This window comes from Carex rostrata, chromosome 18 (assembly GCF_964058835.1).
Source record: "Carex rostrata chromosome 18, lpCarRost1.2, whole genome shotgun sequence".
NCBI classification, from domain to species: domain Eukaryota; kingdom Viridiplantae; phylum Streptophyta; class Magnoliopsida; order Poales; family Cyperaceae; genus Carex; species Carex rostrata.
The window spans coordinates 2,661,561-2,944,862 of record NC_135935.1 but is presented as its reverse complement, the minus strand read 5'-3'; the positions used below and the strand labels follow the sequence as shown (position 1 = coordinate 2,944,862).

Here is a 283,302-nt window from a genome sequence, read left to right as displayed (position 1 = left end):
TTACAAATTAAATTTTGTATATATTTTAAAAAAAATTACTTTTTTTTAGATTGGTGAAAAATCACTGTTTTTTTATGGTTCATAATTTCCAGATCAAGTGATTTTTTATCTGTCTACAAAATAGTAAAAAAATCCTACAATATGTAAAATTTAGTTTACAAGTATATAATCAGATGAAAACTAAGTTGAACGGTCCAATCCATCATTTTAAAACCTTCAAATAAAAAGTTTGTAACCAATATACACTGTGCCTACTATATATAGCCTCACTCATGAGTTATGACAATTTATTATTTTCCACTTATGTGATCCACAATTTGGATCGAATCGTTATTGATGCTATTGATGTGACTCTCTATAAGCTGATTGCTTCTTAATTTTTATTAGTCGATTATTTCAAAATTTATTTAATCAACCGGATATTAATTAATATATAATTAATCTTAATTAGTGTGCAATACATTTTAAATAGTATGAAATTTCAAAGAATTTCAATGCCTTCTGTCTTTCATACCCCATCATACTTCATATTTTATATTTTTGTTTTTAAAGTGTAAATTGTCGATCTAAACAGTTCAACATGAAATCCATACTAAAATATGGTTGGAATGACATTTTATAATTTTTGAAATTTGTTTAATATTTTTTAAGATTGGTAGAAAATCACTGTTTTTTGAATGGTTCAAAAACAGTGATTTTTTATCTATCTCAAAAAATAGAAAAAAATATTCAAAAAATTATAAAATTTCATCCTCGGTAGTGTATTAATAATACCCTTAACGGGTTACCCGTGCCCTGCCCGCCCGTACCTGATGCCCGGGGTACCCATGCCCGAGCCCGGGTATAGGTCGGGTACGCGGGTACGGGCAAAAAACGGACCGGACCGGTTTTTTTTGACAAATACCCGACCATACCCTACCCGACCATACCCGTACCCGACCATACCCGTACCCGACTTTACCCTACCCGAATACCCGCCTACCCTTACCCGTACCCTTATACCCGACCCACTTTAATTCAAATTCAAACCCAAAATTTGATTTCCCCCCCACCCGATTCAAAAAAAAAGAAAAAAAAAGAAAAAAATAGAAAAAGGAAAAAAGAAAAAATAGAAAAAAAAACTGGACGGGACCGGACCCCCCGTACCCGGACCGCCCTGCCCGTCAAGGGTACAACGGGCACGGGTATAGGACGGGCAGGGTACGGTTTTTGAAAAATATACCCGAGATACCCGTGCCCGTATACCCCAGTACCCGTCATACCCGTACCCGAGGTGTACCCGTACCCGTGCCCGCCCGACCGTTAATACACTAATCCTCGGACATATTATAGTATAAATATCACGTTGAGCAGTTCGGATTAACAGTTTAAACTTTAAAAACGAAGATATAAAATATGAGTTATAATGGGATATAAAAAGTATGAAGTATTCAACCCTCCACAAATTAATCTACCTAAATACAATTAACTGGATTGAATCGGATCTCATGCGATTCTGATCATATTGAATTAATTTGTTTAACCATTAATACGTTTGAATGTGTTTGAGTTATACTAAATACTCGCATAGCTCCAACTGTGACGAAATTACATGTAATAAATAGAGTCAATTCATCTTTATTTATTTTATAATTTTATAATTTGATCTACTTAAAAAAATATATAATTTGGTTAATTTTTTAGAGCAAAAATAGAAAATAGTAAATCTCATATTTTTTTATGAAAATAACTCCTTAATTCCAATAGCTCGAAAGTTTGCTCTGATCTCTAAGCTTCAAAATTTAACCATCCAACTAAGACTTCAAATTCTCTGCCCTCTTGAGTGTTGGAATTTTCTGCCCCTCAGTCACTGCGTGTATGGCCAGTCACTGTTAAAGATGGTGGTCACTTTTAATTTTTAAACTAGAGATCCACTTCGGATTCACAAGCAGTGACTCTGGGAGCAGAGGATTCAGTTCCTCCAACTCAACCTCCTGCCTCATTTTCTAATTATTTTATTTATATTGTATTATAATATCGATCTAGAAACAGGGAATTGAAATAAGGTAAAATTTCCTTTCGACGTCAACAGTTTGTCCTTGATAACAGATTGATCGTTTAATTAATTTATTTTTCATAAGCCAATGAACTTGTAATTATTCTCAACTTAGTCAGTCAATAAAACTATCTGATGATATATATTGCTTGTGTTTTGCATAACTTTTCTGTCGTTGACGTAGTACATAATTTTTTTTGAAGAATGACATTAACACTTCGTTATTTTTCAGAATGAGAACATAATAAACTAACGTGACTGTAACAAATTTGAAATCAAGTGACCTGTGAGGCCAAATTAAAGTTGCCTGATTGACTTGTTACAAACAACCTTCTTCTTTAAATTTGTAGCGGGATCTTTAAGTCTCATGGGAATTTCATGTATACCCCTCAAATCCTTCAAAATTACGTATTTTGCCCTCTAAAATTTGTAATATCATATTTACCCTTCCAAACTTCATAAACTCACAAGAGATGGGCGACGGTGAGTTGCGAAGTAAAGTAATTATTTTACTTCACAGTCATATTTTGCGATTTGAAAATCCAAACCACCGAGCGATCCGAACCGCTCAACATAATCTCCATATTGAAATGTTGTTGGAGACCAAATTTTACATTTTTTTGAATTTTTTTACTATTTATTAAGTAATTTTGAAGATCACTGATCCGATGGTCCATAAATTTTTACTGTTTTTACTGTTCATAGCAAAACAGCAGTTTTCAAAATTGCTTAATAAATAGTAAAAAAATTCCAAAAAATTTAAAATTTGGTCTCCAAGCACATTTCAATATGAAGATCACATCTAACGGTTCGGATCGGTCATTTGAACTTTCAAAATGAAAATACGGCGTGAAGTAGAAACGCGTTTTACTTCGCAACTCACCGTAACTCATCTCAACTCACAATTTTAACCATATTATTGTTTTTTTACAAAAAATACTTTAAATTTGTAAAATATCTGTTTTACTTTTCATTAAAAAAAAACTAATAATATGTTTCAAATAAATGTTAGTTTTTTATTGATTTGTTTCCATTGACAAATGGGTTATTGCTCTACCTGTGATGCTTACATAAGCAAACATCCGAATGTTACTGTGTAGACTTAAGAAGTGAAAAAATGACTCATTTTCTCTAGAAAACAATCCAATTAGGGAACTAGCATTTTTTCCCAAAACATGCTACTTTTTTTTTTGTTACAAAGGATAAAATGGGTATCTCATAAATTTAAAATTAGTTATAACTGAAAAGACATTAAAATGAGTAAATTTATTTAATTTTGTGAAACTTTTTTTTAAAAGAAAATATGGATCAAGTCCGTATTTGATTGATTTTTTTTTTGTGAAGTCTCAAAGGGTAGATATGATATTGTGAATTTTTGTGGGAGAAATACATTATTTTCAAGTTCTCGAGGCGTATTACATGAAATTCCACCTTACTTCTTTTGTTCTTGTTCTTTGTTCGTTGATAATTTTTCCAAGTTTTAATGGACCTTTTTTTTTTTGTTCGGTGAATTCTATTTTTTCCTTTTTTTTGATTTTGGGCGAATTCTAATCTTGCTTGGACTTGGAAGTATTTTAGAAGTACAAAAGTAAAGGGCACTTCGGTAAATTGATATTATCCACGTGGGCGACAACTGCCTCGGGAGCAGGCCACGTAATATACGGTGATTGGGCCCCGCTGATCACGTTTCCCGGAACATGACTTTTTTTTTTTTTTTATTGGAAACCCGTAGGTATGGAACATGACTGCGATTGGACCCTACCATCCTGGAATGCGTATCCTCTGCGTTAACTCAAAAAGGAATCTTTTGAGTTAATAAATCTGAACCGTCAGATTTTAAACGGAGCCAATCCAGCTCCCGCTTATGATATAAGGGGCTCTTTAATATTAGTGCGGATCTAGTTTACGTGAATCTTAAAACAGATCTTATGATTAGGATTCATTTTAACTTAAAAGATTCCCTTCCGAGTTAATGCAGAGGATACGAATTCACCATTCTGCCCAATGCTTATATTCAATTTTGAATTTCATATAAAAAAAAAAAATCAATCTTGAATAAATTTCAGTGTTTTTTTTTTATTTCAGAATAAATTTTCGTTGCTTGTCTACTTTTATAAGAAATCACAGAACTATATCTCCCGTTTTTTTTCCTACCGCCCTCAAAAATCAGAATTAAATGAATACCACCCGAATAATCAGATTTCAGATTTCGCACGTTCGCACCGTGGATCGCTAACCCGTTCGCGGAATGGATCTGCGGACTGACCCGCTCGCGTGACCCGTTCGCACCGACTCGTTCGGCGATCCGTTCGCAGATCCACGGTGCGAACGTGGCGGAATCTGAATTTCGATTTTCCAGGTAATATTCATTTAATTCTGATTTTTGAGGATGGTAGAAAAAAAAAACGGCTATATCTCGAGTCCGTTCTGAACTTCTCATAACCCTTGTGTACCAATGATACTTTAGTGACGTGTACAAAATTTCAAGCAGGAATTATGTTAGGAATTTGTCAAGAGGAACCATAATGAAAACAGATCTCTTTATTAATGGCCACGGAGAGTTGACCTTAACAACTTGATCGTTTAGTGATATTATTTTTCTAAATTTTAAATAAATATTAGAGGAAGTCAAACAGTCAGTCAATGAAGGGATTGACCACGAATAAGCTCTAAAAATTTGCATTGTAATATGACGCTGTCAAAAGTTCAATTATTAGCAGGTTCTAAATAGCGTGTTATAGCGACACTTTAGTATTTTTTGATATTGAACATTAAGTTATAGGATAAAAATGCGTTATTTCAGCTACGATCGCTATAGCGGTTACACGTTATGCGCTATAGCGTACGCTATGGTATCTAGATTTTTATATAATGGCCCAACCGAAAATTAATTTTAAAGATCATTTTTTTAAAGATTTTGATTGATTTTGATTTTAAATAGAAAAAAGATATATAGTTTATTCCATGATGTTTAGGCTTTTTTTAATAGAAAAATATATAGTTTATATCATGAAGCTTTGGTTATTTTGAATGAAAAAAGATAGATAGTTTATGTTACTATTAGAGATATTTTGAATAGTAATTTAGACTTTGTGCTGGTTCATTATGACTAATATAATTTCTTAATTAATTTTGTGTTACTTATTGCTATATGAGACTTTAGATAATGTTGATAATTAATATAAATATATAATATATTTTTTAAATAAAACACGCTATGTATGATAACTTTTGCTGTAACTATGCTATTCGTGATAGTTTTTTTTAGCCTTTCCGCTTTGATGCAAGAATCTTGATTATTGGTATACAAATGAGCTCTAAAAATTGGCATCCTCACATGCGACGAGTAAAAGATTGAATCGATCCATAGTTATGCGAATAAAAAGAAGTTAAGACCCGTTCTATTATTAGTGTTTTTTTTGGAAAAAGTTTGTGTTTCTTTTGTGTTAGAATTTTTTTTGTACCAAATTAGTGGGGTTATTCTTTAATTTTATTTAAATAGTAAAGTTGTATTAAGTTTTAAGGTGCAATGCAAAATAAAGATTTTGGGGTAAGTAAAATTCATATTTCCATATATGAATGTTAATTTGTCAACATGAGCTGCTTAATCTGGCACAGATTACAAAACAGACTTCCAATATTATAAATGAGAAGGGTTCAAATGCACCCAAATTATTGTGCACCCAAATACATTCTATCTTTCAAATTATTTTTCTTCGTTTTCAAAGTCCAAATAGTCAATCTGAACCGTTAGATGCGATCTATGTATTAAGATGTGCTTGGAGACCAAATTTTACATTTGTTGGAATTTTTTTACTATTTATTAAGCTACTTTGAAAATCGCTGATTTTACATTTTCTGGACCATTGGATCAGCGATTTTCAAAGTGGTTTAATAAATAGTAAAAAAATTCCAAAAAATGTAAAATTTGGTCTCCAAGCACATCTTAATATATAGATCGCATCTAACGGTTCGGATTGACTATTTGGACTTTGAAAATGGAGAAAAAAGATTTGAAAGATAGAGTGCATTTGAACCCTCCTCTATTATAAATAGCCAAAAAATTAATTTTGAACCGGCTGTAAATATTCTATACAGTCAAAGTACTTCTTAGGGTGCAAACGGGTCGGATATTATTCACCCATATACAAATTTGTACATAAAAAATTAGATATAGATATTCAATATTCAAATATCCGTGTGTATATGGATACAAATATGATTTTAAATTTTAATTATTCATATCCGAATTTTTGATAACTAAATGTATACCACATAGTTTAATATATAGGAGTCGGATAATTGGCTTCAAACAAATCTCCGAGCGCGCTCCTGAGTATTTAATATCTAACTTTCATTTTCAGTACTCAGATCCAAATATTTAAAGTTCATCTTATAATATTTTACAATACTACTCAAGCATTTAAACCTCTTTCTGCAAGTATTTAAATCCCAAATATGAATAGTTTAACTACTAACTACTTTTGTCCTCAATTTTGTCCTCTAATCATTCTCGTCAATTTTTCTGACAATCCGTGATGAATTTTGCGAATCTAATAATACGAACATTTCCTGCTCGATTTTCTATTTCAAACGAGATCTATGAAGAAATACTTTTGAGTTATTTTCAAGTCATTTTTTTTAAGTAAAATTCATGAGCACTTTAAGTTCTTAAGGTTTTAAACCTCAGTCTATGACCATTTAAATTGATAAGAAAACTATTTTAAATGCTTGACACAACTACTCTAAATGCTCGACACAACTACTTTAAATGGTTAGAGATTTTAACGCGTCATAATATATGATTGATATCAAAGTTTAAAACGCTTGAGCGTAGTAGTTCAAATGGTAGACATCAGAGGTTTAAATAGTTGTAGACTGAGGTTTAAAAGTTTAAAAATTTAAAATGTTAATGAGTTTTGCTTTAAAAATAACAAACAACTTTAAAAAATAACTCAAAAAATATTTTCTTTATGGATCTCATTTAAAGGAGAAATATTTCTTTATAGATCTCATTTAAAGGAGAAAATTGAGTAGAAAACGTTCGTATTTCTAGATTCACAAAATTTATCATGCGTCATCAGAAAAATGGACAAGAATTATCAGATAAAAAATAAAATAAGAATGGATGAAATGAATATTTTTTTTTTGTCTTGAAAATAAAAGTTGTTAGGAGTTAAAATTACGCAGATTTATGATTTAAATGTTTGCAGACATAGGTTTAAATGTTTGCAAGTAGCATTATAAAATGTTATAAACAAATTTTTAAAAGTTTTAATATGCGTGTTAGAAATGAAAGTTATACAAAATTAGATGAGTTTTTTAGTTAAACTAATTGAGGAGCCTGCTCGTATATGATAGGTCGGAGAATCAAAATATTTCTCTAATATATGTTAAAAAAATTATATTATTCACCGTTATAAAAAAACATATATCTATATCCGAAAAATAAAAAACAGATACGAGTATTATTTTACTGCTATCCGATCCGTTTGCACCCCTGTAGTACGAAGTAAATACGTTTGCTTCGATTGCAATTTGCCAATAGGGAGACTTTTTACCTTATCACCTGTTAACCCTGCTACCGAACATTGATGATGTCGATATAAAGGATTAGAATTGAAAGTTACTTGACATCGCAATAGTCAAAATCATAATTTTAGGAAAATCGATTCTTGGTAGTTGGCGAAATTAGAAGTCTCGCACCTCTAACAAAATGAATTTAACCTTAAACGTTCTCGGATGGCCAGGTCTTGCGAGGTAAAGGTAAATGATTGGTATGGATTTTTTATTATTTTATTTTTCCTTTCTATTATTCTTTTGCACTTTACAAGGCTCCACATGAACCGCTTCTACTTGGTTGCATGGTCCGGATATGGAATAAAATCTGCTCCTTTTTTTCGTTCGCATCGTTCAAAATCAATTATACGGCTTCAATTATTTTTTTCTTTTATATTAATATAATATATTAAAAGAAATCATTTGCAATTGAATGTGTGTTATCAATTTTGAACGATCCGGATAGAAAAATAGAATGGTGATTATTTTCTTAAAAAAAGAGCAGATTTGAATCCACAGGATCAGAAAAAATGAAAGAGTAGTAGTTGACAAATCTTTAATCTTCAGTCCACATTTGCCAATCCTCTTAATTAATTTCTTGATGTAATTATTTGTAACAAATCCGAACTTGTTTAGTTGTTTAGCAATTCATTTTTGAAATATATCAGTTCCTGGGAATCACATGTTTACGGAGCTGCTGTTCTTTTGTTTTACATCCAAAGAAGAAAAAGAAAAAGAAATAAGAAGCAGATTTTTTTTCAAAGTGAAATAACAGGAACATTTTAGCTCTTCGAAATTCAGTTGGAAATTTTTTTCATAAATATAATTAAAATTGACCCGTTAAATCCCATTCTATTTCGGAAAATAAAAGCAACAGCATGGATTCCGTCAATAACGGGAGAGAGAGCTACGTGGGCCCCTCTATCTTCTCACACTCTCTCGCCCCCGCCAAACCCTCTATCAATCAGTAATCATCATCTTTTCTAGTTTCATTACCATATTTAAAGCCACGAAAGCTACATCAATAGAGCCAAGAGAACAAAGAAAACAAGTAAACAAATCTGTCGTTAAACCACTATCACATGGAATGTGGACCCACCCGCCGACAAGGGTTCCATGTCAGCAGTTTATATAATATTTGTTTTGATTAGCCTCTCCTTGCTCTTTAATTTGAGTGATGTTGGATGGGAATGAGTCTTTTACAAGTTTATCTTATATAGTTATATGTATTATATTTAGAGTATTAATAATACCCGGGTCGGGTATACCCGACCATACCCGCTCGTGTCCGAGCCCGGGTATGGGTCGGGTACTCGGGTACGCGAGTACGGGCAAAAACCGGACCGGACCCGTTTTTTTGGACCAATACCCGACCATACCCGTACCCGACTATACCCGTACCCTAGTACCCGAGTACCCGTATCCGATACCCGACCACTGTTCATTGGAATTCAAAATTCAAAAATTCGGTTTTTCCCTCCCACAAAAAAACCAGAAAAAAACCAGCAAAAAAAAAAAAAACCCCGTACCCGCCCTACCCGTCAAGGGTACACGGGTACGGGTATAGGACGGGTAGGGTATGGTTTTTGAAAAATATACCCGACCATACCCGTACCCGTCCTACCCGTACCCGAGACGTACCCGTACCCGTCCCGGGTATACCCGGGGTACCCGTACCCGCCCGCCCATTAAACCCCTAATTATATTTGATAAGATATGTATAGATGATTTTTTTTTTCATTAGCATATTAAGTATCGGTAATAGTAAGTTTTTGTCCTTAAATTTAACGAGTAAAAACTATTTCATACTCTTTATTTTATAGAATAATTATAAAAAAATAAAATTGTAGATATAAATGTATATTCATATGGAGAGTCACGATATGATATAGTTTTATTGATAGCTCAAATGTATACAATATAAGTCTAAATTTATTTTATTTTTATCAATTTTTCAATCGCGAATCCAAATTTCTATGAAGCGGTTTAAAGGTTATTATGATTTTGTACATTACTGATTTTTCATAAGAGAAATTAATTGTATTCATTTTTTATTTACTTCCAAATTTTATTTATTAGAAACATAAATCGGTCAATGACACCTTTTTATTTGTTAACCCCACTCGTATCGTACTTGATAAGATGAGTATAGGTAAGAATGTTTTTTCGTTATATTATCGGGTATGAGTAAGGATAAAGTTATTTTTTTTCCTTAGTATAATAGGTTTGGGTATGAAAATACTTATATCTGACGTGCATCGTGCCTGTTATCCGTTGACCAAGGGTTAAAATGCCTTCATTTTTTTGTGGTTCCATTACGTCTCCATTTTTATTACCCAATAACGAAAACTCTAAACTTTACGTGCTAAAAGAAAACAATTAGATGTGATCTATATTATTTTCTCTATACGGATATAGAAAATTACCACCTTTTGATTTTCTTTTATGTGAATTCGATGATTTTCAATATAAGTATATTTTTGCAAGTTATTGATAACGATTAAAACAAAATTGAAATACCGTAATATTTCGCATGTACATAAAAATAATAATGTAGGTCATATCTAACAACATTATTTTGACAATTAAGTTGCAAATTGCGACTTATTAAAGTTTTAAAAATAAAAACACAACAAAGACACAAAATTAGAAACATTTAAATTCTCTAAAATTTTAAATGGCTGATGATAATTTGATGAGCCTGCAAATGAGATTTCTAGGAGCTGCGAATCAATTCTACGAAGATACCGAATATGAATGTTTTGTAATAAGCTGAGTCATATAAATAATATAGTATGGCGTAGAGCTAATCATACAGGGCTAGTTATGTAGCTAATCATACAGCACTATTGCTCTCCACATGGCTCTTAATTATTGAGAGTATTAAATGTAGCATGGCTGAATTATTTCTGAAGTACGGTCTCAGAACTTTTAGTTATTTTCTTTAACAGGTACGGACCTTTCCCATAAAAAGCATAAAAAAGCTTAAAATTGAACTTTTCTATCTCTTGCCTCGAATTAAATTTAATAAAACTGAAACCAATTTATTACCACCAGTTATTTATTTACCTCTGGTACCGAACCCCTTTTAGCTAATTTATTAATTAACTTCTCCTTGCCATAGCTTTCTATGTATATTCAATATATAAAAAGAAATTCTCTTTATTCTGGAAAAATAAAGAAGAATAAAGAAAGAAAGAAAGAACAAATAATACTTCTTGATGGAAGACAGACAAGCCCAAGATATACGTTCCAAATCATGTTACTTGTCTAGCTTGTTCTCCTGAAAGTTACTGCTAGCAAGTATGATAATCATATAATTTGTGGAAAAAAAATTAGTACAATCGGTGAGACTTCATTGGTTCTTAGACGGTGAAATGCTCGTTGCCGTGTTCAATTAATCCGTTTATACTATAACTAAGACTGTTTTCTAGATTTGATTCCAAAAACCAAAATATATACTTAGAAATTTTGACTTTTTAAACTAAGATATAAACTATAAGATTGAACATAACACTAAAATTTGGATTAAATTCGGTAATTAATCATACTAGTATATGTTTTCAAAGTTCAAATAATTGATCCTTACTGTTCAACATGATCGTCATATTAAAATATAACTGGAGACCAAGTTTTACATTTTCTTAAATTTTTTAGTTACTTTTGTTTTAAATAGATAGAAAATATGAACCATTAAAAAACCGAGATTTTGTATCTATAAGATAATAATAAAAAAAATTTCAAAAAAATATAAACTTTGATTAATTTGACTTTTGTACTACGGACTCCTGATTTTTCTTCTCTGTGGCATTAAAAATCGAAAATTTAAATTTATAACATTGTTTTTGACAAATTTTACTTCATACCGATTTGACCCTTCCTGCCCGTCAGAAGAAGACAAATGCCAGTATTCATCTCCATCCATCTCCATCCAATTACAATTTTCACATGGCCCCAAGACGGTTCCTCCCAACAATAACCCATCCCCGTCGGGTGAACCACGTGGCACATTATAACCCGTCGATATAATATTTAGCGGCGCATAGAAACAGAATGGCAGGATCATCGACACTGATAGACAGGTTCATTGACCTGCTATACTGATTTCTTGTGAAAACATATGTGAACATGTACAGGTTGTGGCCGAAGTTTTTTTTCACAACGGTGGTGCTTGGTTTTATTCTCTCGTTAATATTCTATTAGTCTTTTGTTAATTTGGGTGCTTTTGACAGCCCACGTTATTATTAAGCAATCAATTCGAATTTCATAATGACATAAATTTATTTGTACCTACTTAATAATGTCTAATAATTCAAACAAGTACATGCAACAACCTTCTAGATTACAAGCCAACAGCATTGAAGCACCAGCCTTTTTGTTAAAGAAAATATTCTTATTGAATTTCACATTATTGAATCTCGGGGGCATTGTCATCACTGATATCTGCATACATGAATCTAAATTAAATATGATGACTGCAGATAAGATTACAGGAAGGAAGTCACACAAGATCGAAATTGGTTATAATATTGGGCAGTTCCCTTCGGTATTTGGAGCAGCCGAACTTCCCAATCCGCCCTGTCTCCTTTTGGGTCCCGCCCACCATCCTTTCTGTACCTGTGCCTGAGTTTCTATATTCATTTGTGTGGCGGGTCCCGGTCTCAGATCCCGGTTCACGATCTTTATTTGCTCTACGAAGCGTGTTGGATTCTTTATATCCTCTGGGTTGGTTTTAACTCTAATAACAAATTGCCACTTGGAAGGCACCGTTGAAGAATAATAACAAATCACAAGGGGCATCTATGAAAAAGGTGCAATGAAGAAATAATATTTTAATCTTCACAGTAATGAATTTGTAGAAAGCGAAGAAATATGCAACAGAGCTATCGAGCTGTCCGATTGAATTTATAACACTCGAAGGTTATTTTAATCTGGACTATTTTTAAAAGCATCGGTTCCCGTCAAATCAAATCAAACAGTGCGTGGCTTCTTACTTCAGCACCTCGCAGGCTTCATCTGCAAAAACAGAAACATGATTTGTCCAATTGTCCGTCCTTTTTCGTTCAAACTGTTATTTTTTTCTGAGAAGGCTGTCAAGCATTTTTCGTTCGAACTGTTCACCTTTTAATTTTGATTTAATAATTTATTTATTAAGTCAAGCTTATATATTAATTTAACTATGTTATATGAGATCTCTGCCGAAAATCAGTCACATAGGGGATATGAGTACCTCTTATTCTCCGGGTATACAAACACAAGTCAAATTTTAGTTAGTCCAGTGGTACCAAAATTGTTCTTTAGGCATCAAATATTATTCCTTGTTCAATAAATGCATTAATAAATCAGTTTTATTAGCTGATGTCATTCATTCTCAAGGGCAGGTGCTAAAATTTAGGATAGATCTAGTAGGAATAGATCGTAAAGAATGGTTAGAATTGCTTAATATTATTAGTTCAATATCCTTCACCTTGCCTCATGATAAACTTGCTTGGAGATGGGAGCACTCAGGAGAGTTTTCCACTCATTCTATTTACAATATTTTGAATTTTGGAGGGTCAAGACCACATAATGTAATGCTATGGTGGCATTTACGTGTACCCCCTAAAATAAGGATCTTTATGTGGTTAGTTGCACATAATTTCATCTTGACCAAGGATAACTTGATTAGGAAGGGTTGGATAGGTAATACACAGTGTCAATTTTGTCATCACCAAGAAACGGTAGACCATCTATTCCTGACATGTAGGCTAGCTCAACAGGTATGGTTCTGGTTAGGAAAAAACCAAGATGTAATGCAACAATGGAATACCTGGAATGATTTAATACAGTATGCTTCCCTACTTGAAACTTCTGCTAGAGTTGGTTTTTTAATTGTACTCTGTTCTGTTACATGGACGATATGGAAACATAGGAATGACTTGTGCTTTAATCATGTTCAACAAAATTCTGCTCGAACTTTGATTATGATGATTAAATCTACTTGCTTGTATTGGACAGGTAGAATGAAGAAACCCATTCAAGAGGCTGTGATGGACTGGCTTCCTGTGATAGAAGATGCTATACCTCTCAACCAGTTCATGCCATTGTCGCTGGTGGTGTATGCTGACCCAGCTGTAGATGCACACTCAGCGTCTCTTTGAAGCTCTATGAAGGAAGCTAACAGTTTTTGTTATATACCTCCCTTTAGCCCCATTCAGAGTGGCTCAGTATTAGATATTATGTCTTACTTTTTGTGTTTAGCAATGGTACTTATATGGATGGTGTACTAACTCTTTTTGTTTTTGTGGCTCAAGACCTAAGATACTTAGTCGATGTAATTTCTTTGTTGGACTTCACAAAAATCAACACTTTTGTATTTAACCAATTTCAATCTAATGAAATGGGCTTCTGCCTTTTTAAAAAAAAAAAAAAAAAACTATGTTATATGAGTTTCTACGTAGAACCAAAGACTCAATACAGTGATACGACCTTTTTTTCTTTTTAATTTTCAAAAATAATATTTAAAAGATGCTAAAATATATCAAACCCTTATAATAAAAAAAATATGTTTCTACATCATTAACAATTGTATTTTTAGTTTCACCAAAATTGTTGTCGACAAACATGTTGATTGATAGTAAAAATGTCGATTTTTATACTCTCTTTTGCAAAAGTATGAATAGTCCAACAAAAACATTTAAAAGGTTCTAAAAATATTATAATTTGAAATATTTTGATTTGCTACTTTTAAAAAAAAAAGACAGAGATCTAATCTTTTACATTCTAATGTATATAAGATAGTTTTATTCGGATTTTAAACTATAACGTTGACTTTTGTTACTAGATTTAAGATTAACTCTTATATTGGCATGCTCTTATTTTTTAATTAAAAGGCCAGAGCCCATTTCATTGAAATAACAACATAATTTACATACTCTTATTTTTTAATTAAAAAAGCCAGATCCCATTTCATTGAAATAACAGCATAATTTACATGCTCTTATTTGACTAAAGTTTATTATATAATCCAAACGAAGGCTTGCAAGATTTGAGACATACTAGTGAAATAAATTTTCATTATTGAAAATTGGATAACTGAGACCATACTAATAAAATAAAGTTATTATTAAAAATTAAAAATTAAAAATCGGAATGAGATATTCTAGGAAATTTCATAATTAAAACGATCAAGAAGGTAACTTTAGTATCTCAGGATCAGAATTGAAAGTAATCAAAACTTCGCAGACTAATTTATAAAGCACTGACCAACGTAAGCTCTCCGTCAAAAAAAATATCCAATCCAAATAGAAAAAAGGAAAACCACCACCTCTAGACTTCCCCTCCTACGAAAAGAAAAAGAAAACAAATACAAGGGATCTTTCAAATAATAATAAACACAAATAAAGAAAGAATTAAATGAAGCAAGCAACAGAGCTTAGAGAGGATAGCTGAACTCAAGATCTCCAGCTTCTACCTCTACATAATTCCATGTAGCTATCTATCACTCATTAAGTTATTATATGTATATATTAAACTGCTACACAATGTGATGTTTGGAATCAATCACAGAGAATCTACTATCTGTTGGGGCCTCGAGCTGACCTTAGACCATCTCACCATCCTCTGCTTTCCCTCGTAAGCAGTAAAAGTTGCAATGAGAAGAAGCAAAAGATTAAAAAAAGAGCCACCTCTTTCCCAGAGACACGCACGCCTCTCTCTCTCTAGGTCTCCTCCTTTTGGCGTCTCTCTCTCTCTCTCCCCCTCTCCCTTTTGAGTTCTGTGAGTTTGGTCGCTTAAGGCTTGCTCCCTTGTCTCTCTCCTGTCGGGAAGACAAGTCCCCTTCTTTCTCGCTATCCCCAGTACATCTACCTTACACTGCTCCTCCAGCGCCGGTTTCCGGCGAGTTCGCCGGAGCCCATGCTGTGGCACTCCTCAGCTCCATTCAGCGTAATATCTGTCTAGCTTAACTGAGGCTGATTGCTCTTTGCCGACCACTTATACAGTATGAAAGCTCCGACGAGCTGTGGCCCGCCGGCCTCTGCTGCAACTCATGGCTGCGAAGGTGTATTCTTCTTCTTCTTCTTTTTGGATAAAAATACATGACCTTGCAAAATCATCAATTCCTTCTGTTGGTTCGCAGTGGATAATTTTATATGAAATGGATTCTGCATTGGATTGATATAGTCTCTGCCCTGCTATTTGATTTGATTTGGCTGACCAAGTCGTTAAATTCAGGATGCATCGTAACTATATTAAAAAATTTCAAGGGCCTTTAGAATAAAGAGCTATCACATCCAGTTCAATCTAATGCATCCTTTTATTGCTTTCAAGTCGATTCTTCAATGTAAACACTATAACATTCTTCTAGTCTCTATTGGTATGGAATGCACATATGATTTTTTTTTCCATAGATTACGGGTTTTCAAGGACAGTTATATGATAAGAAGGGGATATTACAGAAATAAAACTAATTTCTGCTTGCTCCCATTTTGTTTTCTTTCTTGGAGTCTAACGAGGGGTTGACATGTGCAGCGGAGAAAAAGACAATAAATTCTGAGCTGTGGCATGCATGTGCGGGCCCGCTCGTCAGTTTACCACCTGTTGGTAGCCTTGTTGTTTATTTCCCTCAGGGTCATAGTGAGCAGGTAGATTTTTTCATTTAACCAGCACATTTCAATTCTTTAATACTTTGTGTTATATTTTCAGTTTACTAGATAGCCGAACAATTAATGCATTTATGAGCAACTTAATTCAGTCATATTGTTAATTAAGTTATTTCCTTTTTATTTATGATGCCAGTTCCCTTAGAAGGAAATTGCCTTGAACTAACTATAAATCAATTGACAGGTCGCTGCTTCTATGCAAAAGGATATAGATTCGCATGTACCAAGCTATCCGAATCTTCCTTCGAAATTAATATGTTTGCTTCACAATGTCACTCTACATGTATGCTTTCCATCTCCTTATGTGCCCTTTCCCTTTTTGCCTTCTCTGCCATTTTTATGTTAGCTCGAAAGACTAATACTGTTTCTTGTTGATTCTTAGGCGGATCCAGAGACAGATGAAGTGTATGCACAAATGACTCTTCAACCTGTTAACTCAGTAAGCAACTCTCCCTTCCATTTATTTATTAGTTCCTTTGATTTATTTTATTCTATGAACAGACAACTAATCAGTTTATCTTTTCTGTTTCTAGTATGAAAAGGAGGCATTGCAACTATCAGAGCTAGCTCTAAAGCAAGCAAGGCCGCAAACTGAATTCTTCTGTAAAACCCTAACAGCAAGTGATACCAGCACACATGGAGGTTTCTCCGTTCCTCGTCGTGCTGCCGAGAAAATATTTCCTCCTCTGGTAGGTCTTTTCGCAGCAAGTACTTCCTCCAATCTTCATACTGTTTAGTTTCTTAAGAATATGTTGTTCGCGGTATTGTAGGATTTTTCAATGCAGCCACCAGCTCAAGAACTACAGGCTAAAGATTTGCATGACAATGTGTGGACCTTCCGTCACATATATCGAGGTGAGCATATTAGCCATTTTATTTGAAAGAATATACTGCCTCATATCATTATTAGCAAGTGTAGTTTTGGTATGTTGTTTGAGATATGTTTGTCAATGTTCTTTTTCGGGATTTTCCAGGTCAGCCGAAACGCCATTTACTAACAACAGGTTGGAGTCTCTTTGTGAGTGGGAAGAGGCTCTTCGCTGGCGACTCTGTTATATTTGTCAGGTACCAGTTGAAAACTTATACATATCTCTGTAAACTTAGCTGGTCACTACACACTTCAGGACATAATCATTTGCTTGGTTTTTTTTTTTTTTTTTTTTTTTTGAGAAAACATTTGCTTGGTTCTTTTTGATTAGTATATTTACTACATATTTGTTTTATAAAAAGGGATGAGAAACAGCAGCTGCTACTGGGAATAAGGCGGGCAAATCGACAGCCGATAAACATATCTTCGTCAGTTCTCTCGAGCGATAGCATGCATATTGGCATTCTCGCTGCAGCTGCCCATGCTGCTGCCAATCATAGCCCTTTTACAATCTTTTATAACCCCAGGTTTAATGTTGATTATTTATTCAGTTATGTTTTTTATGTGTATGTCCATGCAAAAACTTGTCTCCATGAAGTGTATTTTAATCTCATTTTCATCATCAGATCTTAGTAAATTTTGTTTCTGTTTTTCAGGGCTAGCCCGTCTGAGTTTGTAATTCCATTTGCAAAGTACCAGAAGGCAGTTTATGGCAACCAAATATCTCTAGGCATGCGCTTTCGGATGATGTTTGAAACAGAAGAATTAGGAACGAGAAGGTATGTATAAATTATTGAGCCACTATTTTTAAAATCAAGTCTACTGGTTTTCTTTTGTCTATTTTTCTCACATTTTTTTTTTCTGTGCAACTCAGGTACATGGGGACTATAACTGGTATTAGTGACTTGGACCCTGTTAGGTGGAAGAGCTCCCAGTGGCGCAATTTGCAGGTTAAATTTATTCCACACGAAGAAGATTTTATGTCCGACTTCGTCATGTGAACTTTTTTTAAGCGACTTGATTTGATTATATTGATAGGTTGGCTGGGATGAGTCAGCAGCTGGTGAGCGACGAAATAGAGTTTCTATATGGGAGATTGAGCCTGTGGCTGCTCCATTTTTCATATGCCCCCCTCCTTTCTTTGGCAGTAAGCGTTCCCGACCAGGTAACATGTTTGAAAAATGAAATACCTCTTATTTTCTTTTTCTTAGTAGTTAATCTTTATGATGTGAGCTCTAGTTATGATGAACTGATTTGGAATAAAAAACTGTTATACAGATGAAGAGTTGGAGATGGAAAATCTGTTGAAAAGAGCTATGCCTTGGCTAGGTGAGGAAATTTGCATTAAGGACCCACAAAGCCAGAGCACAATCATGCCAGGTTTAAGCCTTGTCCAATGGATGAATATGCAACAAAACTCCTCTTTCGCCAACCAAGCCACAATGCAACCTGACTATATGCGATCCCTAGCTGGATCTGCCATGGTAAACAATCTTGGAGTGACAGACATATCTAGGCAGCTCGCGTTGCAAAACCAGCTCATACAACAGAACGGGGGCAATACTGGTATGACCAACATACAGTTTGGTGCTGCTGCCTCGAGGTTACCACAACACACTCAACCTGTTGTTGATGATCCCACCAAGGTGTCTAGTTCACTAAACCAATTTGGGGCTCTTTCTAGACCACAAATGCAACAACAGATGGCCCAGCCACAGATGAACTCGACACTGCTACCATTGAACCAAACTCAAGCAAACCCGGTACAAGCACAAGTTCTTCTTCAGAGTCAGCTGCAGCAACCTCAGCTGCCGCAACAACAATTACAACAACCTCTAATTCACAACCAGCAAGGTTTGTCTCAGCAGAAGCTTCAGGGAGCCACAACACAGCAAGTTCCACAACTGCAAGCACAACAGATCATGCCTGGCCAATCAAATCAGTCGATGCGACTCTCTGACAATCAACTCAAGTTGGAACTGTTGCAAAGGCTACAGCAGCAGCAGCATCAACACCAACAGCAACAACAGCAGCAGCAACAACAACACAACCAGCAAACCTTGTTGCAACAACAACAAAATCAGCAAACTTTGTTGCAACAACAACAAAACCAGCAAACTTTGTTACAACAGTCTATGTTGCCTGGTTCACAATTGCCCATGAATCTCCAGGATCAGCAAAAGGTGCTTATGGAAATGCAACAGCTTCTCCAACCTCAGATGATGATGCCGTCGCAACAGCCACATAAGAATGGCATGACAACAGCTGCGCTCCCCTCTGCCTCGCAGTCTAATGTTATCACAACAAGTGTCACTCCGGCTCGGGCTCCACAGTCAGTTGTTACTGATGACATCCCTTCTAACTCAAATTCTCCAAATTCCACTCATAACAGCAATATTTTACCCCAATCCGGATTTACCAGGGCCCAACACGCCACTAATACAAACCCAGAAAAACCACCTCAGCTGGCTGGACTCACAAATTTGTGTCCCAACCCCATTGAAATAGCCGAACAAAAGCCAAACCATAATATTAAACAATGTATGCCAATTTCAAAGTTGCAAAATCAGGGATCAGTTGGTGGTGGACAAAATTTCATGAATAACAATGTGGGGCAGTTGGATTGTCTGGATACAACTTCTTCAGCTACATCAGTATCTCTCTCCCCGGCTGATGGGCTGCTGGGTAACACCTTTCAACCTGTTTCTCCTTTGAATGTGTTCAAAGATTTGACCCCTCTCAGCAATTCTATGTTTGGATTAAACGGTGAGAATGGGACATTGGGAAGCTTGCCTATTGGCACAACTGATGCATTGTTGGTGAATAATACTAGCCTCGATGGTGGGCATAATCGTAATTTGTCGGGAAATGTTGTGAATGAGTACAGGGGATCGAAAGAAGCGCAACAAGAGATATCTTCTTCGATGGTTTCTCAGTCATTTGGTGTATCTGACATGGGGTTCAACTCCATTGATTCTACAATCAATGAAAACACTTTCTTGAATAGGAACTCGTGGCCGCCCCAGGCAGCTCCCCTACAGCGCATGCGGACTTACACCAAGGTTTGTACTTCACATAACTTACTACTATACATTTTAAATATCAAAAGAAAAATTAAGGAAAATGCCATTGATTGGACTTCCAATGTTATTTTCATGACACATACAATAGGTGTACAAAAGAGGTGCTGTTGGGAGGTCGATAGACATGGCCCGCTACTCAGGATATGAAGATTTAAAGCATGATCTAGCGCGAATGTTTAGCATAGAAGGGCAGTTGGAAGACCGTGGTAGAATCGGTTGGAAGCTTGTTTACAAGGATCATGAAGATGACATCCTTCTTGTTGGTGATGACCCTTGGGAGTATGTTTCCTTTTCTTTTCTTCGACCATTTCTTTGCCCGATGCCCATCTTTCCTTCTTTCTTGTTTGTTTCTTATATAACAATGGTTGTTTAAAAATGATAAACAGGGAGTTTGTGAACTGTGTGAGGTGCATAAGGATACTCTCCCCACAAGAGGTACAGCAAATGAGCCTTGATGGGGATCTTGTTGGCAGTGGCAATAACAATAACAATAACAATAACAACAGCAATGCCGTTGCCAATAATCAAGCTTGCAGTAGCTCCGATGGTGGCAATATGTGGCGCACCGGTCGGTGTGATCAGAACTCTGGCAATCCTTCTCCTATTTCCTATGACCATTTCGATTGACCTTCACATGAGATCTATAGAAAGGATCCTTTGCTACTGATTTTGCCTTGCCAAATTAGGTAGTAAGAATGGATAACTTGTGAATTCTGTTTGAGGTCTTATAGAAAGAATGACAATGACACAATGACATGATTCATAGTGAATTAGGTAGTTGGGTAAAAAGTGATGCTGATAGATTGAGTTGTGTTTATATTGGTAGTTTGCTAGCTTATTTCTAGGGAAACTTTGTCATTGATGGCAGAGGTTAGATGAAGCACGAATGTAGTCCCGTATTAATTCATGTTGCTTTAAACCTACGGTGATGATTCAAAAGTAAGAATCGGCAAGTTTTTATATAAATCCACGCTTGCTTCTTCAGTTTGAATGATCGGAATGTAGTGTACAGATTTATATGTTTCCACGAAGAAGAATGTGCCTCCAGAACCAAAGATTGACCACGCATAGGGTTATGCTTTTGCATGGATTTGTTATTGCCTTGTATTCTCTGATTATTGTTCTTGATGAGGCCGAGATGACTTCTGAAATTATCATGATTGTATTTTTGCTTTGTGCAGTCTCGGATTAGAGTTCTTGTAAAATTTGCACCAGTTACTAAAATGATAAATAATAAGCGCAAGTAGGACATGGTTTGCGCTTTAAGGGCCTGTTCGGCCGGACACAGGAATTTAACTTTGTGGAAAACAAAATTCAGTAATGTGACCGAACAGGTCCTAAAGGTGTCACGGGATTGTAATTTTTAAGGTTTGGAAATTCGCCTTTTATTTTGGAGGAATCCAGACTATGAGAATGATTATAAAAATTGTTCAATGGATGTTTGGTTATACCGTAAAATTAGTTGTAGAATATATCAATTTTTTTCTAACAATATTTGATATTATACAATTATTTTTATTAATAAAATGATCAATAATGCAACTAAATACAAAAATTATATAATAGCACAACATAACATTCCTTTTTTTTGATAATAGTGGAGTAGTCAGTTTCATTGAAACCAATTGTTCTTACAAAATAAGAGGTACATGAGCCTCTCATACAAACAACTAAACAAAAACTAGATATGCAGAGGAAGTAGCAACAATATGATAGGAAACTACAAAAGAGTTTTAGCAGGAATTATACAAAAACATAACAATCTAAGTAGAGGTACTAGTGACAACTACACTAGCACTAGCAGCAGAATCCATCAGAAGGGCATCAATGGCATCGTAATCAGCACGGTCACGTGAGTATTCGGAAAGGTCTGGCTCTTCTAAACCAAGTCCAGGTTCCTTGTCAGAACTCAGCTAGCTGTCCCTGTCCTGAGTGTCCGTATCCGACATAATCATCAAAGGACCCGTCTGATTCAAATAAGTAAGATCCATAGGTAATATTAAAGTTAATTTAGATAATAATTATCTAATTTAGACTAACACCAATAAGAAGTTAAAGTTATAATAACTGAATCAACATAATTAATGGGTGGAATAGGTGTATTTTGAAAACATATTTTATTTCTAGTAAGTCATACTAACCATAAAATAGGAGTCCTAACTAATTCAATAAGTAAAGAATCTTTTAAGGGAATTCACTACTCAAAAAGTCATTTTTAACTTACACCAAGTAGATGTTCAAACCTAGTACCAGCCACAAAATAGAGGCCTAAGCCCTTTCCATTGCAGAAATTTTAACTTACACCAAGTAGATGTTCAAACCTAGTACCAGCCACAAAATAGAGGCCTAAGCCCTTTCCATTGCAGAAATTTTAACTTACACCAAGTAGATGTTCAAACCTAGTACCAGCCACAAAATAGAGGCCTAAGCCCTTTCCATTGCAGAAATTTTAACTTACACCAAGTAGATGTTCAAACCTAGTACCAGCCACAAAATAGGACCCAATGATTAGCAGACAACATAATCTGCCTTGCTACCCCATATTCAGCAACAACAAAAAAGGATTCAATCTTTATTCTAAGCCACCACATGGGGCTGAAACTAAACCGCAACAAAATTCTAAGTATACTAGGAGCAATAACTTTTGCCCGAGCACTCCATCTAGTGTTGTTCTTCTACATAGAGGACCATCTGGTACCCGAACTCAGCAGAAGAAGTCCCTTCATTCTGGTCCACTACGCCATCGTCTGGGTGCCAACTGGCAAGGGGGATAGCATCGATGTCCACTGGCATCCAAAAAGACATGTATTCCTGTACCTGCGGCTTGACTTGACTTGTCCAATAATGAACCAAAGATATAATTAGTAGAATAATTTGCCGTATTGTTTTTTGCTTACCTGATTCAAAACAAAGCTCGTTGCAATGTTTCCAAATCGTCCAGCAAACTGCACTAAACACGAGTAGCATAGCAGCTTTTTGATGGGGAGGCAATTGGTTAGCAAAATGAACAATATCTGAAAATTTAGTCCAGTGTATACTAGCCTGCTGACACGACCCCATGAAGAACCAAATTTGTTTAGTGAATGAGCATGTTACAAACAGATGGTCTTTGGTTTCGGGTTGATGACAGAAATGACATTTAGTATCACCTTGCCAACCTTTTTTCAACAAGTTATCAAGAGTAAGGATTCTATTTTTGTTGATCAACCACATAAAGACTCTAATTTTTATAGGAATTGGGACTGTCCACCACAACATAGCATGGCGCGGTTTGATCCCTCGGAAATTCAAGAATTTATACAAGGACTTTACAGTAAATTTCCCTTGTGCATCCCATCGCCAACTTAGTTTATCCTCTAAATGAGTAAATGATAAATGATTAATAATCGTGAGCAATTCAAGCCATTCAGAATATAGAACGCCATATAACGAGCTCCTAAACCGAAGGGTAATGTCAGCATTAAGGCAAAGTTCAAACAAATATGGGAATTTTGTTGCCATGGAGCAATTGTGGTACCATATATCTGACCAAAAGAGAACAGAACTTTGGATGCCAGGTGTATATTGTACACTAATAGAGCCCAAATAATCTAAAGAAGAAATTATTGACCAAAATTCAGACTTGGTAGAGGAAGAAGAAAAAATATATTTAGTCAAAATCATGTGTTTCCATGCACTAGTATATGAGGGGTCTTTGAGTTTCCACCACCATTTCATTAGTAGTGAAATATTCATTTGTTTTAGATCAATTATCCCTAAGCCTCCAAATTCTTTAGCTAAACAAGCCGTGTGCCAATTCAATAATGAATACTTCTTCCTAACCGTCGTACCTTGCCAAAGAAACCTGCATCTAATTTGATCAATTCGTTTTAGCACAAACATTGGTATCTTATATATCGATAGGCAGTATAGCGGTACAGCTGATAATACGGAGTTAAGCAAAGTGAGTCTCCCCCCTATAGATAAGAGACTACCCTTCCAATTTTGAAGCTTTTTCTCTATTTTATCAATGAGAAAAAACCAATCAGCTTTTTTAAGTTTGTGAGTATGCAACGGAAGCCCTAAATATAAGAAGGGAAAAGAGGCAGGTTTACATCTGAAAATTTGAGCAAAGTCATTGATATGATGTGTATTTATGGGATATATGGATGTTTTATCATAGTTCACTTTAATGCCCGACAATGCCTCAAAAGCATATAATGTCCACCAAGCTTTCTCTATGTTACTTGCCTTAGCTTTTAGAAACAAAATGGTGTCATCCGCATAATGACAATTGGTATGAGGCAAGTGGTCAATGGCTGGTGGACCTATCCCTATCAATGTATTGGAACGTCTACCCCTATGAAAAAGTTTACTAAGCGTATCAGCTGCCAGAATATACAGATAGGAAGACAAGGGATCACCTTGTCGGACCCCTCGTTTACAAAAGAAATAATCAGTAAGTTCACCATTTATATTGATGCAGGATTGAGAGCTAAAAAGCCACTCTTGGATCCAAAGTATCCAATTTTGTTCAAAACCCCTTGATTTTAAAATGTCTAAAAGATATGACCAATTTATCTTGTCATATGCCTTCTCAAAGTCCACTTTGACAACAACCCCTTGTTCCTTATTGTGGTGACAATGTTGGATTATCTCTTGACTAAGTATGACATTGTCTAAGATAAATCTATTTTTAATGAAAGCGGCTTGGCTGGTGTCAATAATTCTATTCATAACAGATTCCAATCGAGAAGTCAGAACCTTAGAGATAATTTTCAGACTGCAATTAACTAAACTAATGGGTCGGAATTTAGTGATGAGTTTGGCGTCTTTCTCTTTTGGGATGAGACAAATAATGGATTTATTCAAGCTGTTTAGGTTGGTGTGATGGTGAAAAAATTGAAGACAAACTTGATATAAATCCAATTTGACTAGCTCCCAAAATGCTTGATAGAATTTGAATGTAAAACCATCTGGGCCAGGTGACCCATGTGGTTCACACGCAAAGACAGCCTGTTTTATTTCTTCTAAACTGAATGGTACTTCTAAGCTAAGTTGTTCGCTATCTGTAAGTTTATCACAATTATCCCAAAAATCCGGTTATAAAACAGCAGAGGTATCACCAGGAACTCCTAAAAGATTTTTATAGAACAAAAATATATGTGTTGTGATATCAGATTTGGTGGTATTCTGCTGCCCATTAATATCTAAAGAGAGGATTTTATTCTTTTTAGATCTATGGGTAGCCACAGTATGAAAATATTTGGTGTTTTGTTAAGCCACCGTTGGATCAGTGATTTTCAAAGTGGCTTAATAAATAGTAAAGAAATTCAGAAAAATATAAAATTTGGTCTCCAAGCACAATTTAATATGGAGAACAACTTGAACGGTTCAGATCGACGTTTTGAACTTTGAAAATTGAAAAACTAATTGGTAGCACCAAAGCTCAGGAACTACCACTTTGATCTTAGCCAACCTCTATATATATGTATATATGCCTCCATTTTTTGTGCCTCCACCATGCCTCCATTTTTTAAAATTTTAATAACTCAAAATTTAAAACTTAAAAGTCAAAATAAAACCGTTGGATATGATCTACGTTATTTTATTTATGCACGTGTAAAAAATTATGACATTTCAATTTTATTTTGATTGCCATCAAGAGCTTGTAAAAAATACATTAATATGGATGATTTCTAGATGTTGATTTTTGAACTTATTGATTCACATAAAAACAAAATTAAAATGTGATAATTTTTTATGAGCACATAGAGAAAATAACATAGATCACATCTAACGGTTTTATTTTGACTTTTAAGTTTTAAATTTTGAATTATTAAAGTTTTAAAAAATGGAGGCATAGTGGAGGCACAAAAAATGGAGGCATTTGAACCCTCCTCATATATATATATATATAGGCTGTGGCTAATTTGCTGCCGGCAGCATTTCTGCCGGTGGTGCTGCCGGGTTTTATTTATTTTGTGATGTCCAAACAACAAATCCAAACCGTTAGATGTTTAATCTATACTATAATCTACTTGGAGACCAAATTTTACATTTTTTGAAATTTTTTTACTATTTATTAAGCTGGTTTGAAAACCGCTGATTTCTATGCTGCAGAAATTTACTGAAAACAACAGTTTTCAAACTATCTTAATAAATAGTAAAAAATTCCAAAAAAATGTAAAATTTGATCTCCAAGTAGATTATAGTATAGATTAAACATCTAACGGTTTGGATTTGTTGTTTGGACATTACAAAATAAAAAAATAAAACGCGGCAACACCTCCGACTAAAATGCTGCCGGCAGCAAATTAGCCGGACCCTATATATATATATTTTGCAACATTTCTCTTTCCCGACTTATTGTGCCTGTTCTCTTAAAATCAAGTTATATTTTAAAAAAGAAAAATTTGCCCAAAGACCCTTCCGAGAGAGCCCTGGCAACCGGCAGGATCGCAGGCGGCATCAATGAAAGAAATTTTTATTCATCATCTAAAAAAAGTTTATGGGTATCTGGTTAATATTTTACAAACTATTATCTTAATGTATCTATATTTTTTCAATAAATGATATATCGAATTGGAACCGGTCTAAAATTCATTAGCATTTAATAATAATTTAAAAAAATAAATTATAATTTTAATAGTTTTGTGGTGGTTGATCAATGAAATTCTAAGTGGAATTAATATGATACAAGCTCTATCCAAAGTCCAAGCAATCAAAATAACACACACACACACACAGATAGATTTATTTTTCTAATTTAACATTATTTTTTAATATATCAAATAAATGTATCATAAAAATTCAATTATGTTTTAATTATCATTTTTCTATAAGATCTGTTAAAATTAATGGAGTATTGGTCATAAACTCATATAATTATTGATTATTCAAGCAATTATATAAATTAGATATATCAAAAATATATGAAGTAAAATTAACGATGTATATTTAAAAAAAAAATGGTGAGTCATCTATCAAATAATTGGAACAATTTAATTTCATCTGTTCTTGATAGATATGCTCAAATAATATCTGCAAAACTGTTCCTAAGAGAAGAGAGAGAAAGAGAGAGAGGTTGGAAATGGCGGTGGCATCGGCGCTCGGGTCGCACAACGTGTTTGTGTACGGAAGCCTGTTGGCAGACGAGGTGGTGCACGTGCTTCTCACACGTGCCCCCTCTTCCTCACCCGCTCTCCTTCCCAACTTGTACTGCTATTTCCGTTAATTTCTTAATAGTCTGCTCTTTCATGCAATTGGTAAATTAAGATTTTGATGTAAGCTTTATGCCATTTGATCAAGTTCTTTTTAGGTAATTCAATCCATTCTTCCATTTGTTCTTTATACTCTAGAGTTTGTAAAATTTGATTATCTATAAGAATTGAATCCCTGATTACATTGAGAAGTTTTAATTGGCCGTTCAAATTATCAAAAGTGGACTTTGGAGCGGAAGCACATGACAACCATTGTTTTGCCAAGCACCTTAGTGAACTAATGCATGGAATTGCTGTCTGATATTGGTGAACTAATGCATGTTAAATGGTCTCCAGCCAGAGAGTTAGCATCAGAGGCCGTGTTTACCCTGCCATTTTATCTGCACAAAATAACACCGTCACAGGAAAGGTTTATTTTTCTTCTTACATGCTTGGTACTGGATTGTGAGTCGAGGCTAGACTGTTTTGTGGAGGCTTTATTTAGAGTTCTAACTGTTAATTTAGCAGAAAACCAGAAACTGAATATTTTCTTGTTCATAAACTATACGCAAATTGGAACACAAAGTCGGGTTCTGGTATCAATTGAAACGGCTACAGCACCAAACCAGTACACCTCAGTTATGTTAGGACTAATTTGATAGTGAGATCCAACAATGATATTATAGAGCAAAGCTATACTCCAGAGATAATCCACCTTCATTTATGTACTAGCATTGTTAACCGGGCCTAAAGTTCTTACAAGATATAGGCTAATACACATGCTATCCTTTGTATTGATAACTATTGGTCTTTACTGATGCATTTAGGTACTTAAGGGATTAACTGATGCTGAGTTAGAAATGCTAGATAAATTTGAAGATAAGAAGTATATCAGGAAATCGGTTGAGATATCTTTGCTTGTGAGTCTTATTTCCAATATAATTACAACTTTGTTGTGACAGTGACTTGATTTAAAGCACCCTTTGAAGAATCAGTTTCAACATTTGGTACTTGTAAATTTGAAGTGCGATAAAATATTAAAGGAATCTGAATAAGTACAGAAATGGTGGTGCAGGACGGATCAGAAAAGTTGCTTGCTGAGGCATATGTATGGAGTACCGAAGACGACCCTGACTTACATGGCGATTGGGATTTTGAGGTAAGAGTATTAGTTCCATACAAGTTATACAATATCATTTTGTTTTCAATTCTATTTTAGGAACATTGTTTTAGAAAACCGAGTTTCATAAGTTTGATAATGTCACTGAACTCAGTATAAGCCTTTTTTATTCTTAGTTGGATCATTATTTGATTTCGTAGCAACTGTAGAACTACTGATATGCATCAGGACGGAAACTACTCTTGTTTGGTCACCCTTAAACTATTAATTTAGGCAAGTTTTGTAGGAATGGAAGAGGTTGCACATAGATAATTATTTAGCAAGGACAAAGGCTTTCATGGAACGCATTGGAGGAGCAGGAGCATGACTCAGACGAAGATTGGAGCAGCAACCATGATATTGAATCATTTTAAAATTTTGCAAATACCAACCAAATTGATCTTGTAAAAAAGTCAGAACCATCAAGTATCTTTTTTTTTTTTGGTGCAAATGATTGAACAGGAAAATTACCTTGGTTGGATTAATTCCAATTAAGTGGCATAGATAATGGATGTAAATATTTTGAGAGGTTTTAGTCTGTTAAGGTCATCAAATAAATATTTGTAATTCTTAGTGTTATTAATTGAGAGTTTCAATTCTTTTGGTTTTTCACTATTAATAGCACACTAAATCTAATATGTTCATTTGGTATTTGATGGACGTATCAGATTAAAGTTAAACAAGTATAAATAGATCCCTACCCATTAGAGGTTACATATAAATACTTCCATTTAAAGTTTTGTACCATAAAGAAAAACCGTTTGTACATCAAATTGAAGTATTTATGGTTGCATCTTCCGCATCAGGTAATTTTATGTTGTGAGAATTATATTATTCAAAATCTTAAAAAATATATTCATTCTATGGTAATGCATGGAAACTTTACATGTGGTAATCTTAAACTTCAGCAATCAATAACCACGAACTTTGTCATATCAGTAATGGTATGGCTCGTAATGTGTAATTCTTTCTTATTATTGTTACAAGATAATTTGACTTTCCTACCTCATTTTGCCGATTCATGCACTTGACGGATCCTTGATGAACCAAAGATGAGGGTTCCTCATGAACCGGAGTTCAGAATTTAGAAGCAAGAGAGAAGAATGTGTACGGGTATTATCTTCCTGTGAAATTAACACGAGGTAGTAGGTCAGACTGGTACAAAAAGCCTTTTATTTTAGCGCTAGTAGGATGTCTACAGCAGCCAATGTTTTAAAATGCAGTTTTGTTCGTATATACGTTATATGTCTGCATATGTGAATTTTAATGTTGATTTATGTATACAGATTTTAAATGAGAATTCATGTATATACATATTCATATGTGTTCAAAACTGTCTGAGAAGGACTGCATGATGTTCTGAGCACGATTGTCGACTGCATAGGTATATGCAATTCATGCAGCTGCATTTTAAAACACTGTTAACATTCTGTTCATAACTACCTCAAATGAATACTGAGAATTACAAACAGAGGTGCCAATGGATCAGATATAGTTTTAAATTTTAATTATCCGTATTCAACTAGTAATATATACCATATAGTTTAATATATATTATAAAAATACTATATTATTTATCATTAAGAAAAGCAGATATTCATATTCGTATCTTTTTAATATCTGATTAATATTTGTATCCGTCTAATATTCGATCCATATCCAATCCGTTTGCACCCATAACAAGGCATTTCGGGTTCAACTAAAAAAAACATCCAAAATGCCCATTTACACCTGAAATCTCAGGTTCTACTTCACTGGAATAGTTTCTTACTGGGTTAAATATTAAATTGGAAGGCTCATTCCCACTAAACAGTGTCAGAACCGCAATTGGGTAAGGCTGTGCTTCAGAAATAATGCGCGGAGAGGAAGGAACAGAAACGGAGAGGAAGGTGATCAGCGCGTTGCTCACCTCCGAACAGTGTTTCGTACACTTCGATTTGAGAGTAGCAAATCTCAGCGAAATACACAACGTCGTCACCTCCGAACAGTGATAGAGTCCGAATTAGTTACGGTCTGGTCGCTCTTTCCCTCCATTCCCTTTCATTTCCTTTAATAAAAAACCTCTTTCCCTCTTCTGAAGCACAACCTAAAGGCATCAAATAAAATTCACCGCACGATGTAATAGAGGAACCAAATCACTCCCCTTTGCGAGATAAATGTACATGGAATGTAACTAGAGTGCTTTTTCAATTTTTGGTGAACTTAACTTCAAAATATATCAAGTAGACTTTAAATCACAAATTTAAACAGCTGAAATCAATCCATTTCAGAAATATTGTGTTTACATATCGAATTAATTTAGTTAAAATTAAGAGATAAAATATAATAAAAAAAGAACCCGTTAAAATTAACTTTCAATTTTTTTACAGCTCGACTTAAATAATATATTAAATCAAAAATTTGTAAATTTAATATGTAAACACGTGAAGTAGATTAATTTTCAACAATTTAAATTGATTGGCTGAAATCATTATGATATCTTTTTTGATAATATGATTATTTTATTTTGTAAGGACATCTTAATTCTACTCTATTGGGTTGAGTAACGCATATTTTTGGACAGAACATGTTGAGATATATTTTAAAAAATCATGGATACAGAGGTTGAAAATTATATATAAAAAAAAAGTGGGCACAAAAGAGAGAGAGAGTCTTCGTTTGTTCCGAAAAAGCTCGTCTGGGGAGGCAGAGAGAGGAAGTCAAGGGTTCAAGAAAGAGATCCTCGGCAACCGCTGGCAGATTTTCGGAGAGGGAAAGAGAGGTCAGGCATGGCGGGATCGATTTCGTTGGCGATCGGCCCGCACAGCGTGTTTGTGTACGGAAGCCTGATGGCGGACGAGGTGGTGCAGGTGCTTCTCACGCGCGTCCCCTCTTCCTCACCCGCTCTCCTTTCCAACTTGTGCGCTGCCTCTATTCAGCTCTTTATGTAATCGTGCATGTATCTTGTTAATCCACATACAACTCAATTGACACATGTTTTAATGGCGTGCAGCCACAGATTTAGCGTAAAGGGCCGTGTTTACCCGGCAATTTTACCTGTAGAAAATAAGTCTGTTTCTGGAAAGGTTTGTTTCCTTCCTATACAAGTCGAGAATAGTTTTCTAATTGCTATGATTCCTGTATGAACAAATGAAGTTCAAATTAGCTGGACTGGAGGCTCTATGGAAGTTTTTTTTACTGACAATTAAGCTGAGACATTTTTTTCTAAGCGCAAGATGAAGAACAAAGCCCATCTCCTACGGTTACTCAATTTGGAACCAACCTCAAAACTATATATTCACTGAACTAATCAATAAGTGGGCAAACAATTAGGCTGGTTTTAGTATCGACCAGTATGCCTGTGTGAAACCAAACTGCTACAACTTTGTAATGATTTAACCAATTGCAAGCTCCGAAACTAAAGAGATAACTCACCTTCATTTATGTAATCATACCATTATTTAGGACTCTTTTATCTGAGAAGGTATTGGCCTAGTAAATCTATCCTTGGTAATCTATAATATGACCATTCTTACATTGTTGTATTCAGGTAATTACGGGGATAACTGACGAGGAATTAGTTATACTAGATAATTTTGAAGATGTGGAGTATGTCAGGAGATCAGTTGAGATAACTTTGCTTGTAAGTCTGATTTCATCACAGGAACAACTTTTGTGAAATCTATTAATTCTTAAGCACAATTTAAGAAACTAAATTATCCCCTAAATATGAAGCACAAAAAGTATAATATTAACTATAAGGACGATGCAGGACACGTCTGAAAAAATGCTCGCCGAGACATATGTATGGAGTGACAAAGATGACCCTGACTTATATGGCGAGTGGGATTTTGAGGTAAAAATATTACTTCCATGCAAATGCATTTCACAAACAAAATACAATCCTATTTGTGAATTTTGCTTCTGGGGACTTTTGAGTTTGTCAATCCAGTCGAACTGCACACAAGCTATCATTGCCTTTTGATTGCATCAATTCCCTCATTATCTTTTTATTGGACGGGAAAGTGATCATATATCACAGTATTTTGTCAGGGCATGAACAGAAAAATGCTTTGCCCATTTAATCCTCGTTGTAATAAATTAACTTTGGTGAAATTTGTAGGAATGGAAGAAATTGCACATGACAGGCTTTTTGGAGATGACAAAGGATTTCAAGGAGATACTGGGGGAATCTGATTCCACAAAGACCCGAGTGGAAACATATGAATCTTTCTACAAAGAAGATTCCTCGTCAGATATGTGATCTGCTTGCCTAAATTTGTTGTAATTACATAATGACAATTACAATTCATGTTTCCCAAATTTGTAAATACAAAATGACAATTATAATTCATGTTGTGAAAAGTCAAAACCACCATGCTTTGGAAAAAATTCAAACATGAATATGGCCTCGGATAAATGAGAGGGATGACTCTCTACTTGTTATATTTCTGCAATTCAGTACCCATGCTGCTCATTAAAGTTCGTATCAATGAGAGGGGTGACTCTCTACTTGTTATATTTCTGCAATTCAGTACCCATGCTGCTCTTTAAAGTTCGTATCAATAACCATATCGATCATGGCATGCAAATCTTATTTCTCTCTCTCTTATGAAGTTCAAATTTGGTTATGGTTTCAACCTCAGTTATCCTAGAAAGGGTTGGCAGTGAACATAGGATATACCAGACATTCTACACCCAGTTTTGACAAATCTTATTTCTTTGTTTCTCTTATGAAGTTCAAATTTGGTTATGGTTTCAACCTCGGTTATCCTAGAAAGGATTGGCTGTGAACCTAGGATATACCAGATATTCTACCCCCAGTTTTGACAAAGGATTGGCAGTGAACCTAGGATATACCAGATATTCTACCCCCAGTTTTGACAAACCGCACAACAGCAACAGTATTTGACAATTTACATTGCCAGTTAGGCCAGTCCTATTACTTGCGAGTATTCCACAAAATCAGGACCCACTCCAGGCAGTTAGAACCAAGGATGACATCAAGATATAAGTTTTTACAGGCAATCAGAACCAAGGATAACATCAAGATAATAGTCTTTACATGAGCACAGCTAGGCTAGGCACGGCTTGCATACACATACATGGTTCAGAAGTTTTTACATGAGCACAGCTAGGCTAGGCACGGCTTGCGTACACATACATGGTTCCAAAATTGGCCCTAATAGCCCCCAAAATGTTGCACTTGACCATTAGAACCCTATAACTACACTAACCTAACTGGTATATGATAGCGTCTATTCCCAAGTGCCACTGAGCAGTGGCTTAGTAGAGACAGCATCACCAAACATCTTAAGTAAATCTGATTCACACTCAGTTTTTAACTCCAACCCTAGTTCCTCCTCTATGTCGTCAGAAGCTGAGATCAGTAAGAACTCGCAACCCTCATAATTCAAAAAGTCTGGTGGATCGGCTGGGGAGTACCTCTTCTGACCAAACTGACCTTGCAGGCTTGCCGGAAAAGCTGCCTTGCGCTTCTCTGGTAGGCCTCTGAACTGGGACCCACCAGGCTGCTCAGGGTTTTTTATTTGGATAACGAAGGAGGCCTCACATTCTATGTTTAGTGCTTCAAGGGGCGACTCCTGGGGTCCACTGACGCCAGCTGCATCTAGCACTGGGAACTCCAGCTTGTAGATGAGGTATGTGTGGTTCTGTTTGCCAGACTGGTGGTGTAGGATCCTGTAGACACCTTCTGCTAGTGCTCTTGCCTCTTGAGTACGGCGGTGGCCACGTGTTGCAGTGTCATACTCCTCTGTCAAAAGGAAATGCATATAATTTTAAATCTTTGGCCTAGAATTTTAAGAAAGGAGGAAGCAAAATAAGAACCATTCTGCATTTTTTTGTGGTTCAATTAATTTTGACATAACTTGATAATTAATACAATATTGTACCTCCTTTCAAAGCAGCTTTGATGTCGTCAAGTTTGGTAGTGACAAGGTCGATATGACCCCAGGAGGGTCGACCTCTCTTGCTTGGATCAGGCAGGCTCTTCTTACCCATTATTGCCAGACGAAGTAATGGTTGCTCTCTAATGTTCACTTCCTTCAATCATTTAAATATAACAAAGAAAATTACAGTACATCTACAGATGTGTATTGACATAGTATGAACAGCTGAAACCTATCCAAATGGGATCTCACAGGGCAGAACCAAAAACAAAAAAAATCAGTGTTATCTGCAAATAAGGTTCTCCTTTAAATTTTCTCTATGCATGATCGTCTCAATGTATAAACTTCCCTATTAAAGAGAGTAATATTGCACTGAATTCATTTTTAGATTTTGAATTAGGGAACGTGAAGATCAGTATGTCCTGAAATGAGAGATTCGTTGCCTACATAACCACTCAAACCCTCCAAATTTCTCTTAAATTTAACCGAAATAACAATGGATTCCTGAATCTATATAGTAATACAAATGTTACCTCCTCCCCGTGACCGCCTTCGAGAGGGCCGCTTTTCGTATCATTTTTCTCGTCTCCGTCCTCCTGAGAAGCCTTTTCCCCTTCCTTTCCAGAATCAGACAATTGTTTTTCTTCCACGGACCGTTGATTCAGGGCGCATGACTATGTACATGCGTTGCACATCATCTGCGCTGTGAGCTTCTTCCTTGTTTACCTTCGGCCTATAGAAGAAAAATATTTCTCCCTTCTCCTATGAATTAAAAATTACAACGTTTAACAAATTTTATTTGCACTAATTAAATACAAATGTGCAACAAGCATAAATCGGTGATTCAACGTAACGTTACCTGGATTTCGACCTTAGGTTCGGGTCTGGTCTTTACCTCCTCACCTTCTCCCATTTGGATTCGCTGTTTCCAATATCCTTTATTCCTTTATTCTCGTTTCCTTTCTTTTGAGCGTGGAGGAAGGGATGCGGTGGATATATATTTTATACACCTTAATTTTTGTAACTAGGTCTTGACGTGGCACTGTGCATGATATCTGTCGGTGCATACATGTCCTAAGCTCTGACTCCAGACCACCAGAATCTAGAAGCAACAATTAATTCATCACCTTCAATGAAGAATATCTCATAAAAAACGTTCTTCTGTGTTACTAGCTATCTTCAATGAATCAATGCAATACAGAAGGATTTGGTGAGGTGAACGCTGCTGTCATGAATATAGGCCTTATAGAGGAAAACACACCTGTTTTACATTAAAATCAAATTTGCTTTTTGTATTTTTAAATAACTTAAAATTAACTATAGTATTTCATTATTTTACGGAGAAACTCTAAAATATTTGATGGACAAGTATATTTTTTTTTTCCGTAAAATGCCCCTTGCCATCTTAAAAAAAACAAACAAAGAAAGAGTATAGCGGGTTTTTTTTTGAAACCCAGCTGTATAATTTTCATTAAATAAAAATAAAATTACATTCATTTTATAACATTTACTTCAACATTATCACATTCCAATCTAAACAACATATCAACATCTAACAACATATCGTCTAATTATTTAACAACACAACACACCATCTACCTTGCAGCGTCTGATATTACATCTCATTGAACAAGGGAAAAGTGAAACCAATGTAACTGCGTTGCAGAATCCTACCCAAATTAGCTACTTTGCGGGCAAATTAGTTATCTTCCCTGCTTACATGAAACATCTGAAATCAGGATTACGATTCATCACCAGCCACGCTTCCATGACCTCCTTGTGTGCTTGCCACTCCACACTCGTTGGCAGGTTTTTCTCATTGATCAAGTTAACTAGTTCTTTAGAGTCTTTCACTGTGGCCAAATTCATACCTGATAAGCTCGCTTCCGCAAAAAATAGAAACCCCACACGCCCCAGGTTCGGATCCTTGAAGGAACCATCCACCCAACCACATAATTCCCCCTCATCCCTATTAACACCCATCCGCAGCAGCCCAAATTTCTAATAAGTGTTTACCTGAGCCATAGCTGTAGATAGAATGCACTTGGGAGTTTGCATCTTACCAGAAAACATGTATGTGCACCTTGCCTTCCATACCAACCACATGATGGTGACCATCATGGCCAGGTTTTGTTGATCCAGATGCTCTCAGAAGGATTGAAGAATGTTGTGAAGATTCCCATGCAACAAGACAAGCCCAGTTCTGATACCCAGGGGAGGAGGCAAACCATACCCCTCTTGGTTGTTCACACATGAACAACATATGCATTAAATATCTAATTTATAGTTTAGACGAGAATACCAAATTTACCTATTTTATTTTTCCTCGGTTCCTTTCCAAACTTGGTCTGGGCTAGTAGGATGCTGATCTGAGATTAGATACCCTTTCCCCCAATGTTTCGACTTCAACATTTAAAGATAAGTGTAATTTACGAAGTAATCTTTTCTTAGTCAACCCCGTTTCCACAGGAAAAAAACAGAAAACAGAAAAAAGCAACTAATAAACTTCCAAACTGAAAAAAAAAAGAGTCATCTGCACAGCAAAACTTCAATCATTACACTTATGATATTTCACCCGTCTAAAGTACACTGTATTCACAAATGAAGCAAGTAAATTAGCACCTTACTGTTGTCAAGCCCAGACTAGAATACATTATTTCCAACCCAAAAATTTTAACTATCAGAAATGTCAGTAAGCTTTATTGATGACAAAAGATAAAAAACCCAATCATCAAGCTCTGGGAAGTTGTACAGCAGCTAACGGATTCATTTGCACAGAGAAGGCCAGCTTCAGTGCGTCAAATGCTGCTTGCTTTAGAGAGTTCATCTGCTTTGTTGCTAGACTGAAAATATGTATTTGATTATATTAGTAATTTCTAATTCTTCAAAATACGCTCTCATAGACAACCCGACCACCAGAACCATGTACCAGTAGCAAAGAGTAAGAAATTAAAAATAAAAAGGTACGGACCTCTTGAAAACACCACCTCTCTTACGAAGAAGGAAGGACATCCAAAAGAACAAGGAGAAGAAGAGCATCAGCTTTCCACTAGGGATGACGAATTGTAGTCTTCCGATCTTTATTTTCATTGACCGAAACCACCAAAAGAAGGGGTTGAGACGGTCACTGCCACGTTGCATTGATTGTTGGATGAGCTTCCGGGAGAAGTCTTGCCTTTCTTTGTCCCCTTTTGGTGCCGCAGACTGCTCATTCCCTGTTTCGTGTGAATCATCATTTGATGATGGCAAGGTGAGCCCTGGTGCTGCTCTCTGTGTCGCTTGCTGCTTTTGCATAGCTTGTAAAGAGTGTAGTCTTCTCAACAATGCCTTATTAAAGAACAACAGTTCAGTCAAATTGGATAAGAAGCTTATCAGTCAGATTGGATCTGTTACCCAATGTGGTATAAAGCATACTGAATTAGTTTGTTTCAAGCTTTCCAGGGCTCTCTTGTTTTTCAGTTTTCTACTTTTTGTGTTTCGAATATGCATACACCCAAAACATCATTCAAACCCAGATTGAGGATATTCAATGCAGCGCATTTTTAATATGGTAATGTGGTTCATTGACAATGTACAGATTGATACATCATAAACAATATTTGAAATCCAATATTGTGGAATTATCTGATAGTTAAATTGTGCATATAAGAAATGATAAGATTTGGGGTATGCCAGTCATCAAACTATCTCAGATTTTCATCGATTTTAATTAAAGGACATTTGGTTCATCATGAAATAATAGATTGCCTAAATTTCCTAGATAGGCTATCTACATCTCTACAAATAAGCCTATAACTTAATTTGATTTATGAACTTGATATATTAATTAGAAAAAAATATTGTCAAGATTTGTCAAGTTATTTGGTTGTTAAAGGATCCTGACTCTTTAAAATGCATAGGAAATTACACCTAATTCTGGAATATATATGCATACAATATGAAAATATCCTTAAATAAGTTTCTACTTGAGAAAGAACCTGCAATCAAGCACCAAAGCGAATTCAATTAGATGCACACCATGTAAAAAGTATAATAATTATTCCAAAACGAGAAAATTACAAGGATAGGTAAAAACCTGACGGCCGTCTTGAGGCAAGTTGGCAGCTTCAACCCAAGATATGGCAAGGTCAGTTCTGTGCAAGAACATGCCGAGCAGCTTAACTGTATAAAGCTCTGCCACCTCCAAGTAAAATGTACATGCTAGAAAGTACCGTCTTATGTGGTCATTTTCCAACAGGTTGCTTGACAATTTCTCAGTTTCGTCTTCTCGTAAAACATAAACCCCTGCATCAATCATATATTCCCACTTTGATAGGTACTCCTCCATTTTTTCTTTCAGCTCGAATCCAAACCCTTCTGCCACTTGTAAGCTAGCCCTGTAAGGTAAAAAAAAAATCATGTAAATTAGGGAAGTGCTTCCAAAGGGGCCAGTTTCCTTATGCACCTGCAAAAAACCTCAAGTACTCTCACATACCCTTCAAAAGTAGTGAATAATTCCCAGGGTCCTTTGCCTGGGAATTTCTCATTTGACATGATAATTATGCATAGAGATTATACAAATACACACTAAATTGCTCCAATTGAAGATTAATGACTCAGCCGAGAAAAGAAAAGTTGTCTTGCAGTACCCAGTTAGGAAAACTTGAACTGGGATAGCCCAGATTGAGCCATATATCTCGTTCAGCTTGACAAATACTTGCTTTGTCCTGTGATAAATTCAAGAAAAAAAAATCCAACTGAATTCGAGATTTGACATAGTAAAACATGATTGAAGAAAACATAAAAATTAATACAAAACAAGTTATCAACTTACCTCCCAAGTTCTTTGTAAGACTGAACAATGACCATACCAGCTGAATTCATCATATCAGCAAGCTCAGTATCACCTATGGGCCTTTCAAATTTGGAATTTCTTATCGTCTGAATGGTAGATGATGCCAAGGATTCAGCCTCATCAAACACACCACGCACCAAATACCTACACAATAAATTATTTGGCATAAGATTTCTATCAATTTAATAAATTAAAAAGTTTGCAACCAAGAATTCAATTAATTTTCTACCTTTCTAAAAGCTTATTACTCAGTTCGGTGTCCATACAACAAATAAAATAATTTAAGCAACAATTTCGGAAAAACAATATTGAGAAACTCGTAGAAACATCATATTTAGTAGCAATAGAAAGAATTGCTCACATAAAACCTACAAACATAAGAAAAGGGGCAGCAGAAAAAAGGAAGTACCGTTCTGCCTCGTCAATTTGATTCCATATTTGGGATTCCGAGACGATAGTCATCGCTCCCTCTTCCTCTTTCTACTGTTCTTCGCGCTTCCAAGGGAGAAAATAATAAAAAGTAGATGTACAACTCACGAGAAGTAAAGACCGGAGACGAACCGAGTCAAAACCGCGAGCGGTGAGGCATTCCGGAAGCCGTACTGACCATTTCACCAAACGATTGCAAACCTTTTTTTTTTTTTTAGCCTAATAGCTCTGGCATGCATTTTGGCAAAGATGAGGGTTTTGGGCCAACGGCCCAATTATTAGAAGCATTAACCGTAGAATGGAAAATAGGCTTATTTTGTTACCAAAGCATGGGCTTTCTTCTACGCCTTGCAAAATTAAGGTTAGATTTGGGCTTGTTCGGAACCTTTCTTTACGGGATGCAGGTTTAAAATTTCAACTTTTTCCAAGACATATTCGGTGAGTAAGTGAGATTGAAAATGAAAACTCAGTATGAATAAAATATATGTTATAGTGTGTAAATGTCAAATTACTTGTCACACATCTGCTTAGCTGATACAAGTATCAACCGAGAACAAGCTCAGATCAGGTGCAAATATCAATTGAACTTGGCTACCATATAGGGGTGAAAATAAGTCCGATATTATCCGAGTGGATTCCGTATTGGAAAATTAAATACGGATCATATCCTGAGAGTAGTGGTACAGATATAGTTTTGAATTTTAATCATTCATATCTAAATAGTAGATATATACTATATAGTTTGATATATATATTATAAAATATTTATGTATATATTTACGGATATTCGATCTGTATCTGTATGTATTCGTAGAGGCGAATCTAGGATTTTCGTCAGGGATGGACAAAAAAAAATATCAAATCGGATTTAAACCCATTAAATAATTGGGTACTCGATAAAAAAAATGCTTTGACTTATAATTTTCAATGTTTTAACTTGTAATTTATAATGCTCTAACTTATAATTCTAATTACCAATCATAATTCAAAAAAATATTTTAATTTTAACTTGAATTACAAATCAAACATTCAGAGAGGAGCAAAGTCGATCGAGACCGATAGATCTCCACTAAAACTCAAAATCCATATTATCCCTATATATTTGTCTAATATTCAATCCAGTTTAGTACTCAAAAGCCCCTTTATTTCACTATTAATTCTATTTGAGCTGATTTAAATAATACTTGTGAAATAATGAGTTTAGTATTCGCAGTTTGTTAGTAATATTAAGAAGAGTAGATTAAAACAATATCATGATAGTTTCACTTGTAAAATAGAATAAGATATATATTTACCTTTTCTCTGTATGGGCTTTTCTCTAGGTATGTGAGAATTTCATCATGTATAGCTGAAAATTAATTCTTTTAACTTGGATTATACTTTGCTTTAATAGGTTCATGGAACAATTGCTGAGAATTAGAAAAATCATGAGCCCCAACTTCTAGAGAACATTGCAAGTAATTCAACTAAAAGACAGTGCAAAACTTCAAAGACAGACTCTGACATTTGGAACTATTTCAAGCACAATGAAGACAAGATGAAACCCAGGGCTTCTTGCGTCTATTGTGAGAAGTCTTATGCCGCTGTTAGGAGTCGTCATGGCACAAAATCCTTGTGGAACCATCTGATGTATCTTTGTCCCAACTCACCTTGTAGAGAGGAAGATCCAAAACAAAAGAAGCTTTTATTGGAACCTCAAGATGGCCAAGTGCAAAGCTCAAAGCTGTAACTTTTAGTATAGATGATTGTAGAAAGGCTCTTGCAAAAATGGTTATGGTGGATGAGATGGCCTTTAGGGTGGTAGAAGGAGAGGGTTTTAAAAATTTAGTAAAAACTGTCCAACCAATGCTCAACATACCTTCTCGAGTTACTGTCAGTAGGGACTGTTTGAAGCTTTTTGAGGAAGAAAAAGTAAAACTGAAGAAATGCCTAAAGAACCAGCGTGTGTGCTTAACAACAGATACTTGGACTTCCATTCAGAACATGAATTATATGTGTCTAACAGCACATTGGATTGATCATGATTGGAAATTGTACCAAAGAATACTCAACTTTTGTGTAGTTCCAGATCATAAAGGGGATACAATTGGGCAAACCATTGAGGATTGTTTGATTGAATTGGGCATTGGTGGTGTATTTACTTTGACAGTAGACAATGCAACCTCTAACAATGGTGCAATTAATTATCTGAAACGAAAAACTAAAGATTGGAAAGGTATTATTCTGGATCACAAGTACCTACACTTGCACTGTTGTGCTCATATTGTTAATCTCATTGTGAGGGAGAGTCTGGATGAGCATTTGAATCAGTCCAAAGTATTAGAAAGGCAGTTAAGTATGTTAAGTCATCTCCTAAAAGATTAGCCTATTTAGGGATTGTGTTGAAAAGGAGAAGATAAAGAGTAAAGGTTTGTTGTGTCTTGATGTGGAAACTAGGTGGAATTCAACTTACTTGATGTTAGAGTGTGTAGAGAAATTTGAGAAGGCATTTGGGAGGCTTGGTGATATAGATAGGGACTATCGATCATACTTTGGTGCAGATGAAGAGATTGAGAATAAAGATGATAGAAACAACAACAAGGGCAAAGGAAAAGGTAAAATTGTTTCAACACCAGTAGAAGAAGATTGGGTCAAAGCTAGATGCTTTGTCAAGTTTTTGAAATTATTCAATATATAGAGTTACAATTCGTGTACATCATATAAATCTTTTTCAAGAAGATTTTTCTTTTAAATCTTCTTCGGGAAGATTAAATTAAAAAATGCACTTCATGTAAAATTCTATGAATCATACTAAACATCTCAAAATAAATATAAATAAATTGATAACTTATTTCATTTAGCAATTAATATGAAGTATTATTTATATAAATGAAATTGAAATAAAAGTTATTAAAATTACCTCGAATCTTCAACTAGTAGAGCTCTCGTGCTGATAACGTGTTATAAAATAAATATGAACAAGCATAAAGAAGAATAAGCAAAATAGAGATGAAAAAGATGGCAATCTCTTTATTCATACATTTCTCATATGTGTACAATACAAGATTACAAATACTCTATTTATAGGCCACAAATTGTGAACGAAAAACCATCTAAATTAATTACAATAATAAATGGGAAAATTAATTCCAATAGTAGTGGGATATGAATTCCAATAGTAGTGGGGATAGTGGAGAATTAATGTTGGGAGTTATGAACATCCACATTAATATTTTATTTATAACAGTAAGTACATTTTCAGTCCACATATATATATATATAAAAACATAAATAATATATAATTGGTACTCAATTGGTACCAATAACGAATGCCAAAGCCCTTTTTAATCAATAAACCCATCAAAAATCCAATTCAATCAAAAGAACAATTTATACACACTCAACAATATTTTATAGATGACTTACTACTATTTTTTTTTTCAATTAGAAACTAACTATTTCATAATACTAAAATCTTCTCATTAAAAATGAAACAAAATAAAATGAGTAAATTTTACCATTGTCACGTTATGTATTATTTAGACATTACATTAATCAAATTCAAGACAAGTTGGCTCTTCAGTAACTATTTTATAATTAAACTGTTCAGAATTCACCTTGCTTAATGAAGGACTAATTAACAAATTCCTAGTGCAGTATAATTTAAATTACTCATTACCTATTTTGTTGTCAACTAAAAACCATGTGCTATGTAGCATAAAAAAAAAATTCAAATTTTCAATGTTTATCTTCCATCAAACCGTTGATCTTATTTATTTTTATAACTAATGCATTTCAAGTATTTAAACAAACAAATCTAGTTAATTACAATTAATTAAGTTAAAATGTTAATTTTTTTAATATCTTGATTTTGTATAAAATGAATTTATAGAACTAAAAGCTTACATAGATGCATTCCTTGTGAAACATAAATGAAAAGCCAAAGGTCAGGTATAGAACACTTGTGGTATTTGGAACCTTCGTATATATTTTCATATGTTCGTTAAAATTATTATAACATTTCCCGCGTTCAATTTGATAGAGAGATTAAAAACACCAAAACATAACATTCATAAATGGTTCAAATTAGTGACTTTTGTAATTAGACTCATGTCCTTTACAACTAAATTTTTTGTTTTTGTTTTAAGGGAAAATTTCTGCTGTACCCATACAAATTTTTGAAATAGCCAATATCTCCATAAATACACAATAATAGCTAATATCCCCATCAAAACTTAACAATCTTTCTTTTATCCCCATCTAATTATTTAACTTTTTATTTAATTATATTAAAATTTGATTTGACAAAAATACCCTTTTAATTTTAAGGTGATTTTTGTTTCTAATCATCTTCTTCATCCCTTTCCTGTGCTTCATGCTTAATTGTAATAAAAGAACGAGATGCATTTTAGTTTCATTTTCCTTCCCTAATTACCATATGTCTGTATTCTCTATTATCTTTTCTCTTCCTCTCTCCAGGATTAAATGGCAGAGGCCAAAACAAAATGCATTTTTCTCCTAACCACGAACTCTCTCCTCTGCCTCCAGCTCACTCGACAATGACCTCACCGCTTTGCTCAACTTCTACACCGTCTCCGATCAGTTATTAGGTGCGCTCTGAACCTGGAACCGCTCCGACCCCCTTCTCCACATGCCATGTGGCTCGGGGTCACATGCGACGGCGGCCGGGTCATGCGCTTGGTACTTGAAGACTTGAACCTGACCGGTACAGTTGGCTCTGTCCCAGCTTGACGGTCTCAAGGTAATTAGCCTCAAATCAAACCTGTTATTGGGTACCATACCCGATTTATCCTCTCTCTGGGCTCAAGGTTTTCTTTCTCGCTTACAACAATCTTCTAATTCTACACCCGCTGTTGTAAGAGATAATGTCTTAAGAATTAGATGGTATATCATCTCATTCGCACTTTAACGTCAAGTTGGGACAATTAGCTGTTATTAGTATTGTCTCTCTATGGAGAAATATATTGTCTTAACGGAGAAATATACTATCTTAAGTAAAATCTTTGTAAAAATCCTGAGATCCTGAGTAAACAAGTAAACCTTCGGCTATCATCCCTGATTCCAATTCATTAGCAGCACAGCACCTCAATTGTTGTACAGAACACCTCTATTTGATATTAGAAGGGTATATTGGTCAAATAATATTTAATATATAATTAAATAAAAGTTAAATGCTTAAATGGGATAGAAGAAATTTTGTTAAGTTTTTATGGGGATATTGGATATTATTGTGTTTTTATGGGGATATTGGCTATTTCAAAAATTTGTATGGGTACATCAGAAATTTTCCCTTGTTTTAATGAGTCAATTCTTTAATTTATGAAAATAGTAAAATAGAGAAATTAATATTTTCTAATAGATAAAATTAACTCATTTATCAATAGTCTTTCATATTCAACAATACAACCAGAATAATAAAGAATTGAAATATATTCTAAAAACTATTTATTGTCACTTTTTTGTCTATTCGAGTGATTTGTCGGGCCCTTTGTTAAACAAACTTCACTTGTCTTGCTCTGTGACATTAATCCAATTCATTACAACTTTCCAGCTCAGTTAGGTCAGTTCTGCGAAAAGCCGCTGATCTTTTGTGGGTTTTCCTAAAAAAAAAAAAGATCTTATGTGGGCTCCATCAATAGTTAAACTAAGCTGTCAGCCATTGTATTGTCCGATTTTTTTTTTTTATTAATAGAGAATACTATATATTAATAATTAGATACGATTTCGTAAAATTTTAAATATAAGAAAAACGTCATCATTTATAATATGCATAGTAATGTAACTCAACGTTATAAATCACAATGTTCAGTTAATTTAATTGTTAACAGTTGTTAAAAAGAAGAAAAAATGATAGCTGGACGTATGATTATGGTTTATAGCGACCAACTACAATATTTAAAGATCATTAGTAATCGAATTAACTTGACATTATGAATTATAACGTCCAGCTACAGTGTTCCGAACGTTCTTCTTGTTTTCGAAATTTCACGAAAATGCACCCATTGTCCATGATTTTATTTTATTTTTCCTATTAACAAAAAAAAAATCGGTTCTCCTGCTACTGGTAGTGTCTCGCAGACTTCAATGTTCTATCGTTTTCAATAGAAGCTGTTCGACGTGTTGGTAAATGACCAGTAACAGTAATTGTGCCCGAATATTTGTAAGAAGTTCCAATGTTCCATAATACAAAGGGTTGGGACCCTGCCGATACACAGATGGTACTCTATCAACCGATTGAGGATAGGGCCGGTGCAGCAAGTAGCTCCAGTTCCGCTACTTAACAAGATCTATCTTATTTAGCTTGCATTTAATTAAACTCCAAAAAAAATATTAGTTTGCTGTTTTGCTTTTCCTTCTGTTTACGTCTCACCATTCGGGTGTGGAACAGTTTCTATGTTTTGTATGTTTTAGTTTTGCTTTTTAGATTTTTGTGATTGGACACGACCTACTTTTGTTGTTACAAACTGAGTTTCTGGAATGAAACAGTCTATAAGCCTTTTATCAAAAAAATAATAATAATACAAAGGGTTAATTTTTAATGTGCCCGAAAATATGTTTATTATTCTTAAGCATATCTGTAAAACCAGTATAATTTGGCAACAAATAAATAAACACTTTTAACACAGACTAATAATGAAACAAGAATAGCGGATGTTAATTTTCAACCGAAAATTGGAATCATCCCTCAAGCTCCATTGATATGATGCGCATGCGGTGCCTTCTCTTCCTCAGCCACCACCCGTACCTTGCTGCTGCAACAACAACGATTCTTTCTATTACTGTCATTTGCTGCTCCTACTGTGTCAAAGAACTCTTTGTTCTCCTTCCAAACCTCCCCATCTTCATACACCTCCTTCTTCCATATCGGCACCCCTGCCTTTATCTCATCAATCACAAACCTGTAAAATTGATTCAGGTGATAAAGTGGGTAAATGAATTCCAGGCATGATACGATGAGTATCAATTACAAAACATTTTCAATTAAGTAATAAAGGCCTCTTTGAATTACTGAAATTAAGAAGTTATGCTTTGTAATTTGTACTCACATACCTACATGCCTCCATGGCATCGGCTCGATGCACAGCCGATGCTGCCACAAAAACACTGGCCTCGCCGACCGGCACGACTCCCAGTCGGTGTGATACAGCTAACCGGATCAGTTGCCACTTCTCCCGTGCAGCAGCACATGTGGTGGCCAGCCGCTTGATTGCCATAGGTTCGTATGCCTCGTAGCGCAGTTCCACGACTCGGCGGCCATCGAAGGTGTCCCGAGTGGTCCCCTCAAAGGTAGCGATGGCGCCTGCGGCTGGGTCTCGCACGTGGTTCACTAGTCGAGCTATGTCGATTGGAGCGGCCGATGTGGGGTCCAGGAGCTCTATCAGGTCACTCGAGGAGGGGTTCTTGTCTGACTCTGACGCTGCCATTGGAATTGGGTGGTTGAGTGTTGCGAAGAAAGAGGGGAGGGAGGAGGTTGGGTCGGATTTGGATTTTGGTTTGCTTTTGACTTCTTGGGTGTCGACTGTCGAGTATCGACAGGTTTTTTTTTTTTTTTTTTTTTTTTATGGATAGGCGAAACTTTTTTTACAAACGGACCTTGGTCTAGACGTTTGCTAAAACCCTAACGGGTTCAGCCCGTTTTGCCCGGTCCGTACCCGTTACCCGAGCTACCCGTACCCGTTGCCTGGGTACAAACGGGTAGACGGGTACGGGTAATAAACGGACTGGACAATCTAATTTGAAAAAAAACCCGTTATACCCGTACCCGTCTACCCGCCTACCCGTACCCATCTACCCGCATACCCGTACCCGCCTACCCGTACCCATCTACCTGCATACCCGTACCCGTTACCCGTACCCGACCCGTTTCACTTCAAAAAAATTTGAATTTTTTGAAAAAAACAGAAAAAAAAGGGAAAAAACAGAAAAAAAAAAAAAACCGGGCGGACCGGACCCGTACCCGGATACCCGGATCCGTACCCGCGGTACCCGTACCCGTCAACCCGCAACGAGTACGGGTAATAAACGGACCGGATAGAGGTTTTGGAAAAATTACCCGTCTACCCGTTACGGGTTTTACCCATACCCGACCTACCCCTTTACCCGTCCTACCCGTTACCCCTAACGGGTAACCCGGAACGGGTCACGGGTAACCCGTTAGCAAATGTCTACCTTGGTCTGGTCAGGTAGTATACGGATTGGAGGGAGATATTTTTATATTATGAAAATAAATTTTTATTTTTATGTTATTTTAAATATGGTATAAATTAGATAAATGAATAAAAAAATATTATTAATATTTTGATTTGTATTTTTGATAAAATTGTTTTTAAAATAAAAAATAACGGTGAATACAACTAATTTGTATTATAAAAATTTAATAAAATACAAAATTTTATTATATGAGTATCATGTATCATCTTCATACAAATATATATTAATATATATAATTTTATTTTTAATTATCTTATATAAAAGAGTAAAATAACAGAAAAATATTGTTATTCTAACCCGTACTTGATAAGTTAATAAAAAAAAAAAAATTATTCTAATCCGTGTTTTCACACACAATACGGATCGAATAAACGGACAAAAGGATGTCATTCACACCCCTATCTACCTATCGAAAATATCAAACAAAATACCCTTGTCAATAAATTATTGACAAAATGTCTGGGGCCCGTTTTCTGAGCTGTCAAGTAAAAAATTTTCCTCCCTCTAATTTACTTTCCAGTTCTCTTCATCGAGTCGTCTCCCTCCAAAATTTTCTTCTCTTGATATTCTTTGCACTGAATTGAAGCGCAACTTGTTCTTTACCCCTCTAGTAGTTCGCTCTTCAATTTTAGCTGTTTTTCAATCACAATAACACCAAAAAACTTAGACACGTGTTCAAATACAAAAAACCAGGTTGATATGTCTGACACGAAATCAAAGTTGTCCTATAAAATTTTATTTTTGTTATTGTTTAATTGACTATGAGCTCAAAGCCATTAATTTCCAACTGGGTTGATTGCTCGTCCTACTTCCAAAAGTAGCATTACTTTAACATTATACAGTCCTCCATATCAAGGCTTTCTAACGAGATCTGAACCCCTCAATATCCAAACACATTGATGTTATTTCAACAGGAACTAATACAAGCTTAATAATAGTAAATACCAAAGACAAAGCCATCTCAGAAATGAAGTTCACGTCTTATATGTGCAGCAAAAGAAAACAACAAAATTAGAGTAGTCTGGTTAAAGCTTATTGTAATTTTTAGGTCAATTTCGATTATCTGGGGTGAATTATTTTTTTCTTTATTTCAAGGGTAAATTAGTTGCTTGGCAGAGCATGTACTAATCTATAAATACTAATAATTACTCGTCTACATTCTGGACATCATACAACTATTTTGTTTCATTTGAAATTCAACACTGTACCATTCAAGTATATACCAGTACATTAGAAGACGTCCAACGAGATCTAACTTCCTTCTACATAATTTTATAGTTTATTCTTTGGTTGAAAAATGGTGCAAATTAATGATATAGTATTGAATCCATTAATTCATACTTGCTTACCTGGTTGTATGATACTCCTTGATTACTTCATCTTGAGTTTTGATGGCATATAAACAATAAATTAATCATAATCCTTCGTGCGCTCCAATAAGCTATACGTAAAATGTAACGATGCTCTTCTGGAAAAGACAAGGGACGGAAAGCTAATCCAAAACACAAATATGAAAGAGAGATGGACCAATAGAAAGCAAGATAGCATAGGCTGTCTCAACTCAGTGCCACTCCAGCGGATAAAAACAATTAAAAATAATTAAATAAGTGTGTAGTGTTGAAAGATAAGGAAAGGGAGGGGGAATTTGGACTCCACAGGGGTATTTAATTTTTTAGATAGGTATAAAATCACTATTTTCAAATAGTTTATACTTTTTAGATCAAATGATCATTTTCTAGCTATCTAAATTGATAATTATTGAAAAGAAAAAAATATATAAAATCAGATCTCCAAGTACATTTTCATATAGAGATTATGATTAACGATTCAAATTGGATATTGAATTATGAAAATAGAGATATCGATTGATAGCATGAGTCGATTTGTTATATGCAAAATACAATATTCTCACTCAATTATTTTTCAATGGTAATGACAAATAGAGTATTATTTGGAATATGCTTTTGAATTTGATAAAGAAGGTAAAATCAGGACAATGTGAAAGAAGAGAGAAAAAGAGGTACGTTAATCTCATTTCTAAATTCTAATTTTAGAAGAGTATGCAACTACCCAGATGCTGGAGGCTCATGATTTCATAAAAAACACTCAGGTACCCATGATTTAGGCAATAATTTGATATGACATCTCTGATCATCTATATGTGATAACAAATTTTATTTTTCAGAAGGTACTTGAGGATTGTTCAGGAGATCTAAGTTACTGGTACTGTCACATATCAAAAGACGTCTGGCCCTTTTATACAGCAGACCACGGCTGAGACAGTGAAGGAAATTGGTCACAATGTTACCAGTTTTGTTACGGCACGTTGTGGGTACTTCACGGCATGTGCGTGGGGCACGTGATGTAATTTGTGCATCGTGTGACGTGTCCATTAATGTGATGTATCTTCTTTTGATCTAAAATCACATGTCCCATAATGTCAAGCAAACACCTTGTCACATCACGTTACGTCATGCAATCAATTTCTCCAACATTAATTGATGCCATTTTGATATTTCATTGTCAACATGCCAAGGTTCCAGAGCACCCAGTTTATGGCAGAATCTGACAAAATTCTCTTATAAGCACACCACAATTATCCTTTATTAACAACACTAAGAGTTTGTGGTAAGCCCACAATATATGCTAATTTTTAACCTTCAAGTATTACTTGATAAACCAGTACTGCTGGTCTTTTAACCCATCGTTTGTCTGTCTCAGCTAGGCAGATAGAAATCCAAGAACATTAGACTAGAGAGTTTCCTCAGGTAATACGCGAGCACATGTTTAATTTACTCTCGATTTAAGAATTTTTTATTTTAGCTTTCTTACAAAATTGTTACATCATGCTGCTGATATGATCTGTTTATGTGGTTTCTAATATGATCTTTTTGGTTGATAGGAGATAATCGAGGTGTTTAGCCGGAACGGCATGATATGCTATCCGCAGTACCAAAACATATTTCCTTTATGGGCCCTAGCCCCTCGGTGCTAACCATTACTGGGTATTACTTGCCGGATAAGAAAAATTGATAGTTTGGTATCTCTGATCTCATTTGGTCATAGATTCTATTTTGAAAGTCTTGGCAGTGGGTGGCTGCCAAAGCAATTTGGTCATCGTTTCTACAATGCTTATTTCGTCAGACACTCCATATGGGATTCAGTAGATCATTTCTACAATGTTTGGTATATCTGATCTCATTTTGTGCATGTGATGTTTTTTTTTCCTCATTTTTTTTTTTTTTTTTTTTTCCTCAGCTGCTACCAATTTTTCAAAAAAAAAAAAAAAAAGATGTTTTTTTTTCCTCAGGAGTAGTGAAGTCTGTCATTATAGCTCTTGTTCTTGATTGAATTGCTGCGATTAACATAATAAAAATAAATTTGAAATTATAGAAAATATTTCATCAATTGTCTTATTTTGTTGTGCTATATTTCCTTTTCTGGTTCAATTTATATGCATGGACTGGACATTAGAGAGTTTTCATTAAGGAAAGGAAAATCTTCTCTCGAAGTAAAAAAAGATTTTGCTTCTAAACCCAATCAAAACCTAAGACAACTATTTAGAAATATGTCCCCCTTAAATCTGGATAAGGATATTAACAACGTTGGTTTTACTTGATGCAGTGTACATATATGTCAAATGTCTTCTCATTTTAACTCTTTTATGTGTGCACTGCATGAAGCCAAACCAGCACAGTTAATATCCTTGTCCGTTAAATCTATATAAAAATAAAACCTTAAGGTTTAAAGTATGTCCCTGCAAAATAAAGGAAACTTTATGTATTCCTACCCCATCTTCAACAAATTTCCTAAAGCCCCACCTTCCTTTTTTTTTTCTAGAGAGAAAGGACGGTCAATGTTGGGGATATTTCTTTTAAAACGTGGGGAGGGATGATTTCGCATGTATTAAGTGAGCATACATTCTATAATATTTGGCACTTGCTAGAAGTATATCAGTATATGGGTTGACTCGAGCTTTTGTATGGGCACACATTAAAAATTTATCTTTGTTCTATTTATAGCAATTAGCATATGGTATCTTTGAGGAGCATATTTGTAAAACCATCCCCTCCTATTGTGTTAAAACTACCAAGTTTACATTACAAAACCCTAGTGCTCTTGTTCACCTCTTGCTTGAGACATCACCATTCTCATCTTTAAGTTCGTACTTCGTATACTGTCACGGGATGATTATAGGCCTCCATTCGTACCTCATCTTTGCAAGAGTTGACAATGCTCTCTAGAATTTGAACCACTTGGTCCATGGTGGGCCGTGCTTTTGGATTCTGATTGAGACAATCATACGTCAATTTACCAACCATTTCTACACAGCTGCTCGAGAATTGCCCCTCCAGTCTTGGGTCAATTACTTTCACAAGCCTGGAGGGACGGATAAGGAGGGGGCGGCCCCAATCAACCAGGTGTTGTTCCCTTTCTGGACGTCCCTTGTCCAATGCTCTTCTTCCAATTAAAATCTCAATTAGTAATACACCGAAACCATAAACATCACTCCTTGTAGATAAATGCCCTGAAAAGAAAAGTTATGAAAAAGATTTGGGTATTATTGTATTAAACATTTGTTATCTCCAATATTATTTCTAGCTGAACCAGGATACAAGTCATCAAGCCTACCAGATTGTCCCAATTCATGATAACTTTTTACTGTGACTAAAAATTACCTTAAAATATTGGAATTCAAATAGAGATCGCTAAACTAAAAGCGTGATTTCTAGCTAAGTATGTATCTGATGGATAAAATTTAAATTTGAGATATATAATAATATTATCCAGGAAAGAGATATTTTCGACAGATTATTGATCAGGAGATGAAAATAATTTTTTTTACATCAACCAGATCCTGAGATGAGATTTTGTTGACATTAATTTTTTTGGAGATCAAAATTTATAGACTAATTAATGTGATTGAGATACAACTTTTCTCTATAAAAAAAGGATACTCAATTTGATACTATTATTTAAAATGACTTCTTAATCTCTAACAATCAACCATTATTCAGGATATACGATAAGGTCGGATGAACCCTGAAATCTGGATTTATGCTAGAGTTATCTTGATTAAAAATATTAGTACCAGCATTGAGATATTCAGGGGCAGCATATCCATATGTTCCCATGACTCTTGTTGAAACATGTGATTTTTCTCCAGTGGGTCCTTCCTTTGCTAGCCCGAAGTCTGATATCTTTGCATTGAACTCCTACATTAATATAAATATGAGTACTTAATAGCTAGATGCTTCAGAAGGAAACACAAATAGAACGATTTGAAAACGGTGGTTGTGAGTTTTATTTTTCTATTTTTTTTTTATTTTGGAAGGGGATATACCTCATCGAGCAAAATATTAGAGGTTTTAAGATCACGATAGATGAGGGGTCTTTCTGCCGCATGGAGAAATGCAATTCCTCTTGCTGCATCTAAAGCTATTTTCATCCGAGTTGACCATTGTGGAGCAGGATACATTCCTATCCAAACATTAAAAATGTTGCTTTAACAATAACTTTGAAACCAAAGAAGGTAATATGACTAACACCCATTTATTGTTTCTTATTTCCTCAGTTTAAACTGGTGCTTCCGATTCAATTTGAAAGGCATATAAACAAAAGGATTGTATTTTTATATGCTTGATGCTGCACCAATCAGATTAGCTCTGGTTAGATTCTTACTTGCATGGTTAAAAGAGCAGAGCACAGTTTCAGTATATACAATAATTGATTGGCTTAATTCAATTCATACTAAAGAGCTCACATACTTATATCTGATCTAGAATGACCAATTCACACATTCTTGAGCTATACTACTGTTTTGTAGGAAACTTTACACCTGACTTAACAATAATAATTAACATAAGTAAAGAACTAAATGTGTCAGGCATACTTGAAAAAAGGTGCTTATCAAGGCTTCCAGAGGCCATGTACTCATAGACTAGAAGGCGGTGTTCATTCTCACAGCAATATCCCACCAGTTTTACCAAATTTTTATGCTTAAATTGCCCCAGAAAATTCACCTCTGTCTGAAAATTAGTGAAAAAATATAAAACAAAAGATAGGTATGAGGATCTGACTCTATCTATATAAAAAAAATCACACAGCCAGTAGTAAAGGAATAGGGGGGGAAGGAGGGGGGGGGGGGGACAAAATACTTACCAACCATTCTTTGTCGCCTTGCAAACTGTCACAATTCAATTCCTTTACTGCGACATGGGTTTCGGGGAAACCCGGCCGCACCAACTCATCGATAACTCCTTTATACACAAACCCGAATCCGCCTTCTCCAATGACCAAATCCGGCCTAAATCCTTTAGTGGCTGTGCTAAGTTCGTTGTATGTGAATATTTGTATGTGCCCATAACCCGACATTAATCGGAAATCTTCTATATCTTTTGGCATAATAGGTATAGCGCTCGCCTGGCTGCTGATCTCTGATTCCACCTTGCTCATCCTTTTTGATGATGATGTGGATTTCCGGCTCTTATTTGCTGGAATGTATGAAGAGAAGATAAGAACCATTTAAATTAAAGGGAGTGCATATGTTAACTACAATAGGTACATATATGAGTATAGCAAATGATATTTCTTTGTTCATATGAATGTGCATACAAGGCGCCTCAGATTTTGGAAATTGAGATTTGGAGCTGAACCACAGGCCAGCGGTGCTTCGGAGAGAACTATTGGTAGGCTAAGGTGCTGCTTGGCAAAGCACCGTTAGGCCAGTGCTTTGGCTTCAAATTTCTCTTTCTGAAATTCAATTCGAACGGCCGATCCGAGCTAGAAATAGCAGTAATTTTGGCAACTCCCGATTATCCTAATGTTCTCTTTGCAAGGTACTAATTGGAAACTGAAAAACAAAACAACGTGAGAAGCTCCAGTCTAGGAACCGGGTCCTCTATGAAATTCCTTCGGAAAATCCTAAACAAAATGAAAAATTCAAACAAGATAGAAATTACTCACGTAGTGCGGTGCTTTGGGAATTTCCAGGTCGCATTTTGGAGGAACGAGCAGCACAGCAGTTCCCCATCTTGATAAAGAACGCCAGTTTTGCCGCGTCTCTGGTCGGGGCTGCGGCCAGAGATGAGAGGCAAAAAAAAAAAGAGCAAAGGAAAAGCGGTTGACTCAATGCGGCAACGAAGAGAGTGGGGAGCGCCGAATGTTTTGTGCAATTTTGTTGTTCTGTTGACAGTTGGTGATGAATGGTATTAGTTGCGCGGGTAGAGAGATGGGGCCGACGTGTAAATTTATTTAAGCGCTCTTTTTCTATTTTTGCAGATTTTGCATATAATAGATTAATAGATGTATACGTCTCTAATTATGATATGTTATTCCGACTACCCAAGCTGCAACAAGCCAACAATCGAATACGGATCAGATTTTATCCACACAGTTTTCACCCGTAGGAGTCTTGGTTTGATTTATGAGCATTAAATACATCACGCTAAAATGCATTCGAAATTTTGAATGTATCATATGTCGGTTCATATTCTTAAATCTTAATCAATTCGTATTAATGATCTTTGATCTTAATCATTTACGTAAGCATAAATTTATTTGCACTAAACAAAAAAGATACATCAATTACTATGCACATTGTTGTAAATACGTTTTATATCAATGAAATTATTAATTGACATTTAAATCCATTAACTTTCAAAAAAAAATTACTGTACACAAAATATTTTAAAATGCAAGTACGGTATTTGTGTCGGTTCATACTTCTAATTATTTTGGCCGAGATTTGAGATCCTAAAATAACAAGATGAAATATAATATCTACTTTGATGTTAACATGTGCATAAATTATTTTTTACTAAATTAAATAGATAGATCAAATATTAATATTACGCATAAAATTTCTCAAGAATACATTTACGACTGATACCTTCTTTTCTTTTCTTTTTTTTTTGAGGAAAACAATTGATACTTTTAGTCAATTCGGACAAAATTTAAGATCCTATAATCATCAAACTTACAAATAATCTCTACTGTTTGTCATTTAAGTTTTCATAAATTTATCTAGATTAACCCAAACATATATATCAAATACTATGCATAATCTTCTGTTAGAATGCGTATCAGCTCATAACTTTAATCCATTTGGACACATTTATATTCTAAAATCTCAAAAATTGACATATAATCTCAACCATTTGTCCTTTACACATGCGTTAATTTTTTATATACATTGAATCAAACATATACATCATATATTAATCATATAATTTTGATGGACTCATTTCAATGTGAGCTTGCGGGTGTCAGTTCACACTTCAGCTAATTAGGGCCACTAACATTCAATAACATATAACTTCGGTCATTTCTGTGCGCATAATTTTATTTGTACTTAAATTTAAAAGAACCACAACATTGTAATTATGAAAAAAAAAAAAAAAAACAAGTTGCAATCTCCTTTAGAGATTTTCTATGATTCTATCAGAAAATAAAATAAAATGTGGCACTATATACGTATGTCGTGCAGAAATGCATGCACAAGCTGCATGTACAGCATATTCAATAAAATGACTCTATCATATAAAATCAATAACACTTCTCTATCATTTAATAAATCTAATATGATAGTATCATTATTTATTTTTTAATTATAATTTTCTAAAAAAATATATTTGGTTCGCATGTGAAAAAAGAAAGTGTCAGAATATCACATCGCATTCACATGTGTGCAGGCAAGGATAATTCAGATTTGAGCACTGTACAAATCAATCAACGAATAAAACGTTAATTTGCAAATTTTACAAATTTTACATTTTATTCACGTTAAATTCACAAAAATTCGTCACGCCTTGATATTGAAATCTAGAGAATTTTTGAAACCGTGAGGTATTCAGTTGGATGGTTCAAATTTATGGTTAAAAAAAAAATATACCTATTAATGGTTTAGATCTTTTTAGAACCATCCAACTAAATCTGAAAAATAGAAGAGAAATTATGGATACAAATTTTTACGTACAGAAAGGAAACACAGAAGATCAAAAACACATTAACAGTCAAGGTCTTGAACAATTGACAACACGTGCCCAACATAGAGACAGAAAACTAAAGAAACATAATCTAGATCTTATCACTGCCAAAAATTTGAGCATCAACTGACTAGCCTTTTACATGATTAAAAGCTACAAAACAATTACTCTAACCCATCTAAAGTGAATGTAGAATAGGCAAAAAAAAAAAAATGGTGCTGGATAAATGCCACTAAGATCACAAGTACAATGAATTGGCAAACATGATGCCTCTGCGTAAACTGTCACTTGCAGATCCAAACTTTTTCTCCAACTCCAATTCTCCTACTGCATGCGCAGCTGCACGCAACTGACACAACAGAAAAAAAAATGGGTTACTTCCATAGTAAAGCAGAAATCCCTCTAACAAACGAAATCTTGATCTTAGCATGAGCTATTGAAAACTGTCACCTAACCTATCAAAAATACTGGTACCATTTCAAGAACAAGGAACCATAAAAGTCATCATCTTATCTCAAGCAATGCACCAGGATGAACAAGTTTAGATAATAGTATCACACTTGATAGTAAAGCATATACAACATAGAAAATACCAAGGTAAACTACTTTTAAAGAGTACCTGATTCAAGAACTCATCCAACCTTCTGGCAAGCCTGATAACACTCCCCTCAAAAATATCAGTCATATCTATTACCTCGGCAAAAGAGGCCCCCTACATAGAACAAAATGACACTCCATTTCTGTCAGATTTTATGTAAAGCGGCAACAAAAAATGAGCAGAAAGTCAACAACTTCTTACTGACTTGGTTGCTATCTATAATCCGAAAATACACAGATTACTAAATGGTATATGCTATATAATGAAACTCAGTTCTTTTTCTGTTCTTAGAAACCAACTAAATGAATGCTGGAATGGTCAAAGATGCATGTGAAAATGTCCAGACTGTCATCAGTAAATAGCACAAGATTGTAAACACAGAAAGACAAACCTTTGACCAGCAGTAAATAACATCCATCATGTATGGCTTGCATGTAGACTCGACATACTCCTCCACATTCACATCAAGCTTGCATTCCCGTTGTATCTGGACAAAACAAAACAAGATCACAAATTGGAAACTTCATTTCTCACATTGCAAAACGTGCTATACTGTACAATAAATGTTACATTCCTAGAAGCAACAAAGGGAACAGCTACCAAGTACCTCAGCAATTCTTCTAGCAGCATCCTGGAGTTGCTGTAAAGGCTTGCTGAGCTCACCTCTCAGGCGGATTTGCTCATTTGACTTGTCACATGGGATAAAACAGCTGACAAGCGCCGCCACTTGGTGATGATCCAGGTCATTAAATGTGCCATTAAACATGAGCTCTGTCACAAGCAACTCATCACCTGTATCGATCAAGCAGGCAGCACGTCCCTTCAACTGGAGAACTCCATCAGCGTCTATGTGCCCCAGCATCTTCAGCACTCGAGACCGGTTCTTCAGCTCATCTCGGAATTTTTGCAACTGATCACAATAACAGCATAAGAAGAAAATGCACAGCCATAATATTATTTGTAATTTAGTCAAGAAAACTGATCAGTTATGACCAGTGGGGAAACACTCCCGGAAAAAATGGCACTCTTTCCTGTAGGACCAGGAGATTTAGAGTCTAGAAGAAAAGGTGAAATTTCATCAATGTGTACAAATAATGTAACCAACCTGAGAATCTCGCATCCTAGATTTAACCTGCTGGATCTCATGATTCAGCTCCGCTTTTCTTTTGTATGATGATAACTGCTGCTCACTTTGTCCAACCTGGATAGTTAAAAGATGAACGGTAAATAAAAAAATAAAAAAAGGCTTCTATATTATCAATTCACAAAATATTATTTAAGTGCAAACAAAAGTGAAAATACTGAAAAAAATATAAATGACCTTATGGAAAGGATGGCTACATAATTTCTTGTCAAGATCTTCAAGTTGATGAACCAAATCAATTACTTCCTCGTCCTTAATGCCCATATCCTGCAAAACCACCACCACATTTACAAGAGTACCAAAAACAATCAAAGCAGCTAGTTGGTTCTACAATCAAACTACTAAGACTGCAATTTCCCAGCAAAAAGAAACCAGTAATTCCAATCTGAAGAAGGGGTCGACAAAAGATAACAGAAAAGAAATTAACATAATGCAATAAAAGTAAGTACCTTTAATGGATGCAGCTTAGGAAGGCCTTGCGGATACCTTTTGGTGAGCTCTTGCACAGCAAACAAGACATTCTGTCTTGCTTCTGGAGGGCGCAAGTCAGAAGGAATTGCTATCCTGACACTGCTCAGACCACACAGAAGAGGCATTGGCACTGGCACCTGCCCAGTATTTTTGTTAAATGTAGTCAGTCCATTTTTATTATGTCATATTTGCACTCATGGTCTCATACACAAGCTCATAAATAGCTGTTACACAAAAATGAAGCATATATCAAATGAAATCAAACCAACCACATGCATTTCACCCTTCTCATCAGCACAGGGTGGACATGGCTTAGTATGGGAACCATTCTCTCCTGATGAACTGGCAGAACAGTGAAGCAAGGTATCTACAACGTAATTGCTGGCAACCCCTCCAGCTCCAACAGTCGTCGACTGCAATTTCTTCACCACATTCACCACTACCCCCCAGCCCCATTCAGTTGCCCCGTCTCGCACTTTTACCTGTTATCATTATCATCATCATCAGTGTTGTTGTTGTTGTTATTGTAGTTGTTGTTGTTGTTGTTGTCGTCGTCGTTGTTGTTATTATTATCAGTATTATTATTTCCACACAAAACAGGTTCACAGTGCAATTAGCTAAGTATTGAGAAGAAAACATATAAAAGAACAAACCAGCCTTCCAGGAACCAAATATAAAAGAACTCTTTCAGGCCGAATGATCTCAAGAATTATCTTCTTTTCTAGTTCAGCAACATCTAGCTGCAGCTTGTGATACTCCATAAGCCCTGTCTGTACATGTTAACAAAATCAAAACAAAAGGTTACTACTGAATAAGTTGATTTGGAGAACCGCCAAAACCAGGCCTTCTACCTAAAAATGCTGTCTATATGAACCTATCATCCTTATTTAGTGAAAGGTTCTAGCCCAGAGATGTAAATGTCTTTAAAACAGAAATGAAGTCCTAACACATGAACAAGCTGACAGGCTAAAAATTAGTAGTACCGATATATATTTCAGATTTGTAAATCAGGAGTTAAATATAAGGACATCAGTATGTACCTCAGCATAGGAATCATCAAGCAAGACAGCTTCCTTTTCCAACCTAGTAATCTTCTCCACCATCTCTGGCAGAGCCTAGATCAGAGGTATAAACAATTGATCACCCCCTTCATATTTCCGGTTCAAAGAAAACAAGAAAGGAAGAAAAAACAGAGTAAAATAAAATTTGTAAAAGGAACCTTTTCATACTGAAACTGGTGGAAGGAATTGCGGATGACATGTTCAGCAGTAAACTGACCCTCAGCATGGCTCATCAGGTTCAGAATGGTGTAATAACTTAATCTAAACGTACTAACTAGTGGTGCTGGTCTACCCAATACCATCTCCTTCAATACATTCATTTCCATCTGCAAACAATTCACATTTACCAGAAAACAACATCTCAGACTAGTTATATTATGAAAGAGTAGTGGCATCACATTCCCTAAACTTTCCACTTGTGGTACCCCCCCCCCCAACCGAGTCTGTCTCCCTATATGTTTTTTGTTGGACTGTCCCGGGCAAATCTGGGCAGTCCATTTCAAATCAGATGTCAAATCAACCCAGACCGTACACCTGCCTGGTCTGCCCATGACACATTAATTACGTTAATATCTTGATCATTCAAACTGAGATGGACGGCCTAAATCTGCCTTGGATGGTCTAATGAGTTCCATACAATTGGAGAAGAGCCAAGTTTCTCCCATCCTGCCCCAACCAACCACCCCCCATTCTTAATATTCTTTATTTGGGGTCTTAAATAAAGATAATAAATATATTTTTTTTTAATTATTGATTAAAAAAAATCACTTTTGCTGAGTTCAGAAGTTTTTAAGAAAATATATGTTGCAAACATTTGGGGGAGGATATAAAATTGAGATTGTTCATCAAATAGTTAATGATATTAATCCAAAGTAACAGCAAACTTGGATATCCGGGAGGGGGGGGGGCCTAATTGTAACAGTATGAAAGTTTGATGGAGATGTTTGTTGAAATGGAAAGTTCAGGGGGCATGAGGCGAATACCCCTATTATGAATGCAAAAGAAATAAAAGAATTAATTTACCCCCTCATCAATCATAATAACGCATATTCCACGCTCGTCCTTGCCACGCCGGCCAGCTCTCCCGCTCATCTATACTTGTTGTTGGTTATTTTCATTAGGATTGAGAAAATCATAATACAATTCCAAATTAGAAAGTAAGAAACCAAGATGTAATAAATGCCAGCATTGATCTAAATATACATTATAACTCCTTAACAAAAAGTTGAATTGGTGATTTAATTCAGACCTACCTGGATATACTCCCCAGATCCAATGTATCGATTGGTATCACCATCCCATTTCTTTACAGACGTGAATACTACAGTCTTTGCTGGCATGTTCAGCCCCATTGCGAACTGCACCAACAAAATTACTTATCATTCTTTGAATAACAGACTACCTATTTAGTAAATATGGAAAGAGCAATCAGTGCTTACAGTTTCAGTGGCAAAAAGGGCTTTGACAAGTCCTTCCTGAAAGAGAAGCTCCACCAGTTCCTTGATTATGGGTAATAGTCCAGAGTGGTGCACAGCAATGCCTCTCTGGAGAATAGGCAGCATCTGATCTATAGCTGGCAAGGTCCTGTCTTCTTCACTAAGGCACAGGATAGCGCTATGAAAGACCTGGTCTATGGCATCTTTCTCCTCTTGGGTATTAAAATCAAGCTTGGCCATGGACATGGCATGGTGTTCACACTCTCTCCTGCTGAAGCTGAATATTATCACCGGTTGGAATTGCCTCTCCATTATCATCTATTGTTTTGTTCATTTGTTCCATAAACAGCATTGGTGTTAATTATGGGCACTGGAAGCTGAACCATAAAGCAAATATAGAAAGACAGTCATAATAAAACAAACAAAATGTACCTTGACAATTCGATATATGTCAGAATCACTGGAAGCTGAACCACCTTTTGAAATTCGGGCATTAGGCTTATGCCCACCACCCTTCTTCCCACTTGATAGCATCTTCTGCTTGTTAAACGTCTCTTGCAATTTTAGAAAATTCTCCTCTTTAAATTGCTCATTCTCATCCACTACCAAATACAATCCTGATCCCCCCATTGGAAAAACATAGTGTTGCAGAGGTGTCGGTCTGAAATCTGTATACACAACATGGCAGGGTTGTTTGTGCAAAGTACAAATCCACTCAGCAAATTCAGTTGCATTTGACATGGTCGCAGATAAAAAAACCATCTTTATAGCGGGTGGTAAGAAAACAATACTCTCTTCCCAAACTACCCCTCTTTCTCTATCCTTCATGTAGTGTATTTCATCAAAAATAACCCAAGCAACCTCCTTTATCACCTCAGATCCTCTGTACAGCATCCCACGGAGAATTTCTGTGGTCATGACGAGACAACTAGCATTTGGATGAAGTGTCACATCTCCAGTCATCAGACCCACGTCAGTGAACTCCTGGCTTAGCTCACGATACTTCTGATTACTTAGAGCCTTTAGAGGTGATGTATACACAACCCGTTGTTTATCTCTGAACGACATGGCGATGGCGTACTCTGCCACAGCAGTTTTACCGGCGGAGGTGTGTGCTGACACCAGTACTGACTCTTGTCGTTCGAGGCAAGCCACTGATACCCTTTGAAATGGATCAAGTTCAAATTGGTAATCCTTGGCCATCGTACCAGTGTATACTGGGTTAGAGAGAGTACCATGGATGGATTCATCCTTTGTTGAGGTATACCCATTTGGTACAGCAACTTCGTGGATGCAAGTTCGAGCAAGGGTTCTTCTTTTAGGAGGTGCAATTTCAGAGTTTTGAAGCTTATTAGATTTGCCAGAATCCAGTTCTTCCAGCTTGCGCTTGGCTGCAACTTCAGGTTCTTCCATTTCTGAAGTAATATTATTGGCTGTTAAAATTAATAAATGAAAGGGAATTTACAAACAAAACATAAGCCTTCAAAATTATGCAAAATAAGAAAATAGAGGAAAAAAATTGCCCAACTATTCAAACTCAGTTACGGTTGGTTGGATTCGGTGGATAAGCAGTAAAAGATCCTGGTTCGCTGGCAGGGGCGGACCCAGGATTTCCGACAGGGTAGGGCACGAATAATCGGGTTAAAACCCATTAGCTAATCGGGTACTTGATAAAAAACAATCAATATCATAAAAAAACAGCAAACATAGTATTCTCTTACATAATAATAAAAATAAAAAAAAATACTAGAAATGATTTTACATACTGAAAAACAACAAAAATAGTATTCTTTTACATTTAAAAAGCAACAAAACAACAATTAATTTATTGTATTGTACTCTTTTTATGCATTGACCCGGTAAATCTTCCTACAAAATATGCTTTTAACACATTGCTATTGATGAACTAAACTCAACAATTTCCTAATACACTTAATTAACTGCTGACAGATCAGTGAGTGATGAATAATCTTTATTTAAATTTCTATGAAGAGGAAAGCCTGGTGTGAAGGTCTGACAAGAGAGATGATATATAACCATAAAAGTGCAGTTAAGTCCCTATGAGTATTTATTTTCACGAATTAAAGGAAAGAAAGAAATACTGCAATCAACGAACTTGGCGAAGAGATGGAGATAGAGATAGAGATAGAGGTACTGAATAGGGACAGAGAGAGCGACGGAGAGAAGTGGCGAGCAGCGGAGAGCTTGGCGGAGGAGTCGGAGTCCGGAGTCCCGTCTGGGGTTTGGGGAGAGTCGTGTCTGGGGTTTGGGGAGGTGGGTGGGGTTCAAGGTTTTTAAAACAATCAAGGGTCCGGCGGGCTATCCCCGCTTCTTTGCACTCTAAAAACCCTAACTTAAGCTTAACGGTGCTGTTCGGCTGGACAGGATTAATCTTCATTTACATTTCTTAAGCCTTTAATCTCCGTTAATCTAACTCTTTTAGCAGGATTAAGAGTTAAGACACCCTTCTTACCACATAATTTTAATCCAAGGTGTTCCTTCCTTAGGTCATGTTTGGTTGTGGAGCAAAGTTAATCCGAATTAAATTTCTTACTCCAAACTAAGGTAAATTAAAATAATTATGTTTGGTTGGAGGTTGATTGGAGTTTGGTGAAGTAAGCTCATAAAGAGAGAGAAAATTATAACATTGTATTACTCTAATTGCAGGATCCAGAGATGGAGTGACTTAATCCGGATTAATTCAAATGTTACTTCATTTTACTTCTTTAAATTTACTCCTCGTTTGACTCCTTAAAAATAAAGTAGAGAGTTTACTCCACCACTTATTCCACAATCAAACATGACCTAAGATATACCCAAAAAAAGCTCTGACCTCTTTAAACCCTTTATATTACTTTTTAATATATTATTGACTTCCTTAAGCTCTTTTACATTATTTTTCAATTTTTAATTCTCTCCTTCTCTAAGAGATGGAACGCTTCCCAAGATGCAAGAAAGAAAGAAGATAGCTCTGCGACTAATAACTTCTGATTCTGAGTCCATGTCAACATTCTCATCAGTGTGCTCTCTCCGTTGACACCCATCTTGATAAGTATCACTTTCTTTTGTTAGCATCTCTTGATCGACAGTGACGTTGTTATTACTATTAACGAATTTGTGTTATTGCTCATGTTATTTTTCACTTACATTGTTTATATTTTCCTTTTGATTTGCCACAGATAGAGTGACCACAATTCATTAGCTTTTGAGAGAGCGATATGGGTGGTTTTAGCAAGTTTGATTAGAAAAATTGTGCTTTATGGTGGTGCTTCTTTCATTGATTATATAGTTCATTCTCGCTACAATTTTTATTTTTCAATTTTAGTTATCTGAAATTGTTTTGAATCATTTTTGTCTCCTACCATTTTCGCACCATTGCCAAAATCAGAGCCAGGGCCACTACTGGCTGTGCAATGGTGTCAAAGATATACCCAATTCAACCATCTTTAGTTACATTTTTAAAATACTGAATTGATTGACGATGGTACATGAATAATTAATTAAATTCAAGAAATAGAGCACATACATATAAATAGTATTGTTGCTAACTTGTTATTGTTACAATATTTGCTTCTTCTTTTTTATAATGAGTTAATTACGATCGACTTGTTAATTGTTTAAAATAAAGCTTTGTTAACTAAATGCTCGGTGTCTTATTCAAACTTTATTAACACAAATTTACTTTAATGAAATATACAACAACAATTAAGTCTTTAGTCCCAAACAAGTTGGGACAGGTTAGAAATGAAACCCAATCACAATCATAAAATCAAGATAAGTAGTAATAAAGTACTAGTAGAATAGAAATAAAAATAATAAAATAAAAGCGAAAGTGAAAGTAATAGTGATAATAATAATACTAATATTAATACTAACTATATTCTACCTAAACCATCAATCGTAGGGGTCAAAGTCTTAAGCTTACATCCTCGACTCCAAATTCCTAATCCTATGACCCAAGACCTGTAATATTATCCCTAAATAATCCCTAACTACTACTAGGTCATGGTTCTGGTACATGAATCGCTAGTTTCCACGCGCTCCTGTCCGAAGCCCACTCGTTAGATACATTACACTCCTTCAAGTCCATTTTTACTGCTTCGTCCCATGTCAATCGTGACCAACCTCTGCCTCTCCTTATGTTTTCGATACGCCTTATAATTCCAGTACGCACCGGTGCTTCAGGAGGCCTCTGTTGGAGATGTCCAAATCATCTCAAACGGTGTTAGGTGATCTTCTCTTCAATTGGTGCTACTCCAAGTCAGTCACGTATATCATCATTTCTAATGCGGTCCCGTCTTGTATGGCCACAACTCCACCGTAACATACGCATCTCTGCTACACTTATCTTCTGAACGTGTTGTCTTTTAGTAGCCCAACATTCTGCACCATATCACATCGCCGATCTGATAGCCGTCCTGTAGAACTTGCCTTTGAGCTTGTGTGAGACTTTTTCTGAAAATTGATTTTGCGAAGGCATTCGACTCGATTAATTGGGAGTTTCTGTTTCGGGTCATGCATGCCAGGGGTTTCCCAGACAAATGGATGGGATGGATTCGAGTTTTATTAACAACATCTTCATCAAGGATTGTGTTAAATGGTTTTGTGTCAGAATATTTTGTTCATAAACAGGGGTTGCGTCAAGGAGACCCATTGTCGCCCATGTTGTTCATCATTGCTGTTGATGTTTTGCAGAGAATGATTGTGCAGACCAATGAAATTTTGACAACTCAGCTTTCTAATAAACTCAAGGAACCGATACTTGCCCTTCAGTATGCTGATGATACTGCTTCATTTATTTACGAATGTTTCTGGTTTGCACATCAATTATGACAAAAGTAAATTTATTCCACTAAATCTGTCCATAAGGGGGATCCGAAGGGTGTCATTGGTTTTTGGATGCTCTCAAACATCACTGCCAGTTTCGTATTTGGGGATGCCTCTCTCTATCTCCAAACCGAGTTGTCGTGACTTCATTCCACTTATAGATTGAATTAGAAAGAGAATTGATGGATGGCAAGGAAAAATCCTATCCAAGGGTAGGCGGTTACAGCTCATTAAATCAGTCCTAGCTAGTGTTCCTATTTATAATATGACCTGCTTTGCCTTTCCCAAGTGGGTATTGAATAGTATTGAACAGTTGTACCGAAACTTCTTTTGGAGTAAATCTCAAGGGCAGGGGAGGGGAGTTCACTTGCTTAATTGGGATGCTTTATGTTTGTCGATCCAGTTTGGTGGTTTGGGGATCCCCAATTTGGGTCTGAGAAATGTTTTATTGCTGTCGCGATGGTGGTGGAAGGGCTACACTGAGCAAAACAATTTGTGGTCAGCTGTAGTTATTAAATTGAGGTGTTTGAATACACGATAAATAACCCCAAGGTCTTGGATGACAAATGGGTTTTTCTTTTGGAACCAATTGATTAAAATTAAGCCTCTCTTTCGTTGGTGTGCGGTGTGGACTACTAGCAATGGTAATTCAATTTCGTATTGGTAAGATACATGGGATATGACACCAATCAGATCACTTAAAGATGGTTTGATGCGACCCCGTTTGCAAGGGATATCCCTAAGGGGACGTTTGGTTCACGCTATAAATCATTCCAGGGAATAGAAGGATTTCAGGGAATGTGTCATTATCATGTTTGGTTCGCACATGGCTATCGTTTCAGCATTCCAGAAAATATGTCATTACTGTGTTTGGTTGTAATGGCTATCAAGACATGTCTTCATTGCTTTTAAATTATTGAATTTAACTAAATTTTGTTCAAGAAAAATACTTATTTAATTCGTATAAATATAAGTCCAACCAATAAAATCATTCAAAGTTGTACTTGAACAGTCGAATTAAAATATGCAAAGATAAATATCAGTCAATTAATGTGCTAAATTATATACAGTATTAATGTATTAAATATGAACAGACTAACATAATCTTACAATCAACACACTGACACTAACAAGTGAAGGATAAACAAAAAAAATGTGTCTTGTTTGTTTAACTGTATGAAAATACTGTAAATAACAAAGAACTATAACATCATTAAAAGCTCAAATTCTCACTCAAAGCATACCAGAAAAATTCTCTTTAGATCTGAACTGGTACAAACCATCAATACTAGAAAATCAGCACCCAAATCAACACCAAAAAAACCAGAAAAAATATAATCAGCACTCATACCAATAGCAAAAAACCAGAAATTATTTACCAAAATTCTCACCAAACTGTCATCAATTCCCATCAAATTGCTCAAATTCCATTAAATGTGTTGTTTCTAAGATATTAGTTGTTCCATTAAATGTACACGGCCGAGATCGTTGCCAGGAAGCTGAACCCAGCATACGTCTGTAGCCTCCTCATTTGTCTGGAAAATAAGTGGGACCACTTGTCAGATACAATGCTTTTCCCTTTGGTATCTCTATTCTATTATTAAGCACGTTGAGCGTCCGATCCGCCAATGGCTACGATTGAGAGATGAAACTTCGGATTTAATCTCAGCTCTCTAATTACATATTTTGTCTTCTTTTGATTAAATGCATATGTTTTATGTATAGAAGTCTAAATTTAGTTAAAAATATACCCACCACATATGCTGCCACACGATATGTTATAATTAAAATTGAATAAATTCTGAAATTTAGCGATATATTTATCTGTTTCCTTTTTTTTGTTTTCATATTTCTCCTCTTTTGATTAAATGCATATGTTTTATGTATAGAAGTCTAAATTTAGTTAAAAACATACCCACCACATATGCTGCCACACGATATGTTACAATTAAAATTGAATAAATTCTGAAATTTAGCGATATATTTATCTGTTTCCTTTTTTTTGTTTCCATATTTCTCCTCTTCAATTGAGAAGACTCCATTTTTCATTTTCTTATTTATTGTTTCCTTACTTCTTCATTTTTATACGGATCACAATGGAAATCATTTTTTTTTATTTCCTTATTTCTCTTTCTTTATTTCTATACATATTGGTGTGGGCAATTTAGAATATATTTCCGATATAGAATATATCAATGTGTGTGTGTGTATCCTATACATACACACGATAACACTTTTTATTTATGTTTTTTGATATCATATTATATGTTGATATTGAATTGTTGTATGATATTTGATATTAGATTCGAATCGAGCTATTATTTGATATCATTGGTACTTAAAATAAAAAATAATCAAATTGTTATTAGAGATAACGATTAAAGTTAATTAAAAATACAGAATCATATAAATTTTCTATTAACATGTGTTTTAATTTTTAGATAATTATTATTTTCATTCATATATTTGTTTCTTATAATATGTCCCCGTTGCAACACACGAGTATGATACTGGTATATATCCTATAGATACACACGATAACACTTTTTATTTATATTTTTTGATATCATATTATATGTCGATATTGAATTGTTGTACGATATTTGATTTTAGATTTGAATCGAGCTATTATTTGATATCATTGGAACTTAAAAATAAAGAATCATCACATCATCAAATTGTTATTAGAGATCATGATTAAAGTTAATTAAAAATACATAATCATATAAATTTTCTATTAACATGTGTCTTAATTTTTGGATAATTATTATTTTCATTGATATATTTATTTTCTTATAATATGTCTCCGTTGCAACGCATGGGTATGATACTAGTGTACATATTTTACACCTAACATAAGAGAAGAATTGTTCTAGTAGTCTTATTTGTAAGAAAAATAAGGTTCAGATTATTTATTATACCAACTGGATTGGTACCAGTACAGGCTTGACCTTTAGTTTGATACTGTTTCTCAAGTTTTTCTAGTATGAGGTCGCAGAAGTGCGACAATATAGGATTAGGGGAGGGACATTGGGGCTTAATTAGAGAGCACTGTACCAATTCCATCAAGCACAGCATATACTGCCTAAAATTCAATTTTAGGCAAAGCATCTTATACATCGATACAAATTACTGAAAAACCTATGATTGAGACTAGCAAAGAAACTAACTTTAGAGTTTACCAATTACAAGAAAAAATCGAGCGGCGACCAAAAGCAAGATTTATGATTCTCAATCGCGAACGAATCCGGTGTCGCGGAATCTCCAAACCTAGGATTTAATCGAAGACGATAGCGAGCAAAGCTCAATTCAGAAACATTGAGATCAGGAATGGTGTGAGAGGAAATGAAAAGATAAAAACAAAAATAGAGAGAGGTACAGGACCGAACCAATTTGGAGGAGAGAAGTTGGACACGGAGCGGAGGTCGACTAGACGATTTCCTTCTCATGCGTTGGATATCGGAGAAGAAGAGAGGAGTTCCAGTGAAAAAAAAAAAGAAATCGCGCGCTAGATGGGATTTCCATTGAGCAGGAATGAAGAAAATCTGCCTTTTTTTTGCTATCAGAATAGCCATAAACTATGGCATTCCGATGACAAGGGAATCGGGGATTCCCGTGTTTATTCCATTTCTTCTTTAACCAAACGCGGTAATCACATAAATGGCATTCAGATGCCAGGGAATTACCATCTAATAGAACAAACCAAACGCCCCCTAAAGGAAATGTTAACGAGATGGCCCATTATTCTGCCTATTCCAATGGACTCGGTTCCAGAGTTTATAGATGAGGAAGATAGTCTTGTATGGAGATGGTCAAATGATGGTAAATACTCCTCTGCATCCATTTACAAGACCATGGTGTCAGGTGGTAAGTTAAGATGGAATTATATGGTTCTGTGGCGTTGTTATGCACCTAGCAAGGTTAAGATTTTTACTTTTCTATGGTTGAACAACAAGATATTAACACGAGAGATGATGCTACAAAGAAATATGCAATGTGATGCAAGATGTCCTATGTGTTCGGTTTGCACATTAGAAACTATATATCTTCCATCTGTTCTTTGAATGTTCATATGCGAGACAGGTATGGGAATGTATGGGTGGTTTGGTTCATATCTCTGATTCGATCCATAGCACATGGGATGCTTCTAGGAGACATTACAATTCTTCCGTGCATGATAAGAAGAGGAGATGGGTGACTTCTTTTATGGGAGTGCTGTGGGGAATTTGAAAACAACGAAACGAGTTTGTTTTCCATAATAGAAGACTACCTCCAAGACAGCTGGCATTGTTGATTTATGAGGAGAATGATTTATGGATGAAATGTTGTGAGAGGGGCAACAGAGTAGAAGTGGTGCATTAGCACATGATGTATTTTACTTTTTATTTTTTTCATGCTTAGAGTTGTGTAGTTCTCTTATGAACTCGTTGTAATAATCACATCTATATTAATGCAATTTGGTAGTCACTGCCAAGGATTTCAAAAAAAAAAAAAAATTATCATTTCAAATCCTTATTTGATTTTGACGTTTCTTTGTATACTTTGTAGCAATTTACGCATCAACTTAGTACAAAACATTGTTCAGATTGTCCGTATAATTTGTTGTAGTAACTTTTAATTCAAATTTAGTTCAAAATTTTATTTGTTAAATAAGTACGTTTTATTTTCTACAATTTCACCATCAAATTTTATGTGTACATATAATTGTAAATATCACAGAACGAAATAGAACATAACCAAAAAAAAATTTAGGTCAAAAATTTCAAACAATTTAGAACAAAACTAAAAAAATAAAAAATCGATGCGCAGAGAGTGCGCGCCAAAAAATAATAAAAAAATTGATTTAGTGCACATACTCAGTCCGCGCATCAAAAAATTAGTGTGCAGGCTGGGTATGTGTGAGTTGTAAAAACTCAAATTTGGAGTTTTGGGTGGTAGTCGTTTAATTTCAAATTTTTGAAGTGTTAACTACAAAAATTTTGGTTCTTGAGCCATATTAGGCTATTACAATTGATGAGCTGATAGCCGAAAAATGTCATCAAACATCGATATAAGTGGATCGTGATACTTACGAATTCGAATATTTTCAGGTACCTGACTCAAACATTGAAACGGACGGTTCAGGTTAACTCTGAAACGATGATAACGTTCGGCTAAAGTCAGTAATATTTGTACTTTGATATTGGTGCCAAGTTAAAAGAACGATCTCTGGTGATCCGAATTTTGACAGTAAATGACACCTGGGGTGATCCGAATTCTGATATTTAATGTATCACATTATTTATATTGAAAAATGTGGGTACATGACAATCTTCCGAAATTTTTATTAATAGGAAAAATAATAATTAAATATCGAGATTGAACAAAGCTTTTGAATTTTTTTCAGAAATAAGGAAAACGGGATGGCGCATCACGGGCATTGGCCGTTCTGGGGCATCACGGGCATAGTTAGTGCCTAATTAACCTCCCCTAAACTCAATAACTGATATAACTGATGAACCGGGAAAAAACAAAAAAAAAACCAGTCCGTTATGGCTTAAAACGGACATTGTCCGTGATGGGGCAATATGGCCATGGGATAAATCAGCGAAAAAATAAAAAAAAACAAAACCTGTGTACGTGATGCGCAGTAACGAGCGGAGAAAAAAAAAGAAGAAGAAGCCCGTGATGGGCCATTACGGACAAGGAAAAAATTAGTGCTTTGTTTTTTTATCTTTGCCATTATAAATAATGATCATATGATGAGCCGTGTGCGTCACAATTACTTATTTTCATCATCATCATTGACCTTCATATATATTTTTTTTGGTTGTGCTTTGTTCTTTGCAAATTATTCTACCTAGTGCAATACTTGACAATAATAACAAATTAGTGCTTAAGTGTAACATAACATTTATTTTCCTATATCACAAGGAGATCAATATTGAACTCATTTTAGTAACACGGGCTCTTAAATTTGGCAGGGCAACATATTCCAAAATGGCTCTTTGAAAATGAACTTTTTTTTTTCCTTGTCCGTAATGGCCCATCACGGGCTTCTTTTTTTTTTTTTTTCTCCGCCCGTTACTGCGCATCACGTACACAGGTTTTGTTTTTTATTTTTTCGCTGATTTATCCCATGGCCGTATTGCCCCATCATGGACAATGTCCGTTTTAAGCCATAACGGACTGGTTTTTTTTTTTGTTTTTTCCCGGTTCATCGGTTATATCAGTTATTGAGTTTAGGGGAGGTTAATTAGGCACTAACTATGCCCGTGATGCCCCAAAACGGCCAATGCCCGTGATGCACCATCCCGTTTTTCCTATTTCTGAAAAAAATTCAAAAGCTTTGTTCAATCTCGATATTTAATTAATATTTTTCCTATTAATAAAAATTTCAGTGACAATCTTTCACTGCATCTTGTCTTTCTTTTTCATTTACGTTAATTGAATTTTCCGCCATATAGGATTTTGTCCTCTCAAGTTATCAAATCAAACGTTTCTGATGTTTGTAACATTTTCCTCTACTTTTGGAGGAAATAATGTTTGCGTATATTTGTGGCTTTTGATACCATTAAATTCAAGTTTAAATTCTATATGGCCAATAGTAAAATAATGTTTTGTTAAGCCACCGTTGGATTAACAATTTTGTAAAATACTTAATAAATAGTAAAAAAATTCAGAAAAATGTAAAATTTGGTCTTCAAGCACATATTAATATGGAGAACAAGATGAACGGTTTAGATTAGTCATTTGGATTTTGAATTTTAGATTTATGATCCAATGCACAAACTCCTCCATGCATTGCAATGCACCATAGCCCATCTCTCTCTCTCTATATATATATATTTTACGTGCTGACGATAATACATCCGATATGTTGTAAGTTTCAAGTGGTCCAATAGTTCATCTTAGATCGATAATCGTTCAGTATATACAAGATATTCAATTTTCATGTTATTGTACATGTATCTAGCTTAAGTTATATATGAATTCTTAGTTATATAAATATTTAGGATAAATTTTGTGGAAGTCACCAAATTTTGTCTTTTGCCATAAATTGATTACTCAAATTTAATTTGCTTCTTTGTAATCATTAGACTTTTTATTTATTATGATCAAGCCACTTTATCACCATTTTTGTCTAAAATACTAATGGAATATAAAGTAATATGGATAATAGATAATCATATTCGTTAGTATTTTAGATGAAAGTAGTTACAAAGTAATTTAATTTAGAACAAATAAAAAATTCAAAGACTATAAATAAATCAAACTCGTCTGACCAATTCGAAACAAGCGACGAACTCTTGAGACCTTCGTTTCACTTTCCATATACTTCCTCTCAACCATGGATAGGAACCATTCCGGATACCGCCCTCCTTTTCTTTCTTTTTTTTTCTTTTTTTTCGGCCCTTGGTCCTATGTTGTGGAGACTTAAATTTTTTTGACGTCTTCAATGATTCAAGACAAATTTTTTTTTTTTTTTTTTTCATGAAGCAACCGTTGCTCTATCACCTCATCGACCATGACCTAGTAGGTTCAAAGTTGAACGCAATCAACTTATTTTGTTGCTCTCTCGGAGAAGTCCTTTGTAATTTGTCTTAGATAATTACTGTTTAAATTGATAATAGACCTTTTGCAAACTTTTTCAAAGATCTTTGGTAATTTTTTTCAAGTACTCTAATAAAGAAAAGTAGTATTTATTTTAAATAATTTCAACAAATACCAATAAGAAATTTGATATTAATATCAAAGTTTTGAAAAGATTGCATGATAATTTTTAGGATACGTACTGAACATTTACCTGTACACATTTTTATAACTGCTCCCGTGTAGTTTTGTGACTATAAATTTGTAAATTAATTTGCAGATTTTCATGCTCACAGGAACCAATTCCATATAATTTGTTGACAACTAAAGCATGTTCTAAGATAACACTTTTTTCTATATGCAGTAGTGACCTCTTCCTATACGGCTATATGGCTGGCCCAAACACTTTTAGCTCCTGTTCGATTGCCAGGCAGGAACGGGTCCAATTTGAATGGCCGAAACACTGTGCGCATGGGAAAAAAAATTCACTCTAAGTTGGTTTGGTTGGATTGAGAATATGTTATTTCTAAGGTTAGATTATTTAGAATAGTTTATTGTGCGTTTGGATGAAACAAATAATAGCTCGGAATAGCTCGCTAACTCCAAATTCGGAATAGCCGCTAACCCAACATTTCATAGGAATAGCAGAATAGCAGCTAACCCGAGCTATTCCTTGTGTTAAAAATAGCGTTTTTTTTCACCCAAACGTTAAATAGTGAGAATAGCTTGCTAGGAATAGCAGTTATTCATGAGTTAGAGTTATTCCTGTGTCATCCAAACGTACGTGTTTGGTTAGTTTTGCATAACTATAATAGAAAATTTAACTTATTTATCTTATTAAGATAATTTGTTTTTACATGAAGTTGAATCTGACAATTTTAATGAGACAAATAATAAAAAAAATATTATAACTATTTTTATTTTGTAATTAAACATACCTCTAGAGTAGTGAAAAAGGGCAAGTTGTCTACTAAAACAAAAAATCACGAACATAATACAAACATTGTCATTATTAGCATTTTGAAAAGAGTGAAACGCAAGCAATAACAATGTTTTGTGAGTGAGTCTATGGTACTATGCATATTACGATTTTGCACTGTGCTACGGCTCTATATTCGAGTTTTCAAATCTTAACGGTCGATCCGAACCGTTCATCTTGTTCTCCATATTAATATGTGTTTGGAAACCAAATTTTACATTTTTTGAAAATTTTTTACTATTTTTTTAGATTTATTGAAAATCACTGTTTTTGGATGGTCCAGAATTTTCAGATCAAGTGATTTTCTAAATATCTAAAAAAATAGTAAAAAAATTTCAAAAAATGTTAAATTTGGTCTCCAAAAACATATTAATATGGAGAAGAAGATGAACGGTTCGAATCGACCGTTAGGATTTGAAAACTCAAATATAGAGCCGTAACACGGTAACAATCCGTGATATGCATAGTACCATAGACTCACTCATGTTTTGTACCCTATCTCATGAAAAGCTTACCATGTCCGAAACACTATCACGGTTAGTGTTAGTGTTTCCCTCAACTCCAATACGCTTACAATAACAATATTTGTGTTATGTTTCAAAATTTTCCGAATTTAATTTTATAAGTTAAATTAACTTTTTAGTAAATGCTACAAATAAAAAAAAAAATCGGGTTTTTCAGTAATAACGCAAGCAATGATGAAAGTGTTTCGCATCCCTCGAACATATTTTAATGAGTCCGGCTAGTATAACATCGGTGTCATATGACACTAACTTCAAAATCAATTGAATAAACTTCAAACGACTAATTCAAACCGTTCAAACCGATTTACTTTATGAGTAATGCGTTTAGATACATATTTTTTATATTTTCGAGTTATTTTAGTATCAAATCAAGTGGTAAAAATGTTAAAAAATGAATGTATTAAAATTAACTTAAAAACTCACACATTTGACTGCTTGACTTGATACTAAATAAATTCGAAAAATTATATATTTTGATATAAACACACAACTAATGAAGTAGATCGGTTTGAATGGTTTGAATTCACCGTTTGAACTCGATTCTATAAATTTTAAAATTGGTGTTATATAGGTTGAAATAACACTGATGTTATACTAGCCACATTCTATTTTAATTTTAATTTAGCTTAAACCGAATCGAGGTCAGGCATCAGGATATTTCTCTTGAGCGGGTAATCGGTTGATCGGCTGTGATTAGGTCGGGCCTTAACTTTCGTATGAGTCCAGAAATAGCTAGTTTAACCAAAAGAGCCAGGATCTGCAACCGTCCGAAAAGTGAATCCGGACTCCGGAGCCCAGTTTAAAACTAGGCCCATTGCAATTAAGGGAGCAAATAAGAACCGATTTGAACTCTACCAGAACCCGAACAGAAGCAAAAACCCTAAACCCAAGTCCCAAGATCGCGGGAAATTTGTCGCTCGGCCCTGTTCTCCACTCTCCAGTAGCCGTCTCTCCCACTCGCCTTTCTCCGTCGTCTACAGCAGCCCCCCCTCAAGGAGCTTGAGAGAGAAGAGGGAGATACAGGAAGGGAAGCGAAAATGCCGCTTGGGCAAAGAACAGGAGACAAAAGCGAGTCGCGGTACTGCGGCGTGGAGTCGGGCTTTGAACCCGACATGCCTCGCCTCCTAACCCGTTCCCTTTCCTCCGGCTTCGACTTCCTTCTCGCTCCTCTCGTTGACCCAAGCTATAGACCCAGCTCTGCTGGGACAGGTGGGAGTGAAAATTTCGCGCTTCCAGTAGCCGCTTCGGATTTAATTCTGAGCCCTTCTCAGTGGAGCAGCCACGTCGTCGGAAAGGTGAGCTCGTGGATTGACTTGGACTCAGATGAGGAGCAACTTCGCATCGATTCTGAGATTACTCTCAAGCAAGAGATTGCTTGGGCTTCACATCTTTCTCTCCAGGTTTCCCTTTCATTCTTTCAGTTTAATTCTTCACCCTTCCTTGCTTTTATTTTGATTACGTTTCTCTAATTGATGTCCAGAACATTCTTTTGGTTCTGAATTTCTATAGATAATTTTAACTGTAGGCTTGTGTTCTCCCCCCACCAAAAAGAGCCTCGTGTGGCAATTATGCACGGTGCGTCAATCAAATCTTACAAGGAGTAACCAACATGCAGGTGCATTTTTTTTTAGACATTGTCTGCTGATTTTTTATTTTTTTTATTTCTCCACCTGTTGTCTTTTCTCATAAGCTTCTTCTCTTTGTTTGGTAAAAGTTGTGGCTGAGGATTCCATTAGAGAAAGCTGAGCCTATGGAGGATGAGTCCAATATAGCAGATCATGTAAGCACATAGCTTGGGATTGATTATCACTTGTCTTAGAAATTACATTTTCACAATGGATATTCTTATTTTTTTTTCACTTGATTGTCATGTATAGGAAGGAAGAACAATAGACACATGGGAATGGTGGAATTCCTTTAGGCTACTTTGTGAGCATCACACCCAACTTTGCGTAGCTCTTGATATTTTGTATGTCTGTGTGTGAACTCTTTGTTCTTATTTCTTGAAATTTGTTCTTTATTCTTCTAGAAAAACCAAGGGGCTTGTTATCTTTCTTTCAGGAGTTCACTGCCCTCTCTAAACTCATTGAGTCGTTGGTTCGGCGAACCTGTCAGAGCTGCCATCTTACTCACAGATGTAATTGTTATCTCATTTCATTTTTTTTGGGAGGGGGAACTGTTCAGTCCCAGGTCAGTTCAATAAATTTCTGCTAGTACCATCAGGACTTTGTTTCCTACTTTCTCTAAACCATGGCTATTTTTTTAACAAATGCTTACTCCCAGACTTCAAATACCCATGGTATATGGTGAAGGCAAATACATGCTGTTGTTTCTTTGGTTTTGCTAAAATGTAAGTTTATATTAAATGATGCAGTCATTTATGACTAATGCAAGAGGGTACCCATGCTTATCCAAGCGTCATCAGAGACTGGTTTCGGATTTTTTTGACCATTCTGTCCAGGTACTCTTTCCCTCCCTCTCTCACCAAATTAGTACATATTAAGACCTATTTGTAATTTTAAGTTCATCATATTTTTATTTTAATTCAAGTTAAACATTTTGTTTTTTAGATGGTTATATCTGGGGAGTGTCGTCATGATGTTTCTCAACAAGTATCTAATGATAACATGCATGACAGCGACAATGAGAACTATTCTGAAGGTTTCTCTCTTTCTCCCCCTGCCTCTCACCCACTCACCCTTTTTCTCTCTTTCTATCTACATAAACTTTTTCCAAACAAATATAAACTAAAGATTGAAAAAAAAAACTTCTTATGCTGCTAGGGGCTGTTAATAAACATTCGTTGAGGCCCTATCTAGACTATGTTGCATTCCTTTATCAGAAATTGGATCCAATTCCTGAGCAGGAGCGTTTTGAGGTGCCACTTTTTTTTTCTTTATGTAATATTCATCTTTTGTTGAAATTCTGTTATTGTTGCTTACTTGTTCCTTCCTTTTTTTTACTTGTGCTGGTTGCAGCTTGGTTATAGAGACTACCTGCAATCTCCATTGCAGGCAAGCTTGGATAGTTTGTTTGAAGTTATTTTCTGGCTAGTCCATTTTTATTTCTCTTGCTAATATATAGCAAAATTATAATTGTGTATATGTGCAGCCTTTGATGGATAATCTTGAGGCTCAGACTTATGAAACATTTGAGAAAGATACTGTTAAGTATAGCCAGGTCTGTGTGTTGTTTGTTTTATCCTCCATTCATTAAAATATTCATTTAGTTGACTTGTATGGTATTTTTATTGTGTTGACTGTACAGTATCAAAGAGCAGTATCAAAAGCTTTGCTTGATCGAGTGCCCGATGAAAATGCCTCTACTACCACAACAGTATGCTTTTCATTTATCTTGCAACAGTTGTCATGATCCCGAAAGTTTTCTGTTTCAATTTGAATGTTGGTGTCTTCTGACTGTATGGTTCCTAACTTTATGAAAGGTGCTAATGGTTGTTGGTGCGGGAAGAGGACCTTTAGTAAGAGCATCACTTCAGGTGCTAATGGTTCTTTTTTTTTAATGTTCTACGTTCTGTGTTAAATTTCTTTTTATGTTTACCAACTATTTTCTCCCATTCAGGCAGCTGAAGAAACAGGGCGAAAATTGAAAGTGTATGCTGTTGAAAAAAATCCAAATGCAGTCATAACTCTCCATGTGAGTCCTTGCTAGTTACATATTTCGGTTTCATTTCTCAGGAAAAGTGTTATGTTGGTCTGCTCTAGACAACAGGGATTGGTCTGTCTTTAGGGGGTTTTGTGGCCGTTTTTGTGCAAACTTGGGCTTGATGGAAAGGGGAAAACGTGAGGAATTGAAATATGGGATCTGTTTGAGGTTTGAAGTGGTTTTCGCTGGAAAGGGGGCTGTAGGTGGCTGGACAGGCGGTGGATTTTTTTGGTACTAGTTGGTATAAAAGAAAGTAAAGTATAATTAATAAAGATGAAGGAAATAACTATAGAGAAGTATTGATTTGTTTTGCATTTCTTGCATAATAAGTCCATAGATTATCTAGTGCATAAATAGCAAAAGAATAAAGAAAATTAATAAAGAAATAACAATAGAATTTAACGGTAAGCATGGATGTTGAGCAAATCTGGGGCAGCAAGAGGAGCATTAGGGCAGCAAAAAGGTGCCCTTCTATTGCAACCCGCTTATTTCAAACAGGTGAAGTAGACAATGCAAGGAATAAGTCTAGTTTGGATTTGTGATGATGTGTGGAGTTTAGTGGGTGATTTGGCTGTGGAAGGTGGCTAGGGTATCCGAATGGTTCTGTTTGTTTGGTGATAACTGAAATCAGATCTATTTTGGATAGAACAGTTCGGACTGATTTCAAAATTACGGGAGATAGGTATTTGATTTATGGTTTGGTTTCGAAAATTGAAAACCAAGTAAAACCTATCCAACCAGCTGAACCAAAATATTAGTAAATATTATGTTTGTGTTGTAATATTATACACATTAGTGCATAAATTAAAATATATACTTAAGTCTTGTATAATTAGTTATAAATTAACATATTCATACAATTCATTTTAACCAAGTTCAGCAAATCAAAGATTGGTTTATTTAGTTTGGCCATTGTTCTGGTTGATCAGATTATTCGGTTGATTTAGTTTATGTTTGCTCAAATTGAATAAGAGTTTGGTTGAATATATTTTAATCTGATTGAAAAAAAAAACGACTAATGAACATTCTAGCGTGCAATACCTGTGCTTTGCTGTGTCTGCATGTGCCGGGCACACAAGAGTCTATCAGACGTGTCGTGCCATGCAGACACATGTTGCCGCCTATATGTGCTGTGCCATGCTGAAAAGTGCATAATTCAGGCATAAACTTTTAACAACACAACACATGCCTGAATGTGCTTACAAGTGTTTGTATCGATTTTAATTTGAGCCGTCAGATTATCATTGATGGTCAGATTGGGGAGAAAAGGAGGATTCGTGGGCTTGATCCCTTAACCAAATTGGCTTCTGCCATGTTTCCTCCCCCATTTCATGCCGAAATTAAAAAAAAAAACTAGAATTTAAATAAAAAAAAAAACCAAGTGTTAGCTGTGCGTGTGTCGTGTTTACATTTGTTTCGATGTGTCATGTGCCATGCCTCACAATGCTGGTTTCTGGACACGCACTTCTAACGGCATGGCAAGTGACACATACATGTACAAGGGACACGTGCTGTACCCGTGCCATGCCTCACCGTATGCTATGTGTGCCGTGTTCGGATTCCTATTGTTTGGGTAAATTCACTAAACACCCTTGAGGTATTTTAAGTATCTACAACCCAATTCAGATTGTCAATTTTCAGCCCAAGGAGAAATGAACAACACTAATCATGTCTGACCAGATTCATAGCCCCTGAAACTACAATGCACACTAGTGCCTAAGCTACTCTCTCCCTCTCATGATCTACTCTTTACCTCTCATGCCTTAGTGCCCAAACTAGCACGAAACACATTATCTGGTTTATTTTGGCACCTCCCTGCCTATTGGCCTTCAATCGGCCTTGGATTTTCTCTCGTGTCGGGCTTAGCTTGGCCGGTTGTTGCACACCTTCTGGATCCAAAGAGTTGTAACATTTTTGTTGTAATTCTTACACAATAATTAAATGAAAACAATATTTAAAAAAAAATTATTTATTTGACTTGTCATACTGGTCATGACAAAAATTAATAAAATCTCATTTTATTATGTGTGAAACTTGTGTGATGGCAGAGCTTGATTAAGTTGGAAGGGTGGGAGAGCTTTGTGACCATTGTCTCCAGTGACATGCGTTGCTGGAATGCTCCTGAAAAAGCTGATATCCTGGTACGTTCAAAGTTTCTCATACTTGTTGATTTCTTCATATTACCAATGCCAACAAGTTGTACTCTATTTGCAAAACATGATTAAGGTAAGTGAGCTGCTTGGGTCTTTTGGCGACAATGAATTATCTCCGGAGTGCCTTGACGGAGCTCAAAGATTTTTGAAATCAGATGGGATTTCTATTCCATCCTGGTATGTATATGGTCAAAGAAAGCAGATTAGCCAGCATTTATTTTGTATTTGGTCTTTGTTAATTATGTTTATTTGCAGTTATACCAGCTTCATTCAACCAATAACAGCATCGAAGTTGTACAATGATGTAAGCATTAGGAAATCTACTCTTCTACATTTAAGTTGTCACGGATGAGTTCCCAACAAAAAATAAAATGCTGTGCAGGTTAAGACGTACAAAGACATAGCACATTTTGAGACAGCATATGTTGTCAAGTTACACCGGGTTGCAAGACTTGCTCCTCCTCAACCTGTTAGTTTTTTATATTATTCTTTTGAAAATTGGTATAGTTTAAATCTACTCTGATGCAGGGGGTTAAAAGTTTTCATTTTTCTATTAAGCTTTGCTAGTGTTAGTTCCTGCTAAGTTTGGCTGATCAGCTGGAGAAAAGTAAACTTTGGTTAATTGGCGTTATCATAATAATGAATATTTATCTTGCTTTTCAGGTATTTACTTTTACTCATCCAAATTTCTTGCCAAAAATTGACAACCAAAGGTACAAGAAATTGCAGTTTCAGCTGCCTTCAGATACAGGATCTGCACTAGTGCATGGTAGGCAATTGATTGCTCCCATTAATTTAATTTTATTAAATTCTGTATATCTGCTCTTTTTTAAATGCCATTTTCATATTAAAATGCATTTAGTGGTGAATTGACACTATAATTCAAACATTCTGAATTTTTTATAGGCTTTGCTGGATACTTCAATGCAGTATTATATAAAGACGTGCATCTAGGTATAGAACCATCAACTGCGACCCCAAACATGTTTAGCTGGTACTGTTTCACACTCTTTTTTCTAACTTATTGTTTTGCTATTATGCATCTCTTTATTGTTTGAAGACAAGAAGTGTTGACCAAACAGCTTTATTAAAAGTTTAAGCTGAAAAGTAAGCCATTATATTTTGGATGAGCAGGGTTTCCGGTGCCACAACTAACCCAAGTCGGCACAACCTCTTTTTTGCAAAATCCAAACAAATAATCTGAACAATTTTTCTTTTCATGAGCAATGCATTCACATGAAATTTTATAATCTGTTTTGTTTTGCACAAGATAACCAAGTCAATGGATTGGAAAGATCTAGTTATCTGTACTACACAAGTTTTAGTGTGTTTGTCTTTTGACGTCTTTATATTTCACAAAATAAACTATAGTGTACTTGGATTTTTTCATGCTTCCCTGGATGAAGAACAAATATAATGATTTGGATTTTTAAAAATATTAATGCAAACGCGAGATTGTGGCAACTTGTGGCAGTGGGAACCATCTCATCATGTTTGGAATTGGGTTCAGAAACCCATCACATGCAAGAATATTGATGGATAGACTATTTTCTAATTGAAGCTTGGTGGAATTCGACCTCTAGTCTGATAACAAAATTACCATTTGATAGGTTTCCGGTATATTTCCCACTGAGGAAGCCTATTCACGTGCCGGTACAATGTCCTCTAGAAGTCCACTTCTGGCGGTGCTGTAGTCCCACAAAGGTTCTCCTGTTTATGTTCTTTCTCGTTTTACGTTAAATTTTGGGGTGGTTTTATAAATTAACACTTGGAGATGAATATTTTCTGTGCACCTGCACAAGACATAACATGAATACCTTACAGAACAGAATCCTTGAATCAAATTTATATGCTTGGAAATATGCTCTAAGTACTGCTGGCTTATTTTCTTTACATAATGAGGAAAGAGCTGGTGGCTATACTTTTTAACTTTTGATATTGTCCATCCTTCAGAGCTTTGTGAGGCATTTACCATTTTGCAGGGGTGTAGGGGACAGTTTAATGCATCCTGCAAGCATGCATGAGTTTTGATGTTTTTGTTTTTCTAAATTTATTTAATGCTAAACAGAACTTTTCTCTGGTATTGTACCTAGGTGTGGTATGAGTGGTGCGTAACATCTCCTTCACCATCTCCCATTCATAATAGCAATGGCCGATCTTACTGGGTTGGCCTCTAAGTTCCCTTTTTTTTATTTTTTTATTGATAGTTGTTGCCTCTTCCATGTCACAAGAGAAATTCTTTGAGTTGGAATCTGGTGGCAATGTTAGAGATTTGTAAGGTCTCTGACTGTTTTGTTGTATTTGAAAGTAAACAATTTTGAGTTTTGTGGTGTATTAGTGCTCATGCAATCAGTGTATTGAGATTTGATTTTGGGGAAAACCATTGTTTGTTTTTTAACTTGTATTTTTAAGTTTGCAATTTATCCGATAGAAAAGTTGTGCCCATTTTTTCGATGTGACAATTTAAAACCTGACCTATCTTTACACTTTATGCTATTCTTTGGCATCTGAGAAGCTGGAAAAAGGTGTCCAAACAATATAATTTGCTTCCTGGTGGTGGTTATTATGAATTGAGACTAGGGCAAATATCTCTCTCGATCTTCATCCTGAGTTGGTCAAACCGGGGCCGTCCTTGGGTTGATATCATGAGACAAAAGTTGTAACCGCATCAACCGAACTCCATACGAGGGATTTAAATATAAAACGACGGTGAAATTCATCTCAAATTGACAGTTCAAATTAATCAGTATATATATCAGATAACTAGTTCGAATGTAGTTGCAGAATTCCCATATACAACTCGGATGCATACGGTTTACATTGAAGCATCTTTTTTTTTTTTTTTCTTTCTGCTTGTATTAGAAATTATTTTTAACGATTAAGGATTTTTATAATCGAATTATCTCATATCCCCTTTCCAAATAAAAAAATGTGAGGTTTTGAGATCTGAAGCATCTATCTGTGAAGAATCCGGACACCAATCGCCTCGTGATGCCTCCCGTCTATTTTCTGCTTTGTCAACATCGCACGGAATTTTCAGCCTTTTCTTTCTCCAGTTTACGTTGAGCAGAGAGGTCCCGAATGCATGGCATTCTCTCTTCCCAGTTCCCACAAATTGAGGCTGGCAGCGATTTGCCAATACCCCTTTGCTTCCTCGATAGTTTTACACTAAAACTTCATACCATATTTTTCTTGTTTCAATTTTTTGGAACATTTGTAGATGAGTGCAGCTGAAAAAAATCATCAAATGTAATTGAACTATTGAAGAGATAGATGGGATCATACAGGGCGTGGGCTCAAGTAGCAGAGAATAGATTGAAGTTCTCCTTTCATATTTTTGTATGCTAATTTTGCATCTATTTGGTTATTGCAGGCTATGAAAACTTGGCGAACTTGTACACAAGATGGGCAAGACATACACACGGTTACAGAAATGCAAAATTTCCAATAATATGTAAAAGAGATTACTTACGATAAAGACTAGAACTAACTAAGTTTTATCTATTTTAGGATGTTATACATTCTACTGTTGGAGCAAAGTCTTCTGGGCTTAGAGCACCATAAATAAAGTTGCTATAAGGCTTAATTTATCAACAATATCATTTCTTTACTATATATTAATCTGATTCACTTTACATATATTTAGGTTCCTAAATGTGAATAACAATTCACATCTTCAGTTCGTTGTGTTGATTACAGATAATCAGTGGATTGTGTGGACGAATTGGGAAGAAAAAATAAATGGAAATGAAAACGCGGTGCAATTGATTTAGAGATGAAATTTTCATGTTTGAATTCATTGCAATTGCTAGGCAAGAAGAATATTTATTTCCTTGTCAGCTCTTCGCGAAATCCCAAGAACAAAAAAAAGAGACTATGATCATACCAATATTGTTGCAGGTTATTTCTTTTCGTTTTCCCCAAACGTTATCACCATTCTTTTTAAAAAAGTTTTGGTAAGTCTTAGGCTAATATAGAACAGGTAGAAAATTTAGCTCAATGTCTGATACAGTGAATTTCTATAAATCTCTTGTTTTATTTTTAGAATAATTATTTAAGTACCTTTATTCTAGTACTTTCAAAATCGCCGCATCTCATTTAGAGAAATTATATACTATGATCTCCACTAATTATTATTCTAAAATGATATTATATAGTCCCACTAATTATTATTCTAATCTCTACAACACTCTTCTTCTATGATCCCCACTAATTATTATGGATCGTATAATTTGTGTGGACCATATCAAGGTATTTAAACTATGGTCCCCAACCTGTTCTATATTAGCCACTAAGTTTTCCCCGCTATCAAAATAATTAATGTGGATCACTATCAAAGTATTTAAACTATGGTCCCAACACTCTTCTTCGTCGATCGGTGGCGCATGTTGTCGACCTCGAGACTGTTTTATCAAATGCTATTATAAATAAATAAAGAGAAAGCATTCTAAGTGTTGCTATGTAACAAGTGGCTCATGTTGCTTTGAAATAAAATGAATTATTTATTTATTTATTGTCTTTAACTTTCAAAGAATGAAAGAAATGAATTGGCCCAAGGCAAAGTCATGGACATGTTCCTCAAAAGAAAAAAAGAAAGAAAAAAAAGACATGTATAGTTAATGTGGTCTTTTAGGCAACACTTCCTCCCTTGTGAAGCAATATTTCTTTATACATGCTACATCTTAATTATTTTTTCTCTTCTTTATTTATATTGATTGAACGGTTTTATTATTTTCATACTTAATTTTCTCACCATTCAATATAAGATGTAATGTCTAAGATATAAAAACGTTGCAAGATATATGATTATTTTTATTGCACAGGTATTTGGAGTTTCTTATTTGCTAAATTTGTCAAATATAAGATTTTCTTTATAAATTAAATCCTTTTTATCTCAAAAAGAAAATAAAATTACATGTAAATTTTGTATGTTCGTAAAAAAATTAATTGTATTATCAAACAGAAATCACGACTGCGTCACTGATGATTCCCATCATATTACTGAGCACAAAATGGAATTATTTTAAAGTGTTGAACTAAAAGAATTGAAAAATGACTTAACTATCATGCCTGATGGAAAAGTGAATCAAACTGGTATAGAAGTTTTTTCATCAGCTTTTCCCTTATTTTATTTTTTTGCAAAGACAACTATTAGGTCTTGAAACTTTTGAATTCTGGTAGTAGAAAGTAGAAACCAACATCTTCATTTATCATGCATCCGGATATGGTAAATCATGTTTTGAAGATTTATATTTTTTCATTAAGTACGTTTTCTGATTTTTTTTTTTTTTTTAAACTGATGGCATCTCAATATTAAAGTACATATAAATGTTGAAAACATAAAATCTAGAATCTAAACAAATTATCAGAACCATACTGGCCAATTGTGATTCCAACCTTCAAAAACTCTTGATTAAAAATCTCGAAATGCAATAAAACAATTTGAAGAAAATGGTAGAATTTATTATAGTTTCACTTATCTTATTTCAACAACAATTTGTATTTTTCTATATTAAGTTAGTGTTTTGGTGATAACCAGTCTAAAAAACACACATTAATGCTACTTGTTTGGAATAAATAAATAAGAATATTTTTTTCACCGAAGAAATAAAACAATTATTTATTCCTTCTTTGAATTTATTATACATTTTTTATTTGTGTTGTAAATAATTAAAAAAAGAAGTTGAGTATGCATTCTTTTATTGCTATTTATTATTTATCTATTTGTTCAATTTTAAAGTTTAATTTTATAATATACTTATGTTACAATGTACGGATACAATACTGTATTCTAATTTAATTCAAATTACAAATTACAAATTATAAAGGGCAAATAAAATTTAGTACGAGAAAAAAAGAGGAGATAAAGTTGATCTAAATTTTTATAGAAGTTCAACAAGACTCACATAGTTGATCTAAATTTATAAACTATAAAAGTTCGAAATGTAGGACAGTTGCGCCGTGACTCTATGCGAGTCTCTCTGTACGACTATAGGTCAACTTTCAACACGATACGGATCGATACGGGACCATAACGAAGTATGGAGATAATATAAGTTTGAAGTTTGTTTTAGGCTCGGCAATGGAAGCCTAAAAGCGAGAGACTCGAGAAACTATTAGAACTTTGGAAGCATCCGGAAGTCTCCCGAATTGGCCTACCACAAAAGGCCCAAATACATGGGAGGGCAATCGGTCAACAAAATAAAGCTTAAAAGCGTCCGTGTCTGCTAAGGAAGGTAGGCGCATTTCCCAATTCGGTTTTTAGTCTCGTTTGCGCTTGCGCTGGATCTAATCTGGTCATTGGCGATTATCTGTTTAATCGCCGTGCTCTCTCTTGTGTTCCTTTCCCGATCGAACAGGAGAAATCCGAAGAGGATTGAAATGGAGGAGGTGACAACAGCTGCGACGGCGGCGGTGGCGGAGGAAACTAAGAAGGCGTCGTATAGGTATTGGGTTCGTGATGCCAAAGATGGCGCAGCGCCACCTCCAGTTCCGCGTAAGCTCTCTGCCGGAGACGTTCCCAAGTTGCAATCCAATTCCTCTTCCCTTGGATCCGTCTGGAATCAGGTCCTTCTTCCTCATCTTTTTCTCTAATATCTGATTAATCCACTACCTATGCACGCTATTGACTAACATAGTGTGGGAGGTAAATATAAAATGCATAATGTGTGGGCGTGAGATTTGAACTCAAGACTTTTACAACCACAAAGGGGTACACTAACCACTAGACTACAAAATATTTAAAGTTTTATGAGGGGGTGAACTATATAGATTATTTAAAAATTAAATTTAATATACATGATTAAAAAACTTTAATCCTTTGTAAATAAATTTTTTATCCATGAAAATGTGAGATGGCAACTTACCACCTCACCCTAAAAAAAGTTTAAAATCATAGGAGTGGCTAAGCACCCCTTTCCAATACAGTACATCCGCCCATGATCTAGTTGTTGCTGCTCCAATTTACGGTGCTAATTGCTCAATGACTGATTTAATGTTAGCAATTTGTTATTGACATTTATGGTAAGCTTGCTGATTTAACTTCTGCTTATATGAAATTGTTTTTTGGGCAGGCTGGAACGTGGGAGGAGAAGAACCTGAATTCATGGGCAAGTAATAGGTTAAAGGTATAACACTTTCTTATTGATAGTGATGCTTTGTCAAATAGCTAATTCGTTTTTCCTTAGTTTAATTTAGTTGAATAAATAAGATATCTATTCAGGAGCAACAAAGTCAGAATGCTACAATTCCTGGTTTAAATCTCACAATTCAATTTACTTCACTTGGTTGAGTGATTCAATTTATGGTCCATGATTCATGGGTTGGGTTGGCGGTCACAGATCCGCTAAAATCTGTTAATGCCGATGTCATGGAGCTTATTTAGATTTTCTGCCTCCCATCTCATTTGGTTGTTTGTGCCAGAAAAAGATACAGTAGACGAAGCATGAAGCATGAGATAGAAAAAAAACATATGAGATGGTGAACTGTGAACAACTATTGCAACTAACTAATGTTTATGATGTAAATTGTTAATTAAGTAAATTAAAGTAGCTTGCATCTTTATGTTAGATATTATATAGCGTATTGTGATGATTTTGTAATAAATTCATCTGCTTTATGTAGTAATTAGTTGTTTAGTTCATTTCAGAAAGTTTAGTGAATCTTAAAAATTATATTCAATTGACGATTCACGAGTTGATTACATTGTTTAGGATTTATTGGGATCGTTGGGAACACTGGAGTTCTCAAGTGGGAATGCAAGTATTGATGGAGTCTCCAAATGTTCTGGTGATGTGAGTATGCAATTGTTTGTTCTGTATTAATTGTTGTTGTTGTTATTATGTGTTCATTGTTTAGTCTACAAAGACTCTCTGCAGTGACTGCAATGTTGCTTTTGCCTTTTTCTGTCAGGCATTCCTGGTTACTGTACGAAACAAGAAAAAGGTGAATTATTCTTATGAATTGAGTTTGAAATTCAAAGGTCCGTTCTTTTCTCTCTTCTGTCCCATCCTTCCTAATGTCTGTCTGCTGTCTTTGCTATTTGCTTTATCTTAGTGAACATTTGGTGATCTTACATGTTTATTCTCCTGCCACTGGAGTTGCAGGGGAATGGAAAATTAAGGATGAGGATACGAAGGTCAAGGGCCATTTGGATATACCTGAATTTTCTTTTGGAGAAATTGATGATTTGCAGGTATGAAAAATTTATCCATCTTCTCTTTTTCCCCTGTCTAGACAAAAGTATTATCTGTGATTCAATGATTGATTGGTTGCTCTTAATTATTGCAGATTGAAATAAGGTTTAGTGATGAGAAGAGTCTTGAAACAGATGACAAAATGAGGATCTGTAAGGATTTAAAAAGCTTCCTCACTCCTATTCGTCAGAAGTTGAATATCTTTGAAGATGAGCTCAAGGATAGGTAGGGTCAGTCACCAATTAATAGTCTGACCTCCCCAATATTTGTATTGCTTAGACCACAGTAGTTGCAAATTCTAGTTTCATCTGTGCCACATGAAGGTGCAATGTCTTTATTTTAAATAGAGGAGACATTTGAGGTGTAAGACTCATTTCAGCAATATTTAAGTTCCAATATTTCAGTATTTGTACACTTTATACGTTCGGTCTTAAAAATTGTCCCTGGGTTTTGTCCGTGCCATCAAAAGAGGCAAAAATAATTTAAGATCTAAAATGATTAGCCCATCTGCAATTTGGATGCATGATGATTAATTGAGACATTCAGGGTAAGATTTCGACTGACAGCCTGTTTGGTGTGGCTTCATTTTGGGCCCATTTTTGGGCAAAAGTTGCTGCAGTTTTTTTTTATTGGAAAGCTCTACGTGGTCAAGCTGCGCACATCTCATCCTGTGTTGGATTATACCCAATTACCCCCCCTGTGCTTTACAATTTTTACTGCCCCCTTGCGGCCTTGTGAGATAGCATGAGCCTCAACATGGTCTGCAGGCTGCAGCCCTCTCTGCAAATTTTTTGAATAAGAGACAAAGCTACCCATTTAATTTTTTTATCATCATTAAATTTTATTTTTAATCGATTATATTAGGAAAAGGAGTATCAATAAAAATAAATTAAGAGGAGAAGTAATTTTTAATTTTGAATGGAGAAATATTTAAATCACGTTTTTAACGCAGGATATATATCTAAATTTCTCCCGCTACTTTTAAAACATGGAGTCTTTTTTCCTAGATAGTTTTTGTTAGGTTAAATTTAATTCAGCAAGCAAAGCCTATTAGCGTAAAAGAAGGAAGCTAAATTAAGTCCCTTCGGATTTTTTCATCAAAATCATGCGTTGCCGTGTGCTGACCTCTCAAGTTCCAGTTGGCCGACTGAGACGCGGCGCTCTGTTTTTGTTTTCCTATTTGTTCCAAATTTGGGATATAATGATTAAATTTGTATTTCGTCTCTTCGGGGTGACCTAGGGCTTACCCCATCTTTCGAAGACTTTTGTGTACATCATTGCCTATAAGATGCCGTAAATGACAATTAGCATATTGAATAGCTGTGATACGCAATTACGTATGCATTCTGCTTTCTGCACACCAGTTGCTTTCTTTGTTACTACTAACCACATTTTTAATATATTCATACTAAAATAAGTTACATGCCATCTTTCCTTTCTTTGAAGAGGAGGGTTGAGATGCCTTCATTTTTTGTGCATCTATCATGTCTTTATTTTTTTAAACTTTAATAATTCAAAATTTAAAACTTAAAATTAAAAAAAAAACCGTTGGGTGTGATCTATATTATTTTCTCTATGTGCTCATAAAAAATCATTGCATTTCAATTTTGTTTTTATGTGAATTAATAAGTTCAAAAATCAACGTCTAGAAATCATTCACATTAGTGCGTTTTTTACAAGATCTTATTGACAATCAAAATAAAATTGACATGCTATAATTTTTTGCACGTGCATAAATAAAATGATGTAGATCATATCCAACAGTTTTATTTTGACTTTTAAATTTTAAATTTGGAATTATTAAAAATTTTAAAAATAAAGACATAATAGAGACACCAAAAATGAAGACATTTGAACCGTCTCTTCTTTGAAGAGTAGAACTAGGGTGCTCTTAAGCTCACCAAAGTGTTTGGTGAGCTTGACTCTAAAACCCATCAAATCAATTTCTAATGACGAATCCGAACCGTTGAAACCCGCCTACCTTACGTGTGATGTGTCTACATGTGAAATTTTTAAACATTCGAATTAATTTAGTATAAAGTCAAGCGGTTAAAAAATGTTCAAAAAATGAATGCACTAAAATTAATTTATTAACCTTCTAATTTTGACCAATTGACTTTATACTAAACTAATTTGAATGTTTAAAAATTTCACATGTAGATGCATCACACGTAAAGTAGGCGGGTTCTAACGGTTCGGATTCGTCATTTGAAATTGATTTGATGGGTTTTAGAGTCAAGTTCACCAAATACTTTGGTGAGCTTAAGAGGACCCTAGTTCTACTCTTCTTTGAATGCTATTTCTACTCAATACTTGGATGCTGATTTGACAGCTGCGTTTCCTCTACGAACACCCTTTTTAAGCTCACCAAGGATCTCCTCAAAAAAAAAGTTCTCCAAGGATTGAATTGTCCCTGACTAATGTAACCTTTGTTGTTGAATTTATATTTTTAGGGTTTGTTCTAATTAAACTTTCATTAATTAACATGGGTCAAACAAATTTACATTATCTGCGGAAAGGTTAAGATAAATAAAATTTGAAGATTATATAATGCGATTATTTTCCGAGAAGGTGCATGGTGATATAATTTATACATAATCAATGTGTACAGAAAATATATTTAGATAATAAATTAATACAAGGTTTATAAACATGATCAATTTGCATAAAGACTAACATAAATGCACTACCACCCAATACTTGGTATCTGTATTATTGATATAGGACCGGTGACGTAGCCAGGATTTTTATCAGGGATAGGCAAAAAAAAAAAAAAAAAATATATATATATATATATATATATATAGAGTTAGGCTGGGTGCTATGGATAGCATAGTGGCCTCTATGCTACGGCTCAATATTCGAGTTTTCAAAATCCAAACGGTCGATCCGAACCGTTCATCTTATTCTTCATATTAATATCTGCTTGGAGACCAAATTTTACATTTTTCTGAATTTTTTTACTATTTATTAAGTATTTTACAAAATTGTTGATCCAACGGTGGCTGCACAAAACAGTAAAACCGTTGGATTAGCGATTTTCAAAGTGGCTTAATAAATAGTAAAAAAATTCAGAAAATTATAAAATTTGGTCTCCAAGCAGATATTAATATGGAGAATAAGATGAACGGTTCGGATCGACCGTTTGGATTTTGAAAACTCAAATATTGAGCCGTAGCATAGAGGCCACTATGCTATCCATAGCACCCCAGCCTAACTCTATATATATATATATATTTATTGATATATTGTTATTATTATTATTTTTTATTTTTATTTATTTATTTATTATTATTATTATTATTAAATTTATAATTAGTATTTTTTGTTAAAAATTAAAATTGGTAAAAGGCTTCCTTTAACACAAAAAATCTCAGACACTTATTAAATAATTTGATAGTACTCATGGATTATTTGTATTAAATTTCTACAAAACTATTCAGGTTATTAATTCACCCCTTTAATGTTCTGATGCATGTATTACAAAAAGATTAAGAAAAAATAAAATAGAAAATGATTAAAAAGATAAGAGAAATAAAAAAAAACATGAAATATGATTGAAATGGAGATGTCTAGGTATGTAGAATTAGAGAAAAAGAACAAATTATGGAAGATTTAGATGTGTCCAGCCTTGAAATTATATTCCAAGAGCAGAGCAGAAAAGGGCACTCTATGTTTTTCTCTCATTAAATATTACAAGTGGCCCCCACTTCTTTCTATGTGTTTTTGTGTAAGCATGGTTCACAAAGACTTTTTAACAACTTTTATGGTTCATGTAAACCATTCTTATATACATTTAAGGGAATCATCTTCCTCATTCAATCCTGAAAAACAACGGGAAGAGAAAGAACAAAAAAGCTAAAATTTTCCGGCGAAGGAAAAAGAGATAGAAATGAGATCCTTTAAATGTAATCCCTTGCAACAATTAGGTTGATTTTACCGAGAGATGAGACCAAATCAGGGGTAGGCAAATTGTATTTCAGGGGTAGGCAGAAGCCCATATTTACATGGGGATATGAATTAAATTTTCAAATTCAGGGGTAGGCAACTGTAACAACATAGCTCCACCTCTGTATAGGACCAATAAATAAAGAAACTAATTTTCTTCTTTTCTAACGGGAGATGAGGCCTTTTGCTCCCTGTTCCAATACACCACCTTTTATAGAAGACAATTATGAATGTACTTTTTTTAACCATTAAATAAATTTAAGGACAATAGAAAAGCTAAATATAATCAGTTATACGCTTTTATATAAGAAATCTTATAATTTGAATTGTGATAGAATGAAACAAGATAATGTTTTCCATTTAGAAATTCTTGATGCTCGTGAGATATTGTTGTAGATTTATAATTACAGTAGAAATCTTATAATTTGAATTGTGATAGAATGAAACAAGATAATGTTTTCCGTTTAGAAATTCTTGATGCTCGTGAGATATTGTTGTAGATTTATAATTACAGTAATATTATCGTTACAATAACTTCATTTAAGAAAATAACAACAATCTAATTAGCTTAACAGTAATTATTTATATTCTTTTTTGGTGTAGTAGAGATTTGCTCTCAATTTAAAATTTTGAATCAGTAATAAAGTGGGCACAAGAAAGGGATGAAAAGGAAAGTTTTCATAAGCTGTGGCTAATACATTATTTTCATATCATAAATTAAAACTCAGTGCACGACAAACGATATATTTTTGGAGTTGTGCTCACCAAACTTTTTTGGTGAGCATATCACACCCTAGCTTTGCTCATATAATAATTTTAACTGCCATATTATTAAAAAGAATCTCATACGTACAAAAGAATTTAAACACTTCACAGGTTGAGCTTTCTTCAAAATCCCCAAGACATCTCTTGTACATCTCCCCGTTATTTGAGAAATGTTAATGTTCCTTCAAATTTACTGTACACATTTCTTACTATGAGAAAAATGTAGGTCTCATGGTCTTTGGACCTACTTTTGGGTTGGTTGGACACGGGAATCGTTCGATGCACTTTAAGATGCGTGTGATCCCGATCTGAGATTGGTGCGCACGAATTTTGAAGCGTATTGAACAGCAAATCGGATCCAAAAGTGGGAAACCCATTTTTACGGAGTAATTTTTGATGCGTACAGCGTTCAAATTTTTGATGGACCAAAAGGCTCCTGTCCAGCTCATCCCCTGCCATGTTTCTCTTTTTTCTATTACTTCGCTGTAGGGACATTTTGGTCCGCGAAAAATTCAAACGCTGTACGCACTAAAAATCACGCTGTAAAAACGGGTTCCCCAAAAGTGGGTCCCAACTCCCAAGACCATCGGACCTACTCCGCTGCCTCTTGCTCCACTGGATTCAACAGAGTTGTTGTCATCAATAATTCAAAAGGACATTGGTAACCCTATGATGGACGGACCACTACCACTGGGCCCTATCTCGGGTTACCATAAATCCACACAAAACAAACATCATTGCATCACTCTCCCAAAATGGCCGATTGCGCACCATTACATTCTTTTATAAGGTATCTGCGGATCTTCTATTGTCATTGCTTTCTAGGAAGTAGGAACGATATCATATATCCTTTCTTTGTAAGAGGTTTCCTGCAAGTAGTCCCAATACAAATCTATTAAAATTGAAAAGTAGGATTGAGTGAGTCTATGGTACTATCATATTACGATTTGGTACTGTGCTACGGCTCTATATTCGAGTTTTCAAATCCTAACGGTCGATCCGAACCGTTCATCTTGTTCTCCATATTAATATGTGTTTGGAGACCAAATTTTATATTTTTTGAAATTTTTTTACTATTTTTTAGATTTATTGAAAATCACTGTTTTTGGATGGTCCAGAATTTTCAGATCAAGTGATTTTCTAAATATCTAAAAAAATAGTAAACAAATTTCAAAAAATATAAAATTTGGTCTCCAAAAACATATTAATATGGAGAACAAGGTGAACGGTTCGGATCGACCGTTAGGATTTGAAAACTCAAATATAGAGCCGTAACACGGTAACAACCCGTGATATGCTTAGTACCATAGACTCACTCAAGTAGGATTTCATTTTTCTTTTAAAGTACGAGTTTTGCTTATCATAAAAAAGCTTGCTGTAGAAATTATGGATGTAGAAGATCAATCTTAGGGTGAATATCATTGTCAATTTTCTGTGTCAAGCTTTTTGAAGACAACGACCGCAAGGGAATTAATTTTAGGGAAAAATAATACAGGAGAACCTTTCTTGTTTAATAGGTCACGGGGAAAACCTTAAGAAACCAAAACGGGGTAAAAAAGAGAGAGGAGTCCTTTAATATTAGTGCGGATGTAGTCTGCACGAATCTTAAAACAGATCAGATGGTCGAGATTCATTACCTCAAAAGATTTTCTTTTGAGTTAATGCGGAGGATACGAATTCAGTCAAATTAGAGATGGTTGTGCCCTTAAAATTATCAACAAAAGACAGGGAACATTCGGTCTGCATATTTTGTTTGGCTTTTATAAATTAACCAACTTATCAGTTGTCAACTTAATATAAAAACCGGGACTTATTTATGAAGATCGAGAAATACTTGAAAGCCTTTCATCACATAACCTAATAAATTCCTTCTTTGTGGAATTCATATCATACGCAGTAACGCAAATTTTGAGTTTATGTAGAACGAATCCGAACTGTTCGATCCGTACTGACACAAATATTAAAGAGGCCCCATACATTGCATACGTAAATCGAATTAGCCTAAATCTAATTGGGCGGTCGAGATTTCAAACCCAAAATGAGATACTGGCAGGCCAAAATTTATTGTAATATGAGAATACCTTTTCTAGTATAGACATGGGATTAAGAACTAGTCTTTATTCTAGCAACAAAGATATATGATCTATATATGAGAGGTCATGAGTTTGAAATTAATCCGGATAAAAGAAATTATTTATTGTAATATCAAGGGTATTAAATATTTGAGTGGCGTATCCTCCAACATTTACTTGAAAAATAGTATAGACATGGAATTGACAATCTCTCTTAAACAGTGAGAGGATGATTTTATCATATATTATTCTCGAAGTGAAATTCAGTGTTGTAATTAAGCTGATGATTTTTTATGTGCCTGACCTGAAGGAATGTTGGGGGGGCAGCACAGTGAACGAGTGAGACAGGGACCGCAACAACTCAATGCGAAAAGACCAAAATCAAGAGGCTGACCTCCGTTTGTGCAATTTGTGCTAGTGGCAAACTGGCAATGCTATATTATATGAGACTATGAGAGTCGAGACAAAGCTATCACTTTCTCTCTTATTTGTTTTAATAATGCAACAATATTCCACCCGGACTAATCAGTGCACAGTGCGAGCACCGAGAATATTCCGAATCTTGTTCGCAAGATACTCTCGAATGAATCGCACACAATATTTTTAAGAATTAATATTGTCATGGGTCATGGCTTACACTTTGGTCTTAAAAATGTCAGATATTTCATATGTTCTCAAACAATTTCTACCGGGCTTCTAAATTTTTTAATAGTTTTTAAATGCGAGAATGTCATTTTATGTTTAATCAGTTTAATCGTTATCTAACTGTTAATTAATTTTTAGGTGTTTCTACTTTCTAGAGAATTTTCAGGATCCAAAAACTATTTAATTAGTTTAATAAGTTTAATAAGTTTAATCACTCATTTTTTTTCATTAAAGGGTCTCAATATATCCCAGCATCCTTTAAATATTTTTCGCGAGAAATAAATATGCGTCTTTTTATAGGGAAACAGATCTAGCTCGTGCCATTGTGTTAAGTCTGGAGTTCTTTTAATGATACTTTTTAAAAGCTTGATTTCTACCATGTTACTAGTTATGGTCATGTTCTGTGCAAGAGAATAAAAATAAACCTTTTCTTTTGGGCAACAATTAGGAATTCAAATATGATCTATCAAACTTTACAGACAAAATGGGAAAAAGAATGAGCCAGTCATGTAATATACGGATGATATTTTGAGATGCAGTTTTCAACCATAGCTTTCCTTTTAGAGGCAGGTGGAAAAAACAAAGGAAAAAAGTGTGACTTTATTGTCTAAATAGGCAATTGCCTTAGAGGTGATAGGTACGTACTTGTAAAGATACGAGTACTACTGTGCTAGTAAGAGAGTAGAATTAAATTAAGACATGACATTGATATTTTACAAGGATATAAATTGTGGCGTTTCGATCCTTATTTCGACTTACTCGCACAGCGTCATGTTCCATTTTGGTGGTCCGGGGTGACCTGGCCCATGATAGCGACACTCAAAAGTTAGGAGGGGAAAAGGTTCGATGCATTTTTCAACAATACGAAAGGCAACAACTGAGATAGACGTTTGTGCATTGGATCTTGTTCTCTGTTTTTTTTTTCTTTTTCTTTTTTTTCCTTCTCATCTCCTATCTGGTATGAGAATGGAGTAGGTTTGATTGTCATCGAATCTTTATTTAATTACGATGGATTTCAAGATCGTTCGATCTTCTTTAAGATATGTGCACACAAAATTGACACAAATAGGTACAAATATTAAAGTGGAGCGCACAGATTTTAAAACGGAGTGAACGGTTCTAAAATCCATCGAACTTAAAACAAGTTCGATAGACATCTGATCTGCTTCTCGATCCACGGTCGTCTAGTCTAGGTATGGTATTACTTCTTTTCTTTTCTTTTTTTTGGAAATCATGGCATGTGCTATTAATTTTTTTTTCTTTACTTTGTATTTCTCAACATAATTAAAGTATATTATTTGTATATCCTGCAGCGGGGTCATTGAGTCGGCTCATGTTAGTATTGGTTTATTGTTTTCTATAAACGGCTTTGATCAAACTTGATTGAAGTATGGTTCGAAATTCTTTGACCCATATCTAGGAATCTCAATCAATGTTCGATAATCCGATTCAAATTTACAAGAATAAATTTCCTATATGATAGCTTATTGATCTGCATATAAATATTTAAAAAGAATCCATATGTTTATTGGATTTACGTTTGAAGTTTTATACGATTCCAATTTGAAATCCATTGAGAATTCGACAACTAATGTTCTTCTGGTATATTAAATACGATCTCAATTATATCAAAGCTATATGGATACATAAATTAAAAAAATTAAACTTTAATTAGTAGTATAACTTAGTTTAATAAAAATTAGGCTCGTTATATATTTTAGATACTTGTAAATAAAACATCTAATATGATCTGACAATACATATGAATTCACTTTTGGATCCTAAAACACTTATTAGGTATAGATATAGATCTTATAAAATTTGAATGAATTCGCATTTGGATATACTAGAATCTGATCCAAATCTGAATCCATTAACAAAAATATCCGTACTGTTCACGGATCACTCCGAGTCTCCGACTCTACCAATATAGCTTGATTATTTATTTATACAAATTAATTGCAACTAAACTGTAATTAATCGTCAATTAGTATGCAATAGACCTCAAATAATATTAAATTTGAAACTAAATTCAACGAATCGTAATTGAATGAGCCGGATCAAAAATCTAGATACATACTGGAACCATTAAGTCATTGTTTTGGTTCTTGTCGGATTATGTTACGTACATTTACAAGTGAACATATATCTTTTTTTTTATTTTTCCGGAATTAATTGGCAAGCTGTCTTCTGAAGTGGCATATTCTGAGAGCACTCATTGTAAAAAAAACGCATGATTTTTTTTTTAAGTAAAAGTTAGTAGACTCAAATATTAAATATTCATAAAAAAAATTATTTATCTGATTTTCAAATCTGTAATTTTTAACACATAAAATATTATCTTTATCACTAAATAAAAACCTGACACACTATTTGCTCTTGATCAACGTTGGCATGCTATATGCCTAACACAAGCAGCTACGAAAAGAACTCAACATGCGATCTCGACCTATTGATTCATATTACCATCGGGCAGGAGTGCGTATCCTCTAAGATATCTCAACTTTTGCGTGACCGACGTGTCCAGTACCTATTCGGTGATAGATCGAGCAGGGGCCTGTATTATTTGTGCTTTGAGATTCGCGCAGAACGTATTTAAACGGTTGGAATTTTTCATAAAGTCATGCAAAGTTTGAGATAACTCCGAGGATACGAATTCATCGGGCAGTGGGTACATGCGAAAATAAACTAAATCATTGACGGTCCGTTATTTTTGGCACATATCGGAGATTCATCAGTAAACTCAGATATGCATGTTCGATTGATGCATGTTTTATGGCACTGCCTCACTGGTTAGCGGTGAAACTAGAAAAACCAGCGTTATCATCAACAGTTATTCTGATCACTGTCCCTTGCTTTTGAATACTAAACATAAACCATCTACTCCTAAAGCTCCCTTTCGTTTTGACATTCTTTGGTTGGAAGATCCTGAATTCTGCCGTCTTATGATTAAATGGTGGAATGAATTTCCTCTCTATGGTGAGATTGAGTTGAGTTGGCATAGGAAAATTAAATTCATAACTCAAAAAATGGAAGGCTGGTACAAAAATAATGAAGGTCAAAAAAAGAAAATTAAAAGAAATAACCTTGAAAAGCTGAAACAGCTAGAACTTTTCAAAGAGGAACGAGACCTCACAGATGAAGAATGCCTTCAGTGGCAATAGTGCCAACTCACCCTTAATCAAATCTATGATGAGGAAGAACGATATTGGAAACATAGATCCAAACAAAGATGGTTGGAAGAAGGGGACTTAAATACTAGATATTTTCATAAGTGTTCAACTCATAGATTCAAAAAACAATCCATTGTACATATGGAAATTCAAGGGCAATTGACTGATCAGATCGCCACTATTAAACAACACATTATTGAGTATTATCAAAGTATTTTAGGCTCTCCTGGCATCCAAGGAGCCCACTTACAATCTGATTTTTGGGAGGAGGATGAAAAACTCACCTCACTTGAAAACAAAGTGTTAGTTTCCTCCTTCACTGAAGAGGAGATTAAACATGTTGTTTTCTCCTCTGACAAAACGGGAGCCCCTGGCCCTGATGGACTACCATTTGGTTTTTACCAACACTTTTGGGACCTTGTTAAAACAGATTTACATTCTTTAGTGTTAGCTTTTGCTGCTAATCAGCTCTCTTTAGAACATCTTAATAAGGTTGTTGTGTGTCTAATTCCAAAGGAAAAGGAAGTCACTTCTATCAAACAATATTGGCCGATTAGTTTAGTTAATTGTAGTATGAAAATCATCTCTAAAGTGCTCACTGTTAGGTTAGATTCTGTTATGCATAGACTTGTAGATCAAACCCAAGCTGCCTTTATTCGGGACAGTTATATCTTAGATAATGTAGTGTTAAGTCATGAAATTCTGCATTCTTGTAAGCAAACTAAAGAGGAATGTGTAGTGATAAAAATTGATCTAGAAAAGGCTTATGATAAGGTGAATTGGCAATTTATGAAAGACGTCTTACTTACGAGAGGATTTGATCCTCAATGGATCTCTTGGATTATTAGATTACTACATAGTAGCTCTACTTGCATAATATTAATGGGGAATTATCTCACTACTTCTCGTGTCATCGAGGGGTCCGTCAAGGGGACCCCTTGTCACCCTTTTTGTTCTTGTTAGTTGGAGATGTTTTGTGTAGAATGTTTAATAAAGGCAGATCAGCTAACCTTCTTCAAGGTCTTGGCCCTAGTTTGAATAATGGTCAACGTATCACTAATTGCCACTACGCGGATGATACCATCTTATTTCTGAAGGCATTCCCTCGTAATTTAAAATATGCCCGTTGGACCATGCTTGGTTTTGAAGCTTTATCAGGTATCAAGCTTAATTTTTCCAAAACTGAACTCATTCCTTTTAATATTTCTCCTACTGACGGGCTTGTCCTTGCGGATATTTTTGGGTGTAAACTTTCCAAGTTACCTTTGAAATATTTAGGAGTTCCTTTAAGTGATAAGAAACTGACCACTGCTGAGTGGAGTTGCATTGTTGATAAAGTCACTAAAAAGTTGCAGGGATGGGTTGGTAATCTACTTTCTATCGGGGGTCACCTCACATTGGTAAATTCTGTCTTGACTGCAGTTCCTTTATACATGTTATCTCTTTATAAAATGCCTGTTAAAATTCGAAAACAGATTGATCGAGTTCGGCAATGATTTCTGTGGCAAGGTAATACGGGTCCACGTCTTTAATAAATTGGGACCTAGTTTGCTATCCCAAGGAATACGGAGGATTAGGGGTTAAAGATTTAAACCTCATGAATGTCTCTTTGTTAATTAAGTGGTGGTGGAAGTGGTCCAACCCTCACTACTCAGGTCTCTGGAAACAAATCTTGCTTGTAAAATACAATTAAAAAACACCCCTTTCTGCTATGTCTCATTTCTGGAGAGAAGTGACTAAGTTGCAATATATATGACAATTGAGTTGTACATTTCAGATTGGTTCTGGTCACACTGTTCAATTCTGGACAGATTCTTGGCACTTAGATTGCCCACTGTCAATTACATACCCTCATCTCTATGATTTATGTTCTAATCCTTTAGTTTGTGTAAAAGAGGTTATAGATTCTCGAGGGTCCATCCTTCAATTTCAACGGAACCTCCATGGTATCCTTCTCTCTGAATGGCAAGAGGTTGTTAGCATTATTCTTTCATGTTCTCTCTCTACAGCTGCTGATTTCCTTCAATAGAGATGGGACCCCCACTTGCAATTTACTACTTCCTCCTTATATAATTTTCTCTCTTTTAGAGGTATTCATGTTCAATTTGCTGATTTGTGGTGGCAAGTACCGCTGCCCTTGAAAATCAAAATTTATATGTGGTTATTATTTCAAAATAAAATACTTACCAAAGATGTGTTAACCAAAAAACGATGGCAAGGAGACTCACACTGTCATTTTTGCAACTGTGACATGGAAACATCCTTACATCTTTTTCTTAAATGTCCTTATATAGCTCAGATTTGGTTCTGGATGGGAAAATTCAAAAATTTTTATGGCGATTGGACTTCTTTAGACAATATACAGCAATTGGCTCAATCTATGTCTCTCAAAAAAAGGGAGGCCATGTTAATGGTTGTAGGTGTTATTTGCTGGTGCATATGGAAAACAAGAAACTCTATTTGTTTTGAAAATGCCTCTATTCCTATAATACGCAATATGATTTTACTAATTTGCTCCTTGTTGGATTATTGGACAGGTACAGAAAAGAGGATGACCATGCAGTTTACTCAGTACTGGACCCCCGAGAACTTGGACATGATCCCCATTCAATCTCTCTCCCCTTTGCCTGCTCTTGAGATGCCCCTTGGTACCACTTCCCAAATGTTGATACCACCACTCATGATCACCTGATAAGTTCACATTTCATTTTCCTTGTTGGCTGTTATGTTTTAAAGGGCTGTTTCCCTAATCCCTTAACTAGCACACTATGTTAGTGCTTTATTTTATTTCTGTTTGATACAATGGATCAGCTTCTATCATGCCTTCTCTAGTGCTTGGTATGTTTTTCGTTGTTGATGTGGGTTTTAGGATGGGTGTACTTAATTTCGCCTAGGGTCAGTGAGGTTCACCTTACAGGGCTGAACACCTTCACACTGCTAGTTTTCTTTTCTGTCTTCTTTTCTTAGAACTTTTGTATTCTGCATTTTATTCTCAATGGAAGGGCTTCTGCCTATTTTTTCTAAAAAAAAATCATCAACAGTTATCAAAACTTTCCTTTTTTTTCTCCAACAAAAAAACAAACAGTCAACATAGTAAAAACCTGAAAAGAGACAACTTGGCTTTGCACCGGACACTTGTATTTTGTCTGGTATCGCTCATATATGGACTGATTTGTCGAACTTGTACTTGTGAATAGCAGAGATCGGAAAAGACAATATATTTTTCTTTTACAAAATAATTGGAAAATAAGACTGTGGACATCATTTCACTTAAATGGAATTTAGACATCACAATTTCTACTCCATATTGGACAGACCAAAATTAAATTTGGAATACCTGGAATCTACGGTAAACCCAAAAAAAAAGAAAAATACTTACATCTTGGGTGAAGAGTAGAGGAAGGACAGAATGGAAAGATTTTCTTTTTTTTTCTTGAATCGTCTTTGATTGATAAAATTATATCGGAGGTGAAGTGTACATGGAGGAGAAAAGTTTAATAAAAATCGATTATAATTAATAAAATCGATTTTTCTCTCTATTTTTCTTTTTTAAAAAAAATAAAAATTGATTTCTCTCTCGATTTGAGGTGTAACGGATGAAAATTTTTTTATTGTAAATATTTTCGAAAAAAATGACACAAATTCTCAACTTTATATCTTATATATATAATTTTCATCCAAGTTACTTTATCACAAAGATACATAAACTACTGAATTTTTCATTAACCTTATAAATTTTAATTAACCAAACAAAAAATAAGACACAACGAAAATTAAATTTATTTTTTCTCACTAATTATTCAAACATGAAAAGATTATATAAGTTAATCTTCATTTTTATTCAATTCTATTCCCTTCTATTCTTCACCTCCCCTGTCTTCCCTGCTCTCCATCCTAACAAGGTGTGTTAATTTAGTTAGATTGTAACCAAACCGATTATAACGTAAAATACATGACCTGATTCAATTTACAGCTCAAGTTGCTTCAATTATACTGTATGAGAATGATATGGTATTTATCATTTAATAAATTAAAATTATTTTAGTATATTATTGTATTTTATTATTTTTTTACTAACTTTTAGTTAGTGAACCTTTTTTTTTTTAAGACTACACATCCACACACTATCCGCATTTCTATCATATATGCAACTCCACACCTTTGTAGTGACGAGTTGCACGTATATTGAAAATCATATTTTAAAATATTGACTTTCGCTAATTGCTAGCATCCGCTTAACTAACTACCGTGATATCAATATTAGAAAAAAAAAAAAAAAAAAACCCCCTCTAAAACTAAGCCTCGGAGCTTTTGTTAATTTGTGCATTATTTTATCAAATATCGTACACGAAGAAGTGCCGTGGAACGATGTGGAATGATTTTTTTTTTTTTTTTTATCTGTCAACAGCCTTAGAGATGGTAACGGTTTGGCCAAGTTTTTTTTTTTTTAATTCTTATTGCAGCCACACTATAAGTCTCCGGTGTTACGGTCACCTGATTAAATCTGGTGACTTAAATTATGAAGATATGATAACCAAACTTGCAGTGAATTGAGGTAGTTCATTATAATTTTTTGTGTAATATAATCCACGGATTATTGTAACTATTATAATTCTTAAATCTACGAAATTTGATAATTTAAGTCACTCGGCCTTTATTTTAATCTAAGAATGGATTTCAAACACTGCTAATTGATTTTTGCCTTTTTATGTATTTCAGGAAGCATAAAAACAGATTTATTTTTTCTCAAAAAAATTTGGTTAATTTAGACCCAAAAAGGTCAGATTATAGTCGGAACTTGCATTCTTTGTGGAACTTTCTGGGAAGAGTTGTCCACCCTTTCGTTTGTTTAACACGAAATATAAATTAAAATTAAAGATTTGATAAACATTTATTATTATCGAAGCAAAACTAGCATCAATAATTTATGAATTCGCTGGTGAGTAAAATATGAACAAGTGGCTCTTAAAAAATATTTTATTTAATTAAGCCTATAAATCAGTAAAGAAAGAAACGTTGAATTTGATGGACAATCTATGGATGCTAAAGAGTTCAGTAAATTTTGTACAAGGCAAAAATCTGCTAAAATATCTAAAATCAGTTTGAACATTTTACGTCTTTATCTTTTAATATTTTTTCGTGCTTGAAGTAAGATAAAGAAGAAATCATGAGAGAGAAAGATCAAAAGAAAAAGGCAGAGAACCAGATGTCTGGATACAGCTGCTCTAAACCCAAAGACAGATCAATACAGGACGCTTAACTCACAATCATAGGTTGAAATTATGATTTACTAAGACTATGAGTCGCATTATATGTGAAACGGGTCACTGTTCTTAGTCAGGTACTTTGTCTTAATTAATGAAGCCGTTCGGCAACACAAGCAGAATTAAATCTTAATCTATACTAAGAAGCTCATGTATGTTGTTTTAATTAATGGATTTCGAAAGAATTAAGCGGCTAAAGAAACTAAATGAGTTAAAAAGAAGCTTAAGGAGGTTTGATGTCCCTTTGCTGAACAGCCCTAGTGTTTGTATCTGTTGCTTTTCTGAGAAAAAGAAGGTTGGATTCACATGAGATTAAAAAAAAAAAAACAGAACTAATGCTGAAAACTAGCTCTTTATTTCTCAACTATTTTAGAATATTGGAGTCCAAAGAAAAGAAATAATTAACTTAGTAATTGCATACAAAAAAAAATATATAATCTTTATTACTATTACGCGTGAATTTGTATTTTTAAATAACATACAATGAAATTAAAAATTGTAGTGATTATTGTGAATATGTATCTTTAAATGACATTTAACTAAGGAGGTTTAAGAAAGTTTTCAAAAAATATGAGAAAATCTTAACATCTGCATGTGGCAAATACGTATCTAATATAATAAGGCATAGAGTAATAAACATAAAAAGACGTAGAGCAACATCAAAAGATGCATAGAATAAAGAAAAAGATAAACTATTTAATTGAAAGGTTGATATTCAAATTCAAAATTTTATCTTAATTCATAATTATAGACAAATCAGATAATTTACTTGCTTAATATAAGAATGAAGAAATGAAAATATTTATTTATATTATTATTATTATTATTATCTTGATAGTAGTTGATACTATTGATATATTCTAATTAATGTCATTGTCATTATTATTACTACTATTATACAATATTACAATTATGCATTTTCGACTACAAATTTTATAAAATAATACATTCGCTCTGCAATCTAATTGTAACTTTCATATACTATTCTACTTTTAATATTAAAATAACAACATTGTAACGTCATTTCATTATTGGGCAAACTTTTGAGATTCGCGCAGAACGTATTTGAACGGTTGAGATTTTTGCAAAAAACACTTAAAGTTTGAGATATCATACGAATTCGCAAAATTACGGGTTTGGTAATATATGCCGAGCCAAAGCTGTTTTCCTCTTTTTCTTGAGTTAGATCCAAGTGCGGTAAAAGAGTAAAAGATAAATTGCGTGAAGAGATCTAAGCGACTCGTAATTGATCGATTAGCGCGAAATAGGGCTGGGCAAAAAAGCTCGAACTCGTAACTCGCTCGTAACTCGCTCATTTACAGCTCGTTTAACTCGGCTCATTTACAACTCAGCTCATTTACAACTCGAGTTGGCCAACTCGTTTAATAAATGAGCTGAGTTCGAGTTGGCCCCAACTCGCTCATTTATAACTCGAGTTACATAGTATTGGTCACAATAAATCTCAAAATAATCAAATCCGAATCTCTAGACTGTTATTTGTGCTTTGAGATTCGTGCAAAATATGTTTGAACTTGTGTTGTAATACTATCACTGGTTAAACGAGTTATAAACGAGTTGTGAGCCAATTCGAGTTGATAATGAGCTGAATTTGAACTTGTGTTGTAATACTATCACTGGTTAAACGAGTTGTGAGCCAACTCGAGTTGATAACGAGCCGAGTCCGAGTTGGCTCTATAACTCGTTATTACCATCTCAACTCGAGTTGGCTCGCTCGTTTATTAAACGAGCCGAGTTCGAGTTGGAGGTAACTCGCTCAAACTCGGCTCATTTACAGCACTAGCGCGAAAGCGGGGAACACGTGCCCAGTATTTAAATCAGAGAGACCCAACTTATAAGATTCCTTGGCAAGAGTTCGTTCCTTATTAAATTTTTCCTCCTATCTTATTGGGCAAAAACTTTTCTTCAGCCTTATCCAATTGTTATCCGTACGTGGTATTCTACGCATAGTCTAAACTTCGCGAATGCTACTTCCACACCATATTCGACGCACGTCTTTTAATATTTTCATATTGGCAGAAAAAGATACCTTGGGTTTTTTATTTATTTAGAAAATTAAATTCACCTGCTATAGTGTACTACTATATACTAAAGCTGTGTTGGGTGAAAAATTAAAAAGTGAAGATAACCAAGGATTATCTTTGTCAGAATGAAATATAAGTTATTTTTACTGTCTCGTCGAACATGACGTAAATATTTCTTTGAATGGACGTTTTTTTTTTTTTTTTTTGAGATATGCCCGTAGGCCCCACACACTCACACATCTTTCAGCCTTTGGCTGGGATCGAACCCACATCTCTCAAAGGAGAGTGGGGTGTCTTTACCATCTGCGCTACCCAGTGGTGACAATGGACGTAGTCAAGTAGGTGCCGTTGCACATCAAATTTCACAAGACCCCAACGTTTCGCTTGCTTCGTTATGTATCTAGAGAAAAATTCTATAATTTTCTAACTATAAATGCATAAATTTAGTGTGATATGTAAATGTATATATTTAGAAAATAATTACTGAGTAATTAAATTTAAAAAAATATTGTGGAAAACAGAGAAAGAATTCATATGACAAAGGCACTTGCATCTTCCAATATGCTAACGGAATGCATCCAATTTTCCGAGAAAATGAGGAAAGCAACAATTGAGAAATTGAGGAAAAGTTGCAATGGGGGGGGGGGGTGGTGAACATTTATGGCGGGAAGTGGGAGCCTCAGGGTCACGTGACGTATTAGCTTTTAGCTGAATGCAAGAGAAACAACTTGTTTTTGACGTATTAACTTTTAACTAGATGCAAAACAAAACTTGTTTGTTGTTGTCGCGAAGTAAAATTTATCTTCTCTTTTATTTTTTCCCTAATCGTATAATTTGAGGAAGAAAACAATTAACTACTGACCAGTAATACTCTGCATCTAACATCAATCATTTATTTATTTAATTTAGAATAAGTTTTCTTAGTCTCTAACTTTAAATCAGATACTTTTTAGTTACTGAATTTTAATATGTTCTAGTTTAGTTATTAAACTTCAATCTTTGTTCAAACTTAATCATCCCACTATTAATTTAATAATTTGGGACAATAGTTTACGCCTTCCTTAGTTCATCCGAAATTTGTATTTATACCATAATAAAAATTAAATAAACCAAAACACCCCCATTTAATAAGAATTTTAATTTTACTCAAGCCGTCAAACTATTAGCGGCCTCAAAGACTGGGAGCCACCAATTGACAACCTAGAGGCCTCCAAATGAAATAGCGGCCCCAATTTTTTTTTAATATTTTTTAGCACATAGCACAAGAGTAGTTTAGATTGAAATTAGCGACCCTATTCGTTTTTGTTTTTTAGCGGCGCAGAGAACAAAAATTCAAAAATAATATAATGAGTCAAAGGACTTCATATCTTCAAAACTCAGGTTCCAATATATGTTGGCAAACGTTTTGACCGTAGGTTCATCATGGGTCCCATCATTTTTTTCTCATATGTAAAAAAAAAAAAAAATTGGGGCCGCTAATTCATTGAGAGGCACCTAAACTGGAGCCGCAAGGTCAATTAGTGGCCCCCAGTCTTTGCGGTTGCTAAATGGTTTGGTGGCCTGGGTAAATTTTGAATTCTGATTAAACTAGAGTGTTTTTTTTTTCTTTTTTGTGTATATGGTAGAAATAAAAATTTCAGTTAGTTCATTCTCTTGTTTTTTTTCTTACTTGGCGATTTTTTTCTCCTTTTATTTTCTGATGATAAAATCATGGCTGCCACATATTAGTAGCAAGAAAATCAAAGATAAACTCCTTGTTTTGATCTTCATCATTTCCTTTACTTTCCTCCGATTTGAGATATACATGGCTTTTTCTCAACAGGAAACAAGAAAGAGAGAACAATATCGCTAATACGGATTGACTAAATTTAAATAAAGATTATAGTTAAATGACTAAATTGGTTAAATTATAGTTCAGTGACTAAAAGTAGTTTTATAGTAAATTTTAATGATTTATTGAGAAATTTTATCAAAAAATTAATGTGCATTTATCACTGCTAGTAGGGGTGCAAATGGGTCGGATATTATCTAACCGTATCCGTATCCATATTCGAAAATTAAATACGGATATCTGATATCTGAATATCCGTGCGGATACGGTTACGGATATGGTTTTGAATTTTAATTATTTGTATTCAAATAATAGATATATATCATATAGTTTATTATAAATTATGAAAATATTTATGTATATATATACGGATATCTGTATCTGTATCTAAAAATGATTTTACCACTATTCGATCCGTTTGCACCCCTAACTGCTAGTGCATATGTACTGTGCATCTCACTAAATTCATCATATTTAAAAATTGAACAAAGTATATTCATCGCTACAACTGGTTCATGCACCTAATCTTATTAATAAAATATAATTTTCACTAGTTCATGCACCTAATCATTAATTAAATATAAGTTTCAAGCCATGCATCGATCTTATCAATATTCAAGATTTCAAAGGGAAAAATTTAGAACGAACATATAACAATTTATCTCAGATAGTTATAATATAGAGCGAGTCTATGGTACTATGCATATTACGGGTTGTTACTGTGCTACGGCTCTATATTCGAGTTTTCAAATCCTAACGGTCGACCCGAACCTTTCATTTTGTTCTCCATATTAATATGTGTTTAGAGACCAATTTTTACATTTTTTGAAAATTTTTTACTATTTTTTTTAGATATTTAGAAAATCACTTGATCTGAAAATTCTGGACTATCCAAAAACAGTGATTTTCAATAAATCTAAAAAAATAGTAAAAAAATTTCAAAAAATGTAAAATTTGGTCTCCAAACACATATTAATATGAAGAACAAGATGAACGGTTCGGATCGACCGTTAGGATTTGAAAACTCGAATATAGAGCCGTAACACGGTAACAAATCGTAATATGCATAGTACCATAAACTCACTCTATAATATATTTATTTGAGTGAGTCTATGGTACTATCCATATTACGATTTGTTACCGTGCTACGGCTCTATATTCGAGTTTTCAAATCCTAACGGTCGATCCGAACCGTTCATCTTGTTCTCCATATTAATATGTGTTTGGAGACCAAATTTTACATTTTTTGAAATTTTTTTACTATTTTTTTAGATATTTAGAAAATCACTTGATCTGAAAATTCTGGACCATCCAAAAACAGTGATTTTCAATAAATCTAAAAAAATAGTAAAAAAATTTCAAAAAATGTAAAATTTGGTCTCCAAACACATATTAATATGGAGAACAAGATGAACGGTTTGGATCGACCGTTAGGATTTGAAAACTCGAATATAGAGCCGTAGCACGGTGCCAAATCGTAATATGCATAGTACCATAGTTATCTTATATAACTTGAGAGTAGGTCTGATGTCTATCGAATTTACTCTGATTCAATAAACTCAATTACCGTTTGATTCGAACAGTTTTGGAGCTCATTATATTCAACAGTATATTCGATGGGCATTAGATGTACTCCGTTTCTCATCTTATATCTCAACACATAAGATAAGAAGTCATTTTTCTAAGCTAAGAATTCTGATAACCCTCACTAGTTCAGGTATCTTGTTATTAACTTAAATGATAAATCACTAATATGTTTTTAGCTACTGAGATATTTACAAAAAAAAAAAACATAAATATAAATGGACAACATAATGTTATCGAAGTTCATATAGCTTTTACATTAATTGATTGATATTGCTCAAACTTAACTTACGATTTTTTAGTTACCAAGAAAGGATTTAAATATATAGTTTACATGCTATATCATATGAAAATTAAGTAGAATATTTTCTTCTCAACAAATAAAACGAAGATTTGGTAGAATATTTCTCAAGAAGTATTGCAAAAATAATATATTAAAAAATGGAAAGGGATTTATGGTGTTTGTCTTCTTCTGCAAGACTGCAACAGCGCTTCGAGCCTTCAACTAAAGAATTCTCATCCTCTGAGATATCTCATATTTTGCGTGACTTTTTGGAAAATCCCAACCGTTTCAATACGTTATGCGCGAATCTCAAAGCTCAAATAATAGTGGCCCCCACGTCACCCACGAATATTTACCGGACACGTCGGTCACGCACAAAATGAGATATCTCAGAGGAAACGCACTCTCAACTGAACTCTTTTAGTGGAGAAGATGCCGATTTTCTGTGGCATTATTTGTGACGTCCTTCGTATGGCCAAGTGATTGCCTCAGAAAACATTTCACAAAGTCATCTTCTCACGTGAGTTCATTGAGAAAGCATGTTCATAGTCTGAGAACCAATCTGCTAATTATATTTGACACGATATAAATATTTGTCACCTATAAGGTGTTTCAATATTTAGATTTTAGGCTGTCATATTTTACTTTGCTTTTACTGATAAAATTTACTTATTATTTTTCCCACATCATAGAATGGTTGTGTCACCGTGTCTGCTGCCTACTGCGTAGTGCCTATTTGTAAGTAACACGTAACAGCACGATTATCCCAGAAAATAGCGTTAGTGTTAATTGTTAAAACTTAAAACAAGTGGGGCCAGCATCAGATCAAGAAACAAGTGGGGTCTGTGCTGAGCTCAGCTTCCTCGGCAGTCCCTGATTTATATGGTCGTCTTCTGTTATTGGTCGAATTTTCATTTATTTTGCGCCTACTCGGTTCATCATGGATGCCATGTATGTTTACCAAATTTCTCTCTCCACTTGTAATTGATGGCTTTGCTTTAAAATAATTGTGTTATATTATTCCTTCACATCGGACATGCACACTCTCTGAATCTCAGCATCTTATTTTTATGGTTGCTTATATATTGTTAGTATATTTTGTTTTTGCTGAAGTCATTGATACCCCTATGTTTAATCAATATATATATGCCTAGCACAAATAATTTAAACACACATATAAAAAATATCACCATATATTATCGCATTGAATTTGTTTGGAAAAAAAAACTTTAAAAGTCTTTACATGATTATATTTTTTTTGTTAATAAAATATATTGTCATTAATTTGAAAACAAGATGCAAGAAAATTTTCTGAAATTCGAAAAAAAAATTAGAGTGGAGTTCAACCATTAAAACTTTTTTCGGTCGGAGATTTTACGATCTTATATCATTGTATTCTAGAGGTCCAAAGATGAAACAAATAATTAGGTCAGATTATTAGAATATTTTCGGTCTAAACTAATATACCTATCTTGTAAATAATAGTTTTTTTTTTTTTGACGGAGAACCAATCTTTGGTCTAGTGACAAATCCAATGTTTTCCGTGTTGGAGGTCGCATGTTCAAAATTCGGATGAGAAAATTTCTTAAAAATATTAAATAGTTATGTAACTTGACCTCCGACCTTTACTAAAAAAATATATATATACAAACAATAATGATTCTTGCAGAAGCAAAAACTTAAAATATATGTATATTAAATAGGATAGGCAGTACGAGCTCATTTCTCTTGTAATGTTTTCAATTTGGTTCATTTCAAAACTAAAATGAGGCACTAAAGACACTCATGCTCAATATTTCTTTCTTAAGAAAGCAAACAAATTTAAGTTATCTAATGTTTAAAATTCTCTTTGCATAAAGTAATAGTGTTTTGGGTACAATTCCGGGTATTCAGATCAAATTTTTAGATAAAACAGGGTATTTACAAGAAGATTGAGCGTTACGTCAGCTAATCGGCTGCCGGGCACGCCTGCTTCGATCTATTTCAATTATTATACCCTTTATGGTGTAGGCCTGTAGGGGCATTTTCTGTCGAAGGTTAAATAAAATAAAAGAATTTTTTTTTTCTTTCGTTCCCCGGTCTCCGGGTTTGTTCCACGCAATCCCTTCTTCTTCTTTTTTTTTTTTTTTTTTTTTTCTCTTGAGACAAAATATGAGAAAAAACTTTTTAACTTTTAACTTTTATGAAAAATCTTTGATAAAATTTATTACTTGCGATCTTCGATAAAACTTTTTGAATAAAAGATATCCTATGATTGTATGAAAGTAAAATGAGAAATATTTTTTATTTACAGAAACACACACGAAGCTACATTTGCATATAACAATAACGTGCTGAATTATTTTATTCAAAACATTAATTAATATTAAGTTCTAGAACTTCGACTCGAGTCCGATGCAATTGTTTGTTGCGTTACATTTTACCATTGCTTTGATGGTCTTTGGCCAAGTCTATGATATTTTTTTAAGGGTATTGCAGTTATAATCAAATTTAATGTAATATGTTTCCGCTAAAAACTGCCTTAGTACGTAGTAGTTATGCTTTTGTAGTCAGTGTCAATGAGATCATAGCTCATTGCAATTTTGTAACAAACATTTTGGTTTCTATATGAAACAGGTGGGGGATACCCACTTTTATCAAAAAAAAAAAAAGTTATAATCAAATTTAATGTAACCTAGCAAACCTGGTAGGACTTATATCGCATTCAGGCAGTAATATAAACGGATCAAATACTAACAAATAATAGTAAAATTGTATTTGTATCCGGTTTTATTGAACGGATTTGGATACATATACAAATCATATATCAAACTAATACGTATACAAATTGAATATTAAACGAATACGGATGCAAGGATCAAGGGCGGATGCAAGGATCAAGGGCGGATGCAAGATTTCTGTCAGAGAGGGGCAGAAATTGGGTTAAAATAATTTACCGGGTTCAAACCCATTAACTAATCAGATATCAGAGAAAAAAAAGAAAAATCAACATAGTAAGAGACAATAAAAATAATATACTCTTACAATAAAAAACAACAAAATAATATCATTTTACATATTAAAAAACAACAAAGTTGGTCCGGACTCGTAAATTTCTATAATTTTTTTTATAAAAACAACAAAATTTCTCATTAATAGTACTTTTGGACAGGCCTGACATGCTTTTCAGTTCTAAGAAGAGGCAAAACAAATTCCAGAGAGGAACAAAGTGATATCGGACCTAGCTATATTTTTTCCACTAAATTTTAAAATCCAGAGGGGTAGCTGCCCCCCTCTGGCTGTGTGTGGGCCCGCCCCTGACAAGGATACAAGTACAAAATAATTCAGTTATTAAGAAAATCATTATATATTACACAAAATATATAAAATGTGCCATGAAAATATAAATCTTAATACGAGATGTAATACGAGTAGGTGTAATTATACCTAAAAATAATACGAAATGAAGACGTGTTTTTTTTAGACCAAATATTAGAAATGAATAAGCAATTAACTCTCCATATGAGGATGTCACACACGAGTTGATTGTTCAACGTACCAACGTTAATATAAACTTGTCTTGAAAATTTAATATTATTTTAAAAATTCAGAGTTTTATTTGACAAAGCTTTTATCAATTTAACAAGAAATGTTCCAACAAAATGCACATAGTAGCGAGATTAGTTATTACACAGTTAATGTGTTGTCTTATTTCCTCCAAAATAAAAAATAAATAAACTCTATGTAAAGTGATCGATCGGGGAAAAAAAAAGCTCCGATGCATAAAACACGGCCATTTTTATTAATACTCAAAAAAGAAAACTTAATTTTAAAAATAACCATCAGTTATGTTTTTTTTTCAAAAATAACTCAACCGCCAGGCCCACGAGCGGCCCAGAATATCAGCAAACCGCCAGAACTACGGGCGGTCTCCCTGGGGACCAAACTGCCCCCCCACGGGCGGTCTCCTTTTTGTTTTTTGTTTTAGAGATCTTAGTATTTTGATTTAAATAATTTTGTGAAGAAAAAGTTTTCTTGTTTAGAGTGTATGCTAAAAAAATAAGACATTTGATAAATTTATGAAGTGATGTCGTAACTCTTTATAACTTTAATTTTATTTGTCAGTTAGATATCACAAGTCTAAATATAACACTAATGAAAGACTTGGCCTTTATTCAAAAAATTTCAAACTCTGACAGCTTGTTGATCTTTTTCTCTTTTTCCGGTTTTTATAATATATGTATAATATATACATATATACATATACATATATACATATATACATATATACATATACAGAGTGTGGCTAATTTGCTACCGGAAGCAGTTCGACCGAGGTGCTTCCGGGGTTATATTTTAGTGTGTGATGATCAAACAACAAATCTAAACCATTAGATGTTCAATCTATTATAAAATCTGCTTGGAGACCAAATTTTATATTTTTTGGAATTTTTTTACTATTTATTAAGATGGTTTGAAATTGCTGTTTTTTAATGGTGCAAAATTTTAATAAAAACAGCGATTTTCAAACCATCTTAATAAATAGTAAAAAAATTCCAAAAAATGTCAAATTTGGTCTCCAAGCATATTTTATAATAGATTGAACATCTAACGGTTTAGATTTGTTGTTTGATCATCACACACTAAAATATAACCTCGGAAGCACCTCGGCCGAAGTGCTTCCGGTAGCAAATTAGCCACACTCTACATATACATATATACATATATACATATATACATATATACATATATACATATACATATACACATACACACATACACATATACACATATACATACATACATACATACATACATACATACATACATACATACATACATACATACATACATACATACATACATACATACATACATACATACATACATACATACATACATACATATACATATACATATACATATACATATACACATATACATATACACATATACATATATATACATATATACAATTTTTTTTTATAATATATGTATATATAAATATATATATATATACACATATATGAGTAAAGCTAGCGTGTGACATGCTCACCAAGAAAGTTTGGTGAGCATAACTCCAAAAGTATATCGGATCGACGTCAAATGCCAAATCCAAACCGTTGAAATCCATGTACTTCATGAGTGATGCATATACATGCAAAATTTTGAAAGTTTCGAGTTTATTTGCTACACGGTCAAGTGGTCAAAGAAATAATAAAAATTGAATATATAAAATAACTTATAATAAAATGTTCATTTCTTTGACCACTTGACCGTGTAGCAAATAAACTCGAAACTTTCAAAATTTTGCATATATATGCATCACTCATGAAGTACATGGATTTCAACGGTTTGGATTTGACATTTGATGTCGATCCGATATATTTTTGGAGTTATGCTCACCAAACTTTCTTGGTGAGCATGTCACACGCTAGCTTTACTCCACATATATTATATAGAGACAGGCTAATGTGCTTTCGGTAGCATATGGGCCGAAATACACACGGTCCAAATTTGAAATTTCAAAATTCAAAAAGTCGATCTGAGCCGTTCATCTTGTTCTCCATATTAATAAAGAGTTGTGAATAAAGGTCAAGTCCTTCATTAGTGTTATATTTAGACTTGTGATATCTAACTGACAAATAAAATCAAAGTTATAAAGAGTTACGACATCACTTCATAAATTTATCAAATGTCTTATTTTTTTGGCATACACTTTAAACAATAAAACTTTTTCTTCACAAAATTATTTAAATCAAAATACTCAGATCTCTAAAAAAAAAAAGAAAAAAGAGGAGACCGCCCGTGGGGGGGCCGGTTTGGTCCCCAGGGAGACCGCCCGTAGTTCTGGCGGTTTGCTAATATTCTGGGCCGCCCGTGGGCCTGGCGGTTGGGTTATTTTTGAAAAAAAACAGAACTGATGGTTATTTTTAAAATTAAGTTTTATTTTTTGGGTATTAATAAAAATGGCCGCACAAAATAAGATTTGATTGAATAAGTATTGTAAAAATTAAATACGACAAGGTATTGATCATAAAAAGCCATAGTATTAAAAACAAATTCTCAACAGTACATTATTATATCAAAACGAAGTGATTTCATTTCAATAATACCATGCTTATTCATTAACAAAAATGATCAAATTATAATGATAGTGTAAAAAAAAAGAAGCATAATAAAAGTTCTTTATAGAGACTAAAAAGGAAACTTTCTGATCAAATTCATTGGACAAAGTCAGAAAGTCAGACAGCACAAATAAAAATTAAATCAGACATCAGCAGTGTTATTCCACATCATGACAAATTTAAGTCTCTTTTTCTACTTTCTTTCACCTTCTCAACTGCACCGTCGGATCAAAACTTAACCATATGTCAAAATCAGACGGGGACAGGCCTCTCCAATCAATCAGTACTATTGGAGAGGAGAGCCAACTAGCAACTGAGCTGAGGCAAGCCAATTCGTGGCGAAAGAGAGAGACAGGAACAAGGAAGGAACAGAGAGAAATCAGAAAAGAAAAATAACAAGGGAAGAAAATAAAACAGAGTACGGAACTCCTCAGTCCACAGGGTAAAACGGAAAGCGGACCAATGATTTGCATTTGGTTATTAGGGGGAGAGAGATAGTGGGAGAGAGAAAGGAGATAGAGCGAGAGAGAAAGAGAGCGAGCAGAGGGTTGGTAATTGGTTGCTTGCTTCTTCTTGGATCTGCGCGATTCAGGTTAGAGCGAGTCAGCAAGAGAGGGAGTTTATATTGGGAGCTCCCATCAGCAAAGGTGAGATTTTTTGAATAACTGTCAAAACGACGTTGTGCTTCCATTTTTTTTTATTCGGCTCTTGTAATTTTGGATATTCTCTGATTGCGCTGTTCCACGCTCTCCCATTTGAGACGTAAATGTTTAGATATAAATAAGATATGATGATTCATCCTATCCATCTCTTTTTCCGAGAACTTTGCACTGTTTTTCTCTCTCGTTCTGAATTTGGATAATGCGTTTTAAATTATTGATTTAACTCTTTGCTTTTGTAACAAAAAAAGAAAAATTATCAACTTTAGCAGTCTAAATTTATGAGCTGGGATCTCATTGTATTTGTTTTTTATGCTTTGACCTTCTTGCTCTTGCTACTAGTCTCACTTTTTTTTTTTTTTTTTGTGTTGTAGCTTCATAAATTTATCTTAACTTTTATATTTTGAATCTGCAAAAGAAAGGAGTGGACACATTTTGTAGTTTGATAGCTTTCGTGAACGACTGAATTTTGATTGAAGGGTAATTTTATTGTTAAAATTTTAATACTGATCGGATTAAATTACCCTGTAGGTATTTATGGATCCAGGAAAACAACCTGCTTTTGTGTTATATTGAACATTTTTTTTTTCTGTGAATACTAGAGTCTAGATAGACTGAATACGGCAACAACATTCCCTAATTTTTAATTTCTGTAACAGACTTCAATTCTTTTACATATGAGGCTTGATCTTCAACTTCTTCCAGTTATCCTTTTTTATTATGATAATAGAAGATAAGGACTAGTTATCTGACTTCAATTTGAAAATCTGCAGTATCGAGAAATTAAAGAGAAAATTAGTAAACATGGGCAGCCAAAGGATTCTGACAGTAAAGGATATCAGCTCTCCAGAAAGAAGAAGCCACTCATGCCAAACCTCGGCACCACCTTCCTTTCACAACCTATTCAAATCACAGCACAAGACCAGCTTGTCTGACAACAAGAGTCTATCTTCGACCAGTGAATCTTCTTCCGATAAAACCAAACTCTTCAGCTTCAAAACTCTCCCAAAACCCATCATGTTGACTGATACAGAAAGCTCGATTTCTCTCGTGTCTCATCCCAATTTCTCTGACCCAATATTCTCTCGCTCTTCCACTTTCTGTACCAGTCTGTATTCTTCTTCTTCCACAAGCCCAGAACCATGCAAACATATGAGCAGTTTGCCGTTTTTACCCTATCCATCTCCATCGCCTAAACCTGAGCAGCGGCAGCAACAATCTTCAATCTTCAATGGAGATGGTACAAGTAGTGAAATGGTGTCTGGGATTGGTGAAGATGAGCAATCTGATGACGAGGTGAAAGATTTTCTGAATTTAAGTGGAGGCGATGTCTCAGATGCCAGTTTCCATGGTGGTACTTGTGCCAAGAATAGCTTGGGGCTGAGAGAACAAATGGAGTTTCAGATCTTGTCCGAGCAACTTGGAGTTGCTATTACTGACAATGAGGAGAGCCCTCGCTTGGATGTAAGTTTCTGCATCTTAGTATTAGTTTCTTCCTTTTTGCTGATTAGATTTGTCTTCATTGATAATATTCACATTGTAATACATAGGATATTTATGAGGTGCCACAACAAGCAGCCTCTCTAGAAGTCTCACCAGGTTGCCACCAGCCAGAATCAGGAGCGGTTGAGGAGCCAAAAGAGTCAGCTGTGAAAGTCCAATTAAGCACAGCCCGATCTGCTTCGTCATCATCTGGGTCTGCAAATTGTGCTAATAATAAAACTAGGCTGAGGTGGACTCTTGAACTCCACGAGCGTTTTGTTGAGGCTGTTACCAAGCTCGATGGGCCTGAGAGTACGAATTCTCGTGTTTCATCTTTTTGGTATTTGTGAGTGCTTGGAAGGTTAAAACTAAATATTTTGTATTTGACATATTGTTGGTATAAAATGGAAAATGCAGAGGCAACACCAAAGGGAGTGCTGAAGCTCATGAATGTGGAGGGTTTAACAATCTATCATGTCAAGAGTCATTTGCAGGTTATAATCGTCATTTTTTTTTTCCAGATTTCATGGAAGAAGGAAAAATTATTTTGTGCGGGTTCACTAATACTATGTAAAATCACTTGCAGAAGTATCGGCTGGCAAAGCACTTTCCTGAGACAAAAGAAGGTATGTATTGTGCTCGATTCTGGTATTACAGATCTAAACCTGGTATAAACTGTGAGTAGGCTCTACATCACTGACCTTATGTCAAATTAGTCGAACCTAGAATAAAAACGTTTCATGGATTTCATACTTTTTGTGCTTCTATCTAAATATCTAATACAATGCAATTCTTATTTATAAAGACAAAAAGGCATCCTCTTCTTCGTCCACTTCAGAAGATAAGAAGCCTCTGCCAGTAACTGATGCAAATGATACCGGCAAGAAAAGGTATTCCTCTCCATCTTATTTTGCATCAAACTTACTAAACAATTTTGCATTTGAGTTAAGTACTAATTTCTGTATCTCTTTATATTTTTAGGAACCTGCAAGTGACCGAGGCTCTTCGCATGCAAATTGAGGTTCAAAAACAGTTGCATGAACAACTCGAGGTCTGTTAAAAAATTTTCATTAATTTTTACATTCTGATTTAAATATACATGACCTCTCTAAGTTGACTGCTAACAGAGCTAACATGGTTTACTAATCACAAAACAGATACAGAGGCAGCTGCAGCTGCGCATAGAGGAGCATGCAAGATACTTGCAGAAAATTCTAGAAGAGCAGCAAAAGACGAGCAATTCCTTAGCCTCCTCCATCAAAATTCCCTCTGCTACTAAAGAGCTCCAATCCCAATCCCCCTCTCAATCTCAATCCCCATTGCCTGACAACAATGAAGCCACTCAGGGAACCAAAAAGCATAACATTGCTGACTCTGGCGATGATTGCGAGCGGCCAAAGGAAGATAACAAAAGGCCTAGGCTTGAAGCTGATGAGCCAAACCAGCAGGAAAAGAACTCGTAATTTCTTCAAGCTTTATGCATTTGTGCCGCATGAGGATAATGCTTCTACGTCAGTGTACTGTTGAAATTTGAAATTTTCTGTTTATTTACTCATGTCATCATGAAACTGTTTTGCATTTTTCGCTAGGGTAGGTGATAATATTAGCCTGCTGTATATATTAGTTAATCAGTCGGTCGTGATAAGGGAACAACTACAAGCCAATTACGGGTTGCCTTGGATTTATTTGCTAGCCTAATCAATTTGCCTGAGTTCAAGTCTCTCCTTTCTACCATATATGTGTGACATCCGACTCAAATGATAATTTCTTTAATGTATCTATGGGTAATATACTGGCAATGGAAGGTTAACTGAAGCATAAAGACAGAGAGAATGACAGTGCAAAAGAAAGTAGCAGTCTCAAATATTTTAAAATTGAGGTCCATTGCCATCTCAATATTTTTCTAATTTAGCACATTAAAATAGAAGCGGTTCTGTCTGAAATGACTAATCAGCTCCTTCGTTTCAGTATCCATAAAAAAAACAGAGCCATTATTGAGAAGCCAGTAATGCATGATCATTGTTACTTTTCCAATCATTGGTTATCATTGTATTTGTTTTCTTTATATACACATGTGGAAGAATCGCACCGATTTCATTGAAATCTAGTGTTAAATGAGATAGTAGCAAGTCTGAAACCTACTCATGTTACAAAAGGTTCCTACAAATTACTTGTCCAATGATTACAGCAATAGAAGCATTAACTAACTGACTGACTAACATAAAGCAGCCGAAAGCCCGAAACTAAATGAAAATATCAGATGGAACTAGAGAGTCTGAATAACCTAGAAACATTATACTAGAAATGAGAAACACTTGAGTGAGAGAATTTGACCCGAGTATGTGATGAAATTTTCTCTGTTTTTAGGCTGGAGAAGGCCCATGGGCCTTTTTTCTTGTATGGAGCATGGGCCTTCTTTTCTAGATGAATGTGTATGTTCATGTATTATAAAGTAATTGATAGCTGAATGAAAATAATTAAATAAATTAAAAGTAACTTAGTTGTATTAACGGATCGAGTCATCTAATAAATTTCTTCATCAGAATATAATAACGTGTACAACCAAAAACGAAAGAACCAGAAGAATAAAGCGATACAAGGAATGTAGCATTAGAAACATCCATGAATAATTAACAGGGGATAATTCATTCATTATGGACTGCAGCCTGACTGCTGCTTGATGCAAAAATTTTGCACGTGAAATATATGCCCTATTTGGTCCTTAGATGACTATATGGACCAATAAAAAGAGGCCGTCAAGGCTAAACTAACCCAAATAGGTTGAAAGCCCGTGATTGTAAAAAAAAGTGGGGATAGAATTGATTTATAATGGACAACATTGAAACTGAATCTGTTTTATTAATCAATTTTGAAAATCGTTGATCCAACGATGACTTTTTTACTGTTTGGTTAAGTCACTGTTAGATTAATAATTTTTAAAGTGACTTAATAAATAGTAAAAAAAATTTCAAAAAATGTAAAATTTGGTCTCCTAGCACATTTTAATATGGAGATCACATCTAACGGTTTGGATTGATCATTTGAACTTTAAAAATCGGAAAACGACTTGGTTGTATGGGAAGCTAGGAACAATCGATTGTATATTAGTTTATCTCTCTCTCTATGTGTGTGTATATATATATTGCAACAACAATCCAATGCACGAGCCTTAATCCAAAATTCCAACACTGCTGACATGTAAATAGCAAAAAAAGATTGATAATTTGGTTCCTAATTCTTATAAGAAACTTGATTCTTTCATATCATATGTATGAATATACGAGCAGTAGAATTGTGAAAGTATCCTCTGTTTTGTGTTACATATGGAATATGATTGTCATTGTCATGCAACAATATATTACACTGTATATTCATCAGAATTGCCATTCTCCGTTCCTGTGTTGCACATATCATAAACCTGTTCATTGTTTCTCTATTTGTGCTAATTATCATCAAAATCTTTTCGACGATGAACAGCATTGTACACCACACATAATGATGTACATGATAAGCACTATGATTTATCCTTTTGAAACCTTCCGTTACTATAATGCTTGACCACCGTCCACCAGTCCACCAAGCGTAGCGCCGCGTGTCCGTATTAAATAATGATTGTTGCTGTACACGCAATAAACAGCTGTCCGTCATGCGCAAGCCAATATGCACTTAGGTCTTAATTAGGACATGGGAAATTAATGAGATTTACATTGAATTTTATACTATATTAATCTTGCTCATCTGCTACTTCGAATGATAAATTTCTTTTGGTTTGGAACCAACAACTTTTCAAAAATAAAATTTATGAAATAAATGAATATAAATGCTGCGTGAAGAAATATTGAGAAAGTGATCAAAGATGTTATTTGTAGAAAGAACAGTTTGTGATAACCGGTTAGAGCATTATTCTTGATCACCTATATATTTTAATGTAGGTTTACACAATACATCTCTTTTAAAATATCTTCTTCCTGAAATGAAAATAGAGAAAATTTCCCTTTTGTTTGTATTTCTGATGCTGTGTTGAAGTGCTATTCTTTCGTAGCGGTACGAAAGCAACGTCATTTGACTTTAACAAAAAAAAAAAAAAAAAGGAATAAAAGTTCCAAACTTTAAACATAAACGTGCATGGGCATGCACGTGAGGCAGATCCCATAAATACATATGTATTTTTTTTAATTAAACGTACTCGCGGTTTATATTTATTTATGATTGAATTTAGCTTCGATGGGAATCGAGCGGACTGGGAGACAATATGCTTATTTATTTTAAAAACAGTAAAATTTGGGGTGTGATTTAAAAAATTACCCTGTGTTGTCGTTTTGTAACCCGATGAACCTCACTCCGTTTAAACTTCCCAACTCTTTTTGCTAACCACTACAGAGTACAGACAGACCCCCTCGTTCTCTCCCTCTCTCTCCCCTACCCTTCTTCTCCGGTTTCCTTGGCAATCAAAAGAGCCCCAAAGTAAATCAAGATCTCGTGCTGTATTTGCGCTACTCGAGGTACCTTCTCTTACCTTTTTTGTTGTAGAAGAAGATTTATATATCCCTTAAATTTGAATTTCTTTTCCCTTTTGTATAACAGTAAGCATTGTTTTGATTTTTGTTACACTTTATGCAAATACCTTAATTTCTCCACAATACAATCCTTAATTTTGCGTGTGCTGCAGTAAATATCCTAGATATCTCTAAGACACAAATTTCACTGTTTCTACAAAAAACAAAATTAAGAAGAGAAATCTTGCTGAGGGTATTCTCTAAAGTTGGAAATTTATTAATCTATTTGTTCATGAAAAGCGTACCAATTAGGGGTCTAAGTGAGCAGAGCTTTTAGTCCCAATGCAACTGGTGTTATGGTCAGGCGTAGTGGTGTAGCCAGGATTTGAGTCAGGGGTAGGCAGAAATCGGGTGGGTTTGGGTATTTTTTCTAAACGGGTTCGGATTCGAATCGCCTCCATAATTATCTTCCCGCCTCTGCCCGCCTACCAAATTGCATCTTTGCCTATCGAATCGGTTGTAAGTTTTAATAAATTACTAATTGATACCAAAACCACTAAAACAATTACTTGTAATTTCTAAAACAATTTGTATTAATTAAGCGTTGGGGAATCGCTACTCCGAATTGAACCAAGATTTAAAAATATATTTCTTTCCTAATTAGATTAAACGACTCACAAACTATCTCTGAAGTCTGAACTGACAATCGCTACTCCAAATTAAATCCAGAGGTAGACAGAATCAAATCCAGGAGTAGGTAAGACTCATTGAAGAACCTAGTCAAAAGAAGAAAAAAAATTCCAGGGGTAGCATTGTGGCTCCACCACTGGCCAGGCGATTTTAATTGATGGCTATTTTAACAATTGTGATGGAAATTTGATGAGCAATACACTTGCCTTAAAATTAAAACTTAAAAACAGAATTGCAATTTAATTAGGATATGATATGCACTTGTAGTCTTGTACACCTCACCTATTTTGGTATTTATTCTGATTTTGTCATGTATTAGGTTTACTGATTCAGTGTCACTTGGCATGCGTGGTGTATCAACTATCAACTTATTATAGTTTTGTTTATGTAGTTGCATGCTTGTCTTGTGCATATACTTGTGAAAAGCCTACTTGACCCGGAATTGGCAAATTATAAAACCCAGGAAACCCCCTACTCCTGTCTTAAGGTACACCACTGTTTCTCCACTTCCCTCTATTGTGGCAGCCCAGCCCTTGTTTGCTTTTTGAAAACAATTTAGATATGGATGCATTGTTATTGTTGTCATATACAAAATTATGAATATGTTTTATCAAATTTATATTTAGATATGAATAGTTTTTTTAGCAAATAGCAAGTGTTAAATAAATCTCCTTGTATATTATTTCAGTTACCAAAAATAAATTGAAATTAGTTTTTAAGTTTTTGTAAATTAAATAGAAACAGATATCCATTCTCAGCCCAACATGCCTAAACCTACCCAACACAACCAGGTGGGATGGCCCAGCCCAAAGATGTCTGGGCTTTGCCCTCTTTTGGTGCAACTTAGACAGACAAGCCTGTTCTCAACTTCTCATCTCTAGTTTTGGTTAATGACTGCTTTGTCTGAACTATTCTTTGTAAAAAGGCTAAAATGCATGTGTATCATATTATTGGAAGAATAATTTTATCATATATACAAGTTATGAACAACTGCATGCATGTTTAGCCTCCTATCATGATTGGTCTAGATCAGGCCTTGCTTCTTTGTCATGACCTTTACACTCATAATTCTCATATTATACAGGGTCATTTGAAACTATTTTTATGTTTGAAACATGTGGCATGCATGTGAATAATTTAAAAAAAAAAAGGAATTGAAGATCACTAATTCTTGGTACATTTACTGACATACTATTTTTTTGTGTGTAGTTGATTGCATAGGTACAGTAAGAATTGGAGGAAAATGAGTGGAACATTAGAGGACGAAGATGCGCTAGAGATGGAGGAGCATGGTATGGCTCTTGATGAAGAAAAGAAAATAGTCAAGTGCAACTACTGTGGCTGGGAAATCAATGGTGGTTTTGTCTACCTCAGACGCCACCTCACTGCATCAGGAAAGGGACTGCATTGTTGCTCTCAGGTCCCCCAAGTTATCAAGTCTCGCTTAAGAAAAACAGAGCGTTTGCGTAAGCAAGTCGACCAGCTAACCCATCCCCACCTTCCCCTTAAGCGCCATTTGTCGTTTCCTGCTTCTTCATCCTCTTCGTCTCCTCTCCGTAATAGCTGCCAAACCAACACGGCACCACCATCTCCCAAGAATGGTAAAAGAATTCTCTCTGAACCTACCACGCCTATCACATGTACACCTGCACAAATGAATGTTGCAGTTGAGATGGAACAAGGTGAAACAATACCCCTTTTTAAAAAAGAAGCTAATGGCCAAGACCTGGTAAATTTTGCGGAGAAAGCAGTTGGTGATTTCTTTCTTGAGGCAGGGGTTGATCCCATCAAGGTGAATCTACCCTCCTTTAAGAAAATGATAGATGCCGCAATAGCCAGTGGGTCTCAGTTCAGGGCTCCATCTTCTGAAGGTATCAGCGGACGGATCCTACAACAGCAAGTGAGGGAAACTTTGGCTCATGCTAACCGCATGAGGGAGTGCTGGAAGGAGACTAGGTGCACCATCTTACTTGACACCTGGGTCGATCAAGCTGGGAGGAGTCTAATCAGCTTTCTGGCATCTTGTGCTCAAGGCACAGTTTTCTTGAGATCAGTAGATGTCTCAGATGACATTAAAGATGTGGATGCCATGTTCTTTTTGATGTGTAAAGTTATAGAAGAGGTTGGTAAGGAGAATGTCATTCAGGTGATTACGCACGATGGATCGCCCCACATGCAGGCCACAGGTCATAGGGTGATGGAGAAGTATAGAATTTATTGGAATTTGTGCGCAGAATATTGCATTGACTTGATGCTTGGCAAAATAGCTGAGATGGAGCGTGTAAGCCAGGTGTTGGATCTAGCAAAGGCCCTAATCTGTTTCATCTATAGCCGTGAGGGCCCGCTGCAACTCTTGCATAAGCACCTCAAAGGTAAAAATCTCATCAAGCCAGGTCGCTGGAGGAACGTCGCACAATTCATGACTTTGGATAGTATTGTTTTACACCGAGATGATCTGACAGGAATGTTTAACTCTCCTTCGTGGACCTCTACCTCATGGGCTTCTATACCCCTTGCAACGAATATAGTTGAAAAGTTAAAGCGAGATTCCTTTTGGGTTTCCGCCTCTAAAATCTTAAAGGTCACAAACTCCATAATTGGTGTTTCCAATTTGATATTTGGGTCTGACAAAGCCCCCATGGGAACTCTGTATGATGCCTTGGACCGTGCCAAGGAGGTGATAAAATCCGGGTTAGGCGGTGAGGAGAAGGTGTTTTTACCTTACTGGAATATAATTGATGATATCTGGGACCATTATCTGCATAACTCAATGCATGCGGCCGGTTGTTTTCTCAACCCCGCAGTCTCTTATATGGCAGATTTTGCTGACAGGGATAGAAATAAGGATGAGGATGAGGAGATTACTAAGGGACTGTATGACTGTAATACACGCATGGCCAGAGACTTGCATGAAGCCAGTGAAGTGTTTAGACAGTTTGATGCCTACAAGTTACACTCTGGTGGTTTTTCAGATTTTGAGGCGATGATCAGATCCCAAACTGTTCCCCCAGGTAAAAAAATGAATCATTTTCTTCTTAGGCAGTAGTTTCACACTTTCATTATCCCTTTGGTTTCTTACTTCCATTATCTCTATTTTTCATTGTTGGGCAGTGTTCATGTACAGGCCAACTAGGCTTTATTATCATATATTTTTGTCAATTAAAAATCTAAATTGCCATTATTTGTATACTGTATAGGTCATAAATCATAATCTCTTTGGAAATTACATGATTTTATTTTATTTATGGTCACTTAATCCTATTTTGAGTGAATCCAATTAAGCACACCAGAGATATTTGAATGGGTTATCAGCATCCAATTCTCCTGTGATCAATAATGAGAGAGTTAACAATTGTAACCTGCTTGGGAAATTACCTTGCTGCTTGAGAATAAAGAAAATGTTTTAACTTCAGAAGTAACAAAATTAGAACTTCAATTGGTTTATTTGGTATTGCAGTAACATGGTGGAAGATGCATGGGGGTCAATGCCCCGAATTGCAAAGGTTTGCAATAGGAGTGCTAAGTCAGCCATGCTGTGGTGCATCGAGATTCAACCTCGACCGGCGCCTGTCTGAGGAGTTGCATTTGTCAAAGGGAATGACTTGTCTTCAGAAACAGTTGTTGCTTGATAGAGAATTCGTTCGCAACAACAGAATCCTCCTCTGTCCTGACAGGGACACTACAGCTATCATCTGCCAAGACAATGTCAATGTTCTCAGCGATTGGGCCTTTCAGTGAAACAGATTAGTGCAATTTTGGGATGATTAAGAATGTCTCCCCTCTCATTATATTGTATGGGTCCATTGTTTCTCATATAGTCATATGGGTATAATTTTTTGATAGAAGATAATTTAGAATGGAGATTTTGGTGACTGGAGGGTTTAGATTTTAGAACAACAATCTTACCTTACCTATTACAAAAATGTAGAACATAGCATTTGGGAGAGCAACGAGAAGTTTTGTATTATCCATGTGCTTTATTCTGTGTACATACTACATAGCTTCTAGCTGATAGTACTATCAGCTTGTTGTACTTACTATTGAGTTTATGGAGTTTATGAAGAATAGTTTGTGCTGCTGGTGGGAGGCCTAAATCAGATAACAATACTTGCACAACCCAATCCTCGCCTAGCTTAGAGCGGAGTAGATCCGATGGGATTTAAGACAGTGTGATCCGCTTTAAGATATGTGTGCTATCCTTTAATATTAATATTCAAGTATTTTCGCCAGTGCTGCGAATAAATGGACAAAAAAATTTATTGAAATGAAATTTTCATGCTACTCCAAGAAATCAACAAAATCAAATTATTTTAAGTGGAAATGATAACTAAACTAAAAAAATTAACCATAATTTCCATTTCACAATTTTTTTTCTTTCATTATTTTATTTCAGTAGGTGTCATTATTCATATTTTTTACCAAACCATATTTTTCTAGAGTAGAATTCAAGTTAAATATGTCTTTTATGCCTTTAATTCTTATCTCTATTTTCAAAGTTCAAATAATCGATCAAAATCGCTTAAAATGATCCACATATTAACAACATCTTATATATTTTTTTAATTTTTTATGCTATTTTTTCTTTAGGTACAAAATTAATGTTTTTTAGAAGATTATGGACAATTAAAAAATAATGATTTTGTACTTATTTAAATAAATAGTAAAAAGTTTTCAAAAATTATAAAATTTGATCTCCAAAGAAATAAAAAAAAACATGTTGATTTAGGGGTGCAAACGTCGGATATTATCCGACCATATCTTAATCCATATTCAAAAATTAGATATGAATATCCGTGTGGATACGGATACGGATATGATTTTAAATTTTAATTATCTGTATCTGGATAGTAAATATATATAATATTTGTTCATGCGCGTGTTGTGCATCATGTTTTTCATATGTCGTAAGGAAAATTAATAGAGTAATAAATGAATCCAGAGGTTAACAAATTTTGATTAATTGATAGTTACCCACCAAATTTGATTATTGTATTCGGTTATCCATCAAATTTAATTAAATGTGAAAATCTGTGGTGTGGTCGAGTGTGAAAGGTGGGGCAAAGGGTAATCAATAATTTTTCTCGGTTGAGACGTGGGGTAACTGAAATTTTTATTTTTTGGTTTTTGTAGTTTTTTTAAATTTGAGGGCAATCAACTTTTTTTTTTCCTTTTAATTACGTTATATGAAAGAATTGTCAAACACATATTAATATAGAAATTATGTTGATCAGTGTGAAACTTTAAATTGAATGTTTGAATTTTAAAATAAATAAATTGTACGATACAATTGAGACCAGGCTTCTAAATAGCTAGCTATAGCGGCGCTATAGCTACGCTATAGCTTTTCCGGACCATAAACGCTAAGCTATGAGATAAAATTGCGCTAACTCAGCTACGACCGCTATAGCTATAATAGCTGACCGCTATTACCGCTATATAAGACCCGCTATAGCTACCGCTATGCTACATGGTTTTTTTTTTTGCAATTTATATGGATTTCTGTACTTCTATTCTTATTTCTAATGCTACATGGTCTTCTACGATAAGTATACTAAATCAAATTATATGCTTCTATTTTTATTTGTGATTTATTCTATCATTCTATATCGAGAAATATTCAAATACTAATTATTCATTTTGATTACTCTTTTTATAGTATTCGTTTGTAAAATTATTATCGTTCGTTTCAATTGAAAGCTGATTTTGATTATTATTATAATTATAAAATGTTTAAATATGTATATTGACTTCATTTACCTTATAAAATTAATTGCTCTTTGTCTATTATAATATGTAATACCATGAAGTATAAACTATTAAATAATGTTACTTTTTAGATTTTTTTTTCATTCTTATTTGCGTAATTGATAAAAAGTATAGACTTAGATTAGTTGTCATTTAGTTGTTACATGAATTCTCTAATATTGATTATGTTGATAATTAGTAGAAATATAGAATATAAAGTTTGAAAAGAGAAAATCGCTATGTGTGATAGCTTCCGCTATAGCTACGCTATTCGCAATAGCTTTTTTTTTTGGTCTCCCCGCTATGCCGCTATAATCGCTATTTAGAACCTTGATTGAGACACGAAAAAACCGTTTCATCCTATTCATTTTTTCTATCTTAATTAACGTGTATCTCTTGCTCTCACTGATACACAAGTAGGTAACCACTCAAGTTTTCTTTGTCCTCAAACATCATGTCAAACCATCCCAAATAATCTGAAATCAAATGATTCGACTTAGATCTATGGCTTGCTTATGAACAACGTGATGCGATAATTTATTATTTTTCGCAATTTTTTTCCAACATTATTCCATTATCAATGTTTCTACAATTTATTCACATTTTGTTATTTTTTTATGATCTTTTTCTTCTATTAAGCTAACTGAAAATTTGAAAATAAATATAAGTGTGATTAACTGTGATTAATGTGATCAATCACGTCACATGTGGTCACGATGTTACCACACACGTCGTGAATGTTCTTGTTATTTTGATTATGATACAATATGCATGTGAAAAATTAACTTGATCACAATGCAATATAGTACAGTGTGTCATCAAAATCATGTCACAACATAGTATATCGCATGACCAAAAACAAGGCATAACAAAATACTTGCAAGAATAAATTTGTGAATAATTTATGCATGTCAATTGTTTCGTGCGCTTGATGTCCATTCGAAATTTAAACGTCATAATTACAAGCATTGAATATAATATAATTGTGATCTAATAAATTATTTTGTTAATATTGAGTTATAGACCTTTTACTTAATTAGAGAATTATTTATCATAAATCTGTAGCCAGTAGGCACTCGTACTAGCACATTTCCTACTAGATTTTCAATTTAGTTTGCTCGGAAGGGGCGTGCTATTTTGAGTGCTCAAAATACTATGCCGAGAGCTGAAGGAATTTTTTCTTTTAATTCTAGTTTTATTCTCAGTTAATAACTTCTTAATTTGACTTCATCAAATTTTGTATTCTCCTTTCAATCAGTACAATTAATTACCGCAGTAAAGGAAAGAATTACTATGCAATTGTAAGGTTGGCGCTAGTCTCATATTTGATGGAAAAAACAGATTTCAATATATTGAGATTGGTGAAGTTTGTATATGGCAAAAATCTTAAAATCAAGCAAGAAATCAGTTTTTCCAAGGATTACCATCTTATGTCATTCTTCCACAGAGTATAAAAAATCGAGACCAATATTTTAAGAGCTCTTTGTAACAATTCGAATTAGAACAATAATTCAGCAAAGTTTTTATTTTGTTTAAGTTTTTGTTGGGAAATAAGTTACATAATGCATACAAAATATTAAATAATAAATATTAGAGATGATAAATTGCAAACTCTATTTTGAATTATTCTCTCAAGAGCAAACTTTTATAGTATATTGTTGATGGTACATATTTGAAGCACCCCCGTATATTTAGAAATGTTAAATTCAGAGAACTATATATTCGCACTACTAGTGTAATGGATTCATGACAATTTTTTCAAAAATACTTCAACATGTTCTTGTTAGCGGCAGGGCCGGCCCTGGTGCTGGGTTGCCAGGGCGATCTCTCCAGGTCCTAAGATTCAAGCTCGGATTGCAGTATACTTGTCAAAGCGATCCTACAAAACAGTATTCTGGAACTGTTGAGCCATTTGGGTCCAGCCCATTTCGGCAAAAAAGAAGAAACAAAAGAAAAATAAATAAAAGAAGGGGGCAGTACTGTGTGCTTCGTGTGAGACACAGAGAGAACGCGAAGAGGAAAACCACAGAGAGAAGACAAAAAGAGAAAGAGAGAGAGAGAAGAAGGAGGAGAGAAAAAAAGAAGGTGGTGAAGAAGAAGAAAACGAAAAGGAAGTCGGTCTTCCCAATTTCACTATCTTGATCAACTTTCTCCTTGTGTTTGTAAGAAGGGAATTTCTTGTTTTCTCAAATCTAGGGTTTGCTTGGATTTGAATGGAATTGGAAGTTTGAAAGAGATATTTCTTCCTAATATGTTATATCTTGGTTTTTCTCTTTATTATTGTGTGTATACCTCAGTTTAGGGCTTAAACTTGAGAAGAACAATTGTACCTGTTTTTCTTATTGGTATAGTGAAATTTGCCGATGTGCCCCGTGGTTTTTTTACCCTCCAAGTTTAGAGGGTTTTCCATGTAAATTTGGTGTCATTTGTGATTATGCTTGATCTCATATTATCTTAATTTGGCTTGTGCATTTTGACTTTGAACCTTTCAATACCAACTGGTACGGTGCTAATATTACTCATCTCTCTCATTGGTTGATTACACAATAGACATTTCTCTCAAGTTGTATCTTAAATTCCTATCAAGTGGTATCAGAGTCTCAAGTTTCTTTTCTTTTGAGAGTGCTTTTGTAGGTTGAGATGGAAGGCAGCAGCACCATGATCAGGTTGACAAATAACAACTGGCAAATCTGGAAATCCAAAATGGAGGATATCCTTTATTGCAAGGACTTGTATGAGCCGGTTGAAGGAGATAGTGCGAAGCCGAAAGATATGTCTGACGCTGATTGGACTAAATTGAACCGGAAAGCGGTCGGCACAATTAGACAGTGGCTTGATGATAGTGTGTACCACCATGTAGCAAGTGAGAAAAGTGCACATGAGTTGTGGAAGAAGCTGAAGTCACTGTATGAGCATAAAACAGTAGCTAACAAGGCGTTTCTGGTCCGAAAGTTAGTAAATCTGAAATTCAGAGAAGGCACAAGTGTTACTGAGCATTTAAATGAGTTTTAGAGCTTGATTAATCAATTGTCAGCAATGGAGATAACCTTAGAAGATGAGTTACATGCCTTGTTGCTTTTGGGAACATTGCCCGACAGTTGGGAGACCTTGGTTGTGACAATCAGTAATGCAGCTCCGAATGGTGTGGTTACTATGAGTATAGTTACTAGCAGCTTGTTCAATGAGGAGACAAGAAGGAAGTCAACTGATACAAATAGTGTACAGGCGGAGAAGAGCTGAATATTGACAACAATCAAGAGGCCGTAGCAAGTCCAAAGGCACATCAAAATCCAAGGGAAGACAGTGTTATCACTGTGGTAAAGAAGGTCACATGAAGAGAAATTGTAGAGCTTGGAAAAGACTATAGAATGAGGGTAAAAATCAGAAGAAGAGGATGACAGCAAAAATACCACAGCCACAGTAACTGCAGATGATGTAGTGATTCTCTCTTTTGAAAAAGAACAATGTCTACATATGGAAGGTCACTAGGGAGTTGAGTAGTTGATACAGGTGCTTGCTATCATGCTACTCCAAATAGAGAGTTCTTCACAACTTAAAAGACTGGAGACCTTGGTACAGTGAAGATGGATAATACTAGCCACTCGAGCATTGTGGGTATTGGTGATATTTGTCTGCAGACAGAATTAGGATATCGGTTAACGCTAAAAGATGTGCCGCATATTCCTGATTTACGTCTAAATTTGATATCAGGTGATGCATTGGACAAAGGTGGATTCAAGCATTACTTAGGAGGTGGAGAATGGAAGCTTAGCAAGGGATCAATGGTTGTAGCAAGAGGGAAGTCGTGACACTCCCTATACAGAACCCATGTGAAGGTACTCAAGAATGGGCTAAATGCAGTACAAGCTGAAAGCTCTCTAAATCTGTGGCATCAACGCCTCGGCCACATGAGTGAGAAAGGGCTACAAATTCTGGCGAGGAAGTCACACATTCCCTCGACCAAAGACGATGTTATGGATCTATGCGACTACTGCTCATTTGGTAAGCAACATCGAGTCTCTTTTAGTCAAACATTAGAAAGGAAATATAATGTGTGCTTCGTGTGAGACACAGAGAGAACGCGAAGAGGAAAAACAAAGAGAGAAGGCGGAAAGAGAAAAAGAGAGAGAGAAAAAGGAGAGAAAAAGAGAAGGTGGTGAAGAAGAAGAAAACGAAGAGCAAGTCAGTCTCTCTGATTTCACTACCTTGATCAACTTTCTCCTTGTTTGTAAGAAGGGAATTTTTTGTTTTCTCAAATCTAGGGTTTGCTTGAGTTTGAATGAAATTGGAAGTTTGAAAGAGATATTTCTTCCTAATATGTTATCTCTTGGTTTTTCTCTTTATTACTGTGTGTATACCTCAGTTTAAGGCTTAAACTTGAGAAGAACAATTGTACCCGTTTTCTTGTTGGTATAGTGAAATTTGCCGATGTGCCCCGTGGTTTTTTTATCCTCCAAGTTGAGAGGGTTTTTCACATAATTTTGGTGTCATTTGTGATTATGCTTGATCTCATATTATCTTAATTTGACTTGTGCATTTTGACTTTGAATCTTTCAGTACCAACTGGTACGGTGCTAATATTACTCATTTCTCTCATTAATTGATTACACAATAGACATTTCTCTCAAGTGGTATCTTAAATTCCCATCAGGAACACAGCCGTACAACAATATACAAGAAATAGTAACACTGAAGCATGTCAGCAGGAAGTCGTTAAAACAACATCATCAACTAGCAAACTGGGCGCGTACCACCAACACTGTAGCTACTGGTGTAATACCAGTGCTTGTGGCTCAAAGGGCAGAGTTAAGTTATGAAATAAATCTGGATTTTTTTCCAAATTATTACAATAAAGGAGGGGGATATAACAATAGGAAACCAATTTTACATCACATAGGATTCGCTTTATGTAGAATCCGATTGTAGCTTAGATGGCAATAGGTCAAAGCCCGACATTTTTATTTTTACCCCATTAAAAAATTATTTTAATAATAATAATCAAAATTTAGTAACAATTTTAAAAATACCTCACCAGTGAAATTTTTCCACGGACTGGATTTTTTTTTTTTTATAAAAAAGAAATTTGTTTTTATTTTTTATTTTTTGTATTGAAATATTATAAATGTTGGATATATTTCTTTGAAAATAGATGGAATACAATATAATTTGATTTATTAGAAAGACTGTAACAAATAACCCGGATCAATATTTTTCAGGCCGGATTTTTCGGGGCTGTAAGAAAAATTAATATATTTCTTTATGTGTTATTGGAAAAAAATAAAAATGCTTAGATTCTGAGTTATTGATCCCGGTTCAAAAGTCACTTCTATGTAATCTAGAAAATATTGTGATCCTTCTAGGACATTTAATTTATGAAAAGTTATATCTATTTTTGAAAAAAAAACAAAAACTTTAAGTTATTTAATAATTATTATTAAAAAAAATTCTCAAAATAGATACAACTTTTTATAAATTAAATGTCCTAGAAGGATCACAATATTTTTTAGATTACATAGAAGTGACTTTTGAACCGGGATCAATAACTCAGAATCTAAGCATTTTTATTTTTTTCCAATAACACATAAAGAAATATATTAATTTTTCTTACAGCCGCGAAAAATCCGGCCTGAAAAATATTGATCCGGGTTATTTGTTACAGTCTTTCTAATAAATCAAATTATATTGTATTTTATCTATTTTCAAAGAAATATATCCAACATTTCTAATATTTCAATACAAAAAATAAAAACAAATTTCTGTTTTATATAAAAAAAAAATTTCCAGCCCGTGTAAAAATTCTACGGGTGGGGTATTTTTAAAATTGTTACTAAACTTTGGTTATTATTATTAAAATATTTTTTTAACGGGATAAAAATAAAAATGTCGGGGTCAAAGCACTCGAGTAATTTTTCTTTTCAGCTTTTCTTATTTATGCGCAACATCTTTATTTATTTGTTAAGATTAGATACAGGAGGAATTTGCAGATTCCAACTGTTAGAGGTTAGTTCAGTTTCATCTGTTGTAATTCAAACTTGGTTTAATCTAAATTCATGCCTACGGGTTTTTAATCAAAAAAAAAAGAGGGCTCAAAAGAAAAAAAAATTATTTTGCATATACTAAAAAAAATTAATCTGCATATATTAAATAAATAAAATATTAGGGCCCAAACTTTGAATATATAAAGAGTCCAAACTTTTCTATAAATATGTATGATCTATTGGCATATTAATAAAAAAATTGTATGTATCAGTATTGTAAATAACGGTATGCGCTCGTCAAACGACATGATACTGTTAAGCAATTAATCGGTATGTGGCCGATTAATCATAATTATACGGACAATTTAACTTAATTTAACTTAGTTTTATTATTATAACATGACACTATGCTTAACAATATACACGCACTTTACATGTGTAAGTAACACATTTATTTAATGAAAAAATAAATTCGAGAATTAAGCGTTTTCAAATACTAATAATATATTATTTGAAAGACATGAAACATTCCAACATAAAATCACTAAATTTAGTTTGTAATAACAACTTAATTTAATATATGAACATGCTGTACTAATTGAAAAAATTACATCAGTAAGTAAGAAAAATATATGATATATAAATAATAGAGGAATTAACCAATTAATTCAAAATAAGTAAGAAGAAAAAACATATATAAAAAAATTGGATGTATAGCCAAGAACAAATAAAATTGCAATACATGATTTATGAAACTTATTATCACACAGTCACAAAAAAAAACAATGTAAAATAAATAATCATTGGAATAAGTGAAAATAAATAGGAATAAACGAAAATAAACGGACAATCAAAGGAGAATAAACGGAATAATTGGGAATAATCGAGAATAATCGGCCGATTAATTGGAAAAATTCACTAATAGACCTCCGATAAGTGTATTCATAACGGTTTGACCGCCGTTAACGATTAAACATGCATATAATTGGCCGTTAAGACTGTTTTTTACAACACTGGTATATATAAAGGGGCCAAAATTTTCTTCTGTCCCGGGCTCCAAAATCTTTAGGACCGGCCTTGGTTAGCGGTGCACTTGAAAGTGATAATTCAAGTTTGATTGCAGCAATTGTTCAAAGAAAATTTAATATATTCATTTATTTATTCTTGGCTTTAATCGTACTTCATGTATAGTCCACATAAGGTTTGTTGCTTTAGATATACAGAAAAGTAATGGAACATTAATATCTAGAAATATACAGAGATTAAAAATAGAAATCTTCTTCAGCCCTTAATATAGTCTTTTGAGTACTGAATCATGCGTGTTAATTTTTATTCAATTAATGTATGTAAAAAATAATTTGTTTCTTCAGTTTTTATTTTATTTTTATTTTTAAGCATATGAATCAACTATATAATAAACAAATTTAATGTATTAATATGAAATTTGATATAAAAAATATAAAAGTTTCTTCCCGTAAAAAAATAAAAAAAGACAATAAATCAAGTTATCCTTGCATTTTTTTAATAACATTTAATATATTTTTTAAAGATATGATACAATCTTAATTAAGTTCTAATCATAATTAGATTTTTTTAAAAATAAGAACAAATTAGATATAAAGAGTGAAGAGTTTCTAAATGCCCTCAATAATCTAATTGTTAATTGTTGCTATCAAAAATAGCACCGCCTATTCGGACACTTGAAATTGGAATAACGATGGAAGTACAACAAGCATTTAAACCTTAGTTATTAATTAGCATTACCATTTACCAACCAGAAAAATTAATCAATAATACTATTGAAAAGATCCATCTGGCACCCAGAGCCCCAGCGGAGTTAAGTATCTCGAGACTCGAGCAGCAGTAGCGCCTCGGAGCGTGCTCATCCAATGGCCAATTAGATCATCAAAACAGAAGAAATTTATATTCAATGAAAAAAAAAAAAGGATAGAGGCATACTGATAATTCAATTCGTATCCTCTCCAGTCTGCATTAACTCAAAAAAGAATCTTCTGAGTTAATGCATATGGACCGTTCGATTCGCTTTAAGATCCGTGTGGATTAGATCCACACTGATATTAAAAGGCTTCTGAATTATAAGCTGTGATCGGATTGGCTCCGTTTAAAATCAGACGGTCGAGATGCGTTAATTAAAAAAATGCTCTTTTGAGTTAATGCAGACGATGCAGACTCGAGGTATACTGGGGTAGACAGAAGCTTTTCTTGTCTTGTTGTACTTGTTCGTGTCCTAGTACGAAGCGGGAGCCGGGAAGGAGGAGGTTCTTTGTTTTCGCGGATTTGACGCCTCGTTCTTCTCCCACTAGACCACCTCTCTCTCGATCGGCAGCATCCCTTTGTTTGTTTGTTCCTTCCCTCTACTTGGTAGTGTCCTTGGCCCCTGCCTTGCGCTCTCTCACCTCTCTGACTTGTCCCTTTTCGTTAATAAATTATAATATGCCCACTAGTGAAATGTACTTACTTCCACACCCCTTCAGTGATACATTACTTGCTTCGTTTGAATTTTGAAAACGCCGTCACCTGCTCCCCTCACCCCATTTTATCTCTTTTGTTAATCACAAAAGGCGACTCGGTTCCAGCCAGGTATCTTTATTCTCTTCTGGCTTTTTAAACTTTTACCTTTATGTCGGGTTGATACTATAAATCTATCCATATCTCCATATTTCGCACTTTGTAAAAGCTTGCGTCTTTTTTCTTTTCTTTGTCTGAACACTACTAGGTGAGGATTAATATTTCAGCCAGAGCGGAAATGACTGGAACAACAATCCTTATACAGTTATATGTTATACCTCATTATCGGTTCTAATTTCAACTATTGCATCAAATCTGCAATCAATGACCATGTAGCTAGATACAGTTAGAAAAAGTACTCAACTTCAGATTATTCAAAAGAATTCATGTTTTCTAAGGCAGCGACTTTAAAAATTGATCCTTTCCTTTCGGTTTAGGCATCTGATCTTATAATTTATAAGAAGCAGAAGAAGCAATGCCATGCAGTTCAAGGTCCTCAAACTCTTGCCGGATGCAGCTTGAGCATGATGTAAGTACAAATGTATATTATTAGTTTATTACCATGAACCTTATGTTAATTTTGTTGACCTTAAGCAACTCCAACTTTGTATTCAGGTAAGAAGGCTCGAGCAATTACTAGAGGAGGAAAGGTACATGCGTTCTGTACTTGAGAATGCCCTGGAGCATGCTGCTGTCAAGTTATCGGATCTCTCTCTTCTTCCTAATGAAGTAAGATTGAATAATTTTAGAGTGTATTTATGCCATCTGATTGAAAATCACAATGCAATTGGTCCTTCTTCTCACCCCCTTTTGACACATTCCTTGATTTTTCCACTTTCTTGACAGGCTCAGGAGCTTTTATCGCATATTTTAACCTTAGAGACTACCATTACAAGGCTAGAAGAAGAGTTTGTCTCTCTTCATTTTCAGCTTATTCAGGAAAGAAATGAAAGGAGGCTTGCTGAGTATCGCTTGAAGCAAGTACCTTTAGAGGCGCTGCCTCTCTGCTCTCATCCTCAGCCAAAAATCATAGATACAACTGTATGCCATTTTTACTATCCTGCTCCTAGTCACGCCCTTCATAAAAATTTATTGGGAACAGTAACTAAAATTATATATTATTTTCTTATTAAGTTGTTTCTTTATTTTGCTTTGAGATATCCTGATTTTAATCGCTGAACAAGACCTCAATTTAGGACAAATTGTTTCCATTAAATGCCTTAGTTAACTAAACCCCAAGCAAGCTATTAATACAAGTGTTTTTTTTTTTTCCCTTAATCGTGGTTCTTATTAAGAGCCATACAGAGTGAGAAGGTTTTATAATAGCAACTTTTGTTTATTAAGATATTTATTTGTCAAAAATTCTTGCTTTGCATCAGGATCCACTATCTGATACCCTAGTTGTGCAGCAAGAAGCAGCAACGAAGTTGCCGAGACAGGTCGCAGTGATAGGGTTGAGCAATCAGCCGAACCTTTTGTCAGAGGAGATAGTGCGTTGTATGAGAAATATATTTCTGTCATTAGCAGGCTCGTGCAAATCTGCCTCAGTGTCTGACATAATGCCACAGCAGTCAACCCCTTCTCCAACAGGAAATTATTCAATTTCTCCCTTTTGGTCTTCCTCAGAGCCACCTGCCATATCATCATCTCATGTAGAAAGCCCCCAAGTAGACTTGCAGTGCCATAGTGACTTACTGGCATCAGAAAATTCTTTTGATCCATACAAATCTCGGGATAAGTTGAGTTGGGCAGATATCGGAAACTATGGTTTTGTAAATGAACTTTCCTGGATGTCAACTGGCAAAGAGCAGCTTGAATTTGCAGCTGAAGCGCTTGGCCAATTCAGGTTAATTATTTTCTTTTCTTCTACAATTTAACATTTTCTGACAAGTATGTTTGGTTAGATAGATGAATGTAAGCGGGTTGTTAAACAACATATGCTATTCTAGAGTTATCTTTGTTTTGTTTATTTTTGTCACGAGTTGAATTAACTTTGCAGGAACTGATGTGGATTAATTAGAGTTGCTTCAATATTTGGTTCAATTATGTTTTGCGTTAAATTCCTAATATGGATTAATTAGAGACCAGGTTGCTAGTGGAGCAATTGGGAAGAGTAAATCCTATTCATCTTGATGGCGAGGAGCGGCTTGCATTTTGGATTAACATATACAATGCCCTTATGATGCATGTGGGTCATGTCATTCAACACTCTTATTTTCTTTTGGTTTACTTTTTAGCCACTGCCTATGTAGCATAGACAAGTCGAAACTTGAAGCGTGCCCACGTGTGACATGGACACGTCGATGACTTGCATGAACATGCATCCATTACTAAATGTGGATGCAGGTCCCAACACCAAATATACAATACATGGTCTGGATTGAAGACTCCAGCCACAGTGAGGCAGTGGCTACGTACCTGATAGCAAAAACATAAAGAATAATACATTTGCACCAGTTTCGAACCCGTAACCTCTAGATTAGAGACCAAAGGTTTAACCACTGGACCAATTTCAGCAAGTCCAACGTTTCCGCTTAAATTCCAACTCGAACATCAAAAAGTTGTTTATATTGAAATGAGGAGGGATCAAGTTACAACAATTTTTGAGTTACAACAAGTTACCACAACCATTTTCTACATTTTCAAAGTCCAAATCATCGATCCAAACCGTTAGATGTGATCTCTACAATAAAATGTGCTTGTAGACCAAATTTTATATTTTTTGGAATTTCTTTACTATTTATTAAGATGGGTACAAAAACTAGTCAAATTCAGACCATTGAATTTTGTACCCATCTTAATAAATAGTAAAAAAATTTCAAAAAATGTAAAATTTGGTCTCCAAGCACATTTTATTGTAGAGATCACATCTAACGGTTTGGATTGATGATTTGGACTTTGAAAATGTAGAAAATGGTTGTGGTAACTTGTTGTAACTCAAAAATTATTGTAACTTGATCCCTCCTCGAATGAAATATATGGTATTATTTGGCATATCTACATACTTGTTGTGTCCTTTATTTGAAAATGTTATGTTGCCATTTTTGTCTGTTTGACATCTGCCTCTATATTAGTGCTACATAGGTCAGCCGGATAACCATTTGTGTATAACATAGGATATCATAAAGTTGAAATATTTTTGTGATTATAGGCTTATCTTGCTTATGGGGTTCCGCGAGGGGACATGAAGCTCTTCTCGTTGATGCAAAAGGTTTCAATGTTGCCAACATCAGCACTGTTTTATTCCTTTTTTTTCTTCTTTTGTCAAAACATTATCAATTGTAAGATGCATGTTACTAGGTTTAATGGATTATTAGTTAAGAATTTCTCAACGATTACTGGTACACCTAATAATGGCAGTATTCAACAGATATTTTGTTTTTTTTTCTTCTAGATATCGTTTAAATTTTATTTATCTGATCTATTTTTGGTTCATTGACACACAATATAGGCAGCATACACTGTAGGAGGACATTCATTCAGTGCTAGCTGCATTGAATATGTGATCTTGAAGATGAAGCTACCAATCCATAGGTCACAAATGGTACATTGATTTTTTTTTCTCTTTTTTGATGAATGACTAACCTTAAGAAAATAAACCTATCAGAAAAGCAAACAAATGACCGAACCTAATCTTCATTTATAATTTTGTTGGTCGTTATCTTGAGATAGTCATTGCTTCTTGCGCTCCAAAAGTTGAAGGTATCCGATGAGCAGAAAAAGTCCTCCATTATGAAACCTGAGCCCCTCGCTGCATTTGCTCTCAGCTGCGGCATGTACTCCTCTCCAGCAGTATTATTTTCTATCTTTTCTGTCATTTGAATATTGAATTTCTTGTATGCAGTTTATTTCTTCTTTCTCTATGGTTTAGAAGACCTAAGGAATCTTTGTTGACCTGATACATTATTGATTATTGTTTATTTTTTTTGTCTTTTGATATGCCTTAATGGATAGATTTTCTAGAATATTGGTTGTAATGACTATCCATTGTTGATAGCATAACCTTTTAACCAGATATTTCTTCAGTTCGACTTGAAATAAAATGCACTAGTTTATTTATGCAGGTAAAGATATATACCGCTAGAAATGTGAGAGAAGAATTGGAGAGCGCCCAACGGGATTTCATGCGAGCATCTGTTGGAGTGAGCAAGAAAGGGAAGCTTCTCATCCCCAAGTTGCTGCACTTTTTTGCACGAGGTGTTGTTGATGATGCCAACCTGCCAGCATGGGTCACTCATTTCCTCCCTCCTCGTCAGGCCGCTTTTGTTGAGCACTGCGTGTCACAGAGGCGCCAGAGATTCCTTGTCTCTCGTGCTTTTGGTGTACTTCCTTTTGAAAACCACTTCCGTTATCTCTTCTTTCCAGACAAGCTTCCTTGTTGATCCGTATTTATTTACCCACCACCAGGCAAGTACAACATGTCGATACAACTGGTGGTTGTTTCTAGTCTCCATTTTTGGTGTATCTGGTTTGTCTAAGGTCAGAGACATTCACCAGGCAATGCATCAGTTATACCTGTATGATCTCCTTAATGATACACCCATCTCTCTCCACCTATGTAAATTCGTTGATGGAAGAATGACAAAATTGTTCTTTTGTTTGATTTATTGCCTGATTAATGTACTAGCACGTTTTTTGAATTAATAAATGCAAAGTAAAGAAATCTTCAGTGCTAATACTGTTTGTTCTTGTTACATTGATCATATGCCAGGCTAGCCTTGTTAGTCAGTACTCAGTACATTAGTTTGTGAAAATTGATTTGATACAAGAAACATCATCGTATATGAGCAGCATAGCTAGGCTTTGATACTTGCTGGGATTACATTGTGCAATACGTTCACGGATAATACTAATTTTGTTGGCTCGAAGAGTTCCCATAAGTCTCTGTATTTATGCTAAGAGTTTAGCTTTTGGAAGTTATCAAAATGGTCATCAAGTCAGATTTTTCTGTTGTTGCTCTCTCAGTTACAAAACGATGTTTTTGGTTTCTGAAACATGATTGGTAGTCTGGTAGTCTCTCATCAGTCTGTTTGCAACTTCTCTGGGCCTTTATTAATGAAAGGGCATCCATCAAGGACCATCTTCTCCATCCTTTATTAGGTTGCATATGTCTGTACATTCTCTCAAGCTATGCAGATAGAAGAGACTTCACCACAAAAATTCTGAAGAATAAATATATCATAAGAATATTGTCTGAAATGAACTTACCAGTATCTGCGGCTGCGGAATTCTTCCTTGAATACCACAAGAGGCCTGTAGCATTGTCAAATTGCAAAGGTAAACTAACTCAGATGACGAATTAAATTCCTTACTGTGCTAAACTGCTAATTGGTCGGGAAACTAATGTACATTGGAAAAAATAAAACCTGCGAACATTAAGAGGTCCTTCGCCAGGAGAACCAGCACCACCCAGTATGCATGTGCCCATGCACTTTGATGTACATCGCTCTGCCTGTTTTGTTTTGGGCCGTTGGATCCTTACTTTCTTCCTGATATCATCTCCTGTTTTGAGCCCATACCAGGTCAAAACAATATACTGAATTTAATGAAATATTGCACCAATAGTTGAGTTTCAGCAATTTATGCAAGGGTCCAAAATACCAACCAGAGAGAGTAGGAGGGACATTCATGAATGTATCATCAGGCGACGGAAGGACGACGGCAAGTGCCAGCAAAGTAGAAACGAGACAAGAATTAACTGAATAGGCGAGCTTGAAGTTGCCTAATCTGGAACAGTGGTTTATTGACAATTTTCTTATTATACCGGTTCTCCCGGCATAGGCATTATTAGCACAGATAAGACTTGAGGAACAAGGTAAGTGGCCGGTTGCGAAAGAAGAACTGCTGAAAATAGGGAAACCTCTTGCAGTCATCTTAATCTACGTCACTTTCCCTAACATTGATTTCTTCTCCACTTTTTATGGGTAGGAGCAAGTATAGAGGGCATTAGAGTGAGGGATGGAGCTACGTGGCTCACGGTGATTCACTTCAATGTATAGTGGCAAAAATTGAAACACTGCTGGTTCAGTACTCAGCTTGAATGAATGGCGGTCATGTTGCCAGAGTAGTCACCTCCTGACCCTGGCCACCAATTCGTTGTTGCTAGGGACCCACTTACAGCCCGCAGGAGCATACTAGTTATTGGGGCCAGTTTCAATTTAATCTATGTTATCCTTTGCTCGATACGGGCCCTTTTGACTGTAAGAGGTTCTCTTTTTCCCTTGAAATCTGAAATGCCATGTTAATTGGGCCAAGAACGCAGATCATATCGATTTTTTTTAATAAGGGTTGCCAATCGGACGGATCAGAATCATCATATGACTTGGAATCATTATCAGATTATGGATTATCTTGGATCAAATTGTTTGACATGGGTTCTCGAGTCATCCGATTTTGAATCATCGCAAAAAGTCATCTTGTGTTAGGTGCGAATCAGTTTGATTTTTATTTCGAATTAGTCTGAATTCAGTAACTTCTTTGATTTTCAAGTCGAATTTCTCCCTATTGAGTATTGACTGATAATTATAAATTTTAATTTGTAAGAAACTTTTAATAAGACAAAAAAACAAGACTCAAATATTCGCTAATATAAATAATATAAATAAAAAATAAACTACAATATTTAAAGTTGCTTAAATTGAATGAATAAATACTAAATCTCAATAGAGTATCAACACGCTCCATATCAAAATTTAAAACTACAACTGAGTTATTGAAATAACTGCCCGCTCAAAGCCAGGTCTGAAGATTTCGATTACAAGGGCTACACATTTCCAAATTTTTTTAAACTTTAGACAAGAACAGATTGTTTGCTTTTAATTTTTGCGAGGAGCTTTTACTTCAATTTATTTAAGAACTGAGACCATGTAATGTGGCACTGTTTTGTATCAATATATGCCCGTGGGTTTTTGAATAAAAAACAATTTAAGCTATTATAATACTTCAATTTGTGTCAATTGAATTGTCTAATATAAACATTAAAATAAAAATGACCCATTATAATCAAAAGCTGACCCATTCAATTGAATTGTATAATGTTGGTCTCACTTGTCACATTATTCTCTTTCTTTCTATAGACAGACAACCATTTCTTTCTTTTTTTCCCCCGATTTTTTCCTTTTTTCTCCGATTTTTCCCTCAATCAAGGCACGGATCTCAGCTGGACAATGTTTTCTTCTTTTATGCTAAACCAGGGATAAGTTCAAACATTGTTCAGGGATAGGCACTAACATATAATACTAATGGACCTCCAAAAAATTTCATAATCAAGGGGTCGACACTTACCTACCCCTGGACCTCTTTGGATCCGCCACTGATTAGTAACAATGTAAATTACAATACATACTGAAGAGCTGATTGATGAGTATGAAGAATTTTAAAACTTAAACGGATATGCAAGATATATTGTTTGAACTTTGAATAAATATAAAATGGAGGAGAAGTTAAAACGTAAGCATGATATTAATTCAACCACTCTTTGTTTTTTGTACGGAAAATAAGTTATGGGTATTTTCTGCAGCCAGCTCTTTGTGCGTCGTACTTTTTTCTAACTAATTATAATTTTCTTTACAATATTACACGGATGTAATTCAGAGCATATATCAACTAAACAAATTTACGAGTCACCGATATGTAACAATATATGTAACAAACGATTTCTTACAACTTGTGATATGTTTGTCCATAGAGCAATCGCTGCTACGAAATTGGAAAAAAAAATCCCCCAAAACAAAAGAAATTCTGAGATAGATCAAATAAAATAGAGAATTGGATGCAAGAAAGTTCCAAATTTAAGGCACAAAAATAGTTGGATCGAATAGGGTGAGATCTATAGCCAAACTTTTTTTGTTATTTTAATTTGGACCCTGCAATTTAAAATGGACAGAATAAATTAATTTGATTTAAGAGTTACAACTTAAAAGATCTTGTTTTTTATTTTAGTCGTACGGATCGAAAATAGTATTTTTTTTTTATTTTTTAGAAAAGTAGAAAAATACCAAACTCCAGAATTGGATGAGCTGTTTCCGTTGGTCAGGTATGCTGCCTATACACCTTCCCACTCGTTCCAACTTCGGGCGAGCTTGTAGGCCTGCTAATGATCCGGGCCTGTCCTTAGACAAACGGGCTAGACAATAAAAAATTGAAACCCAGTTCAAGCCCAAACTCGGCCCTAATTCAAAGATCTGAGTTGGGCTAGCAGCTCGAATCGGAAATCTTCTTTCCTATTACGCAGTATCGCTTTGAAGTTTGAACTCGCCTTCGCCGAGTCACGCCGATCAGGTGCTTTCTCTATCTCAGTTCAGTCGCTCTCACCTCCTCTTTGAACTCGCCGACTCTCGCTGTCTCTCTCATCTCTCTCGCTCAGGTGCTCTTTATCTCTCTCTCTCTACTTCAATCAATCAACGCTCCATAGTCACGATGAGCAGACGGCAGGAGCCCTGTAGGCATTTTCTGCGCGGAAGGTCTCCCATCTCCCTATTTTTCTTCCATAAAAGAACACATTACATCCCGCTAACACACGCACACACAAATATTTTCAATCATACGTTTAACCCCACTGTTCTTAACTGATTATTAACTCAAAAAGGTCCCCATTCACTCTTGCAGCTGTAAATTTGGAGCCAATTGTAGATACTTGCATGTCTCACCCAATCAAGATCAGAACCAGAATCAGACAAGGCCTTCAACCAACCCCTTTGGGTTTGGCGCTTCACAGTTCTCTCAGCAACAGCAACAGCAACAGCAACAACAGAAGCCAAATCCTTTCGGCTTCGGAGTACAGAACAAAAATTCTACCACTCAATTTCAGGCTTCATCGAAGGTAGCCATTGATTTAGGTTTTTTTTAATGCTTTTTTAGGAAAAAAATGGATTTTATATATTAGAAGCAAATATTTCCCAGCACCTAAATTGAACAGTACTCTGTGCTGTTCTTTTCTTAATTCTGTTTCATTTTTCTATTATGATGAAGTTAGGGATTTGCTGTGGAGGCCTAGCCTCTTACACAAGTTCTGTCCAAAAATTTAGTTATGGTATACTTACCTACAAGTACCTGTCAGCTATCATGTATATGCATACCTCATCATGTAGTAGTACAAATAGAAAATTATAATTTCATTTTTTTTTGGAGAATAAGGCCAAAGGCCAGATTGCATTAACCTGAGTTTAATTTACAGCCCCAAAATTGCTACTTTATCAATTCTATCTTCTCTCAAAATTATAATTTCATAATGAAGTTTCTTTTAACAACTCTGTTGGCCAGCCATTTGAAAATAAATGGACACGCCCAACTTCAACTGCCTCAAAGCAGACAGATTCACAGACACAAGCATCAGTTCACACGTAAATATTATAAATACTGATTACTTTTCTGTTCTATCTTCTCTCTTTTCTAATTGAAATCATAGCAGTATGTGATTTCAAGATTTGGTTCTTTGCAGCTGTACAGATCCTGAATCCTGCAAAAACATAATTGCTGATGATTTTAAGAATGAGGCTCCACTATGGAAACTCACTTGCTATGCTCATTATAAACAGTACTTTTCTTTTTAATTATTTCTCTAAGTTATCATTTTCCTCTTTTAATGCAATGAAGAATTTCCAACTTGTCTGAAATATCAGTATGAGCTTCTTATGAACTAAAGTAGCTTAATATTGGCTGGTAATTTTTTATTATTATTGATACCTATGATCATATATGTATATGTTGTTTTTGTTGATTTATTGGCAGCTTGCCTTGTGACATTCATGGTGACACAAGCTCTGAAGAGCTACGTGCTCTAGCATATGAAGAAGCAAAGCAAGGCCGTGATTTACATTCCATTGTATGTTCAATGCTTTCATTGTATATCTAATTTTGTTATCATCACTCTAATCTGTATTTTTAAACTTATATTATGCCCCTTATTCAGTAGTTTCATTGGTAGCAGTTCTGTATGGCTCCATTTTTATCTCTTAAAAGTAACATGCAATATTTTCATAATCAAACATTTTAATCCATTTTTTTCATTGAACAAGTACCATGCTTGAAAGTTGTGCTTTTATGATTCATTATGTGGATCTGTTCATACAAATAATAATTTAAAACAATGCTTTCTTTATCGTGTTATAAACTTTTTGCTGTTTGTGGTAGGCTGTTAGCTGTTGTGATGACAAATATAGGTACTTAAGTTCAATGTTTTTGTCGATGCAGGTAGAGAGGGAAAGAAATTTACTACAGTCAAAGTTATCAGAATTTGATAATCTGCTTCGCAAGCCATATTTACCTCCAAACAGTAACCTCGGACCCACTTCTCAAAGCAATGCAACACCGGCATTTACCAGTTTCAGTCAACTGGGAGCTGCAACCAATGTTACATCAGTCTTCAGGTTGCTTCTCTTTCCAATATTCCTTTTCCGTTAGTCAAATTAACATAGTAGTTTGCACCACAACTCAACTTCATAACATAATCTTTAGCTATAGAAGAGCTGTATGAACACAAATTAGACATCAATCTAAAATAAAACCCAACAGGCAGGAGAGGTTGCCATTAATAAGACACACATTTTATACATCAGTGATAGCATGATATATACTGATATTCTGTAAATGGCCTGACGGAAAGAATACAAAGATCATGACTATTCCAGAGTTGTATTAAAAGGTTAGAGCATGTGTAATAATGCTGCTGTTGAACACAGAGCTACCATGGAAACCAATGTTATCAGAACCGGACCAGACATTGACCTGGTAAAGCTTTTGGTCAACGGTTCACTGGTCAAGACAGGTAGATCAACCGGTAACCTGTTCAACTGCTGGTTTTTCAAACATTTGTATTTATCTGATATCAAGGCCATATATCAAAAGATTAAATTTATATGTGATTTTGTTGAAAACTTAATATAAAAAATGTCAAATTTATATATAAATAAGGGAGGGTTCAAATGCGTCATGCTTTTCATACCTCATTGTGCTCATATTATATATCTCCATTTTTAAAGTTCAATATGTCGATCTGAATCGCTCAACATGATATTCATAATAAAATATGCTTGGAGACCCAATTTTATATTTTTTGGAATTTTTTTTACTATTTTTTAAGATAGGTACAAAATTGTTGATTCTGGACTATCCAAAAATAGTGATTTTATTCCTATCTAAAAAAATAATGAAAATTTCCAAAAAATATGAAATTTGGTCTACAAGCATATATAATATGGATATCATATTGAGCGGTTCAGATCGACAGTTTGAACTTTGAAAACGGAGATATGGAATATGAACGATGAGGCATGAAAGGCATTGAGCCCTCCTCATATATATATAAAGCTTCCGATCTAAAATGAAGTATTTATCTTTGACCAGCAGCCAACTTCTTTGCTAGTTGATTCCCCTTGATTATTTTGCTTCTAAGTTTTCCAATACGGTTTTTGTAGTTCTAAAATTTAAATTTGCTTCTTACACTACTCACTTGTTACTTGTTAGTTTATTTTGAAATAACTAAATTAAACTTGCAAATACATTACTTCAAACTTATGTCCACATAGTTTTGAGTTGGAAACAGAGCACATGCATATAGTCATGTGGCAACCGAATAACCAATCTAATTCTGTGTCAATATCCAGTGCTCTTCTCATTGTGTGATCAGACATGGACAGTGTTTGAATCTTTAACCTCTCACCATTTGCACTCGTAACAAACCCATTATCTCATAAATCAAAAGAAGAATTTTGTTTGAGCATTTTATCAAATATCTTGAGAACACTCACCGTTAAATAAGTATAAATTAAATATTAGCCTTCCAATTATCAATTCCAAACACAAATTCACCCAATACCTGAGATACTTACATCTAGAGCATTTGGTTGAGGATTCAGACGTACTAATATCAAACAACTCAAGCTAATTCATCTTGAGCTTGATGATGGTAACATGGCTTAATACTCAAGCAAATTCACCTTTAGATTAATGTGCTCTGTGTTGGCAAAGCTACGCCCTTGTGGGCCATGGAACCTCGAAAGTGACAGAGAGAAGGAGAGAAACGGAGAGAAAAGAAGAGACGAAAAAAATTCGAAGAAAAACGAGCCAAGTGAATGGTCGGAGAATGACAAGTTAGAGTAAATCGCAAAGAACCGGTTTTTTATTAGCCGGTTCACTGGTTTTATTATTTAAAACCTTTTAATAAACCAGTTTATTAGTGGCTGTATTGCATGTTTGGTCTTTCCAATGAACCGAACCGGAATAGCTCCCGAGTCCGGTTTTTTCCGGCTGGACTGTCCCGTGCTATCAAGTGAAGGAAACTTTTGCAAAGGTGATTTCGTGTTGTTCTGACATCAGATTGAATTCTTTCTTTATGCATTGTTATAGGCCTCCCGCGCCATCAAGTGGATCAAATAATCTTTTTGGGCAACCAAGCTTTTTGCAGAATGACAGTCAAATGTCAACTCAACCTGAAATGAAGTTTGGTACATCAGCTGGTACTGCTTCTAACTATAACACTTAATTTGTGGAACTGTGGTCACTTGCTTAATTATCATATGTCATGGACAAATGATGGATCATATGTACATGTACATGTTTAGGTACCTTTGGCAACCAATTGACAAATCAGAACCAAGCATTTGGAAGCCTACAAGCACGTCCACCCAACTTTAGTTTCGGGAAAGGATCAAATACAAATGCAAATGGTAATACCAGTGGGACGCAACTTTTCACATCGTCTTTTCCTCACTCAAGTGCAAGTATTGGCAATAGTAATGCTTCAAATAAGCAGCAGCAGCAATTGTCGAGTCTAGGTTTCGGCTTTACTAGCTCTTCTCCGCCTTCAGAGTAAGTCTTCATTTAAATATTTTTGCTATGGCTGGGGGTTAGGTGATCATCTGCCTAATTTGCTTCCAGTCAATTAATAGGTGAACTAATTATTAACTGTTAGTAGAAGCAAGTAAGCTTTATATTGACTAGTAATTATTCTGAGGTATCCATTAAAAAAAAATTTGTGTTTGTTGGAAGGGGGCAAGGGTGCAGGGGCGGGTGTAGGTTTGCTTGATTTCTTTTTTTCCAGAGTTCTTTGTTCAGAGAAAAAAATGTTGATTTGGAGTTCACATTTGCTTGGGTATGCCTCTATGTTTTCTACTTTTGAGTTTAATTGTGGCTGATGACCTGTTATTGTTGAATAGGGAGAAGCAAGAAGATTGCAAGGATGATGGTATTTGGTTGAAGGAAAAATGGTCAATTGGGGAGGTATGCATTCTTAAAAAATATTTGGTGCTCTCAGCGGATTGAATGTGATTTGGATTTCTATGTTATTGTAATATATTTATTGATGAACCATATAAATTTGAAGTTTAGTCGTATACTGATGCAGATACCAGAAGAAGCACCCCCATTGAGGTATTGTAGGTAGTACAAAGAGTGTGGTGATCACTGCTCCAATCAAATGCCTTTCACCCTTCAGCAGCACCGCCAAGCAATAACCACCAAGCAAACAATCTTGATATGATGGGCTCTTAATATATCACGACATTCTTTAGAAAGCTCCTGTTAGCAAATTTTTGACTGGCTCGTCAACTCTCTCTTTCACTCTCTCGCCCCTTTTCGGCCACCTTTGATTTTAGTTTTGGTTTCTGAGCAATAGCTAAAAAAGAAAGCTGTAGGAAGTATTATCTGTAACATCTATTACTCTGATGCTCTGAGAAAAAAGTTCCTTATTTCCGACTGTTGTTTTTTACCTAGAAAGCAAACAAGACGTCACTAAAAGGTTAAAAGTTTTTGAATTAAATGACGGGCAACTAAAAGAACATATTATTTTCCTTTCCATCCATCGAACAAAGGTTATTTAGGAAGCATGTCTCATGTACCGCTTGGAAGTTAAAAAAAATATATATATCGGGAACACAACAAAACGATAATCGATGATGACAGCTCACGCGATATAAGTTGTTGAATGCGTCCAACCCTTTTCTATAAATATTGTATGTAGAAATTTTATTTCTATCGACATATAGAAAAACATAAAAAATAAAAAAAAAGTCCGACCTGCCGGATTCGAACCAGCGACCTAAGGATTACTGCTGCGTACTACAGTCCTCCGCTCTACCAACTGAGCTAAGGTCGGTTTGATTATTTAATGTCAATAATATTTAATTTAAACACTGATCAATGGTGGGTCCAAAAATTATCCATTCCCAAGGCCAATCAAATTCTGTTTAGTTAAACATCACGAATCGGATTTCTTATAAGATCTGAAGTCAAATTCATTAAGAATTAAAATATCTGAATATTAATTAGAACTTGCTAATATTTGTATGCTAATCAAAGTACTGATATAAAATATATTCATGAATAGAAATATAAATATTTTACATAGGACATATATAATATCTAGACAGATAATATGGTATTCGCTTTTAAACACAAATAAAGCAATTCTTAATTGTCGTCCTTTAAATTTTTAATGATCTGGCGCTCTCTAGTTTTAATTTATATGGACTACATCAGCATTGTCCAACTTGATATCCATATTTGGTCCCTTTACTGGAAATACCTAGCTCCCTGTGTATCGCGCCGAGTTCACAGGTATCCAGGAATGCACGCATAATTCCGTGATGCCTTGCAGACACTAGACATACGTAAGGTCCTAGCACTAGCAGTTCTTTAGCCTCATGTTGTCACAATTGTGTAAGCTGTGCTATGCCTGCCTTGATGTAGCAGCCAGCAATGGCCGCATATGTTCAAGAATCATCGAGGCCATAGGGGACAAGTGATTGGGTCGGGCTTGGTATTATATCAGGGACGAAGAAAATGCTCCATTCTTCTCTGGCCACTCATCTCCAAGGTTAGCGTTTTAAACATTTCCTTTTTCGTGAGAAGAGAAATCTCACAGAACTGTCAGTAGAGAATTGTAGCCTAATTTAAGACAAAAGGAGGTTTAGTGTTTTTTTGGCAAACAAAGATGTTTAGTTGCTGAGCTTACAAAATTGGAAATGAAACGATTTAACTCTTTATTGTATTTTCAAATATCCTTAAATACAACCTCATCATGTCCAACGAAATTGTTAAAAAGATCAAACTTATACAGCAGGCTGCTCCACATACACACAACCAACACCCGCTGAACCCAAATACTTTGCAACTGAAAAGCGAACAGCTTAAATTCTGACAGGAAAAGAATGTTGTCTGAATGTGCAGAAAATAAAAACGCTAAGAGATGTAAAACTTGCGTTTCATAGGTACAAGCAGAAGCACAACCACTACCACACAACTACTGAATAACACAACAACATGGCTTTGATTTTCAAGACGGATAGAATCACTGATAATGTACTTACCAAGAATCGAACATTTTTTTCAAAACATGACCAACAAATGATCTTCATTAATAATTAACAGGAAAAGCTATTGAATGTTCCACTTGGTCTGCAGTTGACAACATCCTATCCTAAATTGACAGTAACATTAAGAACAAGTAAAATTACTCCAAAATGGCTCTTCACAATTATCACTTGCAACTAAAAGGTGGTTTGTCCAATTAAATTCTACCTCTTTTGTTTACAATTTGAAAACTTACATAACCACATAAATAGGCCTAATTGAGTAAACCACATCACGACTGGCCATGCCAACTGATTCTTCGGTATTTTATGCCAAGCAATTGAATCTAAGAGAAATCAGAAGTTTTGTGGGCCCACCATTTGTGCGCGCGAGAACTGCGCACTCGCTGGAACCACCGATCCCATGATGAGTTTTCAGGGCCAGTTGTGCTGATAACAAATTTACACATGGTTAGCAGTTGTTGAATCACAAGAATTACCAGACTAATAAAGACTGTATAGATTTTATCAAACCTAAATATCCAACAAAAGTAACAGAAAATTTCAAGAGAAAAATATCACTTCAGTTTGGAAAATACTGGTACTGAACAAACAGAATTTTACAAATAACAATATGTAATTTGGTGACTACGTCAATTTAATTGCTAAAAATGATCAAAGACAGCCAATTTAACTCACATGGGAAGAAGGGGATCTGGTTTGCCCTCGGTGCTTGCAATAACTCTGCAATTATTTTCCAAAAATTAAGTGTTACATGACAGTACATTAATAGCAATACACGAAGACACATAACACACAGATGAAAGAATTGAAGAATGTAGAATTTAAGACCCACTCCTTGCAAGCAGTAGAGGAAGGCTCCATCGTTTCAAGCTCAGTTAGCTCCTTCTGCACAAACCACAAGACTCAAACGTCTGTTTTTTTTTTAATTTCATTTAAGTGTGAAAATGATGAACACACCCCAATGAGTATCCAAAAAGCTTTTGATATTGAATTTTTGTTTTCCAAATGTACTGATGTAATGAAACACAAATGCATACAAAAGCTGATCCATTTATGGGATCAGATACTATTCTATTACCTTAGTTACAAAGCTTATATACTTTCAATTGTACCAACCTCGAGTCAACTCCAACTCCTATCGGCCTAACATCTTATAATTCCATTTACATCAAAGATTGCATAGCCAAGACTAGTTCTTTCAAACCATGATGATTGGGTGCATCATTTTATAGTTACAAAAGAGAACACAGATTTAATAAACATCAAAGATTTTTGATCTTGTAATCCCCATCAATTATGGGTTTGGGCATCCGTGTCATAAAAAAAAAGGCAAACAAAATAAAGAGTATACAACTTTATTAAATATCAACATTTCAATATTGATATGTCAATGACATAATATTCCTAGTGCCCAACACGTGTTCATTATATATTCAACCCAGACCCAATATAAATATGCATCCAGGAGAAGCATTGACTAAAACTTCTCAAAGATCCCTGTATTGAATTTACACATTTTCCAATGTCTTATACAAAGACATTGGAATACTGATTCCTATGTATCTTGCATGGATACAGACTCATGAATCATATTTATACTACATGAATATGAAGATTTGACAATTTTTGAATTGTAGGATACACAACTTCAAATACGTAATTTTTTTTATAATTTGTTTATGTAATATTCTTTTTAAATTTGAAAATAACATAATGTGCATTTTTTATTTTAAAAAAAAAGAAATAAGAAAAGAACACAATGTACAAATAAAAAATAAACAATCATATAGTTTTCATCTTTAAAAATTAACATGTACATGCAAATTAAGATAAATAGATGAAAGAGAGCAAATGAAAGAAACAAGAGAAGTTAATAAATATATAGGAATGGATATCTAAAAGTCTGGTTTTATGTTTCTAAACAACAGGCCGCTTGGCCATTAGGTCCTACAAAGGGCGAAAACCACAACATTCCTCCCGGTTTCTACAAACCCCTAGAGCTTTTAATCCTATAAAGGAGGTTTCCTTTTTGTGCAATCTTTTGTGGCAGAAATGGCGAATATGCATATACTATTGTATCTGTCAGTCATACCAGTCTAGCAATTAAATTAAAATAGTATATTAAGCCAGTTGGCATGTTTATATCATAGGCTTATTGTATGTGTATCCTTACCGGCTATCAGATACGGACATATTTGCCTATTAGGCATATATAGTAACAGATATTCCTGTAGTATGCGCATTTGATTATATATGAATAGAACAATAAACTATTTCCTAAATCTATGCACAAAGATTTGGACAAGAAAATTTAAATCTATGTTGCGTTTAAAACTAGGCTTCTAGGAGGTAATATATGTAAGCACATTACACATAGCACAACAATATATGTTGACATAATTTCGATAAAATATTAGGACTTCAAATGCAGAAGTTAGTGAAAGTCAAGTTTTAGGACCTTTGGTATTGAAGCAAAAATATCTGGGATACTGTTGAACTCTTTTTTAATACTATTTATTGTGGAACAACTGTCAATTTATCAATTACAGGTAGAAAATGTCATAAGTCTCATCCCTCCCACCACTGCACTTGAGATTTGAGAACACTTTAAAATGAAGAAGATCCTGAAGAGTCAAGGTTATGTCTTTGGCACCATTAATGTCAGAAGTAAACTTTTAAGACATAAAAGTGGAACTCCTGTTGAATCCTAACTATTGTAGAATTACTGAGACAACTTTTTCAATTGGCTAGAAAATAGTGCCTCATTACTTCCATTTGCGCATTTGAGACAAACAGCCACTAAGGATCAAAACTGGAATCTAAGAAAAATCTGCAAATTATGACAGCAGATTCAATATCTAGCTAGTCAGGTGTCCAGCCAATACACCAAAATTTAACCAGCTCCAAATCATAACTGCAAGGAAGCAAGTCAAGGCCTGTAGACTTTGGATCACTTGTTTCTAATTTGAAAATTCAAGCTCGAACATGCAAGTTTGCAAAACTTAAGTTAAAATCCTAGTATGAGATAACCTAGAGTAGATACTAACAAATGTGCACAGCCATAAGCCGTAGTGGGTGGTACTGCAATCCACAGTTGGAAAAAATAAATGCAAATTGAAGTCAAGCGACTCCGGAATAAAAAGGCGACAGTAGATCAGAAAGTTTCACTTTCTACAAATTAGATAAGTTTTCAAGTTGAATCAGCCAGATGAGAAAGGCTTAGATAATGAGACAGACCTGAAGGGAGAGGATCTCTTGGTCGAGGCATGCAATAGCAGCAGCGAGTCTATGCTTACCTATGAAAACTCCTGTTGCTGATCCTCTCATACTTGCTGCCTCTTGCGGCGGCGGCGGTGGTTGATCCTCCCCCGCCGCCTCTCCATCTACTGCTCTCTCGTTCCTGGTCCCCATTTATTTTTTCTCCTTTTGTTGTCTTTTTTTTCTTATCCCAGATTACTCCGTCTTTGTTTATCCATCCCAAGTTCCTAGCAGGAACCCACCCACCCGTCAGGCGTCAGCGCACCTCCCTACAAGTCCAACTTCCGAATTGATATTTGCTTCCAACTCGTGGCACTCGGAGTCGATTGGACGAGTTTCGATCAGGTACCTCCGTTTTAGATTGGACGATTTTGATCGATTTGTGTGTGTGTGTGTGTGTGCAGATAATAGCAGACAAGAATAGTGTAAACTGTCGGATAAGGATCGGATAGTGGCTTTACCGTATCCATATCCGTTATTATTTTTCGGATACGGTCACGAATATGGATAGTCTCAGATACGGATCGGATATTAAACAGATACGGATACGGATATGAATATAATTCGGATAATTAAAAATAAATTACTAATATACATTTTAATAAAGCATAACATCTAAATATAACTTTTTTCATCCATAAATTAGATCTAATATTTTTCATAAGAAGTTCATTGGTTACAAAACATATATAATGTTAACAAAATAATAGACACTAATCATGTCATACTGTTTATCAAAATATACTAACCTATGCTTAATAACATTCTTTTAAAGCATATAGGATAAACAAAAAAACAAAAAAGTCTTGCAAGCCCCATCAATAATACCAATTCAAGTGACTTCTTCTTCTAATTCATCAACTTCTCCTGCTACTACTTCTTTAACAAAATTATATATCGATGCTATGCCACCTAAATATTAAAGCAATCAATCATAAGTATACATGTATATGTAGTTCAATAACTCATATATATATATATATATATATATAAATATAGAGAGAGAGTGACTAATGTGCATTCGAATGTATATGGGCCGAAATACATACAGTTCAAATTTGACTTTTCAAAATCCAAACAGTCGATCCGAACCGTTCATCTTATTCTCCATATTAATATGTGCTTGGAGACCAAATTTTACATTTTTCTGAATTTTTTTACTATTTATTAAGTATTTTACAAAATTGTTGATCCAACGGTGGCTGCTGATTTTACTGCTTTGTTAAGCCACCGTTGGATCAACAATTTTGTAAAATACTTAATAAATAAATAAAAAATTCAGAAAAATGTATTAGTCTGGCAGTAACTGCCATGAACTGCTCTCGGGTAGGGTATAGGTACCTCGGGTAAACCCGGGACGGGTAACAGGTAGGGCGGGTACAGGTAGGACAGGTAGAACGGGTACGAGTAGGTCGGGTAATTTTTTAAAAAAGTGTACCCTACCCGTGCCCGTCTCGGGTAACAGGTACGGGTACCTCGGGTAGGGTACGAGTATTTTTTTTTCTGTTTTTTTTTTCTAGTTTTTAATACTATTTTTTGTTTTCTTTTTCTTTTTTTTTACCTTTTTATGTTTTTTTTTCTTTTTTTTTCTATTATTATTTTTTTTTTTACTGTTTTTATGGGTAGGGCGGCAAAATTTTTTCAAAATTTGAATTTTAAAAGTAAACGGGTAACTGGTAAAGGGTAGAACGGGTAAAGTATTCGGGTAAATGAGTGCGGATACGGGTACAACGGGTCCAGGTAGGCGGGTTTCGGGTACGAGTAAGGCAGGTACGGGTTGGACGGGTTTTTTTTCCAAATATTGGTACCCTACCCGTCTCAAACCTGTACCCGTTTACCCGTCTATACCAGGGCACGGATACGGGTAACCCATTAAGGGTATTAGTAAAACTCTATATCTATCTATCTATCTATCTATCTATCTATCTCTCTCTATATATAAAAAAAACAGCGATATTCAATAAATCTAAAAAAATAGTAAAAAATTTCCAAAAAATGTAAAATTTGGTCTCCAAACACACATTAATATGGAGAACAAGATGAACGGTTCGGATCGACCGTTTTGATTTTGAAAAGTCGAATATTGAGCCGTAGCACGGGAGGCCTTTATGCAACCCATAGCACATTAGCCAAATCTATATATATATATATATATATATATATATATAGAGAGAGAGAGAGAGAGAGAGAGAGAGATGGGCTATGGTGCATTGCAATGCATGAACCCTCTTATGCATAGCACTATAAATCATGGATTTAAAGTCCAAACGACCAATCCGAACCGTTCATCTTGTTCTTCATATTAATATGTGCTTGGGAACCAAATTTTACATTTTTTGGAATTTTTTTACTATTTATTAAGCAATTTTGAAAGTCGCTGATCTGATGGTCCAGAAAATTTTACTGTTTTTTACTGTTCACAGCAAAACAGCAATTTTCAAAAATACTTAATAAATAGTAAAAAAATTCCAAAAAATATAAAATTTGTTCTCCAAGCACATTTCAATATGGATTAAACATCTAATGGTTCGGATCGGTCGTTTGGACTTTAAATCCGTGATTATAGTGCAATGCATAAGGGGTTTCATGCATTGCAATGCACCATAGCCCATCTCTCTCTCTATATATATATATATATTTGGTTGAAATTGTCCATAGGTCCTTGTTTTATAAACAACAATATACAAATACATATATCCAGTACAGAGACAAAACAACTATAAGGAAAATTAAACAACTTTAGCGACTGGAGAATTCGGATATCCGAATTAAATAAGTTGTCGGATACAGATAATTAGCCGTATCCGGATTCGTATCCGATTCAATATCCAGAACCGTATCTGCATCCGGTAAAAAAATTATCCGAATCTGGATCCGTATCTGAAAATATCCGTATCCGAATATCCGAATTCGGATCCGGATGAATGCGGATAATATCCGATCCGTTTACTCCCCTAAGAATACTCCCTAGCAAAAGTTTAGATAACATTTATGACGTCATAATAGAACGGCAAAAAAAAAAAGCACATTACTATGTCTACACTGTGTTGCTATAGCGCATAATAACACCACAATTTTTATGATCCGAAAACACTATAGTGTCATTATAATTCACTATTTAGAATTCTACATATTAGTCATATTTTATGTTTGAAATTGTTTTGAATTTCTCTTTATTTATTTTTTGTTATCTCGACTTTAAGATCTTTAACAATGATATCTTCATTTCACAACATTTAACACTTGTAATGTTTATAGAGAAACGTTCTGCATGTTTTCACGTTTTTTGTTCTTCAATCTTTTTTCAAGTAAATAAATATAAAAAAAGTTTTTGTTCGATTAATCTTGCTTATTTATTCAATAATTTGTGTAAAATTTTGCAAATCTAAAACTACAATTATAGATATATTCTACTCAATTTTTTTTTTTCAAATGAGATCTATAATACAGTACTTTTGAGTTATATTTGCGTCTTTGTACTTGTTTTTCTTGATTTGCTATGTATAAAGCTTGATATGTTAGGTTTAAAAAACTTGAGGTTTAAAGACTTGATATGTTATGTGTAAAGGCTGCACTTTGAATCTTTTAAAGACTTGTACTATTTTTTTTTCTCCAATCAATCTCGCTCATTTTTTTGATGATTTGTGAGAAATCTTACAATTCTAAAATTATAAACATCTTTTACTTGATTTTCTCTTTTAAATGAGATTCATAATGAAGTATTTTTTTTTATATTCATGCCAATGTTGTAAATAACAACGGTATGCTCTCGTCGGACGAACAGAGTACCGCCAAGCGATTAATAGAGAATAATCGTTCATAATCGACCGATTAGTCCAAAAAATCCATGACGATTTGGTCACCGTCAACGACTAATCAGCCGATTAATCAGCCTAAACGGTCGTTTTTTACAACACTAATTCGTATTGTTGTATCTTATTTTTCTTGATATACTATGTATAAAAACTTGATATGTTATGTTCGGCCATTTTTATTAATACCCTAAAAAAAAACAAAATTTTAAAAATAACCTCGTATCTCCTTTTTTTTTTAAAATAACCCAACCGCCTGGGCTCGGGGTGGCCCAAAAATCAAACGGACCACCAGGCCGTGAGGCGGGCCAAACCAAGCAAACCGCCCTGATCAGACCGCCCCCCTGGGCGGTCCGCTATAGGTGTATTTAAACATTTTTTTCCTCTCTCTTGCCTAACTATCAATTTTTTCATAAATAATTTTATTAATTAATTATTTATCTTTTTTGTTCAATTTATTCATTTTTTTTCAAATGAAACTCAAAACTTGATTGAATCAAATCTCAGATTGTATCTTTATATATTATTACTGTACAATTACTGTAATACTTATAAAATTATTTTTTAAATGTAGATTGTTAAGGAAAAGATGTTAGTTGCACTGTATGTGGGCGGCAAGCTAGAAAAGGGTGAAGATGGCGTGCAGTACACGAATACTACAACATAAAATTCATAAATACTATAACATAATATTCATAAAATCCAAATACAGTACAAAATAATACAATACCGTCAAGTCCATAAAATAAAACAACATAAAATTCATACAGCAACAACCAGTTCAAACATAGCAATTATACAAACTGTTACAGTTCAAACATAAAACACTACAATAGCATACAATTCAGACTAAGCCTTATGAGCTGAGGAACTTGCTCCCTTCTTTTCCTCATCTCGACGGATGCACGCAGGACACTCCCACTTAGTGAGACGACCGTCATTCACCGGATCTGCATACAGGTCCATGCAATTGGGGTCAACAGCTTTGCCACATTTATAACAAAAGAACATATCCACCATATCTCCCTTCACCTCACATAAGCAGCACTGTCCCCATCCAGGTGGAGGGACCCTGTCTACCCAGCCTTCCATCAGCATTTTTCTAATTGATGGATCAAGAGTGCTAAAAAATTCTTCATTATTTTTGGGTGAAAACATTATTTCCAAATTCCTCATCGCGTAGACTTCAGCCGTTCAAAAATTATTAATAAGTGTTCTTTTTTCTTCGCGTTCAGTTTCAGTTCTTTCTCTATTTTTTTCAACTTTGGGTGCCATTGTAACTAGGGTTTCAAATGACAGTAATTGATTAGAAAAGATAATTATGTGCGTAATTAAAGACTAATTGTACAATAATCAACGGCTAATTAGAAAATATTTAAATTATTTTAAAAAAGAATTAAAAAAATCTTTAAATTACCTATAGCTATAGTCGCCCAGAAAATCGCCCGAAATCGCCAAAAAATCGCTTTCAATGTAATGGTACCTCCTGACTGCCTCAATGTTAGCAGTCTTAGGGAATATCTGATTCTGAAAAAAGTGAGACCGGAGTGCCTTTAGAGAAAATAGTATCCAGAATACCGGAACTCCTCCTCATCCCCATTCTTCTTCTTCTTCAATTTCTTCTGCAGATTCTTCGGATCACACCCTAACAACTCCGGTATCATCCTCTGCAGGTTTGGATGGTCTGAGATGCCACATATGGGCTCGCCATCGATGGGTAAACCCTATAAGGCGCTCACATCACCAAGGATGACTGTCATCTCCCCGACCGGGAGATGAAATGTATGGTCTCAGGTCGCCATCTCTCCGCTAGACCATGCATCAGAGACTGATCGATCTTACTCTGCGGCATGGTGGCAAGTTGATACAATCCAAGGTTTAAGAGGCATCACTGCATTTCTTTATGGGGAACGAACGAAATCTCAGACCTGCGGTGCCTCACCGTAAGCATAACATCATCCTGTATTTATTATCAATTTGTGAGACTGAAATCGTGTCATTTTTTTAGTACTATTTATATTAAGTATAAAAATCACGTACCTCAAGAGATGCCAATGAGACGCGGTGCTTAACATGATGGGTCCATAAAAGAGGACTAAATGTGTCAGGATCATGCACGCCATCTATAAAACCGGCCTGAGACGACGAACCCGCTCCAATCAGATCCTCAAATCCCATACCAGTCGTATCGTTATATGACGACGGGCCCTGTCCAGTCAGATCCATCGAGGACGTGCCCGCTACAGTCAGATCCACGGCATCTGGACCCGCTGCAGCCGGATCCGCTACAGGCGCAGCTCGTACTCCCCACTGTCTAGCCCTGGGCATACTACATTTACAAAAAAAAATATATTAATCAATCACAACTTAAGCAATTCAATAGTTATGGACAATTAAAACATATAATTTTTTTCTAAGGTAAAAAAAATACAATTGATTTATAGTTATAAAGTATTAATGAAATTTTTTTATTGACACCGATTTACAGTATAAAATAATAATTATTATAATATAACTATATTATTGATCTGATAGCTTATTTTAACAATAAAACTATAATTTATTATAACAATATAACTATAATATATGAGCTGGGCTACGATGAGTTGCGAAGTAAAGCGACTATTTTACTTCACGCTCATATTTTGTGATTTTAAAGTTCAAAACGTCGATCCGAACCGTTCATCTTGTTCTCCATATTGAAATGTGCTTGGAGACCAAATTTGACATTTTTTGGAATTTTTTTACTATTTATTAAGCAATTTTGAATGTCGCTGATCTGATGGTTCAGAAAATTTTACTGTTTTTCACTGTTCACAGCAAAACAGCAATTTTCAAAAATACTTAATAAATAGTAAAAAAATTCCAAAAAATGTAAAATTTGGTCTCCAAGCACATTTCAATATGGATTAAACATCTAACGGTTCGGATCGGTCGTTTGGACTTTCAAAATAAAAATACGGCGTGAAGTAGAAACGCGTTTTACTTCGCAACTCACCGTAGCCCACCTCATAATATATTATAATATTATTATAATAATTAATAATATATATTAACAACATAGGATATTAATTATATAATTATAAATTAATTATATAGTTATATATTGTTAATAATAATTAATAATATATATTAACAAAATATGATTTAAATTATATAACTATAAATTAATTATATAGTTATATATTGTTACTAAAATACTAATTATATACTATTTATATATTAATAATATCTATAATTATCACAATATTATTATAATAATTACTTAAACTATAATTATACAACATAATAATTATATAATTTTTAACCATAAATCCTAACTCTAATTTTTTATTAACATCCTACAATTCAAGCAATTCGAGAAATTCGACCATAAACTCTAACCCTAATTTTTTAACCATAAACCCTAAATCTTGAAGGATGTGATACCATTTTCCATTTTTAAAGCAAATGTGAGGAAACTTTTGTCATCCTGAATTGATCAATTAATTTTCTATAATATAATTTATTTTATAGAGATTATACATTAACATTTCATAACATGCATGCAAAAATATCAATGTATGTCACCAATAAGATGCATGCAAACATTAATAAGATGAAAAAAAAACATAAGATGCATGCAAACATTTTATAACATTTTATAACATGCATGCAAACATTAATAAGATGAAAAAAAAATATCAATGTTGCTGTTGTCACCAACTAGAATTATTTATACTCGGAAATTACCAAAATTTGATGACAATCAACACCTAAATCATGAAATGAAGAGGGATCAAATTCTTTTACTTATTTTTTTGGTTTTTATTATATATGTCACCAACTAATCGAATCGAACAATTTAATCATAATTATTAATTTAATCACAATCACAATCACAATTACATTTAATCACAATCAAAATTACATTTAATCGAATTCAATCGCATTCAATCACATTCAATCAAATCGAATCGAATCGAATCAAATCGAACAATTATATAACCTAATCACATTCAATCGTCGAATCAAAAACTTACCCGAGAGAGAGGGAGGAGTGGCAGCGACGGCGGGGGAGGCACGGTGGTGAAGGTGCTGACGAGCGAGGGAGAGGGAGGGTGGCAGTAGGCCGAGCGAGCGAGGGAGGGGGCTGCCGGGCGGAGCGGCTAGGGTGGCAGTGACAAGGGTGGCCGGCCGGCCGGGCTAGGGCGGAGGCAGCTAGGTTTTTTTTTCTTTTCTTTTCTTTTTTTGTTCTGGGCGAGACGAAGGCAGAGAGGGAGAGACAGAGGGGGTCACGGGAGGGGAGGGTTTTAATACATGGATATCAGACCACCCGTGGGGAGGGGGCGGTTTGATCCCCTAGGAGATTGCTCGTGGGGGGGGCGGTTTGGTCTCCAGGAGACCGCCCGTGGGCCTGGCGGTTTGTTTATTTACTGGGCCGCCCGTGGGCTTGACGGTTAGGTTATTTTTGAAAAAAATTAGGATGCAGGATTATTTAAAAAAAAAAAAAAATTTGGAGGGTATTAATAAAAATGGTCGTGTTATGTTTAAAGACTTGCACGTATTTATTTAAATACTTGCATCAGCTGTAAATGTATTAGCGATCTTCTAGAAGGTGGTTCTTATAAAAAGTTGCTAGTTGAGAGATTTAATCGGAGATTTGAGTCTGAAGGCAGTTATCATGTCTCTTTCTTTTATTCCAATTTTCAAAAATTTAAATAATAACATTTCTATTTTTGAAAAAAATGACACTTCAAATGTATATGAAAGTCATACGTTAAGACGTTTAAAAATGCTGAATTTTCTTTTTAATACCAAAACAAACAGTCTAAATGTACCGAGATTTTTATTAATGACCTAAAAATTAAAAAAAATATCAAATTTGCTCTCGCATTGAAATTAATATTAAAAATACTCTGACTGCTCAAACATAGGGGCAGTCAGCTTTTTTGACCAAACCGCCCCACGTTTGGGCGATCAGCTTCTATTTCTTTTTTGACCAAACCGCTCAGCGGCGAGGCGGTCAGCTACAGTATTTTATTTTTTTTGTAACTTGGAATTATCCTCTCTTTTTTTTCCCTCTATGACCGTACTGAGGTCTTGATTTTATAAATATCTAGACTTAAAATTAATTCTATGACATACTTTTTTGCAATTAAATGTGAGATTATTTTCAATGACTATTTGAAAAGATCAGCTATTTTTAAAATAAATATAAAAATTAAGGAATATTATTTTTTTTATAATTTTTGTTTCAATATACTACGAATTCTAAAATTCTTATATTTCATAAATATCTAAACCTTATGATGTTTTCTAATATGTATATTTCTTTTTATGAGTTAAAGAGTTCCAAGGAATTTATACAGTTTTTATGATTGTCTAGATTTTAAAAAAGTATAAACAATTTTTATGTGCCTCCAATTAAGAAACATACTATATTTATAGAAAAAAATGATTAGGTTACCTATTTATGAAACTTAATCTTTTGAGAATATGTAGGGTGGCTTTCAGAATTAGAGTGTTTTAAGCTCACGACGCCGCTCGGTGAGCTGAATAAATGCATTACATACAAGCGATTTTTCATAATGATGAAAAGGTCGCAAAAGCTTTTGATTATGTAGAAAATTTTATATGAATAGTGTTATTGGAATGCTTTGGTCACATCTCCTACTACAAGGGAAAAAAATATCGATATGCTCCATGAAAAATGGATTTTTTGTTGTTTGTTTGTTGAAAAGTTATTCTAAATAAGAACTAGTCTTTGGTCTAGTGACAAAGGTTCATGGTCTCTATGTGAGAGGTTATGGGTTCGAAACTCAGATGGGAGAATTCATTTGTTGTATTACAAGGGTATTAAATAGTTGGGTGGCTTGACCTCCAATCTTTACTCAAAAAAAAAGAAAAGTTATTCTAAATGGATTTGTTGTTTGTTTGTTGAAAAATATCAAAACGAATGTTTGCTATAAAATTGAATACTTTTTATTTCTCATTTTTAGATGAAAATATTAATATCTCTAAAAAGATAAAAATTTAAAAATTTACTGTAGCTAACCGCCCCTCCGCTTGACAGTTTGATCCAAAAAAAAAGAAGCTAACCGCTCAACTGCAGAGTGGTTTGGTAAAAAAAGCTGATCGTCCCACGTTTGGACGGTCAGGACATTTTTAAAATTAATTTCAATACGAGGACAGATTTGATAATTTTTTTATTTTTTAGAGTATTAATAAAAATCTCGGCTAAATGTAAGACACTGAACGTATGCATTTATAGTATAAAGTGAACAGATGTTTTTATAATTTAATCTGAACACATGAGTTTAGGATGAGTTATGAAAGCATGTGTCGACTTGATACAAGTCATTCTGAATCAGTATGGATGTACGATTTTGTACCGTTCAAATTTTTATAGTTTCCGACTGTTCAAGTTGTGATGCCTTGTTAGTTGTTACATGTCTTTTTCTGAGTAAAGATTGAAGATCAAGTCACTGAACTATTTAATATCTCTGTAATACAATAAAAAATTATTTTAATTCAGATTTCGAACTCATGATCTCTCACATAAAAATAATGTATATTTTACTACTAGACTAAAAGCTAGTTCTTCGCTAGTTATTACTTGTTACATATCTGAATATAATGTTTTGTCGGTCTGTCATAGACGGATAACCTGTGCACTTCAATCCATATTGAAAATAGAATAGTGATCATCAAGAGCTAGAATTTGATCAAGCAAAAAGAATCTGTTCTTTTATATACATTGTTAAGTGATAGATGTAGTTATGCAAAATCATATCGCATACACAAACTCTAAATTTGTCATGATTCTCTAGTGAACTCTTAATCTGAAATTATAAATTACCTTGGTTCATAGCCATAATCTTCCAGAGAGACACAATCACCGTTGATCACTGAAAGCCTTTAGATTTCCAAGTAATCCTTCTCAAGTCCGATAGAGAGAGCGAGAGAGGCGGCAACAAGAATGCTATGTTCTGCACAATGAGAGATACCAGAATCGCAAGTTCTTTACCGAATACCTCTTCTCTAATCACTCAAGATCAATCTCTATCTTAAAGAAATATAGATAGAGAGATAAAACTAAAGAGAGAGAGAAGGAGAGGTTTTTTAACAGTTAGGGAGAGAGAGAGCAACATACCTCCTTCATATAATAATTGAAGGAAGCAGCTAACAGTCCTCCAACTCCAGTTTCTCAAAAATCTCCGGATATTTTCAACTAATCATGTAAACATCAATACTAAATCCTGTAAACTAATTCAACAAATCCTGTCAACATAAAAACGCGTGAAAGCTGTTAAAAACGCGTGACAGCTGTTGGGGACCACCTTCTGTAAACATACACATATTATCCTGTAAACATACACATATAATCCTATAAGAGTAAAGCTAGGGTGTGACATGCTCACCAAGAAAGTTTGGTGAGCATAACTCCAAAAGTATATCGGATCGACGTCAAATGTCAAATCCAAACCGTTGAAATCCATGTACTTCATGAGTGATGCATATATATGCAAAATTTTGAAAGTTTTGAGTTTATTTACTACACGGTCAAGTGGTCAAAAAAACAAACATGTTATTATAAGTTATTTTATATATTCAATTTTTATTATTTCTTTGACCACTTGACCATGTAGTAAATAAACTCAAAACTTTCAAAATTTTGCATATATATGCATCGCTCATGAAGTAGATGGATTTCAACGGTTTGGATTTGACATTTGACGTCGATCCGATATACTTTTGGAGTTATGCTCACCAAATTTTCTTGGTGAGCATGTCACACCCTAGCTTTACTCATCCTATAAACATACACATATTATCCTGTAAACATACATATTGTAGTTAAAATTATAACAGTTGAAATTATGGCAGTTGTGACAGTTGAAAGCGCGTCATAACTAAGCTAAAAAGGGAAGACTTTTATACACGGGGATTTTTGGGGGACTGTAGCCCGGGGGACATTACCTTTTCTCATAATTGAATAGGTGCCTCTATTATATGTAACCCATTTTTCTTATTGGATCCTTAATGGGTCTAAATATATAATTTGCATATAATTGGATATTTCCTTATTTACATAATATTGCCATATTTAATTGTGTTCTCCAGTGACTAATAGTATAATTGTATTATTTCTATACTTTATATAATTCAGACCATCACTAAATCATAAAGTTATTAATACGTGTTCTACACATTAAAGGTCCCACTTCTCATGACACATATTGAACCCGATAAATAATACTTAATTTGATCACTTCATAACGGGTCTAATTAGATATTTGACAGTCTATTATTCAATATATATTTATATCACATATAAACCCATAATTGAAATTAATTCCAACATTAAGATGTTGTAAATTTTAATTTTAATTGTTGTATTTTGTGAATCCATGAGAGAATAATTTTACTATTTTATGGTACTTATGGTTTGGAAAATCGATACTTAATGATATTTTAATTAATTTTTCTTGATACTTAATTTTCAGATTGTATATATGTTTGGTTTATCCTTTGCAATCTATTTTGTATATGTATATCCTATTTTGAAAATATTTAGTCCGTTTAGATGGCAAACGCATAACGGCATAAGTTGGATAGAAGAACTTAATTACCTAATTAGGAATATATATATATATATAGAGGAGGGTTCAAATGCACCCAAATTTTTGTGCACCCAAATGCACCCTATCTTTCAAATCTTTTTTCTCCGTTTTCAAAGTCCGAATAGTCAATCCGAACCGTTAGATGTGATCTATATATTAAGATGTGCTTGGAGACCAAATTTTACATTTTTTGGAATTTTTTTTACTATTTATTAAGCCACTTTGAAAATCGCTGATTTTACATTTTCTGGACCATTGGATCAGCGATTTTCAAAGTGGTTTAATAAGAGGAGGGTTCCACTGCCTCCATTTTTCATGCCTCCACTCAACCTCCAAATCTGGACCGCTCATCAACCAGTTTCATCAACGATCAAGATTAAAAATTTATTAGCGAAATTTTTTAAAGAAATCGTCTCCAGTACCCCTTTCGTCTCTGTCATTAGCTCACCCAAATCCCTCAATTCGCCTCTTCCGGTCTTCCCCCCACAAGCCCCTTCTCCCCCAATCTCCCCCTCGCCGCATCGCGCTCTCTTCCCCATGACTCTCGACTACGAACCGACGCGCACCCCCTCCTGACCCCTCTCGACCCATTCCAACCCTTCTTGACCCCGACTTAGGGTCGGACCTCCGACCATCTCGCACTTTAGTTTTCTATTAGTAATGTCACTGTAAGTAATTTTTTCTACAAGTTGTACTGGTATTAACCTATGCATAGTTGAATTTGTTTGTGTTCTCACCATGCGTGGAAATATGATGAATATGCATAGTTGAATTTGTTTTGTGTTCTCACCATGCGTAGAAATCTGATGAATACTTAATTTGGTGACAATCTTATGGTTTTGATTTTCACATTGCTGTCAGGTAAGACCAAAGGGGTTCAAGTCGCGCAGTACAAGCGGAGGCTGTGGAAATTTCTGAAGCAATGCAATATATCAAGGGCTTAGGAATTACTGAGTGTTCTGATAACAAGAGTATTGCGGAGGTGATTATGGCAGCTCAACCACCGACTCAGATGAATTAGAGAGCTTTCTGAGAAGTTTCAATGTGTGGAAATGGTTCAAAGAAAACAAGAGATATACTTGCAAATATGTTTCCAGGAGTGTCAATGGAACTGCTGATTTACTGGCACGTAGGGGTACAAGAGCAAAATGGGATGTCACTTTTTTTTTTTGTTCCTTTTTTTTGTTTGAAAATGGATGAGTGTGTTGTAAATTGAAAATGGATGAGTGTGTTTTGTTTTCCTTTATTTCTGTTTGAAAATGGATGAGGGTATTAGGAAAGGGAAAAGAGTATAGCGCGTTTTTTCAAATTGAATCTTGTAACCTGTAATAGCTATGCTGATGAATGGAAAACCTACGGGCATTTAAATTTTATTATTCTTGTGCAGCTGAAATTCGAAATAGAAAGTTGGTAGGAAAGTGTAACGAGCTGAAGGTACATGCACAATTGCTTCATACATGCTTCTTTGTTCTTTCATATTTTCCAAAAAAGTTTCTAGAGATCTCTCTCTACAAACAATTTCATCTCTAATTCATTTAATTTACAGTAGTTCTCTTTGATAATTCTATTTTTTCTACTAAGATAAATATACATATCAAAAGAGCCTGTACAAGTACCAATGAGTAGAATTTTAAATAGGTATAGGTACCCGCGAATGTACAAGTACCAGGTACCACCTAAACATAGACTTGATGAATTATTTTTCAGGTACCAATACACACAATATTAGCAAGAAATAACTTCAACTGAACCTCGACAAATGTACATAAAATAAATTGAGAAGGGACAAAAATTGAGAAAGTGATAATTACTAACAAGTTGGAAATCAATTCTTTTGCTTTTGAGAAAAAATGTGAATCATGCATCATGCCCCCATTTGATTTCATTGAACGAGTTACAAAGATTTTGTAACTACAATTTGAAAAGGAAAACAAAGCTCAAACAGTTGAGCTATGAATGTAAATGTAAAAACTGAAAAAGAAACATGAAATGAGTCTAAGAAAACATAGATTATAATTTATAACAAAAATTGCTTTGCTTCGCCTCTGATCCAGCTTGTGTGTAGTTTATCTCATCTCCAGAGTCCTTACCAGTGGTACTGGTGTTAGTACCTCTAACCAATACCATACCAGCACTGTTACCAGAACCATAACAGTAGTACTAGAAGTCGTACCAGACACTAGTTCGCATCCAAATCCTTACCATTAGTCATCCCTATCGGATCTTCCGCACCCGCTGTACCAGAACTCGTACCAGTGGTACCGCTACCCCGTCAGTGATGCCAAAAGTACCAGTAAAGTGATGTATCATTGTTTTTGCCGCCTATGTTAATGTGTGGCTGTTTGTCTTCGTAGTGATCACCCATTGCTCACGTATTTGCTGTATAAGAATTTCATTTGATTTTGATTTGTTGGTAAAGATCCTCAAGGTACAAACTAAGACGATAAACCTTGCCTTTACTTTTAGTAATTTAAACCAAATTACATATCTTACAATATAACAGAGAGATTCAAGATCAAGTATGAGTAATAGGAACACAAATATAGTTCCTGACCCAAGAAAGGATAATGAGTCAATCGGATCAATAAGTTCGAAGCAATTCATTTTCATCTTTATGCATTCTAGTTAGTAACAATTGGGGGTGGCATCACCAATTCAGTAAAAAAAAAATCCTGACAACTACCCAAAATAACTAAAATATGCAATCAAAATGACACATTTCATGTCCACATCTGTTAGGACTGACTTTGTTTTCATTAGCTGGAATAGATAAAAGAAGACCAAAGAGCCATTTGCATAACCTTCCTACACAAGTGTTAAAAAATATGGGCTAAACTATTATATTACTAGATTCGCCACGATCAGCTTCCACATCCAAAAGCTGCTCGATTCAAGTGTTAATGGTCATGAATTTTGGAGGTTCATAAACCTTCTTCCCTCTGCACATTAAAGATAATGGATGTTGTGCAAATCATTAGTGATGTAGAACATAAAATAAGCAATAGCATCTAATCTCAATTAAGCTCCATACTTGCCTCAACTGACACCAAATATGCAATTCGATAAATTTCAAGAACACATATACTAAAGTTTTGCTAATGTATCTGCAAAGGGACTCAAAAGTTGGCTCCTTCACATGTATATCTGCTCATTGAAAACAACAAATATCAGTTCTTCCAGGATCAGTTCTTAACTGCAATCTTTCAATCGCCTCTTTGATCTCTTAGAATGTTCAATACCTACTTCAAAGCTGCTTTTCAAGCATCCATTCTTTGACTCCTGCACTGAATTTTTCATTATAATCATTCAAAAAACTGAATCTCAAGTCATTTAACTGAATAACTTCCCTAAGCTATATTGCAGATACTGTGTGAAAAAAAAGAGAACTATATTGCTCACTGGAACAAAACAAAAATGTCAAAAGTTATTAACTAGAAAGGACAATTTTTCCCTGTACAGACCTGAATCCGAGGGGAGAAGGCATGTGGCGAGGGAAGCCTCCCTGATTTCGCGTTCACAAGGAGGGATCGCTTCTTTTTTCAAACGATTTGACAGTGCGCCTCCAAATTTCCTCTTTTGAATATGGGGTTTCTTCAGGTGACACGAGAGCGGACTCGGAGAGAGGTTGTGCGAGAGAGAGAGAGGGCAATGAAGGGGGTTGTCCTTTTTGTCGCGCAAGGCGATCGCGAGGGGAGCACGGAATAGAGCGAAACAAAGAGAGAAGGAGACGATTGGAGAGGGAGGCGCGAGGGGGTCCTTTCCGACACCAGAGGAAGGCGCGAGGGTGAGGATTTTTGGCGAATGACAGACGAAGATATTAGAGAAGAGAGACAAAGAATTGGTACTGGAGACGATAGAATAGAATTTTTTCGCTGAGAAATCTTTGAACTTGGTTCGTTAATTAAATTGTTGATGTACGGCTGAGATTTGGAGGCTGAATGGAGGCATGAAGAATTGAGGCAGTGGAACCCTCCTCGTTTAATAAATAGTAAAAATATTTCAAAAAATATAAAATTTGGTCTCCAAGCACATCTTAATATATAGATCGTATCTAATGGTTCAGATTGACTATTTGAGCTTTGAAAACAGAGAAAAAAGATTTGAAAGATAGGGTGCATTTAGGTGCACAAAAATTTGGGTGCATTTGAACCCTCCTCATATATATATATAGAGAGATAGGCTAATGTGCTTCTATAAACACTTGGCCCGAAGTGCTGCCACCCCATTTTCGATTTTTCAAAATCCAAACAGTCGATCCGAACCGTTCATCTTGTTCTCCATATTAATATCTGCTTGGAGACCAAATTTTACATTTTTTGGAATTTTTTTGTTATTTATTAAGCCACTTTGAAAATCGCTGATCCAACGGTGGCTTGCCAAACAGTAAAATCAGGGGTTCACCGTTGGATCAGCGATTTTCAAAGTGGCTTAATAAATAGCAAAAAAATTCCAAAAAATGTAAAATTTGGTCTCCAAGCAGATATTAATATGGAGAACAAGATGAACGGTTCGGATCGACTGTTTGGATTTTGAAAAATCGAAAATGGGGTGGCAGCACTTCGGGCCAAGTGCTTATGGAAGCACATTAGCCTATCTCTCTCTCTCTCTCTCTCTCTATATATATATATATATATATATATATATATATATATGCACCAAATCTTATTTGATAAGCCAACACAAGCCCTAACTGGTTCCATTGTTTATCAGAACAACTTAGAATAAACTGAGATCAAAGAACGTAATCGTGAAGTCTAAACCTTAGGGTACGTAAACATCATTATCCAAAACTTTGATATTTTATACGAGGGACGTAACTGTAAAGATTAATTATCTTTGCAAGTTTTAATCAAATCATAGAACTTAATTACTTGTTTAGAAAAAGTAAACCTTCATCGGATCCTTGATTAAAAAGAGTTAGACAAAGATAAATAAATGATGTCAATTTAGAATTAGAAAAACTCAAATTATAAATAGATTGCTGTCACACCCCGAGACAACCCGCCACGTATTTACACGTAAGGCGTGTGCACATCACATACATTATCAATAACATCCATAAATGCCACATCATGTTTATAATATAAAGGTGCTTACAAGAATTATCATGACAGATATGGTTGAAAATATGACAACAACCATGTCTGTTGAAGTGTATCAAATTTGCTGGAAAATAAACATATAATTTAAAAATGAACATAAGTGGCATTCAATCAAATATGGATCCTTCTGCTTGCTCTTACTCACGATCTTTGTTTAGGCGTTCCTTCTTCATTGCCTCTGCTCGTTGACCTCCTAATCCACGTCCCTTCTATTCGTGCTCATTCCTGGCCTCATCATTTTCTGGAACCCACATAAAAGTGGAACGGGTGAGAGATCGAACATTCTCTCAATGCGGGATTTAGTTCCAGCCCGAATATTTGTAAAATCTTCCTTTTAAATATACTAAACAACTTTATTTAATCAACAACCAAAATGCAATCTATATTATCCTATCATGCAATTACTACCATTCATATGAACACTTGTTACTTTAAAATCTTATTAATCACTGATCATTACTTTGCTTATGATATGTTATATCTCAAACCCGACTGCAACTAGCATTCCCTGCATATCGGTCCCGACCGCGACTAGCAATCCCCGCGTATCGGCCTTTCAAATATCGAACCCGACTGGGACTAGCAGCCCCCGCATATCGGTCCCGACCACGACTAGCAGTCCCCGTGTATCGGCCTTTCCAATATCAAACCCGACTGCGACTAGCATTCCCCGCATATCGGTCCCGACCACGACTAGCAATCCCCGTGTATCGGCCTTTCCAACATCGAACCCGACTGCGACTAGCATTCCCCGCATATCGGTCCCGACCGCGACTAGCAGCCCCCGCGTATCGGCCTTTCCATTCATTCATCTCACAGCGATCGTTCGTTTTCTTATGCTAATGTTATACTCAATCGATATATTCTATTCATATCATATGTTCCAAACAAAATAATCATATTATTTCTTCTCTAAACAAAGCCAAAGGGGTTGTTCGAATCAACATGCACAATTTCATAAGTAAAAATATAATGCACACAAAGGAATAAGTAAATAATTTTACAAAAAGTCCAGGAAACCCGCACCTGATATTGGAGTAATTTTCTTGATCGTCTCTTGCGTTGTTTAAATCTTTAAAAGACAAATCTGATACAATAATATACCTCTAATTAATAAATATAATATTCACTCGTTCTCATTTCCAAAACTCCTGGATTATATTATTAATATTATATTTACATGTTATTAATCGATTAACTCATAAACTTTAATTAGTTTATTTTAACAATTCATTTTATTGCAAATAAATTTAACCTAACATAAACCAGTAAGAAATTAAGGACAAATTCTTTCTGTTATTTTTATTGTATTACTATTTTTTTAAGGGATCTTTAAATTTTATATTTGCTCGAATTTATCTTTAAATGAGGGTTTTCTATATTTTATATTTACTGGCATTTATTGTTACATCTATGAAAATATTGTGAGTAATTATGAAAATCATATATTTATATCTAACTCAAGTATAGAAATATCCATATTTTATACTTTCTGAAATTAAACTAAAATCTACGAAAAATATTATTTTAGTATGGTTTCTCCTTATTAAGAGATTTCAATAATCGTATGAATAATTCTCACCCAGGAACGAAGAAGAAAATTTAAGGAATTCTTTATAACGATATTTAAATTATATAAAAGAAATAGACTTGCAGTTCAAGTAACCAAAAACAGTACTATTATGTTTACAATGTCAATACTAAATTTAATAAAAATCAAAAGACAATTTATCTTAGACATTAATATAATTAGATTAAGAATTGCTAACAAATTATATTTCCAGATTTTAATATAATTAAAGAGGATTATTACTAATAAATTTGATATTATAAAATAAGTAACGAAATAAATTAAATCTTTAGATTATAAGAAAATACTTACTAATAAATTCCAGATTTTAATATAATTAAATAATTTCTTATAACTAAATTCATACAATCCAATAATAAAATTTATTGTAAACCAAATAATCTAATTACCGTTTCCCAATCAATCATATTGTGTCAAAATAATATCAAATGATATGATTTCAATTACCTTAGGTGTAGATGTCTGAACGAAAGAAGAGAGAAATCATTCATCCTTGATGACTTGAGATTATGAAGTTTAGAAATACTAGTAGTTTAATTTGAGATGGATAGTAGGAGGTTGAGACAAATCAAAGCAGAAGGGGGGTTGGGCGGCTTGAGACAAAGACAACAAAATTGGGGCGGCAGGTAATTGAGTAAAGGGTGCCTAGTTTAGGGTTTAGTGTTTAATTAGGAAGGGGTGCGTAGTTTCCAAAATTGAAGGGAAGGCTGTTAACAGGGTTCATGTAGTTTAAATTTTGAAGGGCTGATTATTTTGAGAAATGGGCTGCTGGAAATAAATTGGGCTGACATCTCCTTCAGATTTGGTCTTGTGGCCTATCAATTTATTTAATTAATAAAACAAAATTTAAGTCGGGTCGTTGCTCAAATTTTTATTTCTTTTAATTTATGTAACATTACATCTATATTTATTATTTCCTTTAAGTCTCTCAAGACAATTTATGTTAATAATGTTGAATCTTAATAATAATAATAAAAAAAAAAATTAATGTGACAGAATGTTACAATTGCTAAGTATAAATGTATCAATTAAGTTTTGTAGTAAGTATATATACTCCGAAAATTTAGAGGAGTGCTATATTTATTATGATTTTGAGAGCTAAAAGATTTTTTTTTCTTCTAAAAATATCAATTTTATTCTTTTATTTTTCTCTCTAGCCAATTAATAAAATAACTAATAAAGGAAAAAAAATAACAAAGGAAAGGAGAAATGAGAGTAATAGAGTCTAAGACACGATACACTTCAAATTTTTAAAATTTGAAATGCAATTTGCTCGATTCTATTCTCTCATTTCCAAACCCATAGAGGTAGTCATAGTATTTCTCTCCGATTCCCTTGAAAGAATCCATGGAATCTGTTTTGCACACTTGCACCAGCACGCCGACGGTTGAGGTGCAATCTGTCTAGGCATCCAACCTCGATCGAGAATTCTGCATAATCAGAGAGGCAATAAAAGGAAAGTTTCATCGGGTGGCATCTCCTGACGAGAGATATTGTGCAATAAAGGCGAGCACAGATAAAGGAAGTATCAGGCAGCTAGGTTTGACGCTCTCGGTTGACGATGGTTCTGTTCTTGTTTGGGAGTCCAATTTTGGGCAGTTCCACTTCCCAGCTGAGATGGAGGCTCCTCGACAATGTGGCAAACCGACTGTATTAACTCATACTTCTTCTCTGATCTTCTTGTCTCATCTGGCCTATTGAACAGCCCGACAATGACATGGATTATATTCCATGGCGCATATGATGTTGCCTATTTCGTCAAATTGGCCACCTTCTGGAGGCCTTTGCTAGATACACTAGTTGAGTTTGAACTCATTGTGAAGAATTACCTGGGTGCTAATATTTGACATCAAGCACATGATAAAATTCACGAATAACCTCTATGGAGGCTTGAAGGAAGTATCGACAGCATTGCGTGTCAAGAGGGCTATGGGGCTGGCCACCAAGCTGAGTCTAACAGCCTTCTAACATAGCATACATATTAGAAATTAAAAAAAAAAAAAAAAAAAGTTGATTTCCCACACGTCAGTGGCATTAGACATGCCGGTGTCCTATACGGGATTCATAACATTTAAGAGTGTTCGGTGTATCTACTGGTGCCAATCGTGGATACTCGAGTTCCAACAAAAGTTAAGATTTTTACTTGTCTATTATTTCAAAATAAATTCCTAACTTAGGAAGAAGTCTTGTGTGGAAGGAGCTGTCAGGTCGTGCCAAAGTGCCTCTTGTGTGGCAATAATTGTTTGGAAGACGGAGACCATTTCATTTGGTACTGTTTGTTTTCAAAACAATTCTGGCAAAGGTTATTGGAACAGTTCACGATCAATTTGACTAACCTTCGGTCGATATGGTGGGAGCATAGGGGCAGTTTGCAAGGGGGAAAAGGGAAGTTTATGGGACACAGTTTGGGTCACGGGAACATGGAGCCTGTGGCAGAGGCACTTTGCCAATTGCATGAGAACAACGAACATTCTGATCAATGACTGCGCACGTGATGTACATCTCTGGATTAAATCTTGCTAGCTACTCGTTCGGGGTTTTCATTTGTGAGTTTGAGATTGGAGCTGCTGGTACCTGATACTGGTTATTATGACTGATGATTTCTGTATCTGTATAAGTATTATTATGACGTGTTAGATACTATTAAGTTCTTTACTATATGCTCATCTCCGTGTTTGATTGCATGTAATTGTTTAATATTATATCTTGCTCAACTCTCCCTGAGAAAACTGTATTTTTTTTAATCATCAATATATATGGCCGTGCTTAATTGGTACCAAGCAATCTAAGATCATGAACATGCCTGTGCTCCTTCAATTGGGTTTTTCATTAATTTATCTATACACAATTAGGTACAAAAAAGCTGGTATCAACTTTAACATGTACAATCATACTTTCCAACTTTTAACTTTACATCAAATTTATGTAAGAGCAAAATCTTCAAAAACAGACACCGGACAAATAATCAAAATCAGGTGTTCTTCTCTAGAACAGATAGAGCAGGTGTCAGGTAGTTATTTGCTTTGTCTGGCAAATGGGCGACCTGTGAATTCAGTGCATTATTGAAATGATTATAGGAAAACAATTTCAATATGGCCATAGACATCTCTCCATTGGAGTCACATAGAGATCCACAAACTTATTATGCGGCCATGAGCATCTAAATTAATGCAAATGCAAATAAAAAAATGAAATAACATATGGCAATGACCGTTATCAGGTATTGGACTGTGAGTACTGGTCCCTAACTAGTGCAGAACCATGACCTGAGAATGAAACCCTTGTTTTTAACAAAGATGACTTACGAGTTGATAGAGCTCCTGTCCTTGCTCTGCAACATACTCATAGCATACCTATAAGGTCATCATCCAATTAAATTTAAAATTAGTAATTAAATCAATGAAAGAAATGTAAGCATAGTAGCATACTATGAACCAGTAAAGAGAGGCAGATCTTACATCAAAGCTTTTATTTCTTGCAGTTGAGTCATGCAAGGCCTTGACACAAATGTCTGCCACATCAGCACAACTGATGCTCTGAAAAAAATTGATACCAATATAAATCATCAGTTACAATAAAATATATGATCAAGTAATGCAAATTGTAATATATGTAAGCAGCAATGAGAGATACCTGGGTAATGCGATTTCCTTGATCAAAGATCAATGCACGTTGACCCCCAGGTTCTTCCTGTAAGTTATGAAGTAATGATTAGATACTTAAAAAGTAAAATAGACTTATTCGAGCATGAGAAATCCCATACCCATTCACATGATGACTATTTCTTAACTAATGGTTTCAATAATAACATAGTTATCTCAAGACCATCTACTATTTTTAATTTAAACCTATAAAAATGATTGCATGCTTCAAAATCCTAGGCAACAAATGAACATCTGAGCGAATGATGTCGGTAAATCTATTACACAAGGGAGTAATCTAATCGTTAACTTTAATCTCCTAAAGGAAAAATGATGGAGACATTAGCATTATTACCTGCAGTGGACCAGGGCGAACAATTGTATAACCAAGGCCCGATCTTCTCAAAGCATCTTCTCCTGACTAAATTTGATAGAATTTAACAAAAAAATTCAATTGTTCAATGTTCACTGATAAAAAAAAAACTAAAAGAGAACAAAAATAAGGAGAAAGAGAAAGCAACATTTAATTCCTGGTATATAAAGAAAGTACCCTCTTGGCTTTGAGGACTTGCTCTCTTTTGGTTGGTTCTACGGCAGAGCCTGTGCATGAAACCAATATAAAATCTGTTTCTTGCCCCGTCTGAAATTGGCAAAACAAAATTATTAGCATTATGAGGACCATAGAATGTCAATCTGATACTAAGTGAAAGTTAGTGATGACAAGGAGAAGCAGCAAACTCACAGGTAAAGCTTTAATAAACTCCATTATCAATTTGAAATTCCTTGGATCCTCCTGCCTGTTTTCAATTATTTCCCCTGGTTTCTGCACCATGAATGAATCAATAATTAGTATATTTAAAATATAATTACTCCTATCTTTAAGAAAAGGAGTATAGCATACGACGGCCATACCTGTCTCTTGGGTTCAAACCGAATGGTTAGTGTATGCACAAGAAATGGGTCGAGGGGCGGATCATCTGGCTTGATTGGCCGAAATGACGAGAAAGGAACTCTTATCTGAAAATTGCACATTTTTATGCATATATCAATATTTTCTGGGATTTGTACCAGAACCAAAGTTGAAAGATGAGATGATATATGCATAAATTGCTTACCCTACAGAAACCTAGCTTTGTGTTAAATCGGGAATAGTACTTTTTGCTTTGGGTGGTATCAGCCAAGGGACCAGTCTCAAGAATCAATATATATGACCTTCCATTTCCACCAACTGAAAGAAGCAGCCCATCGTACCTAGTTTATATTTCAAGCAAAATATATATTTCAGCAGCCACTCAGGTTGCTACAATCAATAAGCACACCTAAACAATATCATCTCAAAATAAATTTAGTGTTTTACCTATCAAGAGTTGAACCAAGTGGAAGGGAGAGCCTTTTGGATAGTTCAACATAACCTCCTCTTGTGGACACAAATCCTAATCAATTCCACCAATTTTCAGAAATGAGATTATGAGCTCACAATCCTGCTATGCAGGTATTAATATTATTTCAAGAAGGTACTCTTGTATAATTTTATCACTGACGGTTTGGTGAGAACTTCATTTTAGGGACAAAATGAAATCCCAGATTGTACACCATTACACCAACAACCTCATCAGACTAAGTAAAAAGACAAAAGTATATGAGTAAAGTTGTTCTGATGAGTAGACAATACGACATCTAGATTTTTGCAGTATCTCAACTTGTGATCTACTGTCGATGTAAAGTAATAAGGAACATTTCTTAACTGTACAAACAAACAACAAAGATGAAAAACCTGAGAATACAGCTTCTCCTTCATCGTTGAAATCAAATTCAGCATCAATTCCCTCATCATACTGCGGTGTGAAAGAAGAGTTGCTAAAGTAATTGCCCTTGCGAACCTCCCACTCGTTTAGTGATTTACGGGTTTTGAACTTAGCAAGTAGCATCTTACTCTTGCTACTCTTACCGGCTCTTAACTGAGCAAGTTCATTGTAATAATCCTGCAAGCCAATTAATTAGACAACTATGAATTCAATTATGATTTTCGGGGAAAAAACCTGGATCTTACAATCTCAAATTCTGGACTGTACCATCTAGGATCAAGATGGGTACACAAAGACCAGCCCAAATCTGACCAATGTACTTCTGGACATATTAGCTTTCGTTATGCCATTTATATTTGAAAATTCCTTTTCCTGTGTTCAGTGGTTAGGTCTACTATTTAGGACTTCAGTTGAGGCTCTATAAAAAAGTGTTGACCAAATTTAAAATTTGAAAAAATAAAGATGTATTTTAAACTAGCCCCAATATTCTGTGCTTGACACAGTTAGTTATACTAGTATACAAATATACTTGACAAAAGCTGCGATTTTCTGTAGCCACATGATCCTTTGATATGGACAGTCAGATATAGAGTTTAGACAGCTCTGATTTGATTTTTGTACCAGTATAATTTGGTAAGCACAGTAACTTCAAAACAAATTAAAAGAAATTTTATAAGTACAAAGGTAAAGGCATTAGACAACAAACCTGAAAGACCATTGCTACATTGCTAACGCCCTGATTATCCACTCTGTTAAGGTCACCTGTAATGGTAGTTCGGGCAGTTGCGCAGTAGATAATTTTATTACAACCACGTATCGCCTCCCTGAGGGTTGACAAATCACCGACATCACCTACCACTACTCTTACAGATCTTGGAAGCATATCGAGAACTTCAGGGTCATCTTTTCTTACCAATGCCTATCAATTTGTAGCCAACTATCAGTACATATGGTATGGAGACAGGTACCCAAGGGACATTCATCAAGAGATCAATTGTTTGAAGAAAATACCTTGACATTGTAACCTCTGAGCGTGAGTTTTCGAATGACAATGCGACCGATCCTGCTGGTGGCTCCAACAACCAAGACAGTGGTATCCTGGGCCTCGGGAACAGTGAAGTCGCACATGGGTCCACGTATAAAGATCGGATCCTCCAAGTTAGCAGGGATGGTTGGGGTTCGTGAAATCTGGCCCAGCCCAGAGAATTTTCGCCACACATCATCAAAAATCTGCCTCGACTTGCGCCCCAGCCCCACCGGGTTCACATCCTCTAGGTTCAAGAGGTTAGCCGGTTGAGAAGACTGTACCGGAATTGGTATAGGTTCATTCTTCTCAGCTTCCACTTCCGGGACAATGTCAGTATCTTTCTTCTTCCCCTTTGTGCCTCTCCTACCAGACCGGGATCTCGATTTTGATTTTGATTTCGGTTCTGATGGTGAAGTTGGCTCTTGCTCTTTGTTCTCCCCATTGGCAGGTAGACAGGAGGGACGCATTAGGGAGAGAGAAGGAGAGGTCAAGTTAGGACCATATTGGTATGATGGCACGACACAATTCTTGAATAATACCAGTGATGTGTTGGTCGATGATGCACTGCTGCCAATGCCAGTACCACCGCTGGTTAGCACTCTCCCAAATTGCAGTGCCATATACAAAAGCCCGCTTCTCTCAACCTTTTTTTTTTTGTTTTTTACAATATTTGCAACAAATTCTTCCTAAGTTCCTAAGAGCATAGAGAGAGAGAGAAAGTAAGGAGGAAAAAGTCGAGTATATAAGGGTTCAGAAGAAATAGAGCAGTAAAACCAATGCCATGTGTGTGTGTAACAAGGCACCACATCAGCATATTTAAAAATAGTGGAATGCGCGGTAATCAGAAAAAAATGGAAAATCCACAAGACCATGGGGGCGAGAAACGCCAAAATGAGTGTATGTGGATATACAGAGAGACCAAGCTGAGGTCTCCATCTCCTTGGATATAATTGAAATCTTCTTCCCCACAAACCAGACTTGAGATGGAGATGCAGCTCTCTTTCCGGAGACGTGGCGCACTCTGCTTCAATCCTTTCTTAAGGCATGGAGGACGTATCTACTGGGGTCTGGGGAGCTCTTCTTTTGAGTTTTGAGGTATGGGCTCCATGCTCTAGGTAAAACATAAAGGATCATCAGGCCCAAAAGGCCCCTTTGACCCGTAATCATGGCTCAATACCTTGTTACATTTGTATTATACACAACATTTATAGCCACTAGGTTCGTTTATTTATCTAATTGCGTTACTTTTGGACATTTATTCTTTTAAACATGCTTAATTAACCTTTAGATCAGCATATATATAGGGTATAATTTAATAATTCTTCATTAGCTGCCACCAACATTAACCATGATCTGGAGAGAAGAATAATGAAACAACACAAGTTCAATTTTATTCATTCTGTTTAAAAGAATAAATGTACATTCCAGCATATCATTATCGCAAGTATACAAAACCCAAACAATATAAGTAGGATGTGCGATGAAATGATCATTTTTGAGAACAATTAATTGCGCTAAGCATTTGTAGCACAGTAGCATTATCTGGACTAGCTGTAAAATCCAGCTGGTTGCTCCAAGCCACAGCTAGTTACAGAACCTCTGCAATTCAACAGCACAAATAAAGCAGCAAAATGCTTTCAAAATGCTGGTGGCAATCAAGTTAGCAAGTTGAAATTGTGGCTGTCGCAGCTGCCTGAGGATCAAAGGCCCTGGTATTAAGCTTTAAGAAACAGTGCTTTAAAAAAAATCATCTTGGAGTAGAAGGCTTCTGCAGAACACGTAGCTTTGCACTTCTACATCTAGGATTGAAAGTCTCTTCTTTCAAGGAAGGTGTGATTGGCCTCTTTGTCAGAATAGTCCCATACTTCCCATGCACCCTGTCCTTAAACCACATCTCTCCATCTTCACTAACTTCCACTTCACTAATATTCTCTTTTAAATGATGATAATTGGCTTCATGTTGGTCTGGATTTTGTCGGCCACCACAATTGACTAAGTTAAGAAAAGTCTGCTTGACGATTCTGTCCTCTAAGCTGTGGAAAGAGATGACAGCAAGGCGACCTCCAGGGGCCAAGCAATCAAAACAGGAGTAGAGAGCATCTTCTAGGTTTTCTAACTCGTTGTTTACTGCTATTCTCAGTGCTTGAAAAACCCTTGTTGCTGTTTTTATCCACCCCTGCCTCCCTGCATGTCCTTTTTCTTTTTATTCTGAAGAAACAACATCCGTATCAATGGACAAAACAAATGGTGGGCAAGAGCATGCATACCTTGAGTAAAGCTAGTGCTTTTCTGAATAAGTTTCACAAGTTGCTTAGTGCAGTGAAAAGGGTGGTTAGCACGAGCTCCGACAATCTGCTTTTGAAGATGTATCCAGTTGCTTTCCTCGCCATAATCACGCAATATACGGCCTATTTCATCTTCTGGCCATGAGTTCAGTATATCCGCAGCACTCAAACTTGCCTTCATAATAAAACTTCAATAATTAGACGCTATTTCATGCTATATTATAACAGACTTGCATGAATTCACATATGAAATGAAATTGTCCCGACCTTTGATTCCATACTCTAGGAATCATGTTTTGTACAGAACCGGAACTGTGCTGGTATGTCCAGTGGTGAGAAAATAATTTCTTCACAGACTTTTTCGTTTTCCATATTCTTTCTGGATTTTTTCCCCTTTCATAATCTTTTGTTATCTTTTCTTTTAGTTTGTTGAGTTCTAATGGCTAGTTAGGGCTTACTTTAAGGTTATTATTTATCAGCCTTGTTTCAGCCTAAATATAGGTTAGCTAATGTACAATATTAGTCGGGTCATGATTTAAAAATTCCACTACCATTGCATGTAAACAATATCAAGTTTTGATGGAGATATTGGATATTATGTTGTTTTCATGGGGAAATTGGTTATTTTGAAAGTTTACATGCATAATAGAAATTCTCCCTAAAATAAAATGTATGATCAAATTGGGGCAAGAGTGTGTGACACGCCATTAACTAGGCTTTTGGGCAAATAATAATTGTGCTGGTCTTAATGGCACCTAAAATTCTATTAATTGACTGTCAAAGAACCCGCAACGAAATACTGATTTTTTTTAAATATAAATACTGAAATTTAGTTTTACGTTTCATTAGGCATTTATCTAATTATGTATTAAGCCTTAGTCCTTAGATATTGCCAGAATTTTCAGCTTTCATGAACATCCACTGGCACCTAAGACCTAGTAGTGGGCATGACCAGTTGAACCCATTGAATCTGTTAAAGGTCATCTACAGTGCAGGAAAAATATACAAAAAAAGAATTCAGATTTTGGTGCAAATGTAAATGGATAAAAAATGAACCATTTTCATTATAAAAGCAAATAAAAATAATCTAAACAGTTCACTGATAAGACAAGCTAGAATGAGCGTGACTAAGAAGATAAATAAGTGGGGATGAACCTGAGGGCCCATACGCATATCAAGAGGCCCGTTATTGAGGACACTAAATCCTCTCTCTGAGCAATCCACCTACACGGCACACACCACACTCGTCAGTAGGAATTGGGGATAAGTAGTGAATAAGAGAAATGACAGCTGCTACAAATGAAACTAATTTACAAACAGGAAATGCAACAACGAAAACTGGAATGCATAAAAGTGAGTGCTATGCCTGCATGGAGGAAACCCCAAGGTCAATGAAGATGCCTTCGACACCAGAGCTGATGACAAGGTGATCATCTTCAATTGCAATTGCATCCAAAATGCACTTTATATCTTTAAAGTTTGCTAGCTGAGTATAAGCCTTTAATTTCGGTAATCTACTAGAAACTACATTTTGGATACGAGGCAGGGCCAACTGATGAGCGACAGGGTCCACATCCATTCCCACATATATCTCCATCTCCTCATGCTCCTCAATCACCTACCATATAAATCTACCAATCAACCTACAATAACAGAATAAAATAAAATAAAAAGATGATAGAACTGATGAGGGATTACAGCAGAGGAGTGAGAGGCAGCGCCGAGAGTACAGTCCACGAAGGAGCGGAGTGCAAGTGGCTGGAAGGCGCGCAGCACCTCGCACAGCAAAACAGGAAGGTGAGGTATATTAGTGTCTCTGTAGCGTCTGAGAAGCCCTAGGTCCACCTCTACGCCCGACCTCGTCCGCCTCTTCTCCAAAACTAAAGCTTTCGGTTTTGATTTCGATCTAGACTTCTCTTTGCCAGCTGCCGAAGCTTTACAGTTTTTCAAGGCGGTGGCAGTCGTTGTTTTCCACCGAAGCGCTTTAGATGAGAGTGAGAGGAGGGGAGAGACGAAGTGCCGTACAGTGATGGCCATAGCCGGACGGCCGGACCTGCTACTGAGCGGCTACTAAAGAGGAAGAGACGACGATGCAATGTTAGCCGGGTCGGATCTTTCGAAACAATTTAGTGGGATAAGATAAACTCGTAGACTCAGCCCGACCCAGTTTCATGACTTTCATCTTCCATTTCGTTAAGAAGACCAAGATGACGCTATTCTTACAAGTAAACGTTGAAGTCAAATTAAATAATTTTAAAAAGTTTCTATTCGGATTTAAATTTATGATATTTTAAGAATTAACTTTTGCCATTAAATAAAATTTCGATTATTATATTATTTTTTATCCGATCTTTTAAGAGTATTTTCTTTTAAATTGCAAAAAATTCTAAATGTTTATTCTATTATTAAAATTATATATTAAACTAGACAATTGTTAAAACCCGAACGGGTATGACCCGTTTTACCCGACCCGTACCCGTGCCCGGGTATAGGCGGGTAAACGGGTACACGGGTACGGGTTTGAGACGGTCCGGACGCAAAGTTTTGGGAAAAAACCCGCCCAACCCGTACTCGTCTTACCCGTACCCGAAAACCGCCTACCCGCACCTGTTTTACCCGTACCCGCACCCGTTTACCCGACCAACTTTACCCGTTTACCCCTTTACCCGTACCCGATTTTTTTTTTAATTCAAAATTCAAAATTTGAATTTCAACATTGCCGCCGGTTCAGACAAACCGGGCCCGGACCGGTCAAATCAAACCCGGCCGGACCCACCCGGGTCAAATCCCGGTTTTTTTTTTTTTTTTTTTAATTTCGAATTTTATTCCCCCCTCCAATTTTTTCTTTAAATACACTCCCTCTAACCCTCTTTCTCTCCACATTCTAACTCAAACTCTCATTCTCTCAATTTTCATTATTCTCAATTTCTAAATTTCTTGTTTAAAAAAATATATAGTTGTAATTTAATTCATTCTACAAATACGCAAACGGAATTACGAAGGTATCGAAATTACAAAGTTCGGCACCTCCCGCAAGATTTTTCCGCGAGATTTAAAGGTTAGATTTATTTTATGTTAGATTAATTTATTTTTGTAGAGTAAATTTAGTTTAAGTTAGATTTATTTTATGTTACATTATTTTATTTTTGTAGAGTAAATTTAGTTTAAGTTGGATTTATTGAAAGTTAAGTAATTAGATTTGTTAGATTTATTTTATATTAGATTTGTTAAATTTGTTAAGTAATTAGATTTGTTAAATTTGTTAAATAATTAGATTTGCTAGATTTATTTTATGTTAGATTTGTTAGATTTATTGAATATGTTAGATTTATTTAGTTTATGTTAGAATTGTTAGATGTGAAGTAATATTTGTTTTGAATATGTTAGATTTTTTTATTTGAAATTCGGATTTATTTTTAATAGGTTAAAAAAGATGTTAGATTTATTTTTTGAATTTGTGAAGTAATTAGTTTTTTTTTATGAATATGTTAGATTTTTTTTTTGAAATTCGGATTTATTTTTAATTGGTTAAAAAAGATGTTAGATTTATTTTTTGAATTTGTGAAGTAATTAGTTTTTTTTTTATGAATATGTTAGATTTTTTTTTTGAAATTCGGATTTATTTTTAATAGGTTAAAAAAGATGTTAGATTTATTTTTTTGAAAATGTGAAGTAATTAGATTTGTTTTGAATATGTTAGATTTTTTTTTTTGAAATTCGGATTTATTTTAATAGGTTAAAAAAGATGTTAGATTTATTTTTTGAATTTGTGAAGTAATTAGTTTTTTTTTATGAATATGTTAGATTTTTTTTTTAAAATTCGGATTTATTTTTAATAGGTTAAAAAAGATGTTAGATTTATTTTTTGAATTTGTGAAGTAATTAGTTTTTTTTTTATGAATATGTTAGATTTTTTTTTTTAAATTCGGATTTATTTTTAATAGGTTAAAAAAGATGTTAGATTTATTTTTTTGAAAATGTGAAGTAATTAGATTTGTTTTGAATATGTTAGATTTTATTTTTGAAATTCGGATTTATTTTTAATAGGTTAAAAAGATGTTAGATTTATTTTTTGAATTTGTGAAGTAATTAGTTTTTTTTTTATGAATATGTTTGATTTTTTTTTTAAATTCGGATTTATTTTTAATAGGTTAAAAAAGATGTTAGATTTATTTTTTTGAAAATGTGAAGTAATTAGATTTGTTTTGAATATGTTATAAATTATAAAGACGCGACTTGATAATTTCATGTATATATATACTCTATTTGATATCGAACTATTCATATTATAAAAATCGAATTATAAACACGTAATAATATTTGTACGACACTGTAAAAAAAAAACAGAAAAAAAATATTAAACAAAACAGAAAAAAAAAACTGAAACAAAGACAGAAAAAAAAGAAAAAAAAACGGAAAAACAAAACAGAAAAAAAAAACTAAAAAAAAAACGGAAAGAAAAACAGAAAAAAAGTAAAAAAAAAAAACCAAAAAAAAAACAGAAAGAAAAACAGAAAAAAAAAAGTAAAAAAAAAACCAAAAATAAAATAAAATACCCGTACCCTACCCGCCCTACCCGTACCCGTTACCCGAGACGGGCACGGGTTTGAAACGGGTAGGGTACACTCTTTTAAAAACCTACCCGACCTACCCGTACCCGTCTACTCGACTACCCGTCCTACCCGTACCCGCCCTACCCGACTACCCGACCCGGGTATACCCGAGGTACCCGTACCCTACCCGTTAGCAAACCACTATATTAAACAACTATTAATTTTATATAAAAATCATATTAATTTATAATTAATTTGAAATTGACAACTACACGAATATAAATTTTAAAATTATAAAATTGTACCCACAACTAAAATCATTATTATTTATAAAATTAGAATAACATAAAATTATTTAAAGATAATTGTTAAATTTGTTGATGTGAGATGTAAATTCGTGTTGTGTCATGACTAATTATATCGTAACTTGGATGACCTGTCATATTGCACCATGAACAAATTAAATGTTCATGTGATGTGATCAAAATCACAAAGAATTATCACGACGTGCGAATGATCACAGCATATTAGTTGCGTCGTGATCAAACATGACATAGTTAGTCTTGTTACGTGTAATAACTTTTCTTCTAATTTGAAGTTGAGTATGGCTAATATAACATCAGTGTCATTTCAGTCTATATAACACCAACTCCAAAACCTATCAAATCGAGTTCAAATGGTGAATCCAAACCGTTCAAACTAATTTACTTTATGAGTGATGCATTTACATGCAAACTTTTTATATTTTCAAGTTATTTTAGTATCAAATCAAACGGCAAAAAAATTAAAAAATGAATGTATTAAAATTAACTTAAAAACTCACACATTTGACCGCTTGACTTGATACCAAATAAACTCAAAATTTTATAAATTTTACATGTAAACGCACAACTAATGAATTAGATCGATTTGAACAGTTTGAATTCATCATTTAAACTCGATTTGATAGATTTTGAAGTTGATGTTATATAAACTGAAATGATACTGATGCTATATTAGCCATACTCTTTGAAGTTTGATGTATGAGTCCGTGTCCCTTCAGCTTCATGTTCCTGAGATACAATTTTAAAAAATGGACGGTCCAGATTAATTCAGCTAGGCCAAACTCAATCCGGATCCAGTGGAGACTTTAGAGGATCTGCTTTGAGAGTCGTGCAATATGAAAAGAACGGTCCAGATTTGCACGCTATTCTGGCCCATTCTCCTAAATTGCTTGCGTGGCCGAATAAAATTCGTTAATTATAGACCAACACCAACACATTGATGTACGCGAATTGTAGATATATTGATTTGGATAATTATTGAAAGCAGCTCACCCCGGATCTTATGCCCTTTTAATTTCTCAGTTCGCATCAAGTTCGGACATTACTTGTAAACGCCTTCTCAAATAAAAGACATTACTTGTAACCGAACCCTGCGAAATTATTCACTCCAGAAATAACAGGAACGAGCAAACGCGAGACCGAGAGAGAGAGAGAGATGAACTGCGAGACCTGTCAGCTGAAAGAGCTAGTACGTGCATATTTTCTCTTTAAATCGTAGCTTCGAGCTAAATCTTTGTTTCAATTTTGCATCGTTTTAGTTAATTTTGTTTCAGACGCGTAATTAGTTAACTTTCCCTCTCAACTCACGTTGAATAGATATTTTTTTGTTCTATGTTTGTTGGTTTTGTGGTATCCTTTTATAGCTATGCATCTAATTCTCAATTTTTGTTCAAACAATTTGTAGGAGCTTGATCCAACAGAAATTCGGGATGTGTTGCGCTGTCAGTCACTTCTCTACTTCTGTTCTTCTTATCTCTAGTTTGAGCTCAATGTTTATTTTTAGCTTTTAATTCATCTAATTACAGTTTTCAAATTCGTCTTCCTTCAAAACTGGGAGTTTTTTCATGCCTGAGGGGCTGATCTTAAAGTTAATTAAATTCTGAGGTTTTTAGCATAAGACCTTGTTTTGCTGCAAGGGCTATTCATTCCGACTCATATCAGTTTATTTCTGGAACTGAAAGTCTATGTATCTCTGAGAAAGTTTTGAGTTTCAATCTGGCTCTCTTTGCTTGGTTGGTGTCTCTTCTGTGTTTCTTATTCCCCGATTGACTTCAGAAACAGTTGGTACACATTCTCCCTTGTCTACTGGTACATATCTCCTCATTTAAAGGCCCTTTTGGTAGAATCCCTGATCTATTTTGAGATATACTAGTTACTTTGACAGAAATTAAGGTGTTGCTTTACCTTTCTTTTTTGTATCATGGTTGTGATTTGCTCTTGAAAAACAAGTGCAATTAATACACCTTTCCATTGGTCTTGTAGCTTAATCGGTTTATGGTTTTTGATTCTGTGATTCTGGTAAACGAGGAAGGTTTTCTTTGAATAACCCAGTCTCTATCTTACTCTTCTTGCTTGAGTACCTCTTTCTGTGTTGTTGTCACTATTTGACACCGATACCAATTGGTACTCTCTTTCTATATTGCTTCTGGTATGAAGCTGTTAACTTTAAGGCTTCTATTTTAATTGAAACACAAAAAGAAACTTTTTGAGTTCTCGACATGAAAAAATTCCTAGACTAACTAAAGAACTTCAAAAGCAAATTAAAATGACAGAACTAAAGTTAACACCGATACCACATCATTGACCTGACAGGTATTATTGACTTATACAGTCATATGATCAACCAGAACATATCAAAATGAATTACAATGTAGACATGTTGCTAAACATAGATTTATGTAGATAAGTTCCTCCTCGAGTACCCTGAAGATTTTACTTTTATATACATTTTTGCCAGGTGTTGTGCATACAATTTTCTTTCACCGAGCTTTGGGTCTTGTTCGGCCAAAAGATGTTGATTGTGAGCTCTTTGAGATCACTTATGTGAGAGCTCATTAAATATTTCCAAAGCGATCTTTCTTGTGATTTTGAAACTTCTAAATCAACTAATTTGCTGATTTGTCCTTGTCCAATGTTGACTTATTGTGCTTTTAGGTTCAATGTGGAGATGCAGAATTAGAAAAGAAAATAGATGAAAAGCTTGAACATTTTGTCGCCTGGTCTGAGAAACACCCCAACCGAAAAAGCCAGGTTTACATGTCTCTCATATGGGACCTCCTTTCATATTTTGCATTATTCAGCTTAGTTGTTTGTTCTTATACATATGATTGTTTAATTTCAGGTATGCTTGTCTTTCTATGAGGTAAAAAGCAAACAGTCAAGTTGGTTCGGCAGCAAAGTTGAGCGCCACTATTGGGAGCAATGGATTGTAAACGTTAATGTGCACCCCATAAATCCCCCTAGATCTTCTTTCCTCAACTCCAGAGGTAGATAATAGATAGGGTCTTTCTTGCACAAACATTTTCATTTGGAATTAAGGGGAAATTAAGTTAATATTTTTTGAGTAACCAAGTAGACTAATTGAAATTATAATTGTCTCAGAAAAAGTATCGGAGGAGACAAGTACAAGAAGGTCTGCACTGGAGACATCTGTGCGTGAGATCCTCTTCCAAATAATAAAATTTGCAAACGAGAAACAAGAACATATCCCCCCAATTACAAACACCGAAGTTGTATCTTTCCCATACGAGATTAGCACCCCAAGGTATGTTCAGTTCCATGAGAACATTAGCTTCTTAAAACAATTTTCTTAATTTTAAGTCAGGCTGTTAGGTACTGAAACAAACACTGTTCATGGTCGCTATTTAGATGATTTTAATTTTCAGTTGTCAAATGAAATGCAAAAGAAGAACCCCACCCCACCCCTCAAAGAATCTGAAAAGAACAATAAATAGTCAAATGATAGAAAGAAACAATTTCTAGACACTTTGTTTCAGTAGGCAAAATGAAACAGCATCTAGTCTTCAGCAAAGTTAATTGGCCAGAAAAATGGGAAAGAAACAAAGAACCAAAGAAGAGCTCGCATATTGTGTACAAAATAGACTAGGCTCGTCTTTTCTTGGAAAAATAGTAGGGTTAATTTTACTGGAGGCTAATAAACTATACGCATATTTCAATTTTTCTGCTTAACTCTAATTACACCCATCCAACTGAGAACTAGTTTGTCAAATTAATGAACCCATCCAACTGTAGAAGTTAAAAACAATTGTTCCGAATTGTTTTTTTGTTAAAGAAGTGGCCATGCCACTGATTTCCATTAAAATGAAAACCGAAAGTTCATACATTGTTTGGCTGGTACCACCAATCTGGGACCAGCAGCATACCTAGAATCATAACTAATCGGGTAATCAGAGAATACCCTCCAAAACAAAGTAAAGAGCAACAGTAAGGACTATCCTGCATACAAAACATTTAGAACAAACCAAATAGAAACAAAGTGCAATTACAACCCTATATTTATACCAAAACACCAAAAGAGTTAAAACTTCAATTAAGCCCATGTAAAATCCAAATTCTCCAAGTGCACCAGCTGGAGGTCATCTTCACCAACCATATGGCTCCCTCCTCCATTCATAGCAATTGTTCTGAAATTGTATATGTGAGAATGCATGTTTTATATAGTTTTCTGGTTGATTCAATTTTTTTTCACAAATCATTAACATAAATATTTGATAAACTGTTGAGATCATTCGCCTCACATCAAGTTTATGACTTTATATATATATTTAGAAACTAATGTTTTGAAAAAAAAAAATGTACTTAAATTTGGAATGAACACAATGACCTAGTTTGGATCAAGTTTAAGTTTTTTTTTTTGGGTGACAGAGGGGTTTACATCAAAGTTTGATGACCAAACCAAAAGTATAGTTTAAGTCATCTCTGATCCAATTAATTAAAGAAGTTAGACTGGACTTGTTTGTTTGTAGAGAATATGAGTGTACTAGTGCGATTATATTTTTATGTAAAAATTATATGAATCTCCAGGTGAGACCCAACAAGTTCACTGGAAGTGTGTATGTGTGCGTGCGTGCATCTGTACATGTGTTTGTGTTGTGTGACAGCTCATCGGAGTCGCAGTTTGGATGGAACAAAGATGCTATCAAGAGAATTCTCCAATCTGACCACCCGTACTCTCTTTCCTAACTGATCCTTTTCATTCCGTTTCCTCTATGCACATGATCTATTCTGCTTTAGACTGAGTTGACCTTGTTAAGAGAGAGGTGCTATTGAGTTGGTAATATATCAGTGCTTGTAACAGTTGTGAATATTGAATGCTTAGAGCTGGAAATGTGTAGTCATGCATGCTTTGTTATGCATAGGTCTTGTGTATCACTTTTTATTGGATTTTCTATCTGATTGTTATCTTAATCTCCAGGAGTTGTATTAGCTAATTATTCATGAATAGAAACAACTTGGTATTCTATTTTATCCACAAATAGAGGAATTCTAATACCATGACAAATCTTGTGCAATTGTGTTCCATTTGTATCTTAATCTGAAAACACATGAAACCTGTTTATCCTTAAGCTCCGCTTTAGTAATAGAATGACATCAGAACAAAGAAGCTGCTGTCACCACTTCCAGTCTGCAAGCAGTTCTCTTGACAATGGTAGTAGCGTGAGGTGCGCATGAAGGTGAAGACACTGATTCTTCAATTATCCCCACTGATAAGCAATATTTACACACAGTTTGACGTATCTATACTAGTTCCAGAATATATAAACATTGAAGTTTACAAACGGAATTGAGAATGGTACTCTTCGATCAGAACGATACAAAATGGAGAACTTAATTGTCATTTTGCCTAAATGATTAAATGCACATCTAACACCTTCCTTTATGTACCAGGAAAAGATAAAGGGATCTTAATTTTGACGGTACTTGGAAGTCATAGCCGATTAGCCGCAATGGAAAGTTTTATTTACCTCAGTTTTGCTCTAAGCCTCTAATGCCAAAAAGACTCCACATTTACCTCCATTTTGATCTATTATGTACCATTTGGCACTAAAATGTTTTTGACTTTATGCTAAATAAAAATTTCATGACATTTTGGTCTATGAATAGAGTAAAGTGTCCATTCATGGTTGTATCGGGTGCAAACTTGCCCCCATGAACTTCAAAAAAAAAAAAAAAGGATTGCAGCCAATTCTAAATTATTGCATCGATTTTTATAGGTTTTAATCTAACTATATATATGTTTGCACCGTTCTTTACAGTATTTCAGTGTTTGTCTGAAACTCCGGTTTTTTGGGACGTGTTCTTCCACATTCTAAAACACAATTTCTAAAAATTAGTTACACCAAAAAAGAAAAGAAAATGTGTTTCATTGCTTCTGGAGATCTTTGAGATGAATATTTTTTTTTTTACATCTAAATGTCATAAAAACTTTGCTTCTTTATTTTATTATGAATTCATTACTTATATTTCCTCAGTTTTGATCTAACACATGGAGATCCACAACAAAGGATTTTTAATCTTCCAAAAATTCAGAAAATCACCACATAAATATATACACACTAAAACTGTAAAAGAGACCGGTAACGTAGTGATGGAGGTTGACCGGATTCTCAAGAAAGACTGGTATACACAATTCAATAAAATTTTCGTTAAGGTCGAGCTTATACAATTACAATAAAAAAACGACCTGTTTAATCTTTGTTCCAAATAGTAGTGTTATTTCGCTAAAAAAAATGTTATTATACACAAATTTGATACTCCGCTAGTCTCGTTCGCTACTTTAAAAAAAAAAAAAAATAGCAAAGAAGAGAAGAAAGAGAGGATATTTTTCTCCGAATTATTTTATTTTTCATTATCAGACACACTAAATATTATTTCATTTACTTAAAACTATCATTCTGACATCATACTCTTCTAGTTATCAATTATTTTAACGCTATTCCATATATTTCCGGACGAGTGCAAAGAGTTCAAGGAGTGAGGAGAGGGACGTATTTGTAGATTTCAATCAGCACTGATTAATTTTATTAGTGCTTCCACCTTGTTTAGCTCATAATACATTAGAAAAATCTTTTAACAAATTGACTGACCAAAATTTTTTTTTTTTTTTTATGGAGATATCTCTGGAATCTTGAGGTACAATCTCCAACTTAAATGTATCAATTCATGCACCTAAAAGACTCAACCCCCTTAAGTACGTAACTCATTAATCTATTAATTATTAAGTGCTATAATTCTGGAGTTCGCATAAGAACTTGGTGGAGATTCGGTGGTGATTCTTAGCAAAAATATCCTTTCTACATTTTTTTTTTTTCACAAAATTCAAACTTGAGATGTACTTTAGTTAGCTATTTATTTATTTTTAATACATTGACAACAAGTGCCCCTCAATAAGTTCCATTACTCATAAAAATAAAATTTCAATAGTTATAGTGCAAACTAGATCAAAAGCATACTTTTGTAATATAATTTGACGAAAAGCATACTTTTGGTATGAAAATATAATTTGTTCGAGAAAATTGTCGTTTGATTGAACCTCCGATCAGTCATGTTTTCTGAAAACTTTTTTCATTCTTAGGTATTACACGGTTGATGAGACCCTCTTTCAGGTCTTACTTACCCGAGCAAACATTTTTTTTTTGTTTTTCTTTTCCTTTATGATCTAACTTCTTCATTATATCTTTTGGTTGATATATTGGTATTTGGTGGTTATAACCTCACTGTCTTTCAGAGAAGTTGGGATTCTTTCTCTTCTTGTTTTTTTTTTTTTGAGTAGCCGAATAGATGATTATATCTTGTTACTGAGCAGCTGAAAAACTGGTCCCACCACTTAATATAATTTAGGAGGTCCCGAATTGCTGCTTGCGTGATCCTTCTGGAGGATATATTTTTTTGATGGTAGGTTGGCAATTGTCAGCCTACTGTTTTGCATTGATAAAAAATTAATTATAAATGTTCAAACACCTCCTACATATATTACATTACTCAATTAAATGAGATATTCTACTCTTGAAAAAATTAAGAAAACCGAGGGTTCATGCTTCTCTAAAACCCCTCACCCATTATCTATCCATGGTCTAACTTTCCTGATCGTTTCTTCTACGAGCAACCTAACTGTCTTTGTCTTTTGATTGAAAATTCTACTATTCCGCTCTCGCCACAACGACCATAATCTCGCTGCCCAAGCTGTTATCCACACCAACCTCAGTTCTTCCATTTGCATAGCTCCTACTGCATGAAATCCTATTCCCACTGAATCAAATCAAATCAAGAATTTGATTGGAATGAAATATATCATATAGATAACAAACTCATTGGACAACTAAAACCACAACTATAATTCTTATCGAAATAAAAAATGAAATTATAGGCTGTTTATTATTTTTTATATGGATCATGTACCAATTCAACATGATTTTAGGTAATTCAATTAGCTATTTGAAAAAAGAATTAATTTTAATCGGCATTTGATTGATAACTTAAGTCTTCTTAAATCACTCCAAATTTAATACATGATATATTCAAATGGTAATACATCTGTAGTTTTAATTGTAAATTTAAAAAATGTTCTGTTTAGAGAAAGAATGACTCGTGACCCTCCTTTCTTCAGTAAATTTCTATTGGCTCAGAGCTTTGAAAACTGTTTTTTTTTTTAATGTAAAACAATGTGTTGATCAATTGTTCTTGATATATATGTCTGAGTAGAACTAGGGCGTTCTTTAGTACACTAAGCTTTTTTGTGAATTCAACTCTAAAATCTATTGTATTGACTTCAAACGATGAGTCCGAATTATTGAAATCTATTTACCTTGCGAGTGATGCGTTTACATGCAAAAAAAATTAAACTTTCAAATCATTTTTGCATAGAGTCAAGTGTCAAAAAATGTTCAAAAAATAAATGAATTAAAATTAATTTATAAACCTTCTAATTTTAACCGTTTGACTTATACTAAATTAATTCAAATTTTTAATTTTATTTTTATGTAGACACATCACTCCTAAGGTAGATGATTTCATCAGTTCAGATTTGTTGTTTGGAACCAATCTGATAGGATTTAGAGTTGAGTTCACACTTAAGAACACCCTAGTTCTACTCTGTCTTATAAAAAAAAAACAATATAATTGTTTATCTTATCAAAAAATTGTGCTAGATATGGTTCTCAGTTTTTTTTTTTTTTTTGAATTATTGTAATATGGTCGTCAAATAAATTAGTTTTAGTTGTATATATTATTCCCGAATCTGAATAACTAACGGAGATTTAGGCCTTTTATTTTTCTTATCTCCATCTCATCCCGCACCAACCTTAATTAAATGAAATTTGCTTTTCAGCGAAGCTTCTTAACTATAACAGGTTTCTTGTGGAAATTAAGAATTACTTGTACATATTGTGCTTTGCATATGCTAACAAGAATGAAAATAACTGACTTGGAGCAATTCATAAGTCTTCTTTGAGTTGGTTTGATGGAATTAATACCCTTGTTTTACTTGAACCATACTACACATCAACCTTCAATTATTAATTTGCTGTTGGTCTTGGGCTTCTACTATTGTCACAATATTATCATTATCCGTGTTCTTGTTGTATGACATTTTGTGCCATCCTTTTGTTACCCAAAACTAAAATCTTGTGCCAAATTTTTTCCCTTATATAGAAAACCAAGAAGGCGTTTCCTAGAAATAAGTGTATGAAACAATGAATCATAAGAGAATATCAGAAGCAAAGGGAAGAGTCGACTTGAGACTTGTTCTGTTACTTGTGTTTTGTACAGAGCTTCATGCTGCCGTGCCATTTTTCCCGACCTACACCAACTCGGAAGACGGTACCTAAGGCCTATTATTTCTCATGATCTCATCTCCATCCTTATATATCCTTTGCAAATTCCTGTTTTTTATAATTAACTCATATTTCCTTTTATAATGCTTGGAAAACAGTTTATGCTATAAATAATCTATACTCTGCACTTGGTTCTCCGCCTCTATCTGGATGGACTACACTTGGAGGAGACCCCTGTTATGAACTCTGGCAAGGCGTTCAATGTACCAATAACAACATAACTGCCATGTACTATTACTTCACTAAATTAATGCCATATGAACAAACTATGATTGCCTTTTTTTTTTTTCACACATGCACACTTTTTCATAAACACAGAAACACACAGAGCAACATACTTTACTTACTACTGCATAAAATTCATTCCCTTTGAATCTAAAATGCAAGTAATCATGACATTAACAGTGCACTGAGTGGAGCAAACCTCGGAGGGGAGCTGCAGGATGATTCTTTGGCTAATTTTACCTCCATCTTAGTACTGTATGAATAATAATTTGTTTTCTCACTCTTCCAATTTCCAAATAACTAATTATTTTACCATAGTTTTTTTTTTTCTTTTGTTTTCTGGGCTAGGGATCTAAGCAACAACAGCATAGGTGGTGCCATACCGCAGAATTTGCCTCCAACATTACAAATATTGTACTATATTATTATCCTTTGTTTTAAATTCCTTAGAACAGCAAGTGTCTCTTTCAATAGGAACAATAATTTCTTCGTTTGTGACAGTTCTCTCTCAGGCAATCAATTTACCGGAAGCATTCCGAGTACTTTATCATACCTGACCTCTCTTTCTGACTTGCAAGCCCATGAGAGTTCCCAATTTTGCGTTTGTAGATTAATGTTACAGAGTAATATATTTGTTTCTTTGACAAATTGGTCACTTTGCGGAAATATTTTAAACGGAGAACTACCAGATGCTTTTCAATCACTGACCCAGCTTGGGAGCTTGTACTGTCCTTTTTCTTACATTTTTTTTTCAAAGGCAAACAAAAGCAAAAAAAATGAAAAAAAAAAACTAAATTAGTTGGTATCTTATTCTTGATTCTTTTGATTTTTTTTAGTCTATTGCTCTATTTTGATATATTTTTTAGCATTGAATTAATTAGTGAGTTTTCTGTATTTTTTTGAAATTCTACTGACACAGGAAACTCCCTGATAACAAATTGAGTGGCCATCTACCACCTTCCATCAGATACGTGAAATCTCTTACAACAATGTGAGCTATTTATGCTTTTCCATGTTACAAAACTCTATGCACAATATGCGTAATACACAATGCGTAAATTATGGACCCTCTTCAATTTTCAGGCACGTGCAAAATAATGAGCTGTCGGGAACCCTCGAAGTGTTGAAAAACCTTCCTTTAAAAGACTTGTACATTCTTCCAATAATTTCTTTCATTACCTGTTATATTATATTGCCTGTAAACCTTGGTGCTTAAGTAGAACAATTACACCACTGAACTCGATTGCAAACTAATAAATATTTGTAGGACAGCTTAACTGTTACTCTGATTTCAGCTAACAAGATATTACTTTCTTTTTCCCTTATTTGCATTTGCCAACCCAATTACTCATTTGTTTTCTACACTGACAGGAATATTGCAAATAATCAATTCTCAGGAATCGTGCCAGAAAACTTGCTTAATATTCCAAATTTCCAGTAAGAAAATACCCCTCTAAATTTTTAAACTTAGCTTCTATTAGGATTTCAAAAAAAAAAAAAATTAAAACTTAGAAAATAATAGTGCAATTCTTTTTTACTTCCAAGGTGTAACAAATAAGGGCAATTTTATGTATATTTTAACTAGACTGTAAAGATATAATTATTATCCTTCAATTGATATCATGACATTGGTGACTTACTTTTTGTTGCAGAAGTGAAGGTAACCAACTGAATGTAACCGTCTCTCCATCACCTGAACAGCCACCGGCCACCGATGGACCTGTGCAACAAAGTAGCCCTCCTTCACCTGTTTATAATCCACCCATTCACCACAAAATAAAAACCATCGATACAAAAGCAATAGCTTATGTCGTTGCTATAGGCAGCTCAATTATCATTGCAATTGCAATATTGCTAGTTAAAATTTGCATACCTACTTGGAAAGAAAAACAGAATGATTCCCTTAAGAGAGTGGAAGTGATAATGCATGAGAGAAGCAAAGAGCCTGATTCTTCCAACAATACAATACAAAGTATACTAAAAAACCAAGGTATAGGAATCTTCTGGTCATGGTTTTTTTATTGAGAATTTTATTATTTATTACTCTTTAACTTTTAAACTTTTCTTTACATATACTGTGAGCTGCAATTAATGGGACAAGCATGCTTTATTTTCATTTCAGAAGCTGGTGAAGAAGTTAGAGAACAAAAGGTTAATATGACAGATTTACAATCAATTTCAGCCGACAGAAAACAGCCAAATTTAGATGAATGTCGAAAAATTCAAAAGAGGTTGAGTAATACCTCTTCTGTCAAATCATTCTCAGTTGCAATCCTTCAACAATACACCAACAGTTTTAGTGAGGAAAACTTGATCAAAGAATGCAGCTTTGGCAAATTGTACCTTGCAGAGGATGAAGAGAGAATGGTAGTACAGTACATCACTATTTGCTAATTACAAAAGCCAAGTTATTAATTAATATATAAATCTTCTGATTCTATATATTGCTTTCAGCTATATACAGTTTTGAAGATCGAAGAAAGGAAATCAAAAATCCCAGTCGAAGATTTTTTGAGGTCGGTTGATGATGTCTCAAAGATAGATCATTGCAACATTCTTAAACTCGTAGGTTATTGTGCCGAGTACGGGCAGCGGCTGCTTGTTTATAGATATTTCAGCAAGACAACACTAAATGACATTATCTATTCTCAAGATCCTTCTAAGAGAATGATACTGCTCTCATGGATGTCTCGCATTCAAGTAGCTCTTCAAGCTGCCAATGCTTTAGAGTAAGTTTTGATTATTTTTGTGAATTCAATTTAAGTTTTTTTTATATGGAATCTCTTGGTTGTGTTTTTCTAAAAATACTACATTTTTTATTGTAACAACAAAATGTTGATATGAAGGTATCTCCATGAGGGTGACCAGAATCCAATTGTGCATCAGCAATTTGTGCCTTGCAATATTCTTCTAGATAATGACCTACGAGTTTGCATTTCTTGTTGTGGTCTGGCATCATCCCTTCCCTTTGTTTCAGAGCTTCAGGTAAGCCACAATTAAAGAAAGTTGTTCACAACTCGTGTACAAACAAGATACTCTGCTGTGCAGCAAGCAGTTACATAAAATCATAAATCGAAACATAATACAATTTATTCTGGTGGAGTTAATAATTAAACATTTGCCTAATGGTGAAGCAGTCATATTGTCCCCTTGCTTTGAGTTACAATGCCCCGGAAGTAAATGAATCAGAAAATTGGAGTGTTAAGAGTGATGTCTATAGTTTTGGTGTGGTACTGCTGGAACTTCTTACAGGGCGTGAACCATATGATAGGTTTGTAAACTATCTTCCTGATTTCTTACTACTGCAATATCACATACATTAGTACATTACTTGAATAATTATTACATTATTTACCTCATTAATTTGTTCAGCACTCGACCTAGAGCAGAGAGACATCTTGCAAGATGGGCTTCTTACCAACTTCATGACATTGATGCATTGGTGAAGATGGTCGACCCAGCTCTTGAAGGAAGGTTTCCAATCAGGTCACTGTCCCGAGTCGCAGATATCATCAGTCGTTGCATACAAGTAAAAAACAATTCCACAGCAAAACTGCAAAATTATTCAACTTAATTCTTAAAATGAATCTTAATTATGCTTTATGCAAAACTGCAGGAAGAGCCAGAATTCAGACCATCAATGAAAGAGATAGTCCAGGATCTGACTCGAGCTCTTAATGCTGATGATGGATTGAGCAGCATCTTTTAGAACATTCATATTTTGTTTGTATTTAACATGAAACATTCCACGATGAGCACATGAGGCGGGCCTCATTAAGTTCATTGTTTTATTTCTTGTACATACTATTCAGCTCAACTTCCGGATATTATTCAAGAAGAAAGTGTGCTTCTCTTTTGGAATAAAAAAAGTGCAACTCTCATTATAATTAAAAAAAAAAAAACCTAGTTCTTTGTTGATAGTTTAGATAATGTACACACAAAATACAATCAGACTGCCTAGCTACATCTATTTCAGGAATCCATATCCTCTGAGGTAACAGAATAGTTCTGTTTGGATCATGGCCGTCCAATTGGAATCCGGGCCAATCCAGTATTCCAGCCCGAGGTGAAACGCACGGGGACACTTTAACAGTCATGTGGATTTTGATTGGATGGTCCTGATCCAAACAGAAATATTCTGTTACCTTAGGTGATACGAATTCCTATTTCAGTTTATCTGAAATGATGTCAGACCTTGATATATAAAGCAAAGGACAGATTGGGAATCCACAATGACATGTAAACTGAAAGCAAGTATTGAAAATAATCATGAACCATGATTAGATATCAATCAGAACCAGTAACATGCATATATCAAGCAGAGCATCAAACCACAAAAGTCGTGTCCAATATATTTCAAAAAAATATAGATGCAAACTATACTTGCTAATTATGAACATCTCTGAACCAAACAGTAGACAAGCAACTCTGCTCTAAAGATTCAAAATTTCATAAAACATTAGGCAATACAATACACTTATTTTTTATGGTATTTTCTGGTGGTGGCCGTGGAGAATGCTAGTGTTGTGCCCATTGGATAGACTTGATGTTGATTCCAGCCTTAGCCATCTCATAGAGCGGGCTCATGTTGCGCAGTTTCTGCACTTGTCGTACAGTGAGCTCAACCGCTCTGTCTATCTCAGCCTCTGTGGTGAATCGTCCAATCCCAAATCGAATTGAGGTATGTGCCATATCCTCATCCACACCCAGAGCCCTGAGCACGTAAGACGGCTCCAAGCTGGCACTTGTACACGCACTTCCACTTGACACCGCTACCTCCTTCAACCCCATCAGGAGGCTTTCCCCTTCAACATATGCAAAAGATATATTCAGATTGCCTGGGTACCTGTGTTCCATGCTGCCGTTCACCACCACCTCATCCAGCCTTGATCGGATTCCATTCAGCAGCCTCTCCTGAAGACCTGTGACTCGCCGTGTTTCATATTCCATCTCCTTGGCCGCTATCTCGCATGCGGCTCCCATGCCAACTACTAGCGGAGTTGGCACTGTGCCGCTACGGATTCCCCGTTCCTGCCCACCCCCACTCATCTGCGGCTCCACACGCACACGCGGTCGTCGGCGCAGGTACAGCGCCCCAACACCTTTGGGACCATATATCTTGTGACCGCTCAGAGACATCAGAGCTATGCCCATTTTCTCAACATCAATGGGGATTTTCCCCAAGGCCTGTGCACCGTCTGTGTGAAACGGGACACCCTTCTCCCGGCAAATTCTCCCAATCTCCTCCAAGGGCTGCACAACACCAATCTCATTATTGACCGCCATGACGGAGACAAGACCAGTATCGGGACGGATCGCAGCCGCAAGCTGGTCCAGGTCAACAAGTCCATCGGACTTGACTGGTAGGTAAGTGATCTCAAAACCCTCCTGCTGAAGGTGGCGGCACGAGTCGAGTACGCATTTATGCTCCGTCTGGGTGGTCACGACATGCTTCTTCTTGTCACGGTAGAACCTCATGACGCCCTTGACGGAGATGTTGTTACACTCGGTGGCGCCAGAAGTGAAGAAGATCTCCTTTGGGTTGGCGCCAATCAAAGAGGCGACCTGGGCACGGGCTTTCTCGACCGCAGCCTCGGATTCCCAGCCGTAGAGGTGGGTACGAGAGTGGGGATTGCCATAGCGGGAGAGGTAGAAGGGGAGCATGGAGTCGAGAACGCGGGGGTCAACGGGAGTGGTTGCTTGCATGTCCATGTAAAGAGGGCGGCCGGATATGCGCACCCCCTTCATTCCAACGCTCTCGTCTTCATCGTCCCTGACAGGTGGGGAGGGGGATGGGGATGGGGCTGCGGCTGCGGCGGATGAGTATAGGCGCTGGTACTGGTTCTGGTAGAGGATCGGAAGGCGGCGGAGCAGATTGCGAGCCATGAGTTTGGCTTGCGAGAGAAAGGAGGGTGAGTTAATTTGTGGGATTGGCCTAGGGTTTCTCTGTTTTCCTTCCTGATTTCTGGGAAGCGATTAAAGGAGCCTGGATTACTGGTTCGTTATAAAAAATTAGGAAATTCAGGTCGTGTATGACTTGATTGGATGAGATTTTTGTGGGGGTCGGACCGGTCGGTTAAAACTTAAAAGAGATGATGAGAGACGGTAAGCCAGGACTGATCTCTTAAAATTAACATCACCTAAGGTACCACATATATTGCGTTTAGATCAGGACCGCCCAATCTGTTTAAGCACGATGATTAAAGAGGCTTTGCGCGTTCCACCTAGGACCAGATTGATCCGGATTATGATCGAACGATCCATATATAAACACAAAATTTGAGTTACCTCAGAGATCCGGACTGTGAACTTGGGAGTTGGGACTTCACTTGGGACAAGATAAGAACGAGGCTACAGAGCTAACAGCGAAAGAAAGGATGGGTAAAGGCGGTAGCTGGATTCTTCACGGAATGCTGCCGTTTGATAAATAAAACCGTCCATCGATCGCCTCTATGACTCGTCGTTTTCTTTATTCTGAGACGCATTGTCTTTTTTGATGGTTTTTTTTTTTTTTTTGTCGGTTTTCGCTTTTGATGAAAAGTTGAGAACTGAGAATGTCAATAATCAAAGAGAAAATATACAAATCATCACATGTCAAAGATTTTAGTTTTAATGGATCCTAAATTCCTAATAGATAGAATTAAATATGAAATTATTTTCAAATATGTATATTAAGAAATTTTAATTGGTTGCAGTTTTTAAAATATGTATGATTTCAACTTTTATTTCGATATGCATCGAAACAAAAAAAATTGTTATATTTTTTTCGTTTCTTAACACTTGAGGGCTATCGAATAATATTAAATACATACAATTTTTTTAGGAATATGAAATTAACACCGTTGACATTAAAGTTAACAGAAAATATTCAATATTATTCATTTAAGCATAAATGAGAAAATTGACACATTATCATCGAAATTCTCATAATTAAATATTTTAGCAACTATCTCAAGAGAAAGAATCCAATGTGAATAATTGTTTATCCTAAATGATCTTAACTTTTAATTAAGGTTTAATTGACAAAGTAAAATGTTTGATGTATTTTATATCATCACAATAACATACATATAGAAAAAAAAAATCCCAATATACCAAATAGTTACACAATTTTCAATTATTGCTGAAATTGATAATTAAAATATGAAATGTGTTCGATATCTCATTATTTAATTTCTTTCCATAATCAAGATGAAAAAACATATCACGCAATATTTTATTTAAATTTAATTACTAAAAATTAAAAGTTAAAAATATAAATTAGTAGACAATTCTTTTTTTATATAGACAATCTAATTAGTAAATTTTGTTTAATTTGAATATTTTTAAGAATCATAAAAGTTGTTGATTTAGACAATTAAAAACGTTAATTATTCGATGAACAGTAAAATAATCATTTACATTTAGTGTGTTTTATAATTAATATAAAATATGTGTAATTGGATCTTATGAATATTAATGATAAAAAATATGTATATATAATTATTATTTTTAATGATAAAAAGTTTTTCATAGCATAATGGCGCCAGTTTTTGGAATATAAAATAGTGTATACTTTTTTCATTTAACATCAACTTTTTCATCCAACTTATCTTAAGATTCTTAACGGTTTGTCAAGGACAAAGACATTTTTTATGATGTGTTTTCAGAATTCATGGTCTAGATATATAGGAGACGAGAGGGAGAGGACAGGACAGGTAATCATTTTTTTTGGTATGATGAGTTTTGACTTTTGAAGCACGTCCTTAAAAGCTAATTAAAGTATTGTTAATTCCTTCAAAGACAATTAAGACATACTAGAAGTCTAGAACTTGCACCGCGAATTCAACCAAACTAGATAATTCTTAAAAAACTTCTCTTCATTTATGTATCGTAAGCATTGATTAAGTGAGCTTGTCTAACTTTCTAATTAAATGCAATTATATTAAGAGATTATGTTTAACATTATACTAGCGTAATCGTTTTCATATTTACTTACCTGGCAATTATTGGTTTGATATTTTTGTTGGAATTTCGGGTAGGTTATAGTGCAACAATTCGAAACAGTTCAAGATTTGTTCACTACCCGAAAACCAGAATCCAAGTATAAAACTAATTATAGGATTAAAACAGATTTTACCACTAGACGCACAGCGGAAACTTCAAGTCTAGTCTAGCGGTAGCCTTCTTCTCCTTTCGTTCCGTGTCAGATTCACGTAACAGTCCAGCAGTCACGCCTCTATCAGTATCCACACGAACAGAGCCAGAATCAACAATCAGTCGATATGCTAGTATCGATCTGAAAGCCCCGTCTTTTTCTCTTTCTTTCTCTCTTCAGTTTTCTGATATCTGTGGAACAGAATTTCTGGAACCACCAAAAACCAAATTGCTGGATGTATATTTATAATACTTATGCATCCATTCATTCGCACCATCTGGTTGCATCTCTTCAGAAAACGTGATCTGATCTGAGATCAGATCAGATCAAGAATTTGGGCCTAGCCCAATAAGACTTAATATATTAATTCAGCCCATATTATTTGGCATGTAGAACACTTCTTACAATTTTGAGTATGTTTGATTACAAAATAAGAATAGTCAGAATAGTCAAATTAAAAATAGTTATTGTTTGTCTTATTATAATAGTCAAATCTCAAAACTTTTAGAAATAACATATTCTAATAAGACAAAACGTTTTAATTCACTATTCTAGCTATTCCAAAAATAGCCTATTGCTTGATATTCGCAAATCTAATACAAATTTGAGATTTAGTTTTTGATATTTGGTATAGAGTTTAGTATTTTATGTTCCATATTCTGAATTAGAGACCATTTACATTACATGTAAATAATTTTCTTATTTAATGTAAAATTTCAACATTACATGTATAATTTTATACATTAATTATACATGTGCACTGGAGTATTTATACATATGAAGTTAACTATTTTTGTTAGAGGAAAGTTGACGTGGAAACGATTGGAAAAAGTTGATACGGAAATACAAGGTCTCTATTACTTCATTAGATGAAGATTGACTCAGGAATGAATGGAGGACTGAAAAAAAGAATGATCATATCATGTTACGCATACATGTATTATTTATTAAAATAAGTTAAGAGTATAATTACTAGTATAAAAAGAAGTTAGTGGGTTCGAGAATCCATAGGGAAGTTTCAATTTTTCTTTAAGTAAAAATAAACAAAACAGGTTTTTAATGTGCTGGATATTTGAAAAGTAGTTCCACAGAAACAGTGTTACAGTGGAGGATGGAGTTACTTTTCGTAAAATTGAAAATACTTACCCGTACTCAATATCTTCCATTCTTTACTATATTATTGTTTTTCGAAAATCCAACACATTGAGTGTTTGTTTCGTTTAAATGAAGTTGTTTATTTCTATTTTTTTTTCAAAAAGAGTCAGAAGTTTCTGATGATAATTTAATTTCAGAGAGTTAAAATACTGATTCGGAAAGATCCTGAAGGATTGAACAGATGCGAGTCGAGATGAAGTTCAGATCTCCTAAAGTAACTTGATTTTCGAGTTTAGATCCGGACCGTCAAATTAAAGGGGCCCATGCGCTCGGACTGAATTGATCTAGAGTCGAATCGAATGGTCCGGATCTAAACCTAAAAATTGGATTACTTTAGGGGATCCTGACCATGTCGAGATGCATAGCTAGGACTGGCAAAAAAGCTCGTAACTCGTGAATCGCTCGTGACTTGCCTCTAGCTCGCTCGCTAACAGCTCATTCCATAGTGGACCGAGTTGTTAACGAACTAGCTCGGTCCAGGCTCGGACCGAAATAAACAAGCTGAGCTAGAGGTCAGCTCGAACCGGGCCAACTCGGTCCATAACGAGCTATACTGTATAGCCCCGCCCCCGTATAAATTTTGTGTGGATTTATAATATTTCGTTGTATGAATTTAATTGTGAATTAGCTTGGCCGTTGATATATATTAGTTGTGTGAAGTTATGTATGAATTCCGGCCATTTTTATTAATATCCTTAAAAAAAAACTTAATTTTAAAAATAACCCTACATTTAATTTTTTATTAAAAATGCCCCAACCGTCAGGCCCACGGACGGCCCAAAACACAAGCGGACTGCCCGTGGCTGGGGCGCTCCATACCAACTAGCGGAGCGCCCGTGGCTGGGACGCCCCATGGTCTTTTTTTTTTTTTTTTAGATATCTTAGTATTTTGATTTGAATAATTTTGTGAAAAAAAAGTTTTCTTATTTAGAGTGTATGCCAAAAAATAAAATATTTGATATATTTACGAAGTGATGTCGTAAATTTTTATAACTTTGATTATTTTTATTTTTATTTTTTTTGGTGAACTTTGATTTTATTTGTCAGTTGGATATCACAAGTCTAAATATAACACTAATAAGGACTTGGCCTTTATTATGGTTTTTATAATATATGTATAATATACACATATACACATACACACATATACATATACTGGTATTTTGATTTAAATAATTTTGTGAAGAAAAAGTTTTCTTGTTTAGAGTGTATGCCAAAAAATAAAACATTTGGATATATTTATGAAGTGATGTCGTAAATTCATATAATATGCAATAATTTTTTTTTACGAAATTGATTTTCAGTGGTTCGTATAAAAGTTATACAGATTCAATTAATTTTATGTATAAATATTTTCTTATAATTTTGAACGAAAATTTTAACTGAGAATTTTTATTTTTTATTATGTATGCACATATATGTTGATGAATGTCATTTGGAGATGCAATATGTTGGAGATCTTTAACCAAGAGACATCATGTCATGGATCACATGCATACTCTTTTTTTGATATGTTGGATCTAATACGTCTTAGTTTGTATGAAATTTCGGTCCAAACTAGATCATAACCAAGCATTTTGGCAATTTGAGCCCAATTTTGGGCCAAAGCTTGATCATGTGGTTACTAAGTGGTAAGGATATAACTTTTATACAAACATTGTATTGGATCTTAAGGAGTATATGTTATGTTTTATTACATGAGATTGCATGTACAAAAGGCTTTGTGTATATATATGTTGCATGAATTGTAATCTTCTACCTTTTTTTGTTACTAACTAATATCAAATTATAATTGTAGTATGGACCAAAGCAAAAGTGTATGTGTATATGTATACTAATATTATTTGTTAGTTGAATATCACAAGTCTAAATATAACACTAATTAAGGACTTGGCCTTTATTCAAAATAGTAGTTTAGAGCTACTAAAATAATATGTGTATATATGTAGCTTTGTATATGTATATGTATATATGTATATGTATATGTATATGTATATATGTATATGTATGTGTATATATATGTGTGTGTATGTGTATGTGTATGTGTATATGTGTATGTATATGTCTATGTATATGTGTATATGTGTATATGTGTATGTGTATGTGTATGTGTATGTGTATGTGTATGTGTATGTGTATGTTATACATATATTATAAAAACCATAATAAAGGCCAAGTACTTATTAGTGTTATATTTAGACTTGTGATATCCAACTGACAAATAAAATCAAAGTTCATAAAAAAAAAAATCAAAGTTATAAAAATTTACGACATCACTTCGTAAATATATCAAATATTTTATTTTTTGGCATACACTCTAAATAAGAAAACTTTTTTTTCACAAAATTATTCAAATCAAAATACTAAGATCTCTATAAAAAAAAAAAAAAAAAGGCCATGGGGCGCCCCAGCCACGGGTGCTCCGCTAGTTGGTATGGAGCGCCCCAGCCACGGGCGGTCCGCTTGTGTTTTGGGCCGCCCGTGGGCCTGGCAGTTGGGGCATTTTTAATAAAAAAATTAAATGTAGGGTTATTTTTTAAATTAATTTTTTTTAAGGATATTAATAAAAATGGCCGTATGAATTCTATTATATTTTATGGCTTTGATTATTTAAATAATTAATGAGTTTTCTTATTTTATATTTTTAAATAATTATAATAGCAATCCAATAAATTACAGCGAACCAGCTCGTCAGCTCACGAACTAACTTAGGCTGGCTTGTCACAAGTTCAAGTTGGACTTTTGGCTCGGATGACTTAGGTCCAGCTCGCTCGGTTCAGATTCGGGCCAGAATTAACAAGCCGAGCTAAGGCCCAGCTCGTTGACAGACAGGACATAGCTGCACCGGCCCATTAGGCTCAAAAACAGTTAAAGTCAACAAGTGAAGTAAAAAGTAGGGCCGGCTGCTATAAAAATTCGTAAAGAACAACTCGAGTTCGATTCACTCAACATTTCTTTTCTTTTTTTTTTAAATTCGAACTTGAATTTCAAAGTATATTTATTGGTTAATTTCGAGTTCGATTCGAGTAAATTTTAATATGTCATGACAAAGTTTAAAGTTAAAAATAATTATAATTTTTCCAACTTTTATTATAAAATTAACAAAATATTAATAAGTAAATAAATATAATTTGAAATAGAATGAATATTAGTTATTTGGAAGCTGATAACAATACCCGCGCTAAGTACCCGCACTGTATCCAGAGGGAGACCACCGAAAATTAAATGTGGAAAAATAACTTTTTGTGGGAATCGCAAAAACTCCACAATTTAATTTTTTTTTCCTAAAGTATTGATATCTATGTACGGAAATATTTATACCTAAGTAAGGAAGTATTTATAGCTATGAGGTGAACAATTATTTATTGTGCGGGTACTGTAGCGCGAAGTTAATAGTACCCACAACACTGTACCCGCGAGAGGACCACCGAAAATTAAATACAAAAAGATAACTTCCTGCAGGGACTGCAAAATCTCTACAATTTTAATTTTTTCCATATTATTAATACCTACGTAATTATTAGACATACTTTCAGACTCGTCGTCGCACAAGTATTTATACCTACACTTGCAAGTATTTTTTATATATGACATTGAACGTATTAATATCTAAGTATTGAAAGTATTTATCCTTATACATTGAAGTATTTATATATGTGAGGTCAACTATTTTTGTTAGAGAGAAGCTAACGTAGGGATAATTGGGAAACTCGAAAAAGAATAATCATAGCAAGTCACGCATCAAAGTATTAATATTTTTTTAGTTGTTAATATCTTATCTTCTAAGTATTTATAACTACGAAGGTATACATATTTAAGTATTTTTTACATATGAAAGTATTAATATCTAAGTACTGAAAGTATTTATATTTATGCATTGAAGAATTTATTTCTATGAAGTCAATTATTTTTGTTAGAGAAAGGTTGACGCGAGAACGAGTGCGAAGATTATAAAAAAAAACTATATAATTAGTGGGGACTATAGATAAATGATGTTGCTGGGAATTTAGAATAATAATTAGTTGAAACTATATAATTAGTGGAGATCATAATACATTATTCGTCTAAGTGCGGATACTGTAGCGCAGGTACTAAAATAATTATTCTAATTATTTTAAATATTAATTAGTTAAAAATATTATGAAAATAAAAAATAAATAAATTTTGATTATTCGGGATCGATTTAGCTCAAATTCAATATACGGAATTATGGATTGGGCTTAATTTATAATTGAATTAAGCTTGAGCTACAAAAGCTCTCTCGGCTCCTTTGCAGACGGTAATAAAAAGGTTTCTTTACTCTTCCGCACTTTCCCCTCGGGAGATTTTTTGATGTGCAATTGTGGGGGAGGCGCTTAGCTCTAATGGCTCAATTCCCACGACGATCTGAAGACTGAAGTTAGTTCTCTCTGTCTGTTGCCATTTATCATTTGCGTCTTATTTCGCTTCCGATTGGATGACCCTTGCAAACTAGATGTTTTTTTAAAAGTAATAAATAGGATCTTAGTTACCTCAACAAGCATTCAGAACCTTCATTTTATTATTAATTATTTTCTAATTACAGGAAATTATAATAGTCTGTATTTGTCCTGCAGAATAATTTTGATTCTCCATCAAATTGTATATTTTTCGTTTCTTAGTTTCCCATGGGTTTCTGGACGGTTTTTTATCATGTCAATTGTTCTGGCATTCTTAATGCATTTGAATGTCTGAAAGATGTTAGACCATGCTATCTTCTGACATTAAGTGAAAAAGAAAAAAAGAAAAAGTTTTTTTTTTTTTTTTTTTTTCCTGTTGTGTTAATGGAACAAGTGTACAGCAAACTTCTCTGGGAAAGACATTGATAAAAACAAACAAACAAAATCATAGTTTCAAAGTCATTCGCGATAAATACTTGACATGTCTAAGTACATGGTGTCAGTCAACAAGGAATGCTGCTATTGATATTATTAAGTAGAACATATTCTCCTAAATACCTGATATCCTGGTTGAAAGTGTTTAACTATAAAAAAAAATAAGAATTTGATATAATGATTGCCGTAGGTACTTAGGTTGGGGCTACAATGTCAGAGTTGTGCTCTCCAAAAATGTGGTTGAGAAACATGGCCAGTCTGACTCCTCCCTGTGCTATTCTCTTTGCCACTATAGGAAACCTTGATTCGAAATATTCCTCTGTTTTCCAATCAAATCCAAATGCAAATTTATGTACATATTCTACATTAGATCAGATTGTAATTTCTAATATTTTATTTCAACTGTATATTCATATATAGGAAGGTGAAAGAGGCAGGCTTACCAGAAAGAGTATCACTATCATGGATTCCATCATAGCCCCACTTGCATGCTAAATTTATACTCTCTGTTGCATATCTGTTATATAAACATTTCAAGATCAATTGTTCCTTTACCTCGAAGAATATATTTACTGAATGTCAATTTTGTCCATTTTTTATTCTTTTAGTTAAGCAAACTGCAAATTACCTTGTTGGGCAAGAGAGGAGATCATTACAGTTGCGCCAAGTAGAAACATCATCTGACCATGCTCCCTGGCCGATTTCAAAGACAATTAATAGAATGCTTAGATCTAAATGTGGGTACTAAATTTTGAGCTGATAAAATTTAGTGGAATCAACTTTTCAACTTACAGCAGTGTAATTGTTTACAAGTTCCTTCTGGAAGATATCTACATCATTGTCATAATAGTCCTTCAGAGCTGTCAGTATTATCTCTCTGTCCCACACCTTCAATTTCATTAATTTGATTTTCAGTACACACTAGATATTCAGAGTTTCTGACTGCTTGAGAGATAAGTCTTCTGAGAATCACATTAAAAAAAGTGATTGCGAGAAACATACATGATGTAAGTTTGACTTGTGCCGGTACCAATGCAACTGTATGGTGTTGCCGCCTTCGTCGCTTGTAAACCCAACATGCATCGGCTGTATTCAGATCAAGTCAAAATTTTAGCAAATGAAGAAAGAAAATACTGTCGAGAATTCATCATTTATATGTTTACTTTTACCTGATGAACATCTCCCATGAAATGGGACAAGAATAGCAAGGCTTCGGTCAAATTGTCTGCACGGTTAATACAACTGATATTGTCAGTCAGTCAGTAAAATATCTAAATGCCTCTTACTTTGACAGTTCTAATTATAGAAAATTTAATCGCGTTTATGGAAAAATATGACAGATGAGGTTCATACATCTGCGATCAGAAGTCCCATGCTTGTAATGTAGAAGCTGAGATGTGAAATTGCTTATTGCACCGGCCACACACATGTCCTTTTGTCCCTTTGGATCATGGCAGTCCCCTATTATAATCAAAAGTGAGATTTCAAATAAATTTCATCTTTATGCTCTATATTATATTTAGAACATAGTATAAGAATAATTGGAGTTCTTTTGTTTTACAACTTGACTGTTAAACAACAATGAGATTATGGAGTGGAATAAGGCTGGTACTGGTACATGCAGGGTATAAGACCATATGTCAGAACCAGCTCAAGGCCATAAAAATGAAACAAAAATGTAATTTGTGTAAGGATGTACTACTCCGAATCTCCAATATTTCATTTGAGGCTACCCCCCTCGGCCCTCCCCCAACAAAATGTTTGCATATATCTCCACAAATAAGGTATTTGTTACCCAAACAACGTAATGTAGGTTTTAAGCTTGAATTAGGTTTCATGTATAAATCAGGTCAATTACTTGACATGCCTGTAGCGTTGCTCCAATAAATGTAATCATAATTAATACAGTTAACACTTAAGAATGAACAATAGTATTACTCGAGTAGACAAAGGAACACGCTTTGTCAGGGGTGTCGATGAAGTGGAGGGGGCTGGTCCACCTGTACTTGTACCAGTGCCTTATCTGATCGGCCCACACACACAGTGCTGACAGATCGCCTTTTGCATAATCTGGCAATAGATTTCTCACTGCCTCATCAGCAACTGGCTCCAGTAAATCCTGCAGTATGCATGATATTATTGCAGAAATAACTTTTTTTTTTTTTTTTTTTTAATTGTATAATGTCAGATAAAATCGACAGGGACCTCTACCAAGACATCAAATCTAAATAAAAGTGGAAGCCCATTTTGTACGTTTTTTTTTGGTTTCTTTTAAGTTGTCTGGACAATCTTTTATTTTTGTTTTGTATCTTGCATTTGAATTTAATACATTTGTGTAAGAATTTAAATGCCTTTCCCTAATTTTGTTAGTTGTTTGTCATGTATAATTTGTATCAGGAACTTGTTCTTGTTTTATCCGTGTTGGTTATCCATTAATGTTGTCCTTCTAAACCCCATTTGCAAAGCTTCTTTTTGTATCTTCTTTTAAATTTAGACAAATTTTAGTAAATGAACATAAAAGAGAGAGAGAAAAAAAGCATCCTGCCCTTTTTATATAAAAAAAAAAGAAAAAGAAAAAATATCCCTCAAATCTACCTGCGCAATTTTACAAGTCATCATGTGGCCCTCCTTGCTCCAGCAAAATGCCGAGGGGGTTAAAACTAGAACCAGGCCAACAACTAGCAGAAGACCTTTCATCTCCCTCTCTCTCAGCAGAAGTATACCAGAAACCAGAGGCAGAGCTAGTTGGCTTCTTTCAAATATTCCTCTACAGAATGCCACGTTAAATTGAACAAGGTTTCTTTACATTAAATCAAGGAGGTCGTTGAGTGCAAGTATCAAATTGATAAATCTGTATCTACCGTCCCTTGTTCAGCATTCTATCCACATATCCAATACTTTCATGTGCATTGCTTAGCTTCGACAACGATTAAAAAATGATGGTGAAAGGCGCATATATAGTAATATTCCTGATGCCACAAGCATCATATAAAATGAAAAACACGCAACCTCTTCTATTCTCCACCAAAAGAGGATTGGTTTTGTCTATTCGATAGAGGAAATCAGGCCTTGGCCCGGCTTTCTTTTATTGGAATTTTATTTTTTTTTGGATTAAAATTGGCAGTTTAACTACCTTTGGCTTGAACTTGAATTGAGAAACCTAATCCCAACCACGAAATTCCAAAACCCTTAATTTATGGTACTTCTTTCATACACTAGTATTTTGCCCGTAGCAAACAAAATTCAAATAGGAAATACAAAAAATAGAAGCAAATCAGATCAAATATTTTCATCTTTAATAATATTTATCATTTTATAATTTATCTTTATTCAACAATGAAATGAACTATTTTGTCTTTAGCTCTCCGTTAAATAGGAAGTAGTCATAAAGAGCAAACATGTTAATTACTTTCTTATTTTTTTTGTAATCAATAACATAAAAAGAAAGAAAGAAATGTTATCAATTAATTGCTTTTATGACAATATTGATATAAATAAATTGTAAGAAGAAAATCAGTGTAGCGAGTATTCAGATAACTAAATACAAAGTTCAACACAATAAATACTAAGACATTGCCATATAAAATCACAATTGCGGAATTTTTTATTTTAATCGTTTAAAATCCAACAAACTAAATCACATCCATTGACAAATCATGACATCTATGTGCTTAATATAAGAGGAGAGAGATGCAGCTTTTTATTTTTCTATTAAATGGTAATACATTCATTTCCACATTCCTAATTTTTTTTTAGTAAATATATGGAGAAGGTTTTCAAATGACATATTCATAACTTGTTTAAATGAACATTTGAATGTATGGCTTTTGGAATATCGCCAAAGCACTGTTTCATTTTATATAGCAGCTACCTGCAATTGGTGTACAACATGGAATCTGAAAAATAAAACCATATGCATTTATATACTTCACATTTCCATTGGAACCAGCACAAATCAATTGGCTCGTTATGACTCAACATTTTCCCTAATTGTGATGCATGTTTCGCATCAATAATCATCAGGTGGGATCAATCGCTTATAATATATGCAAACTTTTCATTGCAAGTGTTAGAAATCCAGTAAGGTTAGTAGGTTTATCTTAAGCTTCGTCTTGACATGCTTTCTATAGTAAGGTCCTTGTCGCTTTAATTAGTTTGTCTAACATTAATTGGATGACATTTGTTATGGGTGGTTATTATTTCTTCTTTGTAAGAGCTGCTAGCTCTCAATCCTTATATTATATATGTACATTTTTGTGAACGAGTTTTTACATTAATACAAGGAAGGTATAAACACCCGTAACAAATGGCATCGAATTAATGTTTTAGTTTTCCTGCCTATGCAATAAGTCTGTTCCAGGCACTATTAGGTGTGTTAGACTTTGTCAAAGGGGATAAAAATTAAATAGAAACAACTATGAAGCAGAGTATGAGTCTGATGGGATAAAATTACATATGGCCAGTTAATTGGCCACACACTGTCCAACCTTTCCTTTGTGCTAAATGCGGTTTCCGAAGAGGGTTATCGTCGGTAATTAATTTTTCATTTATGTGGAACCAATTCAGCTGTGATTGTACTTTGAAGTTTAAGCAAATCAGATTTACGTACATGGACCCAATTTAGCTCATCTCTGGCTAGAATGCAGTGGTAAGGCGCCTTTTCCCCTCCCCTACTTCTCATTCCCTCAATTCACATTTTATGCAGCACAAGTAATATCCTTGGCACTATCACAAAATAATCTCACCGTCACATGTATTAGAAGAGGCAGAAAAAAAAATGCGAAACAATTAACCATAGGTACACATAATATTACGGCCTTTTCTGCTAACAAGTACTAGTCTTTTCAAACTAAAGACATACATTTATTGGTATGCATGCAGTAGAATTTTGCATGTATAATATAATGTCATATGTCAGCATTAGTAAGGAAATCAACGCAGGTCTGGCAGTTGCAGTCCGAGAAACGGCACATCTTGCAACCGAAGCAAACACATTTTGTGCAGCCACTACAGATGCTATCTTGGTGACATCCCCTTGCCCGTCTCTTACTTCCCCTCTCTTCTTTGTCAGCACAGGTGATTCTGGTAACAAGTGAAGCAGTCATAAAAAATAAATTCATCTAATGGAAAATTAGGACCTTGTAAATAGACCTTTTCTCTTATATCAATACATTTATTGGTGGTGTAATTCATCGCTAACCATAAAAAAAAAAATCATATAATGGCACTGTACAATAAAAAGAAAACAAATTGAAGGTGCGATGACAACCATAAGCATTTTCATCTGCTAGTAGTGGAGGGTTAAATGAAACATGTACGTAGGCATTAATCTTGCCTAGCTAATTGATAACCAATACTACTATCTATCTGTTTGGAAAGTGTGAGTTACTTTTAAACTTTATCAAAAGAGTATATGCTCCTGTTAAATCATTTTCTTGTTGATCCTACTATAAAGAAAAATATAAATAAAATACACATACATGCCATTCAGGTAGCGAGAGCATTCCCAGTTACCATCAATCTCTGCATCATGATACTCTCTGTATTGCTTTTCTGTACCCACCACAAACCGGCGTCTTTTGCTGCACTTGTTACACTTCACAAACTCATCTCTATGTACTTTCCGTTTGGAAGGACGAGCCTTTAAATTTACATTACTGTATCTCAACAGAACTGTTCTTGACAAAGGAACCTTTTCGCTTCCTATAGTGACCCATATATTATTTCTCCATCTTCCTGGTGATTCCTTCAGCGAATGTTTCTCAAATTCAGTTGGTTTCAAGACTGAAAAAAGGAAGAGATATTGAAAGCAAGTTACAGTCCAACTGATAACACGCAGACATTATAAGATAGCATGTTGAGCAAGGAACAAAAGAGAAATACCTTCATGGCATGCGGGGTTGCATTCACACTTAATCTCGAGTACACCAGATGCATACACTCGGAGATTTCCAACAGTATCACCGTACCTATAGCTGGTGCACCCGCATATGACATCAATGAAATTTTCTCCATTGTTGAACCCATACATGTCTTTTACCTCATAGTCTTGGAACATATTCACACAGTCTTCAGTTTTTACTGATATGCTGTCCATTGTTTCCTGCATTCTTCTCTCTGGGTGCAATGGAACTTTGTTATGTTTTGATTTTTGTCTACAATTTATTATTTATTGTGTATTAGTTATTTCCCTGAGTGAGTTGAGTCCATAACCAGTAAGCAAAGAGAAATTATCAGATATGCATTTGAGCATTTCCAATGACATGAAGCACGTACATTCTATCTTCCATAACAGCCAGTTTACTTTCTCTGATGTTATAAAGATCAATGACAGAACCAGCATGTATTCTTTCTTTAACTGATAACATTAAAAACCTACCGATTTATGTAACTTTTGCTCATTAAAATTAACAAGGAGAGTCAATTCCAGCCTATAAAGAAATTGATATTCTTATTTCGCTAAGCACTGAAGAGAGAAATCAGACTTTTTGCTCCTCCATGCATATGATAATAAAGGTGAATGACTTTCTTTATCAGTTTATCTTCTCTTTTTTCCCATTGTTAGTTTCTTCCCTCTTAAAGATAGTAAAATTATTGTTACATCTAGCTACTACAGCAGGATAAAAGGCTCTCCCTCATTTAAATACAAGTGTTTTGTTGTCAAATAATATATATAGTTCAAACAGTGATAATAAGAAGTTTCGTAATCAAAGGTTTTTTTAAGGTATAAGAACCTATCAGAATTCCAGTGAGTAACAGAAGTTTTAAATTAAGAAAATAAAGGACAAGCTAAAGGAATTTACTACAATAACAATAAACTGTCCGTATGGGAATACTGCTGCTAGCTCTTTCTTCACAACATTAAAAATAAAGAGAGCCCATACCTGATGATAAATCTGCTAGGTTTTGGAAATTCTTCTATCAATTGAGAAGGCAGCAAATAACAAGGAAAGAGGAAAGGTAAATGGTAGAGGAAGGCACTTCTTACAAAGGTGGCGTCGGCTGAAGAGAAACCGATGAAACGCCTTCGGACTGTGTCCTTTCAAATTTGTCGTTTTTTTATATGCTCATGCATTCCTGCAGACAATTATTGTAAAATAAATCATCTGACGACTTTCCCAAAGTTTTACTAAATATGAAATGAAGAAATAAATCATCTTCATTTAATTTTGTTTCAAATTCATTTCCCTCTATCTAGAAGGATAAAATAAAAGCAAAAGAGATATACTAAAAAGTGAAAGTTCATTGGACAGCATTACTAAAATTCTTTTACTAAATTTAAATGAAAAAATAAATTAAATTCATTTTATTTTGAAATTCCCGTTTGCTAAAAGAAGAACAGAAACAAAGGGGAAAAATAAAATAAGAGATACTCAAAAGGGAGCACAAAATTATAAACTATTGCAGAAGCACAGCTTAATTATATATAAAAAAAAAGTCAAATGTAAAGTTAGCAAGATAGAATCCGGTAATTCATATTGAGAAAATGTAAATTTGTTATACATTGAGTAGCAGCATGCTGTATGTTAAATAAGAAAAAGATCTAATTATTAGCATAATAAGACCACAACACCCAATTTTCTTAATTATAGATGTAAATTTTAGTGGAGAAAGTGATATATTAGTAAAGCTATATATATTACTGGTAATTTTCGATATTGCTCTTTATTTCTATTTTATTTGTAAGTGGCAGTCCTCATAAACCCCATCATTAATGTAAATATGGTTCTATAATTTATAGCCTCTTTTTCTATTTTCCTTTGTTTTGCTATCATTAGATATATATAGTCGGTTTTGTGTGGCCCTGTATAAAATTGGCATACGTACTATAATTAGATGGTACAAGTTTAAAAATAATTTCTCAATTCTGATCAACTTAAAATAAATTCTATTTCCGCGGGCACATTTACAATCCTTAGAAATCGGAACCTAGCTTTACATCCCAGCCCACTACTTACACTACCGGGCCTTGGGGCCTATTTACGAACACTTTTTATTTTCTCTCTGAGATATAACCTGATAATTTCTTTCGTCTAACCGGTAAGGCGGTAACTAGCCAGTTGAAAGGCCATCTCTTTCGCTGTTCCTGCCATGGTCGCCACAGCGCCACTTTCTGTATCCGGGCCACTGTCAGCGTCGGTTGTTCGAGTAGTCCGAGGAAGGCGCTTATCCTGCTCCGCATCTTCAACTTGTTTGTCACCATTTCATCCCGAGGTAAGGTTACTCCTCTCTCCTTTCCTTTATTCATGTTCCTTTACTACTCATGGTATTGTATGCTGGTGCTCAACCTTGTATAATTATTTATCTCTTGGCCTGATGCTGGATAACTGGTGGGTGTAACTAATTTTAGGTAGAGAGAGCAGTGGAGTCGCTGTATGGAGTGTACAGAGAGATAGATTGCAGGGTGGCTATCAACTCTGCCCGTGTGCTTACTGCCTTCAAGAGTACCAGAATTGCTCCTCATGTAAGCTATCACAGTTAAAAGCTCACTTTTTTTTTGCTAAATTAAGAATGCTTCGGGGAACCACTTAAGACTTAACATATTGAACTGTGCAGTCTGCATAAGTACTTGAAGTTTTGCATTTGTGATAGTTGGTCCCAATTTCACTGAATTTTCAACTAAAATTTGGTCAAATCCTGTCAATAGAGGAGGTAGAAGGATAGCTGCAGTGTTTGAATCTCAAATTGAGTCCCAAGGGACCCCCAAGAATCTTTATCTGAAACCATAAAAATTGAGTACTGCTTCCATCCTACCAAAATGTCTAAATATTTTAAATTGCCATTCTTGTGGTGCTATAGGATTCAGAATGGATTGTGCTGAAATCGTATCTGTATTCACCTCTCAATAAAATGCGGATACAGATACAAATATTACATGGATGTCAAAATTTAAAATTAAACCTGCATCTTAACTTGTACGAACACGAGAGGATAATTGATGAATATTCGAATTGGGCATTAACAGATACCACTAACAAATTTGCAAGTATAACAAAAAATCGGTATTTTAGAATAATAAAGTAAAAACTTTAAATAACAGAATTCATAACAAACCTACATATATTGTTTGATATTCATACTTGATAACAAGTGTATGAAATATCAGGGTATTTCAAGGAAGAAAAAGAAAAAAAAAATAGAATTTTAGATGTACAAATAGAAATTTTGATAACTTTACATCACCCCGCAAATTAAAAACTTATAGCATGTAATAGGCTCCTTTTGTTTATGCTGTTATTTTTTATTCGATAATTTTGGATATAGCATCTTATGAAGGCACTACAATCATCCGTATCCATACCACATCAATTTATGCAGGTACAGGGATGCGGTTGTAATATGTTTATGGATTAATTATATGAATGCAGACCATTTACACACCTGCATTCTTGGCCTTATTAATAATATCCTTTCAGCACTTTGGTGGATGTACAGGGTATGGACATGATGATGGCGGTGGCCGTGAAGCTCTAGATTCTGTATTTGCTGATATTTTTGGGGCTGAATCAGCAATGGTTCGATCACAGGTTTGTTCAGTATAATAGATATTTTATTTAATACATTACAAATTACTACTGCTGGTATTAATGTTAATTGTAAAACTCCTACTGTTATTTGTTATCATTGTTGTCATCATTATTGTATGTCAGTTTTTTTCAGGTACTCACGCCATCGCATGTGCTCTATTTGCTATTTTGAGGCCGGGAGATGAGGTCAGCATCTTTTTTATCATCTAATACATTTTCATGCTAAAAAATACGATAGACTCGAGGAAGATAAGTTCAAAAAAAAAAGGAAAGATGATTATAATTGTTGTTGATGCTAACGTTGAGCAGTTGTTAGCTGTAGCTGGTGCCCCTTATGACACATTGGAGGAAGTAATTGGGATAAGAGGGCCTTCTGACTCAAACATTAACATTGGATCTCTCAAGGACTTTGGTGTCCGTTACCGTGAGGTTCCTGTATGTTATCACTACATAGTTCTCTTTAAATACATAATTTCATTTCATTATGGATTCTGACTAGGGAATAAATATTTAGTTAGCTGCTGATGGAGGGCTCAACTGGGATGCTTTGGGATGTTCTGTTAGTCCAGAAACACGGTGTGTGTTTATTCAGAGATCATGTGGGTATTCATGGCGCAAAAGCTTAGGTTTTACTGACATTCAGAGAGTCATAAGTCTCACCAAGGTATGTTATTCCTGATTTTTTTAACCATAGACAGAAAATGCAAAAAATCCTTCATAATTTGAATGTCTTCTTTCAATATGGCATCAAACAGGGCCAAAATAAAGATTGCATAGTCATGGTGGACAATTGTTATGGCGAGTTTGTTGAGACATCTGAACCTCCGATGGTGGTACAACACTAATTCCTGATCAAATTTGACATCTTTTTTGTTCATCCCCACCCACCCCTTCTTCCGATTAGCTAAGCTTGTGCTAACTTGTATTAAATTGAATGGGTAAGGGAGCAGATTTGATAGCAGGGAGTCTGATTAAGAACCCTGGAGGGACAATAGCACCATGCGGCGGCTATATTGCAGGGAGGAAAGGGTTAGTGGAGGCAGCAGCAGCACGGCTCTCTGCACCTGGTCTAGGAGTGGACTGTGGATCAACTCCTGGTCATGTGATGCGCTCTCTTTTTCAAGGCCTCTTTCTTTCTCCCCAGATGGTTGGAGAAGCTCTCAAGGGAGGTTTGCTAATAGCAGAAGTAATGGCAGCCAGAGGGTATCAGGTGCAACCCCATTCTCTTGGAACTCGTCATGATGTTGTTCAGGTATTATTCTTTTCAGCACCATCGTCCATCTTCGGCATAATATCATGGAACAAATTCTGCATTTGACATTTTGTGTCTCATGAGTTAGTTTATGTTTGGCATAACCCAATCAGCTTATTATATGTATTAGGCAGTTCAACTTGGAAGCCGGGATAAACTGATAAAATTTTGTGAAGCTGTGCAAAGAAGCTGCCCAATCGGGTCCTTTATCAAACCAACTGCTGGTTCTACTCCTGGCTATGCTTCTGAGGTTATTCTTCCGTTCCATTTTTTTCCTCTGCGTTTTACGCTTCTTTTTTTTCTTTTGGGATTGTAAATATGGTAGATGCAGCCAAAATATATGCTCTTGTGTTTCTTGAGGCCCATACATGCCAAAAATTAGAACATGTCATTACTTTATAGTACCTTAGCTATAAAGTGTGCACAATTTGGTGAGAGAAAGCAAACAATAATCATATGGATGATGTGGGAAATAAATAGGTAATATTTGCGGATGGAACATTTGTGGATGGAAGCACAAGCGAGCTTTCATGTGATGGTCCCTTGAGAGAACCTTATGCTGTCTTCTGTCAGGTATCACTTTACAGTTAACATTTATTTCATGAATGCAATTTCAGAGAGGGTATTATGGATGGATGTGAAGCTGAAAACCAAAATGAAAAGCAAAACATTGATCAGGAAATTTGTTTAATCTTCTGTAGGGAGGAACACACTGGACACAGTGGGCCCATGTCCTCGGAGAAGTTCTGGCTGTCATATAATTTCCTAATGTTTACAAAAGATATTCTTCTGTCATTTTATTTGGCTCAAATATTCTCCATGAGTTGGTTCAGTTATCATGAAACCAAACAAATTGGGCTAAAGTTGCTAGAAATGCAAAATGCAAATAATTGGATTCATAGTACAGAGGAGCACAAGCAAGACGACAGTGCGAGTGAGCTGCAACTGGGCTGCACGTGACATGTCATCATGTGTGCTTGGTTCTTTTTCCTTTCTTTTCTGTTCTGGAAATTTTTGTTGGAATTCGTAGCTTTGAAGTTCCATTATTGCATTTTTTTTCCATTATTGTCAAGTATAAATATTTTACAACCAATCATTCTCTGGTAAAACTATTTATTTTGTATCAACAGTACTTGTTTCGTTCCATAAGATTCTTTGTTTACTATGTATTTACGTTGATTGTTGCATTTTTTTTGTTTTTATTATTTTCAAGTGTAAATAATAAACTACAAGTCTTCCCTTGTCATCGCTATATATATTATACAGTACGGACAGTCCTCGTGTCATACCATGAGATTCCATTAGTGGTGTCAATGGCACCTTTTTGTCCGGTTACCCAACCCGTACCGTATCTGATAAGATGGGTACAGATAAGATTTTATTTTTTTAAATTTATCGGGTATAAATATGGATAAAGATTTTTATTATTATTTAAATATATAAGATTATGAGTAAAGTCTATATCGTACTCATTACTCAATCGAGCATTACTCAATCGAGTAATTATAAAAAAGTATTTAGATTAAGTAATTATAAAAAAAATTATATATATATTATATATATTAATAAGCATTGAAATTTCTTGTGTTTAGCATATTATGGTTGTCGGATAACAAAACAGTAGTATATAAATAACGAATAATACTAATATAATAATTATTTTTATTATTTAAATAAAACATTAAAACATATACATTTATTTCACACATGTATAGTTCTTTATTGAAAAAATTAATCCGACCATGCTAAGCACAAGTAAACCTATTAAAATACTATTTTCAAATTGTGCTTATTAATATAGTAGGATATATATTATATATATTATATCTCCATTCTATTATTATGCGCGTTGGGTGTCCGATCCGCCAACGGCTACGATTGAGAGATGAAACTTCGGATTTGATCTCAGCTCTCCAATTACATAATTTGTCTTCTTTTGATTAAATGCATCTCTTTTATGTATAGAAGTCTAAATTTAGTTAAAAACATACCCACCACATGTGCTACCACACGATACGTTATAATTTAAAATGAACAAATTCTGAAATATAGCTATATATTTATTTGTTTCATTATTCCTTTATTTCCATATTTTTTCATCTTCAATTGAGAAGACTCCACCTTCCATTTTCTTATTTATTATTTCCTTACTTCTTCGTTGCTATACGAATCACAATGGAAATCATGTTTTTTAATTTCCTTATTTTTCTTTTTTTTTGTTTCTATACATATTGGTGTGGGCAATTTAGAATATATTTCCAATATATAATATATCAATGTGTGTGTGTGTGTGTGTGTGTATTCTAAATTGGAAACAAAGAAGAATATAAATTGGAACATGTGTGTGAATATATATTTTTCTTATAATATGTGTGTGTGTGTGTGTGTCCTATACATACAAACGATAACACTTTTTATTTATGTTTTTTGATATCATATTATATGTTGATATTGAATTGTTGTATGATATTTGATATTATATTCGAATCGAGCTATTATTTGATATCATATTATATGTTGATATTGAATTGTTGTATGATATTTGATATTAGATTCGAATCGAGCTATTATTTGATATCATTGTTAATGGTAAAAATAAAGAATCATCACATCATCAAATTGTTATCAGAGATCACGATTAAAGTTAATTAAAAATACATAATCATATAAATTTTCTATTAACATGTGTTTTAATTTTTAGATAATTATTATTTTCATTGATATATTTGTTTCTTATAATATGTACCCGTTGCAACGCACGTGTATGATACTAGTAGTATTTTAATAGGTTTACTTGTGCTTAGCATGGTCAGATTATTTTTTAAAATAAAGAACTATACATGTGTGAAATAAATGTATACAATTGTGGCAGTTAAAAATGCGTCAGAACTAAGCTAAAAAATGAAAGTTTTTATACACGGAGATTTTTGGGAGACTGTAACCCGGGGGACATTACCTTTTCTCAAAAATAATTATTATATTAGTATTACTCGTTATTAACATACTACTATTTTGTTATCCGACAACTATAACATGTAAGAGTAGGATACATATAAGATGATTTGTAGCAGCTAAGAATAAAGTATGGATAAGAACAATTTGTAACGGATACGGATATGAAAATGCTTGCATCCGACCTTTACGGTACCCTTTGACACTCCTAGATTCCATATTCTTTTATTTTTAATATATCTTATTGTTAATTAATCTTTCTCCAGCATTCTGGTAATTTTTCCTCGTTGATTTTACAATTAGTCAAAAAAGTTTGATGCCTTTCATTATTGATCTTAGTACTCGATATGACAAATGAGCATTTATAATAAGGCGACGAACCCTGTGCAGCTTGATTTATTTTAAATCGGTGTCTACTGTCTACTACCACTGGTTAGTAATAGGCTAATAGCTGAACGCATTCAATTAATTTGTAGAGAAATGTGAAATGAGCATTCATAGAACGTGCTTGATTGCAACGATCATTTCAAAGAAAAATATGTACATGTATTTTTTTTTTTCATGAAATGAAACTGTATAAACAGTTAGTTTGATAAAATAGATCGTAAACAATTGAATTTCTATTTTTTTTTTTGTAATGAATTATTGATTATTCTGCTCAACGGTTACTAGGAATCTCAGATGGAGTCTTCTTTGGATTTGCCATCGGAACTTTCTTATCCAATTATCCTGGCTAGTATACTGACTCTGATTATTTTGAACATTTTATTTACATTTAATCTTATTTCTTGAGGTAAAGATTTCAGTTAATATTAAAATGCCCCTCAATCATTGCTGTCATTTTTTAGCCAAGCCAAACTCTTGTTATGGAAAAAGAAAACAGTTAAGTAATAATAGGGTAATTCTAGCGTACATCAAACTTTTATTGTGCATCCAACTCTTATGATATATTTAAAAAATATATATAATACAAATAAAATCAAAATTACAGATGTGTTGTCATTTATTTAGATATGACATATAACACATTTGGATCGATTTCAAATAATTTAATTTTTTTTTAACAATACAGTTTTAATGATTTTATGATGAATGACCAATTGAATTTTAAATGAATTTAAATTTAGTACAAGCTCCTCTTAATAATTAAGAATACATTTTAACTTTTAATTTTTTTTATTTAATATTTTTAAATATGTGTAACATAAAAGTTAGATATACGCTAAAATTATTTTGACAAGTAAAACGAATAACCCAATTCTTAAAAGCAGTAAGCACCCCAATTGAGGATCGTTGTGCTTGACACGGTGTAAGTGATTATGAGCATCGACATGGATGATTGTATTTGTATAATCGGAGTATATTGGAGTGATTTCAAGAGACGCTTTTGTGCTCATCTCTTCATCTCTTGTACAAATATTATTGGTGACTGGTGAGTGTCAGGCAGATATAAACAATACAATTAATTTGACCCTTTTTTATTTCTAGTATTTGATCAGAGTTAAAATTTTCAAACTATTTTAATATGCAGTAGGGTTAAAATACATCATTAGTTTGTATTCTAATCATACTTTACATTCTTATCTTCATTTTTTAAATCCCAATAGTCAATTCAAACCGCTCAATATGATCTTCATATTATATTAAAACGTGTTTGGTGATCAAATTTTATAATTTTTTGAAACTTTTATACTATTTTTTTTAGATAAGTACAAAATCACTGTTTTGAATGGTCTATAAACATGGCCTAGAATCTTATAAAGTTAATTAGTTTGTACCTATCTAAAAAAATAGTAAACAAGTTTCAAAAAGTATAAAATTTGATCGTTAAGTACATTTTAATATGAAAATTATGTTGAGCGGTTCAAAACGAATGTTTGAATCTTGAAAATAGAAAAAAGAATGTGGAACATGATTGGAGCACAAAATCAATAGTGTATTTTAACCCTGCTCTTTAGTATAAATAATGGATTTCGAACTTATCACAGACAGTATGTTTAATTAACTGTGCTAAACTTGATCCGCTATTCAGTTAGGCGCAACACATGCCGTCTGATTTTAAATGAACGGTTCTGATTATCTGAAGCTCTCACCTGTAAACGAATTGGAACCGAATCATGAAGATAAGAGACGGCTTTTGTATATCTTTGACATCAAAAGGATGGTTTAAGTCTCGGGAATTCGTATCGCCTGAGGTAACAAAATATTTCTGTTTGGATCTAGACTGTCCAATCAAAATCTGCACGACTATCAAAATAGCTCTCTAAGTTCCATTTCAGACCAAATTAACTTGGATTCCGACTAGACGGTCGTGATTCAAATAAAAATATTGTGTTACCTCAGAGCATGTGGATTCGGTTTGAATCTGGGTGGGAGGCACCCGCACATCGGCACATGGTGTCATGGCTTGATCCCCAAAGCACGCTGTCCGCCAAGCCTTTAGTTAACTATTTTTGCTGCCTAGAGGCTAGAGATCCTAAAACCTTTATTTGTTAATACAGTCTTCTGGAATCTGGAGTTCTGGACACAGACAATGACAATGTAACCCCTCAACGCGGCAACGCCTAACAAATTTCCGAAGTTAACAAGGCACGTGATGCGCCGGATGGGATCAAGGTTTTAGGTTTACGTTCGTATCAGATGACGCGCGGCAACTGGTACAGTGTACCATTTTATGAATCGAGTTTTTTTTTTTTTTATCGAATTATATTAGCGTGTTATTTGAAATTAATTCCTCTCTTACTAAAAATTTAAAAGATCTGTACGCCGTACAGTACATGAGGATCAGCCTGCACAAGATTTTAGCGAGCCAGTGTGTTCAGGTTATTTGTGTCAGGTTTTCTAGAACCATTATTTTTTAAAATTAAATTAACTATACGAATAATACACTAGTTATTTATTTTATTAATGAAATCTATAAAAAAATATATATATATATATTTAAATATCAACATTTTTATATATTATTTATTTTAAAAAATAACATATATATTTCAATATATCTTTGTTATATTTTAATCATGAACTTTAAATCTCACATAGTTATTTTTCAAACACGAACTTATCATTTAGCTTTACCGGCCCCTAAATATATTTAAGAAGGGTGCTTTAGTATTAGAGGATCTAGATTCTCAACCACAAAGTCCGGACAAATGATTTCCTATTTTGTCTTTAAATCTCACATGGTTATTTTTCAAACACGAACTTATCATTTAGCTCTACCGACCCCTAAATATATTTAAGAAGGGTGCTTTAGTATTAGAGGATCTAGATTCTCAGCCACACAGTACGGTATGCATGGTGCCATAGACTCACTCTTGTATAAATTTGAGTAAATTACAAAATCGTCTGTAAAATATTAATCATTTATCATTTTAATTCATAAAATTTTAAAGATATTGATATCATACTGGTGCTTAAAGTATTACTTGTTACCATTTTGACCAATAAATTAAGTTTTAAAAAATATAATTAATTGTGTCCATTGAGTATTACTCATTTATCACTTTGGTGTTAATATTTTTTTCCTTATTCCTATTATTATTATTGGTAAAAGAAGGTAAATGAAGATCCACATTTGCGACCATGTCAAAATAATATTCGTGGTAAGATGTATGTAAGTGTTATTTTTTGTTGTTATAATGACACGTACATTAATGCTAACATAAACTTAATTGATATTTGATGTCAATAATTGTTATATTTATGTCTTACGTGGTCTGTATTGGTTGATTATATGCAACATTAGTACTAATTTCGATGCCAAAAAAATAACCCTATGATATATAAAAATACTATATTTTTCAATAGATGTTAACGTAAGACCAATTTTGTAGAAATTAAAACTGTTTAAGGATCAAAACAATATCTTTTAAAACATTGAAAATTAAAATGATAAACATGTGATACTTTAAATCTACAATGATAACAGAATAATATTTAAAAACCCATTTGTGTATTACTTAATTATTTGTATCCGTATAGATACTAGAATACGGATAATTATACACTAGAATGTATTCCGATGGATATTATTTTACTTCAATTTGAGACCTGTTAATACACCCTTCACAAAGTCCCAAAATGAAATGAAAAAAAAAAATCAAAAGTAATCAAATTTTGAATATATTTACCTAAAAAAAAGAACTTTCATTAACAGTTTCTGGTAGTCAACTAGCGGCATTAAAGAATGAGTATACGACCTACCCCAGCTGTACATCGTGCAGGCACCAATTTAATTCCTTTTTGTCAGTTGATTTTAGATTAAGTATATTAAACGTGGGCGAGGCATTGATGCAGAGCGTGAAAAGTGCATAAATTTCTCCGAGAATCGCGCCGTTGTATCAAAGTCCACCCATATTACCTTCCCACCAAATGTCAATGGTCAAACAAGAGGTGGCCGTCTTTGGTCTCCCCTCTTCACCATTTTGGCATTTTAAGAGGAATTCATGTCACATATCACCTGCGTTTACACTAATATTTTGTATTTAATTCGGACCGTTCGATCTTTTCTTAGCACGACTATTAAAGGGATCCCGTTCATTCTATTTTATATCGAATTGTTCAGGATTCTGATCCAACAGTCTGGATCTAAACTCAAAATTTGAGTTATTTCGGAGGAACCGTATTCTTTTAAGAGGCCCTGAAACAAAATCTTGCAGCGCAGATCGGAGTATCTTGCTTCAAAATTCAGTCTTATTGAGCTTTCTATCCAACATAATAACTATGTCACAAAACATGGTAATTAAGACCTTGCTGACTTTAATTATTTCAAAATTGTCCGATTGGATTAAGATTCGTGAAAACCTTCAATCTCAGTTTTGCAACCGAATCTCCTACCGCACGTAGGCTTCACATCAGAGCAAAAAATCCTGCCCGTTGAGTCCATCCTTTAAGCCTGGACGGTCAATAATTAAAGTATATGGAGTATTTGAGTATTGAAAAAATAACATATAATTGAATTTCAATTATGATCATTCAGATCTGAACGGATTGACTCAATAAGCAAGATTTTTATGTCCGCATGTAAGCAGGAGATTCGGTTCCTTATTTACGCTCGATCACTGACCAAATAATAAAATTACATTTAAATTTTAATATACAGATTCTATATTATAAAAAAATCTACATTTTTTTTTTTTTTTGCATTTTCACATCATTTTATTAGTTGCATAATTGTCGATATTTTTTTTAATATTTAAAAATGCAAACAGACAACGAAACCCTCCTGAAATAATGAAAACAAAAAAAATTCTAACATGTTACCACAGTTTTGTGAATTGAGACATTAGGAGAGAGATAGAGAGAAGAAGAGAGAGAACAGTGTTGTTATTCTCTCAAAATAACAACAGATTTGGACGCCAGTTTTGTGCATCACTTATTTAATAAAACATTTTTTTTTTGTGCACCCAAATGTACCTTATCTTTCAAATCATTTTTCTCCGTTTTCAAAGTCCGAATAGTCAATCCGAACCGTTAGATACGATCTATATATTAAGATGTGCTTGGAGACCAAATTTTACATTTTTTAGAATTTTTTTACTATTTATTAAGCCACTTTGAAAATCGCTGATTTTACATTTTCTGGACCATTGGATCAGCGATTTTCAAAGTGGCTTAATAAATAGTAAAAAAATTCCAAAAAATGTAAAATTTTGTCTCCAAGCACATCTTAATATATAGATCGCATCTAACGGTTCGGATTGACTATTCGGACTTTGAAAATGGAGAAAAATGATAGAGTGCATTTGGGTGCACAAAAATTTGGGTGCATTTGAACCCTCCTCTTTTTCAATATCGTATTGAAGATATGACTCCTATTATCTAATAGATATGAGATTGTGCTAGTATATTATTGTATTTTTATTTTCATCTTAATTTCCCTTAAGAATTTTATTTACTTCGTAATTCGTAAGTTTTGAATTTTTTTCAGAGCATAGATCTGAGTACACTATTTGTATGATGTATATCCTACTCACGGAAACTTTTTAGAAACCATAAATGAGAAAAAAGAATTTACTAAACCAACTTGATTACTTTATTTTTACAAAAACTATAAAAATTGAGATGTTATTTCGGTCTGATGTATTTTTTTTTCCGGACCGAATTGTCATTTCAGTCCGAGCTATTTTCAAAGATTTTGAAAAAAAAATGTAGCTGTTAGTGTAAAACTTGTGAAAACAGTTCGAACCAAAATGACAATTCAGTCAGAGAAAAAAAAAACTATTCGGACCAAAATAACATCTCGGTTATTATATTTTTTATAAAAACCAAAACAATCAAGTTGATTTGATAAAATCTTTTATTTATTTATGGTTTCTAAAAAGAATCCCTACTCACCTTGGCAGCATCTGCCAAGACATTAAAGAAAATGTATATCCTACGGTATATATGTATAATGTATTTGCATACTTCTGTTCTGTAGTAATCAATTGTAATAAATATTAATTTCGTATTTTTAAATATTGAACTACATAATGAATGCATGCTCCAAATTTCAATGAATTTTATGGGGATGTTATACTCTTTTTTGAAAACTTCACATAAGCTGAGCTGTGAAGTTGTAAAGTTAGTGAGAGAAAATCAAACTCTCGATCAAAATGACAACTAAAAATCAGTATTAAGTCTGACTACAGACATGCGGGTATCTTATAGCTGGTCCAACAAAACCTTATCAGTTATTATTATACAACTTGTTATCAGGAGTGGATCCAGAATTTTGTCAGGAGAAGCAAAAAAATATCGAATCATATTTAAATAGCTAATCGGATTTAAATCCATTAACTAATTAGGTACTCAATAAAAAACAATACTTTAATTTATACTTTTTAATACTCTGACTTGTAATTTTTGATTTTTTAATCTATAATTCTAATTCAAAAATTTTATTTTAATTTTAATCCTAAATTTAATTATGAATTACAAATTAAATATTCAGCAAAATTTGTTTAAAGAAGCAAAATCGATCAGAACATTCTCTGGTCGTTAGTGTAGCTGGCCCCTGTGAACATATGGGTTCGCCCCAGTGTATCTCACCATCTCAGGACCTAGTCTAGGTGACACAAACGGTTTGCTGTCAATTTTTAAACTTATCGTATTTTCAAAATTCTATTTCTTTATAGTTTGCGGATCATCCAGATTCTAGATTCGTTGGATTGGATCGTTGGATCGAATAACTGGAGGCAGCTAAATAACTAATATAATGGTCCCTTGACCAAAATTAATCGGAATCTCTAGTAATACAAAACAATGAAGAAAACATAAAAGCGAATCTGACAACTAGCATTATTAAGGATTTAAGATTAAGATAGAGGGGATGGGGGCGTGGACTTAATTAAGAGCAATTATTATGAAAGTGAATCTCATCTCGTGTTTCTGCCTTGCAACTGCATTTTAATCTCTCTCTTTTGCGATACTGAAGCAAGAAAAAAGGCATCCCATCTTACTTCCCACTTGGGCAAACAAACAAAGAAAAAGGAAAGCAAAGGGAAAGGGAGGGACCAAAGAGAGAGTTTTAACTAGACACCAACACAAAGAAGAGGGCGCGCGAGAGAGGCGAGACGAGGATTTATCAAATGACAGACGTAAAAGGAGAAGGGAAGGGGAGAGGAAGAGGAGGCCTGATGAGTTCGGGAGGCAGCGGCAAGAAGAGACCGTACGCGCTGCTGCTGCTTCTGGCGCTGGGAGCCGCCGTGCTCAGCGTCGTCATTCTCCAGAAAATGCGAGAGCGCCGTGTCTTCGGCATCCTCCTCCAAGAGCGCGACAGCCAGCTGCTCTCTCTCCAGCTCCTCCTCGAGGTAATTTCATCCCATCTCATGCCCCTTGTTTGAGTAATTGTAATGTGATGTCCTTTGTCCCTTCTAGAGGCGTTTTTGTTGTTTTCAGGTGGTTGTGACACAAAAATTAGAAATTGAACACTTGTCATTGTCTCTTCTGGGGTTTTAGCTCTATACGGGATAGTTCAGAGTGTCAATTACAGGCTTTGACAATTTTCGTTTAATTTTAGGAGTTTTAATTAATTAATGGTTTTGAATAGCGCTGTATAATTTCATTCTCTGGGCCCTGGGTTCATATGCGCTTGTAACTCTGATTCAAACTGTGTTATTCTTTACTATTGTTGCGGTGTTGTGTCCATTTCTCTTTTAAGGGATTTTCTCTCTGCCTGTTACATGGTGATTTTTCTTTATTGGGAACCTTGGTAAATTTGCAAAAGACTGAGGTACCTTGTGGTGTATTCAACAATATAGCTCGTAACATTATAACCTATGTAGATCTTATGACCTGCTTCCTATACATAAAACCATATCTATACAGAAAACAATGAACCTGTTTTCCAATTTAGATGACAGGGGAAACAATTTATTGAATTTATACTTAGTTGTTCTGTTTAGGATCAAAGAAAGATTTCCTGGAACTTAAAAAAAAAAACACATTTTGATAAACCTCCAAAATTAGTCGATCAATATTGTCCAAAGAAATCATGTTTCCTGTTGCTGTTACCTGTAATAGAAAAAAAAACTTGATGTACTTGTTGGTTTGAAAATCTTCGTACAGAAGACTAATGCAGCCAAAAAGGGACTAGAATATTATACCAAGGCAAATTTAGTTTAAAATAAGGTACCTATTTCTGGTCTCATTGTAGTTTTTTAACTTCAATATGCAAACAAATTGATTACACTTGTTAGCAATTTGAACAAGTAGAACGGTAGAGCCTAGCTAGTATACTGATACTTTTTCTCTTATAATTGAACAGAAAGAGAAATCTGCTAATAAGGACATAAGAAAGAAACATGACGAACTAAAAGCGAAAGCAGGCTCATTGAGGACACAACGCATGGAGCTCAACAACAAGCTCTTGGAATCTGAATCAGCCACCACTTACCTGAAGGTGATGCAACAAGAACTTGAATCCGCACTTGTGGATAAAGAGAACTATATCAAACAAATCCAAGAGAGAACCTCAGATGACTCCAGCAACCGTATAGCCGAACTGACAAAACAAATACAACAAAAAGACGGTGAAATCGAAAACCTCAAAAGACACCTCTCAGACCTGAACACACCTCAGAAAACCGAAGAACAACCGAAGGTAACTGAGAGCAGTACAACTGCTGAGACCAACACCACTGAAAGTGATCAGGCATTACCAGGTGATTCCAAAGAAGAAAACTGGGTTAAGTTCACAACCAATTTGGAAGATGAGACAAATCAAAATTCAGACAAGCAAAAAGAAGGTCGGAAAAATTTGGAGGTCAAGGTGGATAGTGAAGGTATGGAGAAAGAAGGTTTCCAAGAGAACAGATTGGAATCCAATGAGAAAGAAGAGCAGGTGATACAAGGCAACACATTGAATGAAAATGGAAATGTAGATAGCACAGTCGCAAGTGGTGGTGAAGGAGTAACAGATGAAGTACAAGATCAACAAGCAGCAGGTGGTTCAGGTGCTAGGAAATTAAAAATGTTCACCTCATACGGCATTTAATGCTTTTAAGTTGTAGAAAATGACCTAAACTATTGAAAAAGAATATCAAATGGAACTAAAGAGTGGACAGCATCAGATATTACCTCAGTAAGAGTAAAGCAATGCAGTGTTGAGGAAGGCAAAAGAGAGGGATTTTGTTTGATTTGAAATTTTAATGTTCGTAGATTTTGTTCTCTTTTTATCAACAAGATTACACGGGACAGCAAGGACTTTTCTCTTCGGCTTTAGTGCCATCTAGAGTAGCATAACCTACTTCTTTCATGTGTATTGGCTGAATAATTTGATTCCTTTTAAATTTGTTATTGAGCAAGATTATTGATTTTATGTGCTATAGAATTTTGTACCGGATATATCGTGGCCATGATTTTGTACCGGATATTATAAGAAACAAATATATCAATGAAAACAATAATTATCTAAAAATTAAAACACATGTTAATAGAAAATTTATATGATTTTATATTTTTAATTAACTTTAATCGTGATCTCTAATAACAATTTGATGATGTGATGATTCTTTATTTTTAAGTACCAATAATATCAAATAACAGCTCGATTCGAATCTAATATCAAATATCATACAACAATTCAATATCGATATATAATATGATATAAAAAACATAAATAAAAAGTGTTATCATGTGTATGTATAGGATATATATATATACACACATATTATAAGAGAAATATATACTTACACACATTCCAATTTTGTATTATTCTTCTTCTTCTTTGTTTCTAATTTAGAATACACACACACGCACATTGATATATTATATATTGAAGATATATTTTAAATTGCCCACACCAATATGTATAGAAACAAAGAAAGAGAAATAAGGAAATAAAAAAAAAAAATTGATTTCCATTATGATCCGTATAGAAACGAAGAAAAAGTAAGGAAACAAAGAAATAAGAAAATGGAAGGTGGAGTCTTCTCAATTGAAGATGAGAAATATAGAAACAAAGAAATAATGAAATGAATAAATATATTGCTAAATTTCAGAATTTGTTCAATTTTAATTGTAACATATCGTGTGGTAGCACATGTGGTGGGTATACTTTTAACTAAATTTAGATTTTTATACATAAAATAGATGCATTTAATAAAAAAAGACAAATTATGTAATTGGAGGGCTGAGATCAAATCCGAAGTTTCATCTTTCAATCGTAGCCGTTGGCGGATCGGACACCCAACGTGCTTAATAATAGAATGGAGATATCCTATACATACACATGATAACACTTTTTATTTATGTTTTTTATATCATATTATATGTCGATATTGAATTGTTGTATGATATTTGATATTAGATTCGAATCGAGCTATTATTTGATATTATTGGTACTTAAAAATAAAGAATCATCACATCATCAAATTGTTATTAGAGATCACGATTAAAGTTAATTAAAAATACAAAATCATATAAATTTTCTATTAACGTGTGTCTTAATTTTTAGATAATTATTATTTTCATTGATATATTTATTTATTATAATATATTCCCGTTGCAACGCACAGGTATGATACTAGTATAGGTATTATACACTTTGTTAACGAAAGCCCCGTAATTATCTGAACACAATAGTTTATAGTCTGCATTTGTGATTAACAATGGCAAGCAGAGAAATATTGCACAAGATGCCTGACTGCCAGGAGTCTTCAGAAATGGATATAAAATAGTTTAAAATTTATAGACGTTATTATTCCAGTACTCGGTACAAATTTACGGTAAGAACTAATGGTTGTGCAATTCAGACTAGAGTATTAATAATACCCGGGTCGGGTATACCCGACCATACCCGCCCGTGCCCGAGCCCGGGTATGGGTTGGGTACTCGGGTACGCGGGTACGAGCAAAAACCGGACCGGATCCGTTTTTTTGAACCAATACTCAACCATACCCTACCCGATCATACCCGTACCCGACTATACCCGTACCCTAATACCCGAGTACCCGATACCCGACCACTGTTCATCCGAATTCAAAATTCAAAATTTCGGTTTTTCCCTCCCACAAAAAAACCAGAAAAAAAACAGCAAAAAAAAAAAAAAAAAACCAACAAAAAAACCAGAAAAAACCAGCCAAAAAAAAAAAAAACCAGAAAAAAAAAAGCAAAAAAAAAAAAAAAAAAACCCATACCCGCCCTACCCGTCAAGGGTACACGGGTACGGGTATAGGACGGGTAGGGTATGGTTTTTGAAAAATATACCCGACCACACCAGTACCCGTCCTACCCGTACCCGAGACGTACCCGTACCCGTCCCGGATATACCCGGGGTACCCGTACCCGCCCGCCCATTAAACCCCTAATTCAGACTATGCTTGTAGCTTTTAACCTGTCAGAAGTACTTTGAGAGCGTTTTCTTATTCTTCTATTTATCGCTAAATGGCGATGCGGTCGGATGGACACCATATCAAATTCTATTCAATATCTGATATGCATTAAGATGCACATATGTAGCTTCGAGATTCACACAGATCAAGTGCACACAAATCTTTATGCAGATCGAACGGTTCCGATCAAATATTGAACCTCCCATGTCCATCCAACAGTCCAATATCCAAATATTAAACACTAGCTTGGGGATTAAGACCTGTTTGGGTCGCTCAAACTTGTCGATATTTTTTAAAATTGGGCTTTATGATACAACGGCCCACTTTTTTCTCTACAATATGAGCTTCTTCAATAATGGGCCTAATCTGATACAATTTGGTGGTAAACGAAAAGCCTTAAGCCTGGCCATGTACTTCCATTTTTCAGGAACGGAACAGAACGGACAAGTATTCTCTCCAATATTGTAAAAGATTCCCTTCACTTTACGGTTTGAGATTATCTTCCATTCGCTGTGAGATTCGGGCTGCTGTATTATTTGGCTTTGAGATTCGTGCCAAGTTAAAAAAGAACGGTCGAGATACAATAAGTCTAAAAGATTCCCTATTACGGTACCGGGGAGGATCTGAATACCGGAACAGATGCAAGCGTCAGCAACAATTAGCAGATGAGAGATTATGATTTGATGACACGCTGACGCGATTGTATCGTCAAAAAGAGGTGGAAGTCCATTCTACATCTACTTGGAAAGGGCGAGAGAGAAGAGAGAGGGAGGAGGAGATCCAGCGAGTTCTAAATAGTGGATTTGATTAGGTTTCACGGATCTTCCCCGACCCGCTTTTGGTTTTCTCGCTCCTCCTCCATTCAGTCGTAACAGAAGGGAATTTCATCTCGTCTATTCCAATTCCATTTCTGATTGTTTGGGACTAGGAGATCCGGAAGAAGGGAGGAGGAAGGATGAACGAGAAGGCATCTGTTTCCAAAGAACTTAATGACAAGCACCGAAAGGTCTCTTTTTCTTCTCCTCACTTTTTCCAATACTGTTCTCCACATCCTCTTTTTCAATTTAAATTTTCATTTTCATGAGTTAATATTTTCTTTTGGGGATCACTGCTCAGTCTTAAGATCCAACCGTTTAATTTCCAGTGGTGATTTATATTCTTCTTTTGATTTCACTCTGCATCTTTTGATTCAGTCTCGGCGAATTCAGTAGATTAAAAAGATATTCTTTTTTATTTGATTGGGAACCAATTCAGTTCATTGTGTTATTACTTTTAGGACCATAATCACATTACAATTGATTCCAGTTAAAGCCTGACTAAGTTTAATTAGCTATCCATGTCAAAAGCTTTCAAAAAAATTTACCTTTTTATTTGAAGTCATAATGGTCAACATTTTTAATTTGAATAACTCTTCAAAAATACCATAGCAATTACAAATTTATTCCAGGACCGGAACTCATGTTCATTCTCCATACGATAGTAGATATAATTATTTTTCTTCGTTTCTTATGAATTAAATTGAATGATGAGCAGATATTGGAAGGACTTCTGAAACTGCCAGACAATAAAGAATGCGCAGATTGCAAAGCCAAGTAAGAATCACCTGAATATACTTCTTTTGCCAAAATTTTGCAGCTTGTTTTTCCTCAAAACAAAAATAAAATAACAGAGTGTCACATACTGCTTTTATTGAGTAAATCTAATGATGGCTGTCAGGAGGCCACTATGGGCAAGTGTCAATTTAGGAATCTTCATTTGCATGCAATGCTCTGGTATCCATCGTAGCTTGGGAGTTCACATTTCCAAGGTTTTTTCTTTTATTTACTAGATTATTTACCATGTCTAACATGTGTCGTCTAAGTCTTGTTCCTCTAAGGATGGTAAAATTAGATAGCAGGAATTTTGGATTGGCAGTGAGGTGCTACTTGAACAGATCAAAATATAAATATATATGACCGTGTAATTAGTGGAATTTTTCTAAGAGCCTCCATGTTGTTATAAGCTGATTGTAAGATAATATGGCTAATTTTCTATCCTATTAGATATTCTTATGGAAAATTGTTGTTTAAAAATTTCAAAATAGGTGTAAGGGCTTTAAAATAGATGAAGAGTTCATTTGAAATATAGAACTCAATTGGATCCAAATTGATAACTTCATTTTCTTTAAATGTACAAAAAATAATTATTTCTTAATTAATTATGGTAATATTTTAACAATAGGTAAGATCGGTAAGACTTGACACATGGCTTCCGGAGCAGGTTGCTTTTATCCAAAGTAAGTTCTGTGACTGCTTAACCCTTCTAATTTTACAATAGATAACCAATATATCTTTTTTCTTTTCTTGTGGTCCAGCATTTTGATTTGTCACTTGGTTTTAGTTATTTCTCTGAAAATGGAAAATATACCAAGTTGATTAAAGTACTATTTGAATGTGTATTCTGCAGCAATGGGAAATAAGGTTGCAAATAACTACTGGGAAGCTGAACTACCTCCAAATTACGATCGAGTTGGAATTGAAAACTTTATACGTGCTAAGTAAGAATTGTCTCAATGAGTTCCGTTTACCTTCTTGTTTACTAAACTCCTCCATCTTGTTTTCTTGTGATGTATTTCATTGCAATGTAAAATTTGTTTCTCACCACTTCAGGTATGAAGATAAGAGATGGGTCTCCCGGGGTAAGGTGCCTCCGCCATCTTTCCAGGAGCCAAAACCAAGTGATTCCAATTTAGAGACCAAATCTGATAATGGATCACGAGTTACTATTAGATCTGTCCAGAAGCAAAGTACAACAACTTCACCCCCGACAAACCAGAAGACAGAGAATACTTTAGTTCCTAAAATACCCTTCCCAGGCCGGGTAATTTGTAAAGCTAGTAATTTAACATTCATATTCGCATTTTTACAGTATCCAATCTTTTGTTAGTACTGATATTATTCAATTTTTTAATAGGTATCCTCTGAACATAGAGAAGAACAAGCGGTTACATCGAAGAATGCTGCATCAATAAGTGCTTCAGAAATATTCAATGCGCCTCTTGCAAAAATAGATGGTCCAGATACACCACCTAAGGTGATAGATCAGACAATTGACCTATTTGGTGAGCTTTCTGTTCATGATTCTGGTGAGAAAGTGGAACAGAGTTCTTCATTTGATGATAGCGGATGGGCTAATTTTCAAGGTAATTACTCTTTTCATGCTACGCAGCATCCAAATAATTCAGACATCTAATACTAGTCAAGATACCACGTTTGATTCTCACATGCTACTAGTAATTTATATTCTAAGGAGCTGATAAATTGTTGTTGTCTCAATTGATTTTGCAGCTGCAGAGTCAATAAGTGAGAAGGAAGGTGCAAAAGTTGAATCAGAAAGTAAACATAACAAAAGTAACTCCAGCATTGAAGATCTATTTAACAACTCACCAGCAGCACCACCAATAACATCAATTCCAGAAAATTCACATAAGAATGCAAAAAGCACATCCACCATCGAGGACCTGTTTAATGACCCTCCAGCTGCTCCGTCAACAACTTCAGTTCCTTCAAATTCACAGAAGAATCTCAAAGATGACATATTGAGCCTCTTTGACAAGGTTTGTTTGGCTCTTTTCCCTATTGCAGTTTGTGATTGGAGCTGTCGAAATTTATTAATATGTTTGAAATGATTGTAGGCCAGTACGGTGTCTCCTTTCGCAATGCATCAGCAGCAGCTAGCATATTTGAGCCAACAGCAAGCCCTTCTCTTGGCTGCTACAAAATCTCAAAAGACAGATAATCCTATCTCTGTCACGGCTGCATCAAATTCAAATGGCAGTTTTGCTCTGCCAAACTGGCCCAACATGTCTCATCCAGGGGTTCCGCTCCCTGGAATGACTACATCTGCTTCTACTGTCACCCAGGTCCAGGTAAATTTTTGTTCACCTGAAGCCTTCACCTTCTGCTTTAACCAAGATTGTGGAATGAGTACATCTGTTTTTTTTTTATATATATATATAGAGAGAGAGAGAGAGATAGGCTATGGTGCATTGCAATGCATAGGTTTCCTTGTGCATTGGACCATAAATCACCAATTCAAAGTCCAAATGACCGATTCAAACCGTTCATCTTGTTCTCCATATTAATATGTACTTGGAGACCAAATTTTACATTTTTTGGAATTTTTTTACTATTTATTAAGCCACTTTGAAAATCTGAAAATACGGGTGAACAGTAAAAAAGTAAAAATTTCTGGACCACCGGATCGGCGATTTTCAAATTGGCTTGATAAATAGTAAAAAATTTCAAAAAAATGTAAAATTTGGTCTCCAAGCACAGTTTAATATGGAGAACACATCTAACGGTTCGGATCGATCGTTTGAACTTTAAAAATCGGAAAATGACTTGGTTGCACGGGAGGCGTGGTGCCAACGTTTTGATATTAGCCACTCTCTCTCTATATAATATATATATGAGGAGGGTTCCAATATCTCATTTTTTTTATACCTCATATTTTATATCTTCATTTTCTTCATATTCAAAGTCTAAATTGTCGATCCGAACCGTTCAACATGATATCCATACTAAAATATGGTTAGGGATGAAATTTTATAATTTTTGAAATTTTTTACTATTTTTAAGATGGGTAGAAAATCACTGTTTTTTGAACGGTTCAAAAACAGTGATTTTGTACCTATCTTAAAAAATAGCAAAAAAATTTCAAAAAATATAAAATTTCATCTCCATACATATTTTAGTATAAATATTTTGTTGAACGGTTCGGATCGACAATTTGGACTTTGAAAACGAAAATATAAAATATGAGGTATGAAAAAAAATGAGGCATTGGAACCCTCCTCTCTCTCTCTCTATATATATATAAAATGTCGTCTTTGCTCTCCTTTCTTAGTTGCTACAGCAACTTGATTTAGTTTAATGAAATAAAATATCCTTTGCAGGCCTTTCCGCCAGGAAATTATGCTTCCCTTCCTACAGCCGGGTAAGCCCCCTCCTCTCTCTCTCTCTCTCTCACACACACACACACACAGAGCGACGTTAATGAGCACACACATAGAGCTTGGTTAGCATATATAATTTTGATTGTCTATTTCTATTGTTACTTGGCAGCTTGTACAGTAGCACCATGAATAATCCAAATAATGGGTTGGCTACTAGCCAGACGGGTCAACCATCAGCATCCCCATCTCCATCTACAACTCCAAACCAGTCTCTTAGCGAGTTTGATTTCTCTTCTTTGACGAAGGGAATGTTCACTAAACATTGATTGCCACCATTGCAGAGGCCAGTCTAGCTACTTATCTTGTTCCAAGAGAGTACTCATATTTCACAGTTACAGAAGAAAATATTTTTATATATAGAGATTTTGTTGTTACCGGTTAGCTTTATAGATGACTCTTATTGAAAGCTGTTTTTTTTTTTGTTTTCATTCAATGTATTATTTCTTTAAATGGGATTGGATAAAGAGTACAGATGAGTCTTCGTTGGCAAATGCTTTACTGAATGAAGAGTGTTTTAATAATCGGTTCTTATTCGGTATTCGAAAAGCCACCGCATACCGCATATACAGTATGCGGCTTTTTATACAGATTTTTATTTGGATTCATATATTTGGATTTTCAAATGAAAACTCGTATTAATTTGTATACAAAGATAAACATAGATAAACATAGATAAACATAATAAAAAGAGAGAACGAGCAAAATAAAACATCAGAGGCATCTCATCAGTTTGTGTATAATCTCATCACAAGCAAAATAATCTGCCATTAGAATTATACACAAATCCATCACATGTTGAGCAAAATAAACTCATCAGTTTAATACATCAGAGAGAAGTCAGACAACCGAGAAAAGAGGGGCTGGGACTGACGGAGGAGAGGCGATCGGCGATTGGTGATTGAGGTGATGGTGAGTTGGTGATTGAGAGCGGAGAGGAGGCCGGCGAAGGAGATCTGATGACTTGGTGACTGATTATGGTAACCGAGAAAAGAGGGGCTGGGACTGACGGAGGAGAGGCGATCGGCAATTGGTGATTGAGGTGATGGTGAGTTGGTGATTGAGAGCGGAGAGGAGGCTGGCGAAGGAGATCTGATGACTTGGTGACTGACGATGGTAACTGATTGCAGACAACTGGGAAAAGAGGGGCTAGGTCTGACGAAGGAGAGGCGATCGACGATTGGTGACTGAGGTGATGGTGAGTTGGTGATTGAGAGTGGAGAGGAGGCAGGCAAAGGAGATCTGATGACTTGGTGACTGACGATGGTAATTGATTGCACAGCCACACAGGAGAGGAGAAAGGGGTTAAGGTTTAGCCGATTGATTTTCAAGAAGGGTTAGGTTTAGATGTTTAGCCGCACAAGAGAGGAGAAAGTAATTAAAATATTAAATAATTTAAATTATAACTTATTCGGATTCTATTCGGATGAGAAAGGGGTTAAGGTTTGGTCGACTGATTTTCAAGAAGGGTTAGGTTTAGGCGTTTAGCCGCACAGGAGAGGAGAAAGTAATTAAAATATTAAATAATTTAAATTATAACTTATTCGAATTCTATTCGGATTCTTATTCAGTATTCGGAAAAATTTGACCGAATAGATAATTTGTGGAAAAATATATGCGGCCGAATATTCGAAACCAAATATTGAACTGAATATTAATTTTCTATTCGGTTTTCAACCAAATAATAGACCGATTTTTAAAACACTGGTACTGATAGCCGCAGGAACTGTTTCCTTTGTTTACTAAAAAACCCAACTCATTAGACTTTCATCTGTTCCTTGTATCATGTTTATGTATACGATTCTGAGTAGGCTCCGACTGAGCAAGCATCTGTTGATTTCAGTTAAATTATTTCAAATTGGGCTAGCAAGCAATAAGAAAAGCCTTATAGTGCTGTAAATCAGCTACTCCATAAACAATTAATATTGGCTAAGAGGTTCATCATACAAATAACTACGCCTTGGAATATACAAATAAGAATATGCACTTACTGTTGGTGCAAGGAGTTCAAAGATAAGTTAGTAATTTTGATGCATAAACATTCAAACACAAGCAAAGGCAATTTTATCAAAAGATCATCATAAAGTAGATTCTAGTTTTGGAATTATTATTCACTCATTTGTGTTGCTGGTACAATAAAATACCGTTCATAGCATTGCATTCAATATATCACCCTTACAGTCCTGATACTCAAAACAATGTCACTTTGATGGCAACAATATTTTCATTAAAGAATAGTACAAATGTCAGCTTTTTCAAAAAAATAATAACACTAACAATAATAATACACATAATTGGAAAATTTTGTGATAAATAAACAAAATTCAATATAAATAAAAATCAGCTACCTGTCAGAGGATCAACAATGTTATAAATTATCCTCAACCAATTTCTTTTGATATGGAATACTACGAAGCTACCAATCAGCATGGGCTAAATCAACTGCATTGGCGCTGCCCCCACAACTTACAAAGCGAAACACCATTTGCTGTTTCCAACTATAATTTCCATTAGGATGAGCCTCCATAGAACAATACTAACACCATAAATAAACTAAACAATGGTTCCATGGGACGTGCATCAAAACCAATCTAATCTATTGGTCCCAGGAAATTTTTCTATTTAGGTGCCAAACCCCTTCACCAATACCTGTCAACTTTCAAATGGAGGGAAAAGAAATACACCCAAAACCTATTTAATGCACCAAGCACTGTTGCAACAGTGGGTGAGAGTAGTCAACATACTTGTCCCACATACCCTTGTACTTCTCCATTCCAATCTTAAGCCATGGTTTCAAATTCCCATTGTAATGCAACACTGCTCCTTCCTTTATTGCCCTCGGGTCCACATTCGTGTAACCCAGACCTAACACGTGCCACTTGGGATCCAAGGATTGGACCAGACCGTAAAAGGCTAGCAAACCAGGAGGCAATGTGCCAAGTTTCCACAGTGTGTGATCAGAATTTCTCTCTTGCCAATAATGGTATATACCTGTCACATTCTTTTTTCTCCACTCCCTAAGATCCAACACATTCATGCCAAATGCCCAGCCACATGCATCGGGGTCAAAATGTGCCCGAATCAAGGGGTGGGAATAGTTCAGATACTTATGGAATCGGTGAAACGTCTCCATACAAGTCTCAACTGCTCCCATCACATTTCCATTTAGTTCAATTGTAAATAAATCAGAAAGGTCTCTCTGGACCACCACATCATCGTCCAAGAATACCACCTTTTCCAAATCAGGGTAGATTTCAGGGATGTAAAATCGCAGATGATTAAGCATAGACAGGTACTTAGGATTTCTGAATTTGATAGGTGTCGCACCTTGTCCATTTGCAGAGAAGTAGAAGCTCTGTGTCTCGGCATCCTGCAACTGCTTCAGGACAGGTACATAAGATGCATTCAACCAGTTTAAATCCTCCACCTTCTGGACCTCCACAGTGGCACCTTTGTAATTATTCATAGCAAACCAAGCTTTCATAGGCAGATAGTTCACCTCGTCAGTGACCAAATGAAACACAATCCTTTCAGGATTTATTGAATTTTTAGTTGTGGAATTAACCACAACTGATACTGCCAATATGTTATCTGAAAAAACACAGAAATGGTAAAGACTATTATCTCTTAGTTTGTCTGACAAATGCTGCCCCTCTGTCAGAAACTTGTTACTCAGTGCAGGGTTTTTGAACCACTGCATGGTTAGCCTCACACCAAGACAGTACAGCCCTTTCGGGAGGGTTTCTGCAGCAATCTGGCCGAATTTGGTGCTTTTATCGGCTTCAGATTTTGATTTCTCCTCAAGTGACTGTATTTGCCCTTTTAGTTTCATGATTATGGAAGCGGTGTCGTAATGTAACTGCTGTGCTTGGAACAAAAGGAGGGCCATGTCACGTATGGCCTGCTCTGATTGGTCTGTTCTGACGTGGGAGGCATCGGTTGCAAGGAGAGACAGGAAAGACTGAGACCGGCGGATCTGAGCAGTGAGGTTAGCAGCAAATTGGAGGTGGTTGCTCTCTTTGGCAAGGCTAACAAAGGCCTTGGCCAGAGAGATCTGCTCCACCAGCTGCCGGGTGAAAGAATATGGGCTCAGCATCTCGTCTGTTATGTTTAGACCTTCTATCAGACTTGTAAAAGTTGAGCTCTGCTTACATTTAATCATGCATGAAAAGAGTTAGAATTAAAGCAACAAGTTTTGGATAATCATGTACACGAGGAATTTAGATTAGCTCAGAAATTAAGGTGTTGTAGAAAAATATGACAAACGCTTTTTTTGTAAAAGATTGACTTGGGCATATTACTAACAAGCTTATAAGGATGTTCTTATGGAAGCTAATCAAAGATGTTACTTGATGCATAGCCAAGCAAAGTTTTCATATAATATAGAAAATTCATCAGCAGTCCAGTACCAATATTTTTACATGCATTGAATAGAACACCAACAGCACACACTGGAAAACTACTGCTCCCAGAATAAGTAGTTAAGCACACACTGGAAAACTACTAGTTAACTTCTGACTCAATTTAAAAGGATCTCAAATTACTACCGACAACCGTGCCTCGTTAATCAACTAAAAGTTAGCTGATATAATAATCTATTTGTGTTCTTCAAGTATAAGAAGACGATATGCATGAATATGATTGTGGTGCTTTAATAAGCTGCCTACATAACTGTAAGCCTAACTTAATTGTGCGCTGCAAATTACCTCACCTAATTCTATTCCAACTTCCAAGCTCAGAAAGTCTAAAATAATTACTTGCGAAGATAATACAAACTTGTAACCACATGCCTATTCTAATAATTCGTCTCAGAGGGAAATTAATGACAATCCTAAGCATGTTTAAAGATAACAAATGCGAAAATGTTTCATAGAAGAGTGTGGGCGTAGTAAGACCTGATTTAGAGACGGGTCGGATCGGGGTTGCCGGTGGTCGCGGCTGAGAAGAATAATAAGCATAAGAAACACGAATCCAACAACGATGATCCATGGCCAAAGAGAGTGGGGGAAGGAGGACCAGCGCCGCCTTGACGGTCGCCTGAGATCGAACGGCCTTCTTCTCATCCGGACCTCCTTTTCTCTCCTAGTCACAAGACCCGAATCGATCTGATCCGATCGGAGCATGTGACAGCCGACTCCCGGATTGGATCAGATCTCAGGATACAGGTGATAGCTCCACCAATGGCTTATAATTCGTCCGAGTGCTATACTATAACATTAAATCTCGCCTCGAATGCGAGAGAGAGATGGAGACAGAGATTGACTACGTTATGGCGGAGCTAAACTATGATTGTTCCTTCTCCTACAGTGTTACTTGGTTTATGCAAGTACTAAACATAGATTATAATTTTATAACAGCGTTCTTATTTTTTATGGCGCGTTTTCAGTTGATTCCGGCCTAACCATTAACAGGAGGACAATTTTATTTTCATTTTTCTTCTTAAAAATAAATAATTGCTCATTTCATTTTGATAAAAAAAATACAATCCCTCGATTTAGCACAAATTCACAAAAGCTGAATGATGGTATGGGTATCATATGTATTTCTTAGATGTCTAGAAAGGATACATTTACATAGCCACACTGTAAAATCGTCAAAGCAGCAGCCAGGAAAGTATGTTAATTTGGTACACTAGTGTCAACTATCAGCTATGTTTCATGACGTGATGTAGGGGTGCCAACGAGCTGACTCGTCACAAGCTAGGTCTAGTTTGAACTCGTCACGAGTTGACTTGTCTGAGTTACGAGCAAGTTGATTTTAAGGGTCCGAGCTAAAATTTTAACTTGAAATTGTCATGAGTTAGACCAAGCTAGCTTGCAAGTTGATGAGCTAACTCACTGAGTTTGATTGGATCTTGTTTTAGAAAGAAAATAAATTCTACAAACTTTTTGGACTGAGCTGAACCGAGTTGGACAATATAAAATGCACACACATTAATACAAATTCACAATTTGATGCCTAACCGAGCTAACTTGCGAGCTGACAAGCAAGCTAGGTTCCAGCTTAAACTCATTAATTTTGAACCGAACTAGTGGCAAGTTAGCTCGTTAACATCTCGGTCCAGTAACAAACAAGCTGTTAACGAGCGAATTAGATGCAAGTCACAATCGAACTAAGAGCTACTTTTTTTTTCAACCCTAATGTGATGTTATCTATTACAAGTTACGAAACTAATGTCTGATTTTATAATATAAAAAGTTGCTCGAGACGGAGATCAATTGAAAATTATTATTTTGATTATTTTAATAATCTTTAAGTTTAAACTTATCATGGAATATATAAACACTATTTAATAAGAATTTATATATTTTTATGTGTCAAGTGACACTATTTTATGAGCAAATGTAAATAGTTCATATGTCTAGTATTTGTATCTAATAATTTATATATATATATATTTTTTCATATGACATTAGATTAGATGATATTGAAAATATTTATTTCATTTCAATTTCAACAAGATATGTGTTCAAAGTGACACTATTTACATTCACATTTGTTTCATTCACTAATTAAATATACTTTTACAATATCTACATATTACATGCATTCTATATAGAGCAAGATAAAAAATTGAACACACACATCTCGTACAACATGTTCAAGTGTTGGATATAAGTGCCATTAATTACGGCGATTTTTATTAATATCCCTAAAACAAATCAAAATTTTAAAAATGCCCCTGCTCCCAATTTTTTTTAAAAAATGCCCTGACCGCCTGGGCCCAGGGCGGCCCAAAATACCCTGTGAGGCGCCACCCCCTGGGGCGCCCCATAAGGCAAGTGAGGCCCTAAGGGCGCCCCATGGTTTTTTTGTTTTTTTTTTTATATAGATTAATTTTGATTTGAAGAATTTTGTGAAGAAAAACCGGTTAAAATTCATAATAAATCCAGGAATTTAAAATTCAAATACATTACTAAATAATACAGTACCGTCGAGTCCATAGAATAAGGTAACATAAAATTCATACAGCAACAACCAGTTCAAATATCAATTATACAAACCGTTACAGTTAAAACATAAAATACTACAACAACATACAATTGGGGTCTAAGCCTTACGAGACGAGGAGCTTGCTCCCTTTTTTTCCTCAGCCCGACGGACGCACGCAGGACACTCCCACGTAGTGAGACGAGCGTCGTTCAGCAGATCTGCATGCGGGTCCATGCAATTGGGATGAACAGCTTTGCCACATTTATAACAGAAGAACATATCCACCATATCTCCGTTCAGCTCACATAAGCAGCACTGTTCCCATCCAGGTGGAGGGACCCTGTCCACCAGCCTTCCATCAGCATTTTTCTAATTGATGGATCAAGAGTGCTCAGAAATGCTTCTTTATTTTTGGGTGAAAACAATCTTTCCAAATTCCTCATCGCGTAGGCTTCAGCCGTCCAAAAATTATTAATGAGTGCTCTTTTTGCTTCGCGTTCGGTTTCAGTTCTTCCTCTATTTTTTCCAACTTTGGGTGCCATTATAACTAGGGTTTCAAGTGACAACAATTGATTAGGAAGGCTAATTATGTGCGTAATTAAATACTAACTGTACAGTAATCAACGGCTAATTAGAAAATAATTAGAAAATATGTAAAAAATAATTGAAATAAATATTTTAAAAATAATTAAAAGAAATATTTAAAAAATAATTACCAAAAATATTTAAAAAATAATTTAAAAAATAATTTAAAAAATATTTAAATTACCTGTAGCTGTAGTCGCCCAGAAAATCGCCCGAAATCGCCTTGAGCGCTTTCTCCCTTCTTTCTGCCTTTGAGGTGGAAGGTAGACTGATGTTGGAGTGAGAAGAGAGAGAGAAAAAACGAATAAATATGCATCCCTAGTGGACCGCCCGTGGCCCAGGCGGTCAGGACCCTAGCAAATAGTGAAGAAATTGTAATTACTTGAATATAATTTCTTAGTTTGAATGTAATTACTTGAAGTATACTGTTAAGCTTTTAATTATATTGTTGAACTTTAATTGTATTGTTGAACTGTGTTATAATAATGAAATGTAAAGTGCAAACAACATAATACCAACATGAACATAAAATAAAAAAAACGTAATGTCAACATAATACAGCAGTCCCAGAGTCAAAATACTACAGTCAGAAATATATCACAATAAACAAAAACTCTACAATCATCATCTTCGTCTCCTTCCGGATAGAGACAACCTAGGAGCCGCTACGCCCTTGCCATGCCTGTGCGGCTGCACGCGCCTCTGCGGACTCACATCTCGTAATGCATCCTCTCCCAAATCCTCCTCATCGTCCCCCATATCCCCATCCTCGTCCCCCGTATACATGTGCCTTTAGAGAAATGCAGTACCCGAAATAACGAAACTCCTCCTCCTCCCCCTTCTTCTACTTATATTTCTTCTGCAGAGTCTTCGGATCACACCCTAACAACTCCGGTATCATCCTCTGCAGCTCTGGATGGTCTGAGATGCCGCCTATGGGGTCGCCATCGATACGTAAACCCCATAAGGCGCTCACATCACCAAGGGTGACTGTCATCTCCCCGACCGGGAGATGAAATGTATGAGTCTCAGGTCGCCATCTCTCCGCTAGACCCTGCATCAGAGACACATCGATCCTACTCTGCGGCATGGTGGCAAGCTGATACAAGCCGAGGTTCAAGATGTATCGCTGCATTTCTTTATGGGGGACGTACAGAATCTCAGACCTGCGGTGCCTCACCGTAAGCATGACATCGTCCTGTATTTATTATCAATTTGTCAGACTCAAATCGTGCATTTTTTTTAATAACTCAACAGAATGTCATTTTTTAAAGTATAAAATTCACGTACCTCAAGAGATGCCAATGAGACGCGGTGCTTAACATGATGGGTCCATAGAAGAGGACTAAATGTGTCAGGATCATGCACACCATCTGGAAAATCGGCCTGAGACGACGGATCCGCTCCAGTCGGATCCTCAAAACCCCTGCCAGTCGTATCATCATACGACGACGGGCCCTCTCCAGTCGGATCCACCGAGGACGTGCCAGCTCCACTCGGATCCACGGATCTGCACCCTCTGCAGGCTCAGCTCGTACTCCCCACCGTCTAACTCTAGGCATACTACATTTGCCAAAAAATATTAATCAAAACATACAATTTATATAAATTTTTTTTAATAAGAAGCATATACAATTATGGGTTTACTTTTTGGGTGTATATGCAATTTGTTTACATAATTAATTCTGCGTTTACTTTTTTTACATAATTAATAAGAAGCATATACAATTTATGCAATTTGTTTAAACAAAAAAAATGCATATACATGCAATTTACATACAATTCTGGGTTTACTTTTTTTAGATTTATTGAAAATCATATACATGCAAACATACAATTTATATAATTTTTTTTAATAAGAATTGCATGTATATAATCCAAAAATAATTGTATGTAAATAAATTGCATTTATATGATGTTCATGCATATACAATTAATTTTGTTGCATGCATATGCATTTGCATGTATATACAATTAATTTACACTTTGCATGTAAGTAAATTGCATGCATACGCATTTTTTTTTTTACAAAAATTAATTTTGTTGAAAATAAATAAACTTTACAAAAAAAAATGCATATACAATTCTGGATTTATTTTTTGGGTGTATATGCAATTTGTTTACAAAATTAATTTTGCATGTACATGCATTTTTTTTTTGTAAACAAATGCATGCAATTTACTTACAATAAAAAAAATGAGATATAGATGCAATTTACTTACAATAAAAAAATATATATATCATTTTTTAAACAAATATTGATATACTTCAAAATAATTAGTTTTACTTCAAATCTTTTATATTCATATATATATGTTTTTTATAAACTATCACAAAAATAATTTTCAAAAAATAAATATGCATATTTTTAAATCATAAACCCAAAAAATAAGTTCTTAAGCCGTTCAACCATTTGAACCATAAATTCCAACCCTAAATTGAAGTGTAAACCCTAAATTTGTAAGTAATTCACAATTGACAACCATAAACCCTAAATTTAACTATAAACCCTAAATTTTAAAAAAAAAATCACAATTCACAACTACAAACCCTAAATTCAACCATATGTCATTCAAGCAATTTTACCATAAATCATAATCCTAAATTCGAGCAATTGCACCAATTCAAGCAATTCAAGCATCCAATTCAAGCAATCAAGCAATTCAACCATCTAATTCAAGCAATCAAGCAATTCAACCATCTAATTCAAGCAATCAAGCAATTCAATCATCTAATTCAAGCATCTAATTCAAGCATCCAATCGAACCAATTCAACCAATTCAATCAATTCAACTAATTACTAACATTTCACCCTAAACATCGAATCAAACAAAACCGAATCACATTACATCATTTAATCACATTTAACCGAAACCTAAACCCTAAACCCTAAACCCTAATCGAATCGAAAAAAAGAAAACTCACTTGTTCGATCGAGAGAGAAGCGAATCGAGGCGCGAGGCAGTGACGAGCGTGGTGCGAGGCAGAGAGGGGTCGGCTCGGAACGGCTTATTTCTTCTTCTTTCTTCTCTTTTTTTCTCTTTTTTCCCTCTTTTTTTCGGCAGAAGCAATGGGGGAGAGAGAGGAGGGGCGGCTCACGGGTGGGGTTATTAGCTGGGCAGTGGGGCGCCAGATGGGGGGCGCCTTACTGGTGTTGTGGGCCGCCATTTGGGCCGGCGCTTCATGGGCTTTTTTGGGCCGCCCGAAGCCCAGGCGGTCAGGGCATTTTTAAAAAAAAATTGGGAGCAGGGGCATTTTTAAAATTTTGATTTGTTTTAGGGATATTAATAAAAATAGCCGCATTAATTATGTCTAATGATGAATAATTTTGTTAAGATCAATTATTAACAATATAATATATTACATGTTTCGTCTCCGTTTTTGTTTTGAGTATGCACCATCGAGCACACTCGCGAGCACGCCACACTTGAGATCGCTGCTGCTAGGGCATAATAGAAAATTTGAACAATATATGAGTAGGCTATTAAAAAATAAACTAAATTATGAATTAAAATAAGAAAAGAGTAACTAATCATGCTTATGCTTATATAATAATTCTTTGTACCACTGAAAGTATTAGAGAGGTAAAAAGTAGAACTGCAATACCATATCAAATATTCATATCAAATAAATCAATTATTTATACCTAATAAATAAGTATTTACACAACAGTTTGTCTTATGACTACCATATGTTATGCATACCATATAACGTATTTTTATCAAATAAATAAGTACATGCTAAATTAGTGTGAATACTTGATAGTTTTGATATGAATACATGATAGGCATAAGACAAATGTATTTTTGTTGTATTAGGTGTATGTGTTTGATTTATGCAATATAAATACTTGATTTTATTTGATAAAAATACGTGATATGGTATGCATAACATATGGTAGTCATAAGACACACTGTTGTGTAAAATCTGAATTGATGAGGCTGCATTAGTGTCAATTCAGATTTTAGACCACATTCGATGGGTAACAGAAGTACAAATACAAACCATGACCGATACTGGTAAACAACAAAAGTGCATAGTTATTTTACTTAAAATTCTGCTAAAAGAGCTAAAAAGATAAGCTCGACTAATTGTCTAATTCAAGTTCTTTGCTTAAAATATCTCACTCCAAAAATGAGTTTGCTCTGATTTGGGACAGCAAAGGCTCGTCTGAAATCTAACAAATTCTATCAAATTTAATTTAATATATTTTTTTCAATATGGTACCTAAATGATATATGAAAATATTAGTGTCAAATACTGTAATTATTCATGTAATCATGTCATGTAATTGCAAATAGTCAATGTGTCAAGCATACTTAACCGATTTTATATTTTTTTTTTTTACATATAACGCTAATTTTCGTTGGCTGCAAGTATTGATATCAACGCTTGGGGCATCTTCTCCTTAATACCTGAATACATGAGTGTGCCTCTCTCATTAACCTGCAAGCCGAATGAGCCATCTTTCGAGTAATACACGCCCTCTACACCCTTAATTAGCTTACCGCCCACGTACAGTGCAACCAGCATTTTCTCCTTAACAAACTACATTTAAAAAAAAATTCATAAGAATTACAGTATAATAGATTCATTATTTTTTGCAATTTAAAAGTTAATTATAATATTAATTAAAGACTAATTTATAGTATTTACAGACTGCGGGTATAATAATTATTAATTAAAAATTAAACAGAAAATAATTAAATAAAAAATAAAATACCTGTAGCAATCGCCTCTAAATCGCTTCAAAATCGCCAAAATCGCTCTCTCTTTCTTCTATGTGGTTTAACAAATGAAATGATACTGTGTGCTGGAGAGAGAGAGACAGAGTGGTTATAAGCCAGCATACTGGACCGCCAGGGATACTGGCGGTCTGGTCCCTACTGGACCGCCCAGGTTGCTGGCGGTCTGGTATGGAACTGGACCGCCAGTGATCCTGGCGGTCTGGTTAGATTTGAAAAAACTCAAAATTTGAGGTTATTTTGGTAAAAACGTTTTTTTTTTGGGTTATTAATAAAAATGGCCAGAGGCGGACAAGCATCTCCGAAATTGAATCTTTAAATCTCTAACTCTCTAAAAAATTGAATCTCTGAAATCTCTAATTTTTTGTTCTTATACGAATTCCTCGTTTGTAGCAGATGAGCATGTCCGATGGGAATTGATTTAAATCCAAATAGCAAACAGAAGTTGATTCGAGGATATAATCCCTTTGAATCTTAAAAATGAAGAACCTAAAAGTAAACAAATTTATTAAATTAAAAAGAAACGATACGGCATTACAAATAGTTCATTTGGGATTCAATTTAAACTAAATCACATGATTCATGATTTTCTAATTCGAGATCCATAAATCTTACCAAGAGATTATAGATAACACAAATCTCACAAATCAAATAGAGGAGAAACCCAAAAGGAAATAAGGAGCAAATGGAGAGATCAGATGATAAGCCGGTCCTGTGATTACTAATTAAAATGATCTTTTTTAATTGAATTGCTGGAAGTACCAGATTGAAGATTTGAAACAAAGATTGAGATTTGGTGCAGAGTAGAGAGAGCCAATCACTTAGGAGGAAGGTTATGTTTTTTCCATGGAGCGAGAAAGGAAGTACTGGATTAACGAGAGAGATTATGAATTTATGATATGAGGGTTTTCTGAGAGAGCCGATTTTCTTTCAAAATTACTAGGATTTTTTGACAGTTAGACAGTTAACAGTTATGAGAGATTTGAAGATGAATGGGAGATAGGAGGCGGGAGAAAAAATTAATTACCCAAAAAAAAAAAAAAATACACAGGGATGACTTTTCTTGATAAGCATCAAATACAAATAGACCAATTATTTGTCAAAACCATACAATCACTGTTAATATCAGGCAACACGCACTGTCTTTTCATTTGTCCAGCTAGAATAAACCGAATGAAAAAAGGCAACAGAAAATTCACATATTTTTTTTTGGGCTATCTAATATATGTATCTCTCGACGTGAATGAGTTTTGGAGTTTGATCCGTGTTTGTTTCTGTTTTATTACTGGGCATTACACCATTTAAGTTCGTGATCAATTAAAAAAATAGAGCAAAAAAGATGAACAACTGGTACGCTGGCTACAATGGAGGAGTGCTGAGGGGAGATTAAAAACGCTAAACACGAAATAGCAGACACCATAGTTTGCTTTGACTAGAATCAATTGATAAAAAACGCTTGTTATAAGCAATCAATATGAAAAAAAAAAACTTCGGAATTTAATATGTTAAGAGCACAAATGCACAATAAAAATATAATTACAGTAAAGAAAGCATGGCTAATGTTGGAATCATTATATTCACGAAGATGTCACGAACAATTGTAAAACAAAATCACCTTAAACTAAAAATAAAGCTCGCAGAACAGATATACCCGTTAAAAAAAATATTTAATGGATAAGATGTGCTTAATATTTAAAAGGTTTGGAACCTGGTCGAAATTATTTAGACTGGATTTCTTTTCAAAACATTTCTAAGTCACACAATCTGACCATTCATAAGAGTAAGATTTTATTAATTAATGCTAATAGAGTTTAGCAGCTTCTCTTCGTTAGACTAAAAAAAAAAGGAAACAACGACTCCTCTCTGTTCGATCTATTTTGGAATCAAATCCAAGAAAAAGTAACAATGGAGAAAATTTTTCCTCTTTCTCTGCCTTGTAAATTTCATGTTTCTTTCGTCTTACATTTGTTTATTCATTCTCACGATAGTCAAAAATACCCTCATTATGGTCTCATGCTATCAATTCAACCTTCCTCAAATCTCGAAACATATTATTTTGGGTATTTAGTGATCGAGATGAATATGCAAAAGAAAAATTGAAAATTTAGAGAATATTAGTTGCAAATACTTTCTACTATTTTCTGACTTTTTTCCTATTTCCAAATTATTTCAAGATATGTTAAAAATTAGAATATTGGGATAAAATTAGAAATTATCATATATTTATAGTAAATATTTTCTTTTTGTTTTCCTCTTTTTATAATTTTTCTTAATTATAAAAAAGTTTGGTATATCAATACATATTGTCGTTACCCGATACGTATCTTAACCAAGGTTCTAAATAGCGATTATCGCGTCATCACGTTAAGGTTAAATAAAAAGCTATCGCGAATAGCATATATAGCTATAGCAAAAGCTATCATATATAGTGTTTTTTGTTTTAAAAAATATTATATTTCTACTAATTATCAACATTATATAAAGTCTCACATAGTAATAAGTAACTCAAAATTGATTATGGAATTAAGATATTCATATTGAACCAGTACAAAGTCCAAATTGCTATTCAAAATATCTCTAATAATATAATAAACTATCTATCATTTTCTATAAAAAATAACTAAGCATCATGGCATAAACTATATATCTTTTCTCTATTATAAAAATTATCAATTTTTTTCTATTTAAAAATTAAAAACAATCCGAACCTTGAATAAAAATTATTATTAAAAAAAACAATTTTGGACCTATAAATAAAAGATTATATAGTATAGCGTGTGCTATAGAGCGTAGCATGTAGTGCAAATAGCAAACTGCTATTACCGCTATAGCGGTTGTAGCTGAAATAGCGCACTTTTATTTCATAACTTTGTGTTTAAAGTCCGAAAACGCTATAGCGACACAACGCTATAACACCGCTATTTACAACACTGCTCTCCATGTTATACGCTAGTATGAGATCTGTTTCAAAAGATGTATTGTATCATATCATGTAGAGTCAAACAGCCCTAAACTGTGTAGTGTCAAACAGCGATACGTTTCACTCAACAAAAAAAAAACGCTGTATTTGTTTACTTTTTTGTTTTGTTTTGTTTTCAAGCCTTCTTACTTATGTCTAAGATAAGGAAGGATTCATCAGATTAGCCCATGGGCCAAAGCCCAGCTATCTACTTCAAGCCTTTACCATTCCCCGGCTAGGGTTAACGCTGCCTATATTTCTTTTCTTGTGCTCCTATAAAAGGTCTTCCCTTCTTGTCCTGGGGAGTATATGCTTCCAGCCGCAACACGAATTTGAGATATTTTTTTTCTTGATTTCAATCGATCTTGATTTTAATCTCAATCTCAAATTGTTCTTTCTCCTACTAGAATGGTAAATGTTATTCAGAATTTCGTCAATTGTTCATCTGATGAAATTATTTTTAATGATGCCTCACCACACCTTTGGCTGATTGAGAATTAAATTGCTCAAAACAGCCCAGTCATGGAGGCATATATCCAATTGGCGAGATAACGTGGAAGCCTACCCTTTGATATGGTTTTGCTTCTAAAATCTCTCGGCACATTTTTCTTCTCTCTCCATTTCTAATGCCATATGAAAAATAATATCATACTTGTCGTCTTGAGTTCAGATCGTACATATTTGATAAACCATGAACTAAAATATACTCCAGTATTACATTAGCGAGGCTATGTTATTATGCATAATACAGATTGGTTCATATTGCGGATCAATATCTTTAATATTTTAGTTGATCTGAATCATTTGATATGATGTTCATATGAAAACATACTTGCAGACTAGCTTTTAAATCTATAATGATTTTTTTTTACTATTTATTTAACCAAGTAGAAAATCACTACTCTATATAAAAGAATGTAAAATTTGATCAAGAAGTATATTTTCATAAAAATTTAACTTGTCTCTGATAAAAGTCAGTAAAATTGCAAAATCTTTGAAGCTTCTCTGTAAGTTCATAGAAATTGTATGAAAAAACTAATTGGGAATCTAGCGTTTAATAATCTATATATGCTTGAAATCAAAATTAAGATAAAATAAATGATATGAATAAGCAAATTGCTAAAGAAAGATACTTTGATGTCCATGTAAATTTTTTTCGGCAAATTATAAAAATCATGGAAAATTCTCCATTTCCTTGTTATGGAGAAAACTTGCAATTCTAGATTTTGTTTTTTAAAAGTCTTGATTAAGGCAAACATTACTACACGATAAGGTACTAGAAAATAATCTATAGCTTCATTGTGGAAACTTTTAATGCAAGTTTAAATTCAGGTTGACATGAGTGATTTTAAAATGGGAGCTTCTGGTGGAAGAGATGGTAAATTGGTAATGATAAAAACAGCACTGTACATCAATTACTGGACACCAAATTGACCGAATTTTTTATTAATATCCAAATTTAATATTAAATTTCAAAAAATAACCGCATCAGCAATGTTTCTCGAAATATACCCTTTCCGGAAATTTTTTTTCCGGAAACAGAGACTACTTCCGGAATTTTTTTTTCCAGAAACAGGCTATTTCCGGAAATTTTTTTTCCGAAAACAGAGGCTGACTACAAAGGGCGCTGGCTCGTCCCCGTCCCCATCACACCCCATCAGCATTTTTCAAGGTATTTTTTTTTAATTTATTTAATTTTTTTAATTTTAAATGGTTTAAAATAATGTCCAAATAATTTAGGAAATACCGAATGGTCTAGAAAAATTTAGAAAATACCAAAATGATTTAGAATAATTTAGAAAATAATTTAGAAAATATCGGATTGGTTTCACTGATTTCACTTTTAGTACAGATCAATTTTAGTTGGTTTAGGAATGTTGCATGAAGAGCTTTTAGTTGGTTTAGGTTTTTCATCTTTTTTTCTTGGTAATGATTATGTGAAGTAAAATTGATTTTATTTTTTTGTAGCTTTTGAATTTATGAATTTATATGTCAAAATCGGGACATAATTGGATATATATAGAATGGAAATTTCGGGCTAGCCATCTACTTTATCATGACAAGCACAATGTTATTTGATTGAAATTGGAATATATCTTGGTGATATATGTGAGATACACAAAGAAAATTTTCTTTTATTTACTTCTGATTTCTTTGTAACTTTACTAGATTGTCACAGACCATTAGTTCTTTTATTTCAGATGATTTTTGCTATGTTGCCGAAAAATATACACTTCATTTCTACTCTATCTGCGCCGCTCTTCTATCAGCAGAGGTAAATATTGAAAAAAACTTACACATTTTCTGTTATCTACCTATCTTCTAGAGGCCTTTGTAAAATTTAGTGTTTGTGTAATGCCTCACATTGGGCTGTTATGTTTGTGTAATGCCTCACATTTCCTTGAGGTCTTTGTAAACTTTGATATTGAGGCTTTGATTGCTGGAACTTGAATTCTCTTTCCTTATTAATTTTTCATGATAGATAAAACTTGGAAGTCTAGCTTAGAGGACCTGAACTTAGAAGTCTAGCTCACTGCTCACGGCCTCAACATTCTAGTGCCGCATTCAGGTACAAAGTTGGTTCCTTGTTCTATTTGTGTTCGTACTAATTTTGAACTTGGTGTTTTTTGGTGCTGTAAATGTGCTGTTTTTTGGTGCTGATGGAGATGCAAATGTGCTGTTTTTTTGTGCTGTTTAGTATAAATAAACTTATTTTGGTGCTATTTTTTTATTAATTATTACAGATGAGAGCAATAGAAGAAGAGGAAGAGTAGTGGGAATTTGTTGCATGGCTTGGAGCAAGAGAAGTATTAGGTGATTTAGGCTTGATCATTTAAGCTTGCTGTTGAGAATTCTTGTTGTTTTGTTATTTCTATTTATCTTTAGCTTACTGTTGAGAATTGAATTTTTATGTCACTTGATCATTTAAGCTTGTGTATTAGGTTGCTGTTGTATTAAGTGATTTCTATCTCTATTTGTTACTTGTTGAGTATTATGTGATTTCTATTTCTATTTGCTATTTGATCATTTAAGCTCGTTGAAAATTAATTTTTTATGTGATTTCTATTTGTCTTTAGCTTGCTATTGTAGTAGAAATTAAACAATTAGTGGGAATCTGTTGCATGGCTGGGATTAAACAATGCATGAAAATATGTTAAAGGGTTGGGACGGGCCGGGCCGGGTAAGACAGCCCGTGGGCACAGGCAGGTAGGCACGGGCAGGCCTGGGCCTAGAGGAAAAGCCCATGGACAGGCTGAGCCTAAATTTTCAAGCCCGTCAGATTGGGCCAGGCAGGCGGGCCATTAATTTTTTACGGGCAGGCTAGGCCTAGACTAGGCAAAATACCCATGGGTTAGGCCCATTGCCATCCCTAGTTTGGGGTATCCACCTATTCAAACCATTTCGTATTTCTCTCCCTATCTTTCCTTGACATATCCGCATGACAACAACTCTTAATGACCACCTCTAATTTATCAATCTCTAATCTAGCGATATTAAACCGAAGATGAGTATTGGTGCGGATAAAAGAGTAGAGTTGGAGGTCCTTAATTTATTGGTTAATTTGTGCATAAATTATTTCTAAACAATTTCGTCATGAACGATATTTCCAGTTGAAGGAGAAGAGTACTTGTCGGCAGTAATTGACCAACAATGACAAGACAAAGAAGGAAACATGAGAGGCTGCTTGGAAGTGGTTGGTTGAGTTGACGGCTGTCGAGAAATTAGAATATTGTTGGATTTATTGTCCAACTCGTTGGATTTAATGCTAATATTGAGCATATATGTAATCTAATTATAGATTGTTTACTGTCATATATAGTTGTTAATTAAAGTGATCAAATAAGATAATAAACAATAAATATATTCATTAGGATATGACCAATAAATGTGTAGAACAATTTAGGCAAAGATCAAATCATTGATGAACTGATTTAGAAATTTGCAATTCAGAAAAGTACATTTTCAGAGGTCAGAAATATGCCTTTATGGAGGGTTGTGCTGTTTGCACGGATATCCATGCAATCGCATAGCTTTTGATGCGCCAGCACGGTTTTTGATGCACAACACATTATACCTTTCTCAATTTGGCAGATAACCATAAATGTTATTATATATAAGGATTGGTCTCCAAGGCATAAGGAAACCAAGAAAAGCACAGAAACTGAACATACGTTTTTTCTCTTAAAAAAATATAGTTTTGTGTGCCTTCTCTTTTTTTCTTCCACCATCAAAGAATAGAGAAGAGAAATCAATTAGAAAATTTGGAGATGATTTCTCAAATGCCACACCTTGTTGTCTTGGAAGACTTATTCCTCAACCCGACAACAAAATGTGAGAATGACTTCTTGCCATTGAAGACTTGTCTCGTGCTCACGGAGACGGATTGCTCTACCATGGCTTTGGTAATTTAATGAAAAACGACATGGAATCAGGTATTATGTTCCACACTTATGATTTATGTTTTGGGTCTCTTTAGCATAGGATGGTCCTTAGGTTAAAGTATAGTTGATTTTAAAGCATTTAGGTAAAACATGAGTTATAGTTGTAAATCTTTATTTCAATAAAATGATGCATAAGCATATTTTATGTAATAATTTGTGGGAATTGAGTTAATTTAAAAATAAATAAATTGTAGGCCAAAACGGTAAGTATGGTGGGTAACCTTCAAGCATGTAGGCGCTTCCGCCTGTACCGTATGCTGGAACCTTAATTCTGAAATATGATGATTATGCATGCGCCATTTATTTTCGGGTAGCACATGACCGTAAGCATGTAGGCACTAATTTTGGGTAGCGCACGCTTGAGTATTGAACCTGAACTTGTTGATCACGTAGGCGCCAATTTTTGAATAGCGTGTGGTCAGATCATGTAGGCACCAACTTTCGGATAACACATGATCAAGTCTTGTATATGCTACTTTGAGGTAGCTTATGTTTGAATCTTTAACCTAAAACCTGAAACCTGACGATCATGTAGGCACTTTCACCTATAGCGCATGATCGAAGTCCTGTAGATGCTACTGCGTGGTAGTGTCTGATTAGAACCTGACGGTCATGTAGACGCTATTATTTGGGTAGAAGATAATAAGAGTCATGTAGGCGCTTCCACCTATAGTGCATGACTTAAAAACCAGTTGTGAATTTCAGTTGATCACATAGGCACTTCCACCTTGTTGTACCCTAAAATGTTTCTAATTAAATAAATGAGAAATTGGCAATAATTTAAAATGCTTGGAAAATACCAAACATGCATGAAGGCTCTCCAAGATGAATGAGAAATATCATGTTAGAATCCATGATAATATGCTACATGCAAAACCATGAATTTTGATATATTATACAGATTCTAACTCAAAATGGTTGAAGAGTTATGAATTCTTAAAGGTTTTGATGACATGGCAGCTTCTGATTGGTGCCACGTGTCTCTGGGTACCCATAGCATTTACCTTAACCCTTCTGTGTGTAAATAGGAGCACCAGAGCAAAGCGCTTAACCCTGGGCCCACTAATCAGCCTCCCATGGCTATTTTCGTTGGAACCTAGAGATGAGTAAACTCGGTTTACCAAAGGATAACGCATAAACCGAGTTATCAGTGGCCTGGTCTATCATGCGCCAAGTCCAACTGAGCCTAAGGCGGATTAACGTCTCAGTGCTGCAGTGCTCTATGACCCCTTCAAGGCATATGCACTCGGTGCTCTGTACACCATGCATAAGCCTATACACGGCTCATGCTACACCGAGTTCAACAAGAGAGAGAAAGGATCGCAAAGAGAGAGCTGGCATGCGGGCCCGGCTCGATAGCCTTCCCTCTCCTCTCTTCTTCCTTCCTTCTCCCCTCTGGCAGTCGAGAAAGCAAAATACAGAGAAATTAGAAAGAAAATTGATAAATTGAGAAAACAAATGAATTTCTCACCTGTAGACGACAACCTTTGAACGGCCAATTTGACAGAAAATGGTCATGAATAGCCTAAACTCAAAGCACCTAAATAATAGGGTTTATGAAATCGAGAGTAATAAGAAGAAACCATAGCTCTCTGAATGTTTAGAAATGATCGTTGAAGGTTTTGTAAGACCCTCTAGTGCTTCAATTAATGAATGTGTACTGAGTGCACTTGAATTGGGTTCTGACACCTCTATATACATGAAAAAGGGGTGCAGTAAATCCTGAAAATAAAATTAACAACTGGGATGGTCCAATACTCCTCAAGGCATGTTAATGCTATGTTGTACATGCATTCTGGCTCCCCATTAAAGGTTAAAGGACAATTGAATAGCTATGGCCCATGATATGCCAGTTCTATTCAATGCATAAAGCACTACTACCTCAACTGGCGCCCCTGAGCTAAATTAGATTGATGCACAGCAGTTATAATGCCCCAGGCTACATGCCAAGATAGAAGAATCTCTCCCATACATGCAGGAGAGGCATGATGCCTATATGCCAGAATCTCAGCCTTTAAATCAAATTAAATCAAGGAATGTGATTATATATCTCATGGATTGCCAACATGGCTTAAATTGATTGGTTTAGACCTTTGCAAGTGATATTATTATTATTATTATTATTATTATTATTATTATTATTATTATTATTATTATTATTATTATTATTATTTATTTTATTAGTATTCAAGCAATCCAAACAAGCCTGAAGAACCTAGACTAGTATTATTGTTGTTAAACTACTAAGATCTATCCCTGTACACGGTAGGATTATGCGCTTATAATCCGACAGAGTAGCATTAAGGTAACTAAGTATATATTTATATATACTAAAAGTTAGTAGTCTCATTTCGAGTCATCAAGCTTTTTGGCGCCGATACCGGGGATAGAGTAGATATTCTCCAATCATAGATAGTATTTGCGCTATCTTTAGAAGTTTAACAATAACTAGGCCTAGGTCAAAACCTTTACTTTTTCTGCATTTTTATTTTTAGTACTTTATTTTTATCTTCTTATCTATATTTGGGAGATATATTATTTGTGTAAATTCTCTTCCATAGGAGAAGAGTTTTGTACATTTATATATTCCCTAAAGACGTTCTAATGGACAAGCTTGAGTTCTATTTACATGGATCCTTCTAGCAGTTCTCCTATACCCCCCATCACTAACCCTTCTGTATGAGCAACCATAGACATGTCACGACCGCTAAAAGACTTTGCTCTTCTGCGAGATCTAAGGGATCAAACTAGCGTCATCATGCCCGAGATAGAGGCAAACAATTTCGACATCAAGAACTCCTATATCTGATTGGTGACTAGGAGTATGTTTGAAGGACGACCCGACGAGAATCCCCAGATCCATCTCAACATATTCAAAACCGCTTGTAACATGATCAAGGTGAAAGGAGTCACACAAGATGATCTTCAACTTCGCTTATTCCAACTTTCGTTGGGAGATCAACCATTGTAATTGCTCGAGTCATTAGATGCCGGTTCAATCACAAGTGACAAGGGCCTTCTTTGCCAAGTACTTTCCACCATCCAAGACCGTGCAATATTGAAACCAAATTACTTCTTTTACGCAGGGGATTGAGGAAACACTAAATGAAGCATGGACGCGTCTGAAGAATCTCATGAGAGAATGTCCACATCATGGACTGAAACCATGGCTCGTACTTATGTCCTTCTTTGACGAACTAAGAATATGTGACCAAAGGGCAATAGATCTGTCGATCGGAGGATCGTTCCTCGACTTGAATATCGAGCAAGCAGTCAAAGCGATACTTAGGATGTTAGAATCACTAGTTCAGCAGCTTGAAATCCTAGAAGATCAAGTCCTTCAATTGATGTATATCTTCGGGGCCTATAAAGCCCAAGCATGTAATTCGATTACAACTCGAGGAGACACCCATTATGTAGATCCACCATGGTCGAAAGATATTGAACATCCATATCCAAACCAACCAGCCGCAAAACCTAGTCAGCCTGTGGCCTCAGAAGACCGCATACGGCCTCCGAAACCCTTAGAACCAGAGCTGCATGCGACCCCTCCTGACCCGCAAGACAACCCGCAGGAACCTCCTGGACCACGACAGCCAGCCAACGAAGATGACGTTATTCAGCGAAACGAACCGGTCTACACACCATCACCTTCTAAGCCACCTCTACCGTATCCACAGAGACAAATCAAGGCCAAACTTGATAAACAGTTCTCTAAGTTCCTTGAGATGTTGAAGCAATTGCATGTCACAATACCCTTTACGGAAACTATAGCGAGTATCCCTCTATATAGCAAATTCTTGAAGGAGCTAATTTCCAATCGAAAGAAGCTACAAGATTGTGCAAGAGTGACTGTCACACCCCGCGGCCACGGGTCGTAACAGTCCCCCGCCGTAAGCATACAACGCCGTGTATGCTTACAAGGCTACTCACATTTCAAACCAAACAACAAGCAATTCAAACAAGTTTCTAATATATATATCAGAGTACACAGTCTGGTCAGCATATAATACAACAAAAGTATCTCATCCGGATACCAACCACGAGGCCTACCCTAAATCTATACAACAAAAGATATCTAGGGTCATATACTGGTAAGCTACTAAGGCCTACTACTCTCGTGCCTCTCCGGAATCAGTCGCACCAATACCTGTAAAATAACGGGGAAGGTGGGGGTGAGAATAAATTCTCAGTGCGAATTTGCCACATTTGAATTATTGGACTTGCAATCAAACTCTATATTCAATAATGAAACCCAAACAACAACAATGCAAACAGTTATATAAGAAAACATAAATAACAGAATGCCACTACTCGACAACAGTTAATCAACCTGAAACACAGTTTACGGAATTTCCAAGATGAATCTCAAACACAACATATATTTTGGCTTAACTCGATTCCTAACTCAGTTCAGTAGGGCTTGTAGCAATTACAGATGTTCTTTCGAGCTGAACCTTTATCAAACCCACATCTGTAGGGTTACTGACACCTACAGATGGCCAACCGCTGGACCCTTTATCTGACACCCATCTGCAACCGCTTGGCTTAACAGTTTATTAAGGTCTGGTTCAAATCATGTAAAGAAAATCCACTTTAGAATCGTTTCCAATATTCGTCATATTCAATCGACCGTTCAAATGCATTAACACGTAGGAAAATGCTACCGAGCCATAGACGTTACACAAGTCAACCACGATTTCCAATCACACATCTCATAACATAATCACCCTCCCTCGTCCCAACCGGTACTGGGAATATCGAGGGCCGTTCACCTAAGGCCATTTAGGATCCTGGGAATCCAAGTCAGCATACAGTCCGACTTGGCAAATTCATTGGATCCAAGTGCTTAACTTCGTAAATCCATTCACATACATTCACATACACAGCTCGTGGTGACTTTCAATCAAAATCAGATCACAATAGATCAACATAACCTATAACCATACCAGCATGCAAATCACTCAAGTCACATCAATTCGAGTTTAATTTAATTGGGCTATGCAAATGCTCTACGCAATTCAGTGATGCAATCAATGATATTCAACATGACAAACGAAAACACAGTTTAATTCCTGAAAATAAAGTATCAAACAAGTCCAAGAATCCCGCACCTTTTTGACGAGCGTACCGCTTAAGCTAAGGATCGGACGTCTCGTATGGTCTCGCAAGTTCTTGCTCGACCGAGCCTACACCTATATCATACGTATACTAGGTTTAACATTGGTTCAGGGTCGAGAGGTTTACTCGAGTTACTTCTAGGGCTTATACCTTCCCTAATCAATTTCGATGTTTTTGGTATCAATTCGTTCGGTTCATTATTTCTTACCAAAATCCTCTAAAACCACACAAAATTCATCTAGGTCCTCGGGACCATACAAACTCCATTTGGTGACCATCAATCACCGTTTCACTACTTTGGTTCTCGGTTCAATTCAATCCACCGTTTGGTTAACCCTAATTTGGTCAAAACCTCAAATCGGCCGTTAAATGTTCTAAAAATTCACGATCAGGAGGCAACCCTACCGATTACAAGTCTAATTGGTCGGGTTAAACAATTCAAATCACGATTATGCCAACTTTCAATTTTGGCACGAAACCCTAGAAATCAGATTTCATAAATCGGGAGAAATCGGGAAAAAGATTGACAAACAAACTAGTAAGAAGTGTAGAGGAACTAGTCCTTGAGCAATTCGAACAAAAATCTCGGGTTTAAAACGAGAATCCGAGAAATCGAGAAAATTCGAGGTTTCGAAGTAACAAGGAGAGAAAGAAATACCAATTAGAAGGGTTCGGAGAGATCCTCGGCTGCTTTCTCGGTTCCAGACTCGATTTCTCGCAACAATCGAGAGTCTGAACGAAACGGAAACTCACGGGATCTTTTCCTTCTCTCTTAACCGAAATTCACTTGAAAATGGGGAAAATGGTGAAGTGAGAGAGAGAGAAGGTTTAATTTGGGTTTTAGGGTTAAAATTACCCTGAATGCGGATTAGCCAATCCGCACTGCGGGTTACCTAATCCGCACTCGAGACTTAGTCGGTTGTCAGCCGAATCCAGGAAAAGTCCGAGCCTACTGCGGATGAACCTGATCCGCACTGCGGTTCAACCTCATCCGCACTCACTACTTAGCCGATTTCAGGAAAATTCAGTGCAATACAGAAATTCATGAGTGCGGCTAAACTAATCCGCACTGCGGATCCCTCACCCGCACTCACTACTTAGTCGATTTCAGGAAAATTCAGTGCAATACAGAAATTCATGAGTGCGGCTAAACTAATCCGCACTGCGGATCCCTCACCCGCACTCACTACTTAGTCGATTTCAGGAAAATTCAGTGCAATACAGAAATTCATGAGTGCGGCTAAACTAATCCGCACTGCGGATCCCTCACCCGCACTCACTACTTAGTCATATTTTTGTCAAAATTCCAGAAAAATCCTGAGCCACTGCGGATGAGGTTGATCCGCACTGCGGTCAATCTAATCCGCACTGAGCCCATAAGGTTCCGAAATCTCGAAATTTCGACGCGGTTTCAATTCACAATTAACTTACTTATTTAGGGAAACCTTAATTAAGGTTTAAACTTCCATTTTATTAACACAATTTATCGGTTCTTCCTTTTAAATCATTTCAATTTAATTGTAAAAATTTTGTAACGTAACAGTGACACTGACTAAGGAATGTAGTGCAATGCTGCTTAACAAGTTACCGGAAAAATTGAAGGATCCCAGAAGCTTCTCAATACCATGTACCATAGGGAATACGGAATTCGCCCGAACATTATGTGACTTAGGCGCAAGCGTAAGTCTCATGCTTAGATCCGTTTTCGACAAACTAGGGTTCGGAGAACTCTCACTTACGAGAATATCACTGCAATTAGCAGACCGCTCTATTAGGTACCCCGAAAGAGTCCTACTAAATGCCCCAGTTAAAGTCAGGAACATGTGGATACCTGGTGATTTCGTAGTAATAGATATGGAGGAAGATGATAGAATACCAATTATCTTCGGAAGACCATTCCTAGCAACCTGTGGCGCTGTTGTACCCTAAAATAGTGCCAAATTAAATAAATGGAAATTGAGAATATTTAAACACTTGGAAAATGCCAAAAATACATGATGGCTCTCCAAGATGAATGGATAATGGCATGTTAGAATAAATGATAATATTCTACATGAGAAATCATGAATTTTGATATATTATACATCTCCTAATTCAAAATGGTTGAAGAGTTATGGATTTTTGAAATATATGCTGACATGGCAAATTCTGATTGGTGCCACATAGCATAGTGTACTTCTAACATTTAATATGAATAGCTGGGTGCACAAACTTGGAGATCTCTAATAAAAATGATGAAATGGAGAACTCCAATGAACCTTTGAAATGGAGAGGGTTCAAAAGAAATAAATGAATGAAATAAAACAAGGTGGCGCTGTTACCTGTTATGCATTTCATTTGATTAAATGATTAATGGGCCCGCCTGGTTAGTTCAACAAATCAACGAAGAAAGCACAATCGAGTTGCCGAATTAAATTGAATGAAGAGGCTGTTGGGCTTCATGGGCCGAATTTAATTGCTTGGTAATTAAAAGCATCGGCAAGCATTGGAGATGAAATTCGGCAGCCGCTCTCTCAAATAAATCGACAGTGGGACCCTCTATGCTTCAACCAATTGCTATGTAATATGCCATATGCCATGGAGCTTTGAAGAATATGCTATGGAATATGCCGTGGAGCTTTGAATAATATGCTATGGAATATGCCATATGCCATGGAGCCATGAAGAATATGCTATAGAAATGCTCTAGTGTTGCTCTAGTCTTGAGGCTATATAAAGAGGATCCTAGAAGAGAAATACATGCCCAAAATTTCGGCTTAGAAGTCTAGTGTCATGGCAAAACTTTGTCAAAACCTCATATAACTCAAATGAAGCTAGAAACCCCCAAATCTCAATCCAAGTTATAGATAGTTAGTTAGAAATGATGTAATGTCAAAACCTCAATGACCATGATATGTATGCATGAAACAATGGATGAATATAATGCTTCTTACTTGGAACTTGAAATCTATCTTGTTTCCTTGTTATTTTTAATTATTGTTCTTGTTTGTTCTTCTTTTTTATTCGTTTTTGCTTGATTTAATTCATCTCTTTGTTTCTTTTTATTTATTGCCAAAAAGAGACTTAAAATTCTTGTTCTAATCATGGCCATGAATTTTAGCTCTCTATAAAGATGCTAAGCTTCCTCTTGTTACAATTGATGAAACAATGAGGTTTAATAAAAATATGTGTTTGATTGAGAGGAGGAAATGCAACTATGATAGTTGATAAAATCCAAGGACTCTCCAATATTTGTACACATGTTCTTCCCTTTCTTGTTGTTAAAATCTAATTGAAAAATCTACAAAACTGTACATTTCTTTCTCCCCTTTTTATGAAAAATACAAAAAAAAAATATGTTTCTTCCCATTTTCTCTTAATTTTTCATTCTTTTGTTTTTTGCTTCCCTTGAATCCTTTGCTAAGGTGGATGAGTGGTGAAGATGTAGAGAGTTGAGCCAGCTAGTATCCTCTCTACATCCAATCCATTTGAAACTTTAATCAAAATATTCAATATAAGATAATAAAGTAAAAAAAACATAAACACACAAGGGTCAAGGAGTCGAGCCAACTGGTATCCTCCATTGATTCCTCAACCTAATGATCACTTGATGAACCTATTTTACAAAGGAAATTAAGTTAAAAGAAGTGTTATGCTGTTGAAAATTGCAAGATTACACTTCTTTGATGCCTTTCTTTATAAAATAGTGAAGAGATGAGGTTAAAAATTCAAATAGACATTGGTTATACTAAAAGATGTCATTCGTACTTTTTAATCCATGATTCTTTAATGATACTGTCCAATGCAAGTGAAAAGAAATTCTTCAAGCATGACTTTGAACCCTTTCAAGGATTTTTATGCTCAAACATTAGCATGGATGGTCATTTGATGTATTAAAATGATGATTTTGATGAATCCTTGATGTTTGAATTTCTTCTCTTTGGTTACTATTGTATAACAGTGACTAAATGCTCTCAATTGGTTTAAATGACAAACCATGTCTTTACCTATATACATGGCATCCTTGAATGAATTTAAAATGCTTAAATTGACCTCTGCTGACAAAACAGCAAGTCTGGACTAGTACAAGGACCAAATTAAAAAATGGATTTCACAGCTGTGTAGAGCATTCAAAAACATATGAAATAGACATTAATTTCATATTTTTCTACGATTAGATATGATTTTCTAAAAGTTCAGCCTTTCAAATGATAAAAAACAGTGAAATGACAATACTGTTCCATATCTGCCCTTGTGTACGACTCTCTGTCGTCAGTGCTCCAAACACATTCAATTGAGGTGTTGTATTAGGGTTGTAAATGCACTATTATCTTGCCATATGCAGATAGTATTAGAGTGCTCCAAACACCTTCAATTAGAGTGTTGTATTGGAGTTGTAAATGCCCTATTATCTTGCAATATAGAAACACTACAAGAGTGCTCCAAACACATTCGATTGGAGTGTTATATTTCAGTTGTAAATTACCTATTATCTTGTCATCTAGAGACACTACTAGAGTACTCCAAACACCATGAATTAAAGTGTTGTAGTAGAATTGGTAATGCCATATTATCTTCCAATATAGAGAGACTACTAGAGTGCTCTAAACACCTTCAATTGGAGTGTTATTTTAGGATTGTAAATACCCTATTATCTAGCCGTCTGGAGACACTACTAAAGTTCTCCAAACACCTTCAATTAGAGTGTTGTAGTAGAGTTGTTGATGCCCTATTATCTTGAAATATAGACATACTACTAGAGTGCTCCAAACACCTTCAATTGAATTGTTGGTTTAGGGTTGTAAATGCTCTATTATCTTGCCGTCTGGAGACACTACTAGAGTGCTCCAAATACCTTCAATTGGAGTGTTGTATTAGGGTTGTAAATGTCCTATTATCTTACCATAAAGAGACACTACAAGAGTGCTCCAAACACCTTCAATTGGAGTGTTGTATTGGGGTTGTAAATGCCCTACTATCTTGCAATCCCGAGACACTACTGCAGTGCTCCAAACACCATCAATTGAGGTGTTCTATTAGGGTTGTAAATGCCCTATTATCTTGCCATATGGAGACAGTACTAGAGTGCTCCAAACACCTTCAATTAGAATGTTGTATGGGGGTTGTAAATGCCTTATTATCTTCCAATATGGAGACACTACAATAGTGCTCCATACACCTTCAATTGGAGTGTTGTATTTCGGTTTTAAATTACCTATTATCTTGCCATCTAGAGACACTACTAGAGTACTCCAAACACCATCAATTAAAGTCTTGTAGTAGAATTGTTAATGCCCTATTATCTTCTAATATAGAGAGACTACTAGAGTGCTCCAAAAACCTTTAATTGAGGTGTTGTATTAGGGTTGTAAATGCCCTATTATCTTGCCGTATGGAGACAGTACTAGAGTGCTCCAAAACACATTCAATTAGAGTGTTGTATTGGGGTTGTAAATGCCCTATTATCTTGCAATATGAAGACACTACAAGAGTGCTCCATACACCTTCAATTAGAGTGTTGTATTTCAATTGTAAATTACTTATTATATTGCCATCTAGAGACACTATTAGAGTACTCCAAACACCATCAATTAAAGTGTTGTAGTAGAATTTTTAATGCCCTATTATCTTCCAATATACAGACACTACTAGAGTGCTCCAAACACCTTCAATTAAAGTGTTGTATTGGGGTAGTAAATTTCCTATTATCTCGCCATCTGGAGATACTACTGTAGTGCTCCAAACACCTTCAATTGAGGTGTTGTATTAGGGTTGTAAATGCCCTATTATCTTGCCATATGGAGACAGTACTAGAGTGCTCCAAAACACCTTCAATTAGAGTGTTGTATTGGGGTTGTAAATGCCTTATTATCTTGCAATATGAAGACACAACAAGAGTGATCCATACACCTTCAATTGGAGTGTTGTATTTCGGTTGTAAATTACCTATTATCTTGCAATCTAGAGACACTACTAAAGTACTCCAAACACCATCAATTAAAGTGTTGTAGTAGAATTGTTAATGCCCTATTATCTTCCAATATAGAGCAACTACTAGAGTGCTCCAATCACCTTCAATTAGAGTGTTGTATTGGGGTAATAAATGCCCTATTATCTTGCCATCTGGAGACACTACTGTAGTGCTCCAAGCACCTTCAATTCAGGTATTGTATTAGGGTTGCAAATGCCCTATTATCTTGCCATATGGAGACAGTACTAGAGTGCCCCAAACACCTTCAATTAGAGTGTTCTATTGGGGTTGTAAATGCCCTATTATCTTGCAATATGGAGACACTACAAGAGTGCTCCAAACACCTTCATTTGGAGTGTTGTATTTCGGTTGTAAATTACTTATTATGTTTCCATCTAGAGACACTACTAGAGTGCTCTAAACACCATCAATTGGAGTATTGTAGTAGAGTTGTTAATGCCCTATTATCTTGCAATATAGAGACAACTAGAGTGCTCCGAACACCTTTAATTAGAGTGTTGTATTAGGGTTGTAAATGCCTTATTATCTTGCCGTCTGGAGACACTACTAGAATGCTCCAAACACCTTCAATTAGATTGTTGTAGTAGGGTTGTTGATGCGCTATTATCTTGCAATATCGAGACACTACTACAGTTCCCAAAGCACCTTCAATTGGAGTATTGTATTGGGTTATGGGAGAATTATCAGCAGTAAAAGAACACAAGGTTTGTTGGTAATTGACTAGGAATAGATCAAAAACAGAAAAAATCAGTAAACTGTGCTGCTGTGCCAGTATTTTCAGAGAAGGAATTTTTTCAGAATAGAAACACACAATCTATTTCATACACATCAGAAAATTACATAGTTCTAAAGAATTTTAAAGTACAAGAGAGAACTGAAAATAACTACTCACTAATAACCACCCACTAGTAACTACCCACTACATGATAAACTAAATATAAAAACCACCCTTTCTAAACTGCTCCCTGCACACATCTAAATAGAGAACATGCTGCCTAAATTTAACAACCAATTTATAATTAATTCTTAACAAAAAATAAACCTGCAACTACACCGCAACTTTCAGAAACTGTATATCTTATGCACTTTGCTGCTGACTTGGATTATTTTCAACACCCCCTTTAATCCAAAGTCCAGCACATTCATCATGTCTCGACACCAATTGAACTTCTCTCGTGTGAGTGATTTGGTCAGCACATCTGCAACTTGCTGGTTCGTGTTCACATACTGCAACTCTATCATCTTTTGCTCAATCAGGTCTCGTATGAAATGGAGCCGAGTGTCTATGTGCTTTGTTCTGTTGTGATGCACCGGGTTGTTACCAATTGCAATTGTTGACTGATTATCACAATAGAGTATTGTTGCACCTTTCTGCTCACAATCTAACTCTTCCAATAAGCGCCTTAACCATACACCTTGGCATGCTGCTGATGTTACTGCATTGTACTCAGCTTCTGCGGTAGATAGTGCAACTGTCGACTGTTTCTTTGAACTCCAACTTATTACACTGTTGCCAAAGAAGAACACCTGACCTGTTGTGCTTTTTCGATCATCTATGCTGCCTGCCCAGTCACTATCGCTGTAGCCTGTCAAACACGGTTCATCAACACCCTTGTACCATAGACCATAGCTTGTTGTACCTGCAATGTACCTAAGAATTCACTTTGCTGCTCCCATGTGCTGTTTAGTTGGATTCTGCATGTATCTCGCAACCATTCCAACTGCATGTGTGATGTCTGGTCTTGTGTGCGTCAAGTACAATAGACCTTGATATCTCCATATTATGTCTAATTTACAGCCCTAATTTGCACTTAAACCTGTGTTTTAAAGCCTATAAACGTGGAATTTTTACTTGTATTTCGAAGAAATGTGGTACTGCTATGTTTTGTTTGGTATTTTGCAGGAAAAGAGCGAAAAACTGGATCTGACAATTTTTCATACGCCCCGTATGATATTCCCTATGGGCCATACAGGATCCGCCCAACCACACAGAAGATTCCACAACAGAGGCACGAAATCTCCAAGACAAAGCACAGGCATACGGCCCGTACCGGGTCCCCTATGGGCCGTACGACGCTAAATTGGCAAATCCAGCTGGAATCTGAAATCAACTGAAATCAAGGAGGCCGAAAAGGAAGGCTCTGCAGACGCGATCTGGGGCATTAAATGAGAGAATTACACACCAAAAAAGGGGGATTCACGACGGGAACTTGGACAACCTTCCCTGGGAGCAAAAGACAAGAGGAGAAGAGGAAGAGAAGTGAAAAATGCGAGTTTGCAACGGATCTTCGGATTTTCCACTGTTTTGTCATGAACTCTTTCATCTCTTGTTATTTGTGTTATCTTATGAACATGAGTAGCTAATTTACTTTGTTTCTAGGGTTAAGATGTAGTTTCTAGTTTGGTTTTGTTTGCATGCTACTTGGATTTTGTGTTGAATGCTTTGTTTTTACCTTGTTGAGTAGTATTTTGATTGCTTTATTTGTGCTTGCTTGAATTGATTAGTCATCCCGTTAGATGAATGGGCACATCTAAGTGTTAGGAGCCAAGTCTATGACATTTAATCCAACCGAATAAAGTATATGAAGTAGGGTGAAACCAAGGAGTACCTGAAAGGTGAAACTTTCCTTGAGGCGAAAGTCCTTGGATACTTTTAGTAAACCAACAAGTAACTTAGATAAATTAGGCCAAAATGCGAAAGTTGAGGTTTAACGCATCTAAGAGGGAAGTATTTGAGTCCGGTAATCGGGTACTAGGCCAAAATGCGAAAGTTGAGGTTAGGTATCTAGATCTGGTCGATAGAAACCCTAAACATCAGCATCAGCACAGAAAACAGTAGCTGCAGCATTAACTCGGGGCCCCCTACGGGCCGTATGGGAATCCATACGGGCCGTATGCCTCGGGGCTGAACATAAATGAAATCTGAACCCTGGAAACGCCTTTTTATCAATTGAAAAGAACTTTAATTCTCTTTATTGTCTTTCAAACTTGTTATAAATCGATAGAATTGTTAGAACCAAACCAAACCAATTTCTCTCACTTCTAGAATCTCAAGTAATTTTAGGATAAGTCTGGTCATTTTCTTCCGTCCCTGTGGATCGATACCTGAGCATACTCATCGATAGGATAGTACACTTCCTATCTGATTTGACAGAGTATAACAAAGGTTTAAAAGGTATAGCTTGCTATACCGAAACTTTGTAAGCATATATTCTGTGCGAACAAGTTTTTGGCGCCGTTGCCGGGAAAGGCAACGAAAATTCTAGACTTTTTCTTATTTTTGCTTGATTCTAGATTTTAATTTTAATTTTTTTTTCCTTATTTGCAGGAACATACTGGAAGAGTCACGGCCCAAGAACAACTACCATCTCAGAAGCAAAGGGCAGACTTCCAACTCATTCTTTCAAGCACCACCGCATCTGTCACCTCTCCGTACGGCCCGTAGGAGATTCATACGGCCCGTACCAGCCGACAACAGAGGCCAGACAGACCTAGAACAAGACACAATGAATAACGGCGGAGCTAATCCACCCATCACTGATCCACCCGTTCAGGACCCACCCATCCAGGATCCTTCTGTACATGATCAATTCTCTGATGATGAAGGAGCAGACTATGCGCCAATGACATTGCGAGAGTTCAATGTCCCGAGAGCAGGAGATGTTAGAGGAGCAATCCGATTGCCAAGGGTTGCCGGCAACCAACCCAACTTCAATCCGGGCGTTGTCAACAACGTCCAGCAAAATACATTCCATGGCATGGATCATGAGGATCTGCATGCCCATGTTCAAACTTTTCTTGAGTGTTGTGCCACCATTAAAATCAATGGCGCAACAACTGATTACATTAGGCTTGCTTTATTTCATTTCACTCTTAGGGATAAAGCCAAGAAATGGTTAGGGTCACTACCAAGGAATTCAATTACCACTTGGAGGGAACTGTCCAAACTGTTTTTGACCAGATTTTTCCCCCATAAAAGAACTGTCAATGTTAGGACCCAACTGACCAGTTTCAGACAAAGGCCTGATGAACCACTGAATGAGGCCTGGGAAAGGTTTAGGGAATTGCAATACTCTTGTCCACATCATGGTATTCCTGAATGGTTACTTGTTCAGTCTTTTTATGCTGGTTTAACTGATACCACTCGTACTTCAGTTGATGCAGTTGCAGGTGGAGCTCTCATGGATCGAGAGGCTACCGAGGCAATGAACTTAATTGACAATATGGCAACCAACCAACAATGGTCAGGCCGAGGGAGCACTTGAGGAACTGGAGGAGGCCGACTTGAGGTCGATCAGATCACAACTCTCACCGCCAAGATGGATGCCATGCAGAAGGCTTTTGACAAGATGAGTGTTAAAGCGCTTGGTAATCAGCAACCACAACCTTGTGTTATGTGTGGGGACGATAGACACGAGTATGAGAATTGTCCGCTTGCGCAAAGAGATGAAGATCCTGAGCAAGTGAATTCTCTCAACAATGAGCCATCTTACTTCCCAAAACCTCCTTTCAGCCGAACCTATTCCAAGGACCCGATTGAACAACAGAATTGGAGGTGGAAGCAAAACAATCCCCCACACTTCAGTAACAACCCTTCTGACAGCAACAATAACAACCGCAACTTCTACAACAATGCTGTATTCAATAACTCAAACAACCGTGCACCATACTCAGGACCATCTAAACCCTATGTTGCCCCTGCTGTGGAGAACTTTATGCATGAGCAAGGGAAGATGAATCAAATGCTCTTCGAGCAGATGCAAGCGATCAACGCTCAGTTGGCTAGTTTGGCCGCCCAAAACAAACCTCAAAATGGGAGCCAAGGTGCACCACCACAACCTGGAATGCTACCAGGCCAACCAGAGATTAACCCCAGGGAAGAGGCTAAGGCAGTGACATTGCGGAGTGGGACACAGTACCAAGGACCAGCCATGCCTGTCGAGCCAGAAGCCGACCCTATGGCACATATGAATCCCATACGGCCCGTAGAGACAACCCCTGTGATTTCTGAGCAGCCAGAGCCTGATCCGATTGAAGTTGTGAATGAAGAGACAGACCATACGGCCCGTACCAGACCCGTACGACCCGTACTGAATGAAGCTGACAAGCAGAAAAAGAAGGTGACCGAGAAACCACCGCCCTACCGGCCACCAGTCCCATTCCCACAGAGATTAGCAGAAACCCGACTCAATGAACAGTTCTTCAAGTTTATTGAAGTTATGAAGCAATTGCACATTACAATTCCATTCACCGAGGCATTGACCCAAATGCCAACCTATGCTAAGTTTCTCAAGGATATCCTATCCAACAAACGAAGCTTGGGGGGGGGCATGAGACGGTGAAATTGACTGAGCAGTGCAGTGCTATATTGAGAAGTGAACTTCCACCGAAATTGGAAGATCCGGGTAAGTTCTCTATTCCGTGCACGATTGGCAAGGCCACCATCCGACGAGCTTTGTATGATTTGGGGGCTAGTGTGAGTCTCATGCCGCGAACTATCTTCGAACGATTGGGTGTAGGAGAGCTTAGACCCACACGAATGACCTTACAACTTGCGGATTCTTCGGTGAGACTACCACTTGGCATAGTAGAAGATGTACCGGTTCAAGTCGGTAAGTTCTATGTGCCCGGTGATTTTGTTGTGATGGAAATGGAGGAAGACAAGGAGGTCCCTATCATTCTAGGAAGACCATTTTTGAGAACCGCGGGGGCACTGATTGATGTGAAAAATGGGACTTTAACCTTGAACATCGGAGATGAGAAAGTTCATTTTCAAATCGACCGAGCAATGAAGTATCCCGCTCAACCCGAATCGTGTTATATGATCGATGTGATCGATGAATTGGTTGAAGAGAATTTTCTGAAGCAAGTCAACAACTCGCTAAGGTATCATTTCGAATTCTTATCTAATATGCAGGATGAAACAAGCGAGCTTGAGATGATTTGCACGGCAGACACAGCACTTGTCTGTCTAGAAGGATTGCCATACGGGCCGTACCCAGATCATACGGGCCGTAGACCAGAGGAATTTCAAACAGAGAAGCTTGAGATTGAGAAGGAATCGAAAGCTCAGGCTGAAGCTGAAGCATACGGCCCGTACAAGATTCATACGGACCGTACGACCAGCTAGACAGAGCAAATCACTGCCGAATTAAAACCTCTCCCAGCCACTCTCAGGTACAAATTCCTCGACTCAGAAAAGAAATGTCCTGTTATTGTAAATGCAGGATTGACCCCTGACCAAACCGCCAAGCTCATGGAGAAGTTGAGAACCAACAAAGGCGCGATTGGATATTCTATCAAGGACTTGAAGGGGATTGATCCAACCATTTGCACACACAGGATCTTGCTAGAGGACGACCATAAGCCTTCAGTTGAACACCAAAGACGGCTCAACCCGAATCTAAAAGAGGTAGTGAAGAAAGAAATTTTAAAACTTTATGAAGCAGGTATTATCTACCCGATTTCTGACAGCAAATGGGTGAGCCCCGTCCATGTGGTTCCCAAGAAAGGGGGAGCAACGGTGGTGAAGAATGAAAAAGATGAGATGATTCAAACACGCGTTGCAACCGGTTGGAGGATGTGCATAGACTACCGGAAGCTCAACGCGGCTACACGCAAGGATCACTTTCCCTTGCCATTTGTTGATCAACTCCTTGAAAGGCTTGCTAATCACTCATATTTTTGTTATCTTGATGGTTATTCAGGTTTCTTTCAGATTCCCATTCATCCGCAGGACCAAGAGAAGACCACATTCACATGCCCATACGGTACCTATGCATATCGTAGAATGCCCTTTGGTCTTTGCAATGCACCTGCGACTTTTCAGAGAGCCATGATGGCTATTTTTTCTAATTGAGAAAGAAGTTGAGATTTTTATGGATGATTTTTCTGTATATGGTACTTGTTTTGATTCTTGTTTGGCTAATTTGTGCAAGATTTTGCAGAGATGTGAAGAAGTGAATTTAATCCTCAATTGGGAAAAATGTCATTTCATGGTCCAAGAAGGAGTTGTCTTGGGACATGTTGTCACCTCTAGGGGGATTGAGGTTGACAAAGCAAAAATTGAGGTAATTGAGAAACTCGAAATCCCAACAAATGTCAAGGGGGTTCGAAGTTTTCTCGGACATGCAGGTTTTTATCGCCGTTTCATAAATGATTTCTCGAAAATTACGAAACCATTGACCAATCTACTTATTAAAGATTCCGATTTTGTTTTTACTGATGATTGTGTCAAGTCTTTTTGCAGTTTAAAGGAAGCCCTTATTTCTGCACCTATCTTACAGCCACCCGATTGGTCACTACCGTTTTAGTTGATGTGCGATGCAAGCGACTATGCAGTTGGAGCCGTTCTTGGGCAGCTGAAGGACAAAAAGCCGTGTGCTATCTATTATGCTAGCAAGGTGCTAGACCCGGCCCAAATGAACTACACCACAACCGAGAAGGAGCTTCTCGCCATTGTTTTCGCCCTTGACAAATTCAGATCATATTTGGTGGGTTCGAAGATAGTGGTCTAGACAGATCATGCCGCACTAAGGTACCTTTTGACTAAAAAAGATGCAAAACCAAGACTAATTAGATGGATTCTTCTTTTGCAGGAGTTTGATCTCGAAATAAGAGATAAGAAAGGAGTCGAGAACTCTGTGGCTGACCACCTGTCCCGGCTCCATTGGGAGGAGGATACCACAACTAAGTTACCAATCAATGACTCATTCCCCGATGAACAACTCCTTGCATTCAGTTCTGACCTGGAGGACATCCATACGGGCCATACAGAAGTTCATACGGTCTGCATGATTCAGCATACGGCCCGTACACACTTCCATACAGGCCGTACGCAGACCATCCAGAGCAAACAGCAAGCTCCCTGGTATGCCAACATCGCGAATTACCTGGTCTCCGGAGATTTGCCCGGCACAATGTCCCACCAGCAGAAGAAGAAACTCAAGTCTGATGCCAAGTACTACTTTTGGGATGAGCCCTATCTCTTCAAGATTGGAATTGATGGCATATACCGACGCTGTGTTCCACACGAGGAAACAAGTTCTATTCTTGCACATTGCCACTCATCCGCTTATGGAGGACACTCTTCATACTCCAAGACTACTGCCAAGGTATTACAATCTGGTTTCTTTTGGCCTTCTCTTTTCAAAGATGCAAGATCTTTTGTTCTA

At 35.0% G+C, this 283,302-nt stretch overlaps 26 protein-coding genes, 5 long non-coding RNA genes and 3 other non-coding genes across 52 annotated transcripts; 16 read left to right on the top strand and 18 right to left on the bottom strand.

The window, feature by feature from the left end:
• Nucleotides 1-15,102: 15,102 nt before the first annotated feature.
• LOC144569162 (auxin response factor 19-like) lies at nucleotides 15,103-21,150 on the top strand. The gene is made up of 14 exons (XM_078319371.1): nucleotides 15,103-15,635; nucleotides 16,106-16,218; nucleotides 16,421-16,519; nucleotides 16,619-16,675; nucleotides 16,770-16,925; nucleotides 17,007-17,091; nucleotides 17,211-17,301; nucleotides 17,467-17,631; nucleotides 17,761-17,883; nucleotides 17,979-18,054; nucleotides 18,143-18,269; nucleotides 18,383-20,166; nucleotides 20,276-20,466; nucleotides 20,574-21,150. The coding sequence occupies exons 1-14, from the start codon at nucleotides 15,578-15,580 to the stop codon at nucleotides 20,812-20,814; spliced, it is 3,366 nt and encodes a 1,121-aa protein (XP_078175497.1). The 5' UTR covers nucleotides 15,103-15,577; the 3' UTR covers nucleotides 20,815-21,150.
• A 6,052-nt stretch (nucleotides 21,151-27,202) lies between these two features.
• Nucleotides 27,203-32,952, top strand: LOC144569420 (AIG2-like (avirulence induced gene) family protein). Of its 4 annotated transcripts, none has more exons than XM_078319769.1 (5): nucleotides 27,203-27,384; nucleotides 27,726-27,798; nucleotides 28,196-28,288; nucleotides 28,444-28,527; nucleotides 28,775-29,006. In XM_078319769.1, exons 1-5 carry the CDS (start codon nucleotides 27,260-27,262, stop codon nucleotides 28,853-28,855), a joined length of 456 nt encoding a protein of 151 aa, XP_078175895.1. In that variant the 5' UTR covers nucleotides 27,203-27,259; the 3' UTR covers nucleotides 28,856-29,006. The 4 variants fall into 4 exon arrangements, with proteins under 4 accessions (XP_078175895.1, XP_078175894.1, XP_078175893.1 ...); XM_078319768.1 differs by lacking the exons at nucleotides 28,444-28,527; nucleotides 28,775-29,006 and adding exons at nucleotides 32,279-32,362; nucleotides 32,630-32,952 and having other exon boundaries at nucleotides 27,225-27,384; XM_078319767.1 differs by lacking the exons at nucleotides 27,726-27,798; nucleotides 28,196-28,288; nucleotides 28,444-28,527; nucleotides 28,775-29,006 and adding exons at nucleotides 31,520-31,592; nucleotides 32,057-32,149; nucleotides 32,279-32,362; nucleotides 32,630-32,952 and having other exon boundaries at nucleotides 27,234-27,384.
• LOC144569421 (uncharacterized) lies at nucleotides 32,643-33,334 on the bottom strand. The gene is made up of 2 exons (XR_013516057.1): nucleotides 33,020-33,334; nucleotides 32,643-32,945 (listed from the first exon to the last, which is right to left on the bottom strand). It is a non-coding gene; the product is annotated as an uncharacterized LOC144569421 (long non-coding RNA).
• A 67-nt stretch (nucleotides 33,335-33,401) lies between these two features.
• LOC144569419 (uncharacterized) lies at nucleotides 33,402-35,365 on the bottom strand. The gene is given in 5 exon segments (XM_078319765.1): nucleotides 33,402-34,279; nucleotides 34,419-34,569; nucleotides 34,949-35,069; nucleotides 35,071-35,177; nucleotides 35,275-35,365. Coding segments are annotated over 5 exon segments (948 nt in total). The 5' UTR covers nucleotides 35,329-35,365; the 3' UTR covers nucleotides 33,402-33,764.
• Nucleotides 35,366-36,929: 1,564 nt separating this feature from the next.
• On the bottom strand, nucleotides 36,930-39,870 carry APEM9 (3-phosphoinositide-dependent protein kinase-1). Its single transcript, XM_078319777.1, has 6 exons — nucleotides 39,659-39,870; nucleotides 39,229-39,393; nucleotides 39,044-39,121; nucleotides 38,491-38,791; nucleotides 37,387-37,742; nucleotides 36,930-37,258 (listed from the first exon to the last, which is right to left on the bottom strand). Exons 1-6 carry the CDS (start codon nucleotides 39,709-39,711, stop codon nucleotides 37,147-37,149), a joined length of 1,065 nt encoding a protein of 354 aa, XP_078175903.1. The 5' UTR covers nucleotides 39,712-39,870; the 3' UTR covers nucleotides 36,930-37,146.
• A 6,363-nt stretch (nucleotides 39,871-46,233) lies between these two features.
• On the bottom strand, nucleotides 46,234-47,204 carry LOC144569161 (molybdopterin biosynthesis MoaE family protein). The gene is made up of 2 exons (XM_078319369.1): nucleotides 46,729-47,204; nucleotides 46,234-46,577 (listed from the first exon to the last, which is right to left on the bottom strand). The coding sequence occupies exons 1-2, from the start codon at nucleotides 47,100-47,102 to the stop codon at nucleotides 46,364-46,366; spliced, it is 588 nt and encodes a 195-aa protein (XP_078175495.1). The 5' UTR covers nucleotides 47,103-47,204; the 3' UTR covers nucleotides 46,234-46,363.
• Nucleotides 47,205-51,621: 4,417 nt separating this feature from the next.
• On the bottom strand, nucleotides 51,622-55,074 carry LOC144569160 (putative serine/threonine-protein kinase PBL17). Of its 2 annotated transcripts, XM_078319368.1 has the most exons (7): nucleotides 54,856-55,074; nucleotides 54,505-54,742; nucleotides 54,052-54,383; nucleotides 53,783-53,918; nucleotides 53,234-53,370; nucleotides 52,982-53,105; nucleotides 51,622-52,417 (listed from the first exon to the last, which is right to left on the bottom strand). In XM_078319368.1, exons 3-7 carry the CDS (start codon nucleotides 54,343-54,345, stop codon nucleotides 52,047-52,049), a joined length of 1,062 nt encoding a protein of 353 aa, XP_078175494.1. In that variant the 5' UTR covers nucleotides 54,346-54,383; nucleotides 54,505-54,742; nucleotides 54,856-55,074; the 3' UTR covers nucleotides 51,622-52,046. The 2 variants fall into 2 exon arrangements, with proteins under 2 accessions (XP_078175494.1, XP_078175493.1); XM_078319367.1 differs by lacking the exon at nucleotides 54,505-54,742 and having other exon boundaries at nucleotides 51,623-52,417.
• A 1,877-nt stretch (nucleotides 55,075-56,951) lies between these two features.
• Nucleotides 56,952-63,946, bottom strand: HEN2 (RNA helicase, ATP-dependent, SK12/DOB1 protein). Of its 2 annotated transcripts, XM_078319365.1 has the most exons (16): nucleotides 63,742-63,946; nucleotides 62,019-63,001; nucleotides 61,590-61,904; nucleotides 61,404-61,508; nucleotides 61,174-61,242; nucleotides 60,309-60,476; nucleotides 60,130-60,204; nucleotides 59,743-59,859; nucleotides 59,359-59,571; nucleotides 59,068-59,226; nucleotides 58,796-58,885; nucleotides 58,580-58,675; nucleotides 58,082-58,384; nucleotides 57,866-57,961; nucleotides 57,496-57,588; nucleotides 56,952-57,225 (listed from the first exon to the last, which is right to left on the bottom strand). In XM_078319365.1, exons 2-16 carry the CDS (start codon nucleotides 62,997-62,999, stop codon nucleotides 57,115-57,117), a joined length of 2,991 nt encoding a protein of 996 aa, XP_078175491.1. In that variant the 5' UTR covers nucleotides 63,000-63,001; nucleotides 63,742-63,946; the 3' UTR covers nucleotides 56,952-57,114. The 2 variants fall into 2 exon arrangements, with proteins under 2 accessions (XP_078175491.1, XP_078175492.1); XM_078319366.1 differs by lacking the exon at nucleotides 63,742-63,946 and having other exon boundaries at nucleotides 62,019-63,019.
• A 12,388-nt stretch (nucleotides 63,947-76,334) lies between these two features.
• On the top strand, nucleotides 76,335-83,702 carry SKB1 (SHK1 binding protein 1). Its single transcript, XM_078320363.1, has 21 exons — nucleotides 76,335-76,888; nucleotides 77,014-77,103; nucleotides 77,203-77,268; nucleotides 77,366-77,457; nucleotides 77,550-77,625; nucleotides 77,863-77,949; nucleotides 78,059-78,149; nucleotides 78,272-78,366; nucleotides 78,467-78,502; nucleotides 78,600-78,668; nucleotides 78,756-78,824; nucleotides 78,931-78,984; nucleotides 79,068-79,142; nucleotides 81,200-81,292; nucleotides 81,378-81,481; nucleotides 81,560-81,608; nucleotides 81,687-81,773; nucleotides 81,968-82,073; nucleotides 82,211-82,298; nucleotides 82,915-83,008; nucleotides 83,398-83,702. The coding sequence occupies exons 1-21, from the start codon at nucleotides 76,526-76,528 to the stop codon at nucleotides 83,479-83,481; spliced, it is 1,968 nt and encodes a 655-aa protein (XP_078176489.1). The 5' UTR covers nucleotides 76,335-76,525; the 3' UTR covers nucleotides 83,482-83,702.
• A 3,697-nt stretch (nucleotides 83,703-87,399) lies between these two features.
• LOC144569884 (chaperone binding / ATPase activator) lies at nucleotides 87,400-89,900 on the top strand. The gene is made up of 6 exons (XM_078320367.1): nucleotides 87,400-87,871; nucleotides 88,378-88,431; nucleotides 89,017-89,097; nucleotides 89,216-89,285; nucleotides 89,410-89,498; nucleotides 89,594-89,900. Exons 1-6 carry the CDS (start codon nucleotides 87,686-87,688, stop codon nucleotides 89,726-89,728), a joined length of 615 nt encoding a protein of 204 aa, XP_078176493.1. The 5' UTR covers nucleotides 87,400-87,685; the 3' UTR covers nucleotides 89,729-89,900.
• A 10,167-nt stretch (nucleotides 89,901-100,067) lies between these two features.
• On the top strand, nucleotides 100,068-101,598 carry LOC144569787 (uncharacterized). The gene is made up of 3 exons (XM_078320261.1): nucleotides 100,068-100,164; nucleotides 100,323-100,707; nucleotides 101,085-101,598. Exons 1-3 carry the CDS (start codon nucleotides 100,068-100,070, stop codon nucleotides 101,596-101,598), a joined length of 996 nt encoding a protein of 331 aa, XP_078176387.1.
• A 15,969-nt stretch (nucleotides 101,599-117,567) lies between these two features.
• LOC144569236 (myb-like HTH transcriptional regulator family protein) lies at nucleotides 117,568-121,087 on the top strand. The gene is made up of 8 exons (XM_078319483.1): nucleotides 117,568-117,860; nucleotides 118,646-119,336; nucleotides 119,423-119,666; nucleotides 119,772-119,848; nucleotides 119,941-119,980; nucleotides 120,160-120,244; nucleotides 120,336-120,405; nucleotides 120,512-121,087. The coding sequence occupies exons 2-8, from the start codon at nucleotides 118,677-118,679 to the stop codon at nucleotides 120,815-120,817; spliced, it is 1,482 nt and encodes a 493-aa protein (XP_078175609.1). The 5' UTR covers nucleotides 117,568-117,860; nucleotides 118,646-118,676; the 3' UTR covers nucleotides 120,818-121,087.
• Nucleotides 121,088-123,742: 2,655 nt separating this feature from the next.
• Nucleotides 123,743-128,556, top strand: LOC144569903 (uncharacterized). Of its 3 annotated transcripts, XM_078320391.1 has the most exons (4): nucleotides 123,743-123,856; nucleotides 124,932-125,027; nucleotides 125,750-127,551; nucleotides 127,998-128,556. In XM_078320391.1, exons 3-4 carry the CDS (start codon nucleotides 125,784-125,786, stop codon nucleotides 128,276-128,278), a joined length of 2,049 nt encoding a protein of 682 aa, XP_078176517.1. In that variant the 5' UTR covers nucleotides 123,743-123,856; nucleotides 124,932-125,027; nucleotides 125,750-125,783; the 3' UTR covers nucleotides 128,279-128,556. The 3 variants fall into 3 exon arrangements, with proteins under 3 accessions (XP_078176517.1, XP_078176520.1, XP_078176518.1); XM_078320394.1 differs by lacking the exon at nucleotides 124,932-125,027; XM_078320392.1 differs by lacking the exon at nucleotides 123,743-123,856 and having other exon boundaries at nucleotides 124,863-125,027.
• Nucleotides 128,557-139,152: 10,596 nt separating this feature from the next.
• Nucleotides 139,153-143,393, top strand: LOC144569882 (uncharacterized). The gene is made up of 9 exons (XM_078320365.1): nucleotides 139,153-139,321; nucleotides 139,408-139,521; nucleotides 139,639-139,833; nucleotides 140,172-140,638; nucleotides 140,881-140,980; nucleotides 141,944-142,003; nucleotides 142,244-142,336; nucleotides 142,465-142,584; nucleotides 142,857-143,393. Exons 1-9 carry the CDS (start codon nucleotides 139,268-139,270, stop codon nucleotides 143,172-143,174), a joined length of 1,521 nt encoding a protein of 506 aa, XP_078176491.1. The 5' UTR covers nucleotides 139,153-139,267; the 3' UTR covers nucleotides 143,175-143,393.
• Nucleotides 143,394-143,536: 143 nt separating this feature from the next.
• LOC144569885 (uncharacterized) lies at nucleotides 143,537-144,766 on the bottom strand. The gene is made up of 4 exons (XM_078320368.1): nucleotides 144,398-144,766; nucleotides 144,159-144,294; nucleotides 144,001-144,045; nucleotides 143,537-143,920 (listed from the first exon to the last, which is right to left on the bottom strand). Exons 1-4 carry the CDS (start codon nucleotides 144,663-144,665, stop codon nucleotides 143,863-143,865), a joined length of 507 nt encoding a protein of 168 aa, XP_078176494.1. The 5' UTR covers nucleotides 144,666-144,766; the 3' UTR covers nucleotides 143,537-143,862.
• A 2,278-nt stretch (nucleotides 144,767-147,044) lies between these two features.
• Nucleotides 147,045-152,567, top strand: LOC144569883 (Zinc finger C-x8-C-x5-C-x3-H type family protein). The gene is made up of 10 exons (XM_078320366.1): nucleotides 147,045-147,254; nucleotides 147,400-147,613; nucleotides 148,054-148,133; nucleotides 148,232-148,327; nucleotides 148,522-148,615; nucleotides 148,984-149,159; nucleotides 151,138-151,247; nucleotides 151,353-151,599; nucleotides 151,947-152,010; nucleotides 152,135-152,567. Exons 1-10 carry the CDS (start codon nucleotides 147,211-147,213, stop codon nucleotides 152,171-152,173), a joined length of 1,164 nt encoding a protein of 387 aa, XP_078176492.1. The 5' UTR covers nucleotides 147,045-147,210; the 3' UTR covers nucleotides 152,174-152,567.
• A 232-nt stretch (nucleotides 152,568-152,799) lies between these two features.
• TRNAY-GUA (transfer RNA tyrosine (anticodon GUA)) lies at nucleotides 152,800-152,884 on the bottom strand. The gene is given in 2 exon segments: nucleotides 152,800-152,835; nucleotides 152,848-152,884. It is a non-coding gene; the product is annotated as a tRNA-Tyr (tRNA).
• A 1,256-nt stretch (nucleotides 152,885-154,140) lies between these two features.
• On the bottom strand, nucleotides 154,141-157,614 carry LOC144569319 (guanine nucleotide-binding protein subunit gamma 2-like). The gene is made up of 4 exons (XM_078319610.1): nucleotides 157,341-157,614; nucleotides 154,936-154,988; nucleotides 154,779-154,823; nucleotides 154,141-154,529 (listed from the first exon to the last, which is right to left on the bottom strand). The coding sequence occupies exons 1-4, from the start codon at nucleotides 157,512-157,514 to the stop codon at nucleotides 154,427-154,429; spliced, it is 375 nt and encodes a 124-aa protein (XP_078175736.1). The 5' UTR covers nucleotides 157,515-157,614; the 3' UTR covers nucleotides 154,141-154,426.
• A 12,606-nt stretch (nucleotides 157,615-170,220) lies between these two features.
• On the top strand, nucleotides 170,221-171,152 carry LOC144569896 (uncharacterized). Its single transcript, XR_013516175.1, has 2 exons — nucleotides 170,221-170,447; nucleotides 170,641-171,152. It is a non-coding gene; the product is annotated as an uncharacterized LOC144569896 (long non-coding RNA).
• Nucleotides 171,153-174,849: 3,697 nt separating this feature from the next.
• Nucleotides 174,850-177,069, bottom strand: LOC144569644 (uncharacterized). The gene is made up of 3 exons (XR_013516114.1): nucleotides 176,920-177,069; nucleotides 175,908-175,968; nucleotides 174,850-175,122 (listed from the first exon to the last, which is right to left on the bottom strand). It is a non-coding gene; the product is annotated as an uncharacterized LOC144569644 (long non-coding RNA).
• Nucleotides 177,070-179,258: 2,189 nt separating this feature from the next.
• HCF173 (high chlorophyll fluorescence phenotype 173) lies at nucleotides 179,259-183,989 on the bottom strand. The gene is made up of 13 exons (XM_078320085.1): nucleotides 182,930-183,989; nucleotides 182,625-182,837; nucleotides 181,888-182,095; nucleotides 181,471-181,546; nucleotides 181,229-181,364; nucleotides 181,026-181,130; nucleotides 180,856-180,936; nucleotides 180,664-180,753; nucleotides 180,469-180,534; nucleotides 180,106-180,162; nucleotides 179,931-180,008; nucleotides 179,778-179,825; nucleotides 179,259-179,515 (listed from the first exon to the last, which is right to left on the bottom strand). The coding sequence occupies exons 1-13, from the start codon at nucleotides 183,563-183,565 to the stop codon at nucleotides 179,444-179,446; spliced, it is 1,866 nt and encodes a 621-aa protein (XP_078176211.1). The 5' UTR covers nucleotides 183,566-183,989; the 3' UTR covers nucleotides 179,259-179,443.
• A 325-nt stretch (nucleotides 183,990-184,314) lies between these two features.
• LOC144569627 (mraW methylase family protein) lies at nucleotides 184,315-187,392 on the bottom strand. Its single transcript, XM_078320084.1, has 5 exons — nucleotides 186,929-187,392; nucleotides 186,597-186,848; nucleotides 186,386-186,454; nucleotides 185,213-185,405; nucleotides 184,315-185,129 (listed from the first exon to the last, which is right to left on the bottom strand). The coding sequence occupies exons 1-5, from the start codon at nucleotides 187,265-187,267 to the stop codon at nucleotides 184,693-184,695; spliced, it is 1,290 nt and encodes a 429-aa protein (XP_078176210.1). The 5' UTR covers nucleotides 187,268-187,392; the 3' UTR covers nucleotides 184,315-184,692.
• Nucleotides 187,393-191,146: 3,754 nt separating this feature from the next.
• Nucleotides 191,147-195,722, top strand: LOC144569626 (autophagy-related protein 101-like). Of its 5 annotated transcripts, XM_078320082.1 has the most exons (8): nucleotides 191,147-191,161; nucleotides 191,194-191,295; nucleotides 191,512-191,585; nucleotides 192,565-192,650; nucleotides 192,762-192,857; nucleotides 192,949-193,093; nucleotides 193,209-193,371; nucleotides 195,516-195,722. In XM_078320082.1, exons 3-8 carry the CDS (start codon nucleotides 191,537-191,539, stop codon nucleotides 195,523-195,525), a joined length of 549 nt encoding a protein of 182 aa, XP_078176208.1. In that variant the 5' UTR covers nucleotides 191,147-191,161; nucleotides 191,194-191,295; nucleotides 191,512-191,536; the 3' UTR covers nucleotides 195,526-195,722. The 5 variants fall into 5 exon arrangements, with proteins under 5 accessions (XP_078176208.1, XP_078176207.1, XP_078176209.1 ...); XM_078320081.1 differs by lacking the exon at nucleotides 191,147-191,161 and having other exon boundaries at nucleotides 191,165-191,295; XM_078320083.1 differs by lacking the exons at nucleotides 191,147-191,161; nucleotides 195,516-195,722 and adding an exon at nucleotides 194,729-195,026 and having other exon boundaries at nucleotides 191,168-191,295; nucleotides 191,512-191,548.
• Nucleotides 195,723-198,983: 3,261 nt separating this feature from the next.
• On the top strand, nucleotides 198,984-203,530 carry LOC144569170 (protein STRUBBELIG-RECEPTOR FAMILY 3-like). 3 transcript variants are annotated; one of them, XM_078319382.1, is made up of 15 exons: nucleotides 199,171-199,445; nucleotides 199,558-199,687; nucleotides 199,865-199,939; nucleotides 200,033-200,098; nucleotides 200,186-200,407; nucleotides 200,604-200,675; nucleotides 200,768-200,833; nucleotides 201,056-201,121; nucleotides 201,337-201,674; nucleotides 201,807-202,051; nucleotides 202,139-202,413; nucleotides 202,531-202,669; nucleotides 202,819-202,955; nucleotides 203,057-203,213; nucleotides 203,301-203,530. In XM_078319382.1, the coding sequence occupies exons 1-15, from the start codon at nucleotides 199,319-199,321 to the stop codon at nucleotides 203,391-203,393; spliced, it is 2,208 nt and encodes a 735-aa protein (XP_078175508.1). In that variant the 5' UTR covers nucleotides 199,171-199,318; the 3' UTR covers nucleotides 203,394-203,530. The 3 variants fall into 3 exon arrangements, with proteins under 3 accessions (XP_078175506.1, XP_078175505.1, XP_078175508.1); XM_078319380.1 differs by having other exon boundaries at nucleotides 198,984-199,445; nucleotides 200,033-200,407; nucleotides 202,822-202,955; XM_078319379.1 differs by having other exon boundaries at nucleotides 198,984-199,445; nucleotides 200,033-200,407.
• Nucleotides 200,737-202,067, bottom strand: LOC144569172 (uncharacterized). Its single transcript, XR_013515990.1, has 3 exons — nucleotides 201,928-202,067; nucleotides 201,325-201,431; nucleotides 200,737-200,863 (listed from the first exon to the last, which is right to left on the bottom strand). It is a non-coding gene; the product is annotated as an uncharacterized LOC144569172 (long non-coding RNA).
• Nucleotides 203,531-203,941: 411 nt separating the features above from the next.
• On the bottom strand, nucleotides 203,942-205,746 carry NFS1 (nitrogen fixation S (NIFS)-like 1). The gene has a single exon (XM_078319383.1). The coding sequence runs from the start codon at nucleotides 205,568-205,570 to the stop codon at nucleotides 204,203-204,205; it is 1,368 nt and encodes a 455-aa protein (XP_078175509.1). The 5' UTR covers nucleotides 205,571-205,746; the 3' UTR covers nucleotides 203,942-204,202.
• Nucleotides 205,747-213,268: 7,522 nt separating this feature from the next.
• On the top strand, nucleotides 213,269-216,407 carry LOC144569528 (uncharacterized). Its single transcript, XR_013516082.1, has 4 exons — nucleotides 213,269-213,374; nucleotides 214,438-214,566; nucleotides 215,170-215,305; nucleotides 216,018-216,407. It is a non-coding gene; the product is annotated as an uncharacterized LOC144569528 (long non-coding RNA).
• Nucleotides 213,842-216,706, bottom strand: BFN1 (bifunctional nuclease i). Of its 2 annotated transcripts, none has more exons than XM_078319910.1 (9): nucleotides 216,425-216,706; nucleotides 215,768-215,948; nucleotides 215,183-215,290; nucleotides 214,999-215,054; nucleotides 214,832-214,915; nucleotides 214,622-214,717; nucleotides 214,458-214,522; nucleotides 214,273-214,346; nucleotides 213,842-214,148 (listed from the first exon to the last, which is right to left on the bottom strand). In XM_078319910.1, exons 1-9 carry the CDS (start codon nucleotides 216,524-216,526, stop codon nucleotides 214,024-214,026), a joined length of 891 nt encoding a protein of 296 aa, XP_078176036.1. In that variant the 5' UTR covers nucleotides 216,527-216,706; the 3' UTR covers nucleotides 213,842-214,023. The 2 variants fall into 2 exon arrangements, with proteins under 2 accessions (XP_078176036.1, XP_078176035.1); XM_078319909.1 differs by having other exon boundaries at nucleotides 214,458-214,525; nucleotides 216,425-216,705.
• Nucleotides 216,707-221,881: 5,175 nt separating this feature from the next.
• Nucleotides 221,882-225,795, top strand: LOC144569385 (uncharacterized). 3 transcript variants are annotated; one of them, XR_013516047.1, is made up of 11 exons: nucleotides 221,882-222,043; nucleotides 222,180-222,293; nucleotides 223,246-223,356; nucleotides 223,480-223,542; nucleotides 223,666-223,791; nucleotides 223,871-224,020; nucleotides 224,112-224,189; nucleotides 224,300-224,608; nucleotides 224,743-224,858; nucleotides 225,089-225,181; nucleotides 225,310-225,795. XR_013516047.1 is itself a non-coding variant. In XM_078319712.1 (11 exons), the coding sequence occupies exons 1-11, from the start codon at nucleotides 221,921-221,923 to the stop codon at nucleotides 225,367-225,369; spliced, it is 1,341 nt and encodes a 446-aa protein (XP_078175838.1). In that variant the 5' UTR covers nucleotides 221,882-221,920; the 3' UTR covers nucleotides 225,370-225,795. The 3 variants fall into 3 exon arrangements, 2 of the variants coding, with proteins under 2 accessions (XP_078175838.1, XP_078175837.1); XM_078319712.1 differs by having other exon boundaries at nucleotides 223,666-223,785; nucleotides 224,739-224,858; XM_078319711.1 differs by having other exon boundaries at nucleotides 224,739-224,858.
• A 9,081-nt stretch (nucleotides 225,796-234,876) lies between these two features.
• On the top strand, nucleotides 234,877-237,364 carry LOC144569479 (uncharacterized). Of its 2 annotated transcripts, XM_078319850.1 has the most exons (3): nucleotides 234,930-235,356; nucleotides 236,313-236,844; nucleotides 236,884-237,364. In XM_078319850.1, the coding sequence occupies exons 1-3, from the start codon at nucleotides 235,135-235,137 to the stop codon at nucleotides 237,039-237,041; spliced, it is 912 nt and encodes a 303-aa protein (XP_078175976.1). In that variant the 5' UTR covers nucleotides 234,930-235,134; the 3' UTR covers nucleotides 237,042-237,364. The 2 variants fall into 2 exon arrangements, with proteins under 2 accessions (XP_078175975.1, XP_078175976.1); XM_078319849.1 differs by having other exon boundaries at nucleotides 234,877-235,356; nucleotides 236,313-237,364.
• Nucleotides 237,365-240,034: 2,670 nt separating this feature from the next.
• On the top strand, nucleotides 240,035-244,844 carry LOC144569625 (ADP-ribosylation factor GTPase-activating protein AGD5-like). Of its 2 annotated transcripts, XM_078320077.1 has the most exons (11): nucleotides 240,035-240,385; nucleotides 240,913-240,971; nucleotides 241,096-241,186; nucleotides 241,600-241,654; nucleotides 241,825-241,915; nucleotides 242,028-242,238; nucleotides 242,332-242,560; nucleotides 242,706-242,974; nucleotides 243,053-243,286; nucleotides 244,316-244,356; nucleotides 244,485-244,844. In XM_078320077.1, exons 1-11 carry the CDS (start codon nucleotides 240,335-240,337, stop codon nucleotides 244,639-244,641), a joined length of 1,488 nt encoding a protein of 495 aa, XP_078176203.1. In that variant the 5' UTR covers nucleotides 240,035-240,334; the 3' UTR covers nucleotides 244,642-244,844. The 2 variants fall into 2 exon arrangements, with proteins under 2 accessions (XP_078176203.1, XP_078176204.1); XM_078320078.1 differs by lacking the exons at nucleotides 240,035-240,385; nucleotides 240,913-240,971; nucleotides 241,600-241,654.
• Nucleotides 244,845-246,559: 1,715 nt separating this feature from the next.
• GAUT10 (galacturonosyltransferase 10) lies at nucleotides 246,560-249,708 on the bottom strand. The gene is made up of 2 exons (XM_078320076.1): nucleotides 249,268-249,708; nucleotides 246,560-248,516 (listed from the first exon to the last, which is right to left on the bottom strand). Exons 1-2 carry the CDS (start codon nucleotides 249,493-249,495, stop codon nucleotides 247,068-247,070), a joined length of 1,677 nt encoding a protein of 558 aa, XP_078176202.1. The 5' UTR covers nucleotides 249,496-249,708; the 3' UTR covers nucleotides 246,560-247,067.
• Nucleotides 249,709-267,090: 17,382 nt separating this feature from the next.
• Nucleotides 267,091-267,196, bottom strand: LOC144570800 (small nucleolar RNA R71). Its single transcript, XR_013517024.1, has one exon. It is a non-coding gene; the product is annotated as a small nucleolar RNA R71 (small nucleolar RNA).
• An 11,918-nt stretch (nucleotides 267,197-279,114) lies between these two features.
• Nucleotides 279,115-279,221, bottom strand: LOC144570805 (small nucleolar RNA R71). The gene has a single exon (XR_013517029.1). It is a non-coding gene; the product is annotated as a small nucleolar RNA R71 (small nucleolar RNA).
• Between the last annotated feature and the right edge of the window lie 4,081 nt (nucleotides 279,222-283,302).

Excerpts from the sequence above, each read along its gene's own strand:
- LOC144569162 (XM_078319371.1), top strand. The coding sequence starts at position 15,578 with ATGAAAGCTCCGACGAGCTGTGGCCCGCCGGCCTCTGCTGCAACTCAT. Across the intron at positions 17,632-17,760 it reads ACAATCTTTTATAACCCCAG|GGCTAGCCCGTCTGAGTTTG; the intron begins GTTTAATGTTGA and ends TCTGTTTTTCAG. Across the intron at positions 20,167-20,275 it reads GCATGCGGACTTACACCAAG|GTGTACAAAAGAGGTGCTGT; the intron begins GTTTGTACTTCA and ends CACATACAATAG.
- LOC144569420 (XM_078319766.1), top strand. The coding sequence starts at position 31,296 with ATGGCGGGATCGATTTCGTTGGCGATCGGCCCGCACAGCGTGTTTGTG. Across the intron at positions 31,593-32,056 it reads ATAAGTCTGTTTCTGGAAAG|GTAATTACGGGGATAACTGA; the intron begins GTTTGTTTCCTT and ends TGTTGTATTCAG. Across the intron at positions 32,363-32,629 it reads ATGGCGAGTGGGATTTTGAG|GAATGGAAGAAATTGCACAT; the intron begins GTAAAAATATTA and ends TGAAATTTGTAG.
- APEM9 (XM_078319777.1), bottom strand. The coding sequence starts at position 39,711 with ATGACTATCGTCTCGGAATCCCAAATATGGAATCAAATTGACGAGGCA. Across the intron at positions 39,122-39,228 it reads TCTTACAAAGAACTTGGGAG|GACAAAGCAAGTATTTGTCA; the intron begins GTAAGTTGATAA and ends AATTTATCACAG. Across the intron at positions 37,259-37,386 it reads AGAGGTGGTGTTTTCAAGAG|TCTAGCAACAAAGCAGATGA; the intron begins GTCCGTACCTTT and ends ACATATTTTCAG.
- LOC144569161 (XM_078319369.1), bottom strand. The coding sequence starts at position 47,102 with ATGGCAGCGTCAGAGTCAGACAAGAACCCCTCCTCGAGTGACCTGATA. Across the intron at positions 46,578-46,728 it reads GATGCCATGGAGGCATGTAG|GTTTGTGATTGATGAGATAA; the intron begins GTATGTGAGTAC and ends TCAATTTTACAG.
- LOC144569160 (XM_078319367.1), bottom strand. The coding sequence starts at position 54,922 with ATGGGGAACTGCTGTGCTGCTCGTTCCTCCAAAATGCGACCTGGAAAT. Across the intron at positions 54,384-54,855 it reads TTCCCAAAGCACCGCACTAC|CAAATAAGAGCCGGAAATCC; the intron begins GTGAGTAATTTC and ends CATACATTCCAG. Across the intron at positions 53,106-53,233 it reads CTAATATTTTGCTCGATGAG|GAGTTCAATGCAAAGATATC; the intron begins GTATATCCCCTT and ends ATATTAATGTAG.
- HEN2 (XM_078319365.1), bottom strand. The coding sequence starts at position 62,999 with ATGGAAGAACCTGAAGTTGCAGCCAAGCGCAAGCTGGAAGAACTGGAT. Across the intron at positions 60,205-60,308 it reads ACCAGTTTCAGTATGAAAAG|GCTCTGCCAGAGATGGTGGA; the intron begins GTTCCTTTTACA and ends CCTCTGATCTAG. Across the intron at positions 58,886-59,067 it reads CTAAGCTGCATCCATTAAAG|GATATGGGCATTAAGGACGA; the intron begins GTACTTACTTTT and ends GTGGTTTTGCAG.
- SKB1 (XM_078320363.1), top strand. The coding sequence starts at position 76,526 with ATGCCGCTTGGGCAAAGAACAGGAGACAAAAGCGAGTCGCGGTACTGC. Across the intron at positions 77,626-77,862 it reads CTGCCATCTTACTCACAGAT|TCATTTATGACTAATGCAAG; the intron begins GTAATTGTTATC and ends TAAATGATGCAG. Across the intron at positions 81,774-81,967 it reads GACTTGCTCCTCCTCAACCT|GTATTTACTTTTACTCATCC; the intron begins GTTAGTTTTTTA and ends CTTGCTTTTCAG.
- LOC144569884 (XM_078320367.1), top strand. The coding sequence starts at position 87,686 with ATGGAGGAGGTGACAACAGCTGCGACGGCGGCGGTGGCGGAGGAAACT. Across the intron at positions 88,432-89,016 it reads GGGCAAGTAATAGGTTAAAG|GATTTATTGGGATCGTTGGG; the intron begins GTATAACACTTT and ends TACATTGTTTAG. Across the intron at positions 89,098-89,215 it reads TCTCCAAATGTTCTGGTGAT|GCATTCCTGGTTACTGTACG; the intron begins GTGAGTATGCAA and ends TTTTTCTGTCAG.
- LOC144569787 (XM_078320261.1), top strand. The coding sequence starts at position 100,068 with ATGAAGAATGCCTTCAGTGGCAATAGTGCCAACTCACCCTTAATCAAA. Across the intron at positions 100,165-100,322 it reads CATAGATCCAAACAAAGATG|GCTCTCCTGGCATCCAAGGA; the intron begins GTTGGAAGAAGG and ends AAAGTATTTTAG. Across the intron at positions 100,708-101,084 it reads TCTAAAGTGCTCACTGTTAG|AATGTTTAATAAAGGCAGAT; the intron begins GTTAGATTCTGT and ends TGTTTTGTGTAG.
- LOC144569236 (XM_078319483.1), top strand. The coding sequence starts at position 118,677 with ATGGGCAGCCAAAGGATTCTGACAGTAAAGGATATCAGCTCTCCAGAA. Across the intron at positions 119,849-119,940 it reads ATGTCAAGAGTCATTTGCAG|AAGTATCGGCTGGCAAAGCA; the intron begins GTTATAATCGTC and ends AATCACTTGCAG. Across the intron at positions 120,406-120,511 it reads AGTTGCATGAACAACTCGAG|ATACAGAGGCAGCTGCAGCT; the intron begins GTCTGTTAAAAA and ends ATCACAAAACAG.
- LOC144569903 (XM_078320394.1), top strand. The coding sequence starts at position 125,784 with ATGAGTGGAACATTAGAGGACGAAGATGCGCTAGAGATGGAGGAGCAT. Across the intron at positions 127,552-127,997 it reads ATCCCAAACTGTTCCCCCAG|TAACATGGTGGAAGATGCAT; the intron begins GTAAAAAAATGA and ends TTGGTATTGCAG.
- LOC144569882 (XM_078320365.1), top strand. The coding sequence starts at position 139,268 with ATGCCATGCAGTTCAAGGTCCTCAAACTCTTGCCGGATGCAGCTTGAG. Across the intron at positions 140,981-141,943 it reads ACAATGCCCTTATGATGCAT|GCTTATCTTGCTTATGGGGT; the intron begins GTGGGTCATGTC and ends TTGTGATTATAG. Across the intron at positions 142,337-142,464 it reads CAATCCATAGGTCACAAATG|TCATTGCTTCTTGCGCTCCA; the intron begins GTACATTGATTT and ends ATCTTGAGATAG.
- LOC144569885 (XM_078320368.1), bottom strand. The coding sequence starts at position 144,665 with ATGACTGCAAGAGGTTTCCCTATTTTCAGCAGTTCTTCTTTCGCAACC. Across the intron at positions 144,046-144,158 it reads GGACCTCTTAATGTTCGCAG|GCCTCTTGTGGTATTCAAGG; the intron begins GTTTTATTTTTT and ends ACAATGCTACAG. Across the intron at positions 143,921-144,000 it reads TTCCGCAGCCGCAGATACTG|CTTGAGAGAATGTACAGACA; the intron begins GTAAGTTCATTT and ends CTATCTGCATAG.
- LOC144569883 (XM_078320366.1), top strand. The coding sequence starts at position 147,211 with ATGAGCAGACGGCAGGAGCCCTGTAGGCATTTTCTGCGCGGAAG. Across the intron at positions 148,134-148,231 it reads ACACAAGCATCAGTTCACAC|CTGTACAGATCCTGAATCCT; the intron begins GTAAATATTATA and ends GGTTCTTTGCAG. Across the intron at positions 151,248-151,352 it reads GAAGTTTGGTACATCAGCTG|GTACCTTTGGCAACCAATTG; the intron begins GTACTGCTTCTA and ends GTACATGTTTAG.
- LOC144569319 (XM_078319610.1), bottom strand. The coding sequence starts at position 157,514 with ATGGGGACCAGGAACGAGAGAGCAGTAGATGGAGAGGCGGCGGGGGAG. Across the intron at positions 154,989-157,340 it reads AAGAGATCCTCTCCCTTCAG|AAGGAGCTAACTGAGCTTGA; the intron begins GTCTGTCTCATT and ends TGGTTTGTGCAG. Across the intron at positions 154,824-154,935 it reads TCCTCTACTGCTTGCAAGGA|AGTTATTGCAAGCACCGAGG; the intron begins GTGGGTCTTAAA and ends AAATAATTGCAG.
- HCF173 (XM_078320085.1), bottom strand. The coding sequence starts at position 183,565 with ATGGCACTGCAATTTGGGAGAGTGCTAACCAGCGGTGGTACTGGCATT. Across the intron at positions 182,096-182,624 it reads ATGTAGCAATGGTCTTTCAG|GATTATTACAATGAACTTGC; the intron begins GTTTGTTGTCTA and ends ATTGGCTTGCAG. Across the intron at positions 180,754-180,855 it reads AGTTTATTAAAGCTTTACCT|ACGGGGCAAGAAACAGATTT; the intron begins GTGAGTTTGCTG and ends TGCCAATTTCAG.
- LOC144569627 (XM_078320084.1), bottom strand. The coding sequence starts at position 187,267 with ATGGCCATCACTGTACGGCACTTCGTCTCTCCCCTCCTCTCACTCTCA. Across the intron at positions 186,455-186,596 it reads TTGGGGTTTCCTCCATGCAG|GTGGATTGCTCAGAGAGAGG; the intron begins GCATAGCACTCA and ends TGTGCCGTGTAG. Across the intron at positions 185,406-186,385 it reads ATATGCGTATGGGCCCTCAG|GCAAGTTTGAGTGCTGCGGA; the intron begins GTTCATCCCCAC and ends TTTATTATGAAG.
- LOC144569626 (XM_078320083.1), top strand. The coding sequence starts at position 191,263 with ATGAACTGCGAGACCTGTCAGCTGAAAGAGCTA. Across the intron at positions 191,296-191,511 it reads CCTGTCAGCTGAAAGAGCTA|GAGCTTGATCCAACAGAAAT; the intron begins GTACGTGCATAT and ends AACAATTTGTAG. Across the intron at positions 192,651-192,761 it reads AGCTCTTTGAGATCACTTAT|GTTCAATGTGGAGATGCAGA; the intron begins GTGAGAGCTCAT and ends TTGTGCTTTTAG.
- LOC144569170 (XM_078319379.1), top strand. The coding sequence starts at position 199,319 with ATGAATCATAAGAGAATATCAGAAGCAAAGGGAAGAGTCGACTTGAGA. Across the intron at positions 200,676-200,767 it reads GTGAAATCTCTTACAACAAT|GCACGTGCAAAATAATGAGC; the intron begins GTGAGCTATTTA and ends TTCAATTTTCAG. Across the intron at positions 201,122-201,336 it reads CTTAATATTCCAAATTTCCA|AAGTGAAGGTAACCAACTGA; the intron begins GTAAGAAAATAC and ends TTTTTGTTGCAG.
- NFS1 (XM_078319383.1), bottom strand. The coding sequence starts at position 205,570 with ATGGCTCGCAATCTGCTCCGCCGCCTTCCGATCCTCTACCAGAACCAG.
- BFN1 (XM_078319909.1), bottom strand. The coding sequence starts at position 216,526 with ATGAAAGGTCTTCTGCTAGTTGTTGGCCTGGTTCTAGTTTTAACCCCC. Across the intron at positions 215,949-216,424 it reads TGACTTGTAAAATTGCGCAG|GATTTACTGGAGCCAGTTGC; the intron begins GTAGATTTGAGG and ends TGCATACTGCAG. Across the intron at positions 215,291-215,767 it reads GTGTTCCTTTGTCTACTCGA|GGGACTGCCATGATCCAAAG; the intron begins GTAATACTATTG and ends TGATTATAATAG.
- LOC144569385 (XM_078319711.1), top strand. The coding sequence starts at position 221,921 with ATGGTCGCCACAGCGCCACTTTCTGTATCCGGGCCACTGTCAGCGTCG. Across the intron at positions 222,044-222,179 it reads TGTCACCATTTCATCCCGAG|GTAGAGAGAGCAGTGGAGTC; the intron begins GTAAGGTTACTC and ends AACTAATTTTAG. Across the intron at positions 224,859-225,088 it reads CTCCTGGCTATGCTTCTGAG|GTAATATTTGCGGATGGAAC; the intron begins GTTATTCTTCCG and ends GGAAATAAATAG.
- LOC144569479 (XM_078319849.1), top strand. The coding sequence starts at position 235,135 with ATGACAGACGTAAAAGGAGAAGGGAAGGGGAGAGGAAGAGGAGGCCTG. Across the intron at positions 235,357-236,312 it reads CTCTCCAGCTCCTCCTCGAG|AAAGAGAAATCTGCTAATAA; the intron begins GTAATTTCATCC and ends ATAATTGAACAG.
- LOC144569625 (XM_078320077.1), top strand. The coding sequence starts at position 240,335 with ATGAACGAGAAGGCATCTGTTTCCAAAGAACTTAATGACAAGCACCGA. Across the intron at positions 240,972-241,095 it reads TGCGCAGATTGCAAAGCCAA|GAGGCCACTATGGGCAAGTG; the intron begins GTAAGAATCACC and ends GATGGCTGTCAG. Across the intron at positions 242,239-242,331 it reads AAATACCCTTCCCAGGCCGG|GTATCCTCTGAACATAGAGA; the intron begins GTAATTTGTAAA and ends ATTTTTTAATAG.
- GAUT10 (XM_078320076.1), bottom strand. The coding sequence starts at position 249,495 with ATGCTCCGATCGGATCAGATCGATTCGGGTCTTGTGACTAGGAGAGAA. Across the intron at positions 248,517-249,267 it reads CCGACCCGTCTCTAAATCAG|AGCTCAACTTTTACAAGTCT; the intron begins GTCTTACTACGC and ends AAATGTAAGCAG.